The sequence below is a fragment of the Peromyscus eremicus genome, chromosome 4, assembly GCF_949786415.1.
Source record: "Peromyscus eremicus chromosome 4, PerEre_H2_v1, whole genome shotgun sequence".
Taxonomy (NCBI): Eukaryota; Metazoa; Chordata; class Mammalia; order Rodentia; family Cricetidae; genus Peromyscus; species Peromyscus eremicus.
In genome coordinates this window covers 138,092,250-138,357,249 of record NC_081419.1, presented here as the reverse complement: position 1 = coordinate 138,357,249, position 265,000 = coordinate 138,092,250, and the positions used below count along the sequence as shown (strand labels likewise).

Genomic DNA, 265,000 nt, shown 5'->3' with positions numbered 1-265,000 from the left:
CACCAAAAGCACCTAAGGAGCCCACCCAGATGTGAGTCATTTCTCACGAAGGGTTTATCCACCTCTGCTGGGGTCTCCTGAACACCTGGGGTTCGTTCACTCAGCACAAGTTGATGGCGATCCTGTTTTAGGCGATGGGACCTCTGCCCATAGAGCAGCGACCGTCAACTGTCTACTTGACTTCCGGAGGCTTACGTTCTAAGGAGGACATCAGAGAAAGTGTGTGAGCAAATAGGGAGATATCATCACCTGAGACTGTGCCATACCTTAAGGAGGAAAATTAGGGCCATTGTTGGGGAGAACTAACGGGGTAATCTGAGAAGGACTCCCAGAAAGCATCAGACCCAAGTGAGACCTCACTGATGAGGAGAACCGGCAATGCAGAGATCTCGGGGAAGAATTCTCCGGCAGAAAGAAGCAGCAGCAAGTCATAGGTCTAGAGATGTGATTCAGTGGGCGGATGCTGCCTAGCACGCACAGGGCCCTGGGTTTAATACTAGGCATTCTTGAGTAGCAAGTGAAAAGGCCCTGGGGCAAGAAGGGGCCTGGACTGTTCAAGAAAGAGCAAAATGGACACTGTGTCTGCATCAAAGTGAATGACTGACAGGAGGTGAGAAAGGGGGCAAGCAGCAAGTCTGTGGGGCTAGTTTTATATCAACTTGGCACAAGCTAGTCATCTTAGAAGAGGGACCTCGACTGAGAAAATGTCTCCACCAGACTGGTCTGTAGACAAGCCCGTGGCACGTTCCCTTGATTAATGGTTGCTGTGAGCGGTGCCACCCTGGGCTGGTGGTCCTGGGTGCTGTAAGAAAGCAGGCTGAGCAAGCCACGAGGAGCGAGCCAGTAAGCAGTGTTCCTCATGGCTTCTGCTTCAGCTCCTGCCTCCAGGTTCCTGCCCTGACTTTCCGTAGTGATGGATTGTAATGGACATGTAGGCTGAAATTTAAAAAACAAAAAATGAAAACCTACTTTACTTTGGTCAGAGTGTTCTATCACAGCAATAGAAACCGAAGACAAAATTTTTGAGGAGGAGCCTGAATTCTTTTCTAATCCAAAAGGGAAGCCGCTGGAAGTTTTGGTGCAGCAGGATAGTGTGATCTAATGTATATTTAAACAAGATCAGTGGCTCTGACCGCCAGACTAAAGGCATGGGAAGATTACTCAGTCAGTTAAGTGTACATGGGGAGTACAGTGCCTGTAATCACCTGGCTGACGAGGCAGAAACATGAGGGTCCCTGGGGCTCAGTGGCAGCCAGCCCAGCCAGCCCTCAGAGAGAGAGAGAGACCCTGTCTCAAAAAACGAGATGGGACTGAGGGTAAAGGCGCTTGCCAGCAAGTCGGACTACATGAGTTTGATCCCCGACGCACGTAGATTAGGGAAAGAACCCACTCCTGTACGTGCTCATCTGACCTCCACACAAGTGCTGTTAGCATGTGGGTGCCCGCAGACACACACATAACACAAAGTAAATAAATGTAATATGTTTCTAAATCAAGATGAAGAGTGCCTGAGTTGACACCCAGAGTTGACCTCTGGCCTCTGCCTGTACCCACACACGTGTATGTGCATGTCTACACACACACATACACACACACTCGGGCAGAAGTCAGGAGTGGATACCAGGAGCCTCATGAAGAGCTGGTGGTGGGCAGTCTAGAGAAGGTACAGACATCAGATACATCATGGAAGTGTAGTCAGCGGAACTACATGGGATGTAACAATGGAATCGGAGAGCAACTGCACTGTGGGGGAGTAGAAACAGTCTGGAACGCTGTTTGCTCACATCTCTTAAGGCTGGGCATAGACATGCCCTTCAGCCCAGAAGTTTTACACCAGTTTGTGGGCAGAAAAAAATGGCTACCCATGTGCTCCCAAAGACTTTTATTTTCCTTTTATTTTTTATTTATGAGTGTGTGTGTGTGTGTGTGTGTGTGTGTGTGTGTGTGTGTGTATGGGGTCTGTGTGTGTGTGTGTGTGTGTGTGTGTGTGTGTGAGTATGCATGTGCGTGTGTGTACAGTGCCCATGGAAGCCAGAAGAGGATATTGGATCCCCTGGAACTGGAGTCACAGGCAGTTGTGAGGCACCAGATGTTGGCATTGGGAACTAAACTTGGGTCCTCTGCAAGACAACCGAGTACTTTGACCTCTGAGCTATCTTTCCAACTACTCTCCCACCAAGATTCTTCCAAAAATGGTCATAGCAGTATTAGTCACAATGATCCCAGACCTGAACCTATCCAAATGTCTACCAATAGCAAAACAGATCACTGTCAGGCATTTACACAATGGAATTGGACATAGTGCTAAAATTAGACCATCTACTATTTACAAAATATGCACAAATCTCGCAGACATCGACCAAAAGGATTCAAGAGACTCAAAGGGTACGACACGACACACCTTACAGAACTGTTTAAATAGTTGGGGAGGCAAAGGGATGGCTCAGAGGTAAAAGTGCTCCCTGCATAGCCACAGTGGAATGAACGTTGTTCTCTGTGTGTGAATGTGTCCGTCCACAATCACACAAAGGTGGAGGCACCTGGAGGAGCAGAAGTCGGGTCTGTTTAGGTGGAAAGCCTGTCAGGTCACGAAGACGGGCAGTCGAGCCTGAGTCTAGGGCTCAGGGGAGAGGTTCAGCTGGGGATGTCAGTTTGGACAGATGTACTATTCAAAGTTGGACGGCTGTGAGATCAGAGGGAGTAAGTGTCCACAGTGGAGAATCTGAGAACTGAGCCTTGGAGCATGCTACCATGAGAAGTTACAGAGAGGGAAGAGAAGAGCCGGGAGGGGAGGTGTTCCTGACACTAAATGTGAGAAAAATGCTTCTGGAGAGAGAGAAGACGGACTGTCATATCACATGTGTGGATGGAGGATAGGCAGTGTGCCCTGTGCTGACGTGGGAGGTCACGGGTGACTCAGTGGCACTGTGAGGGAGGAGCCTGTGGTGAATAGTTGTTGAGAGCAAAGGAAGAAGGAAGTGGAGACGTGAGTAGGACCCACCCATGGGTAAGTTTTACTGAGAGTGGGCCTGGGGGAGGGGGAGAATCAGGATAGTATCCCGGGGAGACGGGGTGGAGGGAGGTTTTGAACAAGGCGCGTTAAGGAATGCTTGTGTGCAGATGGGAGTGCCTCATTCCTAGGCTAAAAACAGACCTGCTGGGAGAGGAGCACTCCCAGAGGGGTGGCTTGGGGGGCAGTTCTCTGAACTCTCCCTTAACTCCCCAGAACACGATTGCATCTGACCAACCTTCCCCCTCTTTCCAGTCTTTCACTGACAGCACACACGCACCCTTGGGCTCTCCTTGGGGGACTCACAGCCTCATTGCTAGTTTCTCTCTCTTTGAACTCTGTGACCACCATCCTTGTGTGTGCTGTTCCATTTTCAGGTTGATGGCTTGGCAGGATGGTTGGCTGGAGAGATGGATCAGAGTTAAGTGCACTTGCTGCTCTCCCAGAGGACCAGAGTTCACCTCCCGGCACTGGCATGGGGCAGCTCTCTACTGCCTACCATTTTAGTTCTAGGGGATCCAACGCCCTCCTCTGGCCTCCTGAGGCATCAGCACACATGTATGCATACGAACACACACACACATACACTCAGAGATTAAAAGAAAGTAATTAATTAATTTAGCAAAAGACTGTCCCACTTCCCCAGGAAGACACTCGGCCATCCTTCCTGGGTCAGTTCCAGCTGAGGGGTCATCTGGGCTGAAGGATATTATCTCAGCCACAATACCCAGGACCCTCCCACACACCTCTCTAGCACACAGACTTTGCACTCTTCAAGCTCGATGATGCTGTTGCTGCCAGTCACAGGGTTTCCCCCATGAGTGAGCTGGACTCTCAAGAGTGGAGTCTGGGGTCTGGTTCAAGCAGGTTTCCAGGACACTGAGAGTCACTGAGCAATCCTTGAAGGAAGGACCAATATCCAATGAATTCCTCTGTGCCCAGCACCCAGTACAGAGCCTGGCTCCCTAGGGATGCTCTCAATAAATGTTTGATGGATGAATGAATAGCTTGGTGGTGTCCTCAGCTGTAAATGAGAAATAGTTACATAATACCCTCCAGGAGGGGTAACTGAATACCTTAATATTTATGCCGAGCTTGGAGCTCTGCCTGACACAGAGTAAGCATTCTATCAGTTAAATACATGCTTGTGAACGTGACCACATACATAATAAATAAAAGTGGCTAGAGTCAGCGAGGCAGCGAGGCAGATGAGGTCCGTGCCACGAAAGCTTGGGAAGCTGAGTTCAACCCCCAGATCCCACAGAAAAACAGGACAGAACCGACTCTAAGAAGTTCTCTTCTGACCTCCACACGCACATGCATGGACACACACACAGCTAAGGAGGAGCCCATTAATTAAAGTAGCCGGTCAAGGGTAGGAAACCAATGTTTATTAGAAACAACACGAAAGGAAGGTGTGAAGAGAGGGCCCAGCCCGCCTCCACTCCTTCCCATTCTCTAGAAGAGATCACCAGTCTGTATCCCGCAAACTGGCTGCATTCCCTCTGGGTGGTCTCTCGCGCACTGCACTGCTGACGAGGAGGAGGAGGAGGAGGAGGAGGAGGAGGAGGAGCCCTAGTTCTCGGGGCAATGCAGGAGGTCGTAGGTCACATAGCCCACCTGGTCCACTTGGTTCACCTCCTCTCGGAAACTCACGCGCCAGAAGAACTGGTCGTGGCAGAAGTAGGCTTTGTCTGTGGGGAACAAGGAGACACAGAAAAGCTGAGGCCTGTACTCCCTTACAGACACAGAACAAGATTTTTACAACCACCCTGTGGCGGTTCGAATGAAAATGGCCCCCATATGCTCACAGGGAGTGGCACCAGTAGTAGGGGTGGCCTTGTTGGAGGAAGTGTGTCACTGGGGGTGGGCTTTGAGGTTTCAGATGCTCAAGCCAGGTCCAGCGTGTGTCCCTCTCTTCCTGCTGCCTGCAGATCCAGATGTAGGACTCTCAGCTGCCTCTCCAGCACCACGTCTGCCTGTGTGCTGCCATGCTTCCCACCATGATGATAATGGACTAAACAGCCTCTGAATTGTAAGCCAGCCCCAATTAAATGTTTTCCTTTATAAGAGTTGCCATGGTTATAGTGTCTCTTCACAGCAATAGAACCCTAACTAAGACACACCCCTCCTGGCCTTCCTGTATCTTTCTGTGTTTTTTACATGACACTTTCAGTTCTTCTACCTCCCTGTGAGATGCTGGAGGGCACAGACCTTGATACTCAAAGTAGTGGCATGCCCGGTGCATAGTAGGTGTTCCACATACAGGTTATGAATGAATCAGCAGATTAATGAATGGGTAGTATTTTAATGCTCAGTTCAATTCATCCAACAACCATTCACTGGACAAACTCATTCATTCATTCTTTCATTCATTCATTATTCATTCAACAAATATTTACTGAGTACCAGCTATGTGCCAAGTACTGTGAGAGGCCTGAGGAGTACAGTGGGAAAATATAGACATGATCTCAAGATACAGGAAGAAATCAAAAGAAGTGAATACATAATGAAGGTCAGGCGGAGACTCTGAAATGGTGACCTGAGCACTGAAGGATGAGAGGGGGCAGCATGGTGACAGTGTGGGTGGGGAGCCTTCCAAAGAGGGGAACAACCGGCCCAAAGGCCTTAAGCTAGGAAGGACCTTGACGAGCAGCAGCCTAGGTGGAGCACAGAGAACGTCCAAGACTATGGGGAGGAGATGAGAACTTGGAAGTACAGACAGGGCAGCGTCAGGCCATGTTAGCTTCTTCCACCTTAGCACTGGTTTGAGCTCACCCTCAGGACCACTGGCCTCCGCTCCTGATCCCTCCTCACTCTTACAGAATATATTAAAGGTTATTGGATAATCAGTATGGTTGGAGGGAGGGACATAAAGGAGATGGCTGAAAAAGACAGATTTGGGCTTTAGCCTCAGTCTAAAACTGCCAACTAATGGAGTATGAGTATTGAAGAGTACATAATGCAACTCTAGATAATATCTCTATTTTACAAATGGGGAAACTGAGGCCCCAAGAGAGGCAGTGACTTGCCCAAAGACAGCTAGAACTTTCTTGCCTCTCGGTGTATCCCCAGTGGCAGCCCTGCACATTACAGGCCCCTGGTTACTGATTATTATTCCTTTAGTAATAAAGTAATAAAGGAACGAGCCTTCCTGAGAACTGTGTTCTGTGCTGGAGTTCCCGAAAGAGAAAGATATGCAAGCAGTCTGGAACCTAGATCTGACTGTGTGAACTCGGGGCGTTTCCCTCGGTCTTCAAGGACTGAGAAACTGGCCAGTCGCTAAGGGACGGAGCTCAGGGTGGGAGGCATCTCATGCAGGGACCCTCCGCAGCCAGCACCAGCAAACCTCACCTTGGTACTGGAAGATGTCGTGTGAGTTCCAGGGCACCCCAGGGAACATCTTATCCAGGCGAGTGACACTCTGGGGATCCACCCTCTGCGTCTTCAAGTCGAACCTGCAGGAGAGCAGACAAGCTCTGAGCCCCTCCGGCCCCCGCCGGCTGCGGGTGAGTGGCGCCAGGGCTCCCCCTACCGGCGGCTGCGGTTGCTCTCACCTCCACACACGCTCCCTGCTGAACAGCAGAGCCTTCCCGCTGTGACGCGGGAGGAGTCCGGTGACCTGGGTTACCCCTGAGCCCAGACCCAGCTTATCCAGACGCCTGGGGCCCAGCACCGACTCGCCTGTGTACACCCACACTTGGCGCCCTACAGAAGAGAAGGGACGCAAAGGTGGAGCACAGTCTCTTTGAATGCCAGGAGGGAGAAGCCGGAGAGGCCTAGTCCCAGATGCCACTCAAGGGTCAGAACAACCGAAATTCAATAGCCTCCTTCCCATAAATGTCAAATCACATCTGCCGGGAGGGGAACCCCACCCCCTTTGCATGGCAGTTTCAGGGGTTACACTGGGTCTCTGTGCCCTGAGCTGACGGGTACTGAGGAATAGGCGGGCTAGAGATGCACAAACTAACCAGAAAAGAAGAAAATCTTCTTGGACAGCGGATCCTCAAAGGCTGAGTCCAGCTTCGCAGGCAGAGCTGGCCACGTGTGGGCAATAAGAAAGGGGCCCTGCAATGGGCTTCCTCTGCGATTCAGGAACTTCCAGTACCGACTGAAGGAAAGGAGACAGCAAGGCCCTCAGCCTTGGCCTTGGGGAGGAAGGTGGGTGGGAGACGCAGGCAGGTTCCTCTCCAAGCCCCCTCTCACCCACACACCCTTCCTGCTCACCCGTCCTTGAAGAAATACAAAGAGCCCTGGATCTCAGCAATAGCGTCGAAAATATCCACAGTGCAAGGATTGTCTACCGGGCTCAAAGACACTGTCGTGGCCTCAGAAGGGCCAGCTGTAGGGGGGTCTGTAGGGCCAGCTGCAGGGGGGCCTGTAGGGCCAGCTGTAGGGGGGTCTGTAGGGCCAGCTGTAGGGGGGTCTGTAGGGCCAGCTGCAGGGGGGCCGGTAGGGCCGACGGTGGGACTCTGTGTAGGGTAGGCGGTGGGAGGTACTGTGGGGCACAGAGTGGGAGGAACTGTCGGCTGTGGTTCAGCTGTGGTGGTAGCTGGCGGCCTTGGGTCAGGCTTAGGGCCAGGACCTAAAACAAGACACTAGGTAAGACACGCTAGTCAGCACTCCTCTGCAGCCCCAGCCTCCTCCTGAGCCCAGGACCGATGTCTCCGTCTTCTTCCCACACACCAAGCCTAAGTGTCCATACTGAGCTCTGCGAAGACACGGACTGGGTTGTCAGAACAGAACCACGGGCAGAATCTCCCTCCCTCCCCCAAGTCAGGAGGGGCGAGCGTCTTTTGAGTGGCCACCGCGTCAAACAGTGCTGTGAGCATTATAAACTCGAAGGATTAGCTCTTCAATAACCCTATTTTTTTTTTTAAGATAGAGTCTCACTACACAGACCTGGCTGGTTTCCAACACACAGAAAACAGCCTGCCTCTGCCTCCAAAGTGCTGGGATTAGAGGCGTGTGCAAGCACACTTGTCCTGCTATGTCTTTAAAGGTCCTTTTGGGGCTGAAGAGACGGCTGAGTGGCTAAGACCACTGGTTGCTCTTCTGGAGGACCTGGGATCCTTCCCCAGCACCCACATGGTAGCTAAGAATCTGTAACTTCCGTTCCAAGGGATCCAACGCCCTCTCTGGCCTCCGCTAGCATTGTGCATACACCATACACAGACATACATGCAGGCAAAACACCCACACAAAGACGAATAAGTTAATCTTTGGAAGTTCCTTTGGGTCAGTGCCTTGAGTAGCCCAGGTTGGCCTGGAGCTTACTATGTATCTCAGGCTAGCCTCAAACTCATGGTAACCCTCCTGTCTCAACCCCCTGAGTGCTGGGATTACAGGCTTGCAGCATCACACCCAGCAAGTATCCTCATTTTTTAGAGTAAATGATGACCAAAACCAAAACAACACAAAACAAACAATCAAATGGCCCTTGCTAAGGCCAGGCATCATTCTACTTCAGTTAACCCTATCAAAGCCCCATGAGAGGCATACTGTTATCACACACCCACTTTATATAGGAGGACCCTCCTGCTCAGGATCAAACCCAGGGCCTCATGCCTGCTCTGCAGCACTCAGTACCTACTCTAGCCACTAGGCAGCACACCCAGCCCTGGGCTGGCTTTTGAACCCGGGTCTAGAGTGCCATCTCCAAGCACCCACTGGGCACTCAGGCCCTGTCCTGGACGGATATTGAGGCTCCATCTCTTCCCGCCCTTCTTCTCTGGTCCTGCAGCTGAACCTCACCCTCCCCGCTGCTCCTCCATCTCTGTCCCCCAGCCTCACCATACAGATGCTGGATGCCTTTCACGTCGTCTTCATGCAGAGGGGAGCCCTCAAGGAAGCGGTACATGGGGTACATGAGCGCTTCTGGCACTGTAGAATGATCTAAGCCCAGCGCATGGCCGAACTCATGCGCTGCCACCAGGAACAGGCTGTACCCTGGAAAGGAGGAGGAGCCTAAGATGTAAACGGCAGGCCAAGGCCGCAGCCCTGGCTGCTCCACCACCACGACTGCCCGGAGGTGACTCGGAACCCACGCTAGGAGCCTCGGAACGCCGCCCACCTTGGTCTGGGCAGAAACCCCACTTCTTGTCAGTGTCGAAGCTCGAGGTGGTAGCGCACCAGAGGCGCCCGTCGCTGCGGCCCTCGCTGGTACAGGTGGAGTACTCCTTGCCCAGGAAGACGAAGGGGAAGACGCACAGCTCGCCTGCCGAGTTGCCCCCAACCACAGTCGCGTCGGCTGGAGAGACCAAGGGTCATAAGTGAGCTAGGTGGGTGGATGCAATATGGTGCCAGGGGTGGGCCACACTAGGGGCACTAAAGACTCTTCGATGGCCTATTTTTTTGAAGCCTAGGGGGCGCTATGGAGCACGCTGAAGCCTGGAAATACTAATGGGCAGAGCCTAACACAGGAGACCAAGGCCAAACAAAAAAAGGCTGCCCAATTGAGAGTCAAGAGAGGAGATGTGGAGGGAGACGGTGGATGGTAAATGGAGAGATGAGATGAATGGGTGGAAAAGCCACCTTTTGGAGAACAACACTGGAGGGCAGAGCCGGGCTGAACTTGGTAGGCGGGGCACAGGTACCTCGGGTAGGGCAGAAGCCATACAGCTTATCCTGGTCGTAGTTGGCTGTGGTGGCGCACCAGCGGTAACCATCCGAGCGACCTTCAGTGGTGCAGGCAGAGTAGGAGCGGCCCTCAAAGATGAATGGAAACACGCAGGGTTTGCCATCCCCATTGCCGTGTTCCGTGTAGAGTCCTGAGGAGACCCGCGTTGTTACCTCCAAGGGTGGCCCCGACGACCACCAGGGCCAAGACCTCCTCTCATTTCACAGAGGAGACTGGACCGAGAAGCGGGGAGTGGGGGGGGGGGGGACACCTGGCCACACCACTAGTGGCAGAGGGGATTGGAAACTGATTCTGGGCCTTAAAGGCAGCTCCCCTCCCCTCCACCCCGCGGTGCATACTCACTCTCACTGGGGCAGAAACCGAACTTGCGGTCGGTGTCATAGTCGGCTGTAGTACTACACCAAGGCACGCCATCGGTGCGGCCATCTGTGGTGCAGGCCAAGTAGGAGCGTCCCTCGAAGGTGAAGGGAAAGTGACACGGGGCACCATTTGCGTTTCCAAAGTAGGTGGGAACCACTGCGGTAAGGAGACTAGAGTCAGGACGGCTGGCCCACTCTAAGAAAAGAGAGTGGGGGGCGGGGCGGGACACAGGAAGGCTCAAGATCTCACCGACGCCCTTGCCCAGCGACCACAACTCTTCATCGTCGAAGTGGGCATCTCCCTGAATGCCCGGGCCAGGGGGAAAGGCGTGTGCCAGAAGACCGTCCTTGCCGTCAAAGGGATACCCGTCTCCGTGCTCTGCAGAGGCAGACGGGGAGGAAGGCCGTCAACCAACGACAGTTGCGTAGACTCTGCTCTCTTTAGTGGCGGGAGACTGAAGGCTGTGTCCCCACCCCCGAACAAGCGCCCCAGGCCTTGCAAGGAGGCGGCGGCGGCTCCGATCCCGCAGGGCACCAAATTTGTGCGTGCGGCGACTAGGGATTGTGGGGCAGGCGGAAAAGCTGATCCGCTGTCCCTTCTGTTCTGTCTGTGGTCCTCCCTCCCACGGCCCAGCCCCAGGGTTCTCACCCGCGACACCAAACTGAATGACAATGTCTGCCTCGAGGCCGTACACGCGGGTGAACGTGAGCGGTGTCACCGCGCTCCACACGGCGAAGGCGCGCGCGAAGGCGTCATCGATCACGTCTCGCGGCAGGTCTTCCGAGTAGTTTTGAATCCTGTAGGTGAAAAGCCCGAGTCCGTAGGGGGTGGGGGGCGTGCCGGGATCACAAATGAGAGGGGGCGGAGCAGCAGCTACACACCCCCGGCTCCAGGCTTTCAGAACTTGTATTGCTAAGACACCTTGTCAGTCAAGCGCAGGTGCAGCCTGGCCTCCAACCCTGCCCCAGCCACCTGCTTCTAGCCCAGCATCTCACCAGTATGTGATGTTATGGTGGTGCCACTTGAGGTCACCCTCGAAGGTTTGGAATTTGCCCAAGTCTGGGACACCACAGCGTGGTGCACGAATGGCCTCTAGTGTCTTGCTGTCCAGTTCACCAGTCTGGGGCAGGGACAGCTGCTTCTGAAGCAGCAACAAAGCGGGCCGCAGGCTCAGCTTGTCTCCCTGCATCTCGGCTGCCCGACTGTAGCCATAGCGGTACAGGTATTCCTGTGGATGGAGGGGCAGAGACATAGCGGAGTTCTGGCACCCTTTCCTCGCCCTCTGGACCATATGCTTAGGGACTCAAAAACCAGGACACCAGGGCTTCTCACACAGCTAGAATTTCCCTGTCCTGTGGATAACACAGTTCCTTCCCATCTAAGACGATCTGAACCATGCCTACCCCACAGCTCCCCTAGGGTTCACGTCCATCCTGTGCCTAATCCACAACCCTCCAAAGCCACCCCCATCCCACTGCCCTAGCAAACTCGAATCTGTTGGTTATTTTCACCACTGCCCAGAGCCTCCACACTACCCCTAGTTCCATAACCCTGGCATCTCTGTTTCTCCAGACATGCCCATTTCCACGCAAATCCAGAGAGCATATTCGAACCCCATGCTTCCTCAGGAACACAGGACATTTTCCTGGCCAGCCCTTCCCAACGTTCCACTGAGACATTTGTCTACCTGTGCCAGCTGTGTGTCGGTGAGGTTGTTGGTCCTCAGATCTCTGGGGAAGACCACAAAAGTAGGCTGGTGCTGGTAAGGGGCAGCAGAGCTGCAGCCTAGAGCCAGGAGTGCCAGGATCAGGGGCTGCCAGGGACTCATGGTGAGGATGGCAGGGTCTGGCTGATGCTGCCTTTCTTCCGAGATTTTAAAGAGGCAGTAAAACTGAATCAGCAGTCCCGCCCCTCCCCTCCAGGCAGGTGCTGACTCAGTGTGTGTGTGTGTGTGTGTGTGTGTGTGTGTGTGTGTGTGTGTGTTGGGCAGCCCAAAGAAAGGGCTTACACCACCCCCTCCTTTCTGCCCTACCCACAGTCCACATTGCCGAGTCAGGCAGGACCCCAGACCCACAGGAAACCACAGCTCTCAGGGGAGTGGTTGAGTTTTGCAAACTGCAGAACTTGTGGGAAAGGGAAGGAGAGTGTCCAGGATGGGGGGCTCACCCAGCCCTAGGTCTGAAGGCCCTAAGTGGTCAGTCCAGTAGAGGACTGGAAAACTGCCTGAGATCCCCCTTTTTTGGGCTTCTGAGACACCCCATCCCTGGCCCGAGCTCAGCCTGGAGCCCCTCCACACACTGTAGGTTCTGTTTGCTCATCCCCTCCCTGGTAGTGCCCTTGACTCAGCTTCCTCTCCTGCCAGCTGGGAGCAGGCTCTTCAAGGCAGGATTTGGGGAATTCCACTGGGCAGCCCCCTCGCTTCAGCAGGCTGACTCCTTGGGGAAGGAAAGATGAACCTCAGGGGCATGTGGGAACAAGCAGAAGTTTGACCCTTCCCATGAGCCTCAGGCAAGCATCCTTCCTCCGCCGTCTAAAGAATCAAAAAACGGACCCTTTGTCCCTCAATCCTATCAATGTGAGGATAAAATGAGACGTACGAAACACAAAAGGTGATTTTAGCACAGTGTCCATGAGACCTCAATTGATGGTACAGATTCCCTTTAACTATCTGGAGGCTGGGTTTGGGATTGGAACCAGGAGACTGGGGTCTTGGCTCTGAGTCTCTGGGTGACCTGGAGCACACATCTTCCTTTCCCTGACTATGAATTCCTTACGGACTCTTCCTCTCTTCCATCCATGAAAACTGCACAGTCTCACCAATAGCCAACAGCCTCCTGCCTTCCATCCATCCAGCGTGCCATCGTGGTGAAGCAGGCCTTTATTTGCCTTCAGCAAGTGTTTTGACCGAGGCTCCTATGTGCCCAGACCTTTATACACTTCCCCAATGGACGAACCTGTGAGATGGAGAAGGGAGACTCGGTGTGCTTCCCGGCTTCTCTTATGTGCATCTAATTGATGCTCTTCAGTCCTGAATTGCAGTCCTGGGTCCACCGTTTCCCAACTTCACCATTTCCCAACTCTGTCACCTTGGGCAAGCCATTTCACCTCCAAGCCACAGTGATAATTCACTTTTGGTGATTTGTTGTGTTGAACACTGTGATATGCTATTTACAAACCTCTCATTTCCTCTTCCTCCTCCTCTCTCTGTCTCTTCTCTATGTCTCTCTGTGTCTGTGTGTGAGTGTGTCTCTGTGTGTGTGTGTGTGTGTGTGTGTGTATGCACATGCTCTCTCAACTAGGGTCTTACACATGCTAGGCAAGCACTCTGCAGCTCAGCTGTTCCTAGCCCTTGATTTTGTTTATTTGTCTTGGGGGGGGATGTGTGTATATATACATGTGTATTCAGGGACACACATCCATGCCTGCCAAGACCAGAGGAGACATTGGGTGTCCTCCTCCTCTGTCATCTTTCCCTCTTAATCCTTCGAGACACAGTCCCCCCCTACACCTGGAGCTCAATGTTTTTCAGATAAGCTGGCAGCCATCAAGCCCTAGTGACACTCCTGTCTCTGAGTCTCTGTTCCCCTAGTGCTGAGAGGCGTGGGTGGCCATGCCCAGCTTTTTACGTGGATGCTGGGGATCCGAACTCAGGTCCTCATGCTTCTGCAACAGTTGCTGATACCCAGGAAGTGAGTCATTTAACCAGATCACCCTTGGTTTATGGAGACAAGATCCTACCATGTAGCTCAGATTTGTGCTGAGCTCCCATTTCCGGCCTCCGACTCCCAAGTGTTGTATTACAGGTGTGCACATCATACCTAGCTTATGAGGCTGATTTGGTGAGTGACCCTGGCTTTTTTTTTTTTGGGGGGGGGGTTTCGAGACAGGGTTTCTCTGTGTAGCTTTGCGCCTTTCCTGGGACTCACTTGGTAGCCCAGGCTGGCCTCGAACTCACAGAAATCCGCCTGCCTCTGCCTCCCGAGTGCTGGGATTAAAGGCGTGCACCACCACCGCCCAGCCGACCCTGGCTTTTGTCAGGGGAATGGCTGGTGGTCACACGGGGAGTTAGCAGAGAGCCAGGATTCAAGCCTTGGACAGCCTAACTCTGGAGCCTTTCACCTGTGCAGGGGACTGAGCAGATCAGGGTACAGATGAACAAAATGGGTGGGTCTTAAAGCCTGTACCCTGCTCCTCTGATCCCCTGCCACCTTCCTATGATGAGGACCGAGCTCGGCTCAGGATGTCATATGTATGGATGACATGTCTATAGATTACACCATGCCTGTGTTGGATGTCATGTCTATGGATATATGTCCTGTCTGTGTTGGATGTCACATTTATGCATACGTCATGTCTGTGTTTGTCTTGTTGCTCAAGCTTAGCGTCCTTGTTTTTGAGATAGGGTCCCACCATGTAGCCCTGCCCAGCCTAGAACTTGCTAATATGGACCAGCCTGGCCTCAAACTCACAGAGTTCCTCCTGCCTCTGCCTCCTGAGGGATGAGATTAAAGGTGTGTGCCACCACACCTAGCAAGCTTAAAAAAAAAAAGATTTATTTATTATGTACACAGTGTTCTGTCTACATGTATGCCTGCAGGCCAGAAGAGGGTGCCAGATCTCATTACAGATGGTTGTGAGCCACCATGTGGTTGCTGGGAATTGAACTCATGACCTCTGAAAGAACAGCCCTTGCTCTTAACCATTGAGCCCTCTCTCCAGCCCCAAGCTTGGCACTCTTGATACTTGGGGCTGATGGCTCTTTGTTTGGGGACTTCCCTGGCCACTGCAGTGTGTCTAGAGGTGTCCTCAGCCTCTCTTCCTACTAGATGCCAGTAGCACCACATCTGCCAGTTGGGACAACCAGCAGTGTTGTCAAAAGTTCCTGAAGAGGCCTAACTTAACATCAGTGCAGCCATGACAGGCTGCAGACTAACAGTACTGGGACTGGGACTAGGCCTCACCATTACCATAACCAGGAAAAGCCACAAACTGTACCCTGCAGGAGACCAATCAGAATTGAGACAAACAAGTACTAGATGCTCCAGATAAAGATAGTTTACATCACTTGTATATGGTTGCCAACCCTTGCAGCAACACCAGTACCAATCCCTGTTTGACAAGGCTTCTGTTACCTCACTCCTGCCCAATCAGGAGTTCAACCCCCATCTGAATATGGAATTCCCTTATACCTCCATCCTTTACTCCTTAAAAACCATGCTCAGGGCTCTCCCTAATCCAACCGCTGTGTCAGAACGGACAGGAAGCCCAAGCTCGAGCTTGCAATAAAGGCTCTTTGCTTTTGCTTATGAACTTGGACTCCTGATGATTTCGGGAGGGGGGGGGGTATGACATGGGCATACCAGTTCCCTGGGTGAGGAAGGAGGGAAGAACATCTGGTGTGTGTTGTGGTAGTTTTTTTTGCTTTTTGTTTTTTTCAAAACAGCGTTTCTCTGTTTAGCCCTGAGTACCCTGGAACTCGCTCTATAAACCAGGCATGAACTCAGCAGTCTGCCTGCCTCTGCCTCCCAAGTGCTGGGATTAAAGATGTGTGCCACTATGCCCAGTTTGATCCTCAAATCTTGAATGCCTGCTCAATTTAGCTGACCCCCAACACTTGGAGAGTGAAAGCAAGAGGATCAGAGTTCAAAGCCAATCTCTGATACATAGCAAGTTCTAACCCAGCCTGGGCTACATGAGACCATAGCTAAGAAACAAAAGAAGAGGAAAAGGAGGAAGAAAAGGAGAAAAGAAGGCGGGCTAGTAGTTACCCTTCTGTCCCTTGCTTGTTGGACTGACAGTCCAGTAGGAAAGGGATTAATAAATAGTCAGTTACCAGTCAAATAAATGGCTCCGTGAAATGGCCTTTACCTAAAGGCACTTGTCACCAAGCATGAGGACCTGAGTTCATCCCAGGGACTCACATAGTGGAAGAGAATCAGCTCCTACAAGTTGTCCTCTGACCTCCGCATTCAAACTGTGGCACATACACACCCATATAGACATACACAGAGAAAAGGTAATAATGGTTTGTGTGCGTGCGTGCATGCGTGCGTGCGAGAGTGTGTGTGTGTGTGTATTGTTGTTGTGGTTTGAGGCAGGGTTTTACCAGGGAGCTCTAGCTGGCCTGAAGCTCACTGTGTAGCCCAGGCTAACCTCAAACTCACGGTCCTGCTTGCCTCTGCCTCCTGAGTGCTGGGATTGAAGGTTTACACTGCTGTGACTGGTTAGAAAATTATTTTGAAAAACAAAACAAAACAAAAAGAGTTAACAGAAATACAAACACCAAAAATGGAGGTATACCTATCTACTCCAATGTCCTCCACCATGCGGATGGGGAAATGGCGGAGGGAGTGTGCAGGGCAATAGGAGTGCTCACTCTGGGATCGGACTACCTAAATTCAAGCTGCAGCTCATTGTGTGACTCCAGCTACTGACACAACCCCCCATTTTCCTCATCTGTTAAATGGCGCTGGTAACAGTGCTTCCCGTGTGGGCCTGTTGTCCTGGTGCCTGTCACACTGTGTAAGTGATGGTTACCACTCCTCAGCTACGCTGGCCTTCAGGGTTTGTGGTAGTTCTTACCAACGGAGAAGAGAGCACCCACTGGGAACTCCAGGGCTTGGAGTCCACCCAAGCAAGAGCTCTCCTCCTCTCCCCACCCCCAACTTCCTCCTTTACTAACACACACACACACACACACACACACACACACACACACACACACCCTGCTCACCAACCCCCCATCAAAGGGAACTTGGGGGAAGCTTGGTTTTCAACACAGCCATAGCAGGAAGTGGTTCTGGTTACCACATCCCCTTCCCCACTTCCTCAGCTCCCCCAACACTACAACAGAATTTATCTAAGGACCCAAGAAAGGAGGCAGAGAGCAGGAAGTGCCCCCCTAGCAGGCAAAACCCTGACCCCCTGAACCTCTAAACTCCTGACCTGGAATCATTGTTTGGACTCTGAACCCCTGACAGTAGGATGGGGATGGGGCTAGACCTGGAGTCCTGAGTCACTGGCTAGGTGACACAGCCCAGACAGGGCCAACCTCAGAGATGAGGAATGGCACCCTCAGTCTAGCATGGGGGAATTCCAAGCCTGCTTCTCCCAAATTTGCTGGAGAGGATAGGGAAAAGGTAGGCCTCAGAGGCTCCAGCAGGATGTGAGGGAGACAAGCTCCCTGTCTGGGATGAAGCAGGTGTCCCCATGAAGTGCATCACTAGACCTCAGCTTCCCACAAACATCCTTCCCGGCCCTAGCCCCAGGCTGGGGGCAATTCCCCACCTGACTCCTGGATTCTCTCCTGATGCTAAAAGCCACGCCTCCCCCTTGCCAGTGCTTAGCATCTTGCAGAGAGAAGTCAGAGCTTTAGAATGAGACCTCTTGGCTGTGAGACCTCAGGCAGGTCACTTTGTCTATCTGTAACTCCAGTTCTTCATCTGTAAAATGGGGCAAGACTGGGGTGTAACTCAGCTGTGGGGTCTGTGCTCTGCTTGCTGAAGGCCCTTCAAGGGCCTGGTTCCCAGGGGTCTACTTCAAAGAGTTATAGAGAGGGTTCTGTGAGATTATGCGCTGCAAGTTTTTCACACAGTGACTGACACATGACAGGCATGGAAGAAGGGGGTGGGGGAGGATGTGCCTTCACTTCAGCGCGCTCATTTCGTTGCTACAAATAAGCATTCATTCATAATTCCATTTTAGAGATGAGAAAACTGGAGTTTACTCAAGTCCACACACCCAACGATGGACTCAGGCCAGCCCTGACCAGTACCCCGAACTTCTCCCCAGAGTCTGCCTCGGTCTGAAGTCATTCTAAATCTGTGCACGTGGCCACCAGACAGTTTTCCCAGCACCGTCACAGGCCTCAGTACACCACATCTGCACGGTAAGGTAGGTCCTCGTGAGGTCCTATTTGGATCTTTCAGAACCCTTGACACTCACTGGAAGCAGAGATTGTGAACTATTTTCAAGGTGACAGACTCAAAGCCTAGAGAAGTGCTTTTTTGGTTTTGTCTTGCTTTTTTGGCACAAAGTCCCATGCAATCAAGCTGGCCTCAAACTCACTATATTACTGAGAATCACCTTGAATTTCTGATCCTCCTCCCTCCAGCTCCCGAATGCTGGGATTACAGATGTGCACCACACACCCGGATTTATGCAGGCTAGCGATGGAACCCAGAGCTCTGGGGCTTGATGCATGCCAGAAAAGCAATCTACCGATGAGCCACACCCCCAGCTCTTTGTTGTTGTTTTTTTGTTTGTTTGTTTGTTTTGAGACAGGGACTTGCTATACAGCCCAAGGTGGCCTTGAACTTCTGGTTCTCTTGCTTCTGCCTCCGGAGCTTGGGTATTACAGGCATGTGTCACTGTGCCTGGCTCAGAGAAGTGTTTAAATTGCTCATTGTCCCCCAGCGTGACAGGGCTCCTGCCTCAGCCTTCTGACTCTAAATCCCATGCTAAGATCAGGTCATTGGTTCAGGCAAGAAGGAAGTCAGTGGGGGGAACCATCTGGGTTGGGGGTGGGTGCTCAAAAGCCAGGCTGGAGAGGGTTAAGTCTAGGAACCAACAGTAGGTATATGTGGCTGGGTTCCATAAAAAACAAAAACTGAAGCCGGGCGGTGGTGGCGCACGCCTTTAATCCCAGCACTCGGGAGGCAGAGCCAGGCGGATCTCTGTGAGTTCGAGGCCAGCCTGGGCTACCAAGTGAGTTCCAGGAAAGGCACAAAGCTACACAGAGAAACCCTGTCTCGAAAACAAAAACAAAAACAAAAACAAAAAACAAACAAACAAAAACAAACAAACAAACAAACAAAACTGAGGGGAGGGGAAGGGAATAAAAAGGAAGGAGAGTCAGGTAGCTGGAAGGGGCACAGAACAGTCCCAAGGACTTAAGGCCTGAGGGTCTGTCAAGTTCCCAGGAAGGGATGATGCTGAGTGTCAAGTCTGGGGCCTGAGGGAGGAGGGGGGAGGAGAGACCCATCCCTTCTGCTTTAGATTGCCTGCTGACAGTTAAGAATATGCTTGGGGTCTCAGCCAAGCAGGTGCAGTCTCAAAATACACGTTTTAAAAGTTGCTTTTGATATTTGAGAGGGGAAAAAAAGCAACCCTTAAAATGGCCAGTGTGCAAAAAGTCCCCCCTCAGTTGGACTTCCTTCTATGGTCATTCCACGGTTCAGTGCTACTGTTTGACTCTGGGTGGCACCTGTGGTCCCAGCATAACCTAGCCCTGGTGACAGTGGTGACAGTTTGAGGGAGTGCAATGCCCCCAAACCCAAGGCCAGACATCCAGTGAGGCTTAGCTCTTGCTGATGAATGAAAGTGGAAGAGACCCTGGGGAATGATTCAGGAGGGAGAGATGCACACAGCACGAGGATTTTGCTCCTGTTCCAAGCCCAGGTTGAGCTCTCTCCCTGTTCAGGGGTCCCCAGTGCCCTGCAGCAGCTGCTCCTAGGGACATTTAGAAAAGCACACCCTCACCTGTCCCTACCGCAGCAGTCCGAATGGAGGCCAGAAATCTTTGTCATTCATCCATTCATGTTTGTGGTGCTGGGATTCAAACCCACGGCCTTGTACAGTCTAGGCAAGCTTTCTACCAGTGAGCCCATCTCTGTCTGCCCCACTCCTACATGTTAGACTTGACAAGCTTGCCAAGTGATTCCGGTGCCCGAAAACTCTGCTGTAATACAGCTTCACCCCTACAGTGAGTGGAAAGTGTTTTGACCCCATCTCCAGATGGGGAAACTGAGGTCAGAGAATTAAAGTCAGTTGCCCAGTTACATAACCAGTACTAACATTGGCTGCCAATCTAGGCTTTTTTGACCATAAAGCTGATGTTCTCCTTGCTGTGTTATAGTTGGAGGAGACAGTGTTTCAGGAGCCCTGGCCACTCAGAACTGGCTCTTGAGGGTCCAGGAGTTTGGGTGCAGTGCTCGGGTACAAGGCACCAGAGAAGTTCACAGTCACACACAGCAATCTGTCTGTATGCTAATAGCGCTGGCACTGTGCCGGTGTGGACCAGTCTTCACTCCGGGAGACCCCTGACGGCCGGCACCCTAGGCGTGGGTCCTGAGCTGAACAGGCGAAGAACACGGGTAGAGCTCTCATGGGAAAACCTGTTCAGCAGAGCTACCTGCACACCGGTCTTCCTGGTATTTTTGTCTCTTTTTGAGTGGTTGCTGGGGACAGAACACATGACCACACACCCGACAGGCTAGTGCTCTGCCATAAGGTACCACCCCTCCACACACAGCCACCTGGGACTTTCTTTTTGGTGAGTGGTGTCCATGTTTCATCGAACCCTCTGACTTAGCTGGTCTGGGGCACAACCTGAGTGTGACGCTCCAGTGACTCCAACAGTCACGGCTGAGAACCCATCTACACAACCCTTCCCCCACCTGCAAGAGATTCTAGATTAACAGCTCCAGGTTTGCATCAGTATTTATCAAGGCTGGGGACATTTTTTTAAAGACCATTATGCAGTCCCAGCTGGTCTAGAGCTCCTACTGTAGACCAGGCTGGCCTCCCTCAGACTCACAGAGAGACACACCTGCCTGCCTAAGCTCCTGATTTTGCTGGAATTAAAGGCGTGGGCCACCGCCGCACTCTGTCCTAGGCTGGGGACTTTAAAAAATACAAAAATAAAAGATTCTGATTCAGTCATCAGTGGGGTCCGGAAATGGGTGTTAGCAAGCTCCCTGGATGTAGAAATGACAACAGGAACAGCCGCCCCCAGGCTGAGGAAACCCAGAGAGGTTCAGAGACTCCCCGCCCTCCCCCCAACGCACCCCCAACATAGCTGAAGCAATTGAGAACACCGCCAGGAAGTATCCAGAACCAATTTCCGCAGAGCTTCCTCCCCTGTGCTGCGGGGACATTGCTTCAAAGCCCAGACTCAAAGAGCACAAGCCGCCCTCCCCACTGCGGTGCCGCAGAGCCCGGGGGCTGCGGCAGGCCGGGCCAGCTCTCAGCTGCTCCTGCTCCCGAATCCCGAGACACACTCATTTAAATATCTGCATACATTTGCATCCTGAGCTCCAGCGCCGTCCATCCTCCCACCTCCGTAGCGTGGTAGAGGAAAATAAAACTAATATATTCACAAAGCCTGCTGAGACGTGTTCGAACCTGAACTTCACGCGGCGCTGCGACTTTGATGCACCTGAAGGGGCTGCGGGGGCGGAAAGAAGCGGTAGGATGGTGCGGGAAGGCTTGTGACCGTGAGAGGGGCCTGGGGCACGGAAGCAGCCGGTCCATCCCGCTGGTGAGGAGGAACCACGCGGAATTTCTCTAGTGGGAAAACACCCGGGAGCACTAGTAAGATGGAGCGGTGGGGGCTTCGCCCGTTGAAGGGCCTGAGTGAGTGTCCCGGCTTGGAGGCCGCCCAGGCTCTCCCAGCTCTAGTCCTGGGCAACAGGTGGAGGCCAGTTAGGTAACCGTGCGGGCACAGGGGTGAGATCTGGCAGACCTGGACTTGAACTGTGTGACCTTGAGTTAACTTTCTCTCCTCGAATTTGAGTTTCAGAAAAAAAAATGGGGTTGGGGGGTGCTGACTAGATGGGTCTGCCAGTAAAAGCCTCTTGGCTCCAAGCCTGATGATCTGAGTTCAATCACATCCATCCTCCAGAGTCTCTCTGTGTAGCCCCGGCTGTCCTGGAACTCAGCAAAGAGCCTCTTTCCAAATGCTGGGATCAAAGGCATGTGCCACTCCCAGACCCACCCCCACCCCCACCCCCACCCCCACCCCCCTCCACTCCTCCCGACAGAGAACTGACTTCTTGCCCATTGCTTCTGACCTCCACATCCATGTGTTGTGGTGAGCTTCCCCATGTATACCACACACACACACACACACACACACACACACACACACACACTAAATAAATAAATAAATATATAAATACATAAATAAATGGTGAGCTGGGCGTGGTGACACACATCTATTATCCGGCACTTGGGAAATGGAGGCAGGAGGATCAGGAATTCAAGGTCAACCTTGGCTACACATAGAATTCAAGGCCAGCCTGGGCTACATGAGACCCTGCCTCCTCCAATAAAGTCCACGGGATCATATCTTCACCAGGCCTTTGTGGGGTTGGGAAGGAACTGCTAATGGTCGTGTGAAAAGGGCCCTCAAAGCTAATGACTGGAGCGAGGGCACTTGGCTGGAAGTCCCAGCAGTGGAGAAGCTGAAGCCTGAAGGATGGGCTGACCCTAGGATTCAAAACCAGCTGGAGTAGCACAGTGAGACTCCCCTGCTCAAAAACCAAACACACAAAAACAGGTGTGTTTCATAGCTCTGAAAACAACACGATTTATTTTGACTGTATCTCACTAGTTTGTGGCTGAGGAGTCTAGACAGAAGGCCCAGGGCCTGCTCCTTCCGCTTGCTCGCTCGCTTGCTCAGTGACATATTACTTCGCCCCAGCTGGTTGCTGATAACAGACTGGGAAGCTCAGTGAGGTTTTGTTTACATTCCTGGACATGTTAATCATGCCTTTTATTTTCTCTATTTTATGAGGCCTCCACATCTGGGCCTTCTAGGCCTATAGTGGGACTACCCCTCCCAGGATTAGCTGGGTCCCAGAGAGAACAATTTGCCTGCAAGCACCCTGTAAATCCAGACAATGCACACCCCCTAAACCTGTAAATCCAGACAGTGCACACCCCTTAAACTGCCTACCCATTCTTCTAACTGCTGCAGTTCAGCATTTGCTGAGGCCCAGACACTGGGCAACAGGCTAACTCCTGGAAACCAGACCTCTCTAGTCAGTCCTGGGCTGCAGTGTAGCTCAGTGGTTAGAGTGCTTGCCTAGCATGCACAAGGCCCTGGGTTCAAGCCTCAACACTGTCTCCTCCACCACACACCCCCAAACCCCACCCAATACAGACTCCACAACCACTGTAGTATCTCAATCCTGTAATCCCAGCAATCAGGAAGCTGAGGCAGGAGGATTGCCAAGAATGTTAAGCCAGCTTTGGCTAGATAGTGGTACTTATTGTTCCCTGGGTGGCCCTGTTGGGAACTTTAAACACCGCAATCAATCTCTCTCTCTCTCTCTCTCTCTCTCTCTCTCTCTCTCTCTCTCTCTTAACCTTTCTTTATTCTTTAATTTTTATTTTATTTATTTTTATCATTATATTATTATTTTGTTTTTGTTTTTCAAGACAGGGTTTCTCTGGGTAGCCTTGGCTGTCCTGGAACACATTCTGTAGATCATGCTGGCCTCAAACTCACAGAGATCTGCCTGCTTCTGCCTCCTGAGTGTTGGGATTAAAGGTATTAATAGGTTTTCTGTAACCCAATAATACGTTTGTCCACTGACGCAGTAAGCCAGATCAAGCCAAATGTAAAAAGTAAAAGACCAGGATTATTTGGGCAAAGTAACTCCCCGGCAACCCTCCAGCGCCCAGAGAACAAGGTGGGAGAAGGTAGCGGGAGAAAAATCACGTGGCCAATGTCAGGTAGGGCGCTTAAATACCCAGTGGGGAGGGGTGGGGGGGTAGGGGGACAGATGATGACATGTCAGCCACAAGCTGGGTACCCTTTTAGCGGGGTCTTGGGCCACTGGCAACTTCAGGGGAGGAGCTGCTGTTGGCTAGCCTGGAACTCTCTATGTAGACCAGGCTGGCCTTGAATTCATAAGGGATCTGCCTGCCTCTGCTTCCCGAGCATTGGGATTAAAAGTGCCTGCCACCACACCCAACATAAACCCTTTTCAGTTGGTCTCACTAGTCCTGTTAAAGCCAAAATCCTGGGTTCATTTTAAGCCCCTTGGCTCTTGACAGGGCCAACCTGAAGGCTGGGCTCATTTGGACCCACCAGCTCCTGTTCCTAGTATTTGAGGGAGGGCCTTCTCCACAGGCTTTAGGTGGGCTCCCAGTCCCAGGCAGAAGCTTCCCGTTCTCTTAAAGTCTGGGCCTGGAGCTGGCACAATGCCACCTGCACTCTAGTCCTTGACAGGAAGCATATAGCCCATTTCTTTATGGAAAGAGAACCCTAGAGCCTTTAAGCCATCTTTGATCCTCCAGGGGCAGAGAGGAAGCATCCCACTGGACACCTCCCAAGTGTTTCTGGGACGCAGACATGTGACTTGACTAGCACCTTAGGATGCTTTCCCCCAGCGCTCTCAATCCGGGAACCCACTGTATTGACTCACATGCAGAGTCCTCCCGGGTCGTGTAGCCGCATGTTCCAATCACACTCTGTGATGACCAGTCTACCCAAGTCTCAGCTCATTTACCAGGTCTGGCCCTCAAGCCTTCGTATCACTTCTAGGAGCCCCTGGAAACCTTTGCACTGCATTCTTGTGTAGTGGGTATTCCCTCCACCAATGACCTTGGGCTACCCGGCCCCAGAGAGGTGGTGCTTCTTGTCTGCCTACATGACCTCTTAAAAGGGAAGAGAAGCCTGGCGGTGGTGGCGCACGCCTTTAATCCCAGCACTTGGGAGGCAGAGCCAGGCGGATCTCTGTGAGTTCGAGGCCAGCCTGGACTACCAAGTGAGTCCCAGGAAAGGCGCAAAGCTACACAGAGAAACCCTGTCTCGAAAAACCAAAAAAAAAAAGGAAAAAAGGGAAGAGAAGGGGGGGGGCAAGCTCTCTCTTGAGTGGTGAAGACCAGGTCAGGTGGTGTGAAGCAGCGTGTGATCGGTCCCCAGCTTTCCAAGGACTCTGCAACTGGATTTACCATGTCCTGTATTCGTGAGTGTATTTCCTGTTTCATGTGTGTGTGTGTGTGTGTGTGTGTGTGTGTGTGTGTGTGGTTTTTTTGTTTTTTGTTTTTTGTTTTTCGTTTTCCGAGACAGGGTTTCTCTGTGTAGCTTTGCGCCTTTCCTGGAACTCACTTGGTAGCCCGGGATGGCCTCAAACTCACAGAGATCCGCGTGCGCCACCACCGCCCGGCCTGTTTCCTATCTTAATAAATCCCTGATGCCCCTTAAACACTCTCATGGATTTCACTAACAGAATTCTTGTTTGCTGGAGATAACTGGAACCAGATTTCATGAGTGTAAGCAAGGGTCCCGGCTGAGACAAGGACCATTCTCTTCCTTCTGCTCAACCCAAGTGCCTGGCTTTAGGTACAACAGGCCTCACTTCCTCCTGCCTCCTGGAGCATCTCCTGACATTTCAGCGGCCTTCCCTCCAGCTCCGTCCTGCCTTGTATTCACAGCCCTTTCTCACTGTGGGTCTTCTCACACCTCCTGTGTCTTATCCTGCAGATCTTCTCCCTGTCCTTGTTCCTCAAATAGTCAACAACCTGAACGGTCCTCTTAAACCAGCCACTATGAATGTACACATTCACTGGGGTTGCTGCAACAAAACCCCCCAGCCTGAGAGGCTTAAACAGCAGAAAGGTCATTTTTCCCAACCCTGGACATCCAAGATCAAGGTGCTGACCTCGGTTGGTGGCTTCCGTTCTGAGTCTTTACATGCTCTTCCCCCGTGTGTGCCCTAATTTCCTCTTCTTGGGGACATCCATCACAGTGGATTAGTGACTGGCCTAGTGACCTCATTTCAACTTAATTACCTCTTTAAAGACCCTATCTCCAAATGCAATCCATTTGAAGGTGCTGGGGGTTAAGTACCTCATATATAAATTTGGAGGGGCCTTGGGCTAACCCATGACACTCTCCCTCCTCTGTTCTCCCAGCTGCTCCCTGACCTTCAGCTCTTCCTTCTCTCCTGAATATGCAGAGGTTTTAGCCCCAAGCACTCAGCACCCTTATTCCCAGGTCCACACCCTTGGTCAGTAATTCCTGGCCATGCCCTGAGAGCTTCCATAGCTCCCCAATGCCTCCAAATTAACTCTGAACTCCTTAGCCTGCCATCCAAGGCTTGGCAGAATCTGGCTCTGGCCTGCTTTTGCAATCATGATGGCAATTAGGGGCCGAGGGGGAAAAGATAATGCTGTCACTAGATTGGCCTTTCTGCTCCAAGTACAGTTTATGGACCCACAGTAACACTGTTGCTTAGGAGTCTGTTAGAAATGCAGAAGCCAAGCTAACGCCTGGAGCTCCTCAACCAGTCTGCTTCACCTGCGCAAGCCCCCTAGGTGATGGGTAAGTTGTGGGAGCCGGGATGCTACAAGGGACGGAGTTGTAGCTCAGTGTTAGAGTGCTTGGCTAACGTGTGTGAGGCCTGGGGTTCAAGTTCCTGAAGGGAATCACTAATTCCAGGAATTGAGATACACTGAAAAAAAAAAAAAAAAAAAAAAAAAACAACACCGAGGCCAGGCCATAGTGGCGCACACCTTTAATCTCAGCACTTGGGAGGCAGAGGTAGGCAGATCTCTGTGAGTTCAAGGCCAGCCTGGTCTACAGAGTGAGGTCCAGGACAGCCAGGGCTACACAGAGAAACCTTGTCTCAAGAAAAAAAAAAAGAAAGAAAGAAAGAAAGAAAGAAAGAAAGAAAGAAAGAAAGAAAGAAAGAAAAAGCAAAACGAACAAAACCCAACACTGAACAAACTGATGGACTTGACTTCCCATGGCTCTTAAGAGCTCATTACAGGCATCAACACATACACACAAAAGATTGGCTGAGATGGCCACCCATCGGCAACGCTCACTGAGCCTCCACCCAGTGCCAGGCAGGGTGCTGGTGTAGAGAATGGAAGGGGCTGTGAGCTTTGCCCTAGAGGAGCTTGAAAACCAGGAAGGGAGACAAAGCAAGATGATGGACTGATATACCAGGCTACAAGCCAAGGGCACCCACCCATCAGCGCTCTACTCCCCCACCCCGGAACACACTGAGGCCCCCAGCAGCTGGGTGCTGGCACTCTACTCCTTGCTATGTGCCTTCCCATGCCCCGCTCACCCTCCCACTCTGTCCAGCTGTTTTATTCATTTCTTAGATTTCGGCTGAGTCAGCGTTCTTCCAGGAAAATCCCGCTGACCACCCCAACCTGGGAAGGGGACCTCTTCCCTGCTCCCATGACTCCCCTCAACCCACCACTTCCCTTATTGTCGCATTTTTTTTTCATAATTTAGAATGAATTTCCTGTTTCTCTCTCTCTCTCTCTCTCTCTCTCTCTCTCTCTCTCTCTCTCTCTCTCCAACAGGATAGAGGCTGTGTTTGCTGTGTCTGTGGCATTTACAGATAGTTCTTAAACAAACATAATACTAATAGAGCAGTCTAGTTTTTTTATTATATGTATCTGTTTAGAGTGTGCATGTGTGGATACGTGAGTATGTGGGTGTGTTGGTGCATAGGTGTGTGGTGTGTGACACAGTACATGCATGCCACTCTACGAGCATGGAGGCCAGAAGACAGCCCTCAGAGTTCAGCTAGCTCCCCTCCACCGTGTGGCTCCAGGTTGATCAGGTTAAGCCCTGCAGCAGGCACCTTTACCCGCCAAGCTGTCTTGACAGCACCCTCTCTCTTTAGGTCACGTGATAGGCCAGGCACTATCCTAAAATTTTTATTTAAGAACTCATTTAATCCTCATAGCTACCCAGTGACCTGGGTGCTGCTATTTCCCCCATTTCCCAGATATAGAAACAGAGGCACAGAAAAGTTTGGTAACAGCTAATAATGGCAGGGTAAGATTCAAACCCAAGTGCCCATTAGAAGAGGAAGTGGTGGACTCTGTGAGAAGTCAGAGGTTAGAGAAGTCTTCCACAGGAGCGATGCCTTCAGCAGGTTTTGAGGATTGAATAGGAGTTTGCTGTATGGGAAAGGGGGAGCAGGGATGGACAACCTTGGCAGTCTCCAATCTGAGTCCACCTCTCATTGTTGGCAGTATTCCTGCAGAGCTGCAGCTGATTTGACTCCAGACTGTTAGCACCATAGCCTTAATCTGCCTTTAGTGATTACTACCTTTTGTTTCTCAGTATCCCCTATGCGAATCTTGTCTGAGAGTCTTCTGAAGGCGCAAAGCCTATGCAAATTTGCTTGAAGAAGAACCTGGAACCCCGCAGGTACTCTTCAGCAGAGAATTTGCATTTGGCATCGTCCCTTTGGGAAGCTTAGATGAGAGGTGTTGGGGTACGAAGATGAACTTGCTAAAAGATGTAAATTGGAGAACAATAAAAGGGCCCTTTGCTAAGCTACAGTGGAGCAGTGCCTAGAGATGGATCCCCCCTGCAACTGGGAAAGGCTAGAATCATCCTCTAAGTGCCTCTGTCTCGATTCCACAGACCTGTGAGAACACCCACACCTGATATACAACATATCATTGTCATAGCCTTCCCTGCAGGGCAAATGAAAGGCAGTTGGCCACACCCCAGACACTGGCAGCCCAGGCTGTGACAGGGCAAGTGTCTCAGGGCAAAATGAATACCTGGTCCAGTTTCAGCCTGAGTCACCCATGAGCAGGGCAGGGCAGGGCAGTGTACACATCCTGGGGTGAGAGGTGCGGTGTTCCTCTTGTCCTAAGGGTCAGGCTCTCTAAGAGGTGAGCCTCTTTCCTCCAGGGTACTGATACCTCTGCCAGGGTATCAGGCAGGTGTGGCTCCAGAGCTAACCTGGAGCCTTCGAGGAGCGCCAAGGATGTCCTGTGGTCACAACCCAATCAGGCTGTCCTTGTCAGCTTGACCCTGGGACTTAGGGAGTGCCTCCCCCTCCCCCATGAAGCTGGATCTGCAGGAGCCCCTGTGCTGTGTATAAATCAGATGGGGAAAGGGCCATCCACCCACCTCCTGTGCCTTCCCGGGGCCCTGACACTGATAGAGCCCAACCTCCCTGGCTTATTACTGGGAAAGACGAGGCTCTGAGGAAGAACAGCATGGCCAAGAACCTGCAAGCCTGGGCAGCACCTAGGCTGGGCTGTCTCAGGTGGACCCAGTCCTCCCGTAGTGAGACCCCCAGCAGCTGCTCTCCTGTCTCCTCTGTCTTGGACCTGAAAGGCAATCCCAAACCCTCCCTCCTCTGTTGTGGAATATTACTTTAACTACGTAAACGTGAGTTACATGTGTTTGTGCTGCATTTGTTTAATGATGTAAAGACATGTTGCATTTGTTTCACCTTGCCTGCTCAAGGCACCTGATTGGTCTAATGAAGAGCTGAACAGCCAGTAGCTAGGCAGAGGAGGGACAGGCGGGGCTGGCAGAATAAGTAGGAGGAGAGACCGAGAAGAGGGAGAAAGAGAGGGAGATGCCTGGGGCCAGGCACCACCAGACAGACAGACACAGAGTAGGGCATAGAGAAAGAAAGAAAGGTAAAAGACCCCAAGGCAAAACATAGATAAAGAGAAACAGGTTAATTTAAGTTAAAAGCGCTTAGTGGGACTGGAGAGATGGCTTTGCGGTTAAGAGCACTGGCTGCTCTTCCAGAGGACCCAGGTTCAATTCCCAGCACCCACATGGCGGCTCACATCTGTCTGTAACTCCAGTTCCAGGAGATCTGACACCTTCACACCAATGTACATAAAGTAATTTTAAATAAATTATTTTTTTAAAAAAAGCGCTTAGTAGGACAAGCCTAAGCTAAGGCCGAGCATTCATAACTAATAATAAGTCAATAGCATGTCATGATTTGCGGGCTGGTGGTCTGAGAAGGCTCGCTACACTCCCCTCCACTCTTCATTCTGGAAACTTTCTGATTTTTGATGATATTTAGTCAGGTTTGAACTCAGGGCCTCAGGCATACTAGACAAAGCTTCTGCCAATGAGCTGTATCGTCACACACACACACACACACACACACACACACACACACACACACCCCCTTTAGTGTGTGTGTGTGGGGGGGTCTCATGTAGCACAGGCTGGTCCACACACCCCTTTAGTGTGTGTGGGGGGCGTCTCATGTAGCACAGGCTGGCCTACACACCCTTTATGTGTGTGCATCTCATGTACCACAGGCTGGTCCATCCCTTTAGTGTGTGTGTGTTGGGGTGGGGTGTTATGACCTGGCCTCCAACTCACTATACAGCTGAGAATAACCTCAGATTCCTGATCCTCCTACCTCCATCTTCTAAGTCCTAGAATTCCAGGTATTTGCAATACACCAGGCTTTCTCAGATCCCTTTTTCAAATTTTATTTTTGAGGTAGGCTCTCTCTGAGTTACCTGGTTGGCCTTGAACTCCTTATGTTACACACATGGGCCTTGAACTTGCAATCTTCCTGCCTCACTCTGCTGAGTAGCTGGGATGACAACCACAGGCCACAGGCCAGGCCTTAGAATACCTTTACCAAGCTCTTTCTGACTATCAGGCACAGAGCCAGGCCCTGACCTCAGAGGATGATAAACAGATGTACGACACACACAGTCACAGACATTTACAAGGCCCTCTGTCAGAGCCACGGCAGAGACCACATCCGTTCTGTTATCACGGTAGTGCCACAGCCAGGTGCTCAGTAAACATGTGTGCCCTCATGAAGGAGTGATGAGGGACGGTATGCAGAAGAGGTAGGGGAGTCACTTCTGTGGGTCCCTCCCCTTCTCTGGGTACAAAGCAGCAAAGCAGCACCCCTCTAGGAAGAAGCCCAGGGAACCAGGACACAGTTCCTGTCCCTGCCAGCGCTTCCAGCTGTGCGTTCAGAATGAGCAAGATGGCTGGGGTGGGGCGGGTGCTGACTCAGAGACCATGAGATCCATGGGTCATTTCAGTTTAAATTGAAATGAAGTAAAATTAGAAGTCACTTTAGTGTGGCCAGACACGTTTCAAGTGTTCAGAAGTCACCCACAGCTAGTGATGCTCCAGAGACATCGCAGCTGGCTGAGTATTTGCATCTGGACAGTACAGCTGAGCTGTATACACAGCAACACCCAGATGTTGGATCCAGGATTAATAGTACACTGTATTTCTAAAAGCCCGGGAGAAACGGCCAGACAGTGGGGCGGCATATTCCTGGTGATGGTTATTTGACATTGTCAGCTTGACACGCTCTAGAATAAACGGTCTAGATCAGGTTGACCTGTGGGCGTATCAGATTGCATTCATCAATGTGGAAAGACTCAGCCTAACAGTGGTTAGTCTACTGTACCATTGGGGGGGGGGGGGGAGTGTTGGGCCCTGAACTGAATGAAAAAGAGAGAGTGAAGCCAGGAGGCTGTGGTGCACTCCTTCAATCCCAGCACTGGAGGCAGATGCAGGTGGATCTCTGAGTTCGAGTCCAGCCAGGTCTACAGAACAAGTTCCAGAACAGCCAAGGATACATAGAGAAACCCTGTCTCAAAGAAAAAACAAAATAAAACAAAACCCAGAGGAGGGGTTGAGAAAAGTTCTTCCCACTGAAGAAACGGAGGGGAAGGAACCATTGGGGGGATGTCAGTACAGACTTCGTGTCATCCAGTGACTCTGTAGTGGTCTGTCCTTGCTGTTTGGAAACTTAGGGTTGAGAATTTACGAGTAAAATGTGGATATGTCTGCCTCTAACTCTCTGTGTGAAAAAAAGAAAAAGTATGAGCTGGGTGAAGTGACACACACCTTTTATTAGTTTTTGTTTTTTAGAGACAGGGTTTCTCTGTGTAGCCTGGAACTCGCTCTCTAGACCAGACTGGCCTCCAACTCACAGAGATCTGCCTGCCTCTGCCTCCCAGTGCTGAAATTAAAGACATGCTCCACCACCACTACCTGGCTTGTGCACACTTTTAACCCCATCACTAGGGAGGCAGAGGGAGTCGGATTTCTGTGAGTTCAAGGCCAACCTGGTCTACAGAGTGAGTTCCAGGACAGCCAAGGCTCCATAGTGAGGCCTTATCTCAAAATCAGGAATAACAACAACAAAAGTGTGATGTGTAGAGATATAAACAGAGGGAGGGGGCAGCACACAGCTGTGTGGCCGTGAAGGTCGTGAGTGCCCATGAAGGTCGTGAGTGCCCACTGTGCTGTTTCTGCTACTTCTCTGAAGTGCTGAGTTTTTTTCAAGACAAAAACTTGGAAGGAAATCAAGTCATGAAAATGGTGAGTCCAGTGAAATTAAAAAAATAAAATAAAGAAAAGAAAATGGTGACTCCACTGTGTGCCCCACAGGATGTGAGGAAGTCTTCCGAGACTGTATGATGTCTGCTGTTGCTGTTGCTGTTGTTATTATTTTGCCACTACTGGAGACTGAACCTAGAACCTCACGCATGGCTGATCAAGTGCCCTACTACTGAGTTAGCACCCCAACAGTAGGTCCTGTTTCTTGCTGTGGGATGTTTGTTACCTGAGGGAGGTTGTGGGCTGATAGACTATCATTGATCTCATCCTATCCTACCCAATTCCCACCGCTGTGTTCAGGGGGGTGCCCACTAGGATTTGTGACTGTGACTTTATTTGGCAAAAGAGATCCTTCAAGATGAGATTATTCTGGCTTAGGCTGAACCTTAAATCCAAGGCCTGACTGTGTTTATGTAAGTGCCTTTACCTGCAGTCATCTTGCCAACCCCAGTGTCTGTCCCTTTAAGCCACTGAGTTCATGGTGCTTCCCTAAGGCAGTGCCAGGAAGTTACCACAGGTGTGTTCAATTAGTGAGTGCTCACTGACCACAGGACCAACAGAGAGAGGGTTTGTGCACATTTCTCTATATATGATCCTTAAACAAACAAACAAAAACAAAAACAAAAAAAACCCACCACAAATAACCAGAGTGACCATGTGCTAGTAACATGTCTTCATCAGTATTCTAGTGCTGTGAAGAGACACCACAACCCTGGCAGCTCTTAGAAAGCATTACTTGGGCCTGCTGAAGTTTCAGAAGCTGGTCCATTGTCATCACGGTGGGGAGCATGGCAGCATGCAGGTGGCCATGGTGCTGGAGAAGGAGCTGAGAGTTTTACATCCAGACCCACAGGCAGCAGAAAGAATGAGGGAAGAGAGCCCCTGGGCGTGGCATGGGCTTTTCAAACCTCAAATCCCACTCCCAGTATCACACTTCCTCCAACAAGGCCACACCTCCTAATCCTTTCAAATAGTGCCACTCCCTGGTAACGAAGATCTATGAGCCTGTGGGGGCCATTCTCATCCAAACAGCCACATAACACTAATGCATTTAAATTTTTTTCATAGAGAGTGTGTATTAAGTCCCTAAGTGCAGAATGAAGGTGTGTCCGGGAAAGGAAATTTAACATTGTTACTTTTCCCCATTCACTGCTAAGGGCCAACAATAGTCTATCATCACAGAGAGGCACCATCTTGGGACTGCAGCTCCAGGCAGAGCACTGAAAGATACAACCTTCCAGGCAGAGTCCCCGGGACAGGTTGGCAAGTCTAGAAACGGGCTGACTCCACCTGGGAGTCTGGGATAAGCCGCAGGCGGAAGGCGCTACAGATTATGGCGGTAAAGCAACTGGTCAGCCACTTGGAAGAAATGAAGCTACATCTACCTTGTTCCAGTTACGTCAATGAGAAGCATTATTTTGGGGGAAAATCCTCTCTAGAAAGAAAAGAATAAGTTGTTTTTCTTTTCTAATCTCGAGGTAGGAACTGCTCTTAAGCCCCACTTACTGCGTCCTCATGGTCTCCCTGCTTTGTTGGGGGGGCTGTGGGTGGGGGCCAGTGGCAGTCCCTGGCCCCTGGGGACTCATGTTCTGGAGGCACTGACCTAGAATACTGGCTTTCCGTTTTTAAGATTGCATTGACTAACCAGGTTTGATGGCTCGTGTCAGCATTTCCCAGCATTCCCAGCCCTCAGGAGAGTGAGGAAAGAGGATTGCTGTGACTTCAGGAAGAGCCTGGGCTACAGAAAAAGGCCCTGTCTCAAAACCATGCTTTCACCATTAAAATTTTTTTTAAATCCTTTGCTCTTTAACCATTGTGGATGGATGGGTAGAGCACTCAAATGTACAACCCAAAACCTCAAAACCACTAAAAGAATGTAATACATTTGACTCTCTAACAACGAACAGCCCAAAACAAAACAGTAGTCTGTGGTCTAGGGCTGCATACCTGTAACCCTGCACTTGGAAGGTCGAGGCGATAGCATCAAGAGTTAGAGGCCAGCCTGGGCTACATATAAAACCCTGTCTCAAAAACCAACCAAACAACCAACCAGCCAAAAAACCCAAACCCAAAACCCAACCAAAACAACAACAACAACCAACAGAAACAAGAGCTGAGTGTAGCTTGGTCATAAAGTGTTTAGTGCCTGCGTCTGATCCCTTCCAGAAAATAGAATGTTCTGGAAGAAGGGGGCTGCTGCTTGACAAATATGAGGTTTTCTCTTTCTTCTTCTTTTTTTTTTTGGGGGGGGGGGGCTGGCGGGGAATGTAGTTTCCAGACAGGGTTTCTCTGTGTAGTCCTGGCTGTCTTGGAACTCACTGTGTAGACCAGGCTGGCCTCAAACTCACAGAGATCCACCTGCCTCTGCCTCCCAAGTGGCAGAATCAAAGGCGTGCGCCACCACCGCCTGGCTTTGAGCTTTTCTTTTATGGTATTTGTTTTGTTTTAGGTGTGTTTCTGTGGTGTATGTACTCCTGTGCAGAGGGAACTGGGTGCCTGCCCTCCTCTGGTACTCTCTGCCCGTTCCTTTGAGGCAGTTTCCCCTAAACTTACCTGGATCTTGAGTTTTCTTTTCTAGATTAGAAGCCAGAAAGCCCCAGAGATCTTTTAGTGTTTCAGGATTTTTTTTTTTTAAAGATTTATTTATTTATTATGTATACAGCATGTATGACTGCAGGCCAGAAGAGGGCACCAGATCTCATTACAGATGGTTGTGAGCCACCATGTGGTTGCTGGGAATTGAACTCAGGACCTCTGGAAGAGCAGTCAGTGCTCTTAACCTCTGAGCCATCTCTCCAGCCCCCCGTGTTTCAGGATATTTGATCACACTCTGAAGATATGTCTGTCCTTCCTCATCTGCCCAAGAGACCTTCTGATCGGTTTAATAAAGAATTGAATGGCTAATAACTAGGCAGGAGAGGATAGGCGGGACTTCTGGGGAGAGAGAGGAACTTGGGGGAAGCATCTGAGAGGTGGGGATTCACCAGCGAGACTCAAAGAAATTGGACTTACAGTATGGAGGAGAGGTAACAAGCCACGTGGCAGAATGTAGATTAATACAATCAGGTTAATTTAAGTTTTAAGAGCCAGTTAGGAACAAACCGAAGCTAAGGCCAAGCTTTCATACTTAATAAGAAGTGTCATTATTTGGGAGCTGGCCGTCCAAAGAAAGACCCGTAACACATCTGTGTCTGGAGGACACAAACGAAAGATGACTGTTGCTCCCTCACCCCGTCCAACGTTCTCAAATGTGCATGTTTGAATTGACATGCTTCTCTATGCAGCAGCAAACAGCATGCTGTTCAGGACATGTTAGCCATGTGTAAACAGTGGAGCTCAGATTCCGTCGGGTTTAACCTTGGACCTCAACCTTTAATGGGATCTCCCCCCAGCTCTCTGGTATTTCTGCCCTCTCCATGGCCAAGAAGTCCAGGTGGCTAAGAAGTGTTCACAGCTGGAGTCTCAGACTCCTGGATGTCGCCCTCGGGGCACTTGGAACCCCAGAAGGCCCAGCCGTAACAGTCTCAGGTTGGCATCTGTCATCATAGAGGACACTTTGCAGGGTCCATGCTCTTTGAGTGTGGAGGAGTGACCAGTGGCTACTGTTGGAGCAGAGCAGGCTGCGGAACACGGAGCTGAAACCCTACACTTCATACACTTCAAAGGCCAGGTGTTCTAGTTACAAGTTTTTCTTCTCCCCTTCCTCTCTTACATTCTGTGCACGTGCTGTCCAGTCTTCTGTCAACTTGACACAAGCTAGAGTCGTCAGAGAGGAGGGAGCCTCAACTAAGAAAATGACTCCAGGACTGGAGAGTTGGCTCAGCGGTTAAGAGCACTGGCTGCTCTTCCAGAGGTCCTGAGTTCAATTCCCAGTAGCCACATGGTGGCTCACAACCATCTGTAATGGGATCTGGCGCCCTCTTCTGGCCTGCAGGCAGACATGCAGACAGAACACTGCATATATAATAAATAAATAAATTTAAAAAAAAAAAAAAAGTCTTAAAAAGAAAATGCCTCTATAAGATTGGGCAGTAGGCAAGACTGTAGAGCATTTTCTTAATTAGTGTTTGGAGTGAGAGAGCCCAGCCCATTGTGGGTGGTACCATCCCTGGGCTGGTGGCCCTGGGTTCTGTAAGAAAGCAGGCTGAGCAAGCCATGGGGAGCAAGCCAGTAAGCAACACCCTCTATGGCCTCTGCCTCAGCTCCTGCCTCCAGGTTCCTGTCCTCACTGCTTCTGATGATGAACTGGTTTTTTTTTTTTTTGATTTTTGGGTTTTTGTTGTTGTTGTTGTTTGTTTTGTTTTGTTTTGAGACAGGCTTTCTCTGTGTAGCTTTGGAGCCTATCCTGGAACTTGCTCTGTAGCTCAGGCTGGCCTCAAAATCACAGAGATCTGCCTGCCTCTGCCTCCCTGGGATTAAGTGCTGGGATTAAGGCATGCGCCACCACTGCCCGGCTTGATGAACTGTTATATGGAACTGTGAGTGAAATAAACCCTTTCCTCCACAGCAATAGTGACATTAAGTCAGTGTATTTGGCAACTTGCTGTTCCAAGCTCGATATTGCATTATTTTTAACATTACTGTTTTGAGCACTATATTAATATCTTTTTTCATTCCCTTGCAGTATTTCATTAAAATTTTTGAAGTTTCAGATTCCTGGTCTGTAGGCGGATTTTCCATCAGGTCTGTTGGCTGGCTCCCCAATAATGCCATAGAGACTTATTATTATGAAAGCTCAGCCATTGTTTCTAACTAGCTCTTATAACTTAAATTAACACATTTCACCTGCCAGTGGTGGCACATGCCTTTAATCCCACCATTTGGGAGGCAGAGGCAGGTGGATCTCTGTGAGTTCAAGGTCAGCCTGGTCTACAGAGTGAGTTCCAGGACAGCTAAGACTGTTACACAGAGAAACCCTGACTCAAAAATTAAAAAACAATTTTTTGGCTCATTTCTATTACTTTACTTTCTGCCTTGTGACTTTATTACCTCATCTCTGTAGTGCCCATTCTGTTTGCTCAGCGTCTCTGGCATCTCCACCTCCTTTTTCCCAGTGGTCTCTCTGCCCCAAAACCCTGCCTAGGTATTGGCCACTTAGCTTTTTATTAAACCAATCAGAGTAACGCATCTTCACAGAGTACAAAAAGATTATTCCAAAACACTGGTCCATACTCAAAAGATTCTGATAACCACAGGGAAGGCCTAGAAAGTCATTCTCAGGCAACCTGACAGGACAGTCGTTCTCAACCTGTGGTTGCTACCGCTTTGGGGGTCATATGACCCCTTCACAGGGGTCATCTAAGACCATCAGAAAACACAGATATTTACACTACAATTCATAACAGTAGCAAAATTACAGCTATGAAGTAGCAACAAAAATAATTTTATGGTTGGGGGGTCACCACAACATGAGCAACTGTATTAGAAGGTCACAGCATTAGGCAAGTTAAGAACCACTGTCCTAGGGGGAACACGGGGTACCTCCCTGTGTGGTGGGGAGTAGAGACTGAAGAAAAACATCAAGATTAATGAAGGGCCAATGAGATGGCCCAACTGATAGAGACCCTAACAGGAAGCATGGTGACCCGAGTTTAATCCTTGGTGGGAGGAGAGAAGCAGAAATTTCCCTGTGACCGCCACAGCGCGCGCACGCACGCACGCACGCACGCACGCACGCACGCACACACACACACACACACACAAAATAAATAAATTAATTAAAATGTAATCATTTTTATGATTTTGGCTTTTTGAGACAATTTTTCTGTAGAGCCCAGGCTGTCCTGGAACTCACAGATCTGCCTGCCTCTGCTTCCTGAGTGCTGGGATTAAAGGCATGTGCTACCATGCCCAGCAAAAATGTAATGATTTTTTAAAAAAATTAACTCATTGAAGAAGCCATTTGACAGAGGAAGAGTGGAAGCCCTCCCCAGGCTGAGCTTCACACCACGAACAGACTCAGCCCAGCATATCTGAGCACATGAGGCTTCAGCTCACTAGCTTACCCGCTCCCATTCTCCGGAGTGCCTTTGAACATGTATCTGCCAGCAGGTTTGTTTGTTTGTTTGTTTGTTTGTTTGTTTGTTTGTCTGTTTGTCCTCACTGCTTCTGATGATGAACTGTTTTTCATCAGAAAAACCTGGTTGCACGCTGGGTCTGGCTGTCCTGGAATTCACTTTGTAGACCAGACTGGCCTCGAACTCACAGAGATCCTCCTGCCTCTGCCTCCCAAGTGCCGAGATCAAAGGTGTCTGCCACCACCTCCTGGTTAGTTTTCCCTTTCTTAATAAACGTCTCTGTTTCTATTTCTAACCATGCATCCTCGGCCCAATCTTTTGCCCTGGGACACAAGAAACCTTTGCAGATGCCTTGCGGCTCAGATCCAAGCCTGTATCACTGGGCTTTGCACTGGCTACCCACTCTTCAGCTGGCAGGTCCACAGGCTCATATGACTGACTGTAGGCTGGAGGTAGCCTACACCCTGCGGACCTGACCTAGGAAGAGTCAGCGGGCTCCCCCTGCTGTAAGGCACAGGAAATGAGCAGAGAGACCTGGCATCCCTCCCTGAGAACTGCCTCTGGGGCTCATTTAAGCCCTACTCGCTGAGACATGAATAATTGCCTTCTCTCCTGGTTCCAAAAACGTAACACAGATATTCTAATGGTTCCCATTTCTGGATCCCTTATTAGGGTGGCTAGGAGTCTGCTTGCCTCAGACTGTCCACTAATCACTCTATGACCTCTGGCAAAGCGCTGGACCTCTGGGTGACTCAATTTTGAGAACAAAATAAAGACAGTCTATCACCCAGCTCAGAGGTCTGCTTTGAGGATGAGAGTCAATGTGTAAACTGTTGAAAGTGGTACCCAGCGTGCAGCCAGCACTACTTCCTGTGAGATGCCAGACCTGGAGTTAATGAGTGCTCAGCCAGAGAAGGCTACAGGCTACAGACTACATTCTTTTTTATTTGTTTAACTTAAAGAAATCCTATGTGTATGAATATGTTTGCCTGTATGTGTGTCTGTGCACCATGTGGGTACACCTGGGGCCACTAAGGCCAGAAGACGGTATCAGATCCCCTGGAACTGGAGTTAGAGACGGTATAAAGTGGCCAGGTGGGTGCGAGAAATCAAACCCAGATCCTTTGGAAGAGCAGCCACCTCTCCGGCCCCTAGTCAACATTTTTTCTCTTGATTATATTATCTAATGTCACAGCTCCGTGCAAATGGACTTATATTAACCCCCACTTTACAGGAGACGGGCACAGGGAGACTAGGCAAATCAAGGCACCTGCCCTGACCCGGGTCAACCACACCTTGACACTGTGTCCTCAGAGTGCTCATGAGACAGGCACTGGCCCCAATATCTGAGTGGAGAAACAAAGGCTCGGCGAGGAGACATGTCTGAGGTCATAGAACTAATTAGCACTGGAGTCTGGCCTGGACTTGCCCCACTTCTGTCTCCCCACATTGTCTCGTGTGATACCATGACAACCCAGGAGGAGTGATGACCCTGTGTGTGACAAGTGAGGACACAGAACTGAGACGGTTGACCCACCCACTCAAGGTCACAGAACAAGCAAGGAGGGAGCTTTTTGTTGGAGGCAGATCCCGAGGATGCTGGAGTCGGGGCTCAGCACTTTCTGGATGGCTTACTGCAGCTCCTGGCCCTATCTCGTCTTTGTGATCATTTCCTAGGCTCCAAGGTAATGCCACTTGTTCCCAAGCCAGCCTTAGCAAAGCTGTCAAAAGCCCCATGCCAAGCTGCCGCTCAGCCCAAGCTTGGCCTTATCTTCCACCCCCCGGCATACTCGCTTTTCTGCTGCAGTGATAAAATACTCCAAGAAAAGCAACTTAAGAGTTTTATTATGGCTCACAGTTTGAGATACAGTCAATCATGGCAGGGGAGAGGGAGGGAGGGGGGAAGCCAGCAGAAGCTTGGAGCAACTGGTCACGTTGCATCCACAGTCCAGAAGAAGAACTCAATGGATGCTTTTGTTCAGCCAGCTTCCTCCTTTGTATGAAGTTCAAAACCGGTGCCTGGGGAATGGTGTGGTCCACCTAACCAGGATAATCACTCACAGGCATGCCCAGAGGCTAACCTAGTCAGATAGTTCCATACAAGGTGGCTTGTCTCCTGGGTGATTCAAGATTGTGTCGAGTTGATGTTACATCATAGCTGGCCTCTGGAGGTAGCAGGTACAGGAGGACCCAGGAGTTGGAGGTATGGGTCCAGAGTGCAAATCCACATGTGCCTCTTTACTTCTGCACAGCCTTGGGTGGGTTTACCCCTTCCCAGAACTCTTCCTTCCATTTTTAAAACAGGCAATGCTCTGTACCTTAGAGGCTCCTTCAAGGATGAAAAGCAGTATGGCATATTCAGCATCTGGCACACAGCAGGCTGTAGCAGGCTTTTTCTTTTGGGCCACCAACCAGCTCCCAAATCATGACATGGAGACTTACTAGTTATGAATGCTTGGCCTTATCTTAGCTCTTATTTTAATCTGTTTCTCTTCATATTTTGCCTCTGGGCTTTTTACCTTTCTTTTCCTTCCTCCCTCCCTCCCTCCCTCCCTCCCTCCCTCTCTCCCTCTCTCCCTCCCTCCCTTCATTCCTTCATTCCTTCCGTCCTTTCTGTATATCTTACTTTCCTGCTTCCTCCAGTATCTGCCTGGCGGCTACATGCCTTCTAACCCCAAGCACGTCCCTCTCTTTTCCCCTCATTCTCTTCTTCCCCTTCTCTAGATTCCTCCTCCTATTTATTCTCTCTGCCTGGCAGCCCCGCCTATCCCTCTCCTGCCTAGCTATTGGCTATTCAGCTTTTTATTAGACCACTCAGGTGCCTCAGGCAGGCAAGGTGAAACACATTTTTACATCATGAACAAAGGCAGCAGAAATGAATGTAACACACCTTTACGTAGTTAAAATAACATTCTACAGCAGTGTGCACTCCAAACCCCACTGTGCACGTCACCACAGGTCTAGAAGTCCCACCTTCACTTCCAAGGTGGTCTCCTGAACTGTGTCACGCTGCCTGACTAGGCTGATGTTGTAGGACACACAACCTATCCTCTGTGGAGTCTGGGGCAGAGGGGCTGGTCCCAAAGCCCTGGGCATCTAGGCAATAGTGCCATCATGTCACTAACTTAGTCTTGGTTGGTGACTCAGTGAAGATGGGTTGGGTACATCATGCTTTGTAATACAGCTACTGCAAAGACATGCTCTAGACTTCCCCGTTCAGCTATAGAAGGCCACTCAGTGTATTCACTGAGTGAATGCTGGCCCCATATGTTGCATTATTTAATCTTTATAGATACCATGTGACACATTGTCATCCCACGGTTGGAGGTGAGGGGCAGAGGAGACAGTCAAGAGACCCCACACACACACACACACACCCCGCAGTGTGGAGCCTGGCTCTGACCCGGAGCCTGTGGCCTAGCTCTTAGCTGCCATCCTGCCTTCCACTCCACAGGGTTGTGTGTGCTGTTCCCAGGCAGAGACGAGGACACACAGGCTCCCAGGGAGTGAGGGCTGTCCCAGGTCAGGCTGTGTGTAAATGTAGTTGCTGGGCTATTTCAGCCCTTGGTTTGGTGTGACTTTGTAGGAGTTCTTTGTGCCAAGTCATCCTACTGAGAGCTGATTCATACAACAATCAGTTTCTGGGTTGAGGATGTCGCTCAGAGTGCTGGCCTAGTGCACATGAAGCCCTGGTCCAATCAATCTCTGGCTCATAAAGCCGGGTGTTAAGGCACAGGCTCGAAATCCCAGAACTCAGGAGGCACAGGCCATCCGTGGCTATATAAGAAGTGAAGGGCCAGTCTTTGCTACATGGACCCTGTCTCAAAAAAAAAAAAAAAAAAAAAAAAGGAAGAAAAGTTTCTGAGGAGCAGAGAAACAATCAGACCTAGGTCTAGCTCAGTCTGCTGTAGACACTGGGGTCACTGGCAATGTCACAGTATGACACAAACTATGACAGACAGAGGCATGTAGAGGGCACCAAGGGAACCTATAGAGACCACTTATTTATACATAGTAAGTCCACTACAGAGATCTCAGTTCCAGGCTAGCCTGTTCTACACAAAGTTGTAGGCAAGCCAGGGCTACATAGTGAGACCGTGTCTTAAATATGTGTGTGTTACATATTCTTAGTAGTAATTATTTGTTCATTCATGTAAACAGAAGTCTAGTGTCTGCCGAGCCTACAAACTTCACTAAGCATTGAGGACACATATGGAGGAGACAGAGTAAAGAGACAAGAATTCAGGTCTTGCCTCTTGCCTATCTTCTTACCATCAGGTGAAATGTTTGCGTGTGTCACCTGCCGCCTTCAGGAATTGCCACCATATGCAAAAACTCTTCAACGTCAGCCTGTTTTCTCAATCCAAGTGTTCCGATCCTAAGGCCTTTTCCGCACAACCCCACCTGCCAACAACGCTGGAAGATTCAGAGCAAAGAAAAGGAAGCCTTCATCTCACACCATGGGGAGCCAACTTTAGGGGCTCATTATCCCAAGTGCGAGTATAGTTTGGAGCTATGAATAGGTCTTTAACAACAGGTTTAACTAAACCCCTAGATGTCAGTGGCGGGAAGAGAAGGTAGTGACTAGTTACAGAGCACCCACCTGCTGCCTGCCTGACTTCAGCTCTCTGGCATCGTGGTCATGGAAGGGGTGCCAGAGTGGGAGTGAGGAAATGACCTGGACTCCAGGGGGTGAGTCCGGCGCATTGGCTCTGGTCACTTAGGTGACATGGTAATGTCAGGAGCATCTACAACTTCCCGCTGTGACTGCAGCTCAGACTGCGGGGTGCAGCACCTGGTACCTGGTGAGTGCTCGGTAAACACCTGTAGGAACAGCACAAGGACCTCCTGCAGGTCTGGCCTGGAGCCGCTTGGCCATTTCCACTACAGCAGATGTTGTGTGCCTTTTCCTGGGAGACATGAACCAACATCTGTCCACCCCAGATAGAATGGAGGGCAGAGCAAAGGAACAGCTCCGCTCAAGCCTGTCTCGGTGACCCGAGTTTTTTTGTTTTTAGAATTATTTATTTATTATGTATACAGAAGAGGGTATCAGATCTCATTGCAGATGGTTATGAGCCACCATTTGGGTGCTGGGAATTGAACTCAGGACCTCTGAAAGAGCATTCAGTGCTCTTAACCTCTGAGCCATCTCTCCAGCCCAACCCGAGTTTATTGACTGAGTTTGTTGTGGTTACTATGGGTAACTCAAAGGCAGTTGTATCCCACCCTACCCCAGTATGAATGGTGACTCACAAAAGCTGGTCCCAGGAGCTTCCGCTCAACTTGCAGGCAGTTCCACTGAACAGCCTCCTCTCCCCAGCAGTTATTCAGTTTATATTACTGCAAGCCACAGGAAAACCCAATGGAATTCAGCTGCTATCACAAAAGCTACTACTTGGAAAAGTCAAGGACTTCTCCAAAGGTCAAGCCATGGCTTCAGAAGTCTTGGTGATATTTTAGCATACACACACACACACACACACACACACACACACACACACATGCTGGTTCCTAAAATGATTTTCTTGTGTGCTTCCAAGAACTCCTAACAGTGTATTTATCTAAAATGCCTATCAAGCATTCAAGGCCAAACAAAACAACACCTGTCTCCTAGGTCAGGTGATAGCTTTATTTCTTGTGCAATTTAGGGTGAGACCCTCCTTTCTTATACAACCTTACTAATAGACCCCTAACTTCTCACCTAACCACTTCTAGGAATGTAGACTGAGCACACAGATCCCTTTTTTATTTACTAACAGTCATTAGCACTCAGTTGACCTCCTCTTTCACTACTCCCATTTTGGATTGTAAAGGAAAGCCTGGTGGTCATTGCCTGAGGAAAATTCTTACCTGCCTTTATGAGCCAGTAAGAATTCAAGCCTGGTGAATTTGCTCTGAGATTTATAATTGCTTGGGTTTATAATTGGATTTCTGAGAGACTTGGGGAGAATGGAGAGAATAAGGAGGAGAGAAAATAGGAAAAAAGAGAACGGAGGAACTAGATGGGTAAGAACTGGAGAGGAGTGTACTGAGATGGGAAGAACTAGATTGAGAGGAACAGACTAGATGGGAAGAACTGGTGGGGAATACTAGAGGAACGAGATGGAAGATGAGGAAGAGCCAGCTGGGGAAGAACAAGATGAGGAAGAGCAAGATGAGAAAGAAGGAGATGGGAGAGGAGCTAAGATGGGAAGGAACTAGATGGATGAGAACCTAGATGGGACAGAACTGAGATGAGAGAATTAAATTAGAACTCAGAGGGGACAGCAGATAAATGTAGAGAGAAGTCAGGCAAGAAAGGAGCTAGGCACGAGAGCAGAATAGAAGTTGTGTAGAGAGAGAACTGACTCAGAATAATAAAGTGAATGGACTAAGGAATTTCGTGTACATAGATTCATTTTTTTCATCAGAGATTAAATCATCAGCTGGTTGTAGATTCTTCCCAGACCCTGGGAGGGGACTATCGAGGGGCTGGACCCCCCTAGTCCCCGATAATATATAACCTTAGTAGGGGTCTCATGAGTCTTTTGACTTAAGCTTCCTGGATCTTGTGGGTTTTATTTCCTGAGCCTTGTAAGTTCCATTTGCTAATTTCTCAATGGCTCAAACTCACAGAGATCCGCTTGCCTCTCTCTCTGCGGAGTGCTTGGATGAAAGGCGTGTGCCACCACTGTCCAGCTTAGCAATAGGGTCTTACCATCTAACTCTGGCATGCACCAACAGTGGTGGTGTAAGGAACACATGTAAGGCCTAGGGTGAACAACCCTGGTCAGGAGTGATAAGCAATAGAATGATGTAAGTAAACCACAAATGGAGTAGTGATAAGCTATAGACTATGTGTGAAAGTAGGGATAAGACTAGAAACCTAGCCAGGAAAGAATATAAAAGATGAAGCCTCAGACCTGACCAACAGAGCTCGTCAGGCCCTCGCGTGAGACGACTCTCCTCTGCCAGAGACGTGAGATCCTGTGCCCAGTGCAGACGTGGCTGACCTGAGGAAGGCTGACCCAAGATCCAGAGGAAAAGACGTGGCGAGTCCGGACCTGTATATCCAGAGAGGTACTCCTGCTTCCATTTGGAAGACAGGATGAATATTGCTTGTAATCTTACTGTGTGAATAAATGAGTGTTATACCAAGTCTGAATCAAGAGTGATTATTCCTCCCCCGTAACTGGGGTATGTGCTCGCTACAGGTGGTGTCTTAGTTAGAATTTTTATCACTGTGATGAAACATCATGACCAAAAGGCAAGTTGGGGAGGAAAGGGTTTATTTGGCTTACACTTCCACATTGCTGTTCATTACTGAAGAAAGTCAGGACAGGAACTCAAGCACAGAAGGAACCTAGAGGCAGGAGCTGATGCAGAGGCCATGGAGGAGTGCTGCTTACTGGCTTGTTCTAGCTTGCTCAGTTTGCTTTCTTATAGAACCCAGGACTACCAGTGCAGGGTGGCACAGTCCACAAATTGGGCTGGGCCCTCTGTAGTAGGACTTTCTCTGGGACCACCAGCTCACAAATAATGACACAGAGATTTATTATTAATTATGAAAGCTTGGCTTTAGCTTAGGCTTTTTCCCAACTAGCTCTTTTTTTTTTCCTTTTTTTAAAATTGTTTTCCATTCATTTTACATATCAATCATAGATTCCCCGTCCTCCCTCCTCCCACCCCCAGCTCTTCCCCCCAACCCACCCCCCACTGCCAGCCCTTCTAAGGCAAGGTCTCCCATGGGAAGTCAGCAGAGCCTGGTACATTCAGTTGAGGCAGGTCCAAGCCCCTCCTCCCTGCACCAAGGCTGTGCAGAGTGTCCCACCATAGGCACCAGGCTCCAAAAGGCTGGCTCATGCACCAGGGATAGGTCCTGGTACAACTGCCTAGGGGTCCCAAACAACTGTCTCACTTATCCAGAGGGCCCCAACTAGCTCTTATAATTTAAATTAACCTGTTTCTATTAATCTACGTTCTGCCATGTGCTTGGTTACCTCTCCTCTGTACCCTATGTCCAACTTCCTCAGTGTCGCCCTGGCATCTCCGGCCACACCAGATTCTAACCCTCTGAGTTCCTCTCTGCCTAGAAGTCCTGCCTAACCTCTCCTGCCCAGCTATTGGCCACTGAGCTTTTTTTTGTTTGTTTGTTTTGTTTTTCGAGACAGGGTTTCTCTGTGTAGCTTTGCACCTTTCCTGGAACTCTTGGTAGCCCAGGCTGGCCTCGAACTCACAGAGATCCGCCTGGCTCTGCCTCCCGAGTGCTGGGATTAAAGGCGTGCGCCACCACCGCCCGGCTGAGCTTTTTTTAAAAATAATTTATTTATTTTTATTTTATGTGCATTGTTATTTTGCCTATATGTATGTCTGTTTGAGGGTGTCAGACCTTTGAGTTACAGACAGTTGCTAACTGCCATGTGGGTGCTGAGAATTGAACTCGGCTCCTCTGGAAGAGCAGTCAGTACTCTTAACCACTGAGCCATCTCTCCAGCCCCCGGCCACTGAGCTTTTTATTAAACCAGTCAGGACACATCTTCACACAGTGTAAACAAATATTCCATAACAGCCCTCCCCCATCAATCACTGATTAAGAAAATGCCCTACAGCCTGATCTTCTGGAGGCCTTTTCTCAGTTGAGGCTCCCTCCTCTCTGATGACTTTAGCTTGTGTCAAGTTGATATAAAACTACCCAGCACAAGATGGGCGGTAGTGGTATGCCTTTAATCCCAGCATTCGGGAGGCAGAGGCAGGTAGATCTCTGTGAGTGTGAGGCCAGCCTGGGCTACAGAGTGAGTTCCAGGAAAGGCGCAAAGCTACACAGAGAAACCCTGTCTCGAAAAAACAAAAAACAAAAACAAACAAAACCAACCAACCAACCAAACAAACAAAAAACCTACCCAGCACAAATGACAGTAGGTTTTATGATTTGGGGGGCCTCATAGGACTCCCTATCCAGAAACCTATAGGGATTTTCACTCAACAATGTTATGGCTTCTGGGAGTGTCTTTTCCAAACCATACAGGGTGCCTGCATCCACATTCTTCCATTTCTGTTGACACTGTTCTTCCAGACGCTCTCCCAGATCTGTAAGACACTCAGGGTTAGCACTGTGTACTGAACTCTTTTTACAGAGGGTGAACAGGGGTTCTGAAAGCTCACGACCATCTGTTCCAGGCAAATGATAATTCATCTTTGGCAGCAAATTAGATACTAAAAAAGAAACAGTAACAGGGCCCAATGCAGCAAGAAAAAAACCATCATCTGTATCAATTATTTCTTTTTTTAAAATGTCTGTTTATCTTTATGTACGTAGGTGTTTTGCCGGCATGTATGTTTCTGTACCATGTCTGTGACCAAAAACGGTAAAAGATCCCCTGGAACTACATACGTTTGTGAGCTGCAATGTGGGTGCTGGGAGTTGGACCTGGGTCCTCTGGAAGAGCAGCCAGTGCTCTCCTGTGCTGCTAAGCAATCCCTTCAGCCCACGTGTCAATCATTTCATCAAAAGAGCAGCGATGGGTAGTTGCAGGAATAGGTATCACTATGTATTCAGCTCTCTGTAATCTGATGTCATTCTCCACAAATTATCCCACTTTTCATCCCCATGAGCTGTCGTGAGGCCACGGCTCATCTCCCCACCCCTACTCGGTTTGGTGGGGGCTGTCTTGCCTTGCTCAGCCTAGTTCAGGGGCAGAGGGATCAGGACACTGGGCTTGGTGGTGTGTGCTTTTAATCCCAGCACTGGGGAGGGAGGCAGGTAGGTCTCTGTGAGTTCTAGGCCAGCCAGGGCTACACAGAGAGACCCAATCTTTAAAATCAGCCACATCTGCTTGCAGAAAGGGCCATGACTTTTCTGCCTGCTTTTCTTCTTATATCTATAGTAAAAAGTCTTCTCCATACTTTAGGAGAGGCCGTGTCCCCCTCCTCTTATTTCATTCAGAAAGGACAATGTTGTTAGGAAGGAATTTTATTTTATTTTTGAGACAAGGTCTCTCTACATAACCCTGATTGTCCTCAAAGTCACTATGTAGGCCAGGCTGACCTTGGACTCACAGAGATCTGCCTCTGGGCATACTGGGATTAAAGGCATGTGCTACCATGACTGGCCTGGAAAAGAGTTTTAAATGGTAGTGTGTTGGGGCTAGGGAGACGGCTCAGTGATAAAGTGCTTGGTATACAAGTGTATGGATCTGAGTTGGGATCGCCAGCATCCATGTAAAAATTCCGGAACAGAGGGGGTAGAGATGGACAGATTCCTCTGTGGTCAGCACCATTCCCTGGGCAGGAGTCCTGAACTGTGGAGAAATAGAGATGAGCCCAAGCAAGAAAACCTGCATGTGCTTATATCTCTTTGCTCTTGGTATGGATACGATCGATCGTCATTTGCAGCTCTGGCCACTGTGACGTCCCTGCTATCCTAGACTGTAACCTGGAATTGTGCACTAAAATGCCCCCTTTTCCCCAAAACTGTTTTTGTCACACAGACAAAAAAATAAATAAATAAGTGAAACAGCTTTTTAAAAAAATCAGCCACAGAAAGGGCCATGACTGAGCAAACAATCTCTCCTCCCAGTATACTCTCTTTCATGGTATAAACGTATACAGCATACCTAAGGGAAATAAGGGCCCTGAAAGAACTTAACTCTCCTGTGAACACAGTCTTGCCAGGCTGAGCCAATGGGACATCACATGTCTGATAGTCTTAGTAATGTCTGTTCCTCCTCTGGAACATGGTGGTGACCTAGTGTCCTAGGGTTCCCAGGGGCCAGTCCACCTGGGGCTCGTCTTCCTTGAGTTGCTTCAGGCTCTGCAGCCTCTGTCTCAAGATGGAGTGGGTATTTATTTATTTACTTCTCCACTTCCACAGCAATCACACTAATCCCATCTTCTCTAAGTCCTACAGCCTCTGAGCCAGGCTGTGAGAGGCTCTTTCTTTCTTTTCTTTTCTTTTTCTTTTTCTTTTTTTTTTAGATTTATTTATTTATTATGTATACAGTGAGTGTTCTGTCTGCAGGCCAGAGGAGGGCACCAGATCTCATTGTAGATGGTTGTGAGCCACCATCACAAGATGGGCGGTGGTGGCGCACACCTTTAATCCCAGCACTCGGGAGGCAGAGCCAGGCAGATCTCTGTGAGTTCGAGGCCAGCCTGGTCTACAGAGCGAGATCCAGGATAGGCTCCAAAGCTACACAGGAAACCCTGTCTTGAAAAACAACAACAACAATAATAAATAAATAAAAGAATTTAAGAATACTTGGAGAAGGAAGCTTAAGGACAATTTTTTTTAGCGATCAAAATAAATAATAATAATAATAATAAAAGGAAACTCTCAGGGCAGGCAAGTTATAAATACTGGCAACTTCCAGAGGAGGAAGATGGAGAAGAGGGAGAGAAAGCCATGATGTCTATAAGGGGCCACATCATGGAGGGGGGAGGGGATAGCATCAGAGAAAGGGAGAAAGCCCAGTAAGTCTGGGAAAGTATACCCAAGCTAGCCAATATCCAAAAGAAAAAGAAAGTAAAATGAAAAACCATGCAGTCCCGAGTGATTCGGAAAAGTGAATAAGCTTAGCCCACCTACAGGGAGTGAGCAGCAGAGGGTAGGGCTTCTGGAAGTGCCTGAAAAGGGTAATTAGTCCTCCCAACTCTTTAGCATGATTCAAGGCAAGCCAGCTTTCCTGAGGCAGGTCTCTTGGCCAGGCTATTGACAGGCTGAGCTGGATTAACTTTTTTTTTTCTCTTTTTGGTTTTTCAAGACAGAGTTTCTCTGTGTAGTTTTGGTGCCTGTCCTGGATCTCACTCTGTAGACAATGCTGGCCTTGAACTCACTGAGATCCGCCTGGCTCTGCCTCCCGAGTGCTGGGATTAAAGGTGTGCGCCACCACCACCTGGCTTGCTGGTTTATTTTTTGCGATAAGGACTGTCTTACTATGTAGCCCTGGCTGGCCTTGAACTCAGAGATTGGCAGTGTATTTAACAACACTTTTATTTTTTTTTTATTTTTATTTTTAAAGATTTAGCTATTTATTATAAGCGCCACATCTCATTACAGATGGTTGAGAGCCACCATGTGGTTGCTGGGAGTTGAACTCAGGACCTCTGGAAGAACAGCCAGTGCTCTTAACCACTGAGCCATCTCTCCAGCCCCTTAACACTTTTAAAGGCAGCTAAATTCCATGTGGCTCTGGAATCGAGATTTACTTGGCTCCTGTCTTAGTCACATGCTGTGAAGAGACACCATGATCAAGGCAATCATTATAAGAGAAAGCATTTAACTGGGGGCTTGCTTATAGCTTCAAAGGTTTAGTCCATTATCAACGTGGTGGAGAGCATGGCCTGGAGCAGTAGCTGAGAGCTACATCCTTATCCACAAGCAGTGAGACAGAGAGGCAGAGAGACACTCAAAGCCCACCCCACTGACACACTTCCTCTAACAAGGCTACACCTCCTAATCCCTCTAATCCTCAAATAGTTCTGCTCCCTGGTGACTAAGCACCAAATATATGAGGTTATAGGAACCATTTTCATTCCACCCACCACAGCTCCCCATCCTACCTCTATTCGTGACCTTGGAGAAGTCTCTCTTTAGCCTCAGGTTTCTTCTCTCTACATGGAAGATAACCTTTTGCTATAAAATGGGTGGGCAAGAAGGCACGCCTTTAATCCCAGCACTTGGGAGGCAGAGCCAGGTGGGTCCCTGTGAGTTCGAGGCCAGCCTGGTCTACAGAGCGAGATCCAGGACAGGCACCAAAACTACACGGAGAAACCCTGTCTCAAAAAAACAAAAAAAAAAAAAAGAAAAAAAAAAAAGAAAAAAAAAAAAGGGCAAGAAGTGTCTTCCTAAATGGTTTGTATTGAAGGCTTGGTCCCCAGCTTGTGGTACAATTGAGAAGTGATTGGATTATGAAGTGCTAAATTCATCAATGGATTAATAGCTGAGTGGCTACTAGATGGTACCTTCTTGAAAGGCCACTGGAGGCCTTTGAAGGTACTATCTTCTCCCTGACCACCATGATGTGATTGGTCCTCTATGTTTAGGACTTATTGTGGCCCCAGAGCAGAGGCAGCAGGCTGTGGACTGAAACCTCTGACACAATGATCCAAAGGCACTCATCCTCCCCTTTAGCTGTTACTGAAAGGTTTCACATTTGGGGAGTGTGCTGCCTAGTTTTATGTCGACTTGATAAAAACTATAATTAGAAAGGAGGAACCCTCAATTGAGAAAATGCCTCCATATGATTGGGCAGTAGGTAGCCTTAGAGCAATTTCTTAGTGATTAACGTAGGAGGACCCAGACCCATTGTAGATGGTGCCATCCCTGGGCTGGTGGTCCTGGGTTCAATAAGAAAGCAGGCTGAGTACGCCATGAGGAGCAAGCCAGTAAGCAGCACCCCTCCATGGCCTCAGTATCAGCTCCTGCCTCCAGGTTCCTGCCGTTTGAGTTCCTATATTGAATCCCTTTGAGGATAAACATGATATGGAAGTGTAACAAAAACAAACAAACAAACAAACAAAAACCCCCAAAAAACCTCTCCTTCCTGAGTTGCCTTTTGTCTTAGCTAGGGTTTTTATTGCTGTGAAGAGACACCATAACATGGCAATTCTTATAAAGAAAACATTTAATTGGGTGGCTCGCTTACAGTTTCAGAGGTTCAGTCCATTATCATCATGGCGGGGAACATGGCAGCGTACAGGCAGACATGGTGCTGGAGTAGCTGAGAGTCCTACATCTTGTAAGCAACAGAAAGTCGACTGAGACATTGGACAGTATCCTGAGCATAGAAAACCTTAAAAGTCTGCCTCCACAGTGACACACTTCCTCCAACAAGGCCATATCTTCTAATAGTGCCACTGAGGAGCCAATTACATTCAAACTAACACATTTTGGGTCATGATGGTTTTTGTTCTAGTTTTTTCAAGACAGGGTTTCTCTGCGTAGTTTTGGTGCCTGTCCTGGATCTTGCTCTGTGGACCAGGTTGGCCTCAAACTCAGAGATCCACCTGGCTCTGCCTCCTGAGTGCTGGGATTAAAGGCGTGCGCCACGCTGCCTAGCTGGTCATGATATTTTATCACAGCAAAAAGACACCCTAAAACAGAGTTCAAAGGCTATACTGATTGATCATTCTTTGTAAAAGAAGTTTATTAGGCTGGGCGGTGGTGGCGCACGCTTTTAATCCCAGCACTTGGGAGGCAGAGGCAGGCGGATCTCTGTGAGTTTGAGGCCAGCCTGGGCTACCAAGTGAGTTCCAGGAAAGGCGCAAAGCTACACAGAGAAACCCTGTCTCGAAAAACCAAAAAAAAAAAAAAAAAAAAGTTTATTAGAAGAGATATTAATGAATAGACAGACAGCAACATTGCAGGGGTACTGGGGGGATGATAAAACTTTTTGGTTACTTCAGGTATTTTGCCAGTGACAAAAAGAAAAAGAAAAAAAGGAATACTATCTTAGTTACTTTTCTATTGCTGTGAAGAGACACCATGACCAAGGCAACTTATAAAAGAAAACATTTATTCCGGCTCATGGTGTCAGAGGGCTAAGAGCCCATGATCATCATGACCAGGAGAAGCATGGCAGCAGGTGGGCAGGCATGAAGCTGGAGCAGCAGCTAAGACCTTACATCCTGATCCACAAGTTGAAAGTAGAGAGAGCTTACTGGAAATGGGGTGGGCTTTTGAAACCTCAGAGCCCACCCCCAGTGACACATCTCTTCCAACAAGGCCACACCTCCTAATCCTTCCCAAACAGTTCTACCAACTGGGAACCAAACATTCAAATATATGAGCCTATGGGGGCCATTCTCATTCAACTGTCACAGCGCCTCCATTCTTTAAGATACTATGATGTACTGGGCACAGTAAGATATACCTGTAATTCTAGTGCTCAGAAGGCAGAAACAAGGATGATAACCCAGGAGTTCCAGGCCAACTTGGGGTGCATAGTGAGACTCTTTAAAATGATGCATCAAAGCACCATACAGTACCTAGTGAAGTTCCTCTTTTTCCCTCTTGGCTTGTTTTTTCTCAGTTGTCCACTTTAACAGCCTTTAGATGAGAGCACCTGTCCTCACTGCTTCCATTCTTCCCAACAACATGCTCTAGTGGGAGAACCCTGGACTGGTAGTCAGGAAACCAGGACTTGAACTGTGCTTGGCGGCTCATGCCTATACTCCAGGCCCTTGGGAGGGAGGGGCAGGAGCATCAGGACTTCAAGGTCAGCCTTGGCTACACAGCAAGTTCAAGGCAAACCTAGGTCTCATAAGACCCAGTGTGTACGTGTTTTTTTATTTACTTAACCTCCATTCTTTTTTGTTTTGTTTTGTTTTTGTTTTTTTAAGACAGGGTTTCTCTGTGTGTAGCCCCTGGCAATCCTGGAAATCATTTATTTGTAGACCAGGCTGGCCTGGAACTCAAAGAGATCCGCCTGCTTCTGCCTCCCGAGTGCTGGGATTAAAGGCGTGTGCCTTTAATCTTCATTCTTTAAAGTTTTGTTTTGTTTTTTTTTCAAGACAGGATTTCTCTGTGTAACAGCCTTGACTGTTCTGGAACTCACTTTGTAGACCAGGCTGGCCTTGAACTCACAGAGACCCAGCCTCCTGAGTGCCGGAACTAAAGGCATGTGCCACCATGCCCAGCTTATTTTTAAATTGTGTATATACATGTATGTCTGTATGAAGGTATGTACAAGTGAGTGCAATTGCCCAAGATGGCCAGAAGACGGCGCCCCTGGAGCTGTTGTTAGCAGCTGTGAGCCACCAGAAGTGGCTGCTGGGAACTAAACTCATTCCCTCTCCAAGAACAGTATGTGTTCTTAATAGCTGAGCCATCTCTCCCCAGTCCCAGAAACCCAAAACAGAGGAAAGAAGTCTGCTTCCTTGGGTAAACAAACACCAGCCATGAGCCCTATTCTTTTCTCTTCCTGCAATCCTGTCATCTGGTTAGGGCCGGAGTTCAGCTGGGCTGGCAATGGTTATGAGCTTTGTGGGGCTACCTCTGGGTACACTGACCTGGGCATGGGTGACGTGGTCAGAGGCAGAAGGCATCCAACAGACTACGGAAGGGTATAGGGAAGTGTGAAAACCAACCTGCCGTGAAGCCAGTCTCAAGGATTGCTCTAGAGGCCTGGTAACGCTGGGTGGGAAAGAGGGGGAGCAAGGATGGAATCTCTCCACAGACCTCCTGCTCTGTTCCCTCTACCTAAGAGGGAAAATTAGGAATGGGGGACTTTATATGAAAAGAATTTAAGAGCCCTCATGAATGAACTCAAAGCAACTTTGTCCTTTTCACTACATTTTTGTTCTTGGGTGGTGGTGGGGCTAGAGACAGGGTTTCTTTGTGTAACCTTGGCTGTCCTGGAGACCAGGCTGGCCTCAAACTCAGGAGAGTCCTCTGCCTCCCAAGTGCTGGGATTGAAGGTGTACATGTCATCAGTCGCAACTGCGATTTTCTTTCATTTTTTATTGTTTCATGTGCATCGGTGTTTTGCCTGTATGTATGTCTGTATGAGGGTGTCAGATCTTGGAGTTACAGACAGGTGTGAGCTGCCGTGTGGGTGCTGGGAACTGAACCCAGGTCCTCTGGGAGAGCAGTCAGTGCTCTTAACTGCTGAAGCATCTCTCCAGCCCCTAGATTTTCTTTCTTCTAAGCATTTACTTGTGCGTATGTCTGTGAGTTCATGCACACATGTCAGACCTAGCATGTGGAGGTCAGAGGACAGCATGGAAGAGTTGGTTCTCTCCTTCCATAATGTGAATTCTGGAAATAACTATGTAGCCCTGGCTAGTCTATGTGAACTCTGATTCACCAACCTCTCTCTACTGAGTGCTGGATTAAAAGCTTGGGCCACCACACTGAGCCAAAAGGATTGCAGATTTCTAAAAATACCTAACACTGCTTGCGATAGTGTGCTGGGAATCGAACCCGGGGCCTTGTGTTTGCCACTGAGCTAATTCCCCAACTTCTAAACACACCTACACTACTTACAATGACCAAAGGGCAGCTGGGGTGTCTAGACCTCCAGTCCTAATAATGTTAAGAAATACACACTCACATATAATTAAAAACAAACTAAATTATAATTAAAAATAAATCTTAGAAAACGAAGTTTAGAGCTGCCATGGTGTCACAGACCTTTAATCCCCAACACCCTGCCTTTAACCTCAGAACTCAGGAGGCAGAGGCTGGCGGACCTCTGTGAATTCTAGAATTCTAGGCCAGCCTTGCCTACATATTAGGATCCTGTCTCAAAAAAAAAAAAAAAAAAAAAAGGAGGAGGAAGAAAGAGCCGGACGGTAGTGGTGCAGGTCTTTAATTCCAGCACTCGGGAGGCAGAGGCAGGCGATTCTCCGTGCGTTCGAGGCCAGCCTAGTCTACAGAGAGAGTTCCAGGACAGCCAGGGCTACACAGAGAAACCCTGTCTCGAAAAAACGCAAAAAGGAGAGGGAAAGAGGGAGAGAGAGAGAAAGGAGATACAGTTGAGAAGTGCACTATGGGCCAAACATTAACTCTTCTCTAAAACTCCTGACCTCCGCCATCACCCTATCCCGAAGCCCCTAAGTGGTTCCGGACCAGCCTTTTCTGTCCTCAAACCTCGGTTTCCCCGTCTGTGTATGCTCCCATCCCCACGGCACAGCAATCCTAACCCGGGAGGACGCGATCGGGCTGGAGAGGAGCTTTAAGCCATAGGCGAAAAGCTAGGAAAACGGCTGACGTCTCCTCCCCTCCCGACACCTCTAGGCTGTCCTGCGCTGCGACGTTTCCCCGAAGCGACCCCAGGAGGTGTGGCCAGGCGCTGGGAGCCCCGCCCACGGGAGCCAGGCGCCCCGCCCACGGGAGCCAGGCGCTGGGAGCCCCGCCCACGGGAGCCAGGCGCCACGCCCACGAGGGCCAGGCGCCTCCGCCGCGCTTCCTCCTGCAAGCCTTGGAGGGCCTGCGTGACGTCACTGCACTTCCTATGTAGCCATCCGCCACGAGGAAAAGTAGTCCCCCTCCCGAGCTGACCTCAGCCCCCGCAGGCTAGGCAGCCTATAAACTTCGAGAGTCTCTCGGGACCCGTCTACGGTTCTGAGCCCTCTGAGAAGCCTTCTAACACCCCGCAAATCTGTCTTTCCCCGGGGGCGGCGGCGCAAGTAGTTCCGGTTCAAGGGAGGCTGATGGGTTCCTCCGCGACGGGGGTGAGAGGATGGCGACCTCGTCGATGCCGGAGTCGGAGAGCGACGCAGCAGCTAGGGGCTCAGGTTAGCGACAGCCGGAGGCGGGCCGCCCCACTGCATACTGCCGTGCACTAGGGCCCTACCGCGGGGCTGCCGGGTGGCGAGCTCCCGGGCCGGCGGGGCTGTCCGAACAGGGCCCCGGGGTCCCAGGCCCTTTAGCCGCTCTCGCATTTGCCTGAGCGGAAACCCGGCGCCGCCACAAGATGGCGTCGGGCCTGGAGCTCAGGCAGCGCCGGGGACAGCCCCGAGTCACCAAGCCCCGAGACCGTCGCTGTCAGCCCCCTCCGCAGGGGAGCCCGGGGAGGGGGAGCGAACCACTGACCCCGGGGGCCTGCGGGCTGTACCACTGGCTCCTCATCCGAGGGGACGCGGGGTCCGGAGGGCTGAACCGCTGTGCCCGCCCTGGGTCGGAGGGTGATCCACGCCTCTGGGAGGAGCAAAGGGCGGCGATCACCCCCCGCGACCACCTTTCCCCGAGGGGCCCTAGCTTGAGAGGCGAGGCGTCGCTGTCCTCTTCTGGAAGCTTCCCTTTCCAGGACTCGAGGAAACCCCGCCTCGTCTGGTCGGATGCTCAGTCTTTGCATCTGCGGAATGGGCACACCGATGCATCTGGGTGGGTACAGCTTGGCCGGACCCGAAAGGCGGACCACTTGTTGCAGCCATGGCTGTGTCTTTTGGCAGAGTGAAAGCCTCATACTCTGCGCGTCGCTGTCTGGCGGTGCCCCGAACCCATGGAGGAGAACGAGGTGGAGAGCAGTAGCGACGCGGCCCCCCGGCCTGGCCACCCGGAGGAGCCCTCCGAGAGCGGCCTGGGTGTGGGCACTTCGGAAGCCGTGTCCGCGGACAGCAGCGACGCGGCGACCGCCCCAGGAGTGACGGAGGCCGATGACTCTGGCGTAGGGCAGAGCTCCGACAGTGGCAGCCGCTCTGTGGTATGGACCAGGCCGGACGGTGTGGGCAAGGGGACCATCCAGCAAAGCTTACTTGTAGAAAATACTGTTGTTTGACGCGGCCGCTGTGCCGGGCCAAACTGCTGTGGTAGTTTGTGGGGGTTTTGTGTGTGTGTGTGTTTGTTTTTTGACAAACCCCATAGTTAAGGGATATACCTAAACCACTTGTTCCAGATCCTGCAGAAAGGGAAACTGAGGCAGAGCATGCTAGGATTAATTATCCACTGTTCTACCCAGAGCCCTCATGCTCTGTCAGCCTTTCCTGGTTCAAATGTTGATCCGTCTTATAGTATCCTTAGTCTTCCGATCCGTCAAATGGCATGGGAATGCCTGATTCTATGGGTGCTAGGCTGTAAGGGAAGAAAACAGCGTGAGCTGTCTCTTCCTGACCCAGTACTTTGTGATCTTGAGTGAGCTACCCGGCTTCTAGCCCTCACCTCACTCCTCTGTCAAGTGAGAATTAGAAGTATGTTTATCCCTTAGTACTTTTTCAAGGTAGTGGTTGTGTCCCGACACCGCTTGATGGAGAATACTAAGCAGTGGCCCTTGGGGTGCAGTCTAGGGTTTCATTAACTCAGCAGAAATGGGCCTACTCTAACATATGCTAAATTACGGGGTTACAGCAAGGGACCCTGTGTGGTCGGGACAGGTGTGGTCTGGGTCTTTGCAGAGAGCACAGCCTGGTATGGAAAGCATCCAGGTGCAGGAGTGTGATAGGTCTGGGCTAAGGACTGGGTCCATATTGGACAGCTTCTCTGGGAGTGTACACCCAACCTGCCATACCAGTGTGATAGAGGGGATGAAGTCACTGCAGGGTGCGCTGGAGAAGGTCCTAAGTAGGTCCAGCTTGGCTTCCGAGAGGAGGTATCGGCTAAACGGTTATGTGAAGGCTGGGTGCAAACTAGCGATGGGATGATGATGGAGGAGTTTGAGGCAGAGGGAGTAATTTATGCAAAAAAAAGCCCTTTGAAAATTGTCCCTCCTGGCTGTGATATGTAGTTTAGAGAGGTCCTTCTTTTAACCCCAGGGTAATGCCTGACTACCTCCATGGGCTTTAGGGCTCTCAGTGCCTGGAGAGCTCTCCTAGTCCTCTGTGGGGAAGTGTGGGTGGCTTTATTTGCTTTGTTCTTAGGGATCTGCAGGCTGCTCTGTCCTGCTCCTAAACTGCCCTCTGCTTCCCGTTCCTAGGAGGAGGTATCCGAGAGCGTTTCAACAGACCCCTTGCCTCATGGCTACCTCCCTGATTCATCTTCTGTGTCCCGGGGAACAGTGGCAGAGGTGCCAGGCGGCCCCCCAGCCCTGGTGCATTCCAGTGTTCTCCCAGACCCCAGCATGCTGGTGTCGGACTGTGCAGCTTCCTCTTCAGACCTAGGTGCTGCCATTGACAAGATCATTGAGTCTACCATTGGCCCGGACCTCATCCAGAGTGAGTAGGGAGAGGGTGTGGCCCTTCAGAATCCCACAGGCAGCTCTAGGAATGAAGGTTAATTACCTTCCTGTGGAATGTGTGAGGGGAACTGATAGCTGTGCCACAGTGAGTTCTTCGTACGATGCCTGGATGTCATAGCACTGAGCAGTAGAGATGGTTGTACCTGGGACCAGTAAGTGAAGTGCTTGCCAGGCAGGCCTGGTGACCACTCCTGAACCTATGGAACAGTGGAAGGAAAGAACCACTTCCAGAAAGTTGTCGTCAGACGTCCACATGCATGTCCATACACACAATGTATGTGCAACAGTAGCGAATTTTTAAAAATAGAAGCAGTTATATCTGGCTTTGTGCTGGGGGCAGTTATAAACACTTGATACACAAGAGGTCACAGATCTTCCAGTGACCCCCAGAGGAGATGGCTGTCATTAACCTGGACCACATGAGAATTGAAAGGCACAGAGGACACAAAAATGACTTACCAATGACACTGATAAGTGGAGGGTGGTCCTGGGCAGTAAGCACAGATAGGTGACCTCTGAGTTCAAGCTACGACACTGGGTCTTTTATGGTTAGTTAGCACAAACGCCCCAGCACCTCACAAAGCTCTGGCATAGTCTTTGAGAAGCACTCTGAAAGAGATAGTGCAGGATCTGTATCCCGAGGAAGTGTGGAGAGAGCAGAGGAAGACATTCTAGGCCCATTTGTCAAAGACTGGGCAGGTAGGGTAGCTCCAGCATCCTGGTGCCTGGGGTAGCACATCACCCCACCAGACTTCCCGCCAACCTGCAGTGTAAGTACCCATAGTTCAAAGGGGTGATGCAACTGGTCCAGTTGTCAAGTAGATAGAGCTCAAGGGTGTGGGCCTACAGCTGGGGTCCCTCTGAGGACTGTTACCTCTGCCTTTCTGCCAGGCTGCATCACTGTGACCAGTGCTGAGGAAGGAGGAGCTGAAACCACCCAGTACCTGATCCTGCCAGGCCCGGATGATGGTAGGAACCCTGTTGCGAGTACCAGGGATCACTGTAATAGATGAGAGTAGAAGACAGGTCTCTGTGTAACCCTAGAGGGTTAGCCATTGCTGTGGGGAATTTGGGCCTGCCTGGGGAGAGCAGCTGAAGCTCATAGGCAGTCCTACCTTCTGTTTTCTCTCCTGTCCTCAGGTGCTCCCATGACATCACCAATGTCTACTTCCACCCTGGCCAATAGTCTGGCAGCCATTGAAACCCTGGCCGATGGCCCCACATCCACATCTACATGCCTTGAGCCTCCTGAGGAGCCTCAGGGAGAGCCCCACTCTCTAGCACAGCCACCGCCAGCCTCCGACACTGACGAGCTGGACCTGCAGAGCCTGGAGGCCATGATGGAGGTGGTGGTTGTGCAGCAGTTCAAGTGCAAGATGTGCCAGTACCGGAGCAGCACCAAGGCAACCCTGCTCCGCCACATGCGGGAGCGGCACTTCCGGCCAGGTGTGGCTCCGGCAGCCAGTAGGTCTGTGGGGGAGGGCACACAGCCAGACATAGCAGCTTGTTCTGCTCTTGCAGTGGCGGCGGCGGCAGCAGTGGCAGCTGGTAAGAGGGGCCGTCTCCGGAAGTGGGGCACGTCTACCAGGACCACAGAGGAGGAAGGGCCGGAGGAGGAGGAGGAGGATGACATTGTGGATGCTGGGGCCATTGATGATCTAGAGGGTAAGCCACTCTCCAGGGTAACCCCTTTGTGCCCACACTCATCTTCAGATACTGAGATCCTGGCTGCCCACCTGGATGGAGATCCCCCAGTGCCCTCTAGTACAGGAGAACGTTAGGCTGTGGAATGTGCTGCATACTGAAATACAGGACAACAGAAGAAATAGAATGCAAGCAAAAAAAAAAAATATATATATATATATATATATATGCACTTTTCATAGCTTTATTAGTCACAGTTTATTTACCCGTGTATCTAAAGTAATTCAGCATATAGTCATAAAAACTATTAGTAAAACAAGGCACAGTGGTACATGAAGTAGAGGCAGGAATATCAGGAGTTCATGGTCACTCTCATATAGTTTGAGGCCAGCCTAGGCTACATGAGACCCCAATTCAAACCAGTAAAATGTTATATGCACACACACACGTTTGTGTGGATGCTTCTGCAGGCCAGAGGTTAATGTCAGTGACTTCTTCAATGGCTCTCCACCTTACTTTTTGAGGCAGGGTCTCTCACTGAACCTAGAACTTGCTGTTTCTGCTATACTGGCTAGCCAGGATGTCCTGGGGACCCTCCTGTCTGTCTCTCTGGCGTTGAGACTATTGGCATCCATGGCCACGCACAGCTTTCTGACATGGGTTCTGGGATGTTGAACTCAGATCTTCATGCTTGGCAGCAAGTGTGTCATTGATAAGCCACTTCCCTAGCCCATTGTTTTTCTCCAGAGTTTTTGGTGGTGGTTTTAATTATGTGTATGTCTGAGTGTGGGTGTGTGCATATTGAGTGCAATAGCTCTGGCTGCCAGAAGAGGGTGCTGTATCCCCTGGAGCTGGAGTTACAGGCAGTTGTGAGCTGTTCCATATGGGTGCTAGGAACTGAACTTGAGTCCTCTGCAAAGGCAGCAGACGAGCCACATCTCCAGTCCCTTTTCCCCCTATTTTTTTTAGGTGGATTTGTTTTCCTGTGTAGCCCTTGGTGGCCTCCCTCTTGTTCCTCCTGATGGTGAGATTATAGGTGTGTGCCACCGTAACTGGCTCACTTCTTTCTCCTTTGTGTTCGGAGATCTTGTATGCATTTTATAACCAAGTGTTTCTGAGTGGACCAGGCTCAGTTTGCAGTTCTGTGGCCATGTGTGGCTATTGTCCACCAGGTGGGACAGTTCAGTTGGTAGACTCAGTGCTCACTGCCTGTTTTCTACACGTGGCTTAAGTGGCTTGAGAACCAGGCACCTCTTTGTGCTTACAATTAACGTGAGCTGTTGGCAGGTGCCGGGAGATCTGCCGGGAAAGGAAGGATAGTCCTCTGGGGAAGGTGCAGAGAGCTTCTTGGAGGAGACCTCACTGGTGGAGAGAAGTCATAGGGCAGTGGGATTTGTCAGAAGTGTGGGTCTAGACACTGTCCTTTACTGTCTCCACAGAGGACAGTGACTATAATCCAGCTGAGGATGAGCCCCGGGGCCGGCAGCTACGGCTCCAGCGCCCCACCCCCAGCACCCCAAGACCTCGTAGGAGGCCTGGCCGACCCCGAAAACTGCCTCGCCTAGAGACTTCGGACCTCCATGATGGTAAGACTTGGTCATGGGACGGCTGCTGTGTGGGGTTCACACATGGCTCTGCTGCTTGATGCTTCTGGGATACCTCAGAGACCGAGTGCACGCAAAGCTGCAGTCTCAAACACTAGCTGCAGGCCTCACGGAAAGGAGCCCTCCTGCTGGAGAAACCCAACCTTGGTGATTGTTTAGGCTTTAGGCAGATGCCTTCCAGTGACAAACTGTCACAGCAAGAGAAGGGGTTGTGCCTTTATGAGTGAGTCAATAAAGGCTTTAGATGGTACTGAGATGAGAAGAGAGAAGTAAGACTGGAGGCTGCTGTGTTCTTAGGGGATGGTTTATCACGGGGCTGAGTCCAAGCTCTCTCACCTAGAGTCCATGCTCTGACCTAGAGCATGTCACTTGGCCCCTTGGATCTCGTTTATGAGTGGAGAGTGACAGCAGCTGCTTGTGTGGTGGCCCCTGTGTTTGTACAGTTTGGAGGTAGATTCTGGAGTCTGTCCTGCACAAAAGTAAATATAACGCACACAGGCCGCGGTTCACAGAGGGAATGAATGGTACTGGGTCCAGGGAAATGGCTCGGTGGGAGAGAATTGGCTGCAAAAACATGAGGAGAGTTGAAGCCCCCGCACCCACAGAAGGAAAGCTTGAGGTGGCTGTGTATGCCAGTGTTCCCAGTGTGGGGGTGCAGAAACAGGTTGGTCCTGGGAGTTCATCGGCCATGCAGCCTAGCCAAAATGTGGAGCTTCTGGATCACTGGGAGACCCTGTGTCAAGTGAATAAGGCAAAGAATAAAGAACAGAAGGGCTGAGAACCTCCTGTATCTTTGCTGGTCCCGGAACAGGTACATGGACCGTTCCACAGATTCAATCACACTTGTACAGGACACACAAGGAGACATGGTTTCCAGTTTGTCATTAATTAAAAACAAAAGTAAGGGCTGGAGAGATGGCTCAGTGGTTAAGAGCACTGGCTGATCTTTCAGAGGTCCTGAGTTCAATTCCCAGCAACCACACGGTGGCTCCCAGACATCATTAACAGGATCTGATGCCCTCTTCAACATGCAGGTGAACATGCAGAGCACTCAGACATAAAATATTTTTAAAGAAAAAAAAAATTAGTACTTTTTTTTTGTTTTGTTATGTTTTGTTTTTCTTTCTTTTCTTTTTTCTTTTTTTCTTTTTTTCTCTCTTTTTTTTTTTTGGAGACAGAGTTTCTCTGTGTAACAGTCCTGGTTGACCTGGATCTCACTTTGTAGACCAGGTTGGCCTCGAACTCACTGAGATCCACCTGCCTCTGCCTCCCAAGTGCTGGGATTAAAGGTATGTGCCACCACTGCCTGGCTTAGTACATATTTTTGTGTGTGTGTAGGTCAGAAGACAGCTTGTGTGAGTTGGTTCTCTTTCACCCTGTGGGCTCTGGTGATTGAACTCAGGTGTCAGGCTTAGGTGCAAAGGCCTTTGTCTATTCACTAGGCCTTCATATCCATTCTTTCTGTTTATTTTGTTGTGGTGTTTTGTTTGTTTGTTTTGAGACAAAGTCTTACTATGTAGTTCCAACAGGCCTGGAACTCATTATGTAGCCCAGACTGGCCTCAAACTCAAAGATTGACCTGCCTGCCTTTTTTTTTTTTTTTTTTTTTTTTTTTTTTTTTGGTTTTTCGAGACAGGGTTTCTCTGTGTAGCTTTGTGCCTTTCCTGGAACTCACTTGGTAGCCCAGGCTGGCCTCGAACTCATAGAGATCCGCCTGGCTCTGCCTCCCGAGTGCTGGGATTAAAGGCGTGCGCCACCACCGCCCGGCTCCTGCCTGCCTTCTAAGTTCTGTGATTAATGGGGGCCAAATAGTGTTAATATTTAAGGTAGTAAAATTTGTTGATAATGCCAGAGATGCGACCCATGGCCTTGTGCATGCCAGCAGGCAGGTGCTCTACCACTGAGTCACACACCTCCAGCCTTGAAGTAGTCTTTGTTTGTATTTTCTTATTTTTAAATGCTTGGGTGTTTTGCCTCTATATATGTCTATTTACCATGTGCATGCAGTGTCTGGAGGCATCAGATCCCCTAGGACTGGAGTTAGACAGTTCTAAGTTGCCATGTGAGTGCAGGGAATTGAACCTGGGTCCTCTGGAAGAGCAGCCAGCACTCTTAACCAAGTCTCTCCAGCCTTGGAATAGTATTTTTCAACATCGTTTGAAAAGGTTTCACATTCGGATTAGACTTCGAGTCTGTAAGCTGTCCGTGGAAGTCTTCTTGCCGTGGACCCTCCCTTGGGTCACCAGCCTCACAAGGGTATTCCAGTGTCAAAGCCACTGTTGTTGTCTCCCAAATCCACAGTGTTCCTGTGGGTCACTAGACCAGTTGGGAGATGGGACAGATGAGACCCAGGGATGGGAGGGCCTTTGTGGACACACAGCCAACCAGTGAAGGTGCTGAGTCTAGAACCTGGCTGTCTGGGCTGTTGCTGAGATACTGTCCCATTTCTGTCCTGCTATGCTGAGTAAGGTGACATCTTCTCTATCCTCTGACCATGAGCTGCCTCTGTCCAGTCTGTGACTGGAAGTGCCCATCACTGCTCAGCTTTGGGAGTTGAGTGACCTCTGGTCCTAGAGTGTGTGACTGTGATCTTTGTGTCATGACAGGTGTAGGAGAGCCTCTGGTGAGTTCCCAGAGCACACAGAGCCCTCCAGAACTGCTGGATCTCGAGGCTCCCAGCTCCTCGGGCCCAGGATGCCTAGGGGTCCTGGGCAAGGTGAGGAGGGGCCTGGTGGAATCCAGTGTGAGTCAGTCCGATGCTGAGAACACAGCCCACTCTTGCAAGGATGAATCTGATGCTCCACCCCGCCGCCGAGGGCGACCCTCCAGGAGGTTCCTAGGGAAAAAATACCGAAAGTAGGTAGAGTGGTGCAGAGGTGAGCTTGACAGGCTGGTGGGAGTTTCCTGGGCCTGTAGCCCAGCCAGTGGCTTCTTCTTCTCCATCCCTTCCTGGCAGGTACTACTACAAGTCACCCAAGCCACTGCTCAGGCCTTACCTGTGCCGCATATGTGGCTCACGCTTCCTGTCCCACGAGGACCTGCGCTTCCACGTCAATTCCCATGAAGCTGGCGACCCACAGCTCTTCAAGTGCCTGCAATGTAGCTACCGCTCCCGCCGCTGGTCCTCACTCAAGGTGTGTCTTCCAGGAGGTCACAGGGCAGGAAGAATCACACAGTAGGGTGTGGAGTTGCCTATGCACTCTGGCCATCCAGCCTGTGAAGGATGCTGGGGCGTGGGGGGCCTGTGGAGGGCTGCCACAGGCAGTTGACAGAGTGTCCAGTGAGTAACACCTCACTTTTGAAGTGTTTAGTTCACATTAGAGATAGTGTAGACACGTTAGTCTCACTGCTGACTGGCCTGTGGGTACTTCCTTCACAGTACCTGAGTCCTTCCAGCAGGTGGCAGTGGTATGCCTCAGGGAACAGCTCCTTTCCTTTAGCCCCAGAGGTGTTGACCAAAGCAGCCTACACCGTGCCCCATTGAGGTTCCAGGTGTTTACTGTACCAATTTACTGCAGAATTGCAACTTGGCCGCGCCCATGCTGTGGCAAGGTGGAGCGTAGGCTCGTCCTTCAGGCCCTGGTGGACAGTCCTGTGCTTTTCTTCATGTGCTGCTGCTTCCTCCCACACAGAATACACAGGCCTGGAGTTGTTTTCTAGGCCCCTCAGGACTGTCCCATAGTGCACTGGGAAAGGCATGGGCTATGAGGCCACACTGCCCAGCTCCAAGCCCTGCTGTCACAGGGTCCTTTCACTCTGAGTATTGGTGTCCTTTTTGGTCAGATGGTAAGCCAGTACAAGGACTGGCACAGCAACTGTGTCCTCTAGGAAGAGTCCCAGCCAGGCAGCAGGCTCTGCTGTCCACACTCACCCCAAGGCAGGGAGCGCGGGTCGGGGTGAGGAAGAGGGAGGAGAAGCTGAAACTGCAGCCCTGTCTGTCTGTCTGTCCTAGGAGCACATGTTCAACCATGTGGGCAGCAAGCCCTACAAGTGTGACGAATGCAGCTACACCAGTGTCTACCGGAAGGATGTCATCCGACATGCAGCCGTGCACAGCCGGGACCGGTCAGTGAGCTGTGCAGGGGCAGGGGATCTAGGCAGGGAGAACGTGGCCAGAAGCACCATGGGTCCTCTGAGCATGCCCGCTCTGGGCCTGCCCCGTTCATACGGTTTTAGAAACATTCCGAAAGGCAAGATGAACCCTCCCTGATCTTAGGTCTAAGAATCCTCAGGGCCAGGGCCTGGAGGTACCCAGTTCAGGCTCTTCCTTCAGTGGGAGCTTTAGTTTCTCATCTGGAAAGTGGAGACAGTTGTAGAGGGGCCTGAAGGAAGTTGTGTGACTACAGGGGTTCATATGTGATGAGAAGGTCTTGTGCTGGTCAGGTGCAGGCCCTCCCTCAGTGCTGAGAGCAGATTAGGACTGGGCAAAGCCCATGTTTTCAGGCCTGCTGGCTGCCCAGTGAGTTATGGCTAGGCCTGTGGCTTCGGCAAAGATCTTTGGCATATAACCTATGAGCAGAGAGTGGGTAGAGGGACCTGTGGGGTTCTGGAACCAGGATGTGTGACAGTTTTCCAAGATGCTTACAGGTTTCTTGAAAGAAGGGATTGTGTAGCCTGCTAGGATTCTGGTCACCAGGTAGAAGCCTGTTCTCTAGGGCTTTCTCCTGTGAGGCTTCCTGGAGCCTGTAGTACAAAAATGTGTTCTGTGAATGGAGGGGAGAAGACCGTGACCCCACTTAACCAGCACAGAGCATGTCGCCTGTGGAAACTTAGCATTCTCCCAGTGGACACCCGCTGTTTCTCCACGGGTTCAGAAGAGGCTGTGGGTAACGAGGCGGTGGTCAGGGCTGAGACTGGGTGGCCATGGGGAAGCTGTGCTGTGACACTTGCTTTCTCCTTTCCCAGAAAGAAGAGGCCAGATCCGGTGAGTGTGGGGCCTTGGCCTGGGAGGCCCTGGACTGCAGATAGGGGTGGGGGCTCAAGAGGTGTGAGAGCCCCTGCTCTCTCCCTTCTCTCCCTCTGACCTCTCATTATATCTTCCCAGACCCCAAAGCTGAGCTCTTTCCCTTGCCCAGTGTGTGGCCGTGTGTACCCCATGCAAAAGAGACTAACGCAACATATGAAGACTCACAGCACCGAGAAGCCACACATGTGTGATAAGGTGGGTGGGTCGGGGCAGAGCTGTGGCTGGAGGCAGGGCCTTCTCTGGGTCATCGCCCATCTAATTCTGTCTTCCCCACTGTCAGTGTGGAAAGTCCTTTAAAAAGCGCTACACCTTCAAAATGCACCTGCTCACACACATCCAGGCTGTAGCCAACCGCAGGTAATGTCCCCCTGGAGGTCCCTGGGTGGGGAAGGGACCCCTCCTGTTTCTGAGCTCCCTGTAAACTGCCTCCAGGTTCAAATGTGAGTTCTGCGAGTTTGTCTGTGACGACAAGAAAGCACTGTTGAACCACCAGTTGTCCCACGTTAGCGACAAGCCCTTCAAATGCAGCTTTTGTCCCTACCGAACCTTCCGTGAGGATTTCCTGCTATCCCACGTGGCTGTCAAGCACACAGGTCAGGCCAGCCCTCCATTCCCAGCACCCCAATCAGAGCTCAGCTCTCTTTGTCCTCTCTCAGCAGCCCAAGCCACAGAGAGATTTACCCTTAGGCTGAAAAGGGACTCTGTAGCATTCCCTCCCTCCTAAGCCCATGCCAGCAGCTTACTTTCTCTGCCTCAGTTATGAAAGAGTGAAATGGGAGGTATCTACTGTGTCACGGTTAGGAAGGTGACCTTGAGAATGGCCCCTAGCAGGAAGGCTAACTGTGGAGGTGTCCCTGGTCCTTTCGGTTTAGTCCACCAGAGTGGACAGCAGTGTCTGTCCAAGTGTGGTAGTGACTTGCTAGAATGAGTTCAGGGCCCCTGGGCCCCCAGACGGCCTCTGGAGGGCTGCCTGGGTACAAGCCTTCCCTGTGCCCACAGGAGCCAAGCCCTTTGCCTGTGAGTACTGCCACTTCAGCACTCGCCACAAGAAGAACCTGCGCCTGCACGTCCGATGCCGACATGCCAACAGCTTTGAGGAGTGGGGACGGCGCCACCCTGAGGAGCCCCCCTCCCGCCGCCGCCCCTTCTTCTCTCTGCAGCAGATAGAGGAGCTAAAGCAGCAGCACACTGGGGCCCCTGGCCTGCCCGCCAGCTCTCCAGGGCCCGAGGTAGGTCCTGCTGGGAGGCACACACACTGTGGGACAGGCAGTGTCCTCTGCACATTGTGATCAACGGGATGATCCCTGCTCAGTCGCTGTGGTAGATACCAGCCAAGTTACAGTACAGGTGTAAGCTTGGAGGAGGGTAGCCTTCCAGCCCTGGTCTGGATGGCAAATGTTCCGTTGGCTTAATTACAATAGCAGCTTAGTTTTCTTAGATGTGAAATAATTGCAAAGCCACAGCAGTGGCTCCAACCCTGGTGGTCAGGGTCCAAGCTGTGAATATTTTCAAACAACATCCTAGGATCTGTCTTTGGTCTTTACGGTTGCCCTCATGGTCCAGCATAGCTTCAGGAACACCTTCCCAGCCACATTCCAGGCCAGAATGGACTTCCCAGAGTGGTCCTCTGATAGCCATATGTGCCCTGTGGCACTCGTGCCTATTCACGCATACACACAAAATAAATGTAATTTTATTAAGAGGAGGATGGATTGGATTTGGGGTAAGCAGCTAGTATTCTGTCATGGAGCTCCCAGTGGCTCTAGAAGGATGACCTCACTGATAGTACATGGGCTCTGGAGTTGGCAGTCATGGGTTCAAGTCCCAGCCCTTCACGTTTTGAGGCTCACCCTCCACTGAGCACTGAGCTGGTAAATACCTTTAAATAGTAGGTGAGATAAACCAGGAACTGGTGGGAAATGCACTTGGATCTGGCCACCCCTCTCAGGCTTGACCCATTCCCTCCCCAGGCCCCCCAAGAGCCAGCACCTTTCCAGTCACCTGAGACTCCCCCACTACTCTGTCCTGATGCCCTAGGTGGTGCCACAATCATCTACCAGCAAGGTGAGCCTTGAAGAAGGAGGGAGTAGGGTAGGACGATGACAAGGGTGGCGTGGGGGGGCCAGGTGTCCAGCCTGTTCTCAAGCCCAGGTCCACCCCACCCAGGAGCTGAGGAGTCCACTGCGATGGCCACCCAGACAGCCTTGGATCTGCTGTTGAACATGAGTGCCGAGCGGGGACTGGGGGCCACAGCCCTGCAGGTAAGCACCCAGGACTTCCCCGCCCAACAGCTGAACATGTCAGCTTGGCTGACGGTGATGTAAAGGAGAGTAGTGACTCCAGCCTACCCCTTGGGGACAGATCCACCTAAACCTGATGGGCAAACTTGAAGGAACACAGGAGGGCAGTCTTTCCCAGTGCAGTGTCTGGTTACCAGTGACGATTTGTCTCAATCATGGTTTCAGTGCTGGGAAGAGACACCATGACCAAGGCAACTCTTAGAAAAGCAAGCATTTAATTGAGGGCTGGCTTACAATTTCAGAGGCTTAGTCCATTGTCGTCATGGCAGGAACATGGCACTGCGTGGTAGCTGAGAGCTACATATTGATATACAGACAGAGGAGAGGAGAGACAGACAGACAGACAGACACTGGGCCTGGCATGGGTTTTTGAAACCTTAAAGCCTACCCCCAGTGACACCCTTCTTCCAATAAGGCCACACCTCCTAATCTTTTCAGAGTTCCACTCCCCAGTGACTAAACATTCAAATATATGAGCCTGTGGGGGCCATTTTTATTCAAAGCACCACACCATTTTTGTGCTGAGGGGTACGTGCTGCTGTATGTGGGTTCTCCTGTTCTTGTTTGGCTTCTACTGTTCCTGTGGGGGCTCCTCTGGGGTGTAAACACCACTTTGAGCCAGAACACTTCCAAGGCTTTGTCTAGCTCAGAGCTCTCTTGTCTCTCAGTGGCCTTGACACCATCTCATACCCCACACCTCCCCCAGTTCATCATCTTCCTCCATCTCTAACGCATAGGGAAGCTCAGCAGCGCAGCACCTCAGTGCCCTGGCCGCTCGGGAAGGTGAAGCGTGAACCTGGTAGAGCATGGACCTATAATCCCAGCACTTGGGCAGAGGAGGCAGGAGCCTAAGTCGGAGGCCAGTCTGAGATACAGGAGACCCTGTCTCAAAAGAACAGCAGGGCTGGAGAGTTGGCTCAGCGGTGAAGAGCATTAGTTAGACCAGGTTCAATACACAGCAGCTCACAGTTGTCTAACTCCAGCTACAGGGGCCCAGTCAGTGTTCTCTTCTGGCCTCCAAAGTCACTGGACATGTGTGGTGCACAGACATACACATATAGGCAAAACACCCATACACATAAACTTTGAAAAAGTTAAATTCGCCGGGCGGTGGTGGCGCACGCCTTTAATCCCAGCACTCGGGAGGCAGAGCCAGGCAGATCTCTGTGAGTTCGAGGCCAGCCTGGGCTACCAAGTGAGTCCCAGGAAAGGCACAAAGCTACGCAGAGAAACCCTGTCTCGAAAAACCAAAAAAAAAAAAAAGTTAAATTCAGAAGGTGAAAGTCTGGAGCATGCCTTCCCTGCCCTCGGCTAGCCAGGGAGTGGGCTGAGGAGAGTTCTCCAGATTTTATTTAGGTGCAAACCCCTAGATAGTCCCTTAGACTAGGCTCATTGTTCTGCTACTCAGTGATGTGGTGTTCAGGTGTGATAAGCAGTGTGGCCGCTGTGTGCACATGCCATTCTTCATAATGTGTCTCTCAAGAAGTATAATTGGACCCATCATTGGGAGGCAGAGGCAGGTGGATCTCTGAGTTCAAGGCCAGCCTGGTCTACAAAGTGAATTCCAGAACAGCCAGGACTACACAGAGAAACCCTGTCTTGAAAAACCAAGAAATAAAAAAAAATAAAGTATAACCTGATAGAGGTATAGTTTATGGTCATACGTTATAATTCTGTTAAATTACATAGAGGCTAGACTTCTGTCCGTAGGTTCAGTCTGAATTACCTGGTTTGTTGCCTGTCTCTTTTTTTATCAAGTTGTTAGTCCTTTGTTATGGCTTGGCAAGAACTCATGGGATGTTTCTCTCTTTTTTTGGTTTTTGGAAAAAAGGGTTTCTCTGTGTAACAGCTCTGGCTGTCCTGGATTTTGCTTTGTAGATCAGGCTGGCCTCAAACTCGCAGAGATCCGCCTGCCTCTGCCTCTGGGTGCTGGGATTAAAGGTGTGTGCCACATGACCGGCTGAGTGTTTTAGGAAGTCCATGGGCCGTGTAAATGAGTGGTGACAGGCTCTGGTAGGGTGGTGAGCTCTAAGGCACCGAGGACCTTGGCCAGCAGCTCTGTTCCATTGCTCTCATTGTAGGTGGCTGTGGTGAAGTCCGAGGGCATGGAGGCAGAGTTGACATCTACTGGTAGGCAGCCTTCCCCTGAAGACCCCACTCAGCAGGTGGTGACACTTCATGTAGCAGAGCCAGGGAGCAGTGTGGCAGCTGAGAGCCAGCTCGGCCCCCCTGACCTACAGCAGATTGCCTTGCCATCTGGGCCATTTGGTGGGGCCAGCTACAGTGTCATCACAGCACCCCCTCTGGAGGAGAGGACATCAGCTCCTGACACACCTTACAGGTAACTTGACTCCTTTCAGTCTTTGAGAGGGGCTCCCCACTCCAGCCTAGTTAGCGGAAGGCAGAGTCCTGGTTTGCAGTAGGAGATTGTGTCCTGTGCAGAGTGGGGGGCTGTCATTCTTTGATCATTAGCTCTTCTGGGAACTTGGTACTAATGGTCTTGCCTAGCTAGCTCCCACAAGATCCAGGTTTCCCTGCTTTTACAGATGCGGCAACAGGCTAGTGAGGTTAGGTCAGATGCTTAGGAGGTGAGGCTTGGAACCTTGGTTCCCAATCCTGTATACTACCACCCCACCCCCACCCCCATAAATGTGCCTGTGTGAGTTTGGGGCTAGAAGGTATTGGATCCCCTGGGACTGGAGTTACAGGTGGGTGCTGGGCATCAATCCTGGGTCCTCTGCAAGAGCAGCCAGTGTTCTTAGGTGCTGCGCCATCGTTCCAGCTCTCTGCCCCCATGAGCCCCTAGGTCCTGAGTGCTTGAAAAGTGTGGGTTCCTTTGTTGACCTGCTGCCTGAAACTGTGCTTGGCTTCCCTCTGGTGCAAACTTGTGACAAGTGTTTCTCTGCTCCCTGAACTCTGGCCATTGAGGAGCTCTGGGTGCCTCTGCCCTCTCTTCTTGGGTAGCAGATCCATTCTGTCCCCTCCTGTTGGCTGGCCTCTCCTTCTGTCCCTTTTGGCCAGACCTGAGCTAGATGCCTGGAGTGCTATCTTCTTCCTACCAAAGAAAATGGGGGTCACCCCTTAAGTAGGGTGAAACACTGAGTTCTTGGTAATCATTTATGGAAGAGATGGTAGGGGCTGGGGTAGAAATGGTTGAACAAGCCCGACATTCACTCAGGCTCCTTCAGCCTGACTGTTGCTTGGTGAAGGGATTCTTGTAGGCTTTCATCTTTTTCTGGAACCCCGCCTCATGCCTCCACTCTGTGTCCTTAGCGAAGAACCCCCTGGGGAGGCAGCCCAGGCTGTGGTTGTGAGTGACACCCTCAAGGAGGCTGGCACCCATTACATCATGGCAGCTGATGGGACCCAGTTGCACCACATCGAGGTGAGTCTTGGGAGTGGCCACCCCACCCAGTGTCCAGCCCTTGCCCCTCCTCAGCACCTCATGCTGTGGGTTTTTCTACAGTTGACTGCAGATGGCTCCATCTCCTTCCCAAGTTCAGATACTCTGGCCTCTGGAGCCAAGTGGCCCCTGCTACAGTGTGGAGGGCCACCCAGAGATGGTCCTGAGGTTCTGTCTCCAATGAAGACCCACCATGTGGGAGGCCCCCAGGGCTCTTCCACCCCACCCCCTGCAGCCAGCAGTACCCTGGGCCTGGTAGTACCCACCTCCCCACCATCTGCAGCAACTTTGTCAACAAAGAAGTTCTCCTGCAAGGTATGCTCGGAGGCCTTCGCTGGCCGAGCAGAGATGGAGAGTCACAAGCGGGCCCATGCCGGGCCAGCTGCCTTCAAGTGCCCTGACTGCCCCTTCAGTGCTCGCCAATGGCCTGAGGTCCGGGTACGTGCTCCCCCACCATGCCTCTGCCTTCATTCCTGTGGCCACTCATTTGTATAAGAACTCTTTATTGAGCATCTCCTCAAGCCTAGTCCCCTGTTCCCCTCTAGGATCAGAGGTAACTCAGCAAAATCCCAGCTCTCTGGGATCTGCCTGGTCAGGAGCCCAACCAGATAGAAAGTGACTAATGGCAGACTGTGTTCCCAGTATGAAGGATGGAGAGTGTAGAGCAGGGCAGCGAGGTATTGGGCAGGGTGCAAGGAAGACAGCAGCGGTGGCCGTGGAGCCAAGCGGTGGAGCAGAGACAATGGGAGTGGTTGGGACTGAGATGCTGGAGATGGTGGGAGGCAGGCCGACCTTCAGAGCCAGCGTGGGATGGTGTGGAAGCAGCAGGACTGCTGCCCATCAATTGCTTGAGCTCCTTCCACTGGCCGGAGGGTTCCATTTCCAGATCCCACCCCATGCTGCATCCTCTGAGCTCTGGAAGGGGCCGGGGCCTAGAGCCCCACCCTCCAATGGGAAAGCTAAGGGCCAGTGAGGCAGGACTGAGCCCTAGCATGCAAGAGGTTCCTCTTCAGGAAGGGACGGTACAGAGCCACAGGCCGACACAAGTGGTGTGTAATGGCAGCGCCTCTGGCTTCCTTGCTTTGGATCTGTGGTAGGCCAGTCTCAGTCAGGTCCCTGCTTTTGGTCCAGCTCCTCACCGACACATGCTTTTAGTTTTTGTGGAGACCTGTTGTCTGTCATTCTGACCCACTGGTACCTGGTCTCTACCGCGTGCAGGCTCACATGGCACAGCACTCAAGCCTGAGGCCCCACCAGTGCAATCAGTGTAGCTTTGCCTCCAAGAACAAGAAGGATCTGAGGCGGCACATGCTAACGCACACCAATGAGAAGCCTTTCTCATGCCACCTCTGTGGGCAGCGGTGAGGCTGGGGATGGCAAGTAGGGGGGCTTCCATGCACACCTGGTGGAGCCACTTCACACCTACTCTGCTCTCTCCTCAGTTTCAACCGGAATGGGCACCTCAAATTCCACATCCAGCGGCTACATAGCAGTGATGGGAGAAAGACTGGGGCTTCTACAGCCCGAGCCCCTGCCCAGGCCATCATTGTCAACAGTGAAGAGGAAACACTGACCACACTGCACAGTGAGCTACCCCTGGGCCACAGGGCGGGCCGTTTGGGGCCAAAGGCTAGAACCACAGCCCCAGGGAAGCCCAGGGATGAAGCATTCAGACTTTCCATGAGTTCCTTAATGAGCCTCCTCCTCTGTGCCCAGCTGCCCTCCAGTCCAGTCATGGAGTCCTAGGTCCAGAGCGGCTACAGCAGACACTGAGCCAGGAACACATCTTTGTGGCCCAGGAACAGACAGTGACTAATCAGGTAAGAACAAGGTCTGGAGTCCCTACAGAAAGGATGGGAAAGACAACTGAGGCTAGAGGAACTGAGAGGTGGCTCAGGGTTGGAGGCCTTGCACAATCATGAGAACCAGAGTTTGGATCCCACCATTCTACAAGCCAGGTGTCTGGCATCTCTTGCACTTGTAGAAAGAAGCCCAGCTCCAAGGAGGGTGGAGACAAGAGAATTCTTGGGGTTTGTGTGGCTTCCAGCCAAGCCAGAACTCTAGGTTCATGGAGAGACCTTGCCTCAACAGAATAGGCAAAAAAAGTGGTGAAGAACAATGCTTGACACCCTGTTCTGACCTTACGGCCTCCATACAGGGGTGGGGCTGCACATACACACCAAAAAACACTTAACACAGAGCACACCCATAAATAAAAGAACTGAGGCTAAGCTGGGCTTGGTCTTGACAGGAGGAAGCTACCTACATCCAAGAAATCACCACGGCAGATGGCCAGACAGTACAGCACCTGGTGACCTCTGACAATCAGGTAAACTGTCTCCTTACCCACCAAGGCCCACCTTAGAAGTTTCCAGACTACCTGGGCCAGTGTCCATAGTTGTGTCTTCTACTCTGCCCACTTACCTCAGCTCCCACTGAGTGGAGCCCTACCACCCGCTCTGTCCTCTTTCTTAGGTTCAGTATATCATCTCTCAGGATGGCGTCCAGCACCTACTGCCTCAGGAGTATGTTGTGGTCCCTGATGGCCATCATATCCAGGTAGGCCAGGCCTGGGGCAAGGTGAGGTTTGGAGGAAGGCTGCACAGCCTCTTTCTAGGATCACTGGCCAGCTTCCTATCTCCAGGTCCAGGAGGGCCAGATCACACACATCCAGTATGAGCAAGGGACCCCATTCCTGCAGGAGTCCCAGGTATGGTACCTGGAGGAACAGGTAGAGCTGGGGTAGTGAGGATCCTGTGGGACTATATTCTTACTGACTTCTTTCTCCAGATCCAGTATGTACCTGTATCCCCAGGCCAGCAGCTTGTCACCCAGGCTCAGCTTGAGGCTGCCGCACATTCTGCTGTTACAGGTATGGATGGGGCTGGACACTGACAGCCAGGAAACTGAGGCCAGGCCTAGTTCCCGGAGCCCTAAGCTTACTGTGCTTTTCCTCCCTGGCAGCGGTGGCTGATGCTGCCATGGCCCAAGCCCAGGGCCTGTTTGGCACTGAGGAGGCAGTGCCTGAACACATCCGACAGCTGCAGCACCAGGGCATCGAGTACGACGTCATTACCATCACCGATGACTGAGCCGCAAAGGCCCAACGCTGATCTTGGATATCGGGGCCAGCTCTCCTGTAGTCTAGGGACTTTCCTGTCCTACTTAGGGCCTCCAAATATTGGACAGTCAGTGTCCCTTGACTCCAAAGGAGCCAGACCTGTGCATTTGGGGGGCAGCCATGGGCCCCAGCCAGGACATGCTGGGTGCTTTAGCCTGCTGGCAGGCTTTGGGAGAGAAATTTATTTTTGTTTGGATGGACCCACTGGTTCCTCAGTCTCAATAAAGGGACCAGAGTCCAGCTCTTGTAGCTCTCTTTGTACACGTGCTAATAACCTGAACCAGGTAAGGGCCAGGAACCAGGCAGAAGTCTCAAGTGGAGGCTACCTGGCTCTATTGTCAGCTGGCCCACTTGTTACAGTGGTCCCAGTACAGGCCAGACCAGCCTGACTCAGGAGAGGACTGAACTAGAGAACCCTGCTTTCCCCATGGGCTCCCTGTCTCCAGGATCTCAAAGGGCAGGGACTATACTTCGAGGCTCTACTTCCTCCTGAGCCTTGACTGTAGGACATTTAGCAGCCTGCAAGTCTGGTTTAGGCAGAACCCAGAGATACCCAGGCAGGCTCAGCTGTAGTGCTCTGGACTCCTCCAACCTGTTGAGCTCAGAAGCTGCTAGGGACTCAGACCTGCAAGGACCCAAGGATGGATGGGTGTGAAAGCCTAGGGTTCTTGATAAGGGGCACCTAGATGGGGTACAGAGTGGTCACAGAGGCAATCGCCCCAAGACCCTCACACACTCTTGGGGAGTTTCTGTATTTCCTTTTACAAATGAAACAAGGCAGCAACAGGGTCGGTGTGGGGCTGGGAAGGCATGGGCCTATTCACAAGGGACTTGGTGCATCTGAGGGGTGAGAGCAGGGAGGGGGAGCCCTGGCAGAGTCATAATATTCCTATGTCCCTGGCAGCCCAAGTCCTGCTGCCACCCCAGGGGAGGGCCCTGAGGACCGAGTCCCAGCAGGTCTGGAACAGCACCCCAGGGCTCCTCCTCCCCGCAGGATGTGTTAAGTGGGGTGAGGTTCTCGACTAGGGCCCTGTTCCCGGCCTGAGTCCCGGTCCTTGGCCTCTGAGGAGGAGGAGGAGGAAGAGCTGGAGCCGTGGCTGCGGCCCGACTGCTTGTAGGCAGTGGTGAGCTCCTGCAGCCGCTCCGGCGTTGGCCCCCACTTGGCAAAGCCGGGGTCATTCTGCAAGAAGAGCACGGCCGTGTTGTGGACGGCCTTGTAGTGCATTTCCTCCCTGTGGGCAAAGGCAGCTGCTCAGGGTAGGGCACAGACTGGCCTGCTCACCCAGCCTGCCAGCCTGACCTGGCTTCCTTCCCCTGCTGCCCGGGCACCTACTTCTTGCAGATGTGCTGGGAGCCACTGCGGTACTCGTGCTCAAAGGCAGGCAAGACCAGCTGGTGGCGTTTGAAGCGGCTCTGCTCCATTCGGGTGAGCGCTGGCGTGGGGGGCTCCCGCCACTCGGGGATGAACACAATGAAGGACAGGGGCTCTGGTGAGCTCTCCAGCAGTTTCTGTGGGAGGAAGAGTATGGGGTGGAGATGAGGTGCGGCCCTGAAGGGCAGTTTGCAATTGTGCCTGCCCCGTCAGTTGGCAGCACACCCACCTCAAAGTGAGAGACCATAGCATCCATGAGCTCCTCGCAGAACGGAGGGTTGGCCTCAAAGGAACCACTCAGCGGGGCGAAGTCCAGGCAGGGCCTACAGAAAGGTGAGCATTGTAGCCCCGCCAGCAGCACCCAGTCCCTCACACATACTGCCCCCGCCTCTAGACAGCCACGGTGAAGAGATGACCAGTCGGGCCAGAGGCCAACATTCACCCTTGTGCTAGGACAAGGAAGTGACCCTGCCTCTCCAATAGGTAACCTGAGAACGGAGGCTAGGTGTGTGTACCTGTGTCCACTAACTTGAATTAGAGTCCAAAGCCACCACAGCAGACGCCACACCCAGGGCTTCCCCAGCTGACGAGCACAGGCCTCTACTTGTCCATCTAGCACTTTCTTCCTAGTTTGCCTGGTCGTCTATGCTCCTCACCCTGCTACTCTCAAGGTGCTCTCCCTTCTCATCCTTCAATGCCTGGAGCCAGGGGTTCCTAATGCAAACCTAAGCCAATTCACAGAGGCCTACAGGCCAGCTTAGGCTGTGTCTGTTACACGGTCTGCCCATGAAACCAGAGAAGTGGAGGCTCCCAGAGCTCCCTCAGCGTGTAAATAGTGTGCACACATGCTAGACAGGGAAGCAGGGGCTACCTTCAAGACTCCCCGGCTCCAAAGCCCTAAGCCTTAAGACGCTACTGGCATCTTTGTGGGCAGAAGGGACCCAGCAACCCCTGGATCTCACCCGCGGGAGCCAAAGTAGCCATCTGTGTCAGGGAAGGCAGAACAGTACTGGCGGAAGTAGCAGTTGAGAGGGGAGGCGAAGCACTCAAAACTGACGCCGAAGAGTCGGTGGAGGGCCTCGAAGACGTGCACAGGCAGTGACCCCTGCAGGCCAGTCCCCTCGTAGAGGCCCACGCCAAACATCATCTGCAGATCAGCCTTAGTCAATGTGAGGCTCAGGCTTCCTGCTCCCTTCCAAGGGAGCCCTCCCTGGCCCCAGAGCTGTACCTGGTATCGACGGAGAAGACACCAGACTCGAGGCAGGAACCTCTCAAAGGCTGAGTCATCAACACAGCTATAGCGATAAAGGAGCCACTGCGTGACAGAAAGAAAGGGATTAAGCAGTGATCTGATGACCTCATTCCTGGCCAGCTGCTGAGGACTATGGTCAAGGAAGAGGCCAAGCCTCCACTCACACCATCAGCGTGGGCTACCCCAGCTCTCACCAGTTTGCTGAAGTAGCTGCGGCTGACCTTGACCATCTCTCCCTTATACCGGATGCAGACCACACTGTTCTCCATGTGCATCTCCACACTAGGCATGGGGGGTGCCGACACAGCCAGACGAACTGGGTAGCAGTACACCAGGCGGGGCTCCAACTCTGAGGCCTCCACCTCATCTGTGGGCGAGGAGGACAGCCCTTGTACTTACTATGCCAGTGCTCACACAGTTTCCGTCACAAAGGAAACAGCCATTTAAAAAGCCACCAGGCAACTGGCATTAACTGGTGGCATGTATTAGTACACTCGGCATTGAAGCAGGCTCCATTTGCAATGCCTTTGGCCTGCCAGACAATTGAAGTATGAAAACTGTGGCCTCTGTCTGGACAGTTGAGTTTGCTTACGTAGGGATCTTTGGGCCTCTGTGGTTTTTTATATGAACACTCACATTATCATGGCAGGTATTACTACACTTGGGGCTGGGGAAAGCAAAGTTGTAGGGATATGATCCAGGTCTGCTTAACTAACTGTAGGCCCATCTTTCATAAACTTCTGGCTCTCTGATTCTCATTAGTTCATTTCCCAGGGGAGTACTAACACCCCAGAGCCAAAGGACACAACAGGTTCTATCCAACATTACTCCAAGAAATGGGTTCTCCCAAATCAGTCCAGTCCCTGTCTCTGAGGCACAGCCTCACAGGGTCCTTCAACCAGGGCCTAGGACACAGGCTAGATGGCATTAGAGCTGGCTTGCCATTTCAGCCCTACCTGGGATGTTGTTTTCCTTGAGGATGGCGAGGTGCTTCTCTCGGATCCGTTTAACATACTCCAGGGAGATGTGGTAGATCTTGCTGCAGATGCCTTCCACAGAGTCCTTGGCTGCAGCAGAGACATGGGGCCCACACTGCCTCCGCAGGTGCTCCAGGCGGTCCTGGAGAAAAGCCCTGGTCAGGATACTGGTGGCCCAAGGGCCTCGGTGGGGCTGGCAGGTGGAACTCTTGTGGGGGTATTGGATCCCAGATGTCCCAGTTTTGAAAGTGGCTCTACTGTTTACTAGCCATGTTGCTTGGACTTCTCTGAATCTTGTTCCTATCAAGGGAATTGAAGCTAGCAAACAGGACATTGTGAACAGTTAGTGTCATCCCCTTGATCCACCAAGCCCGTCCAATGAACGGCTGCAGTTTTTGTGGCAGTTCCATGGGCAGAACCCAAGATGACTGGTGGACGGGCCCGCAGTGTACAGCGCTGGCCTTCCACTGGAGGGCTGCTACAGCACAGAGAACTTGGTGCAGACTTAAAGGTTGTACTTTGAAGTCCTTGTAAAGAAAATGATACCTGTGAAACTGCAACGGGAGAACAGGTCACTCTGGCCAGGGCTCGACCTGTGTGTGTCACCACATGTCAAGTACACTTAATGTTGTCATGTGTAAAACGTGTCTATGAGAAACAGTCCTGAAAAGAAAGCCCATTGCAAGTGCTGATGGAGAGGGAGAAGTGACAGGCACGGGCCAGAGAACAGAAGGGCTATAGATACACTAAGAGCAGGGACTGAATCTGATGGTGGCTGGCTGTTTTTCAGTATTTCGTCTGTGTGTGATATTAGTGTTTACCATCTCTTATGTCTGGATACCAAATGCATGCTTGGTGCCCCCAGCAGCAGAAGTGGGCATCAGATCCCTTATAATGGGAGCTACGAACTGAAGCCCAATTCATTGGCGGAGCAACTAGTGCTCTTAACTGCTGAGCATCTCTTCAGCCCCTAAAGGTGGCTTTTAATTGTAACATGGATACACACAAGAAAAGGCGGACTGCTCTCACAGATCTACTGAGGAGACATGTTGAAAGGCAGCTGTTTGTGTGCGTCTGAGCTTAAGACTGCAGTAAGAATGGCTGAGAGAAAGCCATGGGCCTTGAGCATCTCCACAGTGACGGGCACTGACGGGCATCACGGTCTGCCTCACTGCACAAAGGCTGTTGTGGAAGCCAGCCTGACCAGCAGAGCCTTTCACCTCACCCTGGGGCCCTCTCACCATGTAGTCCTCCTTGGAGGCTGAGTGGTCCTTCCGAAGCCAGCTGAAGGTGTCTTCCACGTTCCACTTGACCACTTTTCTGCTGTCAGGGGATGCACTCCTGCAGGTTGATCGCAACAGAAAGCTGTACTTTGTGCAGGGCCCAGCTGTTAGGTCTCTGCTCCTCCCCTCCTCCTCCTCCTTCACTCCCATCTCGGGCACTAGCCTCTAGGCCTACCACCCATCTGTCTTGGGCAGCATTGACAGGCCTGTGAGCACTAGCCAGATGTATTCCCCCCCCACCCCCATTTTGATTGTGTGGGGCATGAAAGCCAAACCTGGACTCAATGAGCCGCCTGGCAGCCTCTGCATATTTAAAGAGCAGGCGTTTGGCTTCCTCCCGGAACTTGATTCGGGATAACCTGAGTTAGAAAACAGGCAAGAGTTAGAGCCCTCCTACATGTGACTGGCACAAGGACCGAGCAGCTGAGCTGAGGAGCTATACCTGATGGGAATGTCATTCATAATTTCACGGAACATGGACGGTGACACAACTGGTTCACAGTTGCTTGGCAGCAGGGGGTCAGATCCTTTGTCTACTACTTTGCGCTCCAGCATCCAGCGGTTGAAAGACTCTCGGGGTGGCTCAATGCCTGTGAGACAAGAGAGCTGCTAAGGACCTGGAGTAGTCGGCGGAGTCCACTGAGACAGGAAAAGGTGTTTTTCACATGCTTATTTCCTAGACTTCATTTTCCCAAGCTATAGTTTGAGAATCACGAGTACTTTATTTTTTCAAGACAGGGTCTGGTAATGCAGCCCAGACTAGCCTGGAATTCAGAATCCTGCCTGGGCCCCTGAGAGCTGGGAGGTGGGGCTCCAAGCAGGCTTTCTCTAAGAATTTTGGTTCCCAACTTCCAGGTGCACAAACTGCAGACAAGTTGAGAAGCACTCAGCATCACAGAGCTGGGACCCCAACAGGTCTGTCTCCCTACAGCACACACCATTTCCCGCCCACACCCAAGTGGTGAAGCCAAGGCGAGGCTACAGAGCCCTCACCCTCCCGCTGCTGGCACAGCTCCCGGTAGTGCTGGCGGAGCTTCAGGATGAGCTGCGAGCGGAGCAGCTCGACCTCGGGGTGTGGGGGCAGGACCTCTGAAGGAGCCCTGTGCTTGATGACAGCATTGGTCTGGATGTCCAGGTCCCAGTACACCCTAGGGGCACAGACAGGAGTTGTGAAGACGGCCTGCCCACCACTACCACACCACACAGTCCTGGGCAGGCTGCCCATCAGCAATGGATATATCTAAGCCAATCAGCAAGGACTCACTCAGTGGGTCGGAGTAGAGCTGCTTGCTTATCTTCAGCAGATGCACCCCAAATCTTTAGTGTTGGGGTTCCTGGGATGCTGGGGGAACTGGGCACCGACTGGCTTGTGGGTGTCACAGGTATTTCTATCTGAAGGAAAAGAATCCAAAAGGTATCAAGTCAGAAGACTGAAGCCAGGCCCAGCACCATGCCCAGCAGCTGCACTTAGGACTCCCTCCTGCCCCAGCCCTCGCAGGGAGCTGCTGGCCACACGCCCAAGGTAACCACTTACCAGCCAGGTCCTGAGAGCCCCAGACACTCACCTTGGGCTTCTTCACACCGTTGCCACTTGGCTGCTCTTCCGAGAGCTGCCGCTTCCTGGGCTTGTTCTCCACTGGAGGAGTTTCCAAGCTTGAGTCTTGGGGCAGTGGGGTGGCATTCAGCCCCAAAGGATCCGACTAGTGGAGGGAAAACAGTGGAACTGCAAACAGGGCCAGTGGCTTAGGAGCCCCACACTTCAGACTCCTCCTTAAGGAGGCCAGAGGCCTGGGATGCAGATGAAGAACCCTGGACTCCATCCTGCCTGCTACCTGCTTCCTTATGCCCTCACCTTCAGAAAGGCCATGTTAACCCCACCTCAGCACTGACACTGTGACACAAGTCAGTGAGTGACTTGGTATGATGTCTGTGTTAGATCAGGAATCAGGAGAAGTCAGGGAATGTTATTTTTCAGATACAAAGGCTCTGCGTGGACCTCCTTTAGTGACAGCAAGAATCGCTGCAGACACCCTTCTGCCTAAAAGCAGCCATATGGCCTTGGGCCAGTTACTTCCCTTTGAACCTCACTGTCTTCACCTGCAAAATGAAGAGGTCCTGCCTGAGTCTGTATAGTAAGGGTTGCTCCAGCTGAGGTTCCTACCAGATAGCCTGTGGTTAGACTAGAACATTCTTCCCCTCCCCCTTAGCCAGCCTCACCTTAAACCTTGATTCTCTTCCTTCTCTTCCCAGACCAGGATCCCCAATGGATTTCAATCCATTCTTTAAATAAGTCCACAACTGGAACCCCACTATCTGCCACAGAATAAGCATACCACAAAGACAGGGAGCTCTTGATGACGTCTCTACCTCTTTGCATGGTGCCCAGTATTCAGCATACTACACTAATAATCTGCTCCCGTCTCTCCTGTTTGATGAGAGGGTCTTTGAAGACAGGGACTGTCTTGCTTGACATTTTATCTGTAGGTATCAGCACAGGGCAAGACACCTAGCTGTTTGAGATACGTTTGTGGAAGGCCAGAGGCCTGCTCTGAGACCCTTGCCCCAAGTTGGCACTCACGAGCACATCGTGCTGGCCCAGCACGGGCATCTCCCACAGGGACTGGTTGGTGAATCGGTTGAAGTAGTAAGGACGGCTCTCCCTCCGGCTCCAGCACTTCTCCCAGCCTGCATGTACCAGCTCCTCTGCAAACAAGAGTACAACCCAGACAGTCAGGGCTGTGCACAGACAGCACCCCGCCATCTTACCAGCCCCACCACTCCCTTCAGTACCTGGGAGGTCCTGTACTAGGCGAACTGGCTTTGGAGAACAGGGCTGGCTCTGATTAGAGGTGCCTGGAGAGTGACTTAGAAGGGACGCTTCCTCCCGGGGGCTGCCGTGATTCTCATTGGCCATCTCAGCAGCCACTCGGGACCTGCCACACAGAGGACCGAGAGTGTCAGCTCCATCCTACTCACCAATTACAACTTAGGGCTCTGGCAACTTAGCTACAGATTTGAGAAATCCAACACAGTCTTGTCCTGGACAGCCAGCCAACTGGTGCCACAGGAGCAGTGAAGTTGAAGTTTCTGTCCCTCAACTGTAAGATAGGGTGCCCGCCTAGCCAATCTTCCTACTTAATGGCCTGGCTTGCCCTTGGGCTCACGTCTTCCAGGAAGGCACTTTCCTGCCTCCCTGCCCAGGTTTGGTGGACAAAGCTATTGCACAGTGTCACTGAAAATGCACTGTTGTGCCTAGATGGCTAGACCTGTCGTGGGACTGTCTCATTAGACTGGGTCCAGTGCATTGCTCTCCAGAGCTACAAATGCCACCCGGACCCAAAGGAACTCTACTAGTCCTGTAGACATTTACAAAACACCAAGTGGCCAACAAGACCAAGGTCTGCCTTTGAAAAGTCACTCCTACAAGGAACAGTGCCTTCTCCTCTTGGGAAGACAGAGTTTTATTGCTCCCACTAGGTAAAGTCTCAGTGGGTCAGCTGGGGAGGAAGCGTGGACTCTGGTTGTAGTTTGTTGCTAAGGAAACCAGTGTAACTGAAGAGGGCTCTCTGGTTCAGTCCCTCAGAAGCCCCAGGTTAACACTGAAGCCAGCTTCTTCAGGTCTGTATTCCCGCTGCTCCCTCCCAGAGCACACCCAGCACAAGCCTCAACTGCTGGTGCTTCCCCGTTTGGGACTACACATCTAGGGGGCCACCTGAGATCACACTGATGATGCTCATGTTGTTTTTATATGTTACAAAACCCACAAGAAACCCTCACCCACAGTAAGACCACAAAGGCTGATAGGAAGGTTTTCTTTGCAATGCTGATCAGGATCCCTGACTGGTTGTTGACGACCACATAGGAATCATTGAACATTTATTTTATTGTACACTCAGAGACGTCTGTTAATTTGGAAAAGTCAATAGTTACTTTATCTGTACAGTTTGGCAGATAAAAATTGCAGCAGCAACAAGACATGCATAACAAGAGGGCCTTGATACAGAAAGGTCTGGAATGACTCCTTTAGGGGCTGAGCCCATGGGTTTCAAGGCTGAATAAGGTCCCCTTTTCTCTCACCCTCTGGGGTCTGCAACACTAGCATGAGAGAGTTTTCTTCTCTGGTTGGATTGAACCCACGTCACGGGGTCCCACAGAAGCGGGAGGGAGACCCACAGGAAGGTGCAGCACAGGTGGGTGGGCTGGTCAGCAGTGTAGTTGACAGGGACCCAGGGGACTCCGTGCATCAGCAGCTGGAGAGCAAATAGAAGAAAAGAGTCATTGGCCTGTGACACCTTACTAGGCAGGGACAACGACACACTGGGAGGGTCTGGAGGCTCCAGGAATCAAGGTTGTTCCTTCCCAGAGATCAAGACAAGCCTAGTTGGTAATAGCGTGAACCTGTCTAAATAAATGTGCTGAAACAGATCCTTTTTGTTGTTATTGAGTTGGTTTTTTGTTTTGTTTTGTTTGTTTGTTTTTTGAGACAGGGCTTCCCTGTGTGGCCCTGGCTGTCCTAGAACTTGCTCTATAGACCAGGCTGGCCTCGACCTCACAGAGATTTTTGTGCCTCTGCTTCCTGGGTACTTGGGATTAAAGTAGTACCCCACCATCACCTGGCTTTTAAAAAATGAAAACAATGTACTTCTCAGGCTTTCAACCAACAAAGTTTGCCTTCCTAGGCCCTGAACTTGGTTTTTCAACAGAGCTCTACAGCTCTATACTTGGTTTAATGCTTTCATATCTATCACCTTGAGGTCGGTTGGTTGGTTGTTCTGAAGTGCTAAGGATGGAACCCTGAGCCTTGTACACGACAGGCAAGTACTCTCTCGTGGGCTACATCACCAGCCCCCGGCTGAGACCACTATGTACAGCTTAAAAATATGAGGTACTAGGATAGAGTCTAGATCCTTGCTCATGCTAGAGAATTTGTTCTGCCACTGAGCCAGGCCTCTTGAACTCTTGAGGCAGGGTCTCAAAAAGTGGATAAGAATGTCCTTGAACTTGATCTGTGGTTCAAGAAGGCATCGAATATACAATCATCCTGCTTCAATCTCTGGGGTTAGCTGAGACAAGGTTAGTCCTGTACAACCAGGACTGGAAGAAGAAACAACTTGCTTTACTGGAGATCAAAGCCAGATCTGAGTGCTAAGTGAGCACTCCAATAAGCAATTCCACCTGAAATCCTGGGACTGACATTTTTTTTTTTCTTTTTTTTCTTGGGTTGAGATGGGGACTCAAGTATTCCAGGTTGGCCTCAACTCACTTGGTAGCTGAGTATGACCTTGAACTCCCAATCTGTCTTCTTTGATTTCCCAAGTGCTAGGATTTCAGGTGAGGGCCACCATCATCAGCTTTTCTTTCTGAATTGGATTTGACTGTGTTGCCTAGATTGATCTTCAACCACTGAGCTCAAAATATCCTCCCACTTCAGCCTTCCCATTAGGTGGGATACAGATACATGGCAATGAGAATCATGTCTTCATTTTGAACACTGCAGTCCCATACACGGTACAGCAGCTGTGCTAACCAAAGTGTCTGTATACCAAAGAGGAGGAAACAAAGCATACATATGCAAGACTTGGGGGCACTCTCTTAAGTCACCCACAACTAGTAAAAGACACTGCTTTGAATAACGTCTTATTAAAAAACATTATAAAATAAAAATAAAACATGCAAACACATATAGCACATCTCATTCGCCTTTATTGAAAAATGTTTATCCCAGAAATGTGACAGGGCGCACCTCGTAGATGCATTTGTTAGAGAAGGCAGAAGCAGCCCAGCCCACTGCCACCCAAATGGGACCACCACAGCATTTCCCAAACCAGCTGTTACCAGACTCATCTAGGGTTGCTGTACCGCCTTATACCTGTTAGGAGTCAGAAACCGGGAAGGTAGTCACAAAAGAATTGGTAACTTTAGGACAGGGCCTCACATAGCTGGGTCCGGCCTTAAACGACTGCCGGTATCTCCAAGTACTGAGATTACAGGCCTACTGCCCTTGCTCGTCCTATCCTGCCTCCATCTCTTAAGTGCTAGAATTCCAGGTCTGTGCCATCACCCTCGACAAGACTTTGTAATTTTTAAATACACCACAAGTGGGCCTGGGAGACAGGATGACTATTTTTTTTTCACTTTACACGGCTTGAAAACGTTATCAACATAGAACTTGTTAAGGGCTAGTGGTAACCCTACGTAGTGCAGTAACTGCCAGGCATACGAGCCCTAGGGTTACAGGACCAGCACACATTATGGGCGCGCGCACGCACGCACACACTAATAATAATAATTTTAAAATTAAGTGAGGCGAATGTGGTGACAAACGCCTTTAATCCCTGCACTCGAGAGGCAGAGGCAGGCGAATTTCTGTGAGTTCGAGGCCAGCCTGGTCTACGTAGTTGAGTTCCAGGGCAGCCAGGGCTACTACACAAGGGAGATCCTGTCTCTTAAAAACAAGAAACAAAATAAATCCGCTTAGATGGATGCAGCAGGTCTCCGGCCAAAACTCCAGCTCGGAAGCTGGCCAGACCCAAGTTCCCGGCCGTGCGCCATCCCGACTGCTAAGGCCGAACCACTCGACCCCTGCACCGTAGTCAGCGTGTGCACGCTGACTGCCGCTCCCATTAGGTTAATGTTTTCGCTTAGCCTCTGCCTTCCGGACCCCCACGCATACCAAAGTCCGAGAAACGCAGCGCAGTCTAAAGACAAACAACTGTATCTGCGCAACCAGCGGAACCCGGGAGAGAAAAAGTATCCGACTCCGGGATTGGAGGAACGTGGGGCGGCACTTCCCAGTGTACCAATCATAACGCTCCGGCCGCGGCGGGCGGAGCCACAGGGCCGGCCAAGTGCGCAGGCGCGCAGGCGGGGCCTATCCCAGCGCGCTCCCGCGCCCCCCTCCCCCGGGCCCAGCGGGGGCGGGATGTTCGGTGCGCGCGCGCCGGCCCATCTCCGGGCTCCGCCCCCCGCCCTGCCGCGCGCTCCCGCCCCCGGGCTGAGGCGACTCAGAGTCGGAGCCCGACACAAAGGCGGTGGCGACGGCGGCAGCGGCAGCAGCGGAGGGACCCTCGAGGCCGCTCCGTCCGCGCTCTCCGGGCCCACTGCACTCACCCCAGCCAGCGGCCCTGCTGCCCACCCGCGGCTCTAAGATGGCGGCGGCGAAAGAGACCGGGCGAGCGGCAGCCCCGAGCGGGAAGCGCCGGAGGGGCCTCCGCCGTCCTGCTTCGGACTCCCGGACCCTGGCGCGGCTCGCGGCGGGACCATGGCCTCCTGGGGCTCTTACCTGCCCGAAACGGACTCGAGGGGATGCGGCCACACGTTCTGCTCGACCGCCCGTTTTGCCGCCTCCGCCTCGCCCTCCCCAGCGCCGCTGCCGCCATCTTGTGTCCCGGGCCGGGACTCCGCGCTGCGCATGCGTTGGTACCGCCTCTGAGGGACCTCGCCACGGCCGCGCCGCCATCTTGAGTGTGGCAATGTTGGCTGGTTCCCCAGACCCTTGATCGCTTTCGACCCCCTCCCCATCTTCCCGACCTTCCCTGTGGTCTCGTGTGGTCCTAAGGAGCGGGGAAAAACAGCTTTGCTTGTCTTGCGATGTGGGCGGGAAGGAATGAATCCGCACGCACGCCCTGCCTCAGTTTCCCTGCCGAACACACTCGCAGGGCTGGAGGATCTTCTGAGACACTTAGGGGGACACGAGGCTTGTTTGGAATCGGGGCTCTGGCTCAGGTGCCGACGCAGAGGCGGAACGGTGACGTAGGCCTAGGGGCACCTGGGTCCTAGCCTCCTCAGGGCTCTTGTGCTTCCATCCGATCTCGTCCTCTCGGGGCCTCTGTCCCCCTGAGGGCCCTGGAATGTTTTCTCTCTTTTGCCCAGAGGCCAGATGGCGTGCAAAACGAACCCTCTCTCTCCCGTTAGCAACCTGTTCACAAGTTGCTCTTGAATAATCCAGCAGTCGGTGGAGTGTTGAGGTGGGGAGAGGCTGGCTTTGGGCGGTTGGAAAGTTGTGAAGGCTGCACAATTCAGCTTAGCAGGAGACAAGAGAGCTCGGGACCTTCACCGGCGCCCTGCCGGAATTAGGCTACTAGCTCCACCCACTTGTGGCCTGCTAAGGAAGCTGTCACCCAGTTTAGGTAGCTTGAAAGGAGGACAAGTTTGCCACCTGCTGCTGGACTGGTGCCGCAGATACCCTAGCTGGTCAGTTCTCAGATGACGCTTGTGCCTGTAGCTTTGAGGGCTAGTAAGAGTTGGGGGGGTCTTCGCATGTCTTTTTTCTTTCTTTTTTTTTTCCTGTTAAACAGTCTTACTTTGTTAACCCTTGCTGGCCAGGAACTCGGAGATCTCCCTGCTAATGCTTCTTAAGTGCTGGGATTAAAGGGATGTACTGCCATGTCCAGCCAACTTTTTTTCCCTTTCAGCCAGGGTCTCACTATGTAGACCAGGATAGCCTCCTGAATGCTGGCATTAAGGCACCCATCACCATGCCATTTTAAGGAGTGGTTGTGTGCTCTGCTAGCACTTGGGGAGGTGGAGGCAGGAGGATCAGGAATCATCTTTGGCAACATTGCAAGTTCAGTTGTCTGCGTTGCATGAGACCTTATCTAAGCAAAAGTGGTAGCAGCTGGGCCTTTTGGCTCACACCTGTAATCCCAGCATTTAGGAGGCGGAGACAGAAGGGTCACCGTTAGTTTGAAGTTAACAGGGCTACAAGAGTAAAATTCTGCCTCAAAAAGGAAAGTTTTAAAAAGGGATTGGTTAGGGGTGTGTAGCTTGGTAATGGTGTTTCCCTAGTCCCTGACTCAGTCCCAGTATTTTAAAAAAGCAGGTGGTGGGCTCCTTTAATCCCGGCTCTGGTCCACCTGGGCTTGCAGTGCTGCTAGAGTACATAGTGAGATCTGTCTCAGATGAGAAGCAGATGGAGTCAAGAGTGCACACCTGAAACCCCAACATACCTAGCACTGGAAAAGCTGAAATGGGGGCTCTGTCATAGGTCACCCTGGTCCCCATCGTGACCACTATGTAGTGAAATGCCTAAGCAAATCCAGAGTAGCACATGAGAGCTAGGCATGGTGGTCCTTACCTGTGGGTCCAGATACTGGGAAAGCTGCATGAGGAGAAAGCTGGATAACGGAAATGCCATCTGAAGAAGTGAGCGTGCGTACGGAAGCAGTCGTGTAAGGTACATGAGGAGGACAGTGGGCTGGCAGCACTCGATTTCCAGCGGCCAAGTAGACACTCTTCTGCTTTTGTAGCAGTCTCCCCTTTACAGCTGTGCTGCCCGCACTTTTAGCCTTTTTTAAAGATTTATTTATAGTGTATTTAGTGTTCTATCTGCATGTGTGCCTGCATGCCAAAAGAGGGCACCAGATCTCATAGATGGTTCTGAGCCACCCTGTGGGTGCTGGGAATTGAATTCAGGACCTCTGTAAGAACAGCTAGTGCTCTTAATGGCTGAGCCATCTCTCCAGCCCACATTTAGCCATTTTGAGGCCAGCTTGAGCTATATAGCAACCTTGTGTCTGTGTGTCTATCTGCCCCCTGCCCCCTCCTGTGTATCCCGAGTGCTGTCACTAATTTCTCCCACATGTGGCTAAGCACCAGGTAGCCTCCCTGAATTCTTCCCCCCTCCCCACCTCCAGTTCCCTCTTCTGTGGTCTCAGAGTGTGCTGAGCTTACTTTCTCTGCTGTGCAGTACTGTTCTTAACCAGCCTGCACCATCTTCAGGAGTGTGCCTCCACCAGCTGGGTCTGTTAACCCCTTCCCTCATGGACACAGGTCGTGGGGAGGGGCCTGGGCTCTCACCTGAGTATTCCACCAGCCACTCTGCCCTCATGCATGTAGTCTTCCGGAGGGCCTGGAGGATGTAGGTGCGAAGGAGGAGGAGGAAGGCGGTTCAACCTGTGCAGCCATGGGGAGCCATCATTTCTTGGTAACTTTACCCATTCTTCCATATGTATGCCTAATAAATGCATTGGTGCCACCCACCCTGAGGTGGGGAGAGGTCTTTGGTGGAGCTCTGCCTTGGGGTGCTCTTGGGACATTGGAGTAAGGGTAACCATTGTATGCATCTTTCTCAGGAGGAATTTACCAGCAGCCCATTAGACTGTTTAAGGATGCTGACCCTTACTCCTTAGCGGCCTCCATACCCAGCGCTGACTGACAGTGTTTGATGACCGCGAACAGGCCATACGGTGTGGAAAGCCAAGTGACTGGTTTAGGCATCCCCGTTTCTAATCCAGGCTCTGGTTTCTACAAAGGAAACATGGAAGTGGTTCCCTTGGGAAAACCTAGCAAAAATGAGCTATATGCTAAGGCCCTGTGGTTGGTTTAATGTCCTGTAACTATGATCCCCCTCCCCTCCAGATGCTGGGGATCAAACCTAGGACTCTCATGCTCCTGGAAGAAACACTCACTGAATTACACTATCAGCCACTGAGACGGGGCAGAAGAAATGATTGCTTTTCTAGAGGATCTGAGTTTGGTTCCCAGCACCCAGGTCTGGTTGCTCACAAATACCTGTGCTTCCAGCTCCCGGGGATCTGATTCCCTCTTCTGGCTTCTGCAGTCCACACACACACAAAATTAAATAGATATTTCAAAAAGCCAGTTTTGTTGATACAGTTTCAAAAGCCTAGAAAGATCATGCCTGTGAACCCATCACTCGGGAAGTAGAGGTAGGAGGATCAGGAGTTCAAAGTCAGTCTAGGCCCCAGGGCAATTTCAAGACCAGCCTGGGCTACATAAGACCTTGTCTCAAAGACCAGTGAGATGGATCAACCCCTAAAACCAGCTTTAAAAATCCTTACAAGCCAGGTGTTGTGGCACATGTCTTTAATCCCACCACTGGGTAGGCAATGGTAGGTAGATATGAGTTAGATCAACCTGTTTTACATAGTTCCATGATAGCCAGAGGCTGTGTAGAGAAACCCTGTCTCACAAAACCAAAAAAATAAAAAAAATTAAAAAAAAAAAACCGAAAAGCCCTATATGAAAGGGACTTTCTCTGTAGTTAAAGTCACTTGCTGTTCTTACAGAGGACTCAGGTTGGGTTCCCAGTAGCAACACAGCAGTCACAGCTACCTGTAACTCTAGGTCCAGGGGATTTAATTACCTCTGACCACCATGGACATTCGGCATGCATGTGGTGCACAGATCTACATGGAAGCAAAACACAAAAATTTAAAAATGGACTAGCCAGGCAGTGGCGGTGCATGCCTTTAATCCCAGCACCTGGGAGGCAGAGGGAGGTGGATCTCTGTGAGTTCGAGGTCAGCCTGGTCTACACAGAGAAACCCTGTCTTGAAAAACAAACGAGCTGGGGCTAGGGAGATGGCTCATCAGTTAAGAGCACTGGCTGCTCTCCCAGGGGACCAGGATTCAATTGCTGGCATCCACGTGGCAGCTCACAACTGTAACTCCTTTTTCAGGGGATCAAATACCCTTACACAGACCATACATGTCATGCATGCAGGCAAAACACAAATGCATGTTTAAAAAAAAAAAAAAGAAAAGAAAAAACTGGGCCTGGAGAGACAGCTCAGAGGTTAAAAGCAGTGGCTGCTCTTCCAGAGGTCTTGAGTTCAATTCCCAGCAACCATATGGTGGATCACAACCATCTCAGAAGGATCTGGTGCCCTCTTCTGGCATAAAGGGGTATATGCAGATAGAGCACTCATACATAAATTTTTAAAAAAAAAAACTATGAAAGGCCCGGTGTTGTGGAATATTACTTTAACCATGTAAAGGTGTGTTGCATTTGTTTAACCATGTAAAAATGTGTTGCTGTTTTACCTTGCCCGCCTAAGGCACCGGATTGGTCTAATAAAAACCTGACTGGACAATAGCTAGGCAGAGGAGGGATAGGCAGGGCTGGTGGGCAGAGAGAATAAGTAGGAGGAGGAATCTAGGCTCCAGAGGTGAGAACGAGGGAGACACCCAGGGACAGCCAGCCAGACACGGAGAAAGTAGGGGGAAAGGCCCCAAAGTAAAGCGTAGATGAAGAGAAATGGCTTAAAATAGGTTATAAGAGCTAGTGGGACAAGCCTAAACTAAGACTGAGCATTCTTAACTAATAAGCCTGCACGTCATGATTTGGGAGCTAGTTGGTGGCCCAAAGAGAAAACCTGCTACATCCTGGTAAGGTGATACCTTTAATCCCAGCATTTGGAGGCAAAGCCAAGCAAATCTCTTTGAGTTCCAGGCTGGCCAGGGCTACACAGTGAGACATTATAAAAATAAAAAGTGACACCTGTAATCCCAGCAGGTGACCAGAAGAGGAACTGGAGTACCGGGACTCGAACCTGGGCCCTCTGGAAGAGCAGCAAGTGATTTTAACTGCCGAGTTAGCCCCTTTCATAGAGGTTTTCTTTTTTCTTTTTGGTTTTATGAGACAGGGTCTCTCTACATAGCCCCTGGCCATCCTGGAACTCACTATGTAAACCAAGTTGGCCTTACACACACACACACACACAAGTGCACGCAGCAGGTGAGATGGTAAAAGTCTTGTTACACACGCCTGAGGACCTGAGTTCAATTCCCAGAACCCATGGAAAATGTGGAAGGAAAGAGCTGACCTGACAGAGTGGTCCTCTCACCTTGTACATGGGCTCACACATCATACGAGGGAATAATAAAAATAAATATCAGCTTGTATGAAGAAAGCTGTGCTTGCTCAGGCTCCCATGGATTTTAACCTTGTTCCCTCTCCCTGCAGCAAGAGCCCCTGAGAGGGAACAAGATTTCGTCCTGCCTCCCAGGTCCTGGCGGTAGTAGCAGGGAGGCTCCAGCAGGATCCTACTCTGGGCTGGCTGCAGCTGCTGGGGCGGGCCCCTGTTCCGTGGTTTCGGTTACACTAAGGCAGTTTCCAAAGCAAGTGGAGGGCAGGCTCCTGCCCTGGGTGAGGTTCTAAAGGGAGTGGCTCTCTGGCCATTCTGGGATCACAGAAGAGAAGTCCTTTCAGCCAAGAATAGACCAGGGACAGGAGTGTCTCCCTGGGTCTTCCTACCCCTGTGTGATGTGGTGGGAGGGTCCCTTCGTTTCTTCATTGGGCTAGGCAGGATACGTGTTGAGGTTTGTACTAGGACCTTGGGAACAAGCAATAAATAAGTCAGGCTTTGTGTGCAGGGAGCCCCCAGAGAGCTGTGGGGGAAGCAGACACATAAACAATCCCTCTGTGCAGGGAGATAAGGCTGCAAGGGGATACCAGGCCAGGGAGTGTGCCAAGCAGCCTTAAAAGGAGGTGACAATGGAGAAGTCTCCAGGTAGCCAAGGATGGGAAGCTTGGAGAACAGGCCAGTCTCAGCACAGAAGAGGAAAGGGAGAGGTGCAGGCCTTACCAGGGCCTGGATTTGTAATAAGGTTGCAGGTTAGCCTCTCAGCATACCTGGAGGACACCAGTGGCAACCCTCCACCCTCCACTGTATCCCTTCCAATGCCCGTTTTTCTACTTCAGTCAAAAGCCAACATATTTACACCCAGAGGGGCTGAGTCTGCGGATTTAAACTCCAAACTTCTCCAAAGGAGGAGACCCAGAACAGCTAGCAGCTCCTGAGCTCTGAGATCACTGAAAACTGTGTGCTAGAGAAGAGGGAGAGGAGGCCACCGGTTGAGCGTTCCTAGCTGAAGGATTCCTAGAACACTTAAGTTCTAAAACCAGAGGGCTCGACGTTAGCTGCAAACACTTTTTTAAATGTTTTTTAACTGCCCTCTAAAGGAGCCTGACTTACACTGAGACTCGCTTGTGTCAAACACACCTGTATATTTATGTTTCAAACATGCACTCCAATGCTTTCAGCAAATTAGCATCATACGACCATCACAACTCAGTTTTCTGTGTGTGCACACGTGTGTGTGGAGGCCAGAGCACAGCCTCCGTGTCAGCATTCCTCAGGTGCTGTCCTGTTTTTTTGTTTTGTTTTGTTTTTTCTTTTTTGCCACAGGTTCCCTCACTGGCCTGCAGCTTAACATTTAGGTTGGCCTGGGTAGCAGTGAGCCTCAGGGCTCCACCTGTCTGCCTTCCGAATGCTGGGATTACAGATATATTCATTCTAGGGATCAAACTTACACTTTCAAGGGCAGAACTTTACCAACTGAGTGATCGTCCCAGGCCCCTAGGGTTTTTTTATTTGTTTGTTTGTTTGTTTGTTTGTTTATGCAAATGTAGTGCACCGAGCAATCCTCCGTGTTTGTTTGTTTGTTTGTTTGTTTATTTATTTATTTATTTATTTATGCAAGTGTAGTGCCTTGAGCACATTCTCCATGTTTCCTTGTCTCAACTGGATCCTTCCCTTAATTCCCCTTTGTCCTTGGAGACAGTTTCAATTCTAAACTTTTACATGGGTTCTGGGGATCCAAACTTCTGAAGTCTGGTCCTCTTCGCTTAGGAAGCAAGCATTTTATCCACTGAGCCATCTCCCCAGTCCTCTGTTTTTTTGTTCATTTGTTGTTGTTTCTTGAGACAGGATCTGTAGCTGGAGAGTTTCTCTCCAGCTCCCGCCAAACCCCAGCAGTCCCGCAGCCCACTTATAAAATAAACACACAGACTCTTATATTATTTAAACTGTTTGGCCTAATGGCTCAGGCTTCTAGCTATCTAGTTCTTACACCTTAAATTAACCCAGTTCTATAAATTTATACCTTGCCACATGGCTCGTGGCTTACCAGTATCTTACATGTTGGTACTCATGGCGGCAGCTGGCAGTGTCTACTGACTCAGCCTTCCTGTCCCCAGAATTCTCTTCTCTGCTTGTCCCTCCTATACTTCATGCCTGGCTACTGGCCAATCAGCGTTTTATTTATACAGAGCAATATTCACAGCAAGGATCGCACTATGTTGCTCTGGCTGGCCTGAAACTCACTGTGTATACACTAAGCTGGCCTCTTACAGAACTCTCTGTCTCTGCCTCCTGCGTGCTCAGATTAAAGATTGAGTACCACCACAGCCAGCTGACTTTGATTTTCTGATCCTCCTGCCTCCGCCTCCTAAATACCAGGAGTATACTACTGTACCAGCTATTTTTTTTTTTTTTTTGTCAACTTGACACAAGCTAGAGTCATCAGAGAGGAGGAAGCCTATAAGATCCTATAGGCCATTTTCTTAATTAGTGATTAGTGGGGGAGGGCCCAGCCTACTGTGAGGGGTGCCACCTCTGGGCTGGTGGTCCTGGGTTCCATAGGAAGCAGGCTGAGCAAGCCAGTTAGCAGTACCCCTTCCATGGCCTCTGCATCAGCTCCTGCCTCCTGTTTGAATTCCTGTTCTGACTTCCTTTGATGATGAACAATGATATGGAAGGGCAAGCCAAATAAACCCTTTCCTACACACTTGCTTTTTGGTCATGGTGTTTCATTGCAGCAATAGAAGCCCTAAGACAATTGCCTTGTTTTCCAGTTCCTTTCCCCTCCCCCCTCTTTCTCTGGGACAGGATCTTTCTGTGTAGCCCTGGCTGCCCTTGAATGCCCCAGGTAGACCAGGCCAGCATTAAGTCCTTCTATCTCTGTCTCCCAAGTACATGCACCACTACACCCAGCTTCCCCACTTTGGGGTAGTGAATGCTATGAACATCTACACACAAGTGTTTGAGCACACATTTCCCTTTGCTGGTGAGTAAGGCTTAGGAGTAAACGTCTGTTTACTAAATACACCTTAACTTCAGGAAACTGCAGAGCTGACCCCTGAAAGCAGCCGCACTGTTTACATCCTGCCAACCCTTAGAGTTCCAGTCAGTTGAAGGTCTGTAATCACTCCAGTGGTGGAGGCAGGAGAATCAGATTCTCAAGGACATCCTTGACGACAAGTTGAGTTCGAGGCCAGCTGAGTCATTTAAAACCCTCTCCAACAAATGCCTACTTCTGTTCTAACCCAGTCAAGACAAGATCTTGGTCTTGGTTTGGATAAAAACTGTATCAGCCTTCCTCCCTTCCTTCTTTCCTTGTTTATGTTTGGTTTCGGCTGGGTTGTTTTTTGTTGTTGTTGTTATTGTTGTTTGTTTTGTTTTGTTGAGACAAAGTGTCATGAATCCCAGCCTGGCCTCAAAATCACTATGTAACCAAGGGGACTTTGAACTTCTGATCTTCCTGCCACCGTCTGCAGTGTGCTGGGACAAGTGTGTGCCACCACCATCTGCAGTGTGCTGGGACAAGTGTGTGCCACCGCCATCTGCAGTGTGCTGGGACAAGTGTGTGCCACTGCCATCTGCAGTGTGCTGGGACAAGTGTGTGCCACCGCCATCTGCAGTGTGCTGGGACAAGTGTGTGCCACCACCATCTGCAGTGTGCTGGGACAAGTGTGTGCCACCACCATCTGCAGTGTGCTGGGACAAGTGTGTGCCACCACCATCTGCAGTGTGCTGGGACAAGTGTGTGCCACCACCATCTGCAGTGTGCTGGGACAAGTGTGTGCCACCACCATCTGCAGTGTGCCACTATACCTGGTTCATAAGCCACTGAGAGTGAAATCTATGGCTCTGTGCATGCCCAGCAAGCACTGCACTGCTAACAGCTGAGCTACATCTGCAGCCCTTGTTCTTTCTGAGACAAAGTCTCATTGTGTAGGCCAGGCTGTCCCGGAACTCACGGCAATCCTTTGGACTCAAGCTCCCAAATGCTGGGATTACAAGTATGAGCCACCACACCTAATTTAATTAAAATCTACCTATTTTAAAAACCATTGAGATGGCAGGTAAAAGTGTTTGTTGTACAAGCCTGATGATGTGAGTTCAATCCCTGGAATCCACACAGAGATGGAAAAAGAGACTACACTCCTCAGAGTTGTTCTCTGGCCTTCACATACATGACACAGCACACCCATGCCCCCATGTCCCCATACGCATGGCACACACATAATGATAATAAGTGATGTTTTAAATTGGCTGTTTCTTTTGAAATCAAAGGAAGGAAGAGAGAAAGAGGGAGAGAGGAGAGAAACTGCTGCTGGGTCTAGAAAAATGGCTCAGTGGTTAAGAGCATGTACTGCTCATTCAGGTTTGGTTCCCAGCACTCATGTTAAGCAGCTCAACTGCCTGTAACTCCAGCTCTGTGGTATCTGGTGCCCTCTTCTGGCCTCCACAGGCACTGCACTCACATGAGCATACACACACACACACACACACACACACACACACACACATATATATATATACATAAATAACAAAACTTTATAAAGAAAGAAAACCTGCTATATTACAAATTGTTTGGGAACTAAATTGGTCTAAGGTCAGGCCTGAAGTTCTGCCCTAGGAGATTGCAAGCAAGCTCAACATGGCCAGCAACCTCTCCCACACCAGGAAACATTTGAGTTTTGAGTAGAAGACAATTACCTCCCTCAAAAAGAAGGCAGACACACTGTTCCAGGGCAGCTTAATGTGTGGAAAGGGATGGGAGTGGGTTGGATCAAGAAGTCCAGATTTGTGTGCAGCCAACTGAGATCCCAAGGGGACACCTCCCATGACCATAGGGATCTGTGGGCCTCAGAGGAGATTAGGAAAGTATGACATTCCTGGCTGCAGACCAGCTCCACATAACCGTGGAGAAATTCAAGGAGATGGATGGTGCCAGCAGGAAGCAGAAAAGAGCTTAGAGTCTCAGCAGGAAATTAGGCCAAGGCCCACACAGCCAGCTATGACTCTCCTCCCTTTGAGGGGTCGCTGATGGTTAACATCCACCCATCCTTGGATTCAGCAAGTGTTTATGGAGTTAGTGTAAACATGAGTATCAGTCCTGCCTGCCCTGAGGTCGAGTTTAGAGTGTATTGGAAGACATAGGCAGTGAAGAACCCAAAAAACAACTGGGTGTGGTGGCCCACACCGGTGACCCTAGCAGTCGGGAGGGTGGGGACAGGAGAAGGGAAGCTCAAAGTCATCTTCAGCTACATAATGAATTCAAGGTCAGCCCGGCCTTAATGGGACTGTCTCAAAAAGGGGGGGGGGCAAAAAAAAGAAACTAAGTCAGCACAATGACAGTTGGTGTCTGGAAAGGGACTCTCGAGAGCAGCGCTCTGCATGGCAGGGAAAAGTCACGAGAACCCTGAGGTTATCAAGCTTGTTGTGCGGCCCAAAGAGCGGCAGATTGATGGACTTCCAGGAGGAGGTAATCAAGAACTAAGACCCTTCGTGTGGCAGGGGGAGTCAGGATGTTGGTTTAGTCATGTGTGTGTAACGGGGGACCGGTAGAGGGTTTGGAAAGGGTAGGAAACCACCCCCCTTTTTTTGAGGCACACTGGCTTTGAATTTTGATTCTCCTGTCTCAGCCTTCCATACACTAGGATTATAGGCAGGTGCCCCCATGCCTAACACCCTTATTTTCTTCTTTCTCTCTCTTCTGCTTTATTTATAGTCACTATGTAACCAAGGAAGACCTTGAACTCTGATCCTCTTGTCTCCGCTCCCCTGGGACTGTAGGCATTTGCCACCATAACTCTCATCTCTTCCACTCTCTGAAAGGAACTTTAGTTGCTACAGAGAGTCTAGACCTTTAGGGAAGAGGGTGAAGTCCAGGTAGACTACAAAGACGGCTTGATGCTGGTGCTGACAGAGACGGGTATAGTATGGAACATCTTTTGGAAACACCAGGATTTGCTGATGTGGTGAGGATGATGGACTCCAACTTGGATAAAGGAGGGTGTCATGATCTGAGATGGAGAAGATGGAGGGGGAGCAGAGTTGGGTACCAGTCAGGTAGGGGTTGACAACTTAGATCTAGAGAGGAGGAGGGCTGGAAGCTGTGAGTTGGTGGTCCTTGTTAGATCAAAGCCCATGTTGTCTGGAAATCTTTAGTAGTTGGAATGTGTTGAGTGGTTTTTGTTTTGTTTTGTTTTTGTTTTGTTTTTTGTAACCTTCAGGAAGGCCCTGAAAAAGAGACAAGAGGCTTAGGCTGGCGATGGCAGCCCAACTAAAGAGAAAGTCCCTCCCTCTGCTGCCTCTTCCTCCAGTTGCTTAGCTATTTTATCACCAGACACCAAAACTGCCCGGCTACAGATGCCCCACCTCTTCTCCCAACGGTTTAAGGCTAGAAAGTCCGTGTGGGGTGTAGCGAATCCCAGAGAGTCGGAAGACCCAGGACCAGGGAGGGTGGAGGCTCGGGTGAGTCAGCGTCAGGCCCAGGAAAGAGGCCCAGAAATGGGAAAGGAAGGCAGAGCACGAGGAGTGGGGGAGGCGGGATGGAAGATGGCTCTCCCCCTGAAGACCTCAGGCTGCACCCCAGAACACCTTTGAAAATGCTGGGCGGGCGTGGCGGCAAGACATGTTAGTGCTGGGAAATGGAGACTACAGAAATCTCGAAGCTTGCTTGATGTCTAGACAGCCACTTAGTGGGATTCTGGTCAAGTGAGAGGCCTTGTCTCAGAAGGAGACAAACAAAAAAGCGAGGCTGAGGCACTGATACAGGAAACCTGAAGCCGATTCCTCCCTTCCACACTCACACACACGCACACTCTCTCCCTCTCTCTGTGTCTCTTTTTCACCTTACACACACACACACACAGAAGGGTTAAGTGGCATGGTGGCCCAAACCCTTTAATCTCAGTAGTTAGGAGGCAGATCTCTGTGAATATGAAGCCAGCCTGGTCTACACAACAAGTTTCAGGACAGCCAGGACTACATAGAGAGATCTTGTCTCAAAAATAAATAAATAAGGGGCTGGAGAGATGGCTCGGTGGTTAAGAGCATCTGCTGCTCTCCCAGAGGACCTGGGTTCAATTCCCAGCACCCACAAGACAGCTCACAACTGCGTGTAATTCTAGTTCCAGGGAATTCATTGCCCTTTTCTGATCTTCTTTGGATACCAGTCAAGCAAGTGGTGTACTATATACATGCTGGGAAAACACTCATACCCACTAAATAAACAAATATTTAAATAAGGAAGAGGGCTGGGGATAAAAGCTCTGTGTAGAGTTTTTGCCTAGTACAGACAAGGCCCAGCACCACCATAAGAAAACAGCAAAATTAATGACCGAAATAAGGAAGTGAGGGGCCGCTCAAGGCCAACACCGGGGTCAAGACAGTGAGGCCCAGGTCAGCAGGTAGAATGACTCTAAGTAGGATTTGAGGAAATAGCACCTTGAAAGAAACTTTCAAACCTCCAGTTTCAAACCTGGAAAGGCCTCTAGGACCAGGCAGATGGCTCTTTCCCCCAGAAAAAGGAACTGGTTTTCAAGGAGGAAATGGGAGAGAAAAGAGGAACACAACACTCTATCTTCAAGCATTAATAGCCACAGAGATTCAGTCAACACTTCTTCCCCATGAACTCAGAAAGCCCTAGCCCTGTGTTTCCCTTTTCCCTATTTGGTAAACATCCAGGCTCCATGGGGACTGTTTTGTCCAACTGCATGCTGGAAACAGATGTAAATCATGGTCTTTAAGGTCAGAAGGCTGCCCTTTCCTGGGTTCGCCACCCTGGGTCTCCTGTCTTGTGCTCCCAGGCCAGCCTGTGATGACCCACACAGGCACATGAGCTGCAGCTCTGTGGATGGGGTCCTGGGGATGGGGTTATTTCCTGAGGAGCAACTTGGGTGGGCACTGGGGTGGGGGTGGGCAGGAGGGGAGATGGCTGATTCAGCTTCCCCAAGCCGGGCTACGAGCCAAAGCAAACACAGCTGGAGATGATGAGAGGCAAGCGTCAGGCGAAGACCGTGCATGCTAACATCCTGGCCAGAAATCCAGCTTGGCATCCCATGGCCAATGGAGCTTGTGTTTATCTGCTTGGACCAGATCTCCACCCCTCACCTTGTACCTCAGTTGCTCAATCTGTTTAATGGAGAGGCAGTAAGATGGGCACGGTGGTACTCCCCAGTCATCCTACCTACTCAAGAGGCAGCGGCAGGAGGCGCACAAACTCACAGCCTGGCTGGATTACAGCATGTGTGCAAGGTCGGCCTGGAAAACTTAGGAAGACCCTGTCTCAAAGTAGAAAGTAGAAAGAGGGCTGGGGAGGCCAGTGAGATGGCTCAGTGGGTAAAGACACTTGCTGCCTTGATGTCCTGAGTTCAATCCCTGGGACCGTGTGTTGGAAGTTGAGAAAGGACTCAACAAGTTGTCCTGCAGCCTCTGCACACTTGCCGTGACTACACTACCCCGTCCTAATCAAGAGTAAAATGTACTTGTAAGAAGGCTGGAGGCATAACTCAGGGGACAAGGGCTTGCCTGGCATGAGCAACACCACCCATCAACACCAAGAGAACAAAAAGGAGGGAAGGTGGACAGTGTGAGCATGCGCTCTGGATCAGACTGGCTTGAACTAACTCTTAACCACCTTGGGAGCAATGATGCCTATCCTATAGCAGACCACATTAAAGCTGTGTTGTGTGAATTCACACTTCCAGGGCAGTCTGAAATAGTTAATACTGATTATCAGCTCTATTTGTTGAGTCTTTGCCCTGCATTGCTAGTTTTAGCACTTTGTATACTTTATCATAATAGCCCTTAATGCCACTTAATCACCCCCATTTTGTAGATGTGGAGACTGAGGTTCAGGATCAGATTTGCTATTTCCTCTAGAACAGTGGTTCTCAACCTTCCTAATGCTATGACTCTTTAATACAGTTCCTCATGTTGTGGTGACCCCCCCCAACATAAAAATATTTTCATTGCTACTTCATAACTGTTGTTATGAATCATAATTAAATATCTGTGTTTTCAATGGTCTTAAGCAACCCCCATGAAAGGGTTGTTCATCCGTCAAAGGGGTCGAGACCCACAGGTTGAGAACTGCTGCTCTGGAACACTGTGCCCCCATCCACTTAGGCGTTGGTCATGCCTGTACATGCTGCAGCGGTAGCGCTGAGCAAATCCTAAAATATGTTCCCTCTGGCCCATTCCCAGAAAAACTAGCTGACATGCTCGAGCAAAAGCCTCGAACCAGGTCTGTGTGGACAGAGAGCACTTGACTAAAGGGCTAGCCTGGTGTTAGTGACATGGCTGGGATGGCCATGCACAAAGGATTTCCTTTGAGTTCCAGGAGGCCTCCAACTTCCTCAAAGCCATGGGCAAAGGCAGAGCTGTGACACTCGGGAGATTGCCAAAGCCCTCCCTGGGCAGCACTCGACCAGCATGACCGAGGGGTGAGACCACAACACACTGTGAGGAAAAGAGGAAACCCACACACCCGAAAGGGGAGGCTGAGCCTGCCAGTCCCCGGAGTCAGGGTGAGGGGCGGCACCTTCTCCTATCCACCAGGTCACACCCATGCCTTTGTTAAATAGTGAGTTCCAGGCCAGCCAGGGTTACAGATCAAGACCTTTTCTTAGAACAAAAACAAAAAGAAAAGGAAAAGAAAATCAACCGGGCTGTGTGGTTGGGAGTAAGGGTTAAGTAGACAGGGAAGGAAGTTGCTAATGTAAATGTCCCCATTTAACTAGAAGAGTTGACAAGAGCCAGCCTTAGGAGGTGGAAGAGCATTCTAGGCAGAGGGAACTGCAGATGCAAAGACCCTGAGTGAGGAAAAGGTGTGTGTTCAAGGACTAGAAAGGACAGTGTGTAGAGGTGGGATGAAGGGCGAGGGAGGAGACCAGAGAGCATGGCGGCAGGAGCCACTGGTGGCTGAAATGTTAGTGACTGTACTTAACACTTTCAAGCAACACAGCGACTATCCGAAAAAAGAAGATGGCAGGAGAGGAAGAGGCCAGAAGGGGTGAGAGAGGAAGGCCAGAAGAACGGAAAGAGAGTCTCTTCTTTTTGGAGGGCACTAGGAACTGAGCCCAAGGCCTGGTGTGTGTAAGGAAAACCTCACAGCACTGAGCTGCACACCAGAGCCCGGTTTTATTTCTTCTTCTTGTTTTTTTTTCTTTTTCTTTTCTTTTCTTTCTTTCTTTCTTTTTTTTTTTTTTTTTTTTTTAGACAGGGTTTCTCTGTGTAGTTTTGGTGCCTGTCCTGGATCTTGTTCTGTAGACCAGGCTGGCCTCAAACTCACAGAGATCCGGCTGCCTCTGCCTCCAGAGTGCTGGGATTAAAGATGTGTGCCACCACTGCCTGGCTTCTATCTATCTATCTATCTATCTGTCTATCTATCTATCTATCTATCTATTATTTAATGTTTTATAAAATCTTTATTGACAAATAATTCACATAGTACACAATTTGCCTGTTTGCACAATTTGATAGACTTTAGTCCAGCATCCTCATAGGCCCATGACACCATCACCACTTTCTATTTTAGAACATCGCTGTCTTCAATTTCATACACACATATAATGTATGATGATTACATTCCACCTTATTTTTTATTTTTATTTTTTTGTTTTTCGAGACAGGGTTTCTCTGTGTAGTTTTGTGCCTTTCCTGGAACTCACTTTGTAGACCAGGCTGTCCTCGAACACACAGAGATCCGCCTGGTTCTGCCTCCCGAGTGCTGGGATTAAAGGCGTGCGCCACCACTGCCTGGCTTTTTTTTTTTGTTTGTTTGTTTTTGTTTTTGTTTTTCGAGACAGTTTCTCTGTGTAGCTTTGCGCCTTTCCTGGGACTCACTTGGTAGTCCAGGCTGGCCTCGAACTCACAGAGATCCGCCTGGCTCTGCCTCCCGAGTGCTAGGACTAAAGGCGTCCGCCACCATCGCCCGGCTCACCTTATTTTTTATTTTTTATTTTTTTTTTTTTTGGGTTTTTCGAGACAGGGTTTCTCTGTGTAGCTTTTGCGCCTGTCCTGGAACTCACTTGGTAGTCCAGGCTGGCCTCGAACTCACAGAGATTCGCCTGGCTCTGCCTCCCGAGTGCTGGGATTAAGGCGTGCGCTACCACCGCCCGGCTTCACCTTATTTTTTTAATGAACATAATATTTGTAATTGTAACCATTTTTAAGTTCACAATTCAGTGGCATGAATTATATTCAAGATATTAATTACACTCATGACATTCATTAATTACACTCATATTAATTACATTTGTGGTATCTTGATTACATTTGTAGTATTTATTCAATAACTATATGATATTCAATAATTACATTAATTGTATTGACTTATTACATTCATGATATTTTGTCCTGATACTACTGTCCATTTGTGGGGCTTTTCCATCACACAAAACAGAAACTCAGGACTGGAGAGATGGCTCAGCAGTTAAGAGCACTTACTGCTCTTCCAGAGGACCTGGGTTCAATTCCCAGCACCCACATTGCAGCTCACAGCTGTCTGTAACTCCAAGATCTGACACCCTCACACAGACATGCATGCAGGCAAAACCCCAAGGCACATAAAACAATAAAAAGACCCTTAAAAAAAAAACCCAGAAACTCTGTACTTAGGAAATCATTGCTCTATATTCCTCTCTTCTCCATCTTGAGATAACGTCTAATCTTTCTGTCTGTATGAATTTGTATATTCTATATATTTCATGTAATACAATTGTATGGTATTTTTAACTATGTGTGTGTGGGGTGTGTGCATGTGACTACCGTACCTGCCAAGGCCAGAGGTGTCAGATGCCCTGGAGCTGGAGTTTCAGGCTGTGAGCCACTGGATGCTGGGAACTGAACTCAGGTCCTCTTTAAGCGCAGTAGGTGCTTAACCTCTGAGCCATCTTTCCAGACCCCAGGTTTGTGTCTCAAGTCAGAATCCAGGAAGACTACTTCCCTCAACTCAAAGCCTTGCAGGCCTGTAATCCTCTGGATGGCCTCGGCACTCTCTGCTCCCCGCTCGGCTCACTCACAGTGGTGCTCTTAATCATACTGGCCTTCATTCCTTGCTGATGGTATGGCATAGGCTATGCCCGGCACTTGCAATAGACCCATTTATATTTACAATAACCTTCAATTAAGGCAGGGGATGTAGTTCACTTGGCAGAGTATTGCCTAGCATGCACAAGGCTCTGTGTGTACCATCCCAGCACCACATAGACCAGGAGTGATGGTGTATACCAGAATCCCAGCACTCTGGAGCTGGAGGTAGGAGGATCCAAAGTTTAAGGCCATCTTTAGTTGCATAGAGATTTCCAGGCCAGCCTGGGCTACATGAGAACCTGTCTCAAAAACCCAAAACCACTCCTCCTCTCTAATTTCTAACTTAACTGTTGCCATTTTAGGAGGAGCAAATAACCTGAGTGATTAAATAAGGGTCCTAAGACTGATATCCTAGCATGTAAACAAACTCTGGTCCCTCAGACAGAATAGTCTAGGCCTCTTCTTGAGCTAATCTCACCCATCTCGCACTGTTGAGGAACAATCCCTGAATTCTCCAGTAACAGTCACAGAATTTGCCTCAACCTCCAGTTTCCTGCCAGAGAGAATTCCTAAGAGAGCCAGCCTCACAGACTATAAGAAGGTAAAACCAGATCTAGGGTGATCAGCCACTCTGGTTTGTCTGAGAATGAGTGGATCCCCATGCACAGTTCTGAACCCGGGAAGGTCCTGGACAAAACAAGACTGCTTGGTCAGCTGAGCGGGCTGAGTGCTCAGTAAGCATTCTCTTTGCCCACCCACAAGGCTATAAAAAGGTAGCCAGCATCTACTCCTCTACTTTCCACGTTGGTGCTTGGAACTATGTGGGCACCGCATGGGGCGCAGGGGTACTGTGTGGAGCAGCCAGCCCCACGGGCTCACCAAGGAATTCACGGTTCCCCAGGAAGGAACCTCCCTCTGGCGTGATTCTAGTTGTCCCTGTGGTGTCCTCCTGGGCTTCAAATTCTTGCTAGGACTTGCTTCCCCCAAGAGAAGGTCCCAGGGCCCTAAAATTCTCTGATAGATTGGGGTCCCATAACAAAGCCAGCAAGGAGATGGTTATGAGGGAAAGGAAAGGGAAACCAGGCTCGGGCCTTGCACGGATGCCGAAGCGGGAGTTCCCATAATGATTCTGTGCTGGATGAGGAAACTGAGGCTTCCCAGTAAAGTGAAGGGGTTTGCTGAAGAGCGTGCAGGAAGAGCTGCTTTTGACAGCTGTGGCTTGGCCAGCTGCCTTCCGCACTTTTCTCGCTCTTTTAGGAGCAAGTCCCCCCACTTGTCCGGGCTTGTCACAAGCTCGGTATTGCTCTCTCCACCCTCCCGGCTGCCAGCGTCCCGCCCCGTCCTCTCCCAGCCCCCAAGGAGGAGGGGAGAACAGCAGCCAGGAGGGGGGTCGGGAGGCCCAGGCTTATAAAGGCTGCTGGACCCGCGCTGCCCGCCAGACCCCGCCGCCCGGATCCCCTGCACTGCCTGCCGTCCCGCGTGACCGCGCCGTCCCCCCAGCTCCAACACTAAGTGAGTTGGGGCGCGTCCCCATCGCACCCCTAGACCCTCCTGAGCCGCATGGCCCACAGAACCCAGGTAGAGAGGAGAGCGGATATCCTTAAGGAGGGCATTGGGATGGGGCACCAGGCCGAACGGGAGAGATTTAGGACCTGGGAGAGCCTGGGGAGACGGGGAACCCAGGAGATAGCGGTCAGCCGGGCCACCCCTGCGCGCGGCCTGGGAGACCGCAAGCACTCAGCAGGAATGCGCGTGTGGTGGTTGCCATACCAACATACAAGCCAGCACACGCCCTCCTCTTAAGGAAAAGGGAAAGTGGTGGTGGGGGGATGGGGGATTTCATCCTCCTGAGGTCCAAACTCGTCACGCGGATGTTGCACGAGGGAACGGATCCCCAAGTCCTCTGGAGGCAGAGCGCAAGCCGCATCGCGCTTCGGGGCCTCGGTTTCTGCATCTAGCAAATGAAGACAAGATTATTGGTTCACGAGTGTCCCCGAACAGTTTTATGGAGAGTAACGGTCCGGGCCAGCACCCCGTTCTAGTTGCCCGTCCAAGGAGTTTTGAGCCCCCCCAGATGACACCTGCGACCCCATCCCGCCCCCAGGCCTGGTCGCCATGGCCCTGCTCCAGGCCCTCTTCCTAGCGCTCCTGGCAGGTGCCCATGCCGAGCTCCCGGGCTGCAAGATCCGCGTCACCTCCGCGGCGCTGGAGCTGGGTAAGGCGCGCAGCGGGCAGCGTGGACCGGGTGGGACGCTCTGGCTGTGGGCGCAGGAGCTGAGGGTCTACGTACTACCCCAGTGAAGCAGGAGGGGCTGCGCTTTCTGGAGCAAGAGCTGGAGACCATCACCATCCCGGACCTGCACGGCAAAAAGGGCAATTTCTACTACAACATCTCGGAGTAAGTAGGGCTTTGAGGCGAGGCCTCAAAGGTGGGCGGGATGACCTGGGAGACCCCTGGGGCTAGGCAGATCGGGGCGTGGCCAATTAGACTGGGTGGAACTCTAAGGAACCGGTGGGGCTACTAGGTAACGGATGGAGATAGGCCGGCCCAAGAAAGGGGAATACGAACCAGTAGAATTGAAGCTTGGGTCAATGAACTCTGTGGAGATGCGCTGGAAGAATTGGCCAGTGGATGAGAGTGGAGTCTCAGCATAGGGTGGAGCTAAAAGGGAGGAAGTTTAGGATGGGAGATGGGAGATCTGTGCTGTGTGAGGAGTTAAGGTGATGGAGGCAGGGTCAAAGGACCAGGTGGAAAGGTAAGTCTGGCACACGCCTGTGGTCCGGGTATTCGGGGAGAGGGGACGGGGTTGGGGCAGGATCACAAGTTAAATGCCAAATTGGGCTTTAAAACTCAAAACAAAGCCGGGCGGTAGTGGTGCACGCCTTTAATCCCAGCACTCGGGAAGCATAGATGAAATGAATCTCTGAGTTCGAGACCAGCTCGGTCTACAGAGGGGCTATGCAGAGAAACCCTGTCTCAAAAAAACATTAAAAAAACAAACAAACAAACAAACGAAAAAACCAAAACGAAAACAGGTCTAGCAATCACAGTTTGGGCAGAGGATGAGTTGCAAGCAATAAGATTATATATAGATCTTTTTATTTTACTTATTTCTTAAGATTTAATAATTTATTTTATGTGCATTGTTTTGTCATCATTCATGTCTGCCTGAGGGTGTTGGATTCCCTGGAACTGTAGTTACAGAATTGTGAGCTGCCATGCAGAACATCTCTCTGGCCCCTATTTATTTATTCTTGGGTAGTGTCTTATCATGTAGCCCTGGCTGGCCAGGAACTCACTCTGTAGACCAGACTGGCCTTCCACCCACATTGGCTGGTCTGCTTCTGCCTTCTGAGTGCTGGGATTAAAGGCGTGTGCTACTATGCCTGGCTTTTTTGTTTTTTTTTTTGGTTTTTGAGACAAGGTTTCTCTGTGTAGCTTTGGCGCCTGTCCTGGAACTCGCTTTGTAGACCAAGCTGGTCTCGAATTCACAGAGATCCGCCTGCCTCTGCCTCCCAAGTGCTGGGATTAAAGGCGTGCGCCATTTTTTTTTAAACCAAATCCTCTGTGTATGTTTGTGTGTGTGTGTGTGTGTGTGTGTGTGTGTGTGTGTGTGTGCGTAATTTAATATAAATACATATGTAGTTCCTGAAAAGGATCCCTTGGGCTCACAAATTCAAGATCAGTCTGAGTAACAAATGGAGACTCCCTGTCTTTTGTTTTGTTTTGTTTCAAGACAGGGTTTCTCTGTGTAGCCCTGGCAGTCTTGGAACTCGCTCCATAGACCAGGCTGGCCTCAAGCTTAGAGATGGCCTACCTCTGCCTCCTGAGTGCTGAGGTTAAAGGAGTGTACCACCACATCTGGTGACTCCCTGCCCTTTAAACATAAATAAATACGTAAGAAAAGAAGAAGGCCGTTTTAACCCCTGGGTCCAGAGAGCAGATCTCTGAGTTACCCAATGCAGGTTGGGCGCTTGAGGGGCAAAGGAAAACTCCATCCCTCCCACCCAGCTTTCCAGCTGGCAGCTAGAATCTCACCCACCAGCTTCCCCAGCCTGAAGTGGGAAGAGCAGGGAGGAGTCCCGTGTTGGGTGACTGACCCGACACCCGCCTTCCCTCCGCAGTGTGAAGGTCACACAGCTGCAGCTGATCTCCTCGGAGCTCCACTTCCAGCCGGACCAGGAGCTGTTGCTGCACATCTCCAATGCATCCCTGGGGCTGCACTTCCGGAGGCAGCTTCTCTACTGGTTCTTGTGAGGACCCTGCACGCTCAGGGCGGGGTTGGTGCCTGGGGCCCAGTGTCCACTAACCTTCCCAGGTTTCAGTTTTCCCAATCAAGAGGGGGGTTTGGTGGGATGTCTGGTAAAGATAAGAAGGAAGTATGAGGAGGATTTATGAGTCTCCACCCCTAGCTGAGGAGCTGTGGGCAGCGAATGGCTGTGCGTGCGTGCGTGCGTGCGTGCGTGCGTGTGTGTGTGTGATTTTTCTAAAGTGTTGTAGATGCTGGTACTTTGAGTATACTCCAGTTAGTAGCTCCGAACCCATGCTTATGCAAACAACACTAATTAAACTCATTGGATCATAAAAAAAAGTCCTGAATGTCAGGGTGGTTCATGTTGGGGAGAAGGGTTCAGGCGCAGAGTGGGATGAGAGGGCAATGGGGACACATATGATCAGAAACAGTTTGTACACACGTGAAAAAAGAGGTATCATGTTGTATGGGGTAAAGAGAAGGGTAGTGACACCTCAGTTAATCTCCCAAAGGGGTGAACACGAACCCCCCTTTGGCAGCTATGATGGGGGCTACATCAATGCCTCGGCCGAGGGTGTGTCCATCCGCACAGGTCTGCAGCTCTCCCAAGATCCCACTGGTCGGATTAAAGTGGCCAATGTCTCCTGTGAGGCCTCTGTCTCTAGAATGGATATGGCCTTCGGGGGAACCTTCAGGTAAGTCCGAGCCCCGGTACCTGCCCACCTTTGGAGCCCCACAGGCTCAGGAAAGGAAAAATGTAAAGCTTGGAGATCCCACTGAATGTGTCCAACCCTTGTCCCCCCACTTCCTGGCTGTGTGAACTAGGGCAAGTCACCAAAACTCAGCACGTCAACGTCTTCTGGAAGATGGGGAGAAGAATGGGAATCTATTTTGCTGGATCATCACGAGCAATTGCTAGGATTAGTATACCCTGGGCTGGAGCTGACTCCGTGGTGGACTGCCTGGCTAACATTCACACAGCCCTGGGTCCAATCACCAGCACTTGAATTTAGACAATATAAACTGGAGCCAGGCATAGTGGTGCACGCCTTTAATTCCAATACTCAGGAGGCAGAGGCAGGAGGGTCTGTGGGTTGGAGACCAGTCTGGACTAGGCCATGAGTTCTAGGCCAGTCAGGGCCATACAGTGAGAACTTGTGTCAAGCAAAACCCAGAACATCCCGAAACTGACAGGATCGGTGTGCACAGCTGGGCCTGTACTTCATTCTCAACAATAATAACACAAAGTGACATTTTGGACTCTGGGGTCCTGGTGATGATATTTTGAAGGGAAATGGGTTAGATTTGTCACCTGGTGTTTGTTCCTGTCAGGTTTTGTTTCTTCAACAAGTGTAGTGGATCCCGGACCCTGAAGGTTTAGAAAGTTTAGAGCTCAGGGAGAAGGATTTAAATAGTTGTTGTGAGGACCCAGGAAGTGGAATCAAGACAGTGTTCAGGGTGGTGGGATTTCGGTGGAGGGTGATCTGAGAAGGCTTCCTGGAAGAGGAGGCATCTGAGCCCAGTCAGGAGGCCACAGAGGGCGGGAACACTGGGGAGGGCATCGGGAGTGTACAGGTTAGACATGGGGATCTCTGAGCGGCTGTGAGGATGTGAGGCATGTGGCAGAGGAGAGAGCCTTGGGGGTCAAGCTGGAGAGGGACTGGGCTTGGGTCTTGGAGGATTCTGTTGAGGAGCTGGCTGGGACTAAGGAGTCCCTGTTGTAACTTTCTTTTGGGCCCTATCATTTTTCTGGGGCCTGGCTTGTGGTCGGGGCAGGGGCTGGGCTAACCCAGGCTCTCTTCTCCTCGCAGGGGGATATATAACTTCTTCTCCACGTTCATCACTTCTGGGATGCGGTTCCTTCTCAACCAGCAGGTGTGTGCGGTGACAGACCCGGGTAACAAAGTAGCGGTGGCCTGGCTCTGAGAAGCCCTGACTCCCGCCTTGTCCCCCAGATCTGCCCTGTGCTCTACCACGCTGGGACAGTGCTGCTCAACTCTCTCCTGGACACGGTGCCCGGTGAGTCAGTGCTGGTGGGCCCAGGAGACCTGACCCAGGACTGAACCTGGGGCTAGGGCTAGAAGGAAGCTGTATGCTGCTGTCATACAGCCTTGTAGAACAGGCCCCTCCCAAGTCCAGCCATGGAACAGTCCTGGGTTCAAATGTGTCACTGACCTGTGGTCTAACCTTAGGTAAGAAAACTTCTCTCTGGGCTTTCGGTTTCCTAGTTTGACTGGCAATACCTCCCCCAGGAGTTGTCAAGGTCTTTAGTATGTGCTTGCTGATCACGGGGCCCCATTTGTCTCCAGCTTCCATTTCATGGGTGCTCAATTGACATAAATCCCTCCTTCCTAAGCCACCTTGTCTGTCCCTGTGGATCAGCCATTTTGTCCTTCAGGCTCACTAGATCAAGGGCATCGAAAAGGAAGGAAGGAGAAATGACTCCTTTGCCATCTTAAGCATTTTAAAACACATTATTATTAACTCTGTGCGTGTGCACTCATGGGCACGTGTGTGTGTGTGTGTGTGTGTGTGTGTGTGTGTGTGTGTGTGTATACCCATGTCATGGTGTGTGTGTGGAGGTCAGAGGACAACACTATGGAGTTGATTGTCTCCCTGCCTTTGTATGGGTTCTGGCGATTGAACTCAGGTTGCCAGGCTTTGGCGGCAAGCTCCTTTACCTGATGAGCCATTTCACTGGCCCCTCCTTTTCAATCTTGCTTAATGATTTGATGCATCCTTTCCAGTAGTCACGGTAGTAGGGGAACGAACACTAGCTTCATTGCTGAGTGTGTACACCACCCCAGGTTCTCGGTGTTTCCCCCTTTAAGCCAATCTTGTGAGGGGGGGAGTGTCACTGTTTATGAAGGAAAGACGGAGAGGTTGAGCACCAGACCAGTGTCACCCAGCCTGGAGTGACTTGAGGCCCTTCCTGCAGTGCGGAGTCCTGTGGATGAGCTTGTCGGCATTGACTATTCCCTCGTGAAGGATCCTGTGGTCTCCAACGGCAATCTGGATATGGAATTCCGGGTGAGCTGCCTGGGCTGGTTGCTTGTGACCTCTGACCGCCAACCAGCTTCCTTTCTCTCTGTGGCTGAGCAGGGCTCTGCAGGGCTAACTCTGCTCTGTTGTGGCTCCCTGTTGCTGCTGCTGCTGCTGCTGCTGCTGCTGCTGCTGCTGCTGCAGGCTTGGGTTCAGCCTCTTGGATCTGGAGATCGAGCCCCACTTTTCGAACTGTATTCTATGTCTAATAGCTCTTGCCCAGCTGTGCCCCTCAAAGGTCCTTGCTTCAGGGACTTGCTTATGCCCTGCCCATCCCCTGCCTCTCCCAACCTTGTGAATCAGGTGCCGACAGTCTTCTTTTGGTTTCTGAGGGGGACTGAGTCCAAGTCCTCCATGGGTACCATGGTCTGAGGATGTTCAAGTTCATCATTTAAAATGGTGTCATATTTGTGTGACACATAGCCTGTACACGTCCATTGATAGATACAATTGTGTGTGTGTGTGTGTGTGTGTGTGTGTGTGTGTGTGTGTGTGTGTGTGCAGACACATGCCATGGCACACATGGGGAGGTCAGAAGACAACTTGTGGGAGTTGGTTCTCTCCTTCCACCTGGGGTCCTGGGGATCAGACTAAGGTCCTTAGGGCTCTCGGTAAGCTCTCTTAGCCGATGAGCGGTCGTGCCAGCCGGACAGTGCTGTTTGTTTGTTTGAGACAGGGTTTCTCTGTGTAGCCCTGACTGTCCTGGAACTTGCTCTGTAGACCAGGCTGGCCTCAAACTTAAGAGATCCGCCTGCCTCTGCCTCCTGAGTGCTGGATTTAAAGGTGTGCGTCACCATGCTCAGCAACCATGTTTTTGTTTTTTTTTTTTAAGATTTATTTTTATGTTTTGTATATAAGTGGCTTTGGCTATCTGCATGTATGTGCACTGCGTGTGTGAAGAGAGTGTTAATACCTTAGACCTAGACCTACAGATAGCTGTGAGCTGCCACATGGTTGCTGGGAACTGAGCCCACATCCTCTAGAAGAACACCTGGTGCTCTTAACCACCGAGCCATCTCTCCTTCCCCTAACTGCTGCTTTTAATTAGAGCTGAATTTGTGGGTGTGAAAGTCTAGCTGTATTATTAAAACATTTTTTTTAATTATAGAAATACGTATTTTATTATAGAGAAGGTAGGAGATGGAGTGACGAGTTCCTGGGTAGCAGGAGAGGTCCCTGGAAGTAGGGTAACACTTAGCGGCTAGTCTGGGGCCTTTTTAGAGGACTGATGGTAGGAACTGGGGTGAGGTGTGGGGAGGGGGGTGAGCTGGTCAGTCCGGTTGGCCTGCCCACCGTGTCCAGGTGAGTCCCTGCTTTCAGTCACTTCTGTAGCCATCGCCTCGCTGGAGGCAGCAGTGACCGAACACCAGGAAGCCGGGAGCAGAGGACACTCCTTGTGTCCCTCCTCCAGCCAGGACATTCTCATAGCTGCGGCTTTGGGGTCCCTGCCCTGCGTGGCCTGTTCCTACCTCCTATTCTCATCCCCCCACCCCAAGGGGGGCTCTGACTGCCTTTAGGGAATTTCGGTAGCTGTCAATCTGGCTTCTTTGAGCTGAGTGGATTGTCAGGTGGGCAGTTGGTGTACCCCTCCAGTGGGCCCCGTCTAAGGGAACTTGAGAGTTCCTCAGTAGCTCCGTTTGTTCCACAGATGGATTAGTGAGGGTCCTTGACTGGTACCTGGATAGTAATGTGATGGGGGTGGGGTGGGGGGCGGAGTAAAGGATTAGGGAGAAATGGATAGGGGCACTTGCATGGAGGAAACAATTCCCTTCCAGTGGGAACAGGCAGGAATTTCTACAGCTCAGCATTACAAGCTCTAGGCAGAGGACCAGGACAGGGCTGAAAAGAAGGGCATGTTAAAATGTTTGAATCAAAACCCATTAGCGTCCTTAAAAGGTTCAGGCTGCATCCATTTGTGACTGGCTCGGTGGACTTTTTTTCCTCTGGTCTTCAAGGCTTGACTGGAGAGTGATGAACCCAGACTCAACCTTCCAGCCTTTCTGACAGCTGGAATGGCTGGAATAATAATGTGAGGTCTCTTCCCGATGGGTTCTCCCTTCAGTTCCTGCTCAGGAAATCATCAAGACACAGGAAATACTGGGGCGTCTCTGAATTTGATGGAGGCCTTTCTTTTGCCCAAGGTGGGCTTAGATAGGGGGCTAGAGGAAACTGGACAGCCACCAAAGCCACCCTGAGCCAGCAGGTTTCAAGGTCTGTTTGTTTGTTTTTAGACTATGTAGCCCTAGCTGGCCTGGAACTCCTTTGAAGATCAGGCTGACCTTTAACTCACAGACATCCGCCTGCTTTTGCCTCTTGAGTTCCGGGATTCAAAGTGTGTCCCACCATGCCTGACAACTTTCAGGTTATCTCACAGATTTGAAGAATGAAATGTGTGGCCCACAGGAGGCGACTTTTATAAGTTTAAGTCTTTTATTATAGGGAGGGGGAGAGCAGGCAGGGCTTCTGTCCAGCAGGAGTAGGTCCCAGGAAATAGGGCACCCCAGCCGGGTTCATTTGATGGACATGAAGACTTGTTGGTATGTGACCACCTTTGCTCCTCCCTTTCTGTGGTCGGCAGCAGAATATTCTAAAGACTCTGAAGCTCAACTGGCGTAAGTTCAAATCCTGATCCTACCCTGGGCCAGCAGCATGACCTTAGGCAAATTGCGTCACCCATCTGTGCCTCTTTCCTAATAAGTGCAAAGAGCACAGTGAGATAACATGCCTTCCAGGGCTGTGGTGTGGACCAAAGGAGCCTTCTGTTAGACAGACCGAAGGAAGCAGCATGGTGGCACACAAAAGACTGAGGCAGGAGGACTGCCATGATGAGCGCAGCCAGGGCTACACAGGAAGACCACATCTCAAAATCATACAAGCAGAGGAGAGCCCTGAGTACCTGGAACTGGGTGGCCATGATGGATATGCAAATGCAGCTGTGATTACCGCTGGCTAGTATCCAAGACCACTCAGACCTCTCCTGTGCCATGTTATATAAAGGTCCTCTCGGCCTTTCTTTTCTCGCTTTGTTTCTTTGCTTCTTTCTGGGCTTATTTGTGTGTGTGAATTTGTGTGTAAGTGCAGTGATGTGTATGCAGTACCTGTGGAGGACAGAGGAGGGACTCAGATCCTCCGGAACTGACAGACTGTTGAGCGACTATGTGGGTGCTGGGAATTGAACCCCAGTCCTCTGGGAGAGTAGTACATGCTCTTAACATCTGAGCCATCTCTTCAGCTCCATGTCTTGCTTCTTGTGCCCCCTGCCATACTCCGCCTGTGTTCCTAGCCTCTTTGCAATGCCTTTTGAGATGAACCCGTGACCCCCGATCCCCCCACCACCACCACCCAGAACAGTCACACAGTCCAGTTCTCCATGGCTCCTGACTACGCCTGGCACAAATCCAATCTGCCTTGACCCTGACCCTGAACTCCCAATCCCAGGGAACATTCTTCCCCCTGACTGAGGGGAACTGGAGCCTCTTCAACAGGGCAGTGGAGCCACAGTTGGAGGAGGAGGAGCGGATGGTGTATGTGGCCTTCTCTGAGTTCTTCTTTGACTCTGCCATGGAGAGCTACTTCCAGGCGGGAGCCCTGCAGCTGACGCTTGTTGGCGACAAGGTATACCAGGCTTGTCTGTGGCTGGGTAAGAAGGGCCCATGACGGAGAGGCCAACAACCCTGTCTCATTCCTAATTCCCCGGTTCAGGTGCCAAGTGACCTGGACATGCTTCTGAGGGCCACCTACTTTGGGAGCATTGTTCTCCTGGTGAGTATTGGCTAGAGGCAGGGGTGTGGCTGGGGTTGGAGGTCACTTCACCTACACAACAGTGAGGTGGTAGGTGGAGGGTACAGTTGGAGATCTCCAGCGCTGGCCATAGAGGAAACAGAAGGCCTGACCTTTTGCCTGTGGCCAAGTCCCCTCACCTTGCCAAGCCTGTTTCCCACTCTGTGAAGCAGGGTTGGCACTTACTTCCTGTCCTGTCGCCTTCACAGAGCAGCCTTCCAAGGGTAGGGGCCTTCAGGGTGCTTAGTATACTCATTTACTTGTTTTATTTAATGGGTCAGGAGAGAGGGAATGAAAACCTTTAAAAACAGGTTTAGGGATACAGCTCAGTTGGTAGGATGCTTGCCTCTGAGTTCTATCCCCAGTCTACAAACATTTTTTAAAAAATATATACTCCGTGGGGCTGGAGAGACGGCTTAGTGGCTCAGGGCACTTACTGCTCTCAAAGAGAAACCAGGGTTTGGTTTCCAGCACCTACACAGTAGCTAACTGTCTGTAACTCTAATTCAAGAGGACCCAATGCCCTCTTCTGGTCTCTGAGGGTACTGCATACATTGATATACAGACATACAATTTTCTAAGTGACAGGAATTTGAGTCCCAGTGACTTCAGGTCACGCGGGCCTCCTCTACACACATAACTGTAGCTAAAAGTTTTCCTGTGTCCTGCCGAGCCCTGAGGTCCCACAGCTGCTTATAAAATAATCACTCAGAGGCTTAATATTAATTACCAACGGTATGGCCTATGGCAGGCCTCTTGCTAGCTAGCTCTTTCATCTTAAATGAACCCATTTCTATTAATCTATGTATCGCTATGTGTTCCTTGGCTTTACCTGAGTCCCATTACATGCTGCTCCTTGGATGGCGGTTTGGCGTCTCCCCTTACTCTCCTTTCTCCTTTCACTCTCTGCCTTGGATTTTCCCGCCTGAGGCCATCTTGCCCTGTCATAGGCCAATGCAGATTATTTATCAACCAATCAGAGCAACACATATTCACAGCATATAGAAAGACATCCCACAGATTGTCATGAGTTTTCTCTTTTTGTTTGTTTGTTTTACGAGACAGGGTTTCTCTTGTGTAACAGCCAGGGCTATCCTGGAACCTGGAACTCACTCTGTAGACCAGGCTGGTCTTAAACTCAGAGATCTGCCTGCCTCTGCCTCCCCAGTGCTGGGATTCTAGGCATGCACCACCACTGCCTGTCTGGTCATGAGTTTTCAATGAAGTAACACCATGTAATTAGAACAGTACTTGCTATGGAGTACATGTTCAACAAAACAGCTGTTGCTGTTACTGCGGTCATCGTCATGGTCAATGCAATGGCTGAGTAATTACACGCAAGACTGTATTTCCAGGCTGTCTGTCAGCTCTGCAGCTGAATAACCACACAGCCTTGCTCAACGTTGTTCTGTCTGCCTCAGTTCCCTGGAGGGAATGGTTCAGTTAGCAAAGTGCTTGCCTTAACCATGGGACCCGAGCTTGGATCCCCAGCACCCATGTTAAAAGCTGGGAGCAGCAGCCGGTCACAGCTTTGGGGAGGATACAAGAGGATCCCTGGGGCTTGCTGGTCAGCCAGTGCAGCTGAATCAGCAAGCTCCAGGTCCAGTGGGAGACCCTGTCTCAAAAAATAAGGTTGGAAGTGATAAAGAAAGACACCAAAGTTGACTGTAGCAAGAACATACGTTCATGCACACACATGTGTGCACACACACGCACACCACAGGCACATACACAAAATAAGGATAATAATACTTGGCTCATTTGGTTGTTCGAGACTTAAGTGAGCTACTGTGTATGTATGCTGTGTTCAGAATTATACTTAAGGGAATGTTTGTTTTTGAGACTAGATCTCATGTAGCCTAGGCTGGCCTCAAATTTGAGAGACATATATAAATATGAACCCCTGATCCTCCTGCCTCTACCTCCCAAAGACTGGGATTACAGGTTTTGCTACCACACCTGGCTCAGAATCACGTTTAGCAATGAGTAAGCACACTCATTTAATAGTGTTACGTGGCCTGTAGAGCAGCTCAGAGATGAGGAGCAGGGGTTGGCATGTTTATGCAAAAAGGTCATCCCTGGGGAGTCCCAACTGGGATTTGATTCTGGATTAAATGTAGAGGAGGAAGGAAGGGGGAGTCAGGTGTGGGGTGGATACTATCATTTCAGCTCTTGAAGGCTGGAGTGGGAGGAGTCTGGAGTCCAGGGGTTTAAGACCAGCCCGGCAACATAGCGAGAGTCAAAAGAGAAGGAAGGAAGGACACTATTTTGACCAACTCATGGGGGCTGGGTGTAGGTCAGAAGGGCGTGGGCTGACGACACACAGGTCTGTACTTGCAATCCCTTGCTTCCCACCCTCCCCAGTGCTCACCAGGGAACAGTCTGGGGTTGTGACCTGCCTTCCTTGCTCTGTCCCCAGAGCCCCTCAGTGATTAACTCCCCACTGAAGCTGAAGCTGCAGGCCACAAGCCCTCCGCGATGCACCATCAAGCCCTCGGGTACCACCATCTCCGTCACCGCCAGTGTCACCATCACCTTGGCCCCGCCCATGCTGCCGGAAGTCGAGCTGTCTAAGATGATCATGGTATGGGCCCCAGAATGAGGGGGCGGGGGTGTGTGTGTGAGTGGGAAGTGGGCCGTGAAGCTTTCCAGTCCGTCATGTCTCCTCGTGTCCTTCTTCAGGAAGCCCGTCTCAGTGCTAAGATGACACTCCGAGGCAAGGCGCTTCGAACGAAACTGGACCTTCGCAGGTACGCAGTCGATAAGGAGCCCGGGCGGGCGGGCCTCCTGAGTCTTAACATCTCCAGGGTAGTGACACCTGCCCAGCAGAGCCGTGGGGCTAAAACTGAGCTGTTCCTGTAAGCCTCCAACCAGCTGGGGGCTGACCTGGTTAGTACGTACAAAATTGAACTGCCTTTAAACACAGAACACAGGCAGGAGGATCTCTGGGAGTTTAAGGTCACTCTAGTCTACACAGTGAGTTCCAGGCTAGCTAGAGTTACATAGTGAGACCCTGTCTCAAAATGAATGAATGAATAAAGAAGATTTTAACTCGGGGCTGGAGAGATGGCTCAATGGTTAAGAGCACTGGCTGATTTTCCAGAGGACCCAGGTTCAATTCCCAGCACCCACACGGCAGCTCACAACTGTCATAGCTCCAATTCAAGATGATCTGGTACCTTCATAGACATACATGCAGGTAAAACACCAGTGCACATAAAACAAAAATAAATAAATCTTAAAAATAAAAGAAGATTTTAACTCAAAGATGCAGAGATGGTTCATGTGGTAAAGTACTTGCCTTGCAAGCACAAGGACCCGAGTTTGAATCCCTAGACTCCCCGGGGAAAGCTGAACGCGGTGGCACATGCCTTTAATCCCAGTGATGATGACCAGACGTAGGTGGATCCTTGGGAGCTCACATGAGAGCTAGCCTGGCCTATGTGATGAGATTCCAGGCCAATGAAAGACCCTGTCTTAAACAAGAGGTGGGAGGCACCTAAGGACCAAGACCCTGGAGGTTGTCCTTAGGACCTCCACATGCATGCCATGTACACACATACGCACACCTACACATCCACAATCTACCTTACTATGTAGCCGATGATGATCCTGCTTTCATCTCGGAGTGCTGGGATCACAGGCACACACCACCATGTCCTGTTTATACAGAGCTCAGGAATTGAACCCAAGGCCTAGGGCATGCTAGAGGACAACACTATACCAACTGAACTACATCTCCCCCACCCCCAAAGTGCTTTGATCTTTTTTTTTTTTCTTTTGAGACAAGGTCTCACTATGTAGTATTGGGTGGACTGGCACTCGGCGTATATGCCAGGCTGACCTCAAAGTCAAAGAGATCTGACTCCCGAGTGTGAGGATTACAGGCATGTGTCACCATTCCTGGCTAACAGTGATTTCTTCAGGCAGTTCCTCTGCACTCTCCCAGCATCTGGAAACAGGCAAAGCAGGGATTATTAGAGACCAGCAAATTGGTTCAGTAAGGTCAGTGACACACCCGTCCTCACACGGCGGCGAACAGGAGGGAACCACTGGCTCGGGCCTCCACCTCTGCTCAGCCGAGTGCCGTTGAGACCTTGAAGCAAGTCATTTTATCTTTCCAAGGCTCACTTCCTGCTGTGCTACATACGGGGTAAAAATACCGTCTACTCTCTAGGGCTGAGTATCTAGCGTCGTTCCCCTGGCCATGTGCGACTCTGCATGTGGATAATCATAACGAAACAGCACTTGGGCTGCAGTCACAGTTCATTAACTAGTTAGTGGCTATACTGTAGACAGTGCAGACAGGGCACTCCTGAGGTTGAACAACCTTAGGCTGAGAGGCTGCAGTGAGCCAAGGCTGGGTAGCGGGGAAGTGGGGCCTTGGAATCTAGAGGCGGGGTCTAGTCCACACAGCCACGTGACTTAAGTCACCTCTCCAGCTTCGGTTTCCTCATCGGCAGCGGCAACAAGCAGTTTCTGAAAGTCCCAGATTCTCAGGGCTGTGAGTGAGGACTGAGTCACTCTGTGTGGACAGTGTTGCCGCTTGGCCAGGTAATTCGAGCACCTGGGAGGCTGAGGTAGGAAAATTGCAGTGGGTTTGAGGCCATCCAAGGCTAACCTACATAGCAAGACTGTCTCAAAACATCATCGACAACAGAACATCCCAAGGACTGGAGAGAGCGCTCAGCTGAATGAATTCAGGGACGAGGACCTCAGTTTGATGCCTAAAACCCACCTAAAAACCTGGGTTTAGAGACAATGGCTTGTCGCCCCAGCACTGGGGAGAACGCAGAAGGATGCCCGGGGATCCCCAGCCACCTGGCCTAACCCAGGAGCTTCAGGCCAACGAGAGATTCTGTCTCAAAACAAGACGGTGAATGGTGTATGTGGAAAAATGACCTGAGTTTGACCGCCAGCCTCCACGTGCACACGTGCATACACACCCCTACACACATGTGCACCTTTACCCATGCAAACACACACACACCACACGTATGTGCCAGCAGCATATGTATGTATGTATATTTATGTGGCGTTGGGAATGGAACTGGGCTTTATACATGCTAGGAAAAGGCTCTGCATCTCCAGCCCAGCATTTGCATTTCAGGGTTCTTTTTTTTCTTTCTTTCTTTTTTTTTTTTTTTTTTTTTTTTTTTGGTATTTTGAGACAGGGTTTCTCTGTGTAGCTTTGCATCTTTCCTGGAACTCACTTGGTAGCCCAGGCTGGCCTCGAACTCACAGAGATCCGCCTGGCTCTGCCTCCCGAGTGCTGGGATTACAGGTGTGCGCCACCACCGCTGCCCGGCTTCTTTCTTTTTTATTAACCCCCTTCTTGAGACAGGGTTTCTCTGTGTAGTCCTGGCTGTCCTGGAACTCATTCTGTGGATCAGACTGGCTTTGAGCTCAGAGATCTGCCTGCCTCTGCCTCCCAAGTGCTTTTTTTTAGAGACAAGGTCTTCACATGTAGGCCAGGTTGACCTAGAATTCACAGAGATCCTCCTGCCCTCTGCCTCCCGAGTGCTGAGATTAAAGGCAGAGTGTTGGGATGAAAGGCCTGTGCCTCTGTGGCGGCTCCCAACTTTACTTTTTAAGATTTATTTTTAGTCATAGTTTGTTTTTAATTATATATATATGTGTGTGAGAGTGTGGGTACATGCATAGGAGTGCGGGTGCCCAGAGGCCAGGAGCACTGCCCCCCTTGGAGCTGGAGCTCCAGGCAGGGGTACGCTGTCTGAGATGGGTGCTGGTTCCCTAGAGCAGTATGCGCCCTGAAGCCTCTCTCCAGTCCCTAGTTTTTATTTATATGTGTGTTGTGTGTGTAAATGCCATGTGTGCATGGGTGTCCGAAGAGGTCAGAAGAGTGCTTCAGATGTCCTGAAGCTGGAGTCACAAGCCTTGTGAACTGCCAGACGCCGGTGCTGGGGATTGAACTCAGATCCTCTGGAAGAGTAGGAAACACTCTTCAGCTCTGAGCCCACCTCCCAGTGTTGTGTCCCCAACCCCCTTTTGATAGAAGGTCTCACGATGTAGACCAGGCTGGCCTCCTGAGTGCTGGCGTTTAAAGAGGGAGACACCAGCCTGACTAGCTTTTCTTTTTAAAATTAATTTGCAAATGCGTGCTCCTTTGTGCACATGCACTTCTGTGTGTGGGTGGTCGAGTGCCATGGAGTGCATCGATGTGGTCAGCGGACAATCTGTGGGAATCCATTGTCTCCTCTATCACGTGTCCCTCGGGGTCAGACTCAGGCAGTCAGGCTTGGTGGCAGGCATCCTTACCCACACTGTGCCCTTTTGCAAGTCCTATTTTTTTTTTTTTTTTTTTTTTTTTTTGGTTTTTCAAGACAAGGTTACTCTGTAGTTTTGGAGCCTGTCCTGGATCTCCTCTGTAGACCAGGCTGGCCTCGAACTCACAGAGATCCACCTGGCTCTGCCTCCCGAGTGCTGGGATTACAGGCATGTGCCACCACCGCCCGGCGCTGCAAGTCCTATTTTAATCTTTTGAATAACCTTAGTATCTGACAGGGAGTCAACATTGTTGAATGTCATTGGATAAAACAAACCGTACTTGCTGACCTAGTCTGGCAAGTAGGCATTCTTGACAAATGATAAGTATCACACCTAATGAAAATCGGCTCCGAGGAGTCCCTCAGGGATGCACCCCTGGGCAATGGCAGCTACGTGGAAAGTGGAAAGATGACTCGGTGGGACCGGGAAGGATGACACCTGGGGCCATCTTTTAGGTAGGGACGAAGGAAAGGATGTTCCCAGGTTACATGGACACAGGGCACGTTTCTCTCTTACAGGTTTCAAATCTACTCGAATCAGTCTGCGCTGGAGTCTCTGGCAGTGAGTTGGGAATGGCAGTGGGTGGGTCCGGGGCCCTGGGGCAGGCTGGCAGCTCACACAAATCCACCACCCATTCCTGTCTGTGCCTTTTCCCCTCAGCTGATCCCACTGCAGGCCCCGCTGAAGACGCTGTTGCAAATTGGAGTGATGCCCATGCTCAATGGTGAGGGCTGAGGGTGTGAGGAAGGATGGGGGCAGAGGCTCAGCTACGGGGAATCCCACTGAGCTTGCCTCTCCCACCCACAGAGCGGACCTGGCGCGGGGTGCAGATCCCCCTCCCCGAGGGCATCAACTTTGTGCGCGAGGTGGTGACGAACCACGCTGTAAGTAGACTGTGTGGGAGGGAGGATGCACACCAGGGCCTTCCCCTCCCCACACCCCAGTGCTATCTGCCCCCAAAGCCTCTTCTCCACGAGTTGCTCCTTCCTATTTTTTTTTTTTTTGGTTTTTCGAGACAGGGTTTCTCTGTGTCGCTTTGCGCCTTTCCTGGAACTCACTTGGTAGCCCAGGCTGGCCTCAAACTCACAGAGATCCGCCTGGCTCTGCCTCCCGAGTGCTGGGATTAAAGGCGTGCGCCACCACCGCCCGGCTATTTTTTTTTTTTTTTCTTAAAGTAGTAAGGGATTTTATTCAGAAGCAAAGCCGAGGTATAGAGGAGACACACGGCAGAGGAGCTGGGCCCCTGAGATTTGCCGAGTCTTTTTGTGTTTCTTTGGAAAGGCTGCCTCCAAACTCCTGAAGGAGTGAGTGAGACTCGCTGTCCCCTTCCCAGGGCTTCCTCACCGTTGGTGCTGACCTCCACTTTGCCAAAGGGCTTCGAGAAGTGATCAACAAGAGCCGCCCCGTTGTGGACTCCAGCGTCCCTCCACCCTCCACAGCAGCTGCCTGAGTCCTTTGTCCCACCCGGGAGCTGGCGTTGAGGAACTGAGTCTTCTCAGCAGCAGCCCTTCCCCCTTCCCATCCACAGCCAGTAGTGTCCCCAGTGCCACAGAGAAGAATTCGGTTTGAAGCTGTACCCGATTTAATTTCATGATCAGTCCACCGACAATTACAATCCATCCACCCCTCTCCACGGGCTGCCCTAGAGCTCTGTTGGGGTCCTGGGACGGGGCATTCATTAACGCAGGTCGGGGGAGGCCAGGCCACTGAGCTGTGGCGGGGGACAGAGTGCTCACTGCCCCTAGGCTGTCTCTGTGAAGCCCTGAGGCCCAGGCTGGGATGCACAGGGCTTGGGAAGTCAGAGACGATGTTAGAGCAGGACCTGCCCCACAGGGGCATTTTCCATAAAGGAGGACCTCTCCATTGAGAGAGGCTGGGAGGGGCTGAATGAGGTATGGAGGACTCCCGAGGGTCTCTTCAGTACGGTTCCTTGTTCAGGAAACGAGAGAACATGGTGAACGCAGCTCGGGGTTTGTCCGTGGGAACCATGTGTCCAGCACCCTGGGGAGCAACGCTTTATGAGATTTGGATCCCCAATATTTATCACCCTTCACCCCTGGTATTTCATCCCAAGACCTTTCTTCTCCTCTTCACCCTGAAAGCCTGCCCTGATGCGCAATTAGTGACCCAGAAAAAACAAAAGCCAGAGGGTAAAGATGGGAGGTCCCGCCATATTCCCTCTGGCCTCAGCGTCCTACCTTGATGGTAAGGAAGGTGATGTGGGAGAACTCCTTCACAAAGCCGGCTACCTGCTCTCCACTCTCCCCGTAGTCCACTAGCCAGGGCCGGCGCTGTACCTCCATCTGTCCCATCAGGGAGACATCAGCCAGTGGCTCCCGCCATCCTTGTTCACAGCTGCCCTCAAGACCTCAGGACTGGAGAGTCCTCCAGGTTTGCCCTCTGCAGACTACAGTCACTCCTGGCATACCCGCCCCCACCACCCAGCACAAACTTACCTTCTGGTTGAGGGAATCCACAAACCACTCATCCCCCATGAAATTGCAGGCCATGTCCACATCGCCATTGTATAGTAGGATCTGGTATTTCTGGAGTAGGAGAAGAGGAAAACAGGAGTGTGGTTTAGGCCCAGGCTCTCAGCCTCTCCCTGGTTTAAGCCCTACCTCCCCGGGAATTCGGAAGCCCAGCTAATAACAGGAACCTGAAATTTTCATGTTTTCTGATTGCATACTACATGTCCAGTAAGGGAGGAAAATATCCCCATACCCCAAATGAGACAGTCTCATCATGAGCCCAGACTGGCTTAGAACTTGAGGTTTCTCCTCAGTCTCCCCAGGGCTGGGCTTACACATATGACTCACCATGCCCAGCTTATTAGGCTCATTTTTACAGACAGAAAATGCAGCTGAGAACACCTATGACACTTTCCCAGAGCTGGGCGTGTTGGCACACACCTCTTATCTTGGTACTGAGAGAGGATTGCTGTATTCAAAGCTAGCCTGGGCTACATAGCAAGACAGAGTCTCGGAATAACGACATAAAACAACAACCGGGTGGGGGTGGGGTGGAGTGGGGGCAAACTCTAACGGGGCGCCCCACTTGACATGTTGCCCTAGAGCTTACGGCTACCGTGATGTAAAGCCGTGGCTGGCTCCTGCTATGCTGCGCCCACATACCTGTGAGCTGAGCAGCTTCAGGTACTGGGAGTTCATGCTCTGGTAGAGACGATGGTACTGTAAGTTCACCACGAAGCTGCGGGGAGCACGTGCACAGGACACGGAAAAAAAACAAGAACAGAGGAGGACAGTCAACAGTCGCCCCTTCCCAGTTCCCAACTGTGGGTAGACCACCTCTCTTGGACTTATCTGAACGGAGCTGGCATTCAGAGATTCTCAAACCACCCAACTTGGAGATGTGTGGGAGCATCCTTTGGTTGTTACAATGGCTGGGAGACAGCTGGCATTTAGTGTGTAGGGCCCAGCAGGTGTGACAGAAACAGAAGGCAATGACAGAGTAGAGCATGGGGACTGACCAACCAGGGAAGACCTCACCAGGTTCTGACGAGCTAGGGTTATCACTTGAAAGGGTCACGGAATGAACTGAGCAGCTCTGGGTGGCAATGGAGTGACAGGGTGGGATGGTGCCTACTCACCAAATGTCAGACAAGGATCTGATGTTAACCATTGTGGCTACTTCCAAGTTAATTGTCTGAATGCCAGTCAAGAGGGAGGTCAAGGCCTTTAAACACCCTGCACAACTAATTTTCACCCTGAATGTCCACACCCCCCGCTTGAGGAGCCCTAGCTGTGAACCCTGTGAACCCTGCTGATGCCACCTCCTGAACCACGAGTGGCCACAGAAGCTCACTTGCACATGTCCCAGCGGGGCAGCTTCTCAGGGATGTGGAGGGCCTTCCGCACATACGGGTTGTTGAGGTAGGTGGAGGGGGCTGTGGTGTTGGTGCAGGGGGGATCCAATCGTACCTTGTTCCCAGAACGCAGCAACAGTGCCTGGGGGCACGGACACAGGGTGAGGGCCTTTACTTATCTGCCACACCTACTCCCTGGGGAAAGTCCATGCCCCTGCATACCTGATGAAATGTCTTCTTGAGTGGCAGGCGAGTGAAGAGGTTGCCAAAATCCTGGATCACAAGAGTGTCTCCATACCTGGGGGGCGGGGGGAAGAGGAGGGAAGATGGGTGCTGGGCCTCTAGAGGCTGTTGGGATTGGCCCAAGGCATAACCAGCAGCACCTACCTATCACTGCCGGGCACCCCACCAGCACATGGGGCGTAGAGATTGTATATGTTGAGGCCAGATCTGCTCACAATTTGAGACACTTCCTGGAGCTGTGACAACATACCATTATGTTTTTTGGACCCCATGGTTCTCCATGACCTTACCCACTCCCCCTTAAGATTAACTGCTCTCCTACCTCATCTGCTGTCTCCACCCTTCACCCATTTTTTTTTTCCACAGGGAGAGAGCCCAAAGCTCACTGGAAGCAATCTTCCAGGCCTGGGTCCAATCCTAGCACCACTGTTCCCTGCCACGTGACTTAAAGTAAGTGGCTTAAGCATCCTTGGCTTCAGTTTCCTTGCTGGATCTAGCAGAGACCACCACAATGTCGGGAGGTCCGAGACAGAAGGGCTGTGGGGTGGGCTGGAGCTACAGCCCAGTTGGTAGAGTGCTTGTCTGGCATGCATGAGGCCCTGGGTTCCATCGCCAGTACCACCAAGGAGAGAGGCAATGGAGCTGGAGAGATACGGGGTTCCTAAGGAGAGGAGTGAGCCGTGTCTCAGGACCAGAGCGGAAGGGCATAGGGAGGGGCGGGACCTCACATTGTTGATGCATTCTTGGTCTCTGTTGTCGTAGAAGTTACACTTGTTCTCAGAGCAGCAGTGGGTCTGAAGCTGAGTCCAGAGCCTGTGGGGCCAGAAAGTGTGCAGGGGTGCTCAGAGATCCCTCCAACCTCTCATCAGACCCTGACCCCAGGGGAGAAGAAAGATAAGACAGAGGGTATGGTGTGCAGGCTAGCAAACCCAATCCCCGAGAACCTGCCCCCTAGTCCACACAGAGAGCCCTCCTCAGGGCCTTTTTAGAAAGAAAAAAATAGTTGTTTTTGAGACCAGGTTTTTCTAAGTAGTCTGGGTTCAAGTAAGTCCAACACTCACTATGTAGCCCAGCTGCCCGTGTCCAAGTGCTGGCTTACGGGTGTTTATCACCATGCCCAGCCGCCTTACTGCCTGTAAATCTTCGTCTCTATTCCTGGCCTTTAAGCATCAAACCGTTTGGCCAACCCTACCTACTCATAAACCAGAGCAGGAATGTCATGTGCCGGAGGACAGCGCTGAGATCTCATGACTTGACCCACCCTTGACATTGCCCTCTCGCATACCTGTTCCCCAGAAGACCATGGTAGTAGGCAAAGTAGACCAGAGAGTTGTCATTCTGTTCATAGGAGGCAAGTCCATTGCCCACAGCCAGCCCCTGCGAAACACCCAGGGTTCTCGGTTCTTCTGAAGGGTGAGAATGAGGGGGACCCTCCCTTGACCTACACCCAGACCTGCAATCTAGAAGCTGAAATCCGGAGTGGTGTGTGGGGGTGGCGGGCGGGGGAGGTCAGCCAATCGAAAGAACCTAAGTGGTAGCCTGGCAGCTAAGCTTCCGGTACTAGGAGGCATGCAAGCTGACAGAGCAGTCAAGGGCCAACTCGTGGGCTAGGAGGGAGCACCCAGGCTGACCTGACTAACCCAAGGTCACGGCCCCAAGGTGTGTCCCCCTTCCCTCCGGCAGCTGCCTTGCACCTGGAGGTTCATGCTGGGATCCTGCATGACCAGTACAGCCAACGTGGGGATGTAGATGCCCGCATAGCTCTCTCCCGTCAGGAACAGTTTGTTGTTCTTATACTCCGGGAAGAGGCGGAAGAAATCCTTAAGAGCTTCAAAATTGTTCTGAGCCACCTGGGGATGGGGAGATGGAGGAGTCAGGAGACCTGATGTTTACGCTGTCAAGTTCTTCAGAGATGAGTCCAACCCACTTTATTTTGTGCAAGAGGAAGTGACTTTGTTAGGAGCCTACCACAGAGCATATGACAGAGCCAAAAGTGGACTGTAAGGCCATGCCCTCCCCGCCCCCACTGTGCCACCTTTGGGGAAATGGGGAGAACTCACCTCCGTGTCATTGGTCACATACGTCTTGTCATCCGAGTAGGAAAAGCCCACTCCAGCTGGGGACTCGATATACAGCATGTTGGCAATCTAGAGGGAGGAGGGAATGAGCAGAGGAGGGTCCCCACTCCTTCAAGTACCCAGACACCCCCACAAGACCCACAGCTGCAGATGTACCAGGTTCCAAGAATAGGGGTTGTATTCCAGGGTGATGCCATCTGGCTGGATCTAGGGAGGAAAGACACAACTGTGTGAGTCCCAGTCAGCCGCTGGGTGGAAAGAGCCACACCGCTAGGTTCTTTACATATTGCCACACTCGTAGAGAGGTACAGAAAGGTACTCAAGGGTCAGAGAAAACAAAACAAAATAGAATTTGGGTTTTTCGTGTTGTTATTGAGACAGAGTTTCTCTGTGTAACAGAGCAGTCCTAGAACTCAGAGATCCGCCTGCCTCTGCCTCCTGAGTGCTGGGATTAAAGGTGTGTGCCATCACCGCCCGGCTCAAAATTGTTAAGAAAGAAAACAAACTTGGGAAGCCACAGGTTCCTTCTCTTGGGAAGCCACAGGTTCCTTCTTCCTCCCTCTTCCTGCTCTTTCCTCATTTCCTGCCTCTCCCGAGTCTCCCGCCCTCTCTCACAGCGGGAGAGAACAGAGGTCAACTCACCAGGAAGGGGCCGTGCTCTGTAAGGAACCCATCTAGGGAGCTGCAGCCAGGACCCCCGTTGAGCCAAAGCACTACGGGGCTGTTCTTTGGGTCTTTCTGCGACTCCACAAACCTAGGAAGGGGACAGGGCAGGATTGATGCAAGTAAGAGACCCTGTCCTGCCTGGGGTCATCAGAACTCGCCCGCCCAGTTACCATGCCCTCCTCGGTAGGCAGGGCCGCATACCAGTAATGGAAGTGCTTGGAATCCGAGGCTCTGAGGTAGCCGGAGTACTGCTGGAAAGCCGGCTGCTTGGCCAGGCCGGGGAGGCAATCGATTTTATCCTGATCCGGAGCTGCTTCGCCCCGGGACATCCAGGACACGAGCAGCAGCAAGAGCAGTGGAGACAGCGCGGCTCGGAGCATCTGCGGGAGGAAGCGTCGGCAGAGGATGTTTACCGGTCTCCCCGCTCCTTGGCGCTTTGGTGCAGCAGTCCCAGGGGAGGAGCCGGTGCGCATCTCCCCGGGAAGCCCTCACCCGGGTTCAGCTCCCGGTCCCAGAACCTCGTTCACTGCCCATCAGCCCGGGAATCTCCTTACCTCTGCTTCCCTGCGTCCTTGCTCTCCAGGAGGCGCCGGTGGACTGGAAGTCATGTGTAGGCCTAGTCACGTGAACTTCTGCATCACGTGACAGTTTGCTCACGTCCACTTTTTTGTCTGCGGGCCTGAGGGTCGGGAGCGGTCAGTTACCAGGTCAAAGTGCACTGCCCCGCCGATTAGTAGCTAGGGTGTCAGAGATCAGATGATCTTGGTGTTGACAGCAAGGTTTCCCAGGCTCCTGGGGACATGTCACTGGCGAGATGCCAAGAAGCGGCGCTAGGACCCCTGGGCTGAGCAGGGGTTAGGTAGGCAAGGGGGAAATGCCTTACATGGTCCCCCCGCGGTCACCCTCTGAGCCTGCCGCCCAAAATAGCCCTTGACATGAGCTTGCTTGCCTCATGGCGGCGGCGAGATGGCTGCTGTCTCCGAACTCGTAGGGTTGGGTGGCCCACGGGACCCTGCGCGCCCGGAGCCCCCTCCCACCCGCTTCCATCATGTGCACGGAGCCAACATCCGCGTGGACCCGTCGGGGACGCGAGCCACACGCGTGGAGAGCTTCGCCCACGGTGTGTGCTTCAGTCGCGAGCCCCTTGTCCCGGGCCAGGTATTCCTAGTGGAGATAGAGGAAAAAGAACTGGGCTGGTGCGGGCATCTGCGTCTTGGCCTGACCGCTCTGGATCCGGCCACTCTGGCCGCTGTGCCCGAGTTTTCACTGCCTGACCTGGTCAGCCTTGGCCACAGCTGGGTCTTCGCCATCACACGCCACCACAACCGCGTGCCCCGGGAGGGTCAAGCAGATGCAGAGTCAGCGGCCCCCAGCCGCCCCCAAGCCCTCTTGGTTGAACCCTACCTGCGCATCGAGCAGTTCCGAATACCCCGGGACCGCCTGGTGGGCCGCAGCCGGCCAGGGCTCTATAGCCACCTCTTGGACCAGCTCTATGAACAAAACGTGCTGCCTCCTACAGCGCGTCGTAGCCGCCTGGGTGTTCTCTTCTGCCCGCGTGAGGATGGGACCGCCGACATGCACATCATCATCAACGGGGAAGACATGGGCCCCAGTGCCCGGGGGCTGCCCGCTGCCCGGCCCCTCTACGCTGTGGTAGATGTGTTTGCCTCCACCAAGAGTGTGCGCCTGGTCCAACTGGAGTATGGCTGTACGTATTCCATCCCTGTGTAGTGACCTCCTGGCTCAGTGCATGACCAAGCACCTGCTAGAACTCCACAGCCAGCTAGTAAGGATTACTTAGATTGTCCAGCACTAGTTTTGAAGATGGAGATTCTGGTTTCGCTTAGGGCGTCTGCTTGTGAATTTGCTCACATTACTCTTTGGCTGTGGGCCTACTTCAGTACACTCATCTCAGCTGCTCGACTAAGACCCTACAGGTCCCTTTTAGTTTGGACGATGTTTCAATAGGGATTTTGTTTGTATGATGTTTTGTCCTGGAAACCAAGTCAGGGTCTCATGCATGCTAGGCAAACATTCTTGCTGTGTTGCACACACCAGCGCCTAAGACAGGGATTCTAAAACCAACTTTAGACCTGGGGCTTCTTGAGAATTTTGTGCATTTTTATTTTTCCTTTTCTGAGACCAATTCACTCTCTACCTCAGGCTGGCCTGGAACTTGGTAGTTCAGTCAGGCCTCAAACTTTCAGACAATCCTTTCTGTCTCAGCCTGCTGAGGGTTGGGATTAGAGTCACGAGCTACCACATTCAGCTATGAGTTGTGTCTTTTTTTTTTTTGGTTTTTCCGATACAGGGTTTCTCTGTGTAGCTTTGTGCCTTTCCTGGATCTCGCTCAGTAGACCAGGTTGGCCTCGAACTCACAGAGATCTCCCGAGTGCTGGGACTAAAGGCGTGCACCACCACCGCCCGGCAAGTTGTGTCTTTCTTGGATTCTGTTCATAGATTTAGGACCTATCGGTTTAGAGCCATCACAGACCCCAGACTGAGAACTTTTAAATTCTGAGGTCTGGCTTATTGTAGCCCAGTAAACCTTTCACTTGTACCTCTGGTCACGTGTCATGAATTTGTTGAGCTGGAACCTGCTCTGTACTGGGCTGTGAGTAAAGGCAGGAGTTAGGCTGTGTTATAATGGAAGCAGGTGTGGTCAGAGAGTCAGGGAGAGGTGTATGTCAGCTGTACAAGCAGCCCCACCAGGCAGGCTGAGCATGAGCAGAAAGTCATTCCCAGGCTGATGGCAAATAAGGGACCGAGACGTAGGTCTTCCCAGTCCTAGTGTTGACTCCCCGAGATTGACAGACATCTCTCCACAGTGCCGTCCCTGCAAACCCTGTGCCGTCTGGTGATCCAGAAGAGTGTGGTGCACAGGGTGGCCATTGATGGGCTCCAGCTGCCCAAAGGACTGAAGGATTTCTGCAAGTATGAATGAAGACCTGTGGCCACCGGAGCAAAGCCACAGAAGTGCATCCTGCTTCCAGAGCCGTGGCTAATCTGAAGCTGGCCACACGGCTAACAATCAGGGCGGGAAATAAGTAACTGGTGTTGATGTTCTGAGCACTGGAGGTCTCCTTGCCTCTGCAGCCTTGGAAGAGGCACTTCTGGAGTCACCAGGTCAGAGAAAGTGTTTTAGAACCCATCTAGATCAGGGCTCCCTAGTGTGTATGCCCCTTTGAATTGTCTGGGGCACTTGGTGAGTGCCAATGCACCGCACATGCCCCTTCCATATTCTCCTTTGGTTTGTGGTTTGTCAGGGAATTAAACTCAGTCATCGTGGCTTTTTGTGTTGTCTTGTTTTAGACAAGGTCTTACCTGCAGCCTAGGCTGGCCGTAGACTTCCATGTTCTGAGATTAAAGGCGTGAGCCTCCATGCCTGACTTGACACTGTTTTTTTGTAAAGGAGTCTCTTCAGAGAGTCTAATACATGGTCAGAGTGGAGAGGCATTTCACTAGATCAGAGGTTTCACCTTCGGAAAAGACTGTATTTAGTGTTTTGTTTTTGGTGTGTTTGAGACAGGGTCTTACTGTGTAGCACAGGCTGATCTTGAACTGTGGCAGCCCTCCTATCTCAACCTGAGGGTACAGGCATGGCCTCCTGGTTCTGGCTTCTGTCTTTCGCAGTACTAGGGATTGAGTTTAGTGCCCCATGCTTGCTGGATGAGTGTGTACCACCAAACCACAGTCCCCAGCCTCGCCCAACCCTTTAAAGGCGAGGGAGGTCTCAATATGTGGCCCTCGCTGGTGTGAAACTCACAAAGACTTGCCTGTCTTTGCCTTCTGAATGCTGGGATTAAGGCGTGTACCACCATGCCCAGCTGCCAGCCCTCTTTTTATTCATCATTTAGGACAGAGTCTAAGTTCCTCATGCTGACCTTAAACTTGTGATCCCTCTGCCCCAGCTTCCCAGGTAGCTGGATTCCAGGCCTGTTCCATCAGGCCTGACTATACTGTCTTCAGGAACTTCAGAATATTGGTACAGAGGTCTGTCCCTGGGATTCTGTTAGCTGCTAAGATGGAGCAGGGCCCTAGTGTTGTTCAACGTCTCCTAGAGCCTGTGCTGGCCACCAATGACCTGGACCAACCATGTCACTATGCCTGGTTCTAGCAAATAATTTAAAATCAACAACAACAACAACAACAAAAAACAACAACAACAACAAAAAACAAGCCAGGGTCAGGCTGGAGAGATGGCTCAGTGGTTAAGTGGTTAAGTGTGGTGATATATTGTGTACACTAATAAACTTTGTGTGAAGATCAGAGAACAGAGCAAGCTACTAGATTAAATATAGAAGCCAGGCAGTGGTGGCACACACCTTTTTTTTTTTTTTTTTTTTTTTTTTTTCTATTTCAGTTGTATTTGTTAACTTCCCAGTTTAACTCACATTCTTTTCTGACATATAGCCATATGAATTTGAGGTCACTTTTCTGAAAATGCACTAAAATTACTTATGCTTGCCTGTTAACTTTTTAAAATGCTGATGAAAGAACACTACAAACATACCACTATTGAGGCAAAATAGGAACAAAGCTCAAAAACACCAGAGAAAAACCAAGTAAGAGTAAAAATGCTAATTTTATCAATCTGTTGCTCCCATCTCCACTGTATAGCCCAAGATGGCCTGCTGGAATTGCAGGCCTGCATTATCACAGCCAGCTTCTCCTCTTTCAAATATTTAAATGCCTTCAGTGTCTGAGTTTAAACTCTTCCAATGTTAAATGGAAGGCTGATATGGATTGGAGTTATTGTCACAAGAGTCTAGGACAGAGGTATAAGGCAAGCAAACGGTACCACTGGGTGCTGCCCATGCACACACTCTAGTTACACCAGACTACTCAGGCTGGCTGAGCTCAGAGGCTGATCTGGACCTTGTAGGTCATTCTTACTTTATTGGGTTCTATTTTGTTCCATATTTGCTTGTTTCACTATTTTGTAATTAGGACAAAGTGAGAGGTTCAATTAGTCTAAGAATGCTTAGCCACACCTCAAACTGTCTTACTCAAATATTTTTATCCTTCTGAACATATTCCTAATTTCCACCTACAGTTATTTTAAAGATATACAGTAGTAAATCAGCTGAAAAGACAGGTGGGGCATGGGGCTAAGGACTGCCACCACCCTTGGGCATGGCTCTGGTGAGTGAGTTGCTCAATGGTGGTGGGCAGGACCATCTAGTGAGTCTTCTCCAGGAAGGCCTTGCAGCACCTGAGGCATTGCTGGTACACCACTTCGAAGTCAGAATCATTGCCATAATAGGGATCTTCAATAATGAGTTGTTTCTGTGGATCATAGCTCCCAAGTAACTCAATTTTAGCTTTGCAGTTTTTAACTTGATTACTTCTTCTATTCAAATCTCTTATAAGGCAGGCATAGGGGCACTCGCCTGTAATCTCAGCACTCAAGAGGCAGAGGCAGTTGTGAGTTCCAGAACAGATAGGGCTACACAGGGAAACCCTGTCGAGACACACGAACAACACTGACTTGGACCCGACCTCAGCCATCTTTCGGTACGGACGCTGGCCGGCACACACCTTTAATCCCAGAACTCGGGAGGCAAAAATTCATCTGGATCTCTGAGTTCAAAGCCACCCTGGACTACATGAGATTGACTCAGTCTAGGAGAGAAAACAGAGCCAGGCAGTGGTGGCACATGCCTTTAATCCCAGGAAGTGATGGCCGGACAGAGAAAGGTATATAAGGCGTGAGGAGACAGGAGGAACTAAAGCCTTCTCGGCTGAGGAAGCTCATTCGGCCAGAGGCCCATCGGCTGAGCTCTTTCAGGCTGAGGAGCTGGCGAAGTAAGAAGTGGTGGCTGTGGCTTGCTCTGCTTCTCTGATCTTTCAGCTTTCACCCCAATATCTGGTTCAGGGTTTTTTATTGTAAGACATTTTAAGATTCGAACAAGTTAAGAATACTGGCTGTTCTTCCAGAGGTCCTGACCTGAGTTCAATTCCCAGCACCCACATAGTGGCTCACGACCATCTATCTATAATGGGATCTGATGCCCTCTTCTGTCATTCAGGCACTCCTGCAAATAGAGCACTCATATACATAAATAAATAAATCTTGGGGGAAAAACCAAGAGGGTCACCTGTAATCCAGTTTGCCTTCCAACTTGCCATAAATGGAGGATGATCTTGGATTTCTGATCCTCCTGCCTCTACCACCTGAATGCTGAGATCACAGGCATGTGCCCTATGCTCGGTTTATGTGGTAGCGAATGATTGGATACCTTGACTCATACTGTAAGGCACAAAGCACCAGGCTCATTTATTTGTATCTCTGGTTATTAGCTTCCACAGGGACAATCTCATCTCACCTCACAACTCCTGGTGAGGTTGGGGGCAGAATCACCCCCACTTTGTAGATGACAATATTGAGGAACAAAACTCTAGGTGAAGCCAGGTGTGGTGGCACACACCTACATTCTCAACACCTAGAAGGCTGAGACAGGAAGGTCAAGGGTTTGAGGCCAGTCACACAAAAGCAAAGACAGGCTGGCCATGGTGGTTCACGCCTTTAATCCCAGCAAGCTAACAGGAGATAGGCCCGGAACAGGAAGTACATCACAGGGAGCCCAGGCCAGCCAGGGCCATGTAGCTTGATCCTGTCGCAAAAAAAACAAACAAACAATAAAAAGCAAAAAACTAGAATGTAGTTCTGAGGCAGGGTTCACTCCTAACATTTGCAAAGGCCTGGTTTCTATCCCTAGCACCAGAAAAAAGCAAAACAAGACCACCTCTCCAAACTGATCTTGACCAAGATAACGCGAAGAGCCCAGAACATCCTGGTCCTGGCCAGGAGCCCATTTAACCCCTCCCATTGTGACCTATATGTTCTATAATGAACAGGTGAGTATTGTGAGGTAGGGTCCGGGTGTAAAGGGGACTATGAGGTGACATTGCAGAAAACTGGAGATAGGGCAGGAGGGATAGGGCTGTTCCCTCACAAACAGGGACTTTGGGGCAGCCATGTCCTACTTCATGTCTCCACAAACTCATCTGGGGCTTCTGCCTTCTGGCCAAGGTGAGAGGGGGTCCTGGAACTGGAGGGCACCACAGCTCCCCACGTGGAGTTGCTTCCTGGCTTTGGGGAGGAGGTTCTGCTGGATGCTTTGGGGCTGACCACGGAATCCATTTTCTTGGAAGAGAAGATTTCCAAAAGGCCTTGCCAATTACTAATTACCCACTTACTCACTTATTTAACAAACACTTTCCTATCACCTGCAGTATGGGGACTGGCTGGAGTTATGGATATGAGTAATGCTTACATTCCCAACCTCTGACAGTCCTCTTGGGCTGCTTCTGACTGCCCCTGCTCCCAGGCCCTGCCCCTCAGGGCCTCTTCCTCCGAGAGACCAAGAATAACATTCCATCTCATTCCTGTCTCTGCAGGTGGGGCTGCTGCTTCGGGTTCGTCCCTTGGTCTCTATAGTTCTGCAGAGCCAGTGGTGGTGGCGTCTGGTGGATTTGGTGGATTAGGTCCACTCGGCCAGAAAGCCGAGCAGGTGGTACCTGCTGCTGCCCAGGCCTGGGGCCCTACCTTGGCAGTGCCCGAAGCCAGGGGCTGCTCTGGGGGTGCTAGCTGGGAGACACCGCGGAGGAAGGAATACAACCGATACTGCCCCAAATTGCCCCCCATGAGGCAGCTGGAGACCTTGGGCTGGGCAGACCCCTGCTCCCGAAGCAGAGCTCCCCACCTGGGTGGCCCTAACAGGCCCAGGCCCCTGCTGCTGTGTGGGCTGTCACCAGGGGTTCTGACGATGTCCTCCGAGGCAGGTGGGAAGGAGGCTGGCTCCCAACCTGACATCTGCATCCTTACCTTAGCCATGATGATCGCTGGCATCCCCACAGTACCTGTTCCAGGCCTGCGGGAAGAGGACCTGATCCGGGCAGCTCAAGCTTTCATGATGGCCCATCCAGAGCCAGAGGGAGCTGTGGAGGGGATGCAGTGGGAGCAGGCACATGCCCACATGGCCTCTGGACAGATGCCTCTAGTGAGATCCAGGAGGGGCTCCTGCTTGTAGCCAGATGAAATAGCACGAGATACACAGGGTGGCTTCTCCGTATGGTTTTTGGGCAGATAAGGTTCGGGACGGCTATGGCAGGGATGGGAAGAGGGTGTGGGTAACTGAGCCATCCTGATAAATTGCACTGCTTTGTTAGGACCACCCCCAGAAAGCTCTTGACACCACTAAGAGATCTGACAAGGTTAAATCAAGTTACCTAGGTAGGTAAGCTAGATTTTAGAGAAGCTCTGTTTAGAGAGTGTAGAGGCTTATTTTGTATTGAGGAACCTGAGAAATTTTTGTCTAAAGTTCTAGACAACATGGATTTTCCTCTTGCCTTGTGTCCCAGCTACCTGAAGGAAGATGGGACTGTAGGCAAATGATGGGAAACACGTGGCTGAGCAAACGCTACGAATCCAGACAAATAGAAACCCATTCTTCTTTTATATGACCAACCCTGTGAGGATGCCCATTTTACAGATCAACTGAGGTGCAGAGAGCTGCTTGCTGGGAGTCTCACAGCTAGTAAAGGCAGAACCAGGCCTAAGAACTATGGCAGGTCAAGAAAGGACAGAGGCAACACTCCCACATGCACCACCCTGCCAGTTCTCTTCCTCTCACCGCTCCCAAGGACCACGTATAAAACAGACAAGACAACTGTGGGGTACAACATTCGCTTTATTGACCCCATGGTGGGATGGGAAAAACTGGGAAGCCTGGCCAAGCCAGCACAGCAGCCTCTTCCTTTGTGGGAAGGCTCCAGGGAAGGCATCAGGAGAAGCATCTCATGACTGGGGCCGTAGTTACCAACACTGAACCTTCAACCTCAGCACCTACCATCTCTCTCAAGGAATCCCTTGTTTTCAGAAATCTCTTGAGCTGTACCTTCCCTTTACAGAAAAAGTTGTCAAAACCTAAGCCAGAATGTATGACAGACACCATATTTGACCAAAGCCCACAATATTTACTACTGAGCTCTTAACAGAAAACATGATTTGTTTTATGGAGCTTGACACATTCTAGATAGAAGGCCGGGGTAGGGCAGGAGACTTCTGAAGGAAGCATAACTGTGCGGGTAGCGGAGCAGATGTGAATGAACATATGTACATGAACATTTCAGGGCGTCAACATAATCAGAAGTTGGGCCTGTGACACAGGCCTATAATCCCACGTACTCAGGAGGCTAGTTAGGAGGCTCACAAATTCAAAGCCAGCCTGTCTATAGAATGAGTTCAAGACTAGCCTGGGCAACCTAGTGAGAGTATCTGAAAAAGAGGCAGTGGAGCTGGGTGGTGGTGGCGGCGCACGACTTTAGACTTTAATCCCAGCACTTGGGAGGTAGAGCCAGGTGGATCTCTGTGAGTTCGAGACCAGCCTTGTCTGCAGAGTGAGATCCAGGACAGGCACCAAAACTACACAGAGAAACCCTGTCTTGAAAAACCAAAAACCAAAAAAAAACAAACAAACAAAAAACAACAACAACAACAACAAAAAAACAAAAACAAAAACAAAACAAAACAAAACAAAACAAAAAACCCAAAGAGGCAGTGGTCAGCACTCAAGAGATAGAGGATCAGGAGTTCAAGGCCAGTCTCAGCTATGTAATGAGTTTCAGGCCAGCCTGGGCAATCTAATGAGAGGCTGTCACAGAATAAGAGATAAAAAGAGGCAGTGGCAGAGTGTCTGCCTGACGTATGGACGGCTCTGGGTTCAGTTCCCAGTACTGGGTCTGTATGTGTGGTCAGAGCTGTACCTGCTCGTAAGGGCCGATCCAGCTGTCGGCCAGTTCCCTAAGGGTGCTATAGCGACGCTCAAATTCCTCCTTGCTACAGTGCTGTAAGAGCTGACCTACTTCCTCAGTGAGGAGAGTCACAGCCAGGTGCTTATCCAGGGTGGCACTCCACTTGCTCCCCAGGATGCTGTCGAGACTGGTGGCGCAGCCTGAGGCCCACTGAGCCTGCAGCATATCAGGCTGGAGGACCTGGTGGCGGGCACTGAGCATGGCCAGGATGTGACGGCAGGGCAGGTGGAAGGCTTGGTTAAAGTAGCAGCTGCAGCTGGCCGGGGACTGGGGCTGGACATTGTGCGTATCCTCCAGAATCTGTATGTTCACTTTTTCTGAGCCGGAGCCAATGAGGTGCATGGATTTCTGGACCACAGCAAGCTCACCTAGGCAGAGTTGGGCTGCTGGCCCCGTGCAGATGGCATTGAGGGAGTGCTGGATACGGGCTTCCACCAACTGCTCTGTGCTGGGGTTTTCAAGGCTGGCATCTGGAGGAGTGTGAGCGTCCTCGGGAGTCACAGCCAGGCTGAAGCTTGCTTTGTCGGAAGGGTTCTGCTGCATGTATCGGAACACGGATGCCATGCCTTGTTTCTCAAATGGAGTGGTGCCAAAAAACTGACTGAGGATGTGGGCTGTGACCTCCAGGCTCTGGAAGTATCGGTTGCTCTGGGCTCGGCTTCTCCAGCGGTGGGCCAGCCAGATGCGGTCATTGAGCAGCCAGTGTGAGTGGAGCTCAGGCAGCCTGCTGGAGGGGATGCAGTTGCTCAGGAGTGTGTACAGCTTCCTCAGGTTGCCAGCTGTGGCTGAGCACATTGTGCTCTGCAGGGAGGACAGGAGGACACTTTGTACAGGCTGCTCTAGGGACAGTTGATAGAATTTACCCTGGAGGAACTTACAGATGTGGAAGGCTGAGAGCAAGACCTCAGCTGCGGGGAACTCCATGGTCAGGGTGGGCAGCAGGAGGAAGTGGGGATCCACCAGGATGGTACAGACTCTTTCCCATGCTGGGTTAAACTTTTTGAACACCTGGAACATCTGGGCCAGGCCTTTGGCATCTTCATTGGTAGGGATAGCAAAGTACACTGCTCGGGCAAGAGGCCCCTCCAGCTGTACCCGGGGTCCGTCTACCAGGAAGGTGTACAACACCTTGCCTCTTGGGTTATAGGTCCGGTGTATAAATAAGACCTCGGGGAAATGAGCAAAGAGATCTTGCATGAAACAGCTTTGGTAGTTGAAGGCATCTAGCTGAGGGTTCTTGCCAACCTGGTGCAGAACCGTAGACGGGCTTGAGTCCTCAATAAGAAGTCCATTCAGCATTGTGAGGGCCATGGAGGAGCTGGGAGGGACCTAAAGCCCACGCTAGGATGGTCCTCTGCAGGATTGCCGTCAGGAAAGCATTACGTTTCTCAAGTGCCACATAATTCGATGCCTGAAGCTAGACTGTAGTTTTAGATTTTTGTTCCAATGGGCCTATGGGAAGGAAGAGACACTTAAAATAGTAAGGACCTGGCTCTTCGCTTATTTATCCGGACAATAATTCAATATTTATCAATTTTTATCAAATACATGCCCCTATGTATTTTCTAGGGGCAGATATACAACAAGTACATAAGGATACATTGGATAATGGTTATAAAAACCACAAAAGCTGGGCGGTGGTGGTGCACGCCTTTAATCCCAGCACTCGGGAGGCAGAGCCAGGTGGATCTCTGTGAGTTCGAGGCCAGCCTGGGCTACCAAGTGAGTCCCAGGAAAGGCGCAAAGCTACACAGAGAAACCCACAAAAATGAGAAAAAAAAAACCCACAAAAATGAGAAACAGGGTCAGAGAGTATGTTGGGGAAGGCAGGACACATTAGTTAAAGTGGCAAGGTCTCTCTAGGGGAGATTACCCTGGATGAGATGGAAATAACAAGCCAGCCATGGGAACATAAGGTTCCCAGGAACTTAAATAGGCATGGAACCAGTGTAGTGGTGTGTCTTGTGATCCAAGCTACCGAAAAGGCTAAGGCAGAAGAACCAGGCCAGTTTAAGACCAGTACGGACAATTTAGGGAGAACCTGTCCCAAAACACAAAACCTCTAACAATAACACACACACACACACACACACACACACACACACACACACACACACACCAAAAACCAAACCAAACCAAAGGACTAGGGAGTTGGGTGTGGTAACACACACCTGCAATTCCAGCACTTGGGAGGTGGAGGCAGCTGGGTCAACTCAAGGTCATCTTGGATTATATGTGATCCTGTCTCAAGAATAAAGGCTCAGGGCTGGGGGATACAGCTCATTGGCAGTACAGGGGATTGAAAACATACAGCCTTTATTCTTTTTCTATACAAGGACACTGCTGTGTGGACCTGGCTTTGCCACCCCCCACCCCCCCAGTCCACAGGAATCCTCTCACCTAAACTTCCTAAGAGTTGGGATTCAGGCATGTGTCACTACATACAATTCTTTTTAAAAATAACCTTCTGAATGTTTGTATAGCCTTTACGTTCACAAATTCTTGTAATTCTTACAAACTCTTTTGGTCCTGATATATACCAGGAAAAAAGCAATCACTCAAAATTTGCTGTGAAATATTGGGCAAGCAAGCCAGTGGCCCTCTCTGAAAACCGAATTCCTTTCACTATAAACCGGGGCTAACAGTTGTGTTCAGCTTTTCCTGTTTCTACATATATCCCGACTGGCTGCAAGGCTTTATGCAAATGCTTCCTGTTTGGCTCCATTTACGGTCCCCATTTCGCAGATGAGAGTCTCAGGTTCAAAGACAGATGAGAGACAGAGGTTCAAAGACGTAGGTTCAAAGACAACTGGAAGCCGAGTCTTTGGTTCCAGATCCTAATAGCATCCTATAGGGTCCAAAAAAGTGGACCAGGAAGGGAAGGCGGCCTCTGACCTCACCTGAGCCCGGGTGTGGGACGCCGCGGAAGCTGAGGTTCGCGTTCGAGCCCAGCGGAGCCGAAATCTACCTCCCACTGGTGGGAGCTGTATGCCCTAAGCGCTGCAACCCGGGTCCACGCCTCTCCTGCTGAGACCGCTCACCCACCGGCAGACAGCAGACGCGGCAGCCATTTCTCCCACTGGGCCCGCCTCCGACTGACTGACGCCCCGGCTTACCAATCACCACGCCAGCTTCTCAATGACTCAGGCCAAAGGACTAAAGAGCACGCCGTCGAACTTGGGAGCTACGGACCAATCCTGGACTGGCAGCTCCTGGGCGGGCGCTGTTGCCAGGGTTACGGGGGCTCGGCCGGAGGTAGCCAATGAGAGCCTGTGGGAGGATGTTCGCTCCGGGAACCGGCGGCCCTAGGGCGGAACCTCCCTGCGGTCTAAGGAGGTTGGAAAAACCGCACCTTTCAAAGGTCAAAACGGAAAATAAAAAGCCCTGTTTTATAAGGGAACCTTTTGTTTGTTGGGTACGGAGCTGTCGGGCTCCGAGGAGACGGATGGATGGGAGAAGGTACAAAGGTCGTACTTCGTTCTCAGCCTTGTGGAGAAACTGAGGCCTGTAATTCCAGCTATTCAAGGGTTGAGGTAGAAGATCAAGAGTTTGAAGCTAGCCTAGGAAACCTAGTAAGACCAAGTCTTCAAAAGCTGGGTGTGGTGGTACACGCCTTTAATCCCCCCGCGCTCGGGAAGCAGAAGCCAGCCTGGACTACTATCAAGTTCCAGGCTAGGCCTCTCAAAAATAAAATAATTTAAATTAGGAATTTGCCAACAGCGTCCCAAAAGTGGCTCGAAGTAAAATCTAGGATTTGGGTCTCCTCCCTCCCGGTCCTCTTGCCCCTTTCCTGAATAGAATGAACAAGACACCCTAACATCAATGTTGCAGGCTTAGCTGGTAGGAAGAGGGCAAAGTGGTACTACATTACTAACTCTGACTCTGAAGCACCAGGTTCTATCTGGCACCACACCCCATTAGATAATACTCAAGTTTCCTTTAAAATGAGAACGTTTGAAAACCTGGGCTACATGAGACCCTGTCTCAAAAAACACAAAAGTGAAACAAAAACAAAATCACTTTATTAATGTGAATAAAAATACATCACAGGTATTTTCTGAAGGGCAGCGACAGTCAAGGGCCACCTCCTCCCCTCCGTCTCAGAAAACAAAGCTCATTTTGTTTTATCCTATCCTGGGCAAGGGTTCATCTCTGTAGGGTCAAAGCAATTTGACCTCTGGGGCTGGGGAGGAAGGGGCACGACCTTTCAGTATGGAATAACTTTGGCTTTGAACGATGAATGAGCTGTCTATAGAATGTCAAAGGCAGGGCTGAAAAGGGGCAGGTCAAAGGACTGTCACAGAGGCGTCCCTGTCCCTCCACTTCAAGATCTTCTTAGCCCTTACCTGGGAAGACACTTGATTAAAATACTGACTTACAGTGTGACCCGCCCACTTTGAACCCTCAAACTTCAAGGTTTTGAGACGCACTAGTACAAGCACTTCAATCCTGAACCATGGCTTCAGCAAGAGGAAGGCTGTCCCCTTCCTCCAGTTTTCCCCAGAGGAAAGGGAGGCACCCCACATCTTTGAAGTCCACCGGCTGCTGACTGGACTCGGGTAACTGGTAGGGGTCAGCCCAGATGTCCACAATCTTGCGCAGGGTGGAACAGCGCTCCTCCAGCTCTGGGCCCTCAGTCTGCATCAGCAGGTTTGCCAGCTCCCTGCTTAGGTCCTGAATCCTGTGGTTCTGACCTTGCGCTTCCGGCTGGTCTGTGTTTGGGATTACGCCGCGGTCCTGAAGCTCCCCATTGGGCCCCAGGAGGTGCTGGTACTTCTTCTGCCACCGGCAGCACACCATGGCTTCCCCTACCGGCTGCTGGCTGGTATGCAACAGGGCCAAAATGTGCCTGCACGGCAGATGGTAGCACTGTTGGAAGGAGCAGCTGCAGCTGCAGCCATCCTTGCTCACCTGGTGTGAGTCTTCCAGCAGCTTAACAGCCACGGAGGAGCCAGCCACGTCCACCAGGTGGGTGGAGTTCTGTACCACCTCCCACTCATTATGGCACAGCTTGTAGGCTAGTTCAGAGCCACTTTGGTGCAAAATGTCCAGCATGCCTCCTTTGCAGGATTGATCCTGGGGCTGTAGTGATTGAGACTGCTGTGAATCTGGCTTTGTCTCTTCCACAGGGAGCCTGGTGACATTCCCTGCACAAATTCTAAAAGGCTTCTTGGGCCTTGGGGGCGTGCTTGGGAGCTGAGTTCTTTTTAACTTGGGAGAATTGGTGGGCAAGCTCTTCAGACCTTTGGTATTAAAGAAGTCTATGTAATCCACAAAGTGAAGGATGCAGTCCAGGAGGGACCGCTGCTCCCGAAAGAGGCTTGACACCTTGCTGGTGACTATGTCCAAACTGTCCATGTAGGTGTTACATGCATGCAGGCCCTTCCTCACATGCATGTACCACAGCAGTTCACAGGAGAACCAATGGGCCTGGAGGAACATGAAGAGCTCCTCATCCAGCAGGGCTTGAGACATCTGACAGAGGTTTTTCAGGCTTGCATCAGAAGAGACAAACACGGCCTCCCGCAGGGCTTCCTTCATGAGCCTTTTAAAGGATGCATTTGCAGAGCTTTGATGTAACTTCTTCTCTAGGAGTCGAGTTGTATGGTAGATAGAAAGGAGGATGCGGGCCGCCGGGAAGATCTCCTGAAGAATAGCTCGGTAAGGGAATGAAGGGTCCACAAAGACCACCTTGACCTTGGGCCAATCCGAGTTGAATTCTGTAAAGATATTAAGCATCTTGGCCACAGAGGGGTCTGTCTCGGCCTTGAGCACAGCGAAATGTACCACTCGACTCTCTCGCTCCTTGTTTTCCACCAAGAAAGCATACAGAATATGGCCCTGGCTATTCTCCACCCGGTGCAGCAAGAGATTCTCTGGGAATCGGGTGAACAAGTCACTCATCTTGCTGCTCTGGAAGCTGAGCCGGTCCAGGTCTTGACTGGTACCCACGCTGAAGGAAGCCATTGAACCCTCATCCACCGTAAGGAAGTTCTTCATCACTTTCGCTATCTTGGCCAGATCAGAAGGACTGATGGCCCCCTGCTTTGGGTTTGAGGGCAGGTGCGTCTTATCTAGGCAGAGAGATGGTGGCTCTACTGGGAGCGTCTCTGCTGCGTCAAGGTCTTTCTTGATGCTGAGCTGCAAGGGCTGGAGTTTATGCAGACACGCTGCCTTCTGAAGTCTGCCAGCAGGGGCTCCTCCAGCAGTGTCAGAGTCAACATGTATATGCTGGGTATTCAGTTCGCTGATAAACAGCCTATCTAGGCTCTCGTTGTACTGCAGGAGCAAGTATGCTGGACACCTGTCCACCTTCCGTGTTCTCTTCCTGTTTGATTGCGTCCGAATACAGACAAATTTCACCTGCACATATCTAGGGAAGGTAGAGGTGACAATGAGAAAGGTGTTGGCTGCCGCTCTCTTACAAGATAAGACCTGGTAGCCATTTATACTGACCAATGTTTCCTAGAGACCACAAGGTAGTGTGGAATGTAAGGAAGAAAAATTTACAGTAACTCCCTAGCCCCAACGTTTTCAGCTCCCTTCCTCAAGACTATCTCATTACAACACCGCTCAGTTTCCTCCATACACTTCTAAGGCCAACTTATTTGTTTGTGGTTTTTAATTTGGGGACGGGCATGGAACTCAAGATATATAGTCCAGGCTGGCCTTGAACTTGCTGCAACCTTCCTGGTGAAGCTTCCCATGAGCTGGGGTTACAGAGGTGAGCTATTTACTGTACTGGGCCTAAAGGCCCCATTTTTTTTCATTCTGCCTGCGGCCATTTGTGGCTGCCAACAACCCAGTCTGAGGTGGGACGTAAGGAGAAGCTGACACAGCAACAGAGTGCCTGGCTAGTTTCTCCTCCTTGAAACAACCCCAGGCCTATGATGCTAGCATCTGGGAGGCTATGGCAGGAAGGCTGGACGCTCCAGGGCAGACGGGGCTATGTGGCAAGGCCTAGTCTTAAAAATAAAACAAAAAACCCCAAAAGTCCTCCTCATTCATCTGGGACACGACCGCCTGACTCTCCTCAACAGCAGCTTCCTGAGGACCGGTGCTGTCCACTGAGCTCTTCAGAATGCCCAGGGAAGAGCGTGTGCTGGGGCTTAACTGTAGAAGAGGAAATTTCTGGCTGTTCCTGTAAAGAAGAATGTTCTCACCCTGAGTTGCTTATGTTTTGGTCCATGACGGAGAGTCTGAAGCATCTAAGAAAGTCCCCACCCCTGGAGCCTTAGCACTCTAGGTGGAAATGGATTATTCCAAGGGGATGGTGATCGAATTATTTGCTCTTTCTTTCTTATTTCTATTCAACTCTTGAGTTCAAGGCCCAATCAAATCTTCTCTTCTCTTCTCAGCCTTTATGGATGACCCCAAGCTACAGTAATTAGTCCTGAATCTGAATTTACCGCATTCAACTAAAAGGTCTTATAGACCTGTAGGTATCAATACAACTAGAGGTGAGAGGGGGACACTGGAGGCCAAGTTGAGTCCTTTGCATCCTGGCTGTCACTGGGAAGCTGTCTGACCTTGGGCAAGTGGCTTCACCTCTGTGGATACAGTATGCCCATTATAAAATGAGACAGCCTCATTAGGGTTATCATAAGACTAAATGAACCACAGATAAAACATTTAGCCCAGAGCCTGCCTTGTTTATGTTAGAGCTAAAGTTAGCTGCTTTTACAGTTCCCATGCTGGGGAACATTTAGTGGGGAGTTAGTCCTCCAAGTGCCAGGACTAAATCATTCCTCAGTGTATTCCTAGCTCCAAACAATGCTGCTCCTTCAGCAGATGCTTATTAGTGATATCACAGGTGAATGAATCATGGACCACCAGTGGGTGGGATGGGTCACACCCCTGCCTCCTCTGGGAGTGGCTCAGCTGAAAACCAGGGGAGAGGGGGAATGACATGTATGACAGGCACAGCCTGGGAGCTCCACCTTACTTTTCCAAACACTCCTATCCAGCTGGTCCAGTTTGCCCACCCTGTGGGGCAAGTTGAGGAAAACAGGACATGTCAGTCTTATGATAACAGGGTGGAGGGGCCTGGGGCTATGTCTACATCTGTTGTGAGCAAAGTGCAGGGGTGGTGCCATCTCTAGTTTTGGTCGGAAAGGGCTTGAGCAGTCCAGTAGAATGGCAAGGCCAGCAAGTGAGCACCACTGAAATCATAGTTTTCCACCGTTCTCCACCTTGTTTGTGACAAACCACCCACAGCTTCCTATGTTCACTATGAGCTGCCTTCTGGCAGTTGCTTTTTTTTTTTTTTTTTTTTTTTAAGATTTATTTTATTTATCATGTATACAGTGTTCTGTCTGCATGTTTGCTGGCATGCCAGAAGAGGGCGCCAGATCTCATTATAGATGGTTGGGAGCCATGGTGGCTGGGAACTGAACTCAGGACCTCTGGAAGAACAGCCAGTGCTCTTAACCTCCGAGGCATCTCTCCAGCCCCATTCTGCTTATGTTTGTGCCTTTCTTTGAATGACCCTCCTACCCTTCATCCCAAAGTGTATTCATCATTTGGGATACATGCAACCACCATCTTTTCTAGAAAACTGGCTCTACCCTTTTGCTGGCTCTATATCTCAGCCCACCTCTAGTCATCAGATGATATTGACTTGCCATGTATTCAGTGATGGTTTCGCGGAGCCACTGCCAACCACAAAGCTCTTTTCACTATCTTGGCTCTATTAGCATCTGCAGCCAGCCAGGGTGGAGTCCTGGGCATTCTGTTAATTCTTCCTTCTTATCCAGTTTCCTTCCTTTCCTTGCTTCCATTTTTTGGGGGGAGTGGTGTGGTGGGGGAGCAGGGTCTCACTTCACGGCCATCTTCCTGCCGTAGCTTACCAAGTGCTGGCATTTCAGGTACTACCCTGCCCAGCATCTTTCTCCCTCCCTTCCTTTTCTGTTATGCTAGGGTTCAAACCCAGGGCCGTACCCAGCCAGGCAGGTATTCTGCTACCGACTTGACTCCAGCTTGTATCTACTCTGTGAACAAGTCTTTGCAACGTTTTCATACCACCACTCCATGCACTGGAGATTATGTGCCAGGCAGCGTTGAGACCCTAATGTCTCACTTCACACTAGCAAGAAGATGGCTCAGGGGTTAAGAGCACTGGCTGCTCTTCCAGAGGTCCTGAGTTCAATTCCCAGCAACTACATGGTGGCTCACAAAAATCTAAAAATGGGATCTGGTGCCCTCTTCTGGCATGCAGACAGACATGCAGGCAGAACACTGTATTCATAATAAATCTTAAAAAAAAATTCTAGTGTCATCTGCATTTTACAGAGGGACAGGCTGAAGGATAAGAATCTAGGATTCACTCTTCCAGCTAACACTAGCACATCTGAGGTTTAAGCCAAGTTTGCGTGTCTATAGTCTAACTACTTAACCCATTTTCTTTAAAAAATATTTCTGTCTCTGAGTTCCCTTTTTTATCTTCCTCATCTGACCCTCACCACATTGGTTAGGTTCAACAATCTTCTTATAGACACATCTCTAAACAGGGCAAGATGGCTGAACAAGTAAACGTGTCCAGAGACCTGAGTTTGATCCCACCAGAAGGTGGAGAGAACAGACCTCACAAAGTCGTCCTTTGATCTATACACACACGCATGCCCCACCCTCCCCACCATACTAGTGAGTACACCAATACCTAAAATTCAGTTAAGCTGGGTGTGGAAGCTCATGTCTGTAATCCCAGCAGCACTTGGGAAAGTGAGGTAGAAAGCCTGACATGTTTGACGCTAGCCTTACCCCTTGGTTAAATCCCCAGTACAGCCCAAAACAAGAAGCAAAAAACAATTTGTGCTTGTACTGAATACACACAAACACTTCCCTTGTCATTAATCACCAAACAATACACTGTAATGACTATTTATATAGTGTTCAGTATTGTAAGTAATCTAGAAATGAAAGTAGGAAGGGTATAGGGCATATGCAGGTACGATGCCATGTTATAGAAGCGGCTTGAGCATCCAGGGATTTTGATGTGTGTGGGGGGCATCCTGGAACCCACCCCCTGACACTGAGGGACAACCACAGATGTAACTAACCCCAAACTGTCGCTTATCAGCTCTACATCCTGCTGCCCTCCTGACAAACACAGAGCCAGTTTTACCCAGGCTGCCATCCCTCCCCAGCACAACTCCATGCTTGGAGTAGCTGATGCTCCCTAAGCCAATTAAGGTAATCTTGTGAGAACTGGGCATGGACACTTGCCCAATGATGGAGAAAGAGCCATGCTAGGAAATCTGCAGGAAACCAAGGAAGTGTTTGGACATCACGTCTGTATTTGTGTCACGTGGGGAGCTGTCCTGAATACAACAAGCTCGAGCACAGAGAATGGGAAGACCCAAGAAGTGTGCCGGTGACACAACCACGAACTAGCAACTCATAAACAAACCATTTTCAGTTAGACTTGTTAGTTAATTGAGGACAAAAGGATCCAATAAACTGGGTGGAGTAGCACGTGACTATTTCCAGCGCTCAGGAGGCTGAAGCAGGAGGATTGTCAGGGCCAGTTTGGGCTAAGTAGTACATAAAACAAAGAAACAATCCAACCCCACCCCCCTGCCGCCACCCCGACACACACACACAAAACAAAACCAAAACAAACAAACAAACAAACAAAAAACCCAAAAAAACTACTGCAAACATTTCATAGAAATTAATAGAAAAAAAAAGATCTGAATGGAAATTTACCTTAAAAACTGAGGCTACAACTGGGCAGTGGTGGCACACACCTTTAATCCCAGCACTCAGGAGGCAGAGCCAGGTGGATCTCTGTGAGTTCGAGGCCAGTCTGGTCTACAGAGGACAGGACAGATCCAGGACAGGCACCAAAACTACACAGAGAAACCCTGTCTCGAAAAACCAAAAAAAAAAAAAAAAAAAAAGAAAGAAAAAAGGAAAAAAAAGCACACACACATAAGTGTACAAACACACATAAACAAGTACATACACACACAAGTACACAAACATATAAACAAGTATACACACACACACAAATTAAGATTACAAGGCACAGTGTTACATGCCTGTAATTTAAACACTCTGTAATGTGAAGTAGGAGAACTGGAGTTGGAGGCCTGTGGGCAAGATCCTGTCTCTCTCAGACAGACAGATGAGTTGGGTGTTTTGCACAAATTTGTAATCTCAGCACTCAGCAGGCAGAGGCAGGAAGATCTTGGAAATTCAAGGTCAAGTGGGTCAGCACAGCTAGCCGGGGTTATGAAATAAGAACTACCTCAAAAACAAGAGCAGGCAAGAGACAGTGTACTAATGGGTTTTTGTCAACTTGTCTACATCTGGGGAGAGGGAATTTTTTGTTTATTTTATTTTATTTTTGAGATAGAGTCTCTCTGTGTAGCCCTGATGAATTTGGAACTTGATATAGAGACCAGGCTGGCCTCAAACTCAGAGATCCACCTGCCTCTGCCTCCTGAGTGCTGGGATTAAAGGAGTGAGACACCACCGCCCGGCGGAAGAGAGGATCTTAAGTGAGAAAATACCTCCACAAGATTAGCCTGTAGGCAAGCCTGGGGTACATTTTCTTGATTAATGATTGATGTAGAAAGGCCCCATCTACTGTGAACAGTGCCACCCCTGGGCAGGTATAAGATCCTGGTATGGTATAAGAAAGTAGGCTGAGTAAGCCAGGATGAGCAAGCCAATAAGTAGCATCCTCCATGGCCTCTGTATCAGCTCTTGCATCCAAGTTCCTGCCTTGAGCTCCTGTCTGACTTTCTTCAATGAGAGACTGTGATGTGGAACTCTAAGTGAAATAACCGGCTCCCCCGCCCACCCCCCTGCAAGTAGTTTTGGTCATGGTGTCTTATCATAGCAATAGAAACCTAACTAGGGGTGAGGAGTGCTTGTTGCTTAGTTATGGGGGCTGGAGTTCAGATCCCAGTACCTATGTGCTGCAGACTCCAGTTCAGAGGGATCCAAGGCAGTCTTTTGGCTATGGCACATGCACAGGTGTGGGAAACCATACAATACATGCTCACACACATAAATATTAAAAAAACACACACACACACAAAAAGCCTCAAACTGAGAAGGCCAGGCAAATAGCATGACAGGCTCCAGATAACTCAGTTAAGAACTAGGCCTCAGATCCTGCCTCTTGAAACTGGACAGTTTCTGAGGATGTCATGATCAAAGGGCAATCAATCACTAATACCTCCAACAGCAAGGACAAAGGCAACTGCATGTACTCGGCCTGAGCCAGCCCTACAGTATCTCAAGGCAATAACCAAGAGGACAAAGCCTGGGACTTGTCCAGACTTGCCCCAAACTATAGCCTTAGCCACCCTAGCCCTAACCAATCAGGAATGTACTAATGTGATTGCCACTTGAATAAGCCAATCCTATACAGAAAGACAGCTGTGTATAAAAGAGCCTGCAAACTTCTCTGGAGGCCATCATTTTGTCTTTGTGTCAGATGTGTGGCCAGGGTGCTGGAACTTTTACTCTCGGGATAATAATAATTGCATACATGGATGGTGGTCCTTTGTGAGATTCTCTAGGACCCTAACAAACACAAAAACCAAAATCAACTTCATTTTCTTGTTCCTGGTGCAACTTCCCCAAAGTCTATGATGTTTCTCAATGTTTTGTTTTACAAAACTATTTCTGGCCTTTATCAAGCTTCCTAGGGTCGAATCCTGCTATACAAACCTCTGCTCTTCAAGGTCCCAGTGCCCTGTCTTCCTGTAGGCTGCAGTCTCCACTTGGTCACCTCAGGAGGCTGGTGGCTTACCATCCTTACTTTTAGGGATTTCATCAGTCCTTCACCTTTTGGGAGCTGTGTGTGCAATTTCAGTTTGCATGGTTTTATCTGCATTGTGTTAATTCGATGTTTAACATTTATTCATCAGCTAGGTAGTCAATGATGTCAAGGATACTGCAAGACCGAGTAGGAAAGAATAGTTAACTAGAGACCAATTTTATAAGTGGTTAATTTACTGGCAAGATTTTTGTTTTGTTTTGGAGACAGGGTCTCACTGTATAGCTCTGGCTGGCCTCGAGCTCACAGAGATCTGCTCTCTCAGCCTGCCAAGTGCTGGGATCAAAGGTGGGCCTCACCATGCCTGGCTTACTGGCAAGATTTCTGCGTCATGACTTTTGCTTGTGACACAGCCTTGCCACCCTGATAACAATGGTCTAGTTCAAAGGTGTGTGTTAAGGATTCAGTGAGATAATGTCTGTGAAGCTCCTAGCCGAGAACTTGGATATGGAATGTTGGACCAAGTGTGTGAAATGGTAGTTACTGAACTGAGCACCAATGGAGAGAGCCATCAGAGTATATCAAGGACTCTGAAGAAGATGAACACTCAAGAAGAGGCTGGCAGGGCTCAGTCTGTAAAGTTGATTAAAAAAAAATCACAGACTTTCTCAACTCTCTCACTTGATAGGGTGTTAAGGAAAAATAAAAGCCGGGCGGTGGTGGCGCGTACCTTTAATCCCAGCACTTGAGGGGCAGAGGCAGGCGGATCTCTGAGTTTGGGGCCAGCCTGGTCTACAGAGCAAGTTCCAGGACAGCCAAGGATACACAGAGAAACCCTGTCTCAAAAAATCAGAACAGACAGACAAACAGGAAGGAAGGAAGGAAGGAAGGAAGGAAGGAAGGAAGGAAGGAAGGAAGGAAGAAAAAGACAAAAACCAAAATTTTGATATATTTGTGATAACCGTGAAATCTGTATTTGGTCTTTGTCTTACTTCCTGGTATACACATGCCCTGAACTGCTTTGACCTTTCAGAATAAGCAGTATCTTTATGCAGGCCAATGAACCGCCTGAAGGATGGAGGCTACTCACTGGAAACATCAGGGCAGAATTTGTTACAGCCAAGGTGTTCTGAAACTCACTGGCAACAAAACCCAGCTCTCCTGCACCGACAGTGGCAGGTGCTTGTACTCCTAGCCCTCAGCAGGCAGAGTGAAGAAGAGTGCCCCTCAGATTCAAGTTCAGCTTATTGTACACATGGAGCTCCAGGCCAGCTCCAAACCCTATCTCAAAAGCAAAACCAAACCAAGCCCGACAAAGACAAAACAGCCTTACTTCCTGTAAAAAGAATGTTAATAAATGATAACCAGTGAGGGAAAAGTTCAAAGTCTTTTCTCCTCTACAAACTGCCTCTATGACCTGCAAGGAGTTCTTACAAAGCTGGGCTTGAAGAAGTCTTTATTTATTTGTTTGTTTGTTTTGAAAAAGGGGTTTTACTGTGTAGTAGCCCTGGTTGGCCTGGAGGTCTCTATGTAGACCAGGCTGGCCTTGAACTCACAGAGATCCGCCCATCTTCCTAGTGCTCCAGTTAAAGGTATGTGCCATCACACCTCCATTCTTAAATTCTTGGTCACAATAAGCCCTTTAAGAATTTTCTAGCTAGCCGGGCGGTGGTGGCGCACGCCTTTAATCCCAGCACTCGGGAGGCAGAGGCAGGCGGATCTCTGTGAGTTCGAGGCCAGCCTGGGCTACCAAGAGAGTCCCAGGAAAGGCGCAAAGCTACACAGAGAAACCCTGTCTCGAAAAACCAAAAAAAAAAAAAAGATTTAAAAAAAAAAAAAAAAAAGAATTTTCTAGCTGGAGAGTGAGATGGTTTCAGGGTATAAGACACTTGCTGCCAAGCCTGACTACCTGAGTTTGATCCCTGAGACCCACATGGTGGAAGGAGAGAAACATATCCCCAAAGTTGTCCCCTGACCTCCACATAAATAGAATTAAGAAAAAACATTTAAAAGAATTTTCTGATTACAAACACACACACACACACACACACACACACACACACACACACACACGAGACATAATCTCAGTATGTGGTCTAGCCTAGGCTGGACTCCAATTTATAATAATCCTCTTTCTTTGGCTTCTTGGGTGCTGGGATTAAAGGTATGTGTCACCATGTCAGGTTTTGATTTTATATTTTATGTTTCTAGTTAATGTATAAAATGGTGATGCCATTTTCATGCATATGTATCATACTGATTTTATTTCTATATGCATTTACTAGTGTTTTTGAGGCTGTGTCTTACACTGTAGCCCAGGCTAGCCTAGAACTTGCAGTAATTTCCTGTGTTAGCCTCCCAAGTGCTGGACTTAGAGGTGTCCACACTGCACTGGTTCAGGTGGGGCTAGAGACTGAACACGAGCTCTGTGCATGCTAAGGAAGCACTGTCACCTGAGCCGCATTCCCAGGCTGCCTCCTGCCCTTTCATAAATAAAGGTCTCCATCTCATTTTGTTTTCTGCAGTGCTGAGTAGTTAACTCAGTCCTTAAGAGTGTCAGGCGATAGTCGCCATTTTCCTTCTTTCTGTCCTGATGGCATTAAACTCAGAACCTTGCACACAGAAGGTATGAGCTCTACCACTGAGCCATCCTCCCTGCCTTCCCACATCTCCCTCCCTCCCCACTTTTTGAGACAGGATCTTACTGTGTAGCCCAGGCTGTCTTTTAACTCATTATATTGCTGAGGCTGGCCTCAAACTCACGGCAGTATTCTCACCTGAGCCTCCCAAGTGCTGGGATTACAGGCCTGGACCAACAGTCCTGGCTAGATTCTATCCTACCTACCACTTTCTATGATCCACTACAGTTACAGCTTCAGCAAACAGTTACGGATTCAGATGCTACCTGTATTTTCTTTTTCTCAACAAACCCTCTGCTGGTTCTTTTTTTTTCTTCCCAGAGTTGGGGATCAGACCCAGGGCTGTGCACAGTAGTAGGTAAGCACTCTACCTATCAGCTATACTCCCCAGCCCACCTCTTTTTTTTTTTTTTTGTAATATTTACATTTAAGACTAGAGAGATGGCTCAGTAGTTAAGAGCACTTGCTGCTCTTCCAGAGGACTCAGGTTCAATTCTCAGCACCCACATGGAAGCTTAAAGTTGTAACTAGTTTCAGGGGACTCTAATACACTCTTATAGTCTTCGTGGGCACTGCCTGCATGTGGTGCACAGAAATACACCCAGGCAAACACTCACACAAAATAAAATTAAATTTTTTCTTTTTTTTTTTTTTTGAGAGAGGGTTTCTGTGTAACCTTGGCTGTCCCGAAACTTGCTCTGTAGATCAGGCTGGCCTTGAACTCAGAGGCCTGCCTCCCGAGTGCTGGGATTAAAGGCGTATACCACCATCGCCTGGCCTCAATTTTTTTTTAAATATTTATTTTTAGTTTTAGTTATGTGTCTGTCTCTGTATAAGTACGTGCATCTAAGTGCAGTGCCCCAGCGTCCCTCGGAGGACATCAGATGCCCCCAGAGTTGGAGATACAAGCAGTTGTGAGCTGTCTGACAAGGGTGCTGAGAACCAAATTTGAGTACTCTTCCAAGAGCAGCAACTGCTCTGAGCTGTTGAAGCTCCTCTCCAGCCCCACTTCCTCATCTTATAAAGGCTAAGACTTCGCCATGGAGGTCAAGGGCAAAGGCTAGCTGACTCCAGAGTTCTCAACCTTTAACCCATATGTCAGCTTTTCCTGATCCTGAATTGCTAACTTCCTGGGTGTACACCTGCCATTGCTATCCATATAACATCTACACGGCTATTTTCAAATAGAAATTTTATTTTTTTGGTTTTTCAAGACAGGGTTTCTCCATGTAGTTTTGGTGTCTGTCCTGGATCTCGCTCTGTAGACCAGGCTGGCCTTGAACTCACAGAGATCTGCCTGGCTCTGCTTCTCGAGTGCTGGGATTAAAGGTGTGCGCCAGTGCCGCCTGGCTTCAAATAGAAATTTTAAGTTATTTATTTTATGTGTATGAGTGTTTTGTTTGCACGTATGTCTGTGCACCACGTGTGTGCAGTGCCTATGTAGAAAAGGGTATCAGATGCCCTGGAACTGGAGTTACAGACAGTTGTGAGCCGCCATGTGGGTGCTAGGAATTGAACCTGGATCCTCTTGAAGAGCAGCCAGTGCTCTTAGCCACCGAGCCGTTTTCCAGCCCCCAAATATTTTCTTTAAATCAGCTTGCTGCTTTTACTCCATTTAGTAAGGAAGTTCATGTGAATATACCTGTATAAGTTATTTATTATTAAAATCATCTCCCCATTAAGTGTATATACTTGGCTGTGCAAACACCTGTTAAATTATTTCCTAAAAACATTTTCTACTACCCGCCCTCCAATTCCTCCAACACAAACAGTGAGTTCTACACAGAGCCGGTTTGCCATACATGATCCAAAGCATTCAATAGTGCCTGGTGTAGTGGCGCACGCCTTTAATCCCAGCATTCAGGAGGCAGAGGCAGGTGGATCTCAACAAGTTCGAGGCCAGCCTGGTCTACAGAGCAAGTTCCAGGTCTCTGTACATAGAGAGACCCTGCCTCAAAAACAAAGAACATTCAACGTCCAGTGGAGCCAGGCACGGTGTGGGAAGAGGCAGGAGGATCTGCTTCCAAACAAACAAGCAGACAGACAGACAAACTATTCTAGCCAGACAAGGTGGACTCACACTTGTAATCTCAGTCCTTGGAAGCAGGTAAAGAATCACCGCTTGTTCAAGGCCAGGCTGGCATAAGGGCGAGAGCCTGCCTCAAAAACCAAAAACTTAACCAGCAGCCCATTTGTCTCTGCTGAGGGTCAAGGTCAGTGGTGCTCCTGAGTTCTTAGTCCAACACCGTCCTCAGGGGTAGAGCCACAGTGCACTCATCTTTGTGTCCTGCGCGAACGCCTGGCCAGGGGTAAATACAAGTGTGTTGATGGAATGAGAAGTGACACAGTAGTTAAAACGTCACAAGGTGGTGGTGCAAGTGAGGTCCGGCTTAACACTCACACTTTCTGAACTCTGTGCAGCTCCCACCTTTCTCCCTGCTCCCACCTTTCTATCACTTGCTGTGTGTGCACAAGTCTCAGACACCGCCTGGCTCACACCCACTTTAGGGGGAGAGTGCTTTGGTGTGCTACTTTCCTCTTCCGGGTCATCATCCCTGCAGCCCTCACAGCTGCCCTCCCCTTGACATCTTCTCAAGCATGTCCAATGCAGGCAATCAGGTCTTCAAAGAGCAGAGCAGACAGGGAGGTAGGGACAGGAGGGTGTGTACACCTGTGCTTGCACATGAATGTGCATGTGTTTGGAGGCCAGAGGTCAACACTGGGTATCTTCCTCTATTGCTTCTTGACATACCCTAACTGGTCTGCAGCGACTTAATATGTAAACCAGCTGCCTCAAACTTACAGAGATATGCCTGCCTCTGCCTCTGGAGTGCTGAGATTAAAGGTGTGCGCCACTATGCCCCACCTTTCTACCTTCTTTTTTTCCCCAAGATGGGGTTTCTCTGTGTAACAATCCTGGCTGTCCTGGATCTTGCTCTGTAGACCAGGCTGGCCTCGAACTCAGAGATCCGCCTGCCTCTGCCTCTGGAGTGCTGGTATTAACGGCGTGCACCACCACCTCTTGGCTTCTACCTTATTTTCTGAGATAGGGTCTCTCACTGATTCAGCTCACAGATTTAGCTAGGTGAGCTAGCCAGAGAGGCCTGGGCTTACAGAAGCACACAGCAGTGCCCAGCCTCTACACAGAACTGGGCATCTGAACTCAGTTCCCTATATTTGTGTGGCAGACATTTTACTGACTGAACCACTTCCCTAGCCCCTATTTACGTTTTAAACCACAATACTTGGGATTGGAGAAATGGCTCAGTAATTAAGAATACTTGCTGCTCTTCCAGAGGACCTGACATCAGTCCCCAGTATACACATCAGGTAGTTCTCAGCTGACTGTAACTACAACTCCAGAGGATCCAATGTCTCTATGCATACACACAAATATAAATAAAAATGAGTCTTTAAAAATTTAAGAGCAGAGGCAGAGGCAGGTGAGTTCAAGGCCAGCCTGGTCTACAGAGTAAGTTCCAGGACAGCCAGGGCTGTTACAGAGAAACCCAGTTTTGAAAAAAACCAAACCAAACCAAACCAAACCAAAAATTTAAGATTAAAATAAACCCCTAATGTTGTTTTTAACTAAGGCTCTATCATTCTATCTTATCAATAAAGACTTGGGAGCCAGATGTTGGGGTGAAAACCTGCTAGCTCAGAGAGGGCGAGAAAGCACACAGCTGCTTCCTCTTCCAGCGTCATCCCAGAGAGTGTTCTCCTTCGCCATCTGAAACAAAACACCTCCAACCGGATGTCCCCCCTTCTACTTCCTGCGCGTCTCTCTCCACCCTCCTGACTTCCTTTTACTCTTATGGTTTTTTCCTGTCAATTGGTTGTGTGCTCCGCCTCTTGACCTATGGTTGATTTTACTTAATCCTGTTGACAATATTCAAGCAGAAAGCTCTTGGATTAAAGGTGTATGCTAGGGCTGAGCCACACCACAACTAGAAACCAGTTTTCCCAGTAAATAATGCAATCTCGGGGGTTCATGGTGTGATCAAATATCCCGCAACGCCCTAAACTCATAAATTTTTTTGGAGCAGCAAACAGAAAACTAAATTCCTGCAGCACCCATTTCCCTAAATCATGTTTGACACTTGATAAGTCGTTGACACAACAATTATTAAGGCCTGCTATGTTGGACAGTACAGCATCTGCCATGCTGGATGACCTGCCTGCAGGGGAGCTTAGCAGGGTACGACCACATAGCATGGAGTTCAGGTTCTCAGTCATGGAATGTACTTGCTGACAGATTGCAATTGGCCTCACCTTCTGCCAAGCCGGCAGCCCACAGCTTCTCCAGCATCCTTCTTTTTTACAATCTGTGTTCACTCCCATTGGCACTTCTCATCAAACTCCTCCGTAGAAATTAACCACGGATCTCCTATTCTCGGCCTCTATTAATTCACAGGCCCAGGCAAAAACATTCATTTCAGTGAGAAGCCTTGCCTGATTTTCCAGCATCTGTTATTTAATCCTCCTGCCTCATCCTCTTGAGTGCTGGGATTACAGGCAAGAGCTACCACACCCACCTTTTCATTTATTTATTTTTATTTTATATGCATTGGTGTTTTGCCTGCATGCATGTCTGTGTGAGGGTGCCAGGTGCCCTGAAACTGTGTGGTACTGGGAATTGAACCCAGGTCCTCTGGAAGAGCAGTCAGTGCTCTTAACTGATGAGCCATCTCTCCAGCCCCTTAAATATCTTTTTGAAGGCAATTACCACATAGAGTCATGGTTTCCAGATCCCACAATATGCAGCTGTTCAAGTACCTCATACAACATAGTACAGGGTTTGCATATAGTCTCCTATATACTTTATATCATCTCTAGATTATAATATCTACCATGATGTAAATCCTATGTAAATAGTTTTATTGCATTGGGTAGGGAACAATGACAAGGCAAAAAGTCCCAGTCAGACATGGTGGTTCATGTCTGTAATCCCAGCACTTGGGAATCTGAGACAGGAGAATTGCCATGAGTTTGAGGCTATACAGAAAGGGCTTGTGCCCAAAACCAAACTAAAACAAAAAAAGTATATTTGTTTGATAGACTTTTATTTTCTTTTTATTTTTGATTTTTTGAGATAGGTTCTTACTATGTAGTCCTTGGCTGCCCTGAATTCACTACTTAGACCAGAAGACTGGCCTTGTACTCACAGGCAGAGAGGCCTGCCTCTGCCTCCCAAGTGCTGCTGGGACCTAAAGGCATTAACCACCACACCACATGCATTTATTTAATGTGTATGTGTGTGTGCCTGAGTGTGTATATGTGCATCATGTGCATTCAGGCGCCCTTGAAGGCCAGAAGAGGGCACTGGAGCCCCTAGAACTGGAGTTAAAGGTGCTGGTAATCTGCCCTATGGGCACTGGGGACCGAACCTGAGTCCTCCTCTGCAAGAGCAGTAAGTCCTCTTAACCACTGAGCCCCGTTTGTTTATTTTAGTATTTTGTTTTTGTTTTTCGAGACAGGGTTTCTCTGTGTAGCTTTGCGCCTTTTCCTGGAACTCACTTGGTAGCCCAGGCTGGCCTCGAACTCACAGAGATCCGCCTGGCTCTGCCTCCCGAGTGCTGGGATTAAAGGCGTGCGCCACCACCGCCCGGCTATTTTAGTATTTTGATCCTTACTAGTTGCCTAGTCCAAGTCCATCTCATCTTTAACTCCTTAGTGGCACTTACTCATCTTTATGTGTAGCCAGGAATGGCCCTGGACTTCAGGAGAGCCAGAACACAGTCCGGCTCCTTGGCCTGGGAAGTGCTGTCCGATTCTGGTGTTTTTTGACTCAGAGTTGGCCCCTATGTTGTAATTAATACTTAAATTGACTGTCAAATTGATTGGATTTTGCGACAGAATTCTGGCCTTCATTGTCACAAAGGAGTCATTAGCTAAGTTGACTAGTTGGGGCCTGCTTCTCATTTTGTCCTGTATTTTAAAAATGTCTCAAATTCACGATCCTCCTGCCTCAGCCTCTCAAGCACTGGGATTATATACACCCACCTTACCATTCTTTTTCTCAAAGTAAAACTAAAAGCTACGTTTATAGTGGGTGTTTCACTTGAGCCCCAAACCTGAGCTTTCAACAGCCTTTAGCTCATAAAGCCAAACGAGTTTAAGAACAACTACCCATAGATTCAGGCACACACCCCAGCAGAGCAAAGCAGGTGTAAAAGGGAGAGCCGGCCCTGGTCAGAAAGGTGTTTGGAAACGGTTGTATCAGGAGCTCAAGAGTCATTTGCAAAATGAATCAACAGAAGAGCGAACCAACCAACGGATGAGCACATTACTGCTTTGTAAAGAGGGGACTAATGGAGGAAATTACCGAGGCGTTTGGATCCATTCCTCAACAAGCTCTGAGCTTGAGATAGATGCTCTCAATAAACAAGCGGACAAATAAAACAAACGACAACCAAAAAAAAAAAAAAAAAAAAAAACAACCAACAACAAAAAATGCAGTTACTGCGAATTCCAGAAAACCTTGTGAATGAAGCAGTGGGAAGTACACCTGGTGGCACAGGGCCACGCCAGTGAGGTTTCCCTCGCTTTTCAGCAGGCATGCCGCAGATGTCCTGCCGAGTGGCCCTAGGCAGCGTGGCCCCAAGCACGCCCTCCTCCTCCAGGAAGCCCTCCTCCCCACCCTCCTGCCCCGCCCTTACAGGATATCCTCGCGGAAGGAGGTGCCGTGGTTGAGGTTGTGGAAGCGGACGGAGATGCAGTCCCTGACAATGAAGGAGCACCTGGTCTCCTTTTTGTAGGCGCTGAAACACTCCTTGAAGTCCTCGTAGGTCTTAAAGCAGCTGCCTAGCTCCATGGCCGGGGACTGGCCCTCACCAAAGCCCAGAATCACGCCAGGGGTCAGAGGTCACTGGGCACCGGCTGGCATGGGCCCAGGTGGGGGGCCCGACCGGGTGGCCTATAGGGAGCTCCGGAGGAGCCGGAGAAGACACCGGCAACAGCAACCTGGGGGCGACTTTGCTCTGTGTCAGAAGGGAAATGACACTCATCCCTTATTATTCAGCCCAAGGCTCCGCCCCCTTGCTGATTTACCCAATCACAGGTGGAACTCCCAAAGTGGCACAAATATTCTCCAATCGTAAGGTAGAGATAGACCCGCCCACTCTGCAATTGACAGGCACATCGACCAATCACAATCTGCATCTTACTCAGCGACGCCTTCGGGATTTCCGGCCGCTGGGGCGACCTGCCGGAAGCGCTGTGCGCCTATATAAGTTTCCGCGTACCTGGACAAGTGTAGTGTCTTCCGCGCCGACAGTGAGAGCTCAGGATGTCAGCGCCAGAAGCCCCGGGGGATGCGGAGGGCGACGCCGACCGCGACGACCTTTCCGGAGACCTCCGTAGTGTGCTGGTCACCAGCGTGCTCAACCTCGAGCCGCTGGATGAGGATCTCTTCAGGTAGCCGGCTGCACCCTGAACCAGGCCCGCACCCCTGTTTCAGTATAGAGAGTTGCGATCACCGCCACTTCTCGGTGACCCCCCATTTCTGGGGTTAAGAGTTCTGTTCAGGCTTCAAGCTCTGCGGCAGTTAGGAGAAGGGGTGTCCCTGACACCCGCCCTTGCTGTACCAGGAGGCAGGGTCACTGGGTTACCCTGCTACAGGGCAGCTTAGCTTGGTGGAATCAATCCATCGAGGGTAGTGATTTGCCTTAGGGTACTCAGCGGATCGGTTTTTAAAACCAATGCACAACTCTAATTAACTCACTGCCTTTTTTCCTGCATCCTGTCCCTGCACCATTAACTGGGGTCTGCTAAGTCATTACTTATCCTGGAGTATGTTTTCTCCCCGGCATCACTGGAAGTTGGTGATTGCAGTACGGGTTTATAACAGTTTTTTTGTTTTGTTTTGTTTTGAGACAGGGTGCCACTCTATGATCCTGGCTGTCCTGGAATTCACTACATAAACCAGGTTGGCTTGGAACCCACAGGGATCCACCTGCCTTTGCCTCCTGAATGCTAGCAGGACCTGGCTGGTTAGTGACAGTTTTTTTGAGACAGGGTCCTCTATATAGTTCTCCTTGGCTGTCATGGAACTCTTTGTAGACCAGGCTGACCTTGAACTCACAGAGATCAGCATGCCTCTGCCTCCCAAGTGCTAGAATCAAAGGAATGCACCATCATGCCTGTTTAATGACAATTTTGGTCTCCACAGCTCTCTGATTTTATCAGAAGCTATCTTAACTTTGATCTTTCTTTCTTCCATCTAGGTAATTATAGCTTCCTGGGCCAGGAGTGGTTTTCAAAATGTATTATAATGAAAAATGGTATCTTCAGGGCTGGGTTGTAGGACTCAGGGTTCAGGCTCCAGCACTGAGCAAGCCCTTTCACCTAGAAAGCCAGGCCAATTTGTTCATCTGTGTTAAATTTCACAACCTCAGACCCTTGGACAGTTTTTTTGTTTTGTTTTTTTGTTTTGTTTTTTGTCTTTTAATGAGGTAGATGGGATGTCTCAGGGCCTTTTTAGCACTGAAGCCAGTTCTTGGGAAGAAATGCCTTGTCAGTTAAGGAGTGCCGGTGACAAGACTTCATCCATACAATCCAGCTCCAGACCTGCTTTTGGGTACCTCATGTCCATTCAAGGCCTCAAGCGACTTCTGGCCTCCGCCTTCCCTTGGTTTGGGGAAGGGAAGAAACTATGGACTTGAAACTGCCCAGGACTGGTAATGGTTGAGTTGTGTGAACTTGCTCTCTGTACTCCTGCTATAAATCGAGGGATCTAGTTTGTTATGCTTGACCGAACGAAGTCCACAGAAGGCTTGGGTAGACATAAAAACTGAAGTTTTATGCTGTGACCTAAGAGTGTTTGAGAGCAGAGTCCTTGGCTTTCCTCAGGCTCTCCGTGAGAGATCCTTCACTGAGGCTTATGGAGCACTCCTCCTCAAGTCTTTTCCACTTTCCTCTCCCCACAGAGGAAGACATCACTGGGTACCCACCTCCCAGCGGCTCTTTGGGGGTCAAATTGTGGGCCAAGCCCTGGTGGCTGCAGCCAAGTCTGTGAGTGAAGACGTCCATGTGCACTCCCTGCACTGCTACTTTGTTCGGGCAGGTAAACCCCCTACCCTGGTTCCTTGCCTGTAGCCACCCTTGATGGCCCAGCAGTCACTTCTTCCTGGTTCGGGCAGGTAAACCCCCTACCCTGGTTCCTTGCTTGTAGCCACCCCTGATGGCCCAGCAGTTACTTCTTCCTGGTTTGAGCAGGTAAACCCCCTACCCTGGTTCCTTGCTTGTAGCTATCCTTGATGGCCCAGCAGTCACTTCTTCATGGCTTTGAAAGCTGACTCAAGAGAAAGGAGAAGAAATAGGAGAATCAGAGAAGAGAATGGAGAAGGGAGAGGAGATTCCCTGAAAGGTCCCTAGGGGGCTGAGGATGTAGCTTAGTAGTAGAGCACTTGGCTAGCACATGAAGGGGACTTGTGTTCCATCCCAACTACCAAAAAAAGCAGGGAGGCAGCCCATCATGTTGGTTCAGGTCTCTGGTCTTGGGAGGCCGAGAAAGGCTCTGGAAGCAACCTAGATCCTTAGCACACTCCCTGAGACCCACTAAGTACTTGTTCTCTGGTTCTTTTTTTTTTTTTTTTTTTAAAGATTTATTTATTTATTATGTATACAGTGTTCTTATGTATACAGTGTTCTGTCTGCATGTATCCCTGCAGGCCAGAAGAGGGTGCCAGATCTCATTACAGATGGTTGTGAGCCACCATGTGGTTGCTGGCAATTGAACTCAGGACCTTTGGAAGAACAAACAGTGCTCTTAACCTCTGAGCCATCTCTCCAGCCCTGTTCTCTGGTTCTTAATGCCACAGACTAATGCTTATCCACTCTTGGTGGGCCTTTCCTTGTAGCTTTTCTGTTTTTTTATTTTCTGTTGAGATAGGGTCTTATTTTGTGTGGCCCTGGCTGGCTCCAGCCTTCATGACACCAGGCCTGGCAATGTTCTTCATTCATTCTTTTTGCTTTTTTTTTTTTTTTTTTTGGTTTTTCGAGACAGGGTTTCTCTGTGTAGCTTTGCGCCTTTCCTGGAACTCACTTGGTAGTCCAGGCTGGCCTCGAACTCACAGAGATCCGCCTGCCTCTGCCTCCCGAGTGCTGGGATTAAAGGCGTGCGCCACCACCGCCCGGCTGCTTGTTTTGTTTTTTGAGATAGAGTCTCACTGTGTATGCCTAACTGACCCGGGACTCACAGAGATCTGCTTGTCTCTGCCTACCAAGAGCTGGGATTAAAGGCATTTGTCCTCTTTTATTTTCAAAAATAGGTATTTGCTTATTTTTTTAAATGTATGTGTATATGTATATGCCTAAATGAATTTATATGCACCACGTTGCTTTCCTATTGTCTGAGGAGGCCAGAAGAGGACATTGGATACCCTAGAATTAGCAGTTGCAGGGGATTGTGAGCCACCATGTAGGTGGTAGGAACCAAACACGGGTCTTCTGCAAGAACAAAAAGTGCTCTTAACTGATAAGCCATCTTACCATCTCCCTTTTCACTTTTTTGTTATTGTTTTGAGACAGGGTGTCACTGTGTAGCCTGGCTAGCCTGAAACTCACCATTTAGACCAGGCTGCCCTTGAACTCACAAAGATCTGCCTGCCTTTGACGCCTGAGTGTGTGGGACTAATGGCTCTCTTCTTCAGTCTGTATACTCTTCTAGGGTCAAAACTGCTAAATCTTCAGAGTACCATCAACTGCTATTGGGCTAGGAGGTGGGCAGTTTGGGTTGGAAATTCAGTTTCAGCTTTATAATAATTACTAGGGTCATGGAGATCACCTTCTTCTGCTGAGATTGAGGAGAGACAGGACCAGAGATATTTCAGTAGGATCTTTTAAACTCTGAAAGCTCTGGGCTCAGACATAGGGCAGTTCTCATTGCAGACTCTTGGTCTGGGCTGGTGATATAGATCAACAGTTGCAGGGCAGCTTGTAGCTGGAAGTTTTCCTGTGTCCCACCCGGCCCTGAGATCCGCAGCCACTTATAAAATAATCACTCAGAGGCTTATATTAATTACCAACTGTATGGACTATGGCAGGCTTCTTGCTAGCTAGCTCTTTCATCTTAAATTAACCAATTTCTATAAATCTATGCCACATGGCCGAAGTGTTACAGGTCTGCTGGCATCTTGTAGCTCCTTGAGCTGCTGGCTTGAGTCTCCCCTGACTCTGCCCTTCATTTCACCGTATCTCTGCTTGGATTTCCCATTTGCCTCTAAAGCTGCCTTGCCATAGGCCAAAATTAGCCAAGGGGAGCAACACATATTCACAGCATACAGAAAGACATCCCACAGTAGCAGCTTGCAGAGTGGAGGCCCTATGTTCATCCCAGGACCACTAGGAAAAAACAATAATAATCAATTTAAAAATACACCCCCCCCCCATAAACAACACTTACTTTATACTCTTTCCCTAGTTTTAGGGAATCACTGTATTTCATATAGCCTAACCAGCTGGTGGTGGCGCATGCCTTTAGTCCCAGCACTCAGGAGGCACAGGTAGGTGGATCTCTGTGAGTTCAGGCTAGCCTGGTTACAGAGTCAGTTCCAAGATAGCCAAGGCTACACAGAAATCTTGTCTTAAAAACAAACAAACAAACAAAAAAAGAAAATATTGGGTGACCAAACCTGAGGACTTGCGTTAAATCCTCAGACCCACATGGGAGAAGGGCAGAACTGACTCTTGCAGTTGTCCTCTATAGCTCAGTTGGTAGAGTGCTTGCCTGATATGCTGAAACCCTGGCCTTAATCTCCAATGCCAAATAAACTGGGTGTGGTAGTTGTTAGGGTCCTGGAGAAGTCTCACTAAAGACCACCACTCACGTATGCAATCAACGAGAGTGTTTATTACCAGTATGCTGGGGCAGTCCCTCTTACACAAAGGCAAAATGTTGACAACCCACAGAGGCTCCCAGGCTTCTTTTAAGCACAGCTAAGGGGAGTTCCTAGGGCAGTTAGGTCATTTCAGATACGATTGGTTTAAGCAAGTGGCAATCATATTAGTATATTCTGATTGGCTAGGGCTAGTCAGGGGCTGGTTAAGGATACACCTTTTCCATTTTTGGGCAGGCCTAGACAAGTCCCAGGCTTTGTCCTTATTTGGTTATCACCTTGAGCTCAGTGTGATCATTGGGGTTCAGGCCAGTACCAGGCCTCCTCATCCTTGCTGTCTGTCAGGGTGTTGGAGATTGATTGTCCTTTGTTCTCGGCTCTTCCTCAGAAACTGCTTGCTCATTCTCAGGAAACTGAAATTGAGGCCTGCTCTCGGACAGAAGGCTGAGCAGCCTGTCATGGCGTCTGCTTGGTCCCTCTCACTGGTGTGTTCTTATAATCCCAGAATTCCAAGAAGTCTAGGCACAGAGATCAGAAGTTCAAGGTTGTTTTACATAATGAGTTTTACAAGACCCTGTCTCAAAGAAGGAAAACAAGGGGCTGGAGAGATAGCTCATCGATTAAGAGCACTGACTGCTCTTCCAGAGGACCTGGGTTCAATTCCCAGCACCCACATGGCAGCTCACAATTGTTTATAACTCCAGTTCCAGGGGATCTGACACCCTCAACAGACATACATGTAGGCAATGCACATAAAATAAAAATAAATAAATCATTAATAATAAATTAATTTTTAAAAAAAGAAAAGAAAAATTGGGAGTTGAGGGTGTGGCCCATTGGTAAAGCTCTTCCCAGGCATGTGACAAATCTTGGGTTCCATCCTTGGTATTAGGGAACATCAGTAGGACCCACCCAGGACACTTCACAGATATGGAGGTGATGGAGAGCTTTCCCTTCCCAGCCTTCCTTTTGCTTTCCAGTGCTATAAAGTGTTTGAGTGGTTACTGGGCCTGGCCCAGTCCTTCCCTATATGCTAGTTGAGAGGGATTTGTGCTTCATTTCAAGACAGCCTCATGTGTCCCTGGCTGGCTTCAGACCTGCTGTGTAGTCATGGGTGACCCTGAAGTTCTGATTCTCCTGCCTGCACCTCCTGGGTGCTGGGATTACAGGCACACATCACCACACCTTGTTTACTTGGTATTGGTTAGAACCCAAGGTTTCCTTCATGTTAGGCAAGTACTATACCAACTGAGGCATGTCTCAGCCCAACATTGGCCATACTGTGATTCTTCCAGCCTAGTGAATGACTGGGTTTTGTTTGTCTTTAAGCTAGATTATCTAGTCTCTTGGAATTCCGATCCTTCTGCCTCAGCCTCTTGCAAGTTGGCATTACAGACTGATCCATAAGTATAATAATTGGCTTTAGTTTTGATTCTAAAATCAGGGAACACTTAATTTAAAAAATAGAATAAGTGTGGGCCCAGCATGGTGGCATACGCCTTTAATCCTAGCGTATCCTCTGCAGAGTGAGTTCCAGGCTAGCCACGGCTACACAGTGACATTCTGACTCAAAATCAAATCAAAAGGAAAAGAAGGAGATATTAGAATAAGTGTTTCAATGAGCCAAGCAGAGGAGGTTGGTATTTATAAACAGAGAAAGGCTAAAACCATAGAAACAAGAAGCGAACGGTCATCTCAGTTACTTTCCTTGGGGATGGAGGTGTCCTTCGGTGGCGAAGCACTTGCCTAGCATGCATGGAGGCCCTCGGCAGCCCCAAACAGCAAGGACTTGGCTACTGACTGACAGCTCTTCTAATGTTCTGCCTGTTTCAGACTTTGTACTAAGTGGAGAAAGCAATTGTGTGTCTTAACCAATCACACAATTGTGGACCGTCCCCTTCCAATTGGTTCTCCTGCAGCATCCCCAGGCTCACAGCCTCCATCAGGGCACACCTAGCACATCTGTTTTCTATTGTGGAGATGCCATACTCCCATGCCTGTCTGGGTCTCTGCCAAAAGCAAGTGATAGCAACATATTGAGAAGTCTGTCTTTAAAAAGAAAAACAAGAGGGGCGTGATGGTAATTCCACCTGTAATTCCAGCACTTGAGAGGTGGAGGCAAGAGGATTGCCCTGAGTCCTAGGCCAGCCTAGGCTATAGGGTGAAACCTTGTCTCCAAAGAACAGCAACAAAAATGAGGATGAGTAGAACAGAGTTGTCTGCTTACCAATTGATGATGACAGACAGGGCCTATGGACTTACTCAGGGTCACCTTGTCCCTTCTGTCCACTGCAGGAGACCCAAAGGTGCCAGTGCTGTACCATGTGGAGCGGACACGAACAGGAGCAAGTTTCTCAGTGCGCTCCGTGAAGGCTGTGCAGCATGGCAAGGCCATCTTTATCTGCCAGGCCTCCTTCCAGAAGCTGCAGCCCAGCCCCATGCAGCACCAGTTTTCCATGCCCGCTGTGCCCCCACCCGAAGAGCTGCTGGACCATGAGGCCCTCATTGACCAGTATTTAAGGTGAGACCTGAGGACTCCAGGGAGGTGGCTTTTTGTTGTTGTTTTTTAATTTTCAAGCTTGTTTTATTCTTTAGTTTTTATGGTTTTAGGGCTCAGACCTAGGGGCCTCATGTGTGCCAGGTAAGTGTTCTACCACACAGCTATACCGCAGAGCTTATAACATTTACTACTTTGACCTATAGTAAAAATCACATTTAGGCTCTGGGTATGATCCACATGCCTTCAAAGACAGGCAGATCTATGAGAATTCAAAGCTAGCCTAGTCTACACGGGGAGTTCCTGGCCAGCCAGCTAGCCCTATGTAGTGAAAGCCTGTCTTTCAATAAAAAGAAAACAATACTTAGATGGCTAGATTTTAATGCATTCTGATATTTCCATACTATTGTCTGTTTCTTCCTAACAATTATTACCATGTGTGTAGTGTGTATGGTGTGTTTGTGTATGTGCATGCTACAGAATATGGGGCACTCAGGATGACTCTGGAGTTGGTTCTCTCCTTCCACCTTTATACGGGTTCTGGGGATGGAGCTCAGGTCATCAGGTCTGTATGCCATCTCACTGGACCCCCATTTCTTTTATTTTTATTTTTTTTATTTATTTATTTATTTTTTTTTTGGTTTTTCGAGACAGGGTTTCTCTGTGTAGCTTTGCGCCTTTCCTGGAACTCACTTGGTAGCCCAGGCTGGCCTCGAACTCACAGAGATCCGCCTGGCTCTGCCTCCCGAGTGCTGGGATTAAAGGCGGGCGCCACCACCGCCCAGCGTTTCTTTTATTTTTAATTAGTGTATATTGTATGAAGTAATGGGTTTCATTTGGACAGTTTCAGGGATGTATATAATGTATTTTTATTATTATTTCCGCTTATTACCTCTCTTGTTCCCTTTCTCTTCCCATATAGTCCCAGGGCAGTGTTCTCTCTCTCTCTGTCTCTGTCTCTCTTCTCTCTCTCTTTCTTTTGAGACTGTTTTCTCTGTGTAAACCTGCCTGTCCTGGAACTCTCTGTAGACCAGGCTGGCCTCTGCCTCCCAAGTCCTGGGTCTAAAGGCGTGTGCCACCACTACCCAGCAGTGTTTTCAGACTCTGGCTCCTACTCATTAGTGGGCCATGGAGCCCCTAAGTGGATCCTGACTATCTACTAAAAATATAAACTAGATTCCAGCACTTGGGAGACAGAGACAGGTGGATCTTTGTGATTCCTAGGTTAGCAAGGGCTACATAGTGAGACCCTATCTCAAAACAGTGGGGGTGGGCTGAAGAGATGGCTCAGCCATTAAGAGCACATGCTGCTTTTGCAGAGGGCCTAAGTTTGGTACCCAGCACCCACAGGGTGGCTCATAGCCACCTCTAATTCCAGTTCCGAAGGCTTTGCCATCCCCTTCTACCCTCCATGCGCACTAAACATGAGTGTGGTACATGTAATACATGCAGATAAATGCTGATACACATAAAGTAAAAACAAATTATTTAAAAATTTTATGTCCATGGGGGGCTGGGGGTTATACTCTGTGATAGAGCATGTGCTTAACATGCCCAAGGCTTTAGGTTCAACACCAATGCTGCATGCACATATATGTATATAGAAATATATGTATTTTATATACAGTATATATAAGCAGAAAAGGAGATATTGGAGTCCACTGTGCAATTTTAATTTCAGTTGTGTTTCTTGTTTGTATTAGCATACGTGCATGTGTGTGCTGGGTCCTAATGTAAAAGGCAAAGCTTACACTCATCCCGCAGCCAGCACAGGCCTGGGATAGCTTTACTGTTATGAAGATATTGGCTTGGGGCCGAAGAGATGGCTCAGCAGGTAAAGGTACTTGCTGATGATCTGAGTTCAATCCCTGGGACCCATAGAAAGGTGTAAGTAGGAAACTGATTCCTTGTATCATCTTTGCGTACATGCTGTAGAACATGTGCATACTGGCCCTACTCATCCATAATAAATAAAAATATTTTAAAAAATTGACCCTGGGTTCAATTCTTGTACTTGAATCCAACAATAAACATTTTTGCAGCCACTGGGTAAATAAATAGCCTCCAGTCCTCTGACTGATCCCTCCTACTTCAGGCCTATGATGCAGCAGCTTTGGAGTTCATATATGGCAGGGTGAGTGTCCTCCTCTGGGACCCTGTTGCAGAGTATGGCCTACTGGTCAGTATCTTCACTTTAGTGTCTTCTAAATATTTTGACTCTACCTTGGTAAGATATATTTCTCACTGAGATCACAACAAATAAAGTTTGACAAATGCTGGACTATGGGGCAAGAGCTCTGGATACAGACACAGACACATGGCTTCTGGCCAGGGTTGTGGCCTCTGTTAGTGCCTACCTGCTATGGGACTTCCCCATCCAGCAGCCTCTCAAGGCCCTGAATTCTTCATCTAAAGTATGGGAGCAGCCATTTCTCCAGCTGTGCCAATGGGCAAGAGGTCCTGTAGCATGTGCTGGACACTGGGGTAGCAGCAGGGCATGTGGATGGGTGTGGGTTCAAGAGCCTGAACAGCCAGGATTCAAGTCTAGACTCGGTCTTTAATATCTGTATGAGCTTGGGCAAATGCTTGCCCACTCTGAGTCCATACCTTTGGTTATAAATGGAGCTAATCATAACTCTCACCTCATAAGGCTGCTGTGAGGATTAAATGAGGTAAGAGGTATATAGGCACTTAGCAGGTGCTATGTGAGTATTATACCACTAACAGCCAAGAATAAAACACAGGGCTTGGTATGCACAGAAATAAAAATAATGTATTCTTGTTAAAGGAGCCTGAATTTAGGACTGTGCTCATCAATAAGGTAGCTACTAACCCTATAGGCTATATTAAATTAATTAGCTAGAATGAACAGTTCTTTTTGTGTGCGGTGCTATGGATCGAATCCCCGGGGCTTTGTGCATGCTAGCTCTCTGTCATGGAGCTGCATCCCCATCCCACATCCCTCATCAATGTTGTTCTTTAGTTACAGTAGTCACATTTCAAGTTCTCAGTCTCATGTGACTAGTGGCTGCCATGGTGGACAATGCAGATGAACAGTCCACCAGATGGGGTGGGAAGAGCAGAGCCTACCAAGAGCACTGAGGGGTCCATGGAAATAGTGTCACCCCAGCACACAGGCTCCTGACTGCTCAGGATAGAGAATGCAGACACATGGGAGACTTTTCTTCAACGTTCGCAGTAATGAGTGGTTGATGTATGAACTGTGTGTGGGTGCAGACTGCCTGACATCAGATCCTTCATTCTCTGAGCAAGCTACCTGGGTTTCCTGTGATCATGTCTCTTATCAATTGGAGTAACCACACTTGTCATGTGACATCCTGGCAAGGAGTGGGTTATGTTCGTGTGCAATGCTTAGGTTGGTGCCGAGGTCTTAAGACAGTCACATCATCTTTCTCGTGTTTCAGATGGGAATAGGTTCAGAGAGATAACTAACTTGCACAAGGCTGCCTGGCTGAAGTGATGAGGAAGGGGTTCAAACACTATATTGCTTTGCCAGCTCCATGAAGAAGCTTTGCAGGACAGCAGCCCCTGTGGACAAATGGTGGGGACCAGAAGAGGCAGCACAGAGAAGCTCCCTCTCCTTGGGCCTCCTTGTCCCTGTCTTTACTTTCAGGGACCCTAACCTCCACGAGAAATACCGAGTGGGGCTGAACCGAATTGCTGCCCAGGAGGTACCTATTGAGATCAAGCTAGTGAACCCACCCACCCTGAGCCAGCTGCAGACACGGGAGCCCAAACAGATGTTCTGGGTGCGAGCCCGGGGCTATATTGGTAAGAGGACCCATGAGTTGGAGAAAAACACTCCAAGTGTCTATTTGCCCTTGTTGCTAGAGTATCCCACTCTCTCTTTGGGCCCATTTCCTAATCTGAGTTCTGCAGAATTTGGCTCTGTCTCACCAGAGCCCTTACCCTTTAACATGAGAATAATGAGGTGACTGTAATCCCATTGTTGGCCCTTTCCTGGGGGAAGCAAGGTACCTTGCTGAGGTTCTTATCTAGGTCAGCGGCTAACCATAGATGTCTTTGTGTAAACTGGAAGGTGCCTGTTCCAGGACTGCAGAGTGGTTGGGGATGAGAGACTTGGGAAGAATGGATTTGCATTTGTCTTACCCCTGGCCTCCCTAGTCCCCACCTCCTTTATCCTTACACACACACACACACACACACCCCAACCATGGGCCAGGTGTCCTTGCACAGTGACTACTTTGTGTGTGGTAGTCCTTTTCTCCCCACCTCCCTGCAGATCCTGAGCTGCAGCCAGGAGCCCAGGACTGATGGGGTTGGGACCTGTTGCAGGGGAGGGCGACATCAAGATGCACTGCTGTGTGGCTGCTTATATCTCTGACTACGCCTTCCTGGGCACAGCACTGCTGCCCCACCAGTCCAAGTACAAAGTGAAGTTCATGGTCTCGCTGGACCACTCCATGTGGTTCCATGCCCCGTTCCGAGCTGACCACTGGATGCTCTATGAGTGCGAGAGCCCCTGGGCTGGTGAGTGTGGGCCTGGGGGCCAGTGTCCTTGGGATGGTAGGGAACTTGCTTTATTTGTAGCTGTTGCTGCCTCTTCCTGCTTTCTGGGGATGCTGCACAGGGCCCTTGCACTGCTGCCCCTCCAAAGTATCCAAACATGCCAGGAATGATTGAGTTTATCTCAGAGACCCAGTGCATGTGCCCAGACCACTTTAGTTTCCGTGTACGAACTTGGGAAAATCCTGTGTCCTTTCTGAAGCCTTTTCTTTTTTGTTTCTTTTTTTTGGCAGGGAGGGGCAAGGTCTCACTATGGAGCTCTGACTTGCCTGAGATCCATATCTCTGCTCTGTGAATATTTGTGTGCTCCTGCACCCCAGCTCTTTTTTTTTTTTTTTTTTTTTAAACCAACTAGGGTCTCATGTAACCCCTGTTGTCTTGAACTCTATATGGAGTGGAGTCTGGCTTGGAACTACTGATCCTCCTGCCTCTACCTCCCAAGTGCAGGAGCCACCATGCCCTGCTTCTCACTTTTTTCATCTGAATAAATAGGGTTATATTTGACAGCACTATCTAAATCTAGTAAATCATCAGGCTGCCACTTGAGGGAGCTTTTTCTAAACAGATTGCATTCTGCCCCAGCAGGTCCTGGATCAGGTCCAGGAAACTGCCCTTTTTGTTTGGTTGGTTTTGGTTTTTCAAGACAGGATTTCTCTGTGTAGCTCTGGCTGCCCTGGACCTTGCTCTGTAGATCAGGCTGGCCTTGAACTCATAGAGATCTGAATGCCTCTGCCTCCCGAGTGCTGGGATTAAAGTGTGTGCCACCATGCCTGGCTGTAAACTGTGTTTTAAGGAGCTCCCTGAGTGATTCCATGAGTTGGCAGGATCTGGGAGGGCACTCAGTGGTCTCTAAAGATGCTCCTGTAGCGAGCCAAGAGAAACCCAGACTCATTGATGTCTATGTTAGAGCCCTGGCTCTTTTATAATGAAGTACACTTCAAAGGAAGAAAAGCTTTGCTTTATAAAACGGACAAAACTTAAGCAACCCCTTACAGTCAGGAAAGGGTTACTCAGATACCACCAGCATCACAGGACAAGATTCAGACCTTGAAGTTAGGACACTCAATCAGCTTTGGCCTGATCCTTGGGGCCAAGCCTGAGCCTCTTTGTACTTTAGTGTCATTGTCTGCAAAACAGTACAAGAAACAAAGCCCAGGCTCTCTGGCTACAGTTAGAGCTGAGTGGGCTCTGCTGCGTGTAAAGAAAGCCGAAGTTAGCTTCTTAAGAATAACTATCTCGGGCCAGAGCCACCAAGGTTAAGAACCTCTAGATGGAAAGGAATGGGAGGCCATACCTCATGGTCTCAGGTCCTCTCTCAGCACTCCCTCCCTCCCCTTGGTGGTGGATGACCAGCTGGGAGGACTTGCTTGGCTTATTACAAAAGGAAAGAATGGGATTTCTGACCGGTGGCCTGAGAAGCGGCATCTGCTTGGCCAAGCCTGTGGAGACTGTTGTCAGTGCCTTTCTCTGGTCTTTTGAGGAAGTGAGCACACATAGGAAAGTGCTTTTAGACCATCTAGTACCCCCGTGTGGGGCAGCTCTGCCCTGTGTCAAACCCCTCCGCGGGCAAAGCAGGCTTGTGCTGAAGCAGAGGCCATCCTCACCCTTCTCCTTGCCCACAGGTGGCTCTCGAGGGCTAGTGTATGGGCGGCTGTGGCGTCGGGATGGGGTCCTTGCTGTGACCTGTGCCCAGGAGGGCGTGATCCGATTGAAACCGCGGGTGTCAGCGAGTAAGCTGTAGTCAGACATAACTGGCTTGGTCTGGGCCTTAAAGAACTCTTGCTACTGCCATTTCCAGGGCAGGAGTCACAGCTGAGAGCTGGGCTTCCTGCCTCTCACATCCAATAAAGAGATTGCTAACACTGGAGTAGCTGATCCTTAATTCCCCTGGGCAGAGCTACAGCCCCCTCCTGTCTCTAAACTCCAGGACTCCAGCAGTCCCCACCCTTCAGCCAAGCTGTTTTATGGGTGTAGAGGCCCATGGAAAAGGAAACATTGATCCTGACCTCGTGGTAGGCTGAAGAGCCAATGCCAAAACTTCCGAATCCTTGTATCATCCTAGGGTAACCCCAGCCAAAGCATGTTTGGAGTCCAGCCCCACAAAACGAATTCCTCTCAGTCTGCTGCAGACTCTTTTTGGAACTGCTTTAGGGGCTCCCATAACCCCTTTCAGCCCCCGGTTGCTCACTGTGTCCTCTACGGCCCCCAACCCCCTGACCTGGGCAGCCCCTGTCCCAGAAGTGGCCTTAAGACAGGTAAATTAGTCCAGCACCTCTTTGATGAGCAGCTCCTTGAGGCTGGGGGGTGGGATAGGGGTAAGGCCTGCCTCCTGTAGGGACTGAAGCTGGGCCTCCGTCTGCCGTTTGTCTAGGCCCAGGCGCCAGGAGAGCCGGACATGGGCCTCTAGAAAGGGTGCCAGGAAAGGATGAGGTCTCTTGTCCCCCAGCAGCTGCAGAGCCTTCTCACTACATGCTCGCGCTTCCCCAGGATCCTCCAGCTCCTGATGGCACACAGCCAACCCAGCCAGAGTCACCAGGGGGCGGTCTGGGCCAGAAGGGGTGCCCAACTGGGTCTGCAGTTGCCAGGCGTTGGCCCAGAGTGCCAGAGCCTCGCGATAAAGGCCAGTGCAGGTGAGGCTCTGCGCCCGCCGCAGCTCGGGCAGCACGAAGAAGTCCTGCAGGTCTGGAGCATGGCGTAGCTCGGGCACTGCCTGCAGGTGGCTCAAAAACTGTTCAAAGGCCCGGCTCCGGCGGGCAATGGTTTCTGCGGTAAAGTTCCGGCGCAGGCGCTTACGGGGGAAGGAGATGGCAGCCATGGGGCCCCGGAATTGCCTCTGCAGGTTTCTGTGCAGCCGCTCAAAGTCCGAGTAGCGGCGGGAGATCTGGGCTGGCTGGCGATCTGGTGGCCCTGGGCCCATCACGGCGAGGGTGTAGAGCTGTAGGGAAGGTGGATGTCAGGACTGATGTAAACCGTCTGTGGGTCCTTTCCCTCCCTTCCGCACTCCTGGCTTTACTCTTCCACCTCAGCTCCCCCCCCCCCCCCCCCGGACTGTCTAGGAGGGAGGACGCTGCAGAGCAGTGGCCAGGAACCCACTCCCATCTTACCTGAGGCTCCTCTGAAATGACCCAGGCCCAAGGCAGCACAGGGGAGAAAAAGACAGAATTGAACTTCAGTGTCTGGGGCTGCCACCTGCTTACTGCTTCTGGGAAAGTTTTCCCTGCCCCTAGGGAGTTCGTTCTTATGAGTTCACTAAACCAGGACTCAGGTAACCCCAAGTCAGCCTCCTTCCAGTGATCTCAGTCAGGCCAAGCAGGAACCCTCAGATCTGTCTCTGCTCTAGGGAAAAGTTCCTAGGTCAAGGTCATTGTTTGCTCAGGTAGGGAATGTCCAAGTATTGGTGCTCAAGGTTTTTAGGTGGCGCACACTGGAGTATACTGCATCATAAACAGGGTGGTTCCTGTTTCTGTTGGCTTCCTTTCTTTTTGGTCCTCCATGGTGGCCCCTAATTCACTAATCTGGCCCAGCCTCCTGAGTGGAAGGACTAAAGGATGTGTCACCATGCCCAGTCCCTTTAATTCTTTTTTGTTTCTTTTTTTTGGAGGGGAGGGGAGAGGGTGTGTGTTGTGTGTGTCTTGTGTTTGGGCACACATACCTGAGCTTGATACCATAGCTTACAAATGGGGGTCAGAGGATAACTTTTGGGATTCGGTTCTCTCCTTCCATGATGGATTTGGAGGACTGAGCTCTTGTCATCAGGTCATGACAAGTACTGGGCTGTTTTGATGGCAAGATTGTGTTTTGTTTTTTGGGAGTCGTGTGCTCCTGGCTGATCTCAAACTTGTTATGTAGTCGAGTGCTGACATTACAGGAATACAGCACCACACCCAATGTATGAGGAGCTGGGGATCGAAGCCAGGGCTTTGTGTATGCTAAGTAAGCCACACCTCCAGTCCTCTGGGATACACTGAGTCCAGGCTAGCCTTGAACTCCTCCTGGTGATCTTCTTGCCTCAGCCCTGAGTGCTGAGATTACAGGCACAAACCACCAGGAATGGCTTTTCTTTCTTCTTCTTCTCTTTTCTTTCTTTCTTCTCTCTCTCTCTTTTTTTTTTTTTTTTTTTGAGCTGCGGGTCTTGCTTTGTTGCCTGGTGGCTTTTGACCTCCTAAGCTCGAGTGATCCTTCTAAACAGCTGGGATACAGTCATGTGCTGCTATGCTCATCCTTTCTACTCTTTTTTTTTTTTTTTTAAAGCACAACTTGGTGCTACTCTAACAACATTCATCTTTATTTTTAGGAAAGAGCCAGAAATCTCAGTTCAGAGCACTCTTCAAGGAACAGTGTCTGGGCAGGGTTTAATGAACCCTGGCCCTTCTAGGCACGCTGTACCACATCTTTAGCCTCAAACTGTGTGTGTGTATGTATGTGTTTCTGGGGAGTGAACCCAGGGCTTTTCCCCACGTTAGGTAAACATCTACTACTACTGAGCTATATCTCCAGTCCCTGCCCCCCTTTTACAGGAGACAGGGTCTCATGTAGCCCGAGCTGCCTCAGACATGCTGGGTATCTGAGGATGACCTCCTCCTAATCCTCTTTTCACACACTATAGTTACGCCTCACCATGCCTAGCTTTGTGTGTGTGTGTGTGTGTGTGTGTGTGTGTGTGTGTGTGTTCTGTAAGACAGGGTCTCACTAAATTGCCTGAGATTGCTTTAAATTCACTATGTAGCAAAAGCTCCAAACTTATGACCCCAGTCTCCCAAGGAGATGGGGTTACAGACCCGAATCACTGGCCTGGCAACTCTATTTCTTCTCTTTTTGACAAGTAGTGCTATAGAGGTGGTTTTAAACTTATTTTAGAAAAAGAGGGTTCTTTTCTTTAATGAACAATGTTATGAAAGCAGGACTGAGGCAGAAGGATTGAATGCTCAGGACTGCCTGGGTTCAATACCACCCCGGGGCACTTAGTGAGACTCTATCTCAAAATACACATTAAAAAGAAGATTGAGAATATAACTCAAGGGTAAAGCACTTGCCTAAGCATGCACAAGGCCCTAGTTTCAGTACACACACACACACACACACACACACACCACCACCACCACCACCACCACCACCAAAAGGTAAGCCAAGAGTGGTATAAGTTACATTTTATTTATTTTTAATTGTATCTGGTGTGGTGTGGCATGGTGTGTGTGTGTGTGTGTGTGTGTGTGTGTGTGTGTGTGTGTGTGTGTGTTATATTTGTGCACATATGCCACAGTAACATATGGAGGTCAGAACAACTTTGGGGGGGGAGGGTCACTCTCCACCATGGGTTCTAGGGATCAGATTGTCAGACAAACACCTTTACCCACTGGGCCATTTCCCTGGCCCACCAGCAACATTTTAAAGGAGACAAAAGCTGTAAGGATGTAATCATTCCTGTTTGGTAAACACTAGCAAGGATGTCCTGAGAACCAGAGTAAGGATTAGTTAGGGCTGATGAGGATTGACGCAAGCCGAGGGTTTAAAGGGGCGTCTGCAGGTGTTCCATATGAAAGGGCTACCCAGCAAACCCAGACATTTCCCTCAAATGTGTCCAGTGCAACTGCTAACTGTCCCCTTATTCCACTTAGGTTTACCTAGCCTTTCTTCTTTTCAAAGTTCATAGTGCATTTTATAAAACCTGTTCTATACCTATCAACTCTGCATTGCTCAGACACACCGCCTACGGAACGTTTTCTTTCTTTTTTCTCCCAGGCTGGCTTTGAACTCCTGATCCTCTTGCCCCTATCTCCCAAGTACTGAACACACAAGTCTGCACTACCAGGCCTCACTCTTTTCTTGTTTTCTACAGTTATTCACACCCTAGAAAAGCTGTTTTCCAAAGGACATACTTTAGGAAGAGCTGCTCTGCAGTAGCCTTTTATGCATCCAGGTTGATTTTTAAAATTTTAATATTTTTATTCTTTGAGAATTTCATATATGTGTATGACATATTTTGATCATATTTACTCCCTACTTCCCTCTTTTTATTTTTACTTTTTTGCCAAAGACCTTTTTATATCTATTTATTTCACCTGATGCTCGTAACGAGGTAACAGTGATTGTGGTTGTCGGGGCTCAGCTGCCCCTCAGTGGCAGAGTACTTCCTAACATGCATGAGGCCCTGGGTTCCATCGGAAGCACCTCGACCCCGCTCCGCCCACGGTGTGACTGTTGTTCTGTTGACTGCCCTAAGTGCGGCCTCGTGCTGGACCAAGTACTTCCCCAGTTAAGTGTCACTTCATCATTGTCAACAGCACTGCAAGGAAGGTGTCTTGTCTGTCATCTGAGGAAGCAGGTTCCAACAGGAGTGAAGGGCACAAAGACTGGCCCAGAGATCTGATTCTAAAACCTGTGCTCTTGACCTCCAGGAGAAGAAATATGGAGACATGGGTGCCCACTGCACAGAGGAGGTGGCTTCATTTTCTAGACACAAGTCAGGACGGGAGATGGCCCCTGCCCTTCCTTAAGCCTTTCCATCTAGGTCCCCAGAGTCACCCCCATTCTTTTCTGAGAGCCGCTCTTTGCTGACTGATCCGTGGTGTCTCATTCCTGTGCATGACCCCTTACCCACTCCAGAGCTCTGGAAAGTTTGCCACTGAAGACTGGACCATCAGGGGCCAGGAGTGTATAGCTCAGTGGTAGAGCATCTGCTTAGTGTGCATAAGGACTTGATCCTTAACAAGATATAAAGCCTGCACCATCTATAAATCCCTGCACTAAGTGGAACAGTCACCCCATGGGCGTGGTCCTTGTTACTAACAGCAACAGAGAGGGGTGGAGGGACCCAAATATGAGCCAGGGCTCCAGGGCTCCAGGCCCCCCCTGTCTTGCTGAGTCAGAGGTGGAGGAGGGTGTGAAGAGGAGGGAAGTGACAAGCTGGGAGCTACCACTGCCAGGACAGGACCAGCTAGCTCAGATGGGTTTCAGACTTGGAGGGAGCAGGACCTGGCCAGTCTCTCCTGCACAGCAGGAGAACAGGGACTCCAGGCCCAGCTCCGTACCCCTCTGTACTCAGCTCCGTAGTCCTGATGCTGCTGGAGGTGGGAATGCTGGAGAACTGATTGTCAGGAGGTTGCTGCAGGCCCTAAATACCTGACATTTCCAACCTAAAGTTAAATAAGAATCCAGGCCGAGGGTCCCTTGTCCAAAGTGCTTGGGACCAGAAATATTTCAGATTCTGGAATATTTGCATCTACACAATGAGATTTCTTAGAAATGAGACCCAAATCTAGATACAAAATCTACAAAGTAAATAAAAAATATTGTTTTGAGACAGGCTCTCATATATTCCAGAAGACTGTCCTTGAGCTTACATATAGCTGAGGCTGATCTTGAACTCTCGATCCTCCTCCCCATTCCAAGCTCTAGGACCAAGGTGTGTGCCACCACACCCAGTTTATGTAGTGGTGGGTATACACTCTACCAACTGAGCATTATTACATCCTGGCCCCTAAAACTCATTTATATTTCTTATGTACTTTGGGTTTTTGTTTCTGAGACAGGGTTTTATGTGTCCCAGCTGGTCTTGCTATGTATCTGGACTGGTCTGGAGCTCCTAATACATCTGCCTCTACTTCCCAAATGCACCAGCACACTCAGCTCTGAAGGTAGTTTTATATGACTTGCAGGATTTGGGATAAAGCTCAGTTCCAGAGCGTGGTAGGCAAGTGCTGTATCAATGAGCTACATTCCCACTTGGTGTTTGGCCCTTTTGTGTGTGTGTGTTGGGGGAGGGGGGGCGTCTAGATGTGTAGCCTTAGCTGGTTTGGCACTCACTCTTTAGCCCAGGTTAGCTTTGAACTTGTGACAGTCTTACTGCCTCAGCCTTTCAGGTCCTTATGCAATATTTTTAAATGGGCCTACATGTCAAGCATACTTCACATGAAGTTAGATGTGGAATTTTCCACTTGTGGCATCATGTTGACACTCAAATGCTTAAGATTTTCAAGCATTCCAGATTAGGGAATCTGAAACTATATAGCTACCATTTTAATATTTCACAATGCCAGACAATGCCAAGGGTTCTTTGTGCCCGGTCTCATTTACCTCCTGCTATAATCCTGTGAACTGTTCTACTTCTCAACCGAGGAAACTGGGGCCATCAAGGTTACAGAACCCACCCGAGGTGAAGCCACTGATAAAATATGTGGGATGTGAGTCAAGGCTGACCTGGATCCAAAGCGCATTTCCTTAATCCTGACCCATGCCACTGGGTCTCAAGTCTGTGTCTTGCCGCAGGTGACAAAAATCCACGGGGTACTGGACAGCACACACCAGTTGTGACAGGAGGCAGCTCCTTAAAGGTCACTTTCTCACTGTCATTTGCCTGAGGACTTGCTCAAGCTACATCCATCCCCTTATCCTGCCTCAGTTCCCCCTGGGTGTAAAATGAGGACAGCCATTTATAACTGCATAGCCAGAAAGCTGTAGTGTTCAACACTTTCTCAGTCAGACTTCTAGACACAAGCCTAAGGGTTCTTGGGACCTCACTCACCACGTACTTGGAGGGAGGGTCCTTGACAACATTGGCGCTGGTCACCTCAAAGAGCAGCCGCTGTGGAACTAGGGTGTTCCGAGACTTCTTCCAGAAATCCTGCAGCTGCCGAGCCAGGAGTTGACTGCCCCGTTGTCCATCAGGTGGGGGACTTCGTTCTGCACAAGCACATGACCAGTCATGTTAAGGGGCTAGCTAGCGCTGGGGTTAATGTAAACAAAATGCCATGACCTCATTCACGCCAGCGAGATGGGCTTTATCCCAGCGCCTGGCTTACAGCAGATGCTAAATATCTCCACCCAAATCAGCTAGCACGCCATACATTTGTTTCCCTGGTCCTGTGCATTTAAGATCCACAAAAACCCTGAGATGGGGTGGTTCCCATGGTTGTGACTCAAGGTCACACAGCCAAACGGTGTCTGGAAACGCTTAAGGTGTCAAGAGTTTCAGGCAGATAACTCAGCCCCCGAGATGCTCTCGGAACGCAGCCAGCGGGGAGGCCTAACCAAGCCCGGAGGTTCCTGTCTTCGATCTCCCGCACTCGCCTGCGTCTTCTCCCGATGTCCCGTCTCCGGAGGGCAGCGAGTCGGGGCCGGCCTCGTCGTCCTCGTCGTCCTCGTCCGGGTCATCCTCGGCACTGGTGAAGCTGAGGGTGCCGCTGAGGCGGGAGGACAGGCCCTCGGCGTCGTCGTCCTCCAGCTCGGAGCTTTCAGGGAACTGCTCGGCCTCGGGGCCTGCCGCCGCCTCCCCGGGGCCATCGCTAGCCAGGGCGTGTCGCAGCCGGTGCAGGAGCCGCGAGGCCATGGCACCCGGGGGGGAGCTGGCTAAGCTCGGTCCAGGGCCGGAGAGGGAGGGGACCCCCGCCCGGAGAGGGGCCCGGGGGCGTGTCAGTGGGTGGGACTGAAGAGGCCACGCCCAGGGGCAGCCGCAGCCCGGGACGTGCAGGAGGCCGGGCTCTACCTTGCCCCTCCCCGCAGCCCGGGCCGCGCCTCCACCCACAACGTCCTGAGTGTGTCCAGGGCGGGTTCCCCGGATCCGGTGCGGCGACCCGCGGCTTTAAGGGGCTCTCGACCCAGGGTGCTCACAGCGCCGCCTAGCCTCTTCCTGTCGCCGCCCAGCCCGGCCCCGCCCCGCCCCGCCCGCCCCTGGAACTGCTAGAATCCCGGGATGCTGCCTTCGGGAGGGACGCAGGCGGTGGCCGGGCTAGCCTCCCCGGAAACCGTCCCCGATCGGGCTGGCCTTGCACCCTCTTGAACTTGCCCCAGCCCTACCTGACTCCTGGGGCAGCCCCAAGCTTTCCCCCTAATTTCCATGCAGTGCTGTGTAACTTTACAGTGTAATTTCGGGGCATTTGGGAGCTCGGTTCTCACGTGAGAAAAGCCTGAAATCGGCCTCGCCCAGCCTAGGTTTTCTCCTATGAAACAAGAGTTCTAATACTAAGACTACATTTTCAGCTCTTGTAAGGTCCTTACTGCAGTGCCTGGTGTGAGCGTTCGTCTGGGCTTCACCTATGGGAAGTAGTCAAACAGGAAAACAGACGCAGAGAGGCTGTTACTTGTACAAGGTCGCACAGTTTGCCAGAGATTCTAGTGTGGAGCTCTTGGATTTGACTTCTTTTCCCACGCTCGCAGGGTCAGTCGGGTAATTTCTGTAGCTCTCGGACAACTGCAGTTTTATCTTTTACTGCCGAGTAACAGTAGTCAAGAAAACTATTGCTGCTTCCTGTCGCAAGGCCTAGCAGGGCAGAGTCGAAATCGGCCAGCTAGACAATAAAACAAGGTACCTCAAAGACCAAGCATGGTGGCCTGGTGGCGCATGTCTTTAATCCCAGCACCCTGGAAGCAGAGAAAGTGGGATCTCTCTGAGTTCAAGGCCAGCCTGCTCTATGTAGCAAGTTCCAGGACGGCCAGAGATACATACAGAAATCCTGATTCAAAATAAAATGTCTCAGCCGGACGGTAGTGGCACACGCCTTTAATCTCAGCACCCTGGAGGCAGAATCAGGTGGATCTTTGTGAGTTCGAGGCCAGCCTGGTCTACAGAGCGAGATCCAGGACAGGCTCCAAAGCTACACAGAGAAACCCTGTCTCGAAAAACAAAAACAAAACAAAACAAAAAAAAGGTGTCTCAGAAGGTATCTCCTACCCTGTTTCAGGGCCCAGGGACCGATGGGAAGATACTTTTGAATGGAAAACCTGGCCTTCATTGAACAGAAAGGTCTCAGTTTTTAGGACTCATGCTGTCTTCTTGTAGGCATTTCACACACTGTCACATGTCGGTCTCATAGGCGGCAGCTACTGGACAGTAATGATTCATTTTCAATATGAAGAAATTGAGGCTGGGGCTGGAGAGATGACTTAGTGGTTGAGAGTGTGTGCTGTTTTTGCAGAGGACCAGAAATCGGTTTTCAGCACCCACAACTGGTGGCTTATAACCTCCAGTAACTGCAGGGGATCCAATGCCCTCTTCTGGTCTCCAAGGGTATCTGCACACATGTGCACAAACCCAAACACAGACACACATATACATATAATTAAAAATAAATAAGTCTTAGAAAAAAGCCAGGCACGGTGGTACACACTTTTAATCCCAGCACTTGTGGGTGGTGGGTCTCTGTGAATTCAAGGCCAGCCTGGTCTACAGAGTGAGTTCTAGGCCAGCCAGGGTGACATAGTGAAACCTGAGAAAAGAAGGGAGGTACTCCCATCTGGTGGAAGGAAAGTAGGGAAGCTGGGACTTAAGGTGTTGGTGATTCCAAGCCTAACTACTCTGCATTTGCATACAGGCATACTGTGAAGACAAAAAAGACGCCACTCATTCTCCTGCTACTGGCTGGTTATTAACTTTTTAGTATATGCCACGCAAGTCTGGATGCACAGCTGAGATTCGGCCAGGCATGATCATGCACACCTGTAATCTCAGCACCTGAGTAGCTGAGGCAGGAGGATCCTGACTTCAAGGCCTAACTCAAAACAACTACAGCAGCAACTAAACAAACAGGAAGGAATGAAGGAAAAAGAAAGAACTGATGTTCATAACATGGAAAGAAATCTGGTCTGTCCAGTCAGGCAAGAAAGACAGCATGCTGCCAATTGTGGCACCTGGGAGACTGAGGCAGGAGGATTGTAATTTAGAGGGCAATCTGAACTAGGTAGTGAGGCCCTATTTAAAAAAAAAAAAAAATCCCGCCACTGCCCAAATAAGTGGGCCAGTGAGATGGCTCAGTGGGACCCTCCAGGAAGCCTGACAACCCACGTTCAATTCCAGGGATCCACAGGTGGAGGGGAGAACCAGCTCTGCAGCTTGTCCTCTGACCGTCCCATATGCACTGTGGCATTTGAGTGTGTGTGTGCACACAAAATATTAAAGTTTTAAAAAGTGGGCCATCGCTGGGCAATGGTGGTGCACGCCTTTAATCCCAGCACTCGGGAGGCAGAGCCAGGTGGATCTCTGTGAGTTTGAGGCCAGCCTAGTCTACAAAGTAAGTTTCAAGACAGCTAGGACTTACACAGAGAAAGCCTGTCTTCAAAAACAAAAACAACAACAACAACAAAAAATGAAACAAACAAAAAAGTGGCCCATCACTTCCATTGACATATTTCTCATGTAAATGGGGTCAGAGTTAGGAGTGCTCTGTCTGGTTTTGTGTGTGTGTGTGTGTGTGTGTGTGTGTGTGGTGTAGTGTACATGTGTGTGTGTGTATGGAGGTCAAATGTTGCCATTTAGCTAGGCTGGGTGGCCAGTGAGCACCAGGGATCTGCTAGTCTCAATTCCTACCCCATCACCCCTTCCATTGCTGGGCTTACGGTCCCACATGGCTAATGAGAGTCTAAACTCAAGTCCTGATGCTTGTGTGGCAAGTACTTTACTGATAGAGACACCTCCCGTCGCCTTTTTTCTCCTTTTTCTGAGATGTATCCAAGGCTGCCATTAAATCCTTAGTCCCCATCTTCCTGCCTCCACCTCCAGATTACAGCTACCACGCTGGTTCTCTGTTTTTATTATGATTGAGTGTGGGCTCACACGTGACATGGCTCAAGTGTCGAGGTCAGAGGACCACTTTCGGAAGCAATTTCTCTCCTTGAACCACATAGCAGGAGTGGAGGGGAGAAGGGATACAGGAGGAAGCGATTTGAAAGCTGAGAAAGACGTCAGGGAGCTTCTAGAAAATGCAAAGTCCTGCCGTTCATGGAGGGTGGTGTTTGGGGCAGTACTGAAGTCTGGCCAGAGTGAGGCTGCAAGGTGAGAAGAGAGGCTGAAATGAGAGCAGATGATGTGCTTGACTGCACTTGGGACCTTGGTTCTTACTGGTTCACCAAATAAACAGGAATGAATTAGTGACGGGTGGTGGCTAAGGGCTGTCTTCCTCCTGCTTCAGACAAGCGATCCCAGTGTGCGTTGTCCAAGCTGAACTCCCCTGAGTATCATGCCTTGATCCTCTGCCTGGCAGAGGGAGGCCTTCGTTAGCCTGGCCCGGCTCCTCTGAGCTTTCTTTGGAATGTCTATATATAGGGAAGAGTGCGGCCCAGCTGCCACTGTCCATCTGCCTTCCTTGGGGTCTGGTCCACCATTCCCTGGCCCCAGACTTAGTTGTCTCCACGTTCTTTCTGTTGATTTAGCAACTGTCCACGAGGCTTGCCTACCTCACCGCTCAGCCTGGACCCTGTGGATTCTTAGGGTGCGTTCCCTTTGGACTCCTTCTGCCCCCCACTTTCACTCTACAAAGGATCAGCTGAACTTCAGGAAAGGGCTAGCTGCCCCCTTTCATATTGTCATATTTTATGTGTATTTACGAATATTTCATATATACACTTACATTCCAAACCCCAGGGATTTCACCATAGAAATAAAAACTGAATAACTACACTGATGAATGAACGTTTTGCTCATAGAAATGAAGGCAGCTCGCTGGGTACCGTGCTTGTCTATCATGCACAAAGCTCTGCTTTCAGCTCCCAACATCAAATAAAATCAGGTGTGATGGTGTATGTGTAAAACCCCAGCGTTTGGGAGGTAGAGGCAGGAGGATCAGAAGAAGTTCAAGGTCGTCCTCAGCTACATAGTGGGTTTGAAGCTAGCCTGAGTTACATGAGACCCTATCTCAAAAAAATTAATAATAATAAGAAAGACAAAGAAAAAATGAAGGCTCAGCCTTGGATACTCTACGACACAAATAGAAGACTCTAGAACCTCACTTTGTAGAGGCTGGGAAGGTCTAGATAGATAATGTCTAGGACAAATCCACTTGTTACCTCTTTATTATTTAGAGAACCTGTCTTTCTCACCAAAAAGTGGCTCTAAATGCTTTTTCCCTGCATAAGCATAGCTTGAGAGAAGAATCCTTTTTATTTTTGTCATGTTCATTTCTCCTAATATAAGACCCACTCTCATAGCTTTGTACACTTCTTCTGGGTGGGTCCCCAAGGCCTGCTTGTCCTAACTTTATTCCACAGTAAAGGTTAAATAATAAGAACTGGTTAAGAGCACTTGCTGCTCTCCCAGAGGACCTTGGTTCAATTCCCAGCATTCTCACTGTGGCTCCCAGCTGTGGGATCTGATGCCTTCTGCTGGTCCATTTGGGCATCAGGCATGTACATTGTGCACAGACATCCATGCTGACAAAACACCCATACACATTAAAAAAATAAGTTTGAAAAGAATCACCAGGGCCGGGGACGTAGCTCAGTCAGTAGAGTGCTTTATAGCATGCACAGAACCCTGACTTGGTTTCCCAGCACTGCATAAATCTATCAACACCTATAGTCTCAGTGATCTGGGAGAGTAAGGCAAGAGGATTGCTTGAGCCCAGGAGTTCCAGGCCAGCTCAGGTGACAGTGGAGACTCTGTTGTAAAATCAATCAAAGCCTTAAAAGGGCTTAGTGGCATATGCCTGTAGATCCCAGCAATCTGGAGGTGGAGGCAGGGGGATTAGAACGTCAACATCATCATAGCTACCTAAGAAGTTCAAGGCCAGCCCGGAACACATGAGATCTGGCCTCCAAACCGGGGGAAAAGAATTCTTCAGTAGACCTGTGTGACTTACAAAGCACTCTAGTCAGATGGGGTTAATAATAGTTACCACCTCACAGGATGAACACCAGATGAGATCATGGAGCTGAGATGCTCAGCGTAGTGTGGAGACGTGACATGTGAGAGTTCAGTAAGTAGTCGCCTAGGTATCCCTTCCCCGTTGGGCCAAGCACCAGCCCTAGGCGCCTAGCATAGGCTAGGTGACTTATTCGTCTCGGCTCACATCTGCCGTTTCTATCTCGGAAAAAGGTGTGCTTTGAGGGCCTCACCATGGACCCACAGTCACATGGACTTCAAGCCTGGGCTCTTCCCATTCCACTTCCACTGTGCTGTCTCTATTCTGAACATCCCCTCCCATCTTGGAGCAAATGTACTGGGGGAAGGGAGCCGCATAGGACAGTGGAGCAGGGCGAGCCCTTCTCCTAAGAATCTAGGAGACGTCAGAGCCTGCCACCTGCTCAGAAGCTTAAATTTCCCCGCAAAGGCCCTTGGCTAAATTAGGTAATGGGCTAGGACTCTGGGAGGGGTGGGGCTTACTGGCCCCCGGATCTGATTGGTCAGGGTATCTAGTTCTGGGGAGCAGGGAGGAGGGAAGAGAGGATGCCCCTACAAATCCTGGGGGCTAGAGAGATCTAGGGCACCTTCGGGTGGTGGAGTGCGAAGGAGACGACCCACAGCAGAGGAGTCCCTGTAACCAGCAACCATGGTAAGGACATGTTCACGGGCTGCTTCTGGGCAGGCTGCTTCTGGGTGGGCTGCTTCTGGGCCTCCTTCAGTCCCAGAACTGGGTGTTCTGTGGGCAGCAGTGTGGACATCTGAAGGATGATAAGGGTTGCTCGAACCCAACTGGACAGCCTGGGAAGTCTGTGACTTCTCTTGCATGGGGAGGGCTGGTTAAGACGTTCCTCAAGGCTGTGATGTCCTGGCTACCATCTGAGGCTTGAGATAGTGTCATTCTGAAGCCAGGGTTGTGTGGAAAAGGTCTCAGCCTGTCTGCTTCATAGGAGAGATGGAGACCCTGAGGGCAGGAAAAAGTCACCCAGCAAGGCAGAGCCAGAGTTGGCTTCCTAGGCCCAGCCGAGCCTGTGGGAGCTAGAGAAGAAGGGCTTCCCTGTACGATGGGAGGCCTATGGGGCCTGCAGCCAGCTCGGGTGCATCCTCAAGAATCCTGAGGATGATGGGAAGTGGGCGTGTGTGACAGGCCAGAGTTAGAGACCCTGACCATCCACAGAGGGGGTCTAACCTGGGGCTGCCATTTTCTTCTGAGATCCTCCTTCCCACTTCACTTGAAGGAGTAATTGGACTCCAGAGACCAGCTGCCAATGCCCATGCCCATCTAAAAATAGCCTACCCTCCGGATCAGGCCAAGGGGCAGAGGAGCGATGGAGGATCTGGGCCAGCTGGCTGAAGAACACATTGGGGCTCATCACTCCTTCCTCACCACCAGGCCACCAAAGCCCTGACCTAGATGGCCTGGCTTGGCTGTGACCTGGAAAAATCCACGGAAACCGTATATTAAGGGTCACACGTTATGCACGTGAAAACCCAGTACTCAGGAGGCCGAGGCAGGAAAAATGGAGAACTTGAGACTAGCTTGGTTTACATCATGAGTTCCAGGCCAACCTGAGCTACATAGCAAGACAATCTAAAAACCAGAACCAAAACCAAAATGTTGAAACAGAACAAAATTTCCTTGTTTTCACACCAAGGCAAGGCCCCACCACATTTGACACAGTGCCGGAGGTGTGTTCTTCATTGACTGAGTGTGAAATTCCACCTCTGCAAACCCTCTGAGGCCAAGCTGCCCATGTCTTCCTGTGGTCTCAGCCTCTGAGCACTTGGCAGGTGTTCTGAGACTCTGCATTCCATTATTTAGTTCAGGACAAATATTTATGGCCACTAGTCAAGTACCAAACAGCATTAGGAGATAGGGGGAACTAGAAAATCACCCTGGAATGGTGCTAACACATCCCAAACCCTCTCCCACCCCTGATTTCCTATTATCCCCGCAAAGCAGCCCAAGAAGTGTGACTTGCCAAAAGGTCACTGCTGGGATAGGGGTGGGGAGTTCCTGGCTTGGCTGTCAGAGGATATGGTAAGAAAACTATAGGCGGGGACTAGAGAGATGGCTCAGAGGTTAAGAGCACTGACTGCTCTTCCAGAGGTCCTGAGTTCAATTCCCAGCAACCACATGGTGGCTCACAACCATCTGTAATGAGATCTGGTGCCCTCTTCTGGCCTGCAGGCACCTGTATGCATAATAAATAAATCTTAAAAAAAAAAAAAAGAAAACTATAGGCATAATCTAAATGTCTCCTCTCCTCAGCACTGGGGGCGGGCACTGAGGGCTACCTGGGAGGTGCAGCAGATTTGGAGTAGTTCTGGAGGGCCCAGGGGGCACTTCCTAACAAGTGGGGGCTGAGGAGAATGAAACTGAGGTAAGAATCCTGCCCTTCTGCGCTCTGATTCTCTCTTTGTTTTCTCCAGACGGACCAACAGGCTGAGGCCAGGTCCTACCTCAGCGAGGAGATGATCGCTGGTGAGTGAGAGTGGGCCACCGGGGGGGAGGGGAGAATAGATGTGAGGCTGACGATCCAGCTGGCCTCACTCATCCCTCCCCGCTTTTCCCCCTGGTAGAGTTCAAGGCTGCCTTTGACATGTTTGACGCTGATGGTGGCGGGGACATCAGCGTTAAAGAGCTGGGCACGGTGATGAGGATGCTAGGGCAGACGCCCACCAAAGAGGAACTGGATGCCATCATTGAGGAGGTGGACGAGGATGGTGAGCTGGGCCCTCCAGGGCAGGGGGCGGTGGGGAGGGGCTCAGGGCGTGCTGGGCTAAGTCTGACGCTCGCTCCCCGCTCCCGCTCCCCTCGCTCCCCGCAGGCAGCGGTACCATCGACTTTGAGGAATTCTTGGTCATGATGGTCCGCCAGATGAAAGAGGATGCGAAGGGGAAGAGCGAAGAGGAGCTGGCGGAGTGTTTCCGCATCTTTGACAGGTGCGGGGGTGGGGTGGGGGGCGTCTGGGATCACTGACTTGGGAGCGGATGGAGGCTGCTGGCCTGTAGCGAAGGAGCAGGCTGGCCAGGGTCAGGGTGCGAGCTGAGGCGTCAGGCCTGGCTCCAGAAATTCACCGGTTCCCTGCGTCCTGCTCGGTCCCTTTTCCCCAAAGGAACGCAGACGGCTACATTGATGCTGAGGAGCTGGCTGAGATTTTCCGGGCTTCTGGGGAGCACGTGACAGATGAGGAGATCGAATCCCTGATGAAGGACGGCGATAAAAACAACGATGGCCGCATTGATTTCGATGGTGAGGGCCAGAGGGTGCTCTTAGCTTTGTAGGTGGGGCTGGGCAAGTTCCCTCCCACTCTCTTGAGGGCCTGAAGGGTGCTCGGCAGCTTAGTGCAATTTACCCATTAGCGACTGGGCACCCCTCTGCGAGCCAGGTCTCTGCTCCCGGAGTGGTACCCCTGACCGCGTCCCTCTTTTCTCCGCAGAGTTCCTGAAGATGATGGAGGGCGTTCAGTAAAGAGCCGGCCTTCGCTTCCACCCAGACTGCAGGCCCCCTGGGTGTGGACAACTCCACCCTTGCCTTCCCCGCCCCACCAGGGAAAGGAAGCTCCTTCGGGCCTTGTGGCTGGAAGGAATAAAAGCTGACAGTGAATGCAAAACTGGCCGGACTGACAGGGGAGTGATTGAGGGCAAGGGTTCTTGGGGGTCGCCTGGCTGGCTTGGCGCCCAGAGCGTGCCCCGGAGCGGCGGCATAGGAAAAGGAACTGGGTCACGCGAGCCCGAGGCACGGGCGGCGGAGTGCTGGGCGGTGCTGGACCGGCTGTACAGGTTCGCGGCCCGCTACCCGCATCTGGCGCTGGCCGTGGGCAGCTGGGCAAGTGGGCTGCAGTTGTACCTGGCGCTGGAGCGGGGGGTGGGGGTGGAGGGAGGTCGGAGGGGGGTAGGAGGGTGAGATGGGGGGGACGGTCCGCAGGGTGAGCTGGCCGCCGGTGAGCAAAGGCGCCTGGGACGGGTAGGGTGAAGGTGTGCGGGAGCTGGAACCCAGCAGGGGGCAACGCTTCCCCCCCCCCCCCCCCACCATTTCTGGAAACTCTGGGGTCTTAGGTGTAGTAAGTTCACACTCTGCAGGACCCTCCTGAGGAGGAGGGGTCTTTCCATCCATCCCAGGTAGTGAATGAACTACTTTGTTACAGGTGCAAAGCTGGAAGGGAGCGTCGTTCCTGCCCCTGTCCCCCATCTCCCTCCCTTCAGCCCCCTCTATTGCTCTCCAGAGGGCCAAGGGCATGACCTAACTAAAGTGAAATCCTATCCCGAAGTATGGTGAAGTTCTTCTCACCCCCAGAATGCCTTTCCCCTTCTTAGGAACCTGGCAGATTCGTCAACCCACAAGCCTGGGCTCAGATACCGGCTCCTCTCTGGATCCCAGCCCCCACTGGTTCAGACAGCGCCATTAACCTTCCCTACCACTCAGTTCCTACCAAGCCAGAGCTAATTGCCTGTAGGACATTCGCCTGAGAGTCAGGTTCCTTGGGTTTGAATCCTCACTGCCTGTGACAAATTCAACCAATCTGCCTCAGTTTCCTCATCTGTAAAATGAAGATAACGAATATTTATCGGGGGATAGGCGTTCTAAAATACTTGTGTGTGAAGTGCTTAGAACAGCTCCTGACACTTAGCAAACATCATTTACTAAATGCTGGCACTTACTTGGTTCTGGATATGGGCCCAGGTGCATGCTAGGCAAAGGCGGTCCCACTGGCCACATTTCTACTCCACTCCATTGCATACAGCATATGGATCTTTTGCTGTGATTAAGATCACCCATACTGCCTTTGAGACAGGCTCTCTCCATGTAGCCATGACTAGCCTGGAACTCACTCTGTAGACCAGGCTGGCCTCAAACTCACAGAGATCTGCCTGCCTCTGCCTCCCGAGTGCAAAGGTGTGCTCCACGATGTCCTGCCTGCCACTGTTGGACCCCAAAATCTTGGGTCTCAAGTGGGCGCCCCAAGAACCCAGACTCCGGTCCAGTTGATGCAATAGCAAGAGGTGTTTATTGTTGCGGCTGTACAGTCGGGCTAACTCTGCTCCAAAGAGCAAGAGTCGCATCGTACTGTAGTCACATAGGTACTTTTAAAGGAAAAACCCACAAAAGCCATAAGATTACAATTCCCATACAATTTCGTTTCACAAGATCATGGTGTGATCACAGAGTGAGTACAGTCACGTCTGCATGTACATTCTTCCCGAAACCTCAAGGGGGGTATCAGGGCAGGAGTGGAGTTTACACAAAGGTCACGGTGGTCCTTCCTGGAACACTTGCAACTATCCCAGTCCCAGTTGAGCACATCTCTTAACAGAGATCTCTTTACATTGTTACATTGTGGCAGGGGTGGTTGAATAATGGCTGAGTCAGGTTGCCCTTGGAACTAGCTTTTTAGTTCCTCATTCTCCTGGGGTTTGGGGGATGCAAGCCTGAAGGGTTAGGGTCTTTCACCACCACTCTTGAAACCGGGAACTTATCGTTATTTTATTCATTACTGCAGCTCACCCTCTCCATCCCTGTCCTGTCTTCTTCTCCCATGGAAACATTTGTATTCTTTCAGATTTATGTGTGTAAATGCTTTACCTACATGTGTGTCTGTGCACCACATGTATGCTTGGCACCTGAGGAGGCCATAGATGGTACTGAATCCCCTGGAATTGGAGCCTCCATGTGGGTGCTGGGAACTGAACCCAGGTTTTCTGCAAGAGCAACAAGCACCCTTAACCACCGAGCCATCTCTTCAGCCTCTCCACTTACATTTTCTTTCTTTCTTTCTTTCTTTCTTTCTTTCTTTCTTTCTTTCTTTCTTTCTTTCTTTCTTTCTTTTTTTCTTTTTGGTTTTTCAAGACAGGGTTTCTCTGTGTAGCCCTGGCTGTTTCTGGAACTTGCTTTGTAGACCAGGCTGGCCTCAAACTCACAGAGATCCGCCTGCCTCACCACCGCCCGGCAGTATTTTTTTAAATCATATTTAGGCCACGTGTGTTTGCTGGTGTGCACCTACGCTATACATGTAGGAATCGGAGGGCTTTTGGGTGTCATTTTCCCTTTGCATCATGTGTGGCCTGGGATTGAACTCAGGCCGACGGGTTTGCGGACGGTACCTTCCAGCGCCTCCTCTTCCTTTTGTTCCATCCACACACCTCCCAGCTCCTGTTTCCAGCCCGTCCCGGTGCTGGGGTTAGGGATCACCGCTGTTTATGAAGTGCCTACTGTGTGCTGTGCCATTGTCTGTCCAGCCCTCCAACCCGAGCGGCCACCCTTGCTTGCCTGGCTCTAAACTGCAGCCCAGAGGATCTTTCTAAACCGGTCTCACCTGGATTCTCTAGTGTGGTAACAGGCATTTGGCCGTGGCTGCAAGCTCTGGGAGACTAGACATCCAGCTACCTTAGCAGTCCACACTCCTCCCAGTGTGCACTCCCCTGGAGTACTTGCACCCCAAGAAACACCCTCTCCCTTTCTTCCCTCTGTAGCCCTGGCTGTCCTGGAACTCAATTCTGTAGCCCAGGCTGGAGTTAACTCTGCCTCCTGAGTGCTGGGATCAAAGGCGTGCACCACCGCTTTTGGATCATAATCATTTTTTCCCTCCCCCCTGAGACAGGGTTTCTCTGTGTAGCTCCAGTCATCCTGGAACTCACTCTGTAGATTAGGCTGGCCTCAAACTCAGAGGGCCACCTGCCTCTTTTTTTAACTTTTATTTATTTTTGTAAAGAGACTGTCTCACTGTGTAGCCTAGGCTGGGCTCAAACTCTCAATCCTCCTGCCTCAGCTTCCTGAATGCTGGGATTACAGGTGTGTACCACAATACCTGGTTCTCCTTCTTCTTTCAGCAATCCCACTGGGGGCAGTTTTCTTGTGTGATGTGTGTGATGTGTGTTCGTGCACACTGCAGTGGTCATGTGGAGGGCGGGGAATGGCTTTGTGGCGTTGATCTTTCCTTTCACCTTTCCGTGGGTTCTGGGGATGGAGCTCAGGCCACCAGGCTTGCTTAACCTACTCATCTATTGTCCAGGCCCTTATTTTCCTGGAACTCACTTGGTAGCTCAGGCTGGCCTCGAACTCACAGAGATCCGCCTGGCTCTGCCTCCCGAGTGCTGGGATTAAAGGCGTGCGCCAACACCGCCCAGCCAACCTTATTTGGTTCTTAACTCGTTATAACTCTGGGTTCTTGTGACAGGGTAGGTCAGCTGACCATGTAGAGGACTAAACACCACCACAAGGATATGTCACAGCCTTCCAAGGCAGACACAGATAGGGCCACATCAACATTTATCTGGAGTCGATTTAGTGTGGGTTTCTGAGCTCCCCTGTTGTCAGGCATCCTCTAAGTCTGTTCTAGCTGGCACCTGTGCTGTTTCCAGGACCACACCTTTTTTTTCTTTTCTTGAGACAGGGTTTCTCTGTGTAGTTTTGGTGCCTGTCCTGGATCTCGCTCTGTAGACCAGGCTGGCCTCAAACTCACAGAGATCTGCCTGCCTCTGCCTCCTGAGTGCTGGGATTAAAGGCGTGTGCCACCACCGCCCAGCCACACCTTTTTTCTTTGCTAGAATTATAGGCATGTCTCATTATATTATACCTTTTTGTGTGTGTAAAATAGGGCTTTGATATATACTTCTGCCTTAGAACTCTATATAGATCAGACTGGCCTTGAACAATCCTCCTGCCTCTGCCTCCAGGTGCTGGGATTACAGGGGAGTCATTGCCAGCACCTGTCTCAGTTCCCCTCCCCTTTCCTAGGCAGGGTATATCTCAGACTGGCCTCGAACTACGAAGTCAAGGATGATCTTGAACTTCTGATTTTCCTGCCTGTACTTCCTGGAGTGCTGGGATTACAGGCACACGTAGGTTAATGTGGTTCCGGGGACTGAACACAGGGTCTAATGCACTCTACCAACTGAACCACACCCTTTGCTGAACACCTTGAATGTTAACTAGACCACAGCAAAAGTAACCTGGGGCTCACCAGAAATGAAATCCTGTCTGTCAGCCCTCCCAACGGAAGTTGTATTTTAACAAGATCCCAAGTGGGTTTGTCCACATTACCATGGGCAAACATTATGATGGATAAAGCTCTCTGCCCAAGAGAAACGCTAAGCATACAACTAGCTTCTGAGGTGGCAACTCAACATTTTTTCCCACGTGTAGGAAGGGCCCAGGACTGAGCATAGGCTAACAGCAGTTAACAGGAACTGGTTCTGCCTCTCCTGCCTCTCCCCATAGGCCTGCACAACCAGCTGCTTGCAGAACTGACAACTTGGGCAGGGTCTGTCACTGCTTGGAGATAGAGGTCAGTGCTCCCCAACCCCAGCCATCTGTGGGGGACCTGGGTCCAGAACTTGGAACTGCTGTACAGCAACTGAGCCTCCCCATCTATGACATGTTAGAGAGTAGGTGTCTGGTGCTCCCCTCTCTCCTACACATTCTTGAGCTTATGGGTCTGCTTTAGCCTCATCTGTAACCCAACTGGCACTGTTCTTGACAGTCACTGTGTGTTCACAGTTGATGCTGTAACTCCCCGGAAATGGACATTATTTCTGGTGCTGGAATTGAACCCAGGACTTCCCAGGTATTTGAACATGCTCTCTGCCAGGGAGCTGTACCTCCAGGCAAATAAGCATTATTGTGACAACCATTTTATAGGTGAAGAACATATGCAGAGTGATTAAGACACAGGTGGCATCCTAGTGACCTGCCACTCAGCCCCACTGTCCATCAGCTGCTTCCAACCCTGTAGAGAACAGGCCAGAGCCCAGATGTTAAGCTAGCCCATTTCTTGTCCTGAGTACCTCCAGTGGAGGGCAACTTTTTAAATTTTTTTTTTTTTTTTTTTTTTGAGACAGGGTTTCTCTGCTTAGCTTTGGAGCCTGTCCTGGAACTCGCTCTGTAGACCAGGCTGGCTTTGAACTCACAGAGATCTGCCTGCCTCTGCTGGGATAAAAGGCGTGCCCCACCCCTCCCAACCCCGGCTGAGGGCAACTTTGAGGCAGCAATTTATACAAAAACAACCAACACGTATTTATTTAATATACATTGTAAGGGCTCAAGCAGACTTAATTTAAAAAAAAAAAAAAACACAATAAAACAAAAATAACAGCACAGCTCAGAAATCAAGGAAAGGACAGACCACCTAAGGAAAAAGACAACACACAAGAGAAGCTGGACATCTTGCGTCAGGGCTCTTGACTGGTGACCTGCTTTGAATACGTTTCTTGCAGGTACTTCTTAAATGCTGGAAGAGAACATGCAGGTCTCAGGTGAGTGATGGGATGGGGAGGTCGGCAGGGCCAGTTCTCCCTGTACAGTAGATGCACCCTGCCCCCTTGCCATCTAGTTAGCTCCTTGATAGACTTATTTATTTCCAGAGTTCAGGAAAGGTACAGGAGAGAGCTTCTCTGTGTAGCCCTGGTTGTCCTGGAGGAACTCTCTTTGCAGACCAGGCAGGCCTTGAATTGAACTCAGAGACCTGCCTGCCTCTGTGTGTACACCCACCACACCCCCACACACCCCTCCCCTGGGTCAGGAGATACTCCTACCCAAAGATCCCTTAATCTATAAGAGTTTGGAAGAAGCAGCAGGGCAGATGCAGAAGGAGCCCAACCCGGTCTGTAGGGCCTCTTTGAAGGCTGGAGAAGGACCTACCTGTGGGGTTTTTCCAGAGCTCAGCAGCATGTGTGTTCAAAGGGCTATCGATGTTGGGTTCTGTGGAAGGATTCAGAACGGTCAGAGGGACAAAGAAGGAGGTTGATTCAGGGGAGCCCTAGCAAACTGGTGGTCTCAGAAGTTACCTCCTAGCAGGCTCTGGATAGAGAGCAAGATGGTTCTGACGTCGTAGAGTGCGGACCACTTGTCCTTGAGGATGTCCAGGCAGATGTTACCCTGGGTGTCTACGTTGGGGTGGTAGCAGGGCGTGAGGAACTTGACCGTGGGTGCGTTGTACGGGTATCCACTGGGGAACTCGAGTGAGAGCTTATACCTCAGGTCTTCATATACCTGGCATTTGGGGAAAGGGCAGAGTTAAGTCCCTTGCTCACCTTGTGCGCCCTCCCCCAACCCCTCCAGCCCCCTCGTCCATCCAAGTCCTAAATCAGGGCCATGGAGGCAGTAACTCTTGAGTCTGAATCTGGCCAGCAGACAACGTGTTAAGTTGGTCCCTGGTGCTTCCTTCCTATCTGAGGGATATCAGTGACCTTCTGGTCAAAAGACTGAGACCCGGCATCCTGAGGGCTACCAGAGTGGTGCGATTAGTATCTTAGTCAAGAAAGTGAAAATTCAGATTTGGCTCAGATCCAATTTCTGACTTAAAACCAGATCTGCAGCAATGGGAAACGCTTGTTGTACCTTCCCAGTAGCCAAGGTCCTCCCTCCAGCCTTGTGGTCTACAGAGGGCGCTGCCTCAAAAGCCCCTTTCCATGGAACTCAAAGAACTGAAGCCAGCCTAGTCCTCGGAGTTCATCTCCTCTGCCACACTCAGCAAAGTGACACACCCACTCCCACACCACACTTACTGTACCGGCTGCTCCATGGATGGTCCCTACCCATTTGAACAGGTTGTCTGATTCAGGGAAGGCGGAAATCCCTTTGTCACCAGACATCTGGGGGAAGAAAACACTTTCAGGCATAGCAAAAGGGATCACTGGGTGCGCGCCTGCCCTAGTATCATTATAGTCAGGCCCTAAACAGAGCAGCTACAGAGCCAAATCACAGGTTGATCACTAGGCTAGGAGGAGGGGGTGGAACAGGGAAATACATGGAATTCAAATATTTAATAAGGCATTAGGATATGTGGATTATTATTTAGAGTAATGTAGCAAAGGACCACCAGAAGTGAGAATTCCAAGGTCTGATGAGACTAGAAATTCTAAGAAGGGTGGGATGGGTGAGGTTAGAGCTGAGGCCCAAAGTAGGTAGGGATGAGACCAGATAAGCCTCCTACGACAAGGCAGCAGCTGTGATCAAGGGAGGGTGCGTGTTTAAAGGATTTCCCATAAGACAGTAAGTTACACCCATGGGATTAGCAAGGAGCCTGAAGTAGGAAAGAAGGCTACTGATAATTGGGTGGGGGATGGGAGGGTGGGCCAATTGGTCTTAGAACATGCCGTCACTCACCATGAGGGTCATCAGCTCCTGCTGTAGCCTGAAAAGAGAAGTAGAGGTCACTTGAGGGTATCCTGAGGAGCTGTCACGGAGGCCTCGCCCCTTCTTCAAAGGCAGGTTAACCTGGGGCACACTTATCATCTACAGCAGGACCCGGGTGAACTTTCCGCTGCATGTTAACCCCAGCGCTCCTAGGGCGTCTTCTGAGAGCCGCCTGGCAGCGCCCCCAGCCTTTCATCTATCTCCTGCGTTCCTGGGGCTCCTCTTGTATCCCAAGTCTCACCGGCTACCGGGGGTGTGAGGTGTCCCAAGCAAGTCTCACCGGCTACCGGAGGTGAGTGTCCCAAGTCTCACCGGCTACCGGAGGTGAGTGTCCCAAGTCTCACCGGCTACCGGGGTGAGGTGTCCCAAGTCTCACCGGCTACCGGGGGTGAGGTGTCCCAAGTCTCACCGGCTACCGGGGGTGAGGTGTCCAAGTCTCACCGGCTACCGGGGTGACCTCCGCATTGCTCACCTCTTGCCCACAGGGCCCCGGGCGGCGCCCCCGCTGGGCTCGGCTCCCTTGCGAACGGCGGCGACGCTGGCGGCAGCTGGGTCGCGGTTCTGCGAGGCCATCCCGAGACGCTAGGACCTGAGCAGGAGTGTGAAGACGAAAGGGCAAACTGCGGGGCTGCGGGCCGCCGCCCGCGTTTGAATCGCAACCCTCCCGCAGCGAGAGCCAATCACAGGCTCGCTTGGGTTTGATCCAGCCAATGGGACGCCCCGGAGCGCTCTGCCTCCGCGCAACCGCTTGGCCACCCAGTAACGCGCCGCGATTGGACGGCGGGGCCTATGTCGGACAGCCGATTGGCGGAGAAGGCTGCCATTAACTAACGAACCGGTAGCGGATTCGTGGCCTTTGGACGACGCCGACCATTAAAGGGCCAAGGACTCGTCCACGTGGATACAATCCCCCTCCCCCTCCCCCCGGTCTTTTTGGGACCCCGACTCCTGTTGCTATCCTGTAATTAGGCTGCACAGCCAGGTATGAACTTGACTTCCTGATCCCTCTTGCCTTCACTTCTGAAGTGTTGAGATTACATTAATGAGTGCATCACACGCCCGGCAGTGGTTGGACCTCTGTCCAAACGTCCCTCAGGCACACGTCCAGCAGGGCTCAGTTTTTCCCGAAAAGGGTGTCTAAGAGCTTGACAGTGTTGTCTTCCCCCAAGCCAGAAATCTTTTCTCTTCACCCTACTAAAATAACTTAGTTACCTCTGTTTGGGTCCCAAGGATTTAAAAAGCCTAGGAAGGCAGGTGAACCTAAAGCTGCTGGTTGGAGCAGACTCCCTATTAGAAAACGTGGGTTCAGGTGGTGCATACCTGTAATCTCTGGGAAGGTGGAGACCCTCAGGTCATCTCTAGGCTAGCCTGGGCTATATTAGACTGTGTCTCAAAGAAACAAAACGCCTTTAATCCCAACACTCGGTAAGGAGAGGCAGGCATATCTCTGAGTTCGATGTCAGCCAGGGTCACACAGAGATCCTGTGTCAAATACCCTCCTCTCCCCAAATGTAACTCATACTGTGGTTTTCCAGCAGGTTTGCTGTGCTACCTCTGCAGGTCAGTGTGTTAGCCTGTAACAGGATAACAAAGGGCAAGTGCACCTGTCCTTTGGCAGGTCATCAGACCCCCATGGGGCTAGACGGCACACTGCAACATTCCTAATTGAACAAGGGCAGGGGAGCCTGGCAGGTGCTCCTTTTCTGGTGTGCCTAGTACTTCAGCCTTTGTTCCATCAGCCCCCACAAGGCAGTTATTACAGCAGCTCACCGTCTGTGTTTATTACAAACTGTTTAATTGCTTCTTAGTCCAATAACTTTAAAAACATAGAACCACATGCCAGTCTGGGTGCTCTGCAGTGAGTCACTACAAACTAGGTCATGGACAGCTTAATGCTGCTAAGATCCAACGAGACCCAGTCCCCAGATGGCCTCAGCCGGTCGGGGAAAGAGGGTCTTGGAGGCAGGCTGCCAAGTGTAACCAGAACACCAGGCTCAGGTCTGGGGCGGAGCTTCAGCAGCTCGATGCTCATTTTCAGTCCGTAGTGTCTCCATGTACTTCCGCATCTTCTCAACCATCCAGGATGGCAGGACAAACGATTTCAGCTCCTCCAACTTCAGGTCCAAGCATCCCCTGGGAGAGACATGGAGAGGTGTTAAAGGGAGGGTGATGGCCTCATCCGTGCCCACTGGGGCGGATGGGAGGATAAGGAAGGGCCCCTCCCGTTTTACCTGTAGTCATCACTGGCAGCCAAGTCTCGAATGTCCTCCTCAATGAGAAGGTAGGCCTGGAGGTGAGGAAGAGTCATTAAGGCCTCTGAGGCATTTCCCACCAATTCAGAAGCACTCTATTAATGTGTGAGGCCTGCTACTAGGCTGACTCTTACAGCTTGCCTGGGAAGAGTATGGAGGAAGACACTGGGGGATGGCTCCTTGAGAGCATTTTACTCCAACAGAAACTTTACAGGGGAGGAGTAGATACCAGTGACGAAGGAAAATAAGTTACTCAGGCTATCCCTGAACTTCATGACTCAAAATGGACCCTGCCTCCTCAGTCTCCTGAGTAGCTGGATTTCAGGCATGTGTCATGGAGCCTGGCTTTGGTGATTAAGTTATTTATGGCGCTCGCTCTCCCTCTCCCTCTCCCTCTCCCTCTCTCTCCATACACACACACACACACACACACACACACGACTTGATGTGGTTTATGACAAACGGTGAGAGCTGGCAGAACACGGAGGAGACAGGAGGAAGTGGCGTTCCCTGGCACTTGGGTCAGCAGGCTGCTGTGCAGAGCTGTAGCACTGAGTCTCCCAGGTCCACACAGTGCTACAGCCTCTGTTCCTTGCGCTCACATTACAGTATCTGTTTTTGTTTCTGTGGCTGGGATTGACCTGGAACTCTTGTAGCCCAGGCTGGCCTTGAACTCACTGCAGTACTCCTGCTTTATCCTCGAAAGTGCTGGGATTATAGCGTGTGCCACATACATAGACAGACAAAACACACACTAAATAATGGGATCAAAAAGTTTTAAATTAGTATCGGGGATTAAACTGGGTGTCTCTCACACACACAAACCAGGCAAGCACTCTACCCCTGAGCCATATCCCCAGCAGCCTGCCTCATCTCCTTTAATTGCTTTTTTGAGATATGGTTTCACGTAGCCCAGGCTAGCCTCCAAACTTGTCAGATAACAGAGGCTGGTTTTAAACTCCTGACTCTGCCTCTACTTCTCAAGTGCTGGGATTCCAAGTGTGGCACACCACTCCTGTCCTTCTGGGAAAAAATAAAACAAGACAAAAACAAAAAAAACTATTTTAAAAATTGGAGACAAAGCCTAGCAGTGGTGACGCTCACCTTTAATTTCAGCACTCAGGAGGCAGAGGCAGGTGGGATCTGCGAGCCTGGTCTCGAGAGCAAGTTCCAGGACAGCCAGGGCTACACAGAGAAACCCTGTCTTGAAAAGTCTTGTAAACAGTCTTTCCTATGGGCATCTGATCTGACTGAAATCTTGCTGGAGTAGATGAGAGGGTGAGAGGGAGAGCAGGTGCCCTAGGAACAGGACTCTCAGTCTGCTCTTCAGCATGGAGAAGGCTTCACAGATCTCCCTTTCCATACTTTTTGCTCTTAGGGAGTCTATCAAATTTGGAGACAAGCTGTGGCCAGGAGCTGGACTCGTGGTTCCTGGGTTGGCTGGGTCTTTGGCAGTGGTACATGTGAAGAGAGTGCTCACCATCTTTCCGCCTGTGGCTCTCATATGGTGCTGCTCGGCTAGCCAGTGCTTGTCCTGAGGATCTGCTGCATACTGTGAGGGATAAAGTTAGCGGGGACACATTAGCTCTTGGCCCTTTGCTAGTTCTTCCAACGGGACTGTCTTAACTAGGGTTTTTATTGATGTATTGATGTGCAGAGACACCACGACCATGGAAGCTCTTACAAAGAAAACATTTAATTGGGGTGGCTTGCTCACACTTTCAAAGGTTCAGTCCATAATTATGACCGGGAATATGGCGGCATGCAGGCAGCTGTGGTGCTGGAGTTGAGAGTCCTACATCTTGCAGGCAACAGAAGTTGACTGACAGTCACACTGAGGGAAGCTTGAGCAAAGAGGCCTCAAAGCCTGCCCACATAGTGACACAATTCCTCTGACAAGGCCACACCTCCTAATAGTGCCACCACCTTTAGGGACCATTTTCTTTCCAACCAATATAGGGACCCTGTCCTAGACAGGTGTGTATGCCCAAGGGCTCATAAATCTCTAGAGAGCAGGCTGAGCCAAGCCCAGAAAGCCAGGGGTTGCAAACTAGTTGTTAGAGATTGGGTACGTGTCCATTCTCTCTCAAGTCCCTGAGATAGTTTAAATATAATTGGCCCCCACATAGGGAGTGGCACTATTGGGAGGTGTGGCCTTGTTGGAGGAAGTGTGTCACTGTGGAGGTGGGCTTTGAGGTCTCATATAGGCTTAAGCCATGCCCAGGATTGCCAACCACTTCCTGTTGCCTGTGGGTCAAGATACAGGACTCTCAGCTCCTTCTCCAGCACCATGTCTGCCTGCATGCCGCCATGTTGCACCATGACGATAATGGACTAAACCTCTGAACTATAATCCAGCCCCAATTAAATGTTTTTTCTTTATAAGAGTTGCTGTGGTCATGGTCTCCTCACAGCAATAGAAACCCTAACTAAGACAGTCTCCTTTCTTAAAACAGCATCCCTGGAAACAAGTGACAGTTATTTTAGAGCCTGTTTAAAACGATCACAAGTGCCTTATAACACCTGTAGTTATTATGGGGTCAGTATTTTCTTTCTTTCTGACAGGGTATCACTATGTAGCCTGGGCTAGGATTAACTCTGGATCTCCCTGGCTCTGCCTCTAAGTCCTGGGACTTGAGCATGTACTAATACCTGGTAGGGGGGCTGGAGAGATGGCTCAGAGGTTAAGAGCACTGACTGCTCTTCCAGAGGTCCTGAGTTCAATTCCCAGCAACCACATGGTGGCTCACAACCATCTGTAATGAGATCTGGTGCCCTCTTCTGGCCTGCAGTCATACATGCTGTATACATAGTAAATAAATAAATCTTAAAAAAAAAAAAAAACAAAAAAAAAACAAAAAAAAAAAAAAACAAAAAACTAATACCTGGTAGGACCATATTTCCTAAAACAAAAGGCAAGAAATAGCCTCATGTAAACCACCTGATTCTAGAGTTTGACAAAGACAAACAAGGTTTAAATTAAACTTCTCACCACTTTGTAGATGATAGAAGTCTGGGTGGTAACTTCCTCCAGACTCAGTTTCCTCATTTGTCTTTTGTTTTGAGACACGGTTTCTCTGTGTAGTGCTGGTGCTTGTCCTGGATCTCGCTCCGTACACCAGGCTGGCCTTGAACTCACAGAGATCCGCCTGGCTCTGCCTCTCGAGTGCTGGGATTAAAGGCATGCACTACCACTGCCCGGCCTCAGTTTCCTCATTTGTAAAATGGAAAGTAATACAACCAAGCATGGCTGTCTTAGCTAGGGTTCCATGGCTATGAAAAGATACCATGGCCGGGCGGTGGTAGCGCACGCCTTTAATCCCAGCACTCGGGAGGCAGAGCCAGGCAGATCTCTGTGAGTTCGAGGTCAGCCTGGGCTACCAAGTGAATCCCAGGAAAGGCACAAAGCTACACAGAGAAACCCTGTCTCGAAAAACCAAAAAAAAAGAAAAAAGAAAAGAAAAGATACCATGACCATGGCAACTCTTAGGAAGGAAAACATTTAATTGGGGTGGCTCCTTACAGTTCAGAGGCTTAGACCATTATCACTATGGCAGGAAGCAAAGCAGCGTGTAGGCAGACATGGTGCTAGAGCTGAGTGTCCTTACATCTTGACCCAAAGGCAACAGGAAGTCAACTGTCTTACTGGGTGTGGTTTGAGCATATATAAAACCTCAAAGCCCACATCCACAGTGACACACTTGCCCCAACAAGGCCACATCTCCTAATAGTGCTGCTCCCTTTGGGGGCCATTTTCTTTCAAATCACCACAATGCCTGTAATCCCAGTACTAGGTGGAGGTAGGAGGATCTGGAGTTCAAGGTCACCCTCAAATTTATGGTGAATTTAAAGTCAGCCTGGGCTAACTAAGACCTTGTCAAGAGAGAGCCAGTATTTATTTTACAGGGTTCTTTTTGTTTTTTTTTTTTTTTTTTCCCCGACAGGGTTTCTCTGTGTAGCTCTGGCTGTCCTAGACCCTACTCCGTAGACTCATGTACATCTGCCTCCTGGGATTAAAGGTGTGTGCCACCACACCTGGATTTTCTTTCTTTCTTTCTTTTTTTTTTTGGTTTTTTGAGACAGGGTTTCTCTGTGTAGCTTTGCGCCTTTCCTGGAACTCACTTGGTAGCCCAAGCTGGCCTCGAACTCACAGAGATCCCCCTGGCTCTGCCTCCCAAGTGCTGGGATTAAAGGCGTGCCCCACCACCGCCGGCTCTTTCTTTTTTTTAAAAACAGGGTTCTTGCCTGGCGGTGGTGGGGCACGCCTTTAATCCCAGCACTTGGGAGGCAGAGCCAGGCGGATCTCTGTGAGTTCGAGGCCAGCCTGGGCTACCAAGTGAGTTCCAGGAAAGGCGCAAAGCTACACAGAGAAACCCTGTCTCGAAAAAAACAACAACAAAAAAAACCCAAACAAACAAAACAAAAACAAACAAACAAACAAAAAACAGGGTTCTTCTTAGGAAGAAATGATAGTACAAAGTGGTAAATGCAGTGTGTGACACACAAGTGCTCCAAAGAGCTAGGTCATAAAGCGGGCAGGTTGTTGAAACAGAGAGGTGGGGATCTCAGCTAGGTGGCTGCTTGCTTGGAGGCGGGGTCTTGCTAGATGGCCCAGGTTAGCCAAGAATTTATGGCAATTCTTTTGCCTCTGCCTCTCAAGTGCCTGGACAACATAAGACCTATGGAAAAAGTCTGGAAAAAGTCCTATACATTCTATACCGTTGTTAAAAGTAAGATGAGTGAGAGCTCTTCTAGCACAGATAAGCTACTAAAATGTCATCTATCAGATTGACAACAAGTCTTTCTGTAAAAATACCAGTCAGTTGTCAGGTGCTGGTGGCACACACCTTTAATCCCAGCACTCGAGACAGGTGGCTCTTTGTGAATTTGGGGCCAGCCTGGTCTACAGAGTGAGTTCCAGGACAGCCAGGGCTACACAGAGAAACCCTGCCTCAACAACAAACACCCCCATGCCAGTCAGTAAGTAATTTAGGCTTCCTAGTCTCATCCTTCTGTCTTTTTTTTTTTAAATCTTTAACTGGGTGGTGGGGGCACACGCCTTTAATCCCCAGCAATCAGGAAGCAGAGGCAGGAGGACCTTTGTAAGTTAGAGGCCGGCCTGGTCTACATAGTGAGCTCCAGGACAGTCAGGACTACACAGAGAAACCCTGCTTCAAAAAACAAAACAAACAATTTTTTTTTTTTTTTTTTTTTTTTTTTGAGACTGGGTCCCATGCAGCTCAGGCTGGCCTCCACGTCACTAGGTAGCTGAGGCTGGCCTGAATCTCCTGCTGCCTCTTCCCAAGGGCTGGGACTATAGGCATGTGCTACCAGATTCACTATTTTCTTGTTCCCCCTTTTTGAGACAGGGCTACCACCCTGGTTCTATTCCACTCATTGCTTTATGTCCAGCATTGTGTGAGTGTTCAGCACTTAATATGCACTCAATACATATTTGCCCAATGCTTGTAGCAGAGCATGACCTTGGACTCCTGATCCTGCTGCCTCTGCCTCCTATGTGCTAGGATTACAGATGTATATGTATCATCATACCAGGTGAGAGAGGTCTATATTTCCATGATTAAAAAACTAAAAGCAAGGCCAGATGTGAGTGCATACCTTTAGTCCCAGCACTCAAATGGCGAAGGCAGAAGGGTCTCTGAATTTGAGGCTAGCCTGGTCTACAGAGCCAGTTCCAGGACAAGTGGACAGACAGGTCTACATAGAGAAACCCTATCTTGAAAAACAAACAAAACAAAACAAAACCCTACAAAAAACTAAAAGTAGAAAAGAAGTCGGGCAGAGTGGATCATGCCTGTGTTCCCAGCCTTAGCTTCAGTACTGGAGTGCAGGCTATACTACTATTTCAGGGATAATCTCATCAATCAGGTGAGGGAGCTCTCCAAACTGGGCTTGGCACAGCTGGGCAAAAGGTACAGGAGATGGCTAAAGGGAACTAGAACCCAGATGTTTTGACTGCCAGGCCAGTGTATGTCCATGCTTCTCTGACCCTTGCGGTTTCTAAGCCATCTACAACCATGCAGTGTTAGGCCTCTGTCCTACCTTAAAAAGGTGTGGGTGCTTGATGTAGATTCTCCCTCTGGTGCCTCCCATCCCTAAGGCCCTGGAAAATGAAAGATGAGTGGTAGCAGGTACAGATCCTATTAATGGATCCTTGAGCTAATCCCTCCCCATTAGTACTGAGGGTCTCACACTTACTTGTTGGCTCGAGACCCCAAAACAAAGGTGGTAGATTCATTCAGCCGAGCTGGGTCCCACTGAAAGAAACAGGACAGCGAAGTGGGGTTTAATGTGAGGGGCAGGGCAGAACCACCCCTCACATCCTTCCCTCCTCCCTCCCTGTCCACTGTCAACAGCTTACACAGGAAATAGAGTACTTAAACTACGTTAGGATAGAGAGGAGTTAAGATACAGACTGTTCCCCAGGAGTCCCAGACACATAGACTGAAAGAACACTATCTCATGGGGCCATGACGTGGCTGGGTGCAGGCCATGAGAAGTGTCAAAGGGACGGATGGAAGAGCCACAAAGTCTCTCTTGAAGAGATAATGCCTGAAGTTACTTCTGCGAGGGTGAGTGCAAATCAAACAGGTAGTGGGAGGAAGGAGGCACCCTAGACAGAGTGTGGTACATAAAACGCTGATGAGTGTCAGTTTGGAATACTGGAGAGACTGTACTTTCTGTGTCTGAAGGAGAAGTGAGCGGCAACCAAAGAGGCTAGAGAGAGAAGCCCAGAGAACTGGAGGCCCTCGGCCACACTGATGTTTGTGTCGTATGATCCAGAGCCCACAGGGAACCACTCAAAGTGAGAGCCCGGTGTCCTTTCCTGACAGGTCACTCTTTCAGCAGTGTGGAGGATGGACAGGAGTGCTGCTGGGACAAGTCAGAACTTCCAGTAATCAGGGGCCTGAGCTTCGGCAACAGTAAGGAGGAGAGGGGACAGGGACTGGAGTACATCCACAGGGGAAGGCTTGACTGCGTGCAAAGAGGGAAGACAGCAGGCAAAGATGGCCAAGACAAGGAATAGGAAACAAGATTTGGAGAGTGGGCTGGGGTGTAACTTAGCAGAGGACCGTTCACCTAGCATATACAAGGCCCTATGTTCAATCCCTAGCACAATCATCACCACAAAAAGTGGAGCCTGTCATGGTAGTACACATCTATAGGCCCAGAACTGGTGAGGCTGAGAGGGATCCTGAGTTCAAAGCCAGCCTGGGCTACAGTGAGATCCTATCTCAAAATAACAAAACAACAACAAAAACTGTTTTTGAGGAAAGATCCTCATTACAATTTTTTTCTTTTATTATTATTATTATTAATTTATTTAATGTGCATATTTGTCTGTGTGAGGGTGTTGGATCCCTAGAATTGGAGTTACAGATAGCTGTGAGCTGTTGTGTGGGTGCTGGGAATTGAACTCAGGTTCTCTGGAAGAGCAGCCAGTGCTCTTAACTGCTGAGCCATCGCTCCAGCCCCTCTTATTACAATTTTGGATCTGCTGTATTTGAGACCTTGTGGGGGGCATAGCTACTGAATGACCTTCCTCTGCCAAGGAAGATTGTCCTCTTGGAATGAGAGTGCAGCTTCAGGAGGGGTGCACATGGAGTGGTGAGCATGGTACAGGCCATTTGCCTAGCCTGCCAGATCACCTTAACTCCAGTGACCAATGGGGTGACATATGTTGTAGCCAGATTGCCCTTGCTTCCTAGATAAGCTGTGTTTGACACGCCCATGCAACTTCAGGCAGAGAGGACTAGCAGACAGGAAGATACACAAGGTTTAAGCAGACAGGTATGAGAAGGACAAAGAGACTTGGGAGATATAAGACCTGAAATCACAAGTGTGGATGATTAAGATCCCCGTGCCCACCTGGAGAGATGGCTCAGGGGTTAAGAGCACTTGCTACTTTTGCAGAGGACCAAAGTTAGAATCCCATCACTCATATCAAGCAGCTCACAATCACGTATAATTCCAGCTTCAAGGGAATATAACACCCTCTTCTGACCTTCATGTGCATCCATGTACATACACATAAAAATTTATACTAAAATAAAAAAGACAGAGAGCCAGTGAGAGGGCTCACTGGGTAAAAGCACCTGCTCCGAGTCTGATGACCTGAGTTTGATCCCCAAGACCCACAGAGTGGAAGGAGAGAACCAACTCCCTTGGGATGTCCTCTAACTTCCACATGATCATCTGTGTGCACACTCAATAAATAAACATACGTCATACAGAGCAGCTTTAGGTGAAGTGGGCTAGGGAGACAGTTCTGGGGATGCCTATTATATAGGTCATGCTGAGGAAGAGCTCCTCTTAGGACCAAGAAGGGGGGCTTAAAGAGAACAGAAAGATTCGGGAGAATGTAGAATCAGCAGCTCTAAGTTTCAGAGTTCTAGAAATTTCTTGAAGATTTTAGAAGAAAATTCATGACAACTATAGGGAAGTAAAGGGCTATATGAGATGGCTGTGTTGGCTAGATAATGTCAACTTGACATAGGTTAGAGTCTTTTGGGTAGAGGGACTCTTTAACTGAGAAAACGCCCCTATCTGCCTATTAGAGCATTTTCTTAATAGTGATTTATGTGGGAGGGCCCAGCCTATTGTGGGTGCTGCTGTCCCTGAGCAGGTGGTCCGAGGTGCTACAAGAAAGCAGGCTGACAGGCATGGTGGCTTATGCCTTTAATCCCAGTATTTAGGAGGCAGAAGCAGGTGGCAATTTGTGAGTTTGAGGCCAGCCTAGTCTATATAGTGAGTTCCCAGACAGGCAGACCTACACAATAAGACCTTGTCTTAAAAAAAAAAAAAAGCAGTCTGAGCAGGCCACAAGGAGCAAGCCAGTAAGCAGCACCTTTCCATGGCCTCTGCATCAGTTCCTGTCTCCGGGTTCCTGCCTTGAGGCCTGACTTCTCCTTGATGATAGACTGTGTTGTGGAAGTGTATGATGAAATTAACCCTCCCCAGGTTGCTTTTGGCCATGCCATTTTACCACAGCAATAGACACCATAACTAAGACAGTAGCTAACTTTTTTTTTTTTTTAAATAAAGTTCTAAAAAGGAGAGGGGATATCTTTACCTACCTCACTAGGTTTCCACATTTCAATAAAGAATTCTGATCATAAAAGGAATTGCAAAAATATCCTGGAGTTAGTAGAGGCTAAAGGTGTCACCAGATTTTGGGTCTGAGACTTGGCTCTATCACCCATTAGCTGTATGACTCAGCAAACCTCAAGTTTGTTGGGAGGATGAGATAACTCTAGAAAACAAGCTCACTTCTTCCCACGGGGTTGGCAGGAAAGGAAGCGGAGGTCCAGAACAGGAACACAATCTGTATCTCTAAGACCATCGCAGAGAGTAAGTGAGACAAGAGACAAGAGATTCTGGGTGGTGCCCTCACATACGAAGTAGTGCTAGTGGCTAAGGGAAGACTCGACCCTCTCACTCAGAGACTTAGTTTCCCCCTTGAACTTGCAGTGCTCCCCTGCCTCTGCCTCCCACGTGCTAGGATTATAGGTGTGCAGCACTGTGCTGACTTTTACATCCAGCTCTGGGCCTCATGCATGTCAGGCCTCCAGCCCAGCTTTTTTTTTTTTTTTAAAGACTTATTTATTTATTTATTGATTTATTGATTGATTGATTATGTATACAGCACGATACAGCATGTATGCCTGCAGGCCAGAAGAGGGCACCAGATCTCATTACAGATGGTTGTGAGCCACCATGTGGTTGCTGGGAATTGAACTCAGGACCTCTGGAAGAGCAGACAGTGCTCTTAACCTCTGAGCCATCTCTCCAGCCCCAGCCCAGCTTTTTAGTTTTCCTCTAATTCCAATAAAAATGAAGTCATGTCATCTGCAGGAAAATGATGCAGCTGCAGCTTATGACATGAAATGAATTAAGTCAGTCTCAGCAAGATAATACTGCATGTCTTCTCATGTGCAATTCCTAGATTTTATATAGATACATAAAATCACGTATGTATAAATGACATGAATGTAGAAGAGAAACTGCTTAGGGGAACAAAGGGGCTACTGGGAAGGGTCAGACAGAGAAAGGCCAAGTAGCAGAGTATGGAGAGGGGCTTGTTCACAGTATATCATACACGTGTGCAACGGGTAAAAATAGAGCAGAACAAAAAAGAACTATATTTTCTTTTCTTGGCCATGCTAGGGATTAAACCTAGGGCCTTCCATATGCCAGGCAAAGTGTTTTATTACCAAGCTATCCCAAGCCCAGCTCTTCATTTTGCTTCTAATTCCAGCTCATCCTTGGAATACTGTCTGGAGGCCAAGGTGGCTAAAGGCAGAGATGGGGAAGACGGCTCTGGAGTGGTGTGAGCATATCATGTATCACCTCCGACCTCGTTACCTCACAGCGCCCAGAGCCTGACCACTGCCACACTCAGACAAGCATACCTTGGGGCCTTCTCGGCGAACTGGTTCACAGGATTTTGGTTTCCATCTGCTTGGGAGGAAAGAAGACAGGTGAATGCTCCAAGCGATGGAGGGAGGGACAGAGCCTGGAAGTTTACTAGGGGTGAGGATGACGCACTGTTGTCTGGCAACTCATTAGAAATATCTATCTATAAAAAGCCTGGACCAGAAACCACTTTAGAACCTAGTGATGGGCAAGTCCAGGATTCTCCAAGTTGCAGCTTTCTCATCTGTCAGAAGGAGATAAGGGCAGCAGCTGCCCTGCCCACTTTGTGTTCAAGAGGAATGAAAATGCCTGGTCTACTTAGTGAGTTCCAGATCAGAAAGGGCTACAGAGTAAGACCCTGCCTCCAAGACAGGACAAAAAGGCTTCAGGAAGGATGCTGTAATTGGATACAGATCACACTAACTTTGTGCAAACTCAGACTCACACTACCAGGAATGAACCCTGCTGTAGCCCAGAGGCTGGATGATGGCGTTAAGACACGGTAAATTCATCAACTGTGACAAATGTGCCACTCGGGTGTCAGGTGTTGTCAAGGAGAATCTTTACTCATGTAGGGGGCAGGGAGGGTTTCAGATAGCTCTGTATCTTCTACTCAGTTTGTGATGTATCTAAAATGTTCTATAAATAGAATTTAAAAGTGCTTTTTGATAATGACCAATCTGTAGTAGTGCTTTGCCTTTTAATAATTTTATGACTCTTTTTTTTTTTTGTGAGTGTCTCATGTAGTTCAGGCTAGCCTTTAAGTCACTATGTAGCTGAGGATAACCAGTAACTCCTGCCCACCCTGCCTTCACTTCCTAAGTACAGAGATCTCAGGAGTCTACTACCATACCCCACTAGGGTATATAATCTGCTAATTGCCCTGTTCTTTAGAGACTAGCTATGAGCTGGTACCTAGACCAGTTCTAAACATTCAAACATGAATCAGGTCTGGTATTGAATCAAGCTGGAACTGTTCTGGGTTGTAAAAGCAGCATAAAACAACTCCATCTCGCAGCCCCATCCCTAACCTATATTGGGCAACCCTCTCCCACAATACCTTAGACCAATGGACCTGCGTCCACCACTTTCACCTCTGGTCTCTTCCCACTCATGGTCACTCCCTCCCTCAGTTCCCTTCAGCTCTTACAGCACTGGTGGCCCCTACTCACACCATGCCAGCAGCTGCCCGGTCATTTGACAGGACGTGTCCAGGAGGCCGGCCTTTCCTCTGCACAAAGAAGAGCTGTCAGAACCCTCACCCATGGGTAGCATCCCTGCTCTAGTGTGCTGGGCCAGTCAGTTAGTGGAGACAGTTGTCCAGAGAGTGTAGAGCCTTGACCATGGGTAGCATCCTTGCTCTAGTGTGATGGGGCTAGATCAGTTAATGGAGACTGTTGTCCAGAGAGAACAAATGACCTTGGGAGTGCCCCGGAAAGCAACTGTTTTTCACCTTGCCACCCCATGCCTGGAAAAGCCCAAGCCTTCTTTTGGAACAGAAGGGCCCTTTCCCAGCTGTAAGCTCCAAGGACATGCTTGCTTACCTTTTTGGGAATAGGGCTTCCTCGGTGGGACTCCTCTTCTGCTTGCCGGCCACGCTGAAGGGAACAAATGGAAGGAGTCAGTATAAGGCCAGTGCCTGGGAGCTGCAGGGCCCTTGGACCCCACCCTCTAGCTAACACCTGACCCAGCTCTCAGAAGTTCTTTGGGACCTGGCCCTACCTGTGATGGTGTGACATTTCCTGGGTCCACATAGTTTACCTGCCTCCCACTGGTGACTCTCCCTCCCAAGGCCTTAGGGCACAGTGATTCTGACCTTGATCCCTGGAAGTTCATGGGTCAATCTGGGTATTACTTTTTCTCCATCTGAAAAGAGCAGCTTTGCCTGAAAGGGAAAGACCAGTGTTGCCAGTCATTAGCTTGGGGGGAAGTGCAGCAGTTTGTAAACACAACTCCAGAATGGTTAACTTTCCCACAATCAACACAAAGGCATGGACACTCACATTTATGTTCAAAGATGAACAAGCCAGAAAAACCTTACCACATGTGTCCATTTATAAAAAGTGGCTATGGAACACATTCTGTTTCTGCTTGTTGACCATGGAGGAAAGGGGAAGGAGCTGGTGAGACACCTACTTACCATCTTTTGTCACGATCATTGTTGAAGAGCTAGTAAACAAAGGCTGGAGTGTGCTCAGTGTATGTGAGGCTCTGAACCTGACTCGCAGCCTAACAGCCAGCGCATATTAACATCAGCACTCAGGAGGTAGAGGCATGAGGATTGCTGCATGTTCAAGGCCAGCCTGGGCAACAGTGAAGCAGTGTCTAAGAAAACCAAAGGTGTGTGTGTGTGTGTGTGTGTGTGTGTGTGTGTGTGTGTGTGTGTGTGTGTGTTCTGGCAGGGAGGGGTGAAAAACCCCAAGGAGAGAAGACTTGCCTTGGCAAACAGGGAGAAAGAATGCCATAAGAGCCAGAGTTACAGATGGTTGTGAGCTGCCATGTGGGTGCTGGGAATTGAACTCAGGTTCTCTATAAGAGCAGTATGTGCTCTTGACCACTGTGCCATTTCCCCAACCCCCATACTTTCACATTCTTTTAAAGAAAGATTTGTTTTTATGGGTGTCTGTCTGCATGTATGTCTACACCCATGCCTGATGCCCAAAGAGGCCAGAAGAGGGTATCAAATTCCCTAGGGCTGAGGTTCTAGACAGTTGTGAGCTACCATGTAGATATTGGGAATTGAACCTGTGTCCTCTGTAAGAGCAGCCAGTGCTCTTAACCTCTGAGCCATGAGCCATCTCTCCACCCTCTACTTTTACATCTTAATGCAGCAAGTTATTGCTTCTCAGTCTTCTGGCTAAGATCAAGTACAGTATCTACTCTATCAGTCGATGCAGTAGGGAGCTCTTCCTGAGTCTGTTAATGCCATCAACACAGTTAATCCCCACAGCCTTTGGAGACAGGACCTTTGTTTACGGCTGAGCAGACAGTAAGTGAGGTGAGTGAGGGAGTGCCTAGTCACACAACTAGTCAATGGATTTGTACTGGGTGGTCTAAAGCAAGAAAACGTTTGCATTCCTTTTTGTTACATTAATTCACTCTGTGTGTGTGTGTCTTCATGCAACGGAGTTATGTGTGGAAGTCAGAGGACAACTTACAGCTGTCAGTCGTCTTCTTTATCATGTGTTGTCAGGCTTGGGCAAGTACCTTTCATTACTGAGCCATCTTGCCAAGCCTTGTTTTGAGACAGGGTCTTTCCATGAAGCCAAGCTCACCTGGGACTTAGCCAGGCTGGCCTCCAGGTTAAAATTGCCATGCCTCTGTCTCCTCATTGCTGGGATTATAGGCTTGGAATATGCCCAGCGTAGCCTATACTCTTAACCATCTTGCAAACATCTCTTGTTATATAAACCAGGCTGGTCTCAAACACATAAACATCTGCCTGGCTCTGCTTCCTGAGTACTGAGATTAAAGGCATGTAGAAACATCTCTTAATGAACATATGCTACCTGAAAAAAATAAAACGAACAATAAAAGCAACTACCTTCTAGAAGAAAACGAAACAATTAAGAGAAAACTCAAGGCAACACTTGGCCACTGAGTTCAGCCATTTCCCCCTAAGAAACCCGAAAGGAAACACACTGCAAAGGGCAAGATGGGGCACAGGAAGTCAAAGCAAGTGCACCAGTACCCACCCACCAAAGCTAAAGCTGGGCAGGGGAGCTGGCTCGGTGGGTAAGGGTGCTTGCCATTCAACCCGACCACCTGAGTTCACCTCGGAACTCACAAAGGAGAGGAGAACTGACTGCAGGCTGTCCTCTGACCTCCTGTGGCGACAATAATGTAAAACCAATTACTACCACCACCAAACTAAAACAATCCTAGTGTAATCATCATGTTTAGTCTGAAGAATTTTCCTTCTCTCTCTCTCTCTCTCTCTCTTTTTTTTTTGGTTTTTCAAGACAAGGTCTCTCTGTGTAGCCCTGGCTGTCCTGGAACTCACTCTGTAGACCAGGCTGGCCTCAAACTCACAGACATCTACCTGCCTCTGCATCCTGACTGCTGGGATTAAAGGAGCACACCACCACGCCCAGCCATTTATTTATTTGTTTGTTTGTTTGTTTATTTAATGTGTGTGGGTGTTTTGTCTGCACACCAGAGGAGGGCATTGGATCCCATGGGACTACAGTTATAGACTGCTGTGAGCTGCCATGTAGGTGCTGGGAACTGAACTCAGGACCTCTTGAAGAGCAGCCAGGGTTCTTAACTGCTGAGCCATCTTTCCAGCCCATTTTTGTTTTTTTAAAGACAATATCTTACTGTGTAGCCCAGGCTGGTCTAGAACTCACTATGTACACCAGGCTGGCCTCAAACTCACAGAGATCCTCCTGCCTCTATTTCCTGAGCCCTGGTACTACATGTATATGCCATCACATCTGGTTTTGTGAGGAAGAATCCTTTCTGATATGACTGTAACTGCAATGTAGTTAACATCTTGTATGTTCGTGTTGCCTGTGCCTGTGCCGGGCTGTGAGTTTAAACACAGTGTTCCATCTAGTGCCCCAGCAAAGCCCTGATGATAGGGAGTGGCTCTATTTCCCGCTTCAGAGACGAGAAAAATGAAGCTTAGATGCTGAAGGAACTTGTTCTAACTTTCCTGTGCCTTCTGCTCTGACTCCAAGTGATCCAAACCTCCTGGGTTCCACGCCTGTGCTTCTCAGCACTTCAGCACTGCTAGGCCGATCTGCGTGGCACACATGCGCATCAGGAGACTGGAAAGCAGCAATGCAATGATATGGATCATGACCACTTTTTAAAAAAAATTATTTCAGCTGGGCGGTGGTGGCACACGCCTTTAATCTCAGTGCTCTGGAGGCAGAGGCAGGTGGATCTCTGTGAGTTCGGGGCCAGCCTGGTTTTTCTTATCATTTGTGTGTGTGTTTAGGCATATATACTTTAACACACATGTGGGTCAGAGGGCAACTTTGTGGAGTTGGTTCTCCCCGTTAGCTGGGTTTGGGGGTTGAACTCAGGTTGTCAGGCTGTTGTGAAGTGCCTTACCCACTGAGCCATCTCCCCCAGCCCTTCATCTTATCCTCTTATCTAAACTCCTCAGGAGTCTCCTAAGTCCTCCTCCAGTCTTTCTTTTTCCTTCTGTAGTGCTAGGGATGGAGCTCAGGCAGCACCGTGCTGCTGAGGTACACTCCAGAAGAGTCTGGTCGAAATGCAACCCCCTCAGGCCACTCCTGTGGTCACACATCCACATCTTCCACTGGGCTTGAGTGCTCTGCCTACGTCTGCAGCCACTCATGTACCCCAGCTCTACCCCGTGAAACTAGCAACACCTGCCACCCCTGCGCCTTCGATACACTAGACCCCTCTGCCCCTGGACTCCTCACCTGCCGCCCCCACTCTTCGATACACTAGACCCCTCTGCCCCTGGACTCCTCACCTGCCGCCCCCACTCTTCGATACACTAGACCCCTCTGCCCCTGGACTCCTCATCCAGTACTCTCACCAGACAACCATTTGTCAAGTACTAGCAAGGGGAAGGACTGTGCCCATTCTGCACACTGCTGGGGCCTGACACTAAGACGCACAAAGTAGTTCCTCAATAAATACCAAGTGGAGAGATAAATAAAAAGATGGGGACCAGTGAGAGCCCAGGAGGTAAATGCACTTGCTGCCAACCTCATGAGCTGAGTGAGTTCATGCTCAGGATTCACCTGGTGGAAGGAAGAACTTCAGAAAACTGCCTTCTGACTCTATGTACTTGCCATGGATCATGTGATCATGTGCACATGCACTCAGCACTTGCCATGGAATACACACACACACACACACACACACACACACACACACACACACACACACGAGAGGGATTTGAGAGCCACATAAGTGAAGATCTTCTCAATTTAGTACTGCTTTGGCTCAACCTTATGAAAACACTATTAGCAAATGTCTGTTGTTAGCAACTGTTACAATTGCTCATATTCAACACTCCTTTTCGGGGTAAAGAAGCTAGCTTCTCAGGAATTTGGTAGCTTAGACTTCAGTCTCTGAGAGGCAGGTCTGTTTTCACTGTTCTGCAGGGTAGAGCTGTGCCCTTCCAGAGCTCAGGTCCAGGCAGTGGCTTTGCTCCTTTCTGAGGTTCCGAGTAGCTTGTCTTTCACAGTCAAGCAAAGCATGTGGTCCATGCTGACAATCCCTATTAATAGCAGCAGCTGACACAGATGAACAGGTTCTCTAGTGTCTTGGAATCCAGTCATTTATAGAACTGATGTCAGCTCTCCTGACCACACCTGAGATACCGAAGGTGCAAAGGGTCCTAGATCCCACAGGCCCTGAAGGGACTAAGACTACTTTAAGGGCCCCACCAACCACTTGCAGAGGCGAGGTGCATCATGAATTACAACTTGTTTTCCTGGCTTGCCTTTTTAAAAAATGTTTATTTACTTACTGTGTGTGTGTATGTGTGTGGGTATTCATGTGTAGGTCAGAGGACAACTTCCAGAAGTGGGTTCTGGGAAATTAAACTCAGGTCATGTTGCTTGGGGGCAAGCATCTTATTGGCTCTGGTTTGCCTTTTAAATTTTTTTCTAGCTTTATTGTGGTAAAACTGATGAACAGATGTTACATACATGAGGGGTACAATGTGTATGAAATGACTATGACCGTTTTATACCATCACCACACGCAGTTCCCACTGTGTGTGTGTGCACGCGTGTGTACACTTAAGAAGTACCTTCTCAGCAGGCATCAAGTAAACAAGAATGTCCACAACTACTGTCACTATTCTGCGTATCAGCTCCCAGAATGTCCACAACTGCTGTCACTACTCTGCGTATCAGCTCCCAGAATGAACCCACCCTAGACCGTCAGCTTCCTCAGCTTCCCAGGGAACCACCGCTTCATTCTGTGCTTGTCTGTCAGTCTGCTAAACACAGTTCCTCATGTCAAACAGGGCTGAACACACACCCTGTCCACACCCCTTGGCCCTCACCTGCTCCAGGCAGCTCCGGCAGGCCTCCTGAATCAGCTGCTCTGCGTCCACTTCTTCACCGACATTGTCTCGCACATTCAGTGCTGCCTTCTGGAAGAACTAGGGGAGGACATCAGGACAAGGTCAGCAGACCTGAAGTCGGCATTGACCGAGGGAATATATGTCATGTGCTAGTACTGTGGGTGGCTGTTGGCTTTGCTTACGCACAGCCTCTCAATTTCATAATCGCACCTACAGAAAGAAGGCTGTGCCTGAAGCAAATGGGCCAATGCAGGCACAAAACATCAAGACAGTGGGAAGTCATGGATTTTCAGTACTCAGTCCCTCATCTGTGGGACAGGGAAGGTGACCTGTCCAAGAATCCCAGGATACCCGCAACACCAACAAAGGCTAAGTAGGCAGAGGCTTTCTCTGCTAGGTGAGAGGGAGAGCGTGATTCTAAAAATACCAAGGACCACATGATGAGGCCCCAAACATCTGAGAGGTACCTGGGAACACATTTATTTAACTGTCCAAGTTGGATCAAGGAGATGCTTCTTTTTTTTGGTTTTTCGAGACAGGGTTTCTCTGTGTAGCTTTGCACCTTTCCTGGGACTCACTTGGTAGCCCAGGCTGGCCTCAAACTCAGAGAGATCCGCCTGCCTCTGCCTCCCAAGTGCTGGGATTAAAGGCTTGCGCCACCACTGCCCAGCGACAAATACAGCTTTTTAAAAACACCCAAATTGTATCTCTAAGAGAAAGTATCGGTTCTCTCTTGGATACAGGAAAATTCTGGAAACTACAAACAACACCTTTGGTCCAGTGGCAGAAGTGGGTCTCTGTGAGTTCCAGGCCAGCCTGGTCTACAGAGTGAGTTCCAGGCCATCCAGGACTATGTAGAGAGGCCCTGTCTCAAAACAAAACAACAACCAACACAACCAGGGAGAGCACATGAAGTGACTGCACACGGCACCACCGTCTGGAGAGCAACTTCCTTTCCCTAGTACTCCTTAATTCCACCTCGAGGAACCGACCCCTCAGAAACGCTCTCAAGTGACTAAAGATGAATAAAGATGTGTCAGTGCAGTATAATATTTTTAAATTGAAATTACATTATCTATTTATGTATTTATTTAGTATGCATGTGGAGATCAGAGGACAGAGTGCAGGAGTTGGTACTTTCCTTCCACGATGTGGGTCTTGGGGATTGAACTCAGGTCTTCAGTGTCGTGGCAAGTGCCTTTACCTGCTGAGCCATCTCATTAGCCCCACTGTAGTATTTCTTGGACATGAGAAAAACTGTAAACAACCAGAATCTCCTAGGAACTAGCTAATTAAGTTACGGTATATTGACGAAAGACAGACTCTGTAACTATTATCAAGAAGTAGGGTGAGCTACTGTGACGATCTAGAAACGTTACCAACATATATTAAGTGAAGTCAGTCAAGAGAAGGGTGTGTGGAAGGACATAGCTGGAGGGCTGTTGGGTCACTGTTGGCAGTTAGCTATTCCTGGAAGGCGAGTCTTAGTGACTTCAGCTGTTATTTTTAAAATATTTAGATTACTTTGTAAGGAATCTTTTCTCTTTTGCTTTTAACATCTAAAAATTAGTACTATTGTGCATGTTTTGGAGCACGCTGGTGCCACAGTGTGCAGAGGTCAGAGGGCAGTTCTGCGGAGCTGGGACTTTCCTTCCACCATGTGGGTTCTGGGACCCCACTCTAGGGTGTCAGGCTTCAGGACAAGTTCCGTACCCACTGGGCTGTGTCAGTGGCCTGTTTTCTGTTTTAGACCAGGGCATCACATCGCCCAGGCTGCTCCAACTGGATATGTAGCTGAGGATGAGTCTGAACCCCTCATCTTCTTGTCTCTAGCACCTTCCAAGTGCTAAGATCACAGGCATGCACACATCCGGCTTTAGAGAATATTTTATCAAAAATTTGAAATAGAAAAGTTGAATTATCCAATAACTATCTAATACCCTTCCACCCTACGCATACACAGTCCAAAGTCTTTTTTAAAAATATCTTTTTAGCCGGGCGGTAGTGGCGCACGCCTTTAATCCCAGCACTCGGAGGCAGAGCCAGGCGGATCTCTGTGAGTTCGAGACCAGCCTGGTCTACAAAGCGAGTTCCAGGAAAGGCGCAAAGCTACACAGAGAAACCCTGTCTCAAAAAACCAAAAAAAAAAAAAAAAAAAAAGCTTTTTATAACATTTTAGATTTATATGTTGTGTATGAGTGTTTTGCCTGCATGGATGTCTGTGCACCACATGTGTGCCTGGTGCCGGAGGCATCAGAAGACATTGCTGGTCTCCTGGAACTGGAGTTATGAGAAGTGAGCCACCATGTGAGTGCTGGGAATGGAACTTAGGTCCTCTGCAAGAGCAACAAGTGCTCTTAACCACCGAGCTGTCTCTCTAGCCCTGACTTTTTTTTTAATCTTAAATTGATTTATTTTTATTTCAAAGGTAGTTCTGGTAGTTGTAGGGATGGTAGGCTTAAAAGAGGAAAGAACAGTCATATCTGGACAATAGCAGATGTAGACCAGACTGGCCTCGAACTCACATAGATCTGCCTGCTTCTTCCATCTGGGTGCTGGGATTAAAGGCATGCCTGGCCTTTTCTTTTTAAGATTCCCCCCCCCCAAATATTTATATGTACATATGTGTACATATGTGTACATATGTACTGTGCGTATATCTGCAGAGGCCAGAAGAGGGCACTGGATCCTGGACCTGGGGTTACAGGTAGCTGGGAGTGGCCGGATGTGGGTGCTGGGAACTAAAGTGAGTACTTTGCAAGAGTAGCAAACACTACTACCCACGAAGTACCTTTCCAGCCTCCACTCCTTTTTTCCTCAACCAAGGGGTCTTACCATGTTGTCCCAGCTGGCTGTCAACTGCTGCAGCCTCCTGAGTAGCTGGTCCCCCTGACCCTGGCCATACTGTTTGTTTTAGCAGTGCTGTTAGCTTTAATCCCCATGCTCCTCTCACCTTCATGTACTTGTTGAAGACACTCTGGATCTCCTCATTGATGCTTGGCTGCAAGACCGCACGGAGGAGATCCATAGAGATAGCGGGATCTGTGAAACTGCATTGAGGAGGCAGACAGAGTTAGGGGGAGTGTCCCAAACATACTCCCCAGATTGTCCAGCAGTACTGGACAAAACCAGCTTCGTGCTTAAATTCTGGGCAGATCACAAAGACACATCATTTTATTTCATCATAACTCTCTCTGTGAAGTGAGAATTACTTTAAAACTGTTTAATAAGCGCCGGGTGGTGGTGGCACACGCCTTTAATCTCAGCACTCGGGAGGCAGAGTCAGGCGGATCTCTGTGAATTCGAGGCCAGCCTGGGCTACAGAGCGAGCTCCAGGACAGACACCAAAACTACACGGAGAAAGCCTGTCTCGAACCCACCGCCCCCATTCGCCCGCAAAAAAAAATGTTTAATGAAATATATATATATATAAATAAATAAATATATATAAAGACAGGGTCTCCCTGTGTAGATCAGGCTGGCCTCAAACTCAGAGATCCATCTGCCTCTGCCAAGTGCTATGATTAATAAATGATTTTCAATACCCCAGGACAAAAATACAACTAGAATACCAAAGGCCCATCCGGGGTTCTTTTCCTTCCCTAGGCTAGACACTTAACTAGTAGCCCCACATCACAGCTGAGAAAACAGAAGCTAAGAGAAATTAAGGGATTGTCCCAAGTTATCTGGTTAATAATCGTCAGAGCCTGCATTACAGCAGTTGTCTGAATCTTGGTTTTATGTTCTCTGACTTACAGATCTCAATCACAGAGATGGGAAACGTTAGAGATCTTAGTAGACGGTTGTTTTTCTTTTGGAAGTGGAACTGACTTAAGGTCACAGGAAGAATCACAGCCCGAGTTCCCCCCTCCCCGCCCCCCAGTGCTCTTTCTGCGGGTTGCTGATATCAGACTCCTGCAGTGGGATTCCCAAAACACTCGCCCAAGTCCACATAGCCGGATACAGGTCTTACCCAGGGCCAGCCTTACCTTGTGGTCATCTGAGAGCGGCGGCCCCTTCGCTGCACCTGCCGGTGTTTTATCATTATGTTCCAAGGGTTCTGCGGGGACCAAGTGGGCAAATGTCACCGAGGCCCCTCATATGGGGACGAGGAGAAAGTGGACACAAAGCTAAACCTAGATGTTTTTGCTTCTCACTTTTCCCACCATGGGGTGAAATGGAATTCAGTGGCTGGAAGAGCTTGTCAGGGTGGGGGACCTGGGAAAATGTTTTCTGCCTCAAACGTCCAAAGCTCGCTTGTTCTGGAAGGGCAAGAGGAAGAGCAGCAGTGTTTACCGAAGGTCTGCTCTGTGGCGGGTGATGCTAGGGCGCTCTACCCGCCTTTATCAGCCCATCCCACCACAACTCCATCAAGCTGGGGTTACTGCTGTTCATTTCACAGAAGAGAAACCTGGCGCTCAGAGGTGGTCACATCAGGCCCACGTCACCTAGCTAGAATCTGAATCCAGGCCGTCGCACGGAGAAAACGGCACCCCCAGGGCCGCACAGCCGCCGCGTTCTCTTGCCCGCGGGCCCGGAGCCCGGGGGGAGCCCGAGGCCCTGCCGGGCCCGAGCCCCGGCCTCGCCCCGGCGCCCTCACCGTAAGAACCGGCTGCCCCGCCGCGCCCGCGTCGCCCAACTCCAGGCCGCCTCGTTCCGCCACGCCGGGGCCCCGCGGCTGCTCGGTGTCGCCAGTCGCCCCCATGGCGCCCCCGGCCCACAACAACCTCAGCTCGGCTCAGCCACCGGAAAGCGGCGCCGTGACGTCACGGGAGCGCCCTGGCCACCCGGCCGGAAGCGCGACGCGGGTGCCCAGTGCAGTTGCTATGGGAACCGAACCGCCGCCCGGGAGCTGCGTCTCGGTGGATTTCCGGATCTTGGGTGTGGGGGACGAGGTTGGGGCTTCCAAACCCCTGGAAGACGACGGCTGGGGACCGAGTGTGGGTGTTCGGGTACCATCCAGTCAAGGGACCAGTGCGGGTGTGAGGACCTTAGACTGCAGCTGGGGAGCATAGGGTTTCGGATGGGGGCTGTCCGAAGTTCAGTCGTGAAAACTGCAGGAACATCTGATGATTTGGTACAAGGCCCCAGAAAGCCAACAAAAGGAGGGCCGCTCGTGCCGTTCCAAATACCCACTAGCCTCGGGGGTCTGCCTCTTTTGTCTGAAGACATCAGAATGAAGGTTGAGTTTTGGCTTGTGAACTAACTTGCCCTGTTCCGGAGAGCTGGCTTTCCTTCCCCTAGATGGTTGATTCTGGGATAGGTTAGGGATGAAGGGTTTAGCAACTGTGGCATTCTCTAGAGCCCCGCTTAGCACTGTCTCAGAGGTAAGCTGTGTCAGTGAGAGAACTGGATTTATTTATGGGTGATAACGTTATTTTGTGCAGGTTACAGTAATCAGGTAGTGTAAAGTGTATTGAGTTTTGCATTAGGAAAGATGTAGGTTCAAACCTGTTGTGATATGATTGTTAACCTTGTCTATGGGCAAGTGTGATGTTGTACATAATCCCAGAACTCAGGAAGAAGTAGCAGGAGGCTCAGGAGTTTGAGGCCAGTCTGGGCTGCATCACAAGACCCTGTCTCAAAGCAAAGGGCTAAGAACATTGACTGTGGGACTGGATCTTTGTTCTCCTGCATACTAATTGCACATTCACTCTCACTCTCTTCCACAAGGACCAAGCTGTAAACTGTTTGTACATTTTTATTGATGCTGGAACACTTGGATGCTGCTTTTCTGTCGGTTCTGACAGTTCCCAAGGATGGGACAGAACGCTTCAGTTACACCACTAGCTTAATTATTTTCTTATTAAGTTGTCTTTCCAGTTCTTTCCTTTGTCAGGGGCTAGGTAGGGCCAAAGGCCCTTCCAGATCCTGTGGACAGAAGGAAGAACACTGAGCTTTTGTTCCCTGCCAGGGCCATTCTTGGCAAGGCCAGCAATGGTCTGGTGCCAAGGCTCTGGGGGGCCGAGGCCAGGGCCCAGAGATCGACGGTTCCATGTAAAGTTGTAGTTAAATATTACAGACCCTGAGATACGAAATATTTTGCTTACTGTACCAGAATGTACCTTGCAAAAGAGGAGCTAGAGTTCCCTGTAATTCTCCTGCTGGGGAACTTCACTGATTTGTTTTCTGCCTCCCCATTTGAGGGGTATGTAAAGAGCTGTGATACTAATAAACTGGCTGGCTTGACTCATCAGCCCTCACAGCCCTCCTGACCCCCGCTTTGGACTTTATTTTTCTCCTCTCTGGTCTGCCCCCTCAGAGTCCCAGTGTGAACCCAGGAAGAACAGGTGGTCTAGTTCGCCCTCTCTCATTTTCCTTCCAAAGGTCTCTCTTTGACCTTTAACCCAATAGCTACCTCTTCTTTTTTCTAGCTTCCCATTGGGATCCTCATCATTGTCTAAGAGTACTATGCATATTGTATGGCAGTATTTGGTCCCTCCCATCACATGTGCCCTTTGGCAGTGCCAGGAAAATTTCCACACTCCAGCAGCCAATCACTGTTCTTATTGTGGAGGAGAACACATTCCTGGGGGGTTATTATGTAAGAAACCGTTGGGATTGGATTGTCAGCAGTTACCCAGTCCTGTCCTTTCCTCTGCTGCTACCTCTGCTCTGAACTGAGCTCTCAACTCTCAACATCAGCAGGATGCTAAGCTACTTCTTCCTCATGAAGGCACTTCTTGCTCTTGGGTCCCTGACGTCCTGGGTAACTGCAGGAGAGCACGGTGAGCTATCATTTGGGGTCCTTGGCTAAAAGTAATAGAAAGTTGCTAGGGGAGAGATCGTCTCCTGCCTTCTAAGGTTTCTCATTTGTGGAGCCAATCATCACCTGTAGGAAGAACTGGATGGAAAGCTTGTCGGGACAGTAAGGATAGGTTGGCTTGGTTTTTGGTGCACTCTGCAACAAGGAGTTAGGTCTTATAAGGATATACCTTCCAGCTATCTTCTAGAGCTCATAAAATGAGGACAGGGCCACGCAACAGCCCCCTTTCTCTGTCTGTTTGTCTGTCTCTGCAGCACTACTGGTTTGCCTGTTTTTTAGTAGTCGTGGGGTGTGTATCTGTGGCAAGGAGAGAAGGGGCTGCAGAGATAATCTGCATAGGAATGCATGGAGATGCTGAGCTCCTCGAGATATGTTTGACTCTCATTCCCTATTTTATTATTTTTATTTTTAAAGATTTGAGTAGATGGCCGTGCGGTGGTGGCTCACACCTTTAATCCCAGCACTTGGGAGGCAGGTGGATCTCTGTGAGTTTGAGGCCAGCCTGGTCTACAGAGTGAGTCCCAGGACAGGCTCCAGAGCTACACAGAGAAACCCTGTCTCAAAAAACAAAACAAAAAGATTTGTGTAGATGTTTCTCTGTATGTATGGCATGTGTGTACGGGTGCCTGCAGAGGTTGGAAGAGGAGTAGGATCCCCTTGAACTGGAGGTTTAGGAAGAACATTGTGTTCTTAACAGCCGAGCCATCTCTTCATCTCTTCGGCCTCCACTGGTAGAGGCTGACCCCCATCTCCTTAGGTCTGGCCAGTTATCTCAATTTCATATGAAGTGTCTTTCAGTGAAAGAGGAACAGTGCCTTCCTGATCAGAACCCATGCGAATATCTGTGCCAACTTGATAGATCATGTCCTGCTGGGCAGGAGTGCTGCAGCACAGGTGTGCCAAGGCCCACCAAGCAGACCTCATAGGGGTATGTTGTCACGAGGGGCAAGATCCCAGGTTACCCCTTTCCCCTTCGCGGTCTCTGTCCATTCCGCACCTCAGCTCTCTGTCTCCTATCAGGAAAGAGAGCCCCCTTGATGATCCACGTCTTTTACTTTGGACAAGCACTGTTGTGAAGGAAAGCCCGCTTAAGATAGTGGTTAAGACATCCTGGGAAGATGGGTTGGTGAGATGGTTCAGCAGTTAAAGCAGTTAAAGGTGCTTCCTGCAAACCCAAAGACTGAGTTCCATCCCCAGAATCTGTGCAAAGGTGAAAAGAGAGAACCCATTCCACAAAGCTGTCCTCTGAGCTCCATGTGCATGCCATGATGCACGTGCCTCCCCTAAAATAATAATAATTTTAAAAAAGGCACTAAGGACTTAGGGACGTAGTTCAGGATCTCGCTATGTAGCTCATTCTGACTTCATACTTAGGATCCCCCTGCTTTTGCCTCCTGAGTGCTGGGATTGCAAGTGTGTGCCACCATGCCTGGCCTTCTATTTTCTTCTTCTTCTAAAGTCAGGGTCTTTCTGTGTAGCTCAGGATAGCCTGGAACCTGCAGTCCTCCTGCCTCCTCTTTCCAAGTACTGGGATTGCAGGTGTTAGCTCACAAAGCCTCTAGCTGCTTTTCTCACTCTCAGAAAGCAGGCCACGTCTCCCCTGTGGCTCTGGTCCCTACCTCCTTTTGGTATAGCAAGGACTTGTATACAAATGTTCCTCCTTATTTCTGTAAACAGCTCTGATGCCTTCCCTGAAACTGGCTTTGAGTTGTGGCCAGGCTCCCCACTCCCTGGGAACACTTCTAAAACCAAGAGGTTTCTCTGAAGAGCCCTCCTCCTCCCTGCATGCTGTTAACCACAGCTGTCTTATCTTGTTTTTCACTTTAAACTGTCCTTCTTACCCCTCCAACTCCCATCCCAAGGCCTGATCATGGGCTCCATGGTCCTAGGTATTCCTTCCCAGTGGAGCTCATTTTGAAGGGTAATTGGTCTTAACTTCTTTCCCCTCTTTAAAAAAAATTAAAAACTTAATTTGCTTTTTTATTTAGTGTGTGTGCATCATCTAGGGCATGCATGTGTAGGTCAGACAACAACCTGTGGGAATTGGTTCTTTCCTCAAGTTAAGTAAGGTAAGTCCTCAAGTTAAGTAAGATTAACTTGAGGACTTGAGGACTTACCTACTGAGCCATCTCACCAGCCTGCTTTTTTATTTTTAAAATTATTATTATTGTTGTTGTTGTTGTTGTTTTCGAGACAGGGTTTCTCTGTGTTACAGCTCTGGCTGTCCTGGAACTCTATTTGTAAACCAGACTGGCCTCGAACTCACAGAGATCCTCCTGCCTCTGCCTCCCAAGTGTTATTTTTTTTTTAATGTGAATGCTGGGGATCAAAATTCAGGTCCTCAAACTCAGTTCTTCATGCTTGTTCAGAAAACACTTTATTGACTGAATTATCTCCCCAACTTATGCCTTTTAAAAAACATATTATTTTGCCGGGCAGTGGTGGCGCACGCCTTTAATCCCAGCACTCGGGAGGCAGAGCCAGGCGGATCTCTGTGAGTTCGAGGCCAGCCTGGGCTACCAAGTGAGTTCCAGGAAAAGGCGCAAAGCTACACAGAGAAACCCTGTCTCGAAAAACAAACAAACAAACAAACAAAAAAACAAAAAAACCCCAAAAAACAAAAAAAACCCAAAAAAACCAAAAAAAAAAAACCCAAAAAACATATTATTTTAATCTGTATGTGTGTGTGCTTGTTCAAGTTTATATGCACCACAGGTGTGTGGGTACCCTCATAGGCCAGAAGAGGGCACCAGATCCCCTGGAACTGGAGTTACAGACAATTTGGGGACTAAACCCTGGTCCTCTATAGGAATAGTAAGTGCTCTTACCCATGAGCCATCTCTCCAGCTCCTGTGTGTCTGTTTTTGAAACAGAGAGGAAAAGAGGTAGTCCCAAAGTTATTCAGAGACCATTCTGTTCTAACATGTGTACCACACATAAGGCATGTCCAGTGCAAAGAGATGCTGTACATTTGGCTGCAACAAGAGATGTGTAGTCTCACTCTTCATACAGAAGCTGGGTAAGTCCCACTCTTCATGCTCCATGGGCAGATTAACTTGCTCCTTTGTCAAACATACACACACTATCTGCTGCCAGGGTAGTAAATAATTCCCTGATAACTGGTTTTAGTTTACTTTGAGGAACAATACAAATGCCAGCTATATTCTGAGAACTGAACAAAGACATACAGAGTACCCAGGTCACGAGCACTTGTTGGATTAGTCCTAGCCGAGCAGAGCAGGATGCCAAGAGGCCATGCTACATATTCTTCTTTGGAGGCCGAGTAGGAAGTTGCTAATTCTCAATCCCCACGTCATTTGAGAGACTCTCTACTAAAATGTACCCCAAGAACCTATCCAGAGACAGCAGAATAGAATCTTGATGTCTGCAGAAGACAGCACACACTCTCCTATTCACCTGCTTCCGAGACTTTCTGCTCTCTGCACACATGCGGGCTAGTGTCTTGTTAATAGTCGAGGCAGATTTTCTTTTATTCTACAGTGTTAGGGAGGCTTCGGAAAGAGACCCCTTCTTCCTCTTACAGGGTCATCGTGACCTACTTCTCTACTTATATATTTTATCTTTTCCCCACAAACATCTATTGGATGTTTATTGTTTGCTACATCCAGTGATGAGTTCTGGGTACACTGTGCTGGACAAAGCATGCAAATAAATACATGATTTTGAATTGTGATAAGGACAACAAAGAAGCAATAAAGGATGCTGAGAGAATAATGGGCACTCACATTGGGTTGGGGGCTTAAGGAAAGTATGTCTAGGGTAGTGACATTTAAGCTGAAGCTGGGAGGAGTTAAAACCAGCCAAGGGAAGGGTGTGGCTGGATATTGAAGAGAGAATCCTATGTAGAGATCTTCAGAGGACAGACAAGTCACGTGCATGGCTAGGGACAGAGACGGAGGATAATGCCAGTGGAAGGTAGAGACCTTTGACACCAGGGAGGTGGCAGTGGGAGTGGAAAGATGACGCATTTCTGCTGTGGCCATGCTTCCTTTACCATTCCTTTAAGAGTCACTCAAAGTTATTAGAAGTGGGTGGTGTCACTGGGTGGTGGTGGTGGCGGCAGCAGCGCACGCCTTTAATCACAGCACTTGGGAGGAAGAAGCAGGCGGATCTCAGTGAATGCAAGGCCAGCTTGGTCTACAGTGATTTCCAGGACAGCCAGGGGCACACACAGAGAAACCCTGTCTTGAAAAACCAACCAACCAACCAACCAACCAACTAACCAACCAACCAACCAACCAACCAACCAACCAACCAAACAAACAAACAAAAAAAAAAAAAGAAAAAGAAAAAGAAGTTGATGGTGGTGTCTGTGTGGAGCTAATTGTTTTCCTGCTATTTTAGATTTTTCATGGCTACTTGTGCTTGTTTATACTTCTCAGTAATCTCATGATCACATTTCCTGTCTCTCTTCATTCTCCAAACTCCTTTTCTGGGAGTGATGTTAGATGTATACAATGGCTTTTGGAGAGCTAACCTAGATATAATATGCAACGTTATGTCTGCCTGTTGCTCAGACTTTAGGGTGTTTTATAGATTTAAAATATTTCTTGATACATTTTTTCTTGGGTGGCTTATTTTCTGAAATGAGGTCCTTTATTACTTTACTTTTGTTCTGAGACAGAGTCTCAGGTAGCCCAGGTTGGACTCCAATACTCTGTATAGCCAAGGCTGGCCTTGAACCCCTGGTCTTCCTGCCTCCACCTCCTGAGTCCTAGGATTACATGCATGCACCACCAAACCTGGCTCTTTTCTTCTTTCCTTTATGTCCTTTCCTCTTTTGCAGACAGAGCCTCACTGTTTCGCTCAGGCTTGCCCAGAGCTTGTGACTCCCTTGCCTCTGTCTCCTGAATGACATTCTGTTGTCTGCAGAAACTGGAGCCAGTCTCTCCCCTGAGAACACAGTGTGTTAGGGTTACAAGCGTAGATTTGGGTTGTCTGAGACAAGCAGATCCCCAGGCAAGCCTCTTGTGCGTCTCTTTCTGTTTCTTTCCCTGTGAGGTGGAAAGAGCCTGGAGAGTTGTTATAATGAGTTAAAGGGTGTGTTAGTCCTTCAGTATACATTAGGTTCTTTTCTTTAGGCTCCTAGGGCGGGGGGCTGGGGCTGGGCCATAACATTCTCTCCTCCTCCTCTTCATGCCTGACCTTTTCTCCTCCTTTTCATGCCTGACCTTTCCTCCTCCTCTTTAATAGTCTGTCTATGTAGCATACGGTGGCTTTGAATTTTCAGTCCTCCTGCCTCAGCTTCCCAAATGCTGCAATTATAGGCACATGTGACACTGCAGTTGGCCCAGGAGTACAATAGTCCCTCCTCCCCACCCTGCTGATCACCCCCTCTCTGAGATCCTGAAACTCCACAACACATACCGTCTTTCCTTTCTACTGTATCTCCCTGGTGGCAAGCTCCTTTGCAGTACCTAGTGGTGTGATCTGTACCTGGTTTAGACAGCTGTCTTGGACAGACTGCCCAGAAGAGAGACTAGAACATTGTAGTCCTTCTCAGGACGCTCAGTTCCCGGCTCTCAGAGCAAACCTGGGTATCTGTGTGGGCAAGGCACTCACTGTCAGCTTGTAGTGTCTCATACAATCTTCTCAGTGTTGGAAGCTCAAGTCTGAATTGTGGGGGTTGAGGGTGAAGCTGCTTCCCAGGTGTGGTACCTTTGTGAGCTACCCTGGCCTTTGGCCAGTAGAGGTGGGGCTTCCTTTTCCCTTGGGGTTGGTTAGGCAGGCAGGCTGGAAGTAGTCTGAAGATCCCAGGGAGCCCACAGGCTGAGCAGGACCTGGTGGAGTTAAGTCTTTAACTACCTTCAGCATCGATAGCTCCTGCTGTAGGGCAGGGTTGCTCTTGATGAGACTGATTCCTGGGAAGTTCTCCTTCCTGAGCTGTGACAAACCTTTGACATCCTCACAGCTATACTGTAGCAGAGCTGGTCTGTTTGACGAAGGCGGAGTGCCTGTCAACTTGCCTGAGGCAGACACTGGACTGTGCTCTCAGGGATAAGTTCTGGTCTGAACGTGGCCTGTGGTGACTCTTCTGTTTGCTCAGTGGGCTTGGGCAAGTGTCTCATCTCTTTGAATCTCCCCTTTGTCATCTTCATAGAGTGAGGACGAAGTTTGGAGGAAATGTATTCGAAGAGTCTGCATTATGGCTGCCAGGTAATGCTCAGGACCTCCAACAGTTAGTCCAGCGCCAGCTGGTCTGTTTCCCTCTCCACGCATCTGCATTTTGACCCGCCCACTTACTCATCAATCACTCATTTACACCACGTACAGAAAGTCAGCCCTACCTCGCATGTGGGTGTCGATGGTGAACAAGCTCCCCACCTTTGGTGGAGGGTTGTGAAGAGGGAGCCGAAAAGACAGAGGCTGTGAGGGAGGGAGAGCTTTGTTCCTAAGGAAGTGAAAGGCTATTGTGAGAAAATCAAAGACGGTGGGTCCAGTTGAGGTTGGGGAGGTGGCAAGGCTCAGAGTCCGGCAGCTTTGGGCTTCCTTCCCAGATTTTATTCTAAGCGCAGAAGGAAGCAATTAGAGCCAGTGAGTTGGCTTATCGGGTAAAGGCCTCACAAACCCGAGGATCTGCGCTCAACCTAGTGGTGGGAACAGAAGACTGACTAGAAGTTGTTCTCTGACCAGCAGAGGCACACTGTGGCATTCATGCCCTCACAGTCACACAGATATCACACACACACACACACACACACACACACACACACACACACACACACACTAATAAACACGAATTAAAAAATATTTGTAAAGAAGTACCTGTTGTTTGAATCTTAGATGGTCTTTTAATAAAAAAACCCAGAGCCAGATATCAGGGTGAAAGCAGAAAGATCAGAGAAGCAGAACAGCCAGCCACTAGCTCTGACCTCTACGAAATCCTCAGTCTAAAGAGAGTGAGTTCCTGTTTCCTCACACCTTATCTTTCTCTGCCCGGTCATATTACTTCCTGGGATTAAAGGAGTGTATGCTTCCCAGTGATAGGATTAAGGGTGTGTGCTACTAACCTCTATGTCTAATCTAGTGGCTGCTCTGTTCTCTGATCCTCAGGGAAGTTTCAGGGAAGTTTATTAGGGTATACAATATATCACCACAAATACCTAAGCCATGTGTGGTGGAAATGCTCATAATCCTAGCACTGGGAAGGCAGAGGCAGGAGAATCAGGAGTTCAAGGTCATTCTCAGCTACATGGTGAGTTTAAGGCAGTCTAGGCTGCACGAGACTTGTCTCAAAAAGCCAAAAAAAAAAAAAAATCATTGAGGGGAGTCTAAAGAGGGAGAGGTCTATTCCAGTTTTCACTTTGAAAAGGATGGATGATGGCAAGTGTAGGTGACGGAAGGCCAGATGAGCAGCCATCATGGCAGACTGGGTGAGAGATGACCATGGTTTAGGCCAAGGAGCTCACCATAATGCTGACATGGAAAAGCAGAGACCTAAAGGCAGTTGACAGGACCAGGTAAAGAAGTAGATGGCTGTGGACACTGAGGGGTAGGGTGTGTCAAGGATGGTGTGAGGTGTCCACCTGAGGGACAGGGTGGTAGTGATGCTCTTTGACAGAAGGGGATTCCCGGGGAGGTAAAACAGGAAGCTGATGCAGGACTAAAGCCCGTTTACTGACTACAGCTTCCCTGCTTTTTGATGATAGGTGGGGTGTTGGGAGAGGTGAAGATGGAGGGTGGGGGTGATCATCCCAATTCTAGCTACCAGTCCTGTTTCTTGTCCTGATCCCTGGCAGCAGAATTAGTTGTGAGCTTATTGAACCCCACGCTTTGTGATGGTTGAGTTGACATAGGTTAGAAGGACCAAGACATTGAGGACAGGGCATTTTATCCAAAGGCATGACAGGCACCATGTTTTACAGGGTTCCTGGGGACAGGACAAGGATGGGCGATTAGTACGTCTCAGGAATCTGGTTTCAGGAGAGCATGAGGGGGTACAAACACTGTCTAGCTTAAAAATGAAGGTGGAGGCCGGGAGGCAGAGGCCAGGCTGGTCTACAAAGTGAGTTTCAGGACAGGCTCCAAAAGCTACACAGGGAAACTCTGTCTTGAAAAAACAAACAAACAAACGAAAAAAAAAAAAAAACAAAAAAAAATGAAGATGGTAGGGCTAGAGAGATGATTCAGCTGTTAAGAGTACTGGCTGCTCTTCCAGAGGACACAGGTTCAATCCCCAATACCCATATGGTAGCTTATAACTGCCTACAATCCCAGAAGGGATCTAATGCCCTCTTTTGGCCTCTTTGGGCATCAGGCATGTGTGTAGACATACATGCAGACAAACACCCATACACATAAAAATAAATAAAAACGGATGTGAAAGGATGGGGGCTGGGGAAATGGCACAGTGGTTAAGAGCACATACTGCTCTTCTAGAGAACCTGAGTTCAATTCCCAGCACCTACATCAGGCAGCTCACACCTGTCTGTAACTCCAGTTCCAGGGCTTCTGCCACCCTCACACAGACATACATGCAGGCAAAACACCAAGGAACATAAAATTAATAAACAAAGCCCCAAACAAACAAACAAACAAACGAGGATGGCATAGTCTGACTTAGAGGTAGTGAAGTCCCATTGAGTCCATGTGTTTGAGCTGACAGGAGTTGTCTGACCTGGATTTGAGTTATGAAGGACGATGGTAGTGCTGGTCAAGGGGATGTGAGCTGATCCTCAGGACCCCAGCCTGCCTCACAAGGGGTCTATTCCTTGCTTTTGAAATTTGGCGAAACTCTAGGGAGCTCAAGGGAAGCTGGCCTAGGAGAGGGCAGAGGTAAGGTCTCTGCTGTGACTGAAGAGCAGAGGAGCAGAGCCTCCTGGCCTTTGTCCCAGCAGAGCTAAGCTCGTTAAAATGGCGACTCCTGCTAAGTATGGTGGCTCTCTTTTTAGGTTCATTGTTTGACACTCTAAGAAGCTGGTGACAGTGCAATTTGCCTCTGGGGTGATTGCTATCCAGCTCTCTCAATGGTGGAGTAAAGTTTATTTTTGTCAAGTGTGTTGCAGTTTTCGTCAAGTAGATGATGAGTAGGTGTAGTGAGATACATCAGGTAGTTACAGTAACCATGTTCTCCAAATTAAACAACCAGGGCATGTAGTTTTGATATGACGTCATAACAACACAGAATATTCCTGTGCAGGAAAATCCCAGAGCACAAGACTCTTGTGGTTCATCTTTGGGGTCCAACACTTGCTCTTTCCATCATGACAGACTCCCTGGAGCCAGCCATGTGTCATCATACAGAACCTGTTGCTTTGGAGGTTCTGGGCTAGGCATGTTTTGGTTTTCTACAAAACTTAATTGTTCATTACCTCCACATTTAAAGAACTGTAATGAATCATGGTGAATTAGTTTTGGCTTGGATGTGGTCTTCTTTGGGTGTGCCTGCTCCTGGGGCCAAGTTGCCTGCATCTTTTAAGAATGGCGTGGTGGAATGTAATTCATTGCAAGTCAGGGGCTGAGTTTTGTCCTGCTTAGCTGCCAGCTTACTCTAGTTCTGGGTCAGCCCCATGCTCCTCTCTGGATTTTGTTATTGTCACAGTAGTGACGAAGGGGCACATCCAGAATGTATTTGGCTATGGACAACGGAACATTAACAGAATAACGATTCACTGTCCTCAGTTTACAAGAGTTGTGAGGTGGATGTTAGAGCTGCCATGGCAACTCAATGATGCTACCAAGAAGGAAGCATCTCCCTCTCACTTTGCCAGTCCTCGACTTGGTCCTCACACTAGTGGTTTCCTCCTGCAAAGAAGCCTGCCTTGCATCTCCACAGCATGTACGTCTTTGGGAGAAGAAAGAAGTGAAGTGGCAGTTTGTATCAAGAATACAAAAGCAGGGGCTCGAGAGATGGCTCAGTGGTTAAGAGCACTGGCTGCTCTTCCAGAGGACTCAGGTTCAATTCCCAGCACCCACATGGCAGCTCACAACTGTCTGTAACTCTAGTTCCAGGGGATCTGGCATTCTGACACAGATGTACATGTAGGCAAAACACCAATGCACATAAAAATAAGTTATTAAAAAAAAGGATACAAAAGCATCTTATTTTGTGGTCACATCCAGTTGCAAGAGAGTATGGAGGAAGCAAATCATTTGGGCCAGACTCATTGCTTCTCAGACCAGACCTGGGGTTTTATGAATGAGTCTCATTTACAATATAGCAAACTGTCCCCAGATATAGTGACCAGAGACAATAGTTAATTCCTCATCACATCTGTGAGGGTGGCCAGGCTCTACTGGATAGTTGATCTCCCCATGTGGTTTAGGTGAGGTCATTCATACACGCAGCTGTGAGCTCAGTAGAGCTGGAATGTGTGGGATGGTATTTCTTATTTACTTATTTAGTTTTCTGAGACAAGGTTTTACTGTGTAGCCCTGGCTGTCCTAGAACTCACTCTGTAGACCAGGCTGGTCTCAAACTCACATAGATCCACCTGCCTCTGCTTCCTGAGTGCTGGGATTACAGGTGTGCATCTAGCTTATTTATTTATTTAAATTAATTAATCAACTAATTTGTGTATTTCTGCATATTTGTGTGTATGTGCACATGTATGTGGAGACCAGAAGTCAACCTGGAGTGTCATCCCTCAGGAGCTGTCCACCTTGTGTTTTTTGAGTCAGGGTCTCACTTGCTGATTCGCCTAGGCTGACTGGTCTGTGAGCCCTAGGTGTCTGCCTGTCTCCACCATCCCACTGCTGGTGCCACCACACCCAGTCTTTGGCATAGACTGTGGGGATCAAATTCAGGAAAGCATGGCAAACACGGCGCCCGAACCTTCTCTTTGGCCCCCGGGAATGCATTTCTCCTCTGTCCCCGTCCGTACTGCATCTCATCATGCCGCACTCTACCTCAAGCTGCTTTGCAGCACTGTGCCTGGCTTCTGAGAGGGGTATTCCAAGAGGACAGGCTCCTGTGTGCACCATGTTTCTGCTTGCACCATGCTTGCTAGTGCCTCTCTGGTAAAAGTAAGTCACAGGGTGAAGTGTGGGAAGGTCCTTCGCCAGGGCACAAATCCCAGGAGAGATAGTTGATTGGGGTCAAACACTGTATGTTTGTCACAGTGTGAAGGAAGGGAGAGTGACCATAAGGTCTGCCATTCATTTGTTTGCTATGGTGGATTGGAGCTGAACAGTGTTTTTTCATACTGCAAGCACCAAAGTTCATGGCCAGAGAAGTAGAATGAACATGGAATATTGGCATGTATTGCATGTTAAAAATCTATATTTACGTCCACTGAAAGATGTATTTTATGTTCCTGGCTTGAGTACATCTGAGTTTCGATGCTTTGATTCTATGGCAGAATTAGGTGGTGGATGTCCTGCTGACCCTCTTCCATGTGAGGAGCTGTGTGATGGGGACACATCTTGTCCCCAGGGACACAAATGCTGCAGCACTGGCTGTGGCCACGCCTGCCGAGGAGACATTGAGGGAGGTATGTTGGTTCTTTGGGAGAAGAGTTACAAGTGCCCGCTGGGTGCCAGGTGAGTTTGGAGGAGCTTCCTGTGGACACCTGCCTGGGGAAGCCAGGTGTCATCTTTACCATCCCCAGGCCTCCAACCCAATGCAACCCTTTCTTCTAGGGTTAAAGGTCAATGTTGGCATGGAAAGAACTAGAGGAGGGAGGTGTGGTAACGAAGCTTTGGTCTGGGCTCTGCTTTGTGCCTGGGGTAAATAATCCCCTCTTTTGGGGTCTATTGCCTCTGTCCAGTAAAGAAGTTGCCCACTATCACTGGTTTTTCAGATCAATTTTTGTTTATTTTTGAGAAAGGGTCTCATTATGCAGCCCAAGCTGGTCTTAAACTCAGAGCCCCAGCTTAGTCCCTATGTGCTGGCCTTACAGGCCTGAGACATTTATTGGTTGGTCTCAGATCTCTCTGTCTCTCTCTCCCTCTCTCAATTTTTTTTTTTTTTTTAGACAGGGTCTCATGCAACCCAGGCTGACTGAACTTCCTATGTAACTCGTGATGATCTTGAACTTCTGATCTTCCTATCTCTATTACCTGCATGCAGGGGTCCCGGGTGTGTACCACCACACCCAGTTATGCACTGCTGGGGACTGAACCCAGGCCTTTATGAATGTGGGGCAAACACTCTATGCCGAGCTACATTCACAGCCCATTAGTCTGTTTATATGCAATGTCCAACCATTTGTTGGACATACATGCAGCTTGTTAGGGAAGACAAATGAGGAATTACAGATGCTCCTTGATTGTAATGGGGTCTGACCTGATAAATTCACTGGAAATGGCCAATCTTGTAAGTTGAAAGCCCATTTAATACTCTTGTCCCAGTCAGGGTTACTATTGCTGTGATGAAACACCATGGCCAAAGACAAATTGGGGAGGAAGGGGCTTCTTTGGCTTGTAGTTCCAAATTGAAGTCTATCATGGAAGGGAGTCAGGGCAGGAACTCAAACAAGGCAGGATCCTGGAGGCAAGAGCTGATGCAGAGACCATGGAGGGGTGCTGCTCACTGGCTTGCTCCCCATGGCTTGCTCAGCCTGCCTTCTTTTGTTTTGTTTTATTCTTTGAGGCAGGGTTTGTCTGTGTAACAGCCCTGCTGTCCTGGAACTCAGTTTGGAGACCAGGCTGGTTTCCAACTCACAGAGATCTGCCTGCCTCTGCCTCCCGAGTGCATGCACCACCATGCCCAGCTCAGCCTGCTTTCTTATAGAACCCAGGACTGCCAGGCCAAGGGTGGCACCACCCGGAATGGGCTGGGCCTTCCCACATCAATCACTGATTAAGAAAAAGGCCTACAGTTAGATCTTATGGAGGCATTTTCTCAATTAAGGTTCCCTCCTTTCAGATGACTCTAGCTTGTAACAAGTCGACATAAAACTAGCCAGCACAACTCTCAACCCACCAAAACCTTCTACCTTTACAACACATCCAGCCCACTGTAGAGTGTCGGTTGTATGTAGTCCTATGGCTGACTGTGAGTTGTGGCTGCTGCTACCCAACACCGAAAGCAAGTATCCTATTGCATATTGCTGATCTGGGAAAAGATAGACATTGAACATTAAAGGACCATTCTTCCTGAATCTGTATTGTTCTTGTACCATTGAGAAATGATACCATGACAGGTACACAGACATACACACACCACATACATACACACACATTCACACACACAATACATACACCACTCACACACACCACACACATATACACTTATGCCCACCACACACACCACACACACATACACTACACAAACACACACACACACATACACTCACTCACACCATAATATACACCCCCCACCCCCCCATCCTCCACCCCTCGCAATGATGCACAAAGCAGGGGCATCAATCTTCTTCTAGAGTGCCAGACCAGGCAGTGACATGGAACTTAATCATAGGGAGAAGGCAGGACCTTGTCTCTCTGCATTCTACCAACCTCTCAGGAACTGGCTTTGGGAGTTCGATACCTCCTGTGTCTGAGGTGTCTCAGCCCTCCAGCTTCCCGGCCTCCAGCCCCATCTAGTTGGGAGTCGGGGTTGATTCACCTGGGACCTGAGTCTAAAAGCTGTAGATGGGAATTTGGGAAGAGAGGAGCCAGCTCCCTGTGTTTTTCCCTGTGCTGGTGTTCTCCCCAGGACGGGATGGTCATTGTCCCAGAATTCTAGTGGGCCTGTGTATTGTCAACTGCATGGTGGATGAGAACTGTCAGCCTGGGGAAAAGTGCTGCAAGTCAGGCTGTGGCCGCTTCTGCGTCCCCCGACTTCACCTGCCCACAGACTCCAACTTCACCAATGGGTCTACATCTGAATCAGGTGAGTATTGCCCATGATGATCTTTGACCAGCTATGAAGTTGACAGGTTTCACTGCTGTTAACACTCCCCTGTTAGCTCCTGGGAAGGCGGCTTCTGAAGGCCATGAAGAATGTAGTTAGAAGGATCATGAGTCATAGACCACACCCCTCATATGGACACTGTGGGATTACTGTGTTTACAGTGGGTGTGGCTCTCTGGTGAGGTCTTTCTGGGAGAGATAGGATTTGATCCAGGCTCTAAAGCCTAAGCAGATGTGACATGTTCCAGAGGGTGGGAATACATGTGATGTGTTGGGGCCATGAGGGCTGGGGGCAGGGCAAAAAAACAGAGCAGATACCATTCGTATTTGATAACAGGAGATATGAGACCAACTTCTAAATGATAAGAGTCTTCAGAACCAGTTAGGAAGTCCATAAAGGCTCCCCAGGGAGGAAGGGAAACAGCTGGGCAGCTGGAGCTGGAAAGGTACAGCTGTGACCTGAAATGTCTTCTCTTTGCAGAATTTCAAGCACCCTAGCTGTTCTGACTTGTCTGGAATCTTCTGGAAGCCAAGAAGGGGTGATGTCCTGGGCTTGTGACACTCCCACAGATATCAGGCCTTCTCCTCTTTGCTTCTGCTGCCTGGAGCACACAGAACAGCCCTGGGGACAGGTGCTTCTCTTTCCCAATAAAAGACTGGCATGGACCCTCTTGTCTGTACTGTGTAGGGGCTCAGATGAGGTGGGGGAGCGAGTGGGTCTACCTGTGCATGGCTTTGGCGTTGTGAAACCTATGGACTAAAGAAAGAGAGCAGATTTTTTTAAATGTAACATGTATAAAGAAGAGTATTAATGTCCCTCGTGAAATAGTTAAATAAAATAGCCATTGCATGGAGTTCTAGTAAAAGAGTTATGTGTAACACCTTAGGCAGTCTTGTATGAGTTTAGTCATCTTTGAAATAATACATCCTGACTTGTTTGATGCATAACAAGGTAAAACAAATCTTTTCTTTTAAATGTTAAAAAAATAATTGGTGTGTGTGTAAGTTGCATGTGCACAGTGAAGGTGTAGCTTTCTTTCAGACAACTTTGAGGAGTTGGTTCTCTCTTTCCATTGTGTGGGTCCTGGGGATTGAACTCAGATCATCAGGCTTGTGTTCATTCCTGTCTCTTACCAACGTCACCACACATTTAAAAAAGGCTTTCTGCTGGTTAAGGCACTGCTGCTCGGCAGAGGAGAGTGCTGATCGGAAGCATGGTTACCTTTTTAGAGCTTTATTGGGGGGAGGGAGAGAGAGAGAGAGGAGAGAGGACAGATGGAAGGAAGTAGCGGAAAAGAAAAAGAGGGATGCACAGAGGGCCCACCTGCTTTTTAGGCTGGGACGCCATCGCAGGCTGATGACGTATTAAGGACAGAATCCTTACACTTTCTACTTTCCTCTTTTGTTTTCTGTCAGATATTAAAAATGTCATTGTCTTACACCAAGTGTGTTACAAGATCGTTTTTGTTTGCTGTTTTGCTTTTTGCTTTTCATGTATCCCAGGTTAGCCTCAAATTTCTATATAGCTGAAGCTGGCCTTGAGCCTCAAATTTCTATATAGCTGAAGCTGGCCTTGAACTCCTGATTTTCTTATGCACACTTCCCTAGTGCTGGGATCGCAGGTGTGCACCACCATCTCCTGCTTTGGTTTTCATTCGTTATACTCAAGGTGTGTGTCCACTGTGAGTCTTAGCTGAGAGTGATCTTTGGCATGGTTTCTGATACTTCCACCTTGTGGCACCAAACAAATCAGCATGTTACCTCCGAGAGCTGAGATTTCCTGGAGATTGTAGTATCACACATAACTCTTTACTAGACCTCTATGCGATGGCTAATTTATTTGACCAGTCATCTCATGCTGGACATTGATACTCTTTTACACACACACACACACACACACACACACACACACTCACACACACACTGTAATAAATATAAAAATGTTAAGTGAAATTCTGGATATTACTTTGTTGAGAACACTTATTTTTCTGAGTAGACATGTGTTGGAGTTGGCTGATCTGTTGTCAAGTGGCTACATTGTGCCATGAACTTTATGGTGGCTGGCCCAGGACAGTCATGACTCTGGGAAGGGCTAATATTTGATGGACTACTGACCAGTTGCTGAGATCCCTCATCCACTGTTTTGCTTATCATTTTATTGTTTTCTTAAACATCAGAATAAAAAAGCATGCGTTTTTCTTTTGAGATGGAGTGTTGCTCCTGTTGCTCAGATGGGCCTTGAACTCACGGGCTCAAGTGAGTCCCCGAGTGCATGGCACCTTGTCTAGCTTTATGCACATAATTAAAAATCAGTATGAATAGAGACTTCAGTGAGAGTAGTTGAGGCTGTCTGCCTTGGGGACCTTCAGATGCTGTAAGGTCGTTTTCTCTCAGATGAGAAGGGAACCGGGGTGGGGCCTGTGAGCCAGATCTCTTTTTCCACCAATGAGGGCTAACCTGTGCAGCCTGAGTCCATAGCAAGGGAAAAAGGGAAGGAGAGAGAGAGACAGAGACAGAGACAGATAGAGAGAGACAGAGAGACAGAGAGAGGACAGAGAGAGACAGAGAGAGAGACAGAGACAGAGAGACAGAGAGAGAGACAAAGACAGAGACAGACAGACAGACACACACACAGAGAGAGACAGACAGACAGACAGACACACAGAGACAGGCAGACAGACACAGGCAGACAGACACAGAAAGAGAAAGGGAGAGAGACAGACATATACACACACAGAGGGAGAGAGACAGAGAGGGAGGGAGGGAGAGACAGACAGACAGACACAGAGAGACACACACCCACCCACACAGAGGGAGAGGAAGAGGGAGGGAACAAGAGAGAACTTAAATTTCATAGGTCTTTCTGAAATCTCTAGGCTGTTATCTCTACTGTTGTGTCTTAAATCAAAGAAGCCTCACACAGCTTTCCTTCCTCAGGGTTAGTTAAGTCTTTTCAGCCTGAATTCTGTGAAGCAGGTCCCTATGAATCCTGATCCTACCAGCAGTCTGCCATCTTTGCACCCCAAATTAACCTTTGACCAGACTGCAAAGCCACCCTCACTTGGCACCCTCAGATTCCTTGCAGTGGGCGTCTGACCCCGATGTCGGAGCTGGAAAAGACCCGCACTCTCTGCCTCTTTCCTTGACCATCTGAGTCCTCGGTGCCCTTCCCCAGCAATACCAAGGGGCACCAGCACCTCTTGCTGCTGTTCGGAATCTCCTTTTTCTCCCACGGGCGTGACATCAGTGGTAAGTGGGGGTGTAAGGTGATAAGGGTGGGAAGTTGCTCTTGAGTTGAGTCAAGATCTTTTGAGTCAAGGGAGTCCGTGTGTAGACAGACCAGCTTCACACAGATTGACAAACCCAGGGATGAGTAAGCCCCTAACACAGTGAAAGGATTTCTTTTTGGGCTCTCTGATTTCTAAGCCACCAGGGGGCAGCAGAAATTTAGGTCATAGACCAGGGAAGGACAGGTTAGAAGCCTAGATAAAGGCAAACTCTGGTCTGAGTTTCTGTATCCCTACTGAAACACCTAGTAAATCATGGTAGCAGATCATGCCCTCTCTATTCATGATGTAACGTGTTTCTTCTGGTGGGCAATATTTATCTTGGGAACATTATCCATTACGTTTCAGTGTTTCTTTTTCTTTTCTTTTCTTTTTTTTTTTAAAAAAATTATGCCGGGTGGTGGTGGTGCACGCCTTTAGTCCCAGCACTTGGAAGGCAGAGTCAGGGGGATCTCTTTGAGTTCAAGACCAGCCTGGTCTACAGAGCGAGTCCCAGGACAGGCTCCAAAGCTACACAGAGAAACCCTGTCTCGAAAAAAACAAAAAAAACAAAAACAAAAACAAAAAGTATTTATTATGTATACAGTGCTCCATCTGCATGTGTGCCTGCAGGCCAGAAGAGGGCGCCAGATCTCATTACACATGGTTGTGGGCCATCCTATGGTTGCTGGGAATTGAACTCAGGACCTCCAGAAGTGCTCTTAACTGCTGAGCCATCTCTCCAGCCCCCTTCAGTGTTTCTTATACAAGGCCACAGGGTCAAACTGTTGAGTTCAAGAGCAGGACAACCTGAGATGGGCAGGGAGTGACTTGCAGGCATGCCCGCTCCTGCAGGCTCTCTGGTTGGTGCTTTCTAGATCAGATGCTGGTGATTAGGAAGCCGGGATGCACATTCTGGGGTCTTCTTGTTAGTAACCATGTTGTTAGACAGCTCCTCTGTCTCCCTTTCTTCAGTTTTGCTGTAACTTCAAAGCTCTTTATGTGTCTGGGATTGTGAGTCTTTTTCTGTTTTCTCCTCTTTAGTTTTAGGAAAAGGGCACATGATCGTTGCTGGGATATTCAGAACAATGTACAGGAGATCTTTTCAGCCGCAGACATCTGTCGCTAACATGCTAGTGAATGTCCCTCTAGACTTCATTTATGGGTGGTGATTACTTCATTTGTCATTGTTGTAATGACGTACCCCAAGGCAGGCTACTTTATGGGAAAAAGAATTTACTTTGGCTCTTGGTTCTGGAGGTTTGAGATTAAGGGGCCACATCTAATGACGGTTGTGCTGAGGTGTTACAGAACATCAAAGGGTAAGAGAAAAGAGTGCACATCTGTCTATATGTCTGATTAGTCTCTCTTCTCCTCCTCCTCCTCTTCCTTCCTCCTCTGTTTTTTTGAGACAGGGTCTCTCTGTGTAGCCCCAGCTGTCCTGGAACTCACTCTGTAGACCAGGTTGCCCTTGAATTCAGAGATCTGACCTCTCTGCCTACCGAGAGCTGGGACTAAAGGCATGCACCACCTCATCTGGCTTATTTCCTTTTCTTACAAGTGCACTAGAATTCAATGAAGGGAATGCTACTCTTATCCAAATCCTATTCACCTTCCAAAGGCTCACCTCTAAGCACTATAGTCAAATGAAGTTTGAAGTTTGTCTTAATGTGGGCAAAACCTCAGCATGAGAAGTCTCTGGGGCCATGCACACTATAGTCAAAGCACAAGAGTACACCTCCAAATTCAGCTTGTGTAGCAATCACACGAGGTGGTTCCTGGTGTTCTCTCACAGACACTTGTCATTTGACAGTGTGCCATAGCTAGACCTGTGTTTTCATTGTAAAGGGATTTTTATTTCTTTCAACATTTCACGGCTTCTGTTTAACAAGATCCTGCAACTCTGTAGCTACTGCTTGTCCTGTGTCTTAGTTACTTTTCTGTTGCTATGAAGAGGCACCATGACCAAATACTTACAAAAGAAAGCATTTAATTTGGGGGCTCATGGTTCTAGAAGGTTAGAGTTCATGACCACCACGGTAGGGAGCATGACAGTAGGCAGCACACATGGCACTGGAGCAGTAGCTGAGACCTTATATCTGATCCACAAGCACTGGGCAGAAGAGAGAGCTACAGGGCTGGCAAAGGGTGTGGAAATTCCAAAGCCCACCCCCAGTGAACACACCTCCTCCAACAAGGCCACGCCCCCTCCAAGGCCACACCTCCTCCAACAAAGCCACGCCTCCTCCAAGGCCACACCTCCTATTTTTTTCCAAATGGTTCCACCAGCAAGCATTTAGACATAAAAGTTTATGGGGGGCCGTTCTCATTCAAACCACAACATCCTGTTGCTAAGACCTTTACCAAATGTTTCAGAGACTTCTATCTTATTTCAGTTAAGTCCATCAGCACACTAGACAATAAAAACCTCAGTTCTTAAGCCAGCCAGTGGTGGCACACGCCTTTAATCCCAGCATTGGGGAAGCAGAGGCAGGCGGATCTCTGTGAGTTTGAGGCCAGCCTGCTCTACAGAGTGAGTTCCAGGACAGCCAGGACATGTCACAGAGAAACCCAAAAAAAAAGAACATCAAAAACCTCCATTCTTTCTGCAATACTTTTTGGATTAAGGATAAATTTTTATTGATATTTCTTGATGCATAATTTCTCAATTATAATTAGGTTTTTCTGTTCTCTTGGGGCCATATCATAGATTACATCTTCCCATTTTTAATTTTTTTTTTGTGTGTGTGTTTTTGAGACAGGGTTTCTCTGTGTAGCTTCGCATCTTTCCTGGATCTCACTCTGTAGACCAGGCTGGCCTTGAACTCACAGAGATCCGCCTGCCTCTGCCTCCTGAGTGCTGGGATTAAAGGTGTGAGCCATCACCACCCGGCTCCATTTTTAATTTTAATATTATCTAAGTTTTACTATTTTTTCCTTTCAATAGATGTTGTTCAAATCTCAGATGGGCCGGTGGTGGTGGCACACGCCTTTAATCCCAGCACTCAAGAGGCAGAGCCAGGCAGATCTCTGTGAGTTCGAGGCCAGCCTGGGCTACTAAGTGAGTTCAAGGAAAGGCGCAAAGCTACACAGAGAAACCCTATCTCAAAAAACAAAAACAAGCCGGGCGGTGGTGGCGCACGCCTTTAATCCCAGCACTCGGGAGGCAGAGTCAGGCGGATCTCTGTGAGTTCGAGGCCGGCCTGGGCTACCAAGTGAGTTCCAGGAAAGGCACAAAGTTACACAGAGAAACCCTGTCTCGAAAAACCAAAAAAAAAAAAAAAAAAAAAAAAAAAACAAAAAAAAACAAAAAAAAACAAACAAATCTCCAATGGTCTTTTAATAAAAAACCCAGAGCCAGATATCAGGGTGAAAGCTGAAAGATCAGAGAAGCAGAACAGCCAGCCACTAGCGGTTACCTCTACGAAGTCCTCAGCCTAAAGAGACTGAGTTCCTGTTTCCTCATGCCTTATCTACCTTTCTCTGCCCTGCCATATTACTTCCTGGGATTAAAGGTATGTGTGCTTCCCAAGCAAAGGCATGAGATCTGAAGTGCTGTGTGGGAGCCCATTCTCAGGTTCCTCGTGGCTTTACCCAGCAGGTCCGCATAGAGGATGATTAGGGCCACGGGCCTGAGTGCAGGTGTCTGAAATGGTCTGTACTTGGCTGTGCTGGGGGAGGAGGTCTTTTGCTCCACCCCTTGGCGTCTCTATAAATACCCTGGGGCAGAGACAGTCAGGGCCCGTTGGAAAAGGTTCCAGGCCCTCTCGAGGCTATCCTGTATTTTCTATCTGTTTATCTCCACAATATAAATCCTTCTATCTAATATTTCCTGCTACTCACACTCAAGAAAACTCTGGGGAACTGTGGGGTTGGTGGGTAAACGTCCCACAGTGCTGGGATTAAAGGTGTGTGCTACCACTGCTTGACCTCTATGTCTAATCTAGTGGCTGGCTCTGTCCTCTGATCCTCAGGCAAGTTTATTAGGGTACACAATATATCACTACAAATAGAGGCTTTTCTAGCCGAGGCAGGATAGAAGGAACAACTTGATCTCCTTCCTTTCCTCTGTTTCTTCTTAGTACTGAAACTCAAAATCAAAAGAGTCTAAGGATGTGGCTTAGCTGGTACTGTGCTTGTCTAGCATGCACAACACGCACTGGGTGTGGCATTTTACATGCTTGTAACAATAGCACTTGGGAGGCGGCGGCAGAAAGATCAGAAGTTCTTGGCTAACCTTGGCTGTAAAGGAAGTTTGAGGCAGAGACTGTCTCAACAGCAGTAACAAGAAAAAATAACCCAGCAACAACAGAAAGCCAAACAGGGGCTAGAGAGACATCTCGGTGCTTAGGAGTGTTTGTTGAACAACCACAGGACCTGACTTTATGTTCTATAACTCATGTAACAAGAGAGGTATGCTCTCAAATGCACCTGCACTGTAATATCCCTGTGCTGTGGGAGGTAGAGGCAGGAGGACTGTTAGGGCTTGTTGGCTGCTAGCCTAGCCAAAACATTTGAACTTTAGGTTCAGGGAGAGACCCTGCCTCAAAGGAATAAAGTGGAGAGTGGCCTCCATGTACATGTGCACAAGTGAGCATACCTGCAGACATATGTGCACATATGCCGTCCCCTCCCACTGAGCCATATAAGCTTGTCCCTACATCTACTGGATAGCCCAGACCATTTGGAGTTTGTCTTGCTGGATCAGTCTTGCTTTGGTCCAGCATTTCCTCACTTTTCCCTTTCTTCTCTTTTAGAATGCTAATAATTGTTTCATACCACTGTATGTTAGAAGTGTGTAATTTGCCCTTTGACCTCACAGGGGTTACAATTAGGAGATTGCCTTGAGTCTCAAAAGAGACATTGGACTTTGAAACTATGGGGAGACTGACTATAGGAACTTTTGAAGTTAGACCAAGTGCATTTTGCATTATGATATGGCCACAAGCCTATGGGGGCCAGGGAGTGGAACGTGGTGGTTTGAATGAGAACGGCCTCCATAGACTTGTATATTTGAATGTTTGCTCCCAAGTTGGTGGAACTGCTTGGGAAGGATTAGGAGGTGTGGTCTTGTTCGAGGAAGTGTGTCACTGGGGATGGGCTTTGAGGTTTCAAAACTTGTCTCCTTCCTAGTTAGCTCTCTTTGCGTCATGCTTGGGATCAGACGTAAACTCTCAGCTGCTTCTCCAGTACCATGCCTGCCTGCCTGCTGCCATGCTGTGATAATCAAGTTCTTCTTCTCTTTACTCCTTCTCTCCTTACTTGCTTTACCCCCCTAGACCGCCGCCGCTGCCGCCGCGCCAGAAGCCATCAACTGTGTTGTGTTAATATCTGTGGCCCATGTTACCATCGAAGGCCATGAGGATGTCCAGGATCTGTGCTGCCACCTGAAGCCATGTTAATGGAGGGTTTCTCAACCTTGGTCTTATTACCATGTTTTAAGATTTTATTATTTACGTGTGTATATGTATGTATATATGTGTGTGTATATATATGTGTATGTGTGTATGTGTGTGTGCATATATGTATGCTGGGACCTAAACTGGGATCCTCTGGAAGAGCAGCATGTGCTTCTGACCATTGAGTCAGCTCCCTAGTCTTATTACTATTTTGTTTTGGGTAATTATTTGTGTACATCTGTCCTGTGTGTTATGTGACATTTAACCACACCTGTGGCCTGTCCTGGCTGGTTTTGTGTGTCAACTTGTCACAAGCTAGACTCATCAGAAAGGAAGGTGTGGTGATATTTTGTTTGTGCTTTAGCAAATAAAGCTTGCCTGAAGATCAGAGTGCCGAGCTAGCCACTAGATAACCACAGAGGCCAGGCAGTGGTGGCACACACCTTTAATCCCAGCACTTGGGAGGAAGAAGCAGGAAGATCAGGAGTTCAAGGCCACCCTGGGCTACACAAGATTGATCCAGTCTAAAAGAGAAGTAGAGCCAGGCAGTGGTGGCACATACCTTTGATTCCAGCACTTGGATCTCACACTTTTAATCCCAGCACTAGGGAGGTGGAGACAGGGAGGGATATGGCTGGGTGGAGAGAGGACGTGATCATGCTGGATGAAGGTCTAGCTCTTTTTCTGGCTGAGGAGTTGGTGAGGTAAGAAGTGTGGCTGTGGCTTGCTTCTTTGCCTTTCTGATCTTTCAGCATTTACCCTGATATCTGACTCCGGGTTTTTATTATTAAGATAAATTAGAATTCACGCTACAGGAAGGAGCCTCAGTTGAGGAAATGCCTCCATGAGATCCAGCTGTAAGGCATTTTCTCAATTTGTGATCGATGGGGAATGGCCCAGCCAATGGTAGGTGGTGCCACCCCTGAATTGGTGGCTCTGGGTTCTGTAAGGAAGCACACTGTGCTATTTATTAAGTGGCGCTGTTTACCTTGCAAGAAAAGCCACGAGGTACAACAAAACCCACTATAAGAGTTTATTAGGGGAAGGGAACAGAAGTGGGTGCTTAGGCCTATGGGGAATGATTGTGCAGGAAGAGAGGGAAGGGGTATGTGGGACCCACTTTTATGGATTCCCCTGCACATGCACATATGGGCTTACCTAGCTATGCCATGCATGCACATAGATTATGTGATCATGCATTGCACGGATTACATAGGATGTAAGGCCTTGGGATGACTAATCATCTTGCCAGTGCATGTGTGGTCATGGGGCAGTGGCTAGGAATTCCATCACACTGAGCAAGCTATGGGAAGCAAGCCAGTAAGCAGCACCCCTCCATGGCCTCTGTATCAGTTCTTGCCTCTAGGATCCTGCCCTGTTTGAGTTCCTGTCCTGACTTTCTTTAGTGATGAGCAGCAATGTTCAAGTATAAGCTAAATAAATCCTTTCCTCCCCAACTTGCTTTTTGATCATCATGTTTCTTCACAGTAGTAGAAATCCTAACTGAGACAAGTTGGTATCAAGATAGCGGGGTATTGCTGTGACAGACCTGACCATATTTTGGGGAGGATTGTGGAAGGACTTTGGAACTTGGGGCTAGAAGAGCCATTGAGTGCTAAGAGCTCAGTGGAATATTCTGTGGGAACTTGGAAGATAAGAATATTGAGAGCAGTGCAGAGGATGGAGGCCTGGCTTGTGAAGTTTCAGAGGGGATTTTAAAGACTCTGTCAGGGCCATTTGTTATTTTGAATTAAGATTCTGTGGTTCAGCCAGGCAGTGGTGGTGCATACCTTTAATCCCAGCACTCGGGAGGCAGAGGCAGGTGGATCTCTGTGAGTTCAAGGCCAACCTGGTCTACATAGTAAGATCCAGGACAGGCACCAAAACTACACGGAGAAACCCTGTCTTGAAAAACAAACAAACAAACAAACAAAAATTCTGTGGTTTTGTTTAGCTGGGGCTGAAGAATCAGCTGTGATTAACAAGATTCCAGAACTACTAAAGCAAAATTTTGCCTTGCTGGGATCTTATATAATAATAGAGGGACCAGCCTTAATATTATACATCCCAGGGGCTCAGGAGAGAGAACTATGAATGGCGAGGACCGTTTTCGGGAAATAGAGTCTCAGCACACGGAGCTCTTAGTCTAGTCATTTATTCTTCCAAATCTTCTTGTCCATCTTCCCATGCCCTGGGAGTCCCGGTATATACATACTTACAAGCAGTAATCCCTTGGCAGTGCAAAGCCAGGCTTCCAGGGTCAAACAGAGGGGTGATAAGAATCACAAAGGGGGGCAGTAATTGTTAATTATCATTTGCAACCCAAAAGGGAAGTGACTAGTGGGGAAATGAATTAACTAAAGGCTAAATTTGGGTAATATCTAAGAAGCTTACATGCTCAATTATAGTCTTAAATGTGATTGGTAGAAAATGTTAAGAATCTATAAGTTGCTAGGTCAATGGGAGAAAATAAAACTGCCTTCTTTTTTCCTGTGGCTCCTATCTGTCCAAGCTCTGCCATTTTTCTGCAGGGTGGGAGAAGGTGTGCTCGGTCACTAGGCAACCTGTGTATAGCTAGATGCCTCTGGTGATAGTTAAAGGGGGATCTGGAACTACAGGTAAGATTTGGGAAAGGAGGAAGTTAAGCTTAATTGGCACATCGGCCAGGCCTTCTCAAATGGGTAGTCTGGATGCTTAAGTCTGTTCTTAGAGAGTACAGAGAGATCTCTGATAAGGTACTTTTCTCCATCTGGGGATGGACCTGGCCGGATGCTGCCAATGACTGTAATTACAGGGAGGCTTGAACTGGGGATCTGGCTGTGCATAGCTGTCAGCGCAGAAGGTTATCTAAATATTCCTTTAGTAGAGGGGAAATGGTGCCCAATCAATGATGGAAAAGCTACAATAGCACACAAGAAACTCATAGCAGAAAACGGCTGATAATCAAAAGCCAAATATCACCAAGGCTCCTTGAGCCTCAGCTTGACCTCTGGAAGGCCCTTGGCTTCTTCCAGGCATTAGCTTAGTCATAATCAGCTGAAATCCTACTTTGTATATTTTTGCGGCTTGTAGCACTGGGATACTTGATATTACTGGTCGGCTGGAGCTAAGAAATCAAGTGTTGATTAAGCAGAGACCAGCATCACTGAGGTGAAATCTGGGAAATTTTTAATATTCTGACCCTGTGCCCTGACTTAGAAGCCTATTCTTAAGGGGAAACTCCACCCATTTCTCTCTCTCTCTCCCCTTCTGCTTCAGACCCTTGGACTCCCTTCTCTCTCTCCCTCACCGCCCCTCTCTGTCTCCCTCTCTCACTGCCCAACATGTATCCCTGCACTCGTGGGATACCCTCTGGGATCCCCCTGCCCCCTCCCTCCTTGCCCGGGTATAAAATGCCATCCTCAGAAATAGATGGGTGAGAAAGTCTCCTGAACTGGAGTAAGGACGGGACATCTGAAAAGCAGCAGTAGACTCATACCTGGACTGCCTGCTACCTCTCTGAGCCCCACCCACATTAGCTGCAGCAGAAGAATGAACTGCAGTAATGATACTGCCTGCTTAACAATACCACCTGCTACCTCTCCAGTGTGGGAAGGCCCCGCTGAATCTCCCACCACCACCCATGCTGCCCTTAGTAAAGATGGCGGTGAGGTCATATGACCTGTCTGTTTTGACCTTAGCCAAGATGGTGCCTCCCAGGGATATCAACCAAACATGGACATGGCATAACAAATTACAATAAGATTAGGCACAAGCCCTCATACCAAGGCTGGATGAGGTAACCCAGTAGGAGGAAAAGGGTCCCAAGAGCAGGGAAAAGCCAGAGACACTTCCTCCCTTGCCTTTAGGAGTCCCACAAGAACACCATGTTACAAAACTATAATATATATGCAGAGGACCTAGCTAAGACCCATACCGGATCTGTGAATATCGCTCAGTCTCTATGAGCTTTGTTTAGTATAATCTTAGTATGGTCAGAGAGAGAGAAAAAACGTTCCACAATCCCATAAATGGGTACCAGGTAAATCAACTCTATGGTGTCAGGCCTGAGAACAAAATTTCATTTGAACACAGCATAGTTGGGGATACTGGACTTGGAGATTTTGACCCAATTCTTAGAGGCTACTAGAACCTTTTTGTTTCCTTTGCCCGCACCACCCCTGTGTTGTAGTGGTCCCTTGGGAGATGGAGTGAATGCTAAGGCTCTAATCTATGGTTTCTGCCACTTCTCAAGGGTTTCCCAAAGTTGCACCCTTATAGGGTCTGTGGTTGCTGGTGTTCAGACTGAGCTGGAATCACTGGAAGCTGACTCATTTGGGAGCATAGCTCTTCATTATGGGCACTAGGGTACTGGTTCATGTATAGATTCCTTTGTGAGGCCCCATTGTTGACAAGAATTTAAATAATCAGAGCAGAGGTTAGTGACCCTCCATACCGTGACAGCTCAAGACTTGGAGCTCCCAGCTGCAATGTTGTGACTTCTGTAGTGCCACTGGGATGCCAGAGGAAAGATAAACGGTGGTGGTGGTGGTGGTGGTGGTGGTGGTGGTGGTGGTGGTGGTTACTAGTGGAAAAGTCATGAGCCATGGCCATGACTACCAGAATTACAGAGAGCTTTATTGGGAGGAAGGAGGGGGTAGGAGAGAGGAGAGCCAGGCCTGGAGAGAGAGAAAGATGGTGGGGGGAGGAAGCAAAGCAGAGCAGGGAACAGAGAAAGAGCAGAGAGAGTGCGTGGGGTCTGCATCCGGCTTTTTAAGGTGCATACGCAGTCACCAGCACCTCCTGATGATGTAAGACGAAAGACCCCTGAGCTGCACATGTGCAGGAGGGCAGGATCCTAACACCAGAGACGCTTCCCTAGAACATGAACATGCTTGAAGGTGGATGGCCAGTTGATTTGTGGCGTATTCAAGAACTGGATGACAATTATTTTGATCCACAATGAAATTCAGAAACAAAGTCAGCTAGAGAGCAAAGAATAAGGATGCCACAGTGATTGATGCATGAAAGGAAGCGGGCTGGCACCTGTAGGGGGTCATATATAGTTTATATCAGAAGCATCTTGGATAGAAGTGATACATGAATTCATAATGTGGCTGAAGTTCAGGAAATACTCAATTAAAATTGTGTACAGCTCACAAGTGGGGAGGATCGACTAGGCAAGGAAACGAACAAGAGTTCTGAATTCTGAATGTTGTCAGAGATTTCAACTTTATTCACTTGGCACAGTTTCAGCATCATTTTTCTCACCCTCTGTTTGCTTTCGCTTACTGATTGGCTGCCTGGTTTTGGATTAGTCCTTCTGTTAATAAATAAAATTTGTGATTATTATCATCATCAGTATAGCTAAAAGGACCCATTCAAGTAGTTCTTAAGGTATCACCCAAATTCCATAGCTGTCTATTGCTAATGTTCTATCTAGAAACAACCAATAAACAGGTGTAATGCTGGGTTGTGGGAATATGCAGGTAGGTCAACTAGCACCTCTGCTTTGGAGTGTGAGCTCTCTGTTTAGACAGTCATTGTACTGTGACTGGGCTCTTCCTATCCTCCTGACAGTCCCTTAGCTTTTTTTTTTTTTTTTAAACAACCACCAAATAGCAACCTATGAGGGTCTCAAAGACCCAGGCCATTCATTGCCACAGTAGTGAGATGCTGGGTGGAGAATTGGGACCTCTGCATCCATGTCCTTCCAAGTGAAAAGCAAGGTATCAGCTGCTTTGGGCTTTAAATTTCTTTTTTTCCCTGACCTCTTTATTAAAAAACTTTTTACTAGCTCTTCGAGAGTTTCATATAACATGTTTTAATGCTATTTATCCCCTCCTCCAATTCCTCCCAGATTCATCCCTTACCTTCTCTTTCTAATTTTATGATTTTTTTAAGAAATGTAACCCAAGTTGACTCGGAACTCACTACATAGCCCAGGCTAGTGTCAAACTATTGATGATCCTCCTGCCTCAGATTCCTGAATGTTGGATTACACAAGTAAGCCACCATGGCTGGCTAGGCTTTTCAGCTTGAAAACAACACAGGACACTGGCATTTAAGACTAACTTGTTTGCATCTGGAAGTAATTTCTTGAGTCCTTGCTCATTTCCCCTCAATTATTTGGTTTTTCGAGACAGGGTTTCTCTGTGTAGCTTTGGAGCCTGTCCTGGATCTCACTCTGTAGACTAGACTGGCCTCGAACTCACAGAGACCCACCTGCCTCTGCCTCCCAGTACTGGGATTAAAGGCGTGTGCCACTGCCGCCTGGCTTCCCCTTGTTTCTTTTTAAGTGTTGCCTGTAAAACTGTGATCCCAGCCACCCAGCATCATTAATGGTGGGGGGAGGCCCCAGGGGCTTACCTGTTTAAAAACGCAATAGAACTCGCAGAGGTATTTAGTTTTAAAGTTGTTCCTGTTGCCCTCACAGCCAGAGAAGACAAAGGGTTCACATAAGGACGTTATCTTGTTGAAGTAGTATCTGAACACAGCCAAGGCACAGGATCCCTTCTTGACAGGGTGGTTGCACATTGCTGTCGAGAAGAAGCCCAGGTTCAGAGCCTCTTACTAAAAGAATCATCACTCTTTTCTTTATGGACTACAAAAGCTCCCCCCCCTTATAAATCTGATTTTATCACTGGGTAGCAAGTTATAATGCCTTGAGCATGCTCTCTATGTGATACAGGACAGTAAGCCTGAGCTGTCTGGAGCCTGGGCCGGTGTGATAGAGGATACTTGGAAAAGGACCACACCCTCCACCTTCCCCAGTATTCCTTGTTCACTTTAAGCATCCCGCTTCCCGAAACTCGACATACTTCCTTGGTTCTGGAAGTGAACATCTCACTTGGTGTCTGTTGGCACTCATCACTCGGAACCCTTCCTTTAGTCCTTTCCCACTCATCACCAGGGCACACAAACGTAGATGTTAAAAAGTCTTTCCACCTGGCATATCTACTCCCGAAGGCTTGGTTTCTGCTGCCAAGTCCGGCAAACCCTCCCCTCCTCCAGGTCTCTAGTGTCCTCTCTCATCCTGTCTCCCTTCGGTCACCCACCTAGACTCACCGGTTTTCCCTGATAGTGTAGAAGTAGATGCCAGCAGGTGCCATGGTGACCATGTTGGAGACAAAGAAAGTTAGTGTTGTTCTTAATGAAGTCCAGCTATAGTCCTTCCCACGACTGGGAATTCCCTGTCTCTGCTCTGACTTTCCCAAAGTGCCCATCAGAATTCAAACGAAAAGCAAATTAAATAAGTGGCATGGGAGTGTAGATGACGGTCTTGGCCCCTCTGAATTCAAGGAATTTAACACAGTGGTCCTCTGAAGACGTATTGAATAGAAACGAAACTCATACCACACACACACACACACACACACACACACACACACACACACACAGAGAGAGAGAGAGAGAGAGAGAGAGAGAGAGAGAGAGAGAGAGAGAGAGAAATTGAGAATTTCTCAGATACCCTAATATTAATTCAGTTTTTATGATTCTCAATCTTTTTTTTTTTTTTGTCACTGAAACTCTCTGGGAGAGACTTGAGTTGATTTTATTTTCTGTCTTCCTCTTTCTCCAGCCTCTAGCGGACCCCTGGAGTTTGATATAAGAGGAGGGGTTGGCTGGTCATCAGCAATACCATCCAGATTACCTGGATGTCTTTCTCCTTCACTGTTTTCCTCCAGTTCAAATGTTCATTTTTGCTTACCTCCAAGATATCCACTTTCACACAGTTGTTTTCTGAGTCCTTTAAAATGTATGTCACCAGAAATCATCTGCATGAGCAGGGAGAATGTGAGGAGGCACAGGGCAAGGCGCATCCCTTGGCCTTCCATGGTCTTCCTGACGGCAGACGGAGACCGGCTACCCTGAAGTGATATGTCCTGGAGGTGGAGCCTCCCCTTCTCTGAGAAGTTGAACCCATATTTGAATTTAATTTCCCCAGGGCCTGGACAGGGCACTGGTGTATCCAGAATCAGTGTAGTGAGCAGGACAGTAAGTACTTGGGTACCCAGCCATGGAGTTTGAAAGACCATGTTCGACAGAGCCCTAAGGATGAATCCCACCTCTTTCTCTCCATCTAGGGGTTACAGCTGCTTAGCACTCAGGCCATCGGCATTCTCACTATTTTAAAAATGAGGACACAAACAATGGGTTTCACTGTAGAGTTTTGTAGTTGCTTTTGTTGCCCCTCAGTTTCCTGCCCCCACTCCCCTTGGCCCCCTTCCACTCCCACCCCTCTTGCCTTCATGTCACATGGATTTCATTACTCTCTCTTATCCTTATTAAACATCTCCTTGAGGTCATCTTTCCCCCACAAGTCTCATGGCCTATTCCTGCTTGTACATATATGCACATGTCTACAACTTGTCTGCTCTGAGAAAAGCCATGTGGTATTTGTGTTTCTGAGTCTGGGGTTCATTGCTTGAGATAATAACTTGCACTTCCCATCAACTTTCCTGCAAATGTCCTGATCTCATTTTTTTTATGGCTGGATGAAACTCTGCTGTGTACATGTTCTAGCTTTCCCTCCCTTCCTTCCCTCCATTCTTCCTCTTTCCCCCTCCCTCCCTCCTCCCTTCCTCCCTTTCTTCTCTCCCTCCCTCCTCTTCCCCCTCCCTCCCTCCCTCCCTCCCTTCCTCCCTTCCTTCCTTTCCTTCCTCCCTCCCTCCTTTTGGAGACAGGGTCTCTTTACATAGCCCCAGCTATCCTGGAACTCTCTAGCCTTGACTTCACAGAGACCCTCCTGCGGTTGCCTCCCAAGTACTGGATACAAGCATGTAACCTGCCCCCCCCCACCTTTTCTTCATCTTTTTCTCTGTTCACTGACATAGGCTGTTCCATTTCCTAGTATTGTGACTCACAAACGATTGGCTTGTGTGCTTGGTGACTGCAGAGGCTAGTAGAGGGCATTGGAATGCTAGAGTTACAGATAGTAACTCTAATTACTATGATTAGCTGAGCTATGATATGAAGAGCTGCAGAGTGGTGCTGGGAATCTATCCTGGTCCTCTGGTGAGGATTAGGGATATCCCACCTGCATTCGGTTAGTATTTCTTGTACGCAGTTACTTACTTCCACTAAGAAGGCCAAAATGACTTCACTGAATTGAGATATGAGAGTGACACCTGCTTATACAGTTAAACCAAAAAGAGGTCACAGTTTTGCCTGTCTTGACTGACCTTGTGTAACAGTAAAAAAAAAATAAAGGATGTAATAAGGCTCCATGAAGCACTCAATTGGGCCATTATATCAAGTAGGGATTAGCAGAAGCACGGAAGCCGGGATATAAGAATGTGAATGACGGTTCCAGCCCACCTTTTCATGTCAGAAATGAAGATTTGGTTCACTCCAGGGCAAAACCTTCAGATTATCCAAGAACTAGCTGGAGGCGGGCAGCAGTGGAAGAGAAAGTGTGAGAACCCACGGGAACTCAGCATTTGAAAGCACAAGTACAGCTGCTGGACTTCCTCGCTCGCTCGCTGTATTGTAAGTGGAAAGAACAGTTTCCAGTGTGCTCTTTGGAGTGTGCGGTTGGATGGTAATATTTACTGTTTAGTCTAACTACTGCCTAAGTCTAAGGGTTTTTTGTTTGTTTGTTTTTGTTTTTTGAAAATCAGGATTCACACAGAACTGTATAAGACTTTGGATCTGAGACCTGGGGACTTTGGGTGCTGGTCAAGGGAGTGGACTTGGGTTGTCTTTCTTCGGGGAGTGGCAGCTTCCTTCTGTTATTTTAGACAGAGGCTAGCTACACCAACGTGATAGCCATCCATGTTAGTTGCAGTAGCAACCCAAAGTGATCATTTGAAAGTTTCCAGATGTCCCAGTACCTGCATGAGCTCAAACCAGACCAAAGCATGGAGAGAGGAGACAGGCTGGAAGTCCTGCTCCCGGCAGAGGGTGGTGATTGATAGCTGCTGGGACAGAGAGTTCATTTCCTTTAAAGGCAAGGCCTCTGGTAGGTCAACCATTCTTCAGTGGAAGGCCACATATCCAAGAATATATGGGTAGCACAAATTTGACCTGATGGGTTTGAAAGGGAACAAACTGTGATACAAAGTTAGGTGGGGTAGGAAAGGGTGGTGGATCTTGGAGGCATTGGGGGAGAGGCGTGAATAAGATAAAAAATAGGTTTTATGAAATTCTCAAAGAAACAATAAAAAGGGATTTTAAATTTCATAAAACCTATTTTAAGATCCACCACCCTTTCCTACCCTGTGCAGAGCTTAGCTTGTCTGGGGAGAAGGAAGTGAGGAAAAGGACAATTGCTCAGATGCTAATGTGGAGGCCACTGATGGCTGACCAGACACGTGTGTGTGTGTGTGTGTGTGTGTGTGTGTGTGTGTGTGTGTTCCTGCATGTGCTATGTATGCATGTGTGTTTGAGTGCATACAAATCAGAGGGAAATGTAGGATGTGTGGGGCCTCCTCCTCTGTTAATCTCTTCCTTATTCTCTTGAGACAGGGTCTCTGACTGAATTCAAAGATTAATGTTTCCACTAGGCTGGCTGGCCACTGAGCTCCCAGAATCTGCCTGTCCTCGGTCCCCAAAGCTGGGGTTACAGGCACATGGATGCGGCCTCGCCTGGCTTTCTTCACATGGGTGCTGGGGATTTGAATTCAGGTCTTCATGACTGCTCAGACTGCTCACTCTTAATCACTGAGCCGCTCCCTAGTCCTTAAACACATCTTTTGGTGCATTACCCTCAGATCATACTTAGAGACAGTGGGATAGACTAGAAACAGAGAAGGAACAGTAGGGAGGGGGTAGGAATCTAAAGTCTGAGAATTCAAGAGTGAGACACTTTAACCTGGAAAAATAGTATTTCAATTTTTTCTGCAAAATTTATATAAATCTAGGAAGACTAAGGGCTTAAAGGCTTTTATAGAAAGAGCTATATTTAAAGGTGTCTGTGTTTTCCTGCCTTTACTGTTTGTTTGGTTTTGGTTTTTATTTTTATTTTTAAATTTATTTCATGTGCATTGGTGTTTTGCCTGCATGTATGTCTGTGTAAGGTGTTGGATCCCCTGGAACTGGAGTTAAAGACAGTTATGAGCTGCCATGAGGGTGCTAGGAATTGAACCCAGGTCCTCTGGAAGAGCAGTCAGTGCTCTTAACTGCTGAGTCATCACTCCAGCCCCTGGTTTTTATTTTTTGAGACAGGATCTCAAGTAGCCTCACATTGTTTTTGAATCTACTACATAGCCAAGGATGGCATTGAACTCCTGACCCCCCCCCCCCCCCCCCCCCCCCCCGTTTCCACCTCCCAAGCTCTGGGATGACAGGTTTAATACCTCATTTTTGATACTGTTCCACTTAAAAGATATTTTTAGATTGGTTTATCTTATTTTATGTGTATAGGTGTTTGGCTTGCATGTATGTATGTGCACCGTGTGTGCAGTGCCCATGGAGGCCAGAAGAGGGTGTAGGATCCCCTGAGCCATCTCTCCAGCTCCCTGTTCCATTTTACCTCCCAGAATTCAGGACACCTTGATATTTTTCATTAAGCTCTTTGTGGTTACATGCAAACACAGGAAAGGAATGCTGGAGCTGCATGTGTCCAGGAAGAGAAAGTGAGGCGTTCCATCTCAGAACACAGCACTTCAGATGAAAGAGGCACAGAACAGGAAACAAGGAGGGTCATTAACTCTATTTTTTTTTTACCCTTGCGTTTTCTGCTCTGCCTGCTGGAAAATTAATAACCAACAGTTCATGAGTAACACTTGGAGCACAGGAGTGTGTAGATGTAACCAACTGTCTTATTAAATAAGAAACACAGAACCAATGCAAAGAAGAAAGCCAAGAGATCAGAGCTAAGAGCCTTACCTGCCTGCTGAAGCTAGCCTCTTCAGCCAAGAGACCTCTCCGAAAGAGACCTACTTCCTGTCTGTTTGTCTTTATATAGACTTTCTGTTCTGCCTTCTCATTGGTTGTAAAACCAACCACATGACTGCCTCGTCACTGTCTGTTGGCTGTATCCTTGAACACACAGAGATCTACCTAGCTCTGCCTACCAAATTCTGGAATTTAAGGCATGCGCCACCACTGCCCAGCTTTTGCTATGGCTCTAATAGCTCTGACCCCTGGGCAACTTTATTTATTAACATACAATTAAAATCACATTTCAGTACAAATAAAATACCATAGGAGTGACTCCTACAGTGGTATTTTATTTGTACTGAAATACATAGCACTCCTCAGAGAGAGGAGGGTCAGTTTCAGACTAAGCAATTTCCTGGACATAGGCCTCCCTCTCAGTTGTATGTTTTGCTCTGTGGCAGGGGCTTCCTTACCCTTCCTTCCAGCCTCAGTGCTAATTCTCTCACACTTGATGAAGGTGGATGGAGAAGAAAGGCTGTATTTTTATCCAAAGAGAGTGAGCCTTGGGCTGGAAAGAGGGCTTAGCAGAGGACTAGGGCTTGGTTCCCAGTGTCCACGTGGTGACTCACAGCTGTCTCTAAACTCCAGTTCCACAGACCCATTGCTGGCTCCTGGCTTCTGTGGGCACTGCATGCACAAAGTGTACATAAACAGATGCAAGCAGAACACCCATGCCCTATTGTCTTAGAGTCACTGTTTCCACCACAAAACACCACGACCAAAAAAAAAAAAAAAAGTTGGTGGGGAAAGGGTTCATTTGGCTTATGCTTCCTCATCACTGTTCATCATCAAAGGAAGTTAGGACAAGAACTCAAACAGGGCAGGAATCTGGAGGCAGGAGCTGATGCATAGGCCATAGAGGGGTGCTACTTACTGGCTTGCTCATCATGGATTACTCAGTCTGCTTTCTTTCTTTCTTTTTTTTTTGGTTTTTCGAGACAGGGTTTCTCTGTGTAGTTTTGCGCCTTTCCTGGAACTCACTTTGTAGACCAGGCTGGCCTCGAACTTATAGAGATCAGCCTGCCTCTGCCTCCCGAGTGCTGGGATTAAAGGTGTGTGCCACCACCACCCAGCTAGTCTGCTTTCTTATAGAACCCAGAACCAACAGTCCAGGGGTCGGGGGTGTTGGTACCACCCACAACGGGCTGGGCCCTCCCCCACCAGTCACTAATTAAGAAAATGCCCTACAGCTAGATTTTTTTTTTCAGCTTGTGATTTTTTTTTTTCTTTTCCCGAGACAGGGTTTCTCTGTGTAGCTTTGTGCCTTTCCTGGAACTCACTTCGCAGTCCAGGCTGGCCTCGAACTCACAGAGATCCGCCTGGCTCTGCCTCCGGAGTGCTGAGACTAAAGGCGTGCGCCACCACGCCTGGCTACACCTGGATCTTATGGAGGCATTTTTTTTTTCAATTGAGATTCCCTCCTTCCAGATAACTCTCGTTTGTGTCAAGTTGACATAAAATTAGACTTACATGCTGCCGGCCGCAGGAATATCATAAGAACTCAGCTGGTTATGGCAAAGTCACTACCTGGAGGAATCAGGGAATTCCTCCAGAGGAAGCCAAATCCCAAGGAGTTTTTGGTGTTACTTGGCTTGTTATATATCAGCTGTATTCTGTTATGAAAATCATGTGTGCCTTCATAGTTTTCCCAATTGACTTTTCCCTAAGAAGGGCTAACATTGTGGACTGATCACTCTCTGGACATACACATTCCAGGTGTTTGGAGAACTGCCTCAGGAAAGGCTTTCTCTGGAATCAGATTCTCCCTTGGCCACTTTCAAGGACTAGCAGTAATAACAGTCCACATGCAAGTCTCCTGATTTAAGGTAAATTCCACAAGGAGACACTACCTAGGTCAGGTGGACGTTAAGTAATAGCTTTACACAATTTAGCTTGGACCCTCCTCTCTTACAACCTTACTAACTTTATAGACCGCTAATTCCTTACCTAACCACTTCTAGGAATATTTAGATAACCTTCTGCACTGACAGCTATGCTCAGCCAGAACCCCAGTTCAAGCCTCCTTGTAATTATCATCATTGGCAGCATCCGGCCAGCTCCATCCCCAGACGGAGGAAAGTACCTTATCAGAGATACCTCCATATTTTCTAAGAACAGACTTAAGCATCCAGGATACCCATTTGAGAAGGCCTGGCGGATGTGCCAATTAAGCTTAACTTCCTCCTTTCCCAAATCTTACCTCCAGTTCCAGATCTCCCTTTAACTATCACCAGAGGCATCTAGCTGTACACAGGTTGCTTAGCGACTGAGCACACTTTCCCCCACCCTGTAGAAAAATGGCAGATAGCTTGGACAGATAGGAGCCACAGGAAAAAAGAAGATAGTTTTTTTTTGTTTTGTTTTGTTTTGGTTTTTCGAAACAGGGTTTCTCTGTGTAGCTTTGCGCCTTTCCTGGGACTCACTTGGTAGCCCAGGCTGGCCTCGAACTCACAGAGATCTGCCTGGCTCTGCCTCCCGAGTGCTGGAATTAAAGGCGTGCGCCACCACCGCCCGGCTTGAAGACAGTTTTATTTTCTCCCATTGACCTAGCAACTTATAGATTCTTAACATTTTCTACCAATCACATTTAAGACTATAGTTGAGCACATAAGATTCCCTCTTCTTAGATATTACCCAAATTTAGCCTTTAGTTAATTCATTTCTTCATTGGTCACTTCCCTTTGGGGTTGCAAATGATAATTAATGGTTATTGCCTCTCAATGTGATTCTTATCACCCCTCTGTTTGACCCTGGAAGCCTGGCTTTATATACCAGGACTTCCAGGGCATGGAGAGTCAGAGAAGAGAAAAGGGTATGGGAGAACTAGATGGGTAAGAACTTGAGAGGAACAAACTGAGATGGGGAAGAACTAGGTTGAAGGGCTAGAAGAGAGTACTAGAGGAATGAGAAGGAAGATGAGGAAGAGCCAGATGGGGAAGTACTAGCTGGGTAAGAACAAGCTGAAAAGGACCTAGATGAGGCAGAATTAAGATGAGAGAATTAAGATAGAACTTAGAGGAAGCAGTAGATAAATACAGAGAAAAATCAGGCAAGAAAGGAGCTAGACATGAGAACAGAACTGAAGCTGTGTAAATAGGATGTTATGCCAGAGGAATTAAAGCAAGTGGACTATAGAGCTCAGGGTGCTGAGATTCTATTTCCTGAAAATAGTCCTCACCGTTAGTAGTTCTCTCTCCGGAGCCCCTGGGATGTATAATATTAAGGCTGGTCCCTCTAATATTATACAAGACCTACACACACATACATACACACACACACACACACACACACACACACGCACACGCACACGCACACGCACACGCACACGCACACGCACACGCACACAGGATGTGGATGCACCTAATGACATTGTCCTAACACAGCGCAAACAGAACACTGGTGGGATTGGAACAGCTGGCAATGGAAATCACAACGTGAGGTTTAAAAACATACCCCACCTTCAGAAGCCAGGAGCTCACGGAGACTTAGCACAATAGAGAAAGATGAATTTCACAGGTGTTTGAAGAATATGCACAAAAAATAAATACCAGATAACATCTGGGGTGGTAATGTATGTCTGTAATTTCTGCACTTGGGGAGGTGGAGGCAGGAGGATCAAGAGTTCAAGATCAGCTTGGTTCTACTGGCTAGTTTGTATACCAACTTGACACTGTTGTGGCAGCATTATGAGACCCCCGAGCAAGACCTCCACAGAGCTGATATATGATGCAAAACACACAGGGGTTTATTGATAACGAGCAAGCTCGGGCTTGGTCTGCATCCAACATCCACAATGGGTGGAAGATGTCGGCCCTGAGCTCTCAGGGTGAGGGGTTTTTAAAAGGAAAAACTGCAGGCAGGGTGGTACAAGCCTTGGCATCATATGATTGGATAAGGGTGTGTAACCTTTGAATTTACTGGTTGGGGGTTACAGTTATCATTTTTGGCCAGTCCTGAACAAGTTCCAGGCTCTGTCCTTGATCTGCCATGGGGGCTGGCTGGTCTTGGACATACTGACTGTGGGGGCTGACTCAGTGGCCCAGGCTCTGTCCTTGAGCTGCCATGGAGACTGGCTGGCCTCACACGTTCACATTGACCCATGTACATAGCTCTAAGTTGGTGAGGGGTCCCAGACAATAAACAACTGGCTGAACCTTGAACAGTCAGAGTACGTGCAGAAAGGGAGCTACTGCAAGGACTATGTCATGGCCCTCCCAGAAACTGCTTGCTTAAGCCTCAGGAAACTGAAACTGAGGCCTGATCTCTGAGAGAAGACTGAACAGCCTGTTATGGTATCTGCTTGGTCCTTTCAACACAAGCTAGAGTCATTTGAGAAGAGGAAACTGTAGTGGGTAGCCATTCCAGCTTTGATCTAGAAGTTCTAACCCCCATTGAGGCTTCAGCAACTGTCACGCCTACAAGGTGGGGCCAAGGGAGGACCCTGGAGACCCGAGATCTGGATGGGCCAGCTCTCTCTCTGTTCCGGGACCCTGGACGGTGGAGGTTGACCGAGCAGATCTCCAGAGAACACCACTGGACTGTGATACACCTTCCCCAGACCCTGTGACCTACCTATCCCTTCATTTGTAAGTTACCCACTAAATAAATCTTCCTTTTAACTACATGGAGTGGCCTTAATAATTTCACCAATAGGAAACCTCAATTGCAAAGTGCCTCCACCAGATTGGCTTGAGGGGAATCCTGGGAGGCATTTTCTTGATTGATGATTTACGTAGGAGGGCCCAGCCCACTGTGGGTGGTGCCACCCCTGGGCTGGCAGTCCTGGGTACTGGAAGAAAGCAGGCTGAATGAACTGTGAATGGCCAGCCAGAAAGCAGCACTCTTTCATGGCCTCTGCTTCAGTTCCTGCCTCTAGGTTCCTGCCCTGTTTGAGTTCCTGCCCCGACTTCCTTCAGTGATGAACTATGATGTGGAAGTGTGAGCTGAAGTAAACTGTTTCCTCCCCGAGTTGTTTTTGATCATGGTGTTTTATCACAGCAATGGAAACCCTAACTAAGACACTGGGCTGTATGAGACCCTGTCTCAAACAAACAACAAACAAAAAGCAATGCTTCCTCAAATCCCCGGGTAGCGTGTCTCTGGGAGCCAGAGGACAACTTGGTGGGGTCAGTTCTGTCTTCC

The 265,000-nt window shown here is 49.5% G+C and overlaps 16 protein-coding genes across 25 annotated transcripts; 7 read left to right on the top strand and 9 right to left on the bottom strand.

Moving 5' to 3' along the window:
- Window positions 1–4,555: 4,555 nt before the first annotated feature.
- Window positions 4,556–11,838, bottom strand: Mmp9 (matrix metallopeptidase 9). Of its 2 annotated transcripts, XM_059259764.1 has the most exons (14): window positions 11,698–11,838; window positions 11,006–11,238; window positions 10,659–10,807; window positions 10,260–10,388; window positions 9,993–10,166; window positions 9,607–9,780; window positions 9,084–9,260; window positions 8,804–8,959; window positions 7,461–7,595; window positions 7,238–7,388; window positions 6,982–7,121; window positions 6,568–6,718; window positions 6,365–6,468; window positions 4,556–4,704 (listed from the first exon to the last, which is right to left on the bottom strand). In XM_059259764.1, the coding sequence occupies exons 1-14, from the start codon at window positions 11,836–11,838 to the stop codon at window positions 4,586–4,588; spliced, it is 2,133 nt and encodes a 710-aa protein (XP_059115747.1). In that variant the 3' UTR covers window positions 4,556–4,585. The 2 variants fall into 2 exon arrangements, with proteins under 2 accessions (XP_059115747.1, XP_059115746.1); XM_059259763.1 differs by having other exon boundaries at window positions 7,238–7,595.
- A 43,982-nt stretch (window positions 11,839–55,820) lies between these two features.
- On the top strand, window positions 55,821–80,141 carry Znf335 (zinc finger protein 335). Its single transcript, XM_059261912.1, has 28 exons — window positions 55,821–56,108; window positions 56,766–57,016; window positions 58,223–58,460; window positions 59,375–59,452; window positions 59,624–59,929; window positions 60,005–60,148; window positions 61,567–61,713; window positions 64,338–64,587; window positions 64,688–64,865; window positions 65,684–65,796; window positions 66,637–66,655; window positions 66,776–66,892; window positions 66,978–67,054; window positions 67,130–67,290; window positions 67,697–67,926; window positions 68,668–68,761; window positions 68,864–68,958; window positions 71,079–71,338; window positions 72,271–72,382; window positions 72,464–72,838; window positions 73,619–73,761; window positions 73,843–73,985; window positions 74,117–74,220; window positions 74,652–74,729; window positions 74,876–74,959; window positions 75,045–75,110; window positions 75,191–75,272; window positions 75,365–80,141. Exons 2-28 carry the CDS (start codon window positions 56,816–56,818, stop codon window positions 75,490–75,492), a joined length of 4,023 nt encoding a protein of 1,340 aa, XP_059117895.1. The 5' UTR covers window positions 55,821–56,108; window positions 56,766–56,815; the 3' UTR covers window positions 75,493–80,141.
- Pcif1 (phosphorylated CTD interacting factor 1) lies at window positions 75,663–88,470 on the bottom strand. Of its 2 annotated transcripts, XM_059261913.1 has the most exons (17): window positions 87,688–88,469; window positions 84,483–84,655; window positions 83,196–83,338; window positions 82,984–83,108; window positions 81,971–82,105; window positions 81,670–81,797; window positions 81,399–81,553; window positions 80,848–80,995; window positions 80,681–80,764; window positions 80,364–80,463; window positions 79,102–79,264; window positions 78,340–78,512; window positions 78,122–78,208; window positions 77,856–78,040; window positions 77,123–77,216; window positions 76,855–77,030; window positions 75,663–76,753 (listed from the first exon to the last, which is right to left on the bottom strand). In XM_059261913.1, exons 1-17 carry the CDS (start codon window positions 87,862–87,864, stop codon window positions 76,522–76,524), a joined length of 2,478 nt encoding a protein of 825 aa, XP_059117896.1. In that variant the 5' UTR covers window positions 87,865–88,469; the 3' UTR covers window positions 75,663–76,521. The 2 variants fall into 2 exon arrangements, with proteins under 2 accessions (XP_059117896.1, XP_059117897.1); XM_059261914.1 differs by lacking the exon at window positions 84,483–84,655 and having other exon boundaries at window positions 87,688–88,470.
- Window positions 88,471–106,432: 17,962 nt separating this feature from the next.
- Pltp (phospholipid transfer protein) lies at window positions 106,433–124,034 on the top strand. Its single transcript, XM_059261911.1, has 16 exons — window positions 106,433–106,552; window positions 107,145–107,255; window positions 107,339–107,438; window positions 109,166–109,294; window positions 109,833–109,988; window positions 111,105–111,168; window positions 111,249–111,312; window positions 112,232–112,323; window positions 115,774–115,950; window positions 116,038–116,097; window positions 118,535–118,699; window positions 118,798–118,865; window positions 122,922–122,964; window positions 123,064–123,127; window positions 123,211–123,287; window positions 123,737–124,034. Exons 2-16 carry the CDS (start codon window positions 107,156–107,158, stop codon window positions 123,851–123,853), a joined length of 1,476 nt encoding a protein of 491 aa, XP_059117894.1. The 5' UTR covers window positions 106,433–106,552; window positions 107,145–107,155; the 3' UTR covers window positions 123,854–124,034.
- Ctsa (cathepsin A) lies at window positions 123,968–129,901 on the bottom strand. The gene is made up of 15 exons (XM_059261909.1): window positions 129,771–129,901; window positions 129,418–129,596; window positions 129,193–129,304; window positions 128,707–128,757; window positions 128,533–128,619; window positions 128,167–128,322; window positions 127,758–127,849; window positions 127,201–127,285; window positions 126,617–126,708; window positions 126,452–126,527; window positions 126,229–126,371; window positions 125,538–125,613; window positions 124,860–124,949; window positions 124,602–124,706; window positions 123,968–124,404 (listed from the first exon to the last, which is right to left on the bottom strand). Exons 1-15 carry the CDS (start codon window positions 129,822–129,824, stop codon window positions 124,321–124,323), a joined length of 1,482 nt encoding a protein of 493 aa, XP_059117892.1. The 5' UTR covers window positions 129,825–129,901; the 3' UTR covers window positions 123,968–124,320.
- Neurl2 (neuralized E3 ubiquitin protein ligase 2) lies at window positions 129,091–133,536 on the top strand. Its single transcript, XM_059261910.1, has 2 exons — window positions 129,091–130,924; window positions 132,045–133,536. Exons 1-2 carry the CDS (start codon window positions 130,183–130,185, stop codon window positions 132,158–132,160), a joined length of 858 nt encoding a protein of 285 aa, XP_059117893.1. The 5' UTR covers window positions 129,091–130,182; the 3' UTR covers window positions 132,161–133,536.
- A 2,552-nt stretch (window positions 133,537–136,088) lies between these two features.
- On the top strand, window positions 136,089–137,278 carry Spata25 (spermatogenesis associated 25). Its single transcript, XM_059261908.1, has 2 exons — window positions 136,089–136,252; window positions 136,621–137,278. Exons 1-2 carry the CDS (start codon window positions 136,198–136,200, stop codon window positions 137,250–137,252), a joined length of 687 nt encoding a protein of 228 aa, XP_059117891.1. The 5' UTR covers window positions 136,089–136,197; the 3' UTR covers window positions 137,253–137,278.
- A 1,495-nt stretch (window positions 137,279–138,773) lies between these two features.
- Window positions 138,774–161,182, bottom strand: Zswim1 (zinc finger SWIM-type containing 1). 2 transcript variants are annotated; one of them, XM_059261907.1, is made up of 2 exons: window positions 161,070–161,182; window positions 138,774–140,487 (listed from the first exon to the last, which is right to left on the bottom strand). In XM_059261907.1, exon 2 carries the CDS (start codon window positions 140,344–140,346, stop codon window positions 138,976–138,978), a length of 1,371 nt encoding a protein of 456 aa, XP_059117890.1. In that variant the 5' UTR covers window positions 140,347–140,487; window positions 161,070–161,182; the 3' UTR covers window positions 138,774–138,975. The 2 variants fall into 2 exon arrangements, with proteins under 2 accessions (XP_059117890.1, XP_059117889.1); XM_059261906.1 differs by lacking the exon at window positions 161,070–161,182 and adding an exon at window positions 141,936–142,139.
- Window positions 143,036–161,392, bottom strand: Zswim3 (zinc finger SWIM-type containing 3). The gene is made up of 2 exons (XM_059261905.1): window positions 161,070–161,392; window positions 143,036–145,408 (listed from the first exon to the last, which is right to left on the bottom strand). Exons 1-2 carry the CDS (start codon window positions 161,222–161,224, stop codon window positions 143,479–143,481), a joined length of 2,085 nt encoding a protein of 694 aa, XP_059117888.1. The 5' UTR covers window positions 161,225–161,392; the 3' UTR covers window positions 143,036–143,478.
- Window positions 161,393–161,594: 202 nt separating this feature from the next.
- Acot8 (acyl-CoA thioesterase 8) lies at window positions 161,595–175,159 on the top strand. The gene is made up of 6 exons (XM_059261903.1): window positions 161,595–161,826; window positions 163,338–163,474; window positions 168,543–168,768; window positions 172,379–172,536; window positions 173,062–173,256; window positions 174,915–175,159. Exons 1-6 carry the CDS (start codon window positions 161,699–161,701, stop codon window positions 175,031–175,033), a joined length of 963 nt encoding a protein of 320 aa, XP_059117886.1. The 5' UTR covers window positions 161,595–161,698; the 3' UTR covers window positions 175,034–175,159.
- On the bottom strand, window positions 174,818–182,684 carry Snx21 (sorting nexin family member 21). Of its 3 annotated transcripts, none has more exons than XM_059261900.1 (3): window positions 182,359–182,684; window positions 181,814–181,971; window positions 174,818–176,227 (listed from the first exon to the last, which is right to left on the bottom strand). In XM_059261900.1, the coding sequence occupies exons 1-3, from the start codon at window positions 182,615–182,617 to the stop codon at window positions 175,553–175,555; spliced, it is 1,092 nt and encodes a 363-aa protein (XP_059117883.1). In that variant the 5' UTR covers window positions 182,618–182,684; the 3' UTR covers window positions 174,818–175,552. The 3 variants fall into 3 exon arrangements, with proteins under 3 accessions (XP_059117883.1, XP_059117884.1, XP_059117885.1); XM_059261902.1 differs by having other exon boundaries at window positions 176,103–176,227; window positions 181,821–181,971; XM_059261901.1 differs by lacking the exon at window positions 182,359–182,684 and having other exon boundaries at window positions 181,821–181,935.
- Window positions 182,685–188,429: 5,745 nt separating this feature from the next.
- Tnnc2 (troponin C2, fast skeletal type) lies at window positions 188,430–191,495 on the top strand. The gene is made up of 6 exons (XM_059259762.1): window positions 188,430–188,549; window positions 190,331–190,382; window positions 190,481–190,624; window positions 190,729–190,843; window positions 191,017–191,153; window positions 191,341–191,495. Exons 1-6 carry the CDS (start codon window positions 188,547–188,549, stop codon window positions 191,370–191,372), a joined length of 483 nt encoding a protein of 160 aa, XP_059115745.1. The 5' UTR covers window positions 188,430–188,546; the 3' UTR covers window positions 191,373–191,495.
- Window positions 191,496–196,943: 5,448 nt separating this feature from the next.
- On the bottom strand, window positions 196,944–199,707 carry Ube2c (ubiquitin conjugating enzyme E2 C). The gene is made up of 6 exons (XM_059259760.1): window positions 199,507–199,707; window positions 199,005–199,032; window positions 198,404–198,490; window positions 197,684–197,888; window positions 197,538–197,597; window positions 196,944–197,127 (listed from the first exon to the last, which is right to left on the bottom strand). The coding sequence occupies exons 1-6, from the start codon at window positions 199,605–199,607 to the stop codon at window positions 197,069–197,071; spliced, it is 540 nt and encodes a 179-aa protein (XP_059115743.1). The 5' UTR covers window positions 199,608–199,707; the 3' UTR covers window positions 196,944–197,068.
- A 1,101-nt stretch (window positions 199,708–200,808) lies between these two features.
- Window positions 200,809–223,523, bottom strand: Dnttip1 (deoxynucleotidyltransferase terminal interacting protein 1). 3 transcript variants are annotated; one of them, XM_059261894.1, is made up of 13 exons: window positions 223,348–223,523; window positions 222,737–222,807; window positions 221,701–221,797; window positions 218,727–218,825; window positions 213,540–213,608; window positions 213,268–213,321; window positions 212,896–212,954; window positions 211,720–211,765; window positions 207,506–207,564; window positions 207,350–207,410; window positions 202,767–202,838; window positions 201,266–201,321; window positions 200,809–201,167 (listed from the first exon to the last, which is right to left on the bottom strand). In XM_059261894.1, exons 1-13 carry the CDS (start codon window positions 223,450–223,452, stop codon window positions 201,029–201,031), a joined length of 987 nt encoding a protein of 328 aa, XP_059117877.1. In that variant the 5' UTR covers window positions 223,453–223,523; the 3' UTR covers window positions 200,809–201,028. The 3 variants fall into 3 exon arrangements, with proteins under 3 accessions (XP_059117877.1, XP_059117879.1, XP_059117878.1); XM_059261896.1 differs by lacking the exon at window positions 223,348–223,523 and adding an exon at window positions 223,196–223,294; XM_059261895.1 differs by lacking the exon at window positions 223,348–223,523 and adding an exon at window positions 223,044–223,269.
- Window positions 223,366–239,994, top strand: Wfdc3 (WAP four-disulfide core domain 3). Of its 3 annotated transcripts, none has more exons than XM_059261898.1 (4): window positions 223,568–225,475; window positions 236,841–236,966; window positions 239,132–239,308; window positions 239,810–239,994. In XM_059261898.1, exons 1-4 carry the CDS (start codon window positions 225,397–225,399, stop codon window positions 239,824–239,826), a joined length of 399 nt encoding a protein of 132 aa, XP_059117881.1. In that variant the 5' UTR covers window positions 223,568–225,396; the 3' UTR covers window positions 239,827–239,994. The 3 variants fall into 3 exon arrangements, with proteins under 3 accessions (XP_059117882.1, XP_059117881.1, XP_059117880.1); XM_059261897.1 differs by having other exon boundaries at window positions 223,572–225,475; window positions 236,835–236,966; XM_059261899.1 differs by lacking the exons at window positions 236,841–236,966; window positions 239,810–239,994 and adding an exon at window positions 231,635–231,690 and having other exon boundaries at window positions 223,366–223,687; window positions 239,132–239,240.
- Window positions 239,995–253,178: 13,184 nt separating this feature from the next.
- Spint4 (serine peptidase inhibitor, Kunitz type 4) lies at window positions 253,179–255,869 on the bottom strand. The gene is made up of 3 exons (XM_059259759.1): window positions 255,684–255,869; window positions 254,342–254,511; window positions 253,179–253,295 (listed from the first exon to the last, which is right to left on the bottom strand). Exons 1-3 carry the CDS (start codon window positions 255,808–255,810, stop codon window positions 253,287–253,289), a joined length of 306 nt encoding a protein of 101 aa, XP_059115742.1. The 5' UTR covers window positions 255,811–255,869; the 3' UTR covers window positions 253,179–253,286.
- Window positions 255,870–265,000: the final 9,131 nt, after the last annotated feature.

Excerpts from the sequence above, each read along its gene's own strand:
- Spata25 (XM_059261908.1), top strand. The coding sequence starts at position 136,198 with ATGTCCTACTTCATGTCTCCACAAACTCATCTGGGGCTTCTGCCTTCT. Across the intron at positions 136,253-136,620 it reads GCTTCTGCCTTCTGGCCAAG|GTGGGGCTGCTGCTTCGGGT; the intron begins GTGAGAGGGGGT and ends CTGTCTCTGCAG.
- Mmp9 (XM_059259763.1), bottom strand. The coding sequence starts at position 11,838 with ATGAGTCCCTGGCAGCCCCTGATCCTGGCACTCCTGGCTCTAGGCTGC. Across the intron at positions 8,960-9,083 it reads GGGTTTCTGCCCAGACCAAG|GGTACAGCCTGTTCCTGGTG; the intron begins GTGGGCGGCGTT and ends CCTCCTTTCCAG. Across the intron at positions 6,719-6,981 it reads GAAGATTTTCTTCTTTTCTG|GGCGCCAAGTGTGGGTGTAC; the intron begins GTTAGTTTGTGC and ends TCTCTTCTGTAG.
- Zswim1 (XM_059261907.1), bottom strand. The coding sequence starts at position 140,346 with ATGGCCCTCACAATGCTGAATGGACTTCTTATTGAGGACTCAAGCCCG.
- Pltp (XM_059261911.1), top strand. The coding sequence starts at position 107,156 with ATGGCCCTGCTCCAGGCCCTCTTCCTAGCGCTCCTGGCAGGTGCCCAT. Across the intron at positions 109,295-109,832 it reads CAGCTTCTCTACTGGTTCTT|CTATGATGGGGGCTACATCA; the intron begins GTGAGGACCCTG and ends CCCCTTTGGCAG. Across the intron at positions 115,951-116,037 it reads TGACGCTTGTTGGCGACAAG|GTGCCAAGTGACCTGGACAT; the intron begins GTATACCAGGCT and ends TCCCCGGTTCAG.
- Znf335 (XM_059261912.1), top strand. The coding sequence starts at position 56,816 with ATGGAGGAGAACGAGGTGGAGAGCAGTAGCGACGCGGCCCCCCGGCCT. Across the intron at positions 61,714-64,337 it reads GACTTCGGACCTCCATGATG|GTGTAGGAGAGCCTCTGGTG; the intron begins GTAAGACTTGGT and ends GTGTCATGACAG. Across the intron at positions 73,986-74,116 it reads AACACTGACCACACTGCACA|CTGCCCTCCAGTCCAGTCAT; the intron begins GTGAGCTACCCC and ends CTCTGTGCCCAG.
- Pcif1 (XM_059261913.1), bottom strand. The coding sequence starts at position 87,864 with ATGGCGGCGCGGCCGTGGCGAGGTCCCTCAGAGGCGGTACCAACGCAT. Across the intron at positions 80,996-81,398 it reads GCTGTGCCAGCAGCGGGAGG|GCATTGAGCCACCCCGAGAG; the intron begins GTGAGGGCTCTG and ends CTTGTCTCACAG. Across the intron at positions 79,265-80,363 it reads CCTCCAAGGAGGACTACATG|GACCGCCTGGAGCACCTGCG; the intron begins GTGAGAGGGCCC and ends GCTTTTCTCCAG.
- Spint4 (XM_059259759.1), bottom strand. The coding sequence starts at position 255,810 with ATGGAAGGCCAAGGGATGCGCCTTGCCCTGTGCCTCCTCACATTCTCC. Across the intron at positions 254,512-255,683 it reads TGAAAGTGGATATCTTGGAG|CAATGTGCAACCACCCTGTC; the intron begins GTAAGCAAAAAT and ends TCTTCTCGACAG.
- Neurl2 (XM_059261910.1), top strand. The coding sequence starts at position 130,183 with ATGGCTGCTGTCTCCGAACTCGTAGGGTTGGGTGGCCCACGGGACCCT. Across the intron at positions 130,925-132,044 it reads GGTCCAACTGGAGTATGGCT|TGCCGTCCCTGCAAACCCTG; the intron begins GTACGTATTCCA and ends ATCTCTCCACAG.
- Wfdc3 (XM_059261897.1), top strand. The coding sequence starts at position 225,397 with ATGCTAAGCTACTTCTTCCTCATGAAGGCACTTCTTGCTCTTGGGTCC. Across the intron at positions 225,476-236,834 it reads GGTAACTGCAGGAGAGCACG|AATTAGGTGGTGGATGTCCT; the intron begins GTGAGCTATCAT and ends ATTCTATGGCAG. Across the intron at positions 236,967-239,131 it reads CCGAGGAGACATTGAGGGAG|GACGGGATGGTCATTGTCCC; the intron begins GTATGTTGGTTC and ends TGTTCTCCCCAG.
- Dnttip1 (XM_059261894.1), bottom strand. The coding sequence starts at position 223,452 with ATGGGGGCGACTGGCGACACCGAGCAGCCGCGGGGCCCCGGCGTGGCG. Across the intron at positions 218,826-221,700 it reads TCTTCAACAAGTACATGAAG|TTCTTCCAGAAGGCAGCACT; the intron begins GTGAGAGGAGCA and ends GTCCTCCCCTAG. Across the intron at positions 211,766-212,895 it reads CGGGCAGCTGCTGGCATGGT|ATGGAAACCAAAATCCTGTG; the intron begins GTGAGTAGGGGC and ends CCTCCCAAGCAG.
- Zswim3 (XM_059261905.1), bottom strand. The coding sequence starts at position 161,224 with ATGGAGCTAGGCAGCTGCTTTAAGACCTACGAGGACTTCAAGGAGTGT. Across the intron at positions 145,409-161,069 it reads TCCTTCCGCGAGGATATCCT|ATATGTGCAGGTGAAATTTG; the intron begins GTAAGGGCGGGG and ends TACCTTCCCTAG.
- Ctsa (XM_059261909.1), bottom strand. The coding sequence starts at position 129,824 with ATGACTTCCAGTCCACCGGCGCCTCCTGGAGAGCAAGGACGCAGGGAA. Across the intron at positions 124,950-125,537 it reads TGAAGCTGCTCAGCTCACAG|AAATACCAGATCCTACTATA; the intron begins GTATGTGGGCGC and ends CTCCTACTCCAG. Across the intron at positions 124,707-124,859 it reads TGGATTCCCTCAACCAGAAG|ATGGAGGTACAGCGCCGGCC; the intron begins GTAAGTTTGTGC and ends CTGATGGGACAG.
- Acot8 (XM_059261903.1), top strand. The coding sequence starts at position 161,699 with ATGTCAGCGCCAGAAGCCCCGGGGGATGCGGAGGGCGACGCCGACCGC. Across the intron at positions 161,827-163,337 it reads CTGGATGAGGATCTCTTCAG|AGGAAGACATCACTGGGTAC; the intron begins GTAGCCGGCTGC and ends CTCTCCCCACAG. Across the intron at positions 163,475-168,542 it reads CTGCTACTTTGTTCGGGCAG|GAGACCCAAAGGTGCCAGTG; the intron begins GTAAACCCCCTA and ends TGTCCACTGCAG.
- Tnnc2 (XM_059259762.1), top strand. Across the intron at positions 190,625-190,728 it reads TGAGGAGGTGGACGAGGATG|GCAGCGGTACCATCGACTTT; the intron begins GTGAGCTGGGCC and ends CGCTCCCCGCAG. Across the intron at positions 190,844-191,016 it reads TGTTTCCGCATCTTTGACAG|GAACGCAGACGGCTACATTG; the intron begins GTGCGGGGGTGG and ends TTTTCCCCAAAG.
- Snx21 (XM_059261900.1), bottom strand. The coding sequence starts at position 182,617 with ATGGCCTCGCGGCTCCTGCACCGGCTGCGACACGCCCTGGCTAGCGAT. Across the intron at positions 181,972-182,358 it reads GACATCGGGAGAAGACGCAG|AACGAAGTCCCCCACCTGAT; the intron begins GCGAGTGCGGGA and ends GTGCTTGTGCAG. Across the intron at positions 176,228-181,813 it reads ACCCTCCCTCCAAGTACGTG|CTCTACACCCTCGCCGTGAT; the intron begins GTGAGTGAGGTC and ends CCTTCCCTACAG.
- Ube2c (XM_059259760.1), bottom strand. The coding sequence starts at position 199,607 with ATGGCCTCGCAGAACCGCGACCCAGCTGCCGCCAGCGTCGCCGCCGTT. Across the intron at positions 199,033-199,506 it reads CGGGGCCCTGTGGGCAAGAG|GCTACAGCAGGAGCTGATGA; the intron begins GTGAGCAATGCG and ends TTCTCTTTTCAG. Across the intron at positions 198,491-199,004 it reads AGGAGCTGATGACCCTCATG|ATGTCTGGTGACAAAGGGAT; the intron begins GTGAGTGACGGC and ends TTCTTCCCCCAG.